A 288358-nucleotide genomic window follows, 5' to 3' on the forward strand; every position below is an offset into this window, starting at 1 on the left:
TCTCAGACCGTGGTCTCAGCTGAGACGGTGAAAGAAAGCACTGCCAAAGCCAGCGCACGAGCCGAGCGGGACTCCGCGTCTCCAGACGCTCGCGCGCCCAACCCTTTGCACTGTTTTCTTTCCGCCAGTCACAGGACGCTGTTCTAACTAAGCCAACATCAGCAGTGCAGAGAAAGGCATGGGCGCGAGCGCGTGGCTTTGGAAAGTGGCTCCTATGCACGAGTTCTCGTACAAACAAAAGCGTTTCGCTGAGCTAGGTTCACGCGCCTGTACCTTTGTCGTCACTGCCGACATTTGTGAGATGGAGCAGAGAGGCCGAGATTGAACGCCTCTATTTCCCGCTTCGAATGTCGTTTGCAATATTGTGACGTTGCGGTCTCCTGATTGGTTGACGCTGTGTCACAAATTTAGTTTACGCTCTAAGCGCGGGGGGAATATTCGGCGCTGGCGGCGGCCTTTGCTCCGCCTATTGGCCAAACTCTCCCAATACACGGCTCTGCCACAGCCCAGCCAACAAATATGGCAGCGCGCAGCAGGCAATTTTTCCAGAGGTCTATAGGTGTCTGGGACGGAACGGAAACACTACAACAAGAGGTAAGGGAGACAGCGCTACAAGGTATACGTGTTTGGAGGGAGGTTTCCATAATGTTATTAGGGAATAGAAGCACCGAGATAAGTTTACTTCGAATGTGACATACAGACACGGAGGTAATAATGTCTCCTACTTATTGAATTTCTATACAAAAAAAAAAAATATGCAGAACGTTTTGCCAAAATGACAACCACATTCTAGAACACTAATTCACAGATATACACGGAAATAAATATTAGGGGCCAAATCAGTTTTTCCCGAACGAGGTCAGGTTCAGCAGAGACAGTTAATAGTGCTGCCTTATATACCAAGATTTCCATGCTTCTGACGTCGAAATATGGGGCGAAATACTAACACAAAGAATTCTCACGCAAAAATTTTCTCATTTATGAACCGAGGGGGTTTCAGAGTATACTAGTGAAATACACTTAATTGAACATTAGCATGAGTACTTCAGCAAAAGCTTGTCTTCAAGACAGCGACAGTTTTAAAGAATAGAAAGCTAGAAAATGTTTTTGCAACTGCAGACGTCCAGAAATTGGCTCCGAAATAGCGTTTTCGTGGCTGTGACATCTCGAAGCACACTTTTCCTGTTGGTTTCCTCTTTCTTTCATATGTTTTATGACGTTCTTTTTTAATCTCCCAGGCCCACAATGCCTGCTCAGACATCTTCTTAAAGAGAAGGCAATGTTTGCTTTACGGCGTGAATTCTCTCACAAATCGCACACACAAGAAAAGAGAAAGGTTCTTAGGTTTCTAACTCTGAGCACGGCAGTTCATTTTGTGCACCATACAAATGGTACGAGACACTGGCTAACTATCGGGACAGAACAAAAACAATGTAAACATATTTGATTACTGAGAAATCAAATTGACAGCGACCTCTAGCTTTAGTCCTATGATTTGTTAAACATAGTACTTAACGTAAGATTCTTCAAATTTAAAAGATATTACACCGTACTTTCGGAAGTGAAAGATTACTTTTATTTTAATAAACTTTCGGGTACATTGAGCGGGGAAACTGGGTGCGTATATCACGTGTCGTCAATTTCGCCGCTACATTTAGCAGTTAAACTTAAGATGTTTAGTTCGCGTTACGTCAATTTTCCCGACAAATTTTGTGAACAGACTGAATTGGTGAAAAGGTCGCGTGGCATCAGGAGGTCACGTGACTTCAATTGTTCCGCTAAATTTGGCGGGGAACCTAAATTCGTGCGCAGGTCTCGCGACATCGGGTCAGGGGACATCACATTCCCCGATATATTTAGCGGCTAAACTGAATTAGTGTACAGGTAACTTGACGTCAGGTCACGCGACATCAACTGGAGTTACGTGACTTTAACACCAATTCAGTTTCCCCGCTAAATTTAGCGGGAACGCACGGACGGGCGGACTGACGGACGAACAACACCTTGGTGTTGGGAGTTTTCCGTTAAAAAGCATTTCATGCTTTAAAAAATGTATTGCGATACGTATTGCACCTCAGTACTGCTCAGCCCTGCAATGGAGTCACCGAGACGGATGGGTCTTGCGCTGAGAACCCGCATACTGCTTAAAGGTGAGAACAATGTCGTGCTACAAAACTCCACATGGTGTGGCCTGATGCGCGTTAAGCACCCCAATCCGGTCTACATTGGTCTAAGACACTACCACATGTCAGGGCAGATGGAAGTTGTAGTGTAATAATGTACTTTGTACAGAGGTCTAGTACAAACATATTGGCAGTATAACCAGTTTTAATTATCGCAATTACAAATGTGTAGGAACGAGCTGCAATAAATGATGGAATGATTTTAATGGAAGCCCTTAATCCCAGATGTTTGTCCGTCCGTCAGTCTGTCTCTCCGTGCCTTTCCCCTCTAAATTTACGAGGAAATTGGCACGGAACGTCAGGGTATCTCGGGACACCGTGATTTGACACCGTGACGTCACGTTCCATGCTAAATTTAGCAGCGGGGAAATTATTGTTTCGTAAACTTACGTCGTGTGGCGCCAGGTGACGCGATAACCGTTACGGCACATCACGAGATCGCGTCATGTATCCGTGGGTCGCGTGACGAGGTTATGGTGTCAAATGCTGGTGTCGCGGATAGCGTTATCACACTAGGTAGCGTGAATTTCCTTGCAACATTTAGAGGGAAATATTATTAAACAATAAGTTTTTCACGCCCGAAACGACTGTTTTATGTCTCATAAAGAAATTTAAACATTAGATTTTTATGTACAGCGCCCATTGTATTAGAGGGCTGTGATGATAAAGTCGCTGCAATTACTTTTTATCCTTTGCTCACATATAATTGTATGTTAACAAATGGTATCTCGAGAGAAGTGGTACTCTGCGACTATGCAGCGAATTTGTAGGTGGACCATACTCACGATTTTGCAAGACCCATTTCAGTTTTTCCGACGAAATCGAGACTAGTTTTCGGGAGATTTTGCCTCCCTTTTGCCACTTCTATCCTTGACAAAAGACAGAGAAACGACGCCCAATAACCTTGAGTTAAGCAGAAACCCCACTTACGAAATCACACGTCCGTAGAAAAAAAGATTAAATCTCGCAGCTTTTGTTCTATTGCTCGTTGTCGCTAGAACTGAATAAACTTTGATTGATGATTGTGGATAACTTTTCGAATGTTAAATATTGCGTCTTTGTTCCGCATATGAGCTTAAGCGGAAATTCCTTAATTCCAGCGAAAGGGCGATAGGATTATAGCGTGAGTGTGATCGAGGACCCGCACATTAAGTAGTGCAAACCGGTATCTCTTGCTTAGACAAGATTAGAAACCTCTGTTTCCTTCAAGCTACAAATAAACGAAGCGAATTCTTCGGTTCGAGGATGTTTTGCGGACTCTATGTGAGCGGGTTACTCGAATCTACAACGTGTGTTCAATGAATCTGACCAGCTTCAAATGAATCGCTGAACTCAACTTTCCATACTACCGGGCTGTAATTTGCTATGGAAGTAAGGATTGGTGCTGATATTTCTTTTTGTGAAAAATATCGAAGGAAACACTTGTCTTTATTAAAGATTACAAGTATGAACCCTAAATTCGGCTATGACTAAAAAAAGAGTTAGGCTTTAAATTAAAGGTGATAAGGCGTTCTCGGGGTCATTGGGATATTTTATCTAGACTAGGTAGAGAGCGAGAGCAAAGTCGAAAAGGTTTTTCATTTTCTTTTTTATTTTCGTTGAGTTACAATTGAGCTGAACACATATCGAGCGTGTATGATGTTACGTGGTACCGTAACGTTTTATGACACCCGAACTTGACGTCAAATTAAGTGACGTCACAGGGGCACGTGAACTGTGTGTCGGTTAAACGTAACGTGTCGCTTTTCTCATAAAAACAGTTCTCTTGCATATTTTGTATTGAACCCAGGCATCGAATGATCTGGACTACTTTGAATAGCTAAGTGTCCGTATCATTCTTAGCCCATTTCATAGGCGATGATACTAGAAAGGTTTTATATTAAAGAGCAAGTATTGCTAATGTTGTTACTAAATAAACACATTAGAGCTCAGAGAGCCCGTTTTTGTGAGACAAAAATTTACTTTCACATAAGCATGTCGGTCGTCGCTTTTAATGAGTACGAACTGCTTTCTGCAGTTTAATTAATAGATGTAATCTAATGAACATAATTTGCTTTGATTTTAAAGTTTATAAATTAATAATTCACGAGGAACCTTTTAATGGTACTTTTAAAATGTTGAAAAAAATTAAGTTTGATTCTTTGTCATAAATTACTCGAGCTTCACCTAAACCTAAGATAATTACATTCTAAAAATAAAAGATAAAAAAAATAAACTGAATTAAACACTGAAACGTACCTAGAAAGTTTGGTACGGTAATGTATTTTTTAAACAAAATAACTTTTCAATTCATATTTGACGATACAACCATATATATTTCAAGGTTTAAAACCGAATATATACGTGTTTCTTTTTGTGTTGGTACAAGAAGCATACGCCAACAAACGTCCCAGACAAAATTTCAAAACTTCGAAAAATGTCCAGAATGTCCAGAATGTGGGATTTACCAGAAGATAAAAAAGTACGCTACGTCGCGTAGTAAAAAATGTGCGTGAAAGTTTGTAATGCCTTTGCGAGTCAAAAAAAAAAATGTCCAGGCCTACCTCTTCAATGCTGCACAACGTCCTTATTTTTCAGCCGTGCAAACATTCCAGACGTTGTTTTTCGAGTCAATTTCATTCTCACATCCGCGTTCGTACGCGGCAGAATTTTACCGAGACACAAAGCTCGGACGTGAGCTAAATCTGTTGTTTTAGGAACGATGTACGCCCGAAACAGGAAAAACAAAAGGAGACCCCGTCTGCGACAGTGGAAGAAAGACAAAAGCACCGGTAGAATGTGAAAGGGAAGAAAAAAAGGAAGCTGATTATTGAGGAGCTTGCACCACAAGGCAAAGCTTAGAGCTCACCAAAAAGAAACAAGAAGTATCGACTCAATTTAGTATTGCGCAGGGTGCAGTGCAGATTGCATTGCTGCACGCTTCTACGTTGACACCCCGCTGACTTTGTTACGTCGGCTTCTCCTCATCCTCAAGATCGCTCTATGTTTCTGAAGAGACGTTGTCGTTTTTTTTTTTTTTTTTAGATTGACTGTGTTGTTTTTTTTTCCAACGTTGTCTTGCTTTTGTTATGAAGCTGCGTTTAGCACCGCATACCAGAACAACGTCACAAATCTCCCTTAGTGTCTCGGCAGCAGGAAACGTTATTAGGTTAGCTCAGTTACGGAACTGCTCATAGACGCTGCTTGCACAAGCAGTAACCCCCCCCCCCCCCCCCCTCACTCGCCACTACTCCCCTCCCATCGTTCGACACGCCGGCGGCTGCCATGGTAACTACAATGTATTCTATGGGATACGCACGTTTCGAAGCACAGCGTCTAGATGGCGTTCCACCGCACTCTATGGCGTAGCCAGTTTTGAAACGAAAATCTAGATGGCTCTTCAAACGACGGGAGGCGGACTAAAATGAGTGAGGTGTGGAACTCCCCTCTCCGTGGGAGTTCCACAACTGAGGTAATCTACTAACGTTGGCAGCAGGTACGCTCTGCGCGACGCGGTTGTCGCAAACGCGATCATCGAAAGTAACCAACAGCACCTAGAATAATCGAAGGCCGTGCACCAGAATTTTGACGTCATCACTTTGAGATCGAGCGCAGACACGGACTGGACACGAATGCTGCGTCAACGTTTGGCCGTGGAAAGACGCTCGGCATAGTGATCGGGCCCAATCGCCGAGTTGGCGCCATCCGAATGGGCTGACGTTTACGTGGGGGTAAAAGGAGGCTGTTCACGGGCCTCGCTTATTCTAGGAGGTTTCGACTGAACACGCTGACGTGCGACTGTGACGTCGCTCCCTCCACTCCCCGCTTCCGTCACACTGATCACGGGACGTGTATCGATGCCAAATGCAGGCTTCGGCGGGTTCGATTCGGAGCCGTGTACAAAAGTCACATTTCTCGACCCATAAGTGCAGGCTACGAAAACTCATATTGGAATTTCTGAGTAACGTCTAGGAGCCTCTAGACTATAAGAAGTTTGAAAATCAATTATTTAACTACCCTATTTTTCGGACTTTATTCTACACCGCTCGTGCTGTCCACTGAAGCAGAATCGAGTTTTAAAAAAAGGTTTTAAGTAAGTCCAAATTCGGTGCACAGTCCGCGCCCGATACCGAGCCGGCACGTAAAAACATTCTGATACAAAGCCAACCTTGACAAATCCCCGCTTTATGAGCTCACAAATAAGCATGCACCATGCATAAATCGTCATTAACATGCCATGTCATTCGGAAAGGTTTTAAAATTTCGGTCATAATAAAGGATTAGAAAACGAAAAAAAAAATCCTTTTATAGTTAGCAGCAGTGGATAACATTCACCGCTTCAAATTTTAACTTTTAAACACCTACAATCAGCGGACTACAATGTGGGAGATACGGTAGTTAGAATGATGCCAAAAGTGAGAATATAAAAGTTTGTCAAAACGTTTTACTTAATTAGGGAACTATAATTAACCTAGTTCGCTTCTTTCCTACATGCCCGATGGCCCCTAAGCTTTGCGCCAGGCTTAAAAAAATAACCTAACGCAAGTTTCGTCCTTTTTTGTTTTAAAGTTTGATCCCTCTACGTAATAGACACAATGTTGATGGACCAGGGCCGCTGGTCTGCGTTCCCCTAGAGCAGGCATATAATTAATCATTGTGTACTACGTAAGAAATGTGACGAAGAACGAGGTCGTGGATACATTTTTCCCGTAAAAATTACATTTTTCGCAAAATCCATTTTCACATGTCGCTCGGGCAGAGTATCGCGATGATTGGATATCCGCGTTGTCCGCACAAAAGAGGAGGCGCAGGTGCTGTTTATAAAAACGGAACACCTATTACTCGAGTAATATCAGCAGCGCAATATTGTAGGGGATGGTAAAGTACATACAATAAAGCACGATATCGAAGTTCGCCCGGTGTAGCCAGGCTTACAGAGAGCGATCATGCAATGCAATGTCCCTCTAACCGCTCATTCACACTGGAAGCGGATCCGCGTTCGCAAAGCGGTTGCGAACGCGGTTGTATAAAGAGCCAGTACAATTGCACGCGCACTCGATGACATAAGTGCGTGTGCAGTTGTACTGGATCTTTATACAAACGCGTTCGCTACCGCTTTGCGAACGCGGATCCGCTTCCAGTGTGAATGAGCGGAAAGTGCCGTGGCAAGGTATTACCAGAACTCTATATAATAGTAGCATTGTGTTACATAGTATAATATAGCATGTAGAGTATGGTATGGTAGAGTACAAAATAGGACAACATAGTTGGCTCCGCAAAGTCTAAAATATTTTTTTTGTGTCATCATTCAAAATGGTCAGTGTACAGCGCACCGCTTTTTGGAAGCACAGGAGGGACAGACGTTGCAACCGGCGTTTCGACAAGAGCCCTACGAGACGACCTTACGTAACTGGCTCCCAACTATATATACTTCCTTTCGCCTTACGCTGATTAACCGCAGTGGACGCCACAAGTCATCCCAGCCAACAAAAGGCCACGCCAGTGTCACGTGATCTTCTGCAGAGGCGCAGTGATGCGCGGGGCGTGTAGTCACGCGGTACGTTTACAGCGTTGGACTGGTCGAATAGCACGCAGCATCGACTGTGGCCGAAGGCGAAACGAAGTGTATAGCCATAGCCTCCTATATACTGACAAAGCCCGGGATATCACCACAAGAAGCGGCCGCCGAAATGGAAAAGGTGGAGCAGCAGGCAACGGATGAGAGGAGAGCCAGGTGACTGGCGCCCCGCTGCGGCGCGACGCCGAAACACACTTCTCCTGAGCGAACAAGTGTGTTTCGGATTCCCGGCGCTGCAAAAGCTGTGCGCTGACGTCCAGGTCCCCCAGAAATGTTTCTTTGACGCTCTGTGCTATCAGATCCTCGCGCTCCAAATCTGCGACTGGGCACTCTATGGCTTCCGTCGTCGAACTGCCAGGCTTTGTGAGTATAGAGGAGGCTAGGGTATAGCACACGGCGGCGCAGGCTACGAACGAGCCCACGAAACGAAGAGGAGTAGTACAACACAACGCCCAATTTACCAGCGAGTCCATCTGGCATCAGCGAATATGACATGCGGAAGCACGGGTGGAACGCGAGAGAACCAACCCCTCGAGACGCGCGCTGTTTGCTCGCACAAAGACTCGCCGAACTGCACGAGCACGCCCGGAAGCATTCCCTTCGAGGAGGGAACACCCCCGCTGGGCGCAGAGGAGGGAGGACGTGCTCGGCAACGCAATGGACGGGGTGGTCTCTTATTCCGAGTCCGGATGGTGGACTGAATAGAATGCTGTGGGCGTCGACAGGGGCAATCGCTAGCGGTATATGTGGTTTGATTGGGCGCGACATTTGTCTAACTTAACCGAACAATCGACCGTCGAAAGTGTGTTGTCTGGGATCCCTCCAGGGGTTTAGATGAATGGACCAATCAGAAGGTGGGTAATTGGTTAGAATTAGGCTCCCTGACTTGTTTTTCACATATTCGTGGGTGAATGAAAATAAATTCAGGCCCAAAAAGTTACGTTGAGGAATCCTACGAACATAGCAGGTGCCACAAACCAAATAAGCTCTCAGTTTTGACTGTTTTCTTAGCTTCCATTTAAGATGAAGTCTTTCCAGTAACCGTTCCAGTCACTAAATATACGTTTGAACAACAATTTATGAAATCGACAGCGAATAGTCTATGTAGAAACTATACATTTTTGTAGTAACTACACGGTATAAACATAGATTAGAACTTTTTATGTCTAGTAACATCTTAGGTAAATTATTTAAAATTTTAATTAAGAATCTATGTACCTATACATTTCCTATTGATGTACAAGCCAGTGGCAGTGCAAACCTTCACCGTTTCTTAGATACCAGGTGAGAGCATCTCCCGACCAAGATAAAGAACGTACATTATTCAATGCGCCTCATTCTTGTCCACCGTACTATGTTGCACTTCACGAAAGTATGGTGCCTTAAATATTGAGAAAAAAATAATTGTAGATTAGATTGAATGCGCACTGACAAACGCCGGAGTGACGCTAGGCAAATGCTAATAATCTTGCCGCTCAAGTGTGAACGGTCAACAACCAGAAACGGAGTATTTCAAATGGCGAGCCTTCCCTGCATTTTCGCGGGTTCGTGCATTTTCTGCGGTCCATCTCAGCACTCGAGAGGACTGAACGCTGCACCGGAACAATCGCCGGCGGCTGCCGTTACCGAATGCCGTCCACGGATGTTCGGCCTTTGCAAAGACGAGTTGCGCCTCGCCTCGCTCACGTTTTGTTGACAATAACCTTCCTGGAAATATTGTGTCGAGGTCCGTCTTTACGCCACTCGAGGAGGGGTGAGAAGGAACCGTGCTCCTTTGGAATGCCCGAGTTTCTTGAGGGGAAGCGTGCTTCCAGTCGCAATTGGGCCGCTTCGCCCTTTGCGTGCTGTCGGACTCCGTTCACATCCATAGACTGACAGGTGGGTGTAAGCTGCGTGCTCGTCGGACCAGTCACACGTCAGTGTTGCACCGTGTGATCACGCTTCCGCTCATACCCACGCGCAGAGAGAGAGGAGACAGATGATTAAAGGCAGGCGGTTTGCTGGACCGACGAAAGCGTAGCTCTCATCGCCTTGTCGGCTTAGAGGGACCATGAGTTCAATTTTGAAGTTTAGTTTAACATTGAAAATAGATGTCAGGTGTCTTCCGGGTAATGTTGAAGAGGTTTTAACTCGAAGATGCGCTTGCGCGCCGAACAAATTAGTTTAACAGATCCAACAAAAATGGCACCGGGACCTGTGATAGTTACGCCCGAGACGTGGATAAAGTGCACCTTTTGAGTAACATGGACAATTACATCAATGCATGCCCCTCAGGCGATTGGCCAGTGAACGGAGTCTGCTAGACTTCACTTTTATTTATTAATTTATTTACCCTCAAGGTCATTAGACATTGCAAAATGGAGCTGTAAAAAAAAGTACAAAACACAATGGCCAAGCAACAAAAAAGAGCAAAATCGAATCATGGATCAGAACAAAGCAAAAAGTTAGAAAGATAATTTTTGAGAGCAGCTTCCCAAAAGCACCGATTTTGGTCAAGCATTGGTCAATGGCTGGCGCTGGTCTTTTAGCCTAATGGCCAAAGAGTGACCAATGTTTGGCCACTCTTTGGTTACTGGCAAATGTTTGGCCGATGACTGATTGCCAGTGGCCATTGGCCAATGACCAAAGAGTGACCGATGTTTGGCCACTCTTTGGCCATAGGCTAATGGCCAAAGAGTGACCAATGTTTCGCCACTCTTTGGTCACTCGCAAATGTTTGGCCGATGACTGATTGCCAGTGGCCATTGGCCAATGACCAGAAAAAAGTCAGTCATCGGCCAATGGCTGGCCACTGTTTGGTCACTGGCCAAAGGACCATTGCAAGTCATTGGCCAGTGATTGAACAAATCTTTGCTGCTTGGGTTGGTCATGGATGGATGCAATTCGTTGGGGAAGGCGGTTCCATTCTACAGAAGTGCGAGAGATGAAAGAGTGAAAAAGCACATTTGTGTTACATGTGCTACACACCAAGCTTGTTTTGGTGATCTAAACGATTGGAAATATATAAGAAGGTGTTAGTAGGTAATAACTTAGGGAAGAATGATGACAGATTTTTTTAAATAGAAATAAACGGGAGCGCTGCCTACGCAAGGCAAGATTCGGTAATGTTAAGGAAAGTTTCATAGAGGTTATTCTGGCAGTGCTATGATATTTAGAAAGTATGAAACGTGCCAATTTGTTTTCAACGTATTCTAAGGACGAAGCGAGGTACTCAATGGCGGGGTCCCAGACGGAGACTGCGTACTCAAGCTTCGATCTAACCAGCGCCTTATAAAGGATATTAAGGGACTAGGACACAGGGTTAGAATTTCTCCCTAGAAAACGAAGCATGCTGCTAGCATTGTTAATGACGTGCCCTATGCCTGCGTTAAGCCTCTGCAGCGACAGGTAACAATTATCGCTCTCCGTAATGCGATAGCGTCGCTCACACCGCAATTTACAATAAACGATTTCGGCAAAAATAAGGTACATACACAGAGCTTTTCAACGCAGTTTGTGTTTAAATAAAACAAAAATACGCCAGGAGTATGGGCTGCGCACGCGAAGCAAAATGCTCGGATTGCGGCGAGAGGGCGTGCCTTTAGAGATACCTCAAAGCCACGTAAACGCAACACGACTACAAGAGGCTATCATCGAGACCCTGTCTCGTCGCCCTTACGCAAGGCGCAGACACTGACCCCACGCGTTTGCAGACAACTTGGGAATTACCGTGGTGTACCGCGATCTGATCTGTCAACATTATCGTAGGCTGTCAAATTTTTTCTCTTCACATTCCTTCACACGTAAAAGTTTCCTCTTTTTGTCTAACGTGAAAACGTGGAATCTTGTTACGAAGGTATTCGAGCGAGAGAACTAGTACCGAGTGTATCGTTAAAGGGATACTGAACCGAAATTTCGAACTCACAAAACAAGGCTGCACAGATAGGCGGGACGATGCAAAACCCAAAAACATCACTCATACAGCGATATCTCTAACGGATCGCCATATTTTTAGAAAAGAAGCGCCCGACTGAACCCGGCCGACGAGGCCGACAAGGCAAGGGACGTCACGATTCTTATTCCCCTCCTCCTCACTACGTCCCGTGTCGAGCTGGTGAACCGAAGCGAGGAGGAGAGAAGCGAGGCCGCTCCCCCTCATTCTCAAATTCTCCCGGAGGACAGTGATGTCAGAGGCCTCGCTTGATCGCGCCCTTCTTTTCGAAAAGTGCAGCCATCCGTTTGAGATATCGATGTGCGAGCAATGTTTCGGAGTTCGTAGAGTCCCGTTCAACGCTTCTAGAGCCTTATTTTGCGAAATTCAAATTTCGGTTCAGTATCCCTTTAACCGCCAAGAATCCAACAACATCCGCGAGCAAAAAAAAAAAAATAATAATAAAAAAATACAAGTGTCCACGTCAAAACATTAGTACCCCCTCGATTGCTCTTTGTCAAAGAGGAGTCTTTTATTACCTTTAGGAAACAATATGTTGCAAGTGTAACGTGTATAAGCATTTTGCTTTTTTCGTGTTCCATACACATCTTTAATGGCTTAAGTTTCCCCTGCTTTTACAACAGGGAGTCGCAGTCTTGATTTAGGCTTAGAGGGACTGCTCTTTTTTTTTTAGAAAAGCTCGTATGCCCTTGAAATTCTTCCTTCATGTGTTTGTTAGATTCTTGTGTTATTTGAATTTTCGCGGGTATTCTTTGTTGCCCATATGTTTCTCGCGCGTTTTTAAGAATTGATGCAAGGGATAGTTTGATGCTAATTTTTAGTACTTGATTTCTGCATACATCATATCGTAATAGAATCTCACACATACTAAAGTTATGAAAGAACTGCAATTTCAATGCTGTTTTTTTTTTTGCAATGTCAAGTCACAGGTTTTACTACGTAATAATTAATGTGCGTGATCGTGCGAATGGTTTTTGCATTGTTCATAGCAAACGAAGAAACTTACAAGTAGAACCTGTCGTTTGGTCACAATCGTAATAGCCTTGTGGACATCTTGGTGTTCAGCTTCTGCCTAAAATCTGAATCCTGTGCCTCGATACCTCGGTACAACTGCAGTACTGAACGATCATTCCACAGTGCACATACATCATACTTGCTGGTAAACACGCTCAATCATAAGTTCAACATCCAGATGTATATATTTGTGTTTGCTTATACTATCACCCACTGATGATTTTTATGTCGAGGCTGTTTTAAAGAATAGCTAAGATTTTCGCAAAACTACTTAATTTCTAGACGCTTGAGAATGCACGAGCTAGACTTCCAATGATAACTATAACCTTAGAGCATTATTCAAGCTGAACAGGTCCTCTACGTTCAAGACTGGAGCCCACTGCTCATACTCAGCGTGAATAGTTGCGTTGCATGCACCGGTTGCTTGACGTCAAAGGAAATAAGGAAATTTGGCGTTATTCTTGTCTAACCTTGATGATGTTCGTCGCCAGGAACTCAGACAAATATGTTTTGCAGGAAAACATTAATAGAAACGAAAATATGTGCTGAAAGTGATATCGGAAGGAAGTGCGTAAAGAACGCACTCTTGACCATACTCGCTGACAGTGCGATGAGTCATGAGCACCTTGTTATTCCTCCGCAGCCAATGAAATTCTGGCATTAATAAATACGAATGTCAAAAAACCAACCAGAAAGCGAGAAGCCCGAGGAAAAAATGCTGCACCCCGCATTTGTTTCGCTGTCATGGTATAAGTGATTGGATCAATAAAGCAACTAATCTCTTGGAGCTAGAAGATGAGCCCTAGGATAGTCCGTTACCCTCTCGGTCGCTAGGTAGGACTTAGAAAGGTGTGACGTTGTTGAAAATGACTTTTGTTTCTAATACTCAAACATGATCACTAACGGCGAAAATTGGGGGCAACAGTAAAAAGAAATGCCTTCGTTGACTGCATCGATCTCTTCTCTCAACAAAGAACGCGTGGAGGCAATTGCTGCTATTTATGAAAAAAAAAAAAAACGCACACACACATGCACACACACTCGTCATGGGCTCGTCAGAATAGAAAATTTCACGACGTTTGACTACGTTATGATGAGATAACTGCCATTTATTAACTGCCATTTATCGGGTCATGCGTGCGTGGTACGCAGAGTGTCGAGGGTGTCACTGTATGCTTGACTTCGGATCTCTACGTAAGGCCCAAGAACAAAGACTGCCACATGACACTTGGTACGTGACTTGAGCGTACACACGTCAAGTCGCATCGCAGGACCCCCTATTGTTATGCGTAAACATATTTTCATATTTTCGTCCTCATCGTATTACGCCGAGCTCTCTTCAGTCACAGTCGTCGGTCTTGCAAGCGCTCCGCGGGAAAGCAGAAACGCAGGCCATTTTTAGACACCGTTTCCGAACCAAGTCCGAGCGAAGCGGGTACCACGGCCCGATAGTGTCAATCAAAAAGGATCGAAAATTCATCGTCATGACGCGCGCGTCGTCTTTGTACGTTTGCTATCACCGTGACGATGCAAGCTTGACTTTGCTTGATTGGTTTCGTCGGGTCGTGGTGTCGACTGCGATTGGACTTAGTCTGAAACGGAATGGGGCGAATTGCCCAGGGTCAGAAAAAGGAAACGGGCATTGCGCGGAACTGTTAGCGAGCGCGAACATGACATCGGCCGATTTCGTCCACTTTTATTCCGAAAAGCATGGAAGTTTTCCCTCTTCGGTTAGTACTCTAAGCGAGCCCGCTCTATCATTAGAGTGGTTTTGATTAAAAAAACTATTAATTTGAAATTAAACAAAAACGGCGATTGCTCATTTGCGTTAAAGTGTTGCGCAGTGTACAATGGCGTTAGAATAAGCGATGAGTGAATGCATCAGTATCAAATATGATTTAAGAATTAAACGAAAATTCCTTTCACAACCTCGTAACTGGCAACCATTGATCCTACGCGATGCGCAAACAGTCCGTTACCGACGTAACCGTCACGCTGACGTCACGTAATTCGTCATGTCCCCTATTAGCTGCAGTGGCTTGTACGTGGTGGAATATATTCGGTGCAGTCTTATTTTGTCTGTAACTATAATTTTCCATTTCCTAATACTTTTACGTGTCTGCTACTCAACCTTGCCTAATTAAGCCTAAGAGGTTTTTCGCATATTTACTTGCGTTTGTGCGCGTGTTCGTACGTGATTAAACGAGTAGAGTTAACCGTGATGTCAGCAATACGGCACGCACAATTTATAAATTCAGGTCAGTGTTTTGGCTACGCACAAAGAAATTTTGCACCCTCAGGTTCGAAAAAAAAGGTGTTTGAGAGACATACACTTATGGTTACATTATTTCTGTCCCCTTATTTTGAGTAACACGGAATTTTTAATCGTACCATCGCTAGGATGACGCTTCTTAAAACACCCTTTATATTTGAAGGGCGCCAAGAAGGTTGTGGGAAAAAATGGCATTGTAATATAAAGTGAACGCCGTATTTGACGGGAATAATTATAAGTATGTTTATTGTGAAAAAAACTGCAATGTCAGTCTTGTCAGTAAGCATAGGCTCAACGGTTATGGCTACATGTTACGTAATATCGCCGTTATTATGTACTATTGGATTCGAATGAAATGCAAGCACTAAAGCGCGTGGCCGTCGGCTCAAGCTGCGCCTGATGGAGGCATCTGGGAAGTGATGAAACAGCGGGCTGAGACAGAGGGCGCCGGAAGGGTGTGCATCCTACTACGATGCGTTTGGACCTCACCTAGAACAACCCAGGCTTGTATACTGCGCCGGTGGTGCGCTGGAAGTTCCGTCACTGTTAGCACTTCGTTCGAACCTGATAGAATGTAGGTGAAGAAGAATTAGTTATGTTATCTACACTTCAAGGAGGTCTGTCCCACCTGCACTTCTGGGTACCGGCATCTATGAAAGCAAAAACTTCTGTTTTCTTTTCTGGTGTTCTGGAAAGTCACTTGCTTCAGTCCACTCACTTAAGGAGGTCGGCTCCAGTTTTTTAGTCGTCTTCCACCGGAAATAAGCAGCTTCTTTGGATTTCGCGACGCGTACATTGTTACGAGTTAGGTGAGAGGTTTTTGTTGGCCCCCCGACCCTTTGGCGCAAACTCTTCTTCCTTCAGCTGCCCCAAAGCTCTCTGTAGCCCAGAATGAACGCGAAGGTGCCGTGCAAGGTGACTAGGCTGCCATTCCGTTAGCTTCGGTAAGTCGTAAAATCGCCAAGTCTTCCACCGGAACAAAGCAGCTTCTTTGTATTTCACGGCGAATGCCTTGTAGCGACCTTGGTGCGCAAACACACTCGGCCTTTGTCTGCCCGTGTCCCATTGGCGCCAAGTCTCCCCAGGGCTGGTCGTTCACCAAGGAAGTTCGTTCGCCGAGGAAGTGGTCGTGGCTTGAAGTATGAGGAGCGAAAGCTCGCACTACAAAACCAAGATGTCTGGTGTTTAGGTTCCACCTCTGCCCATTTTGTTATCAATAAGCATGCATTGCACGGGCGTGCGGTCGTGTATCAATGCTACGTGATGCATGCTAAAGAATAACAGACTAGCCGTGGAACTGGCTAGATTTCTCATCTAAGTAAAGATGGCGACGTCCACTGGGGCTGAGTAACTTTCTTCTTTCTAAACATACAAAACACAACTTTTGGCCCCTTCGTTCAAGTGAATGTTGGTGGCCAATCAGCCAATTTCTGTCGCACACTGGCCCCTTTTGCCCATGCGCTTTAATTAAGCTGTCATAATGTCGGATCAGTCAAACTATGAAGGCTTCTTGGTCTCTGAAATTTCTAGCCTGCAAAGCTCCAGAGGCGGTACAATGTTTTGTTTTGCTTTTTCTGAAATCATGATTCTTTCGGTGTGCCTCCCCACGCCTTTATGTATACCTTCTGTTGAATACTCCAAGCCCGGAGTGCTGTGGTGCTGTGGAGGCCACCAGCGTCCTTGGCAAGCACCAGGCCACGTTTGTCACTTGTGACCAATGCAATCCTGAACCATTTTGGAGACTTGGTTACTTCGGCAAAGTTTACGCCACATTCCCTGCAATGTACTCGACAACTCATTCAGCGAAAGGCGAAAGTGGCTGTTAGGAGTAGGTTTCATGGGTACTTTGGCCCCTGGCAGCTTCATCTCTTGCCTGGCCTCCCCGACAAACTGACAAAAGGTGTTGCTTCGCCACCGACCTGGAAGTTGCCTGGGGTTGAGGGGAGGACAATGGCGACCATGCACTTCCTATAGGCAAAGCAAAACTCGTGTACCGTTGGGTCGTCGTTATTGCCCATCCTGTTGCGCAGAGTGGCAAATAACAACTCAAGGTGGTCGTGGCTGAGCTTCCTCGTCAGCAGGCATCTGCATGGTGGGTTAGGGCCCTAGAGCAGGTCTTCAGCGAGGCCCTTCATGAGCTTTAGAACGAGCAGGAAGCCGAGGATTAGGGTCTTCCTCGCCCCTCGGCTCAGTCGCTTGTCCGTTTAGTCTATCAAGCCCCGGAGGTAGTGCGGAGCCTGGTCGATGCGTGTCAGCGTGGCGTCCTTGTTGATGGAACCGATGGGGTCTTACTTCCACAACTTCGACCTCAGCAACAGGAGTTGCTGTGGTCGAAGATGTTGTGGACTTATGCAGCAAACTTTGCGGTGGCCTCAACACCCTTGAACCCTGGGATGCCCTTCTCATGGCAAAACAACAAGGCGCGTACAGCTCACTCACCGACTCAATGGTTGACTCGCCAGGGATACCTTCTTCATTCGGCGCTTGAAATCAATGTGCTGCTTGCGCAGGTTTTTCGCAGCATGAAGGCCCTCTTGTTGTTGCAGGCTGCCCAGAGCCTCGATATATTTCCAGGCCACGACCCTACCTTCCCCATCCCTGTGCACTGCTTCTCGGCCAGCAGGTTGCGCATAAGTTAGAGCATGTGGCGGGCATCTAAAACCCCGTACACCTCCTTGTAGAGGTCAGAAGTGTTGGGAAACCAGCTCCTCAGAAGCGGAGCAAAGCACACTCCAAGTGCTGTCAACGTAAAAATGTTGCAGTTAGTGCCGTCGCACATCACGCTGATGCACTCTGCTCTGGCCTCCTCGAATTTGGTGATAAAATGGCGCACGACATTGGCCCGAATCCCGCCGTCCAACTTTTGTTGACTGCGACCGCCAGAAACACAAGTGCGAGCTTGGCATAAGCGACGCTGTCGTTGTTGAGGATGACATGGTCCAGGTCACAGTACTTGATGACCTTTTTGCCGTCCAAATTCACTCGTTTCTTAATGCTCATTTTGTCGGCCCTCAAGGTGAGCAGAAGACGTCCCGTCGCTTCTCGGCTTCCCGCATGATTTTGTTAAAGGACCCCCTGATGAAGTCTGGTCTTTCATCCCTACCCGCTGGCCATTTGCTTAGAGCACGTGGGTATGGCAGCTGATGTGCTTTTGCACACATCCTCTGCGTACGTGTTGTTCGCTTTTTTGTATCTTCTCAGGACCAGGTTGCACAGCATTTTGGTGAAGATATTTTCAACAATGTTGACTGCTAATACTGGAAGCCGCCTTCTTAGTTTTCGTAGGACATTCAGCCTTTTTATCCTGTCTGTCTTTCTGTGGACCTTCTTCTTTGCCTGTTGAAGCAATTTTCTTCTCTTCTGGAGTTTCCGTCTAGTGCTACGAAGAATATCCTTGTGCTGTCGTGCTGACACAGCTGAATAGTTGTGATCACTGGAACAAGCGGGGCGCCGCACAAACACGTCTTCGGGCACGGCCTCTAGTGTCGAATCCGCACCGCTTCCGGGTCCAGTGGCGGCGTTGGCTTCTGGAGTATCCCCGGGTCTTGAGTGAGTAGTCGGCGGGACAGGCTGTTTCTTAAAAGAATAAAACCTGCCAAAAACAAAAAAAAAAACGCATGATTACTACAGTTGACGCAATCTTAAACAAGGCACCTCTCCTCATAATTGTTGTGTCCAGAGAGAATTATGAAGAAATAGAGTGAGCATATAAAAGAAGAAGACGATGCAATACCTACTCTGTCGGCGTTCTTTCATTACTCATTCGGCTACACCACATTGGGCGACGAGGGCGAAGTTGATCAGTTTCAATAACTTTGCAGCAGATATCACGCGAAGACAAAGACTAACGCAATGCTCCCTGCTTTCCCTTCTTTTCTTGAATGATCTGGAAGTTCCGGATTTCCATGAGACCAATGTCGGCGCATTTTTGAGAATTACCTTGACTTAGTCGATTTCGCTTCTCTTACACCAAAGCAAAAAAAAAGTATTGCTGCCACATGCTTTGGCAACTGAAGGGCAGCGAGTCTTTTTCACATCCCTGCTGCTTGCAATGTTACACTTTCCGCCGCAGCAGCATCTACGTCAAGCTCTACTCCGAGTAAGGAGGTGTACAAAGATACTTTCGCAACTCTGGGGACGCTCTACGCAGCGATGTACAACGTTATCACAAAACGACGGAAGTTTCGCCAGCGTACTCAAGATCGTGGTGAAAATATTGGTGAATTCTTCACTGGATTACTAGGATTTTTTCAGACTTGAAATTTTGGCTTGTTTTCAGACGAATCAGTACGTGACCAACTGGTATAAGGAAGTTCCATAATTCGCGTTTGGAAACGACTGCATGCAGAAGACAGCCTGGGTCGTCAACCACTCAGCCAAGCCGCGGGGAAACTCAAGAATCCAGCGCCGCCACTGGATCCGGAAGCATTGTGGAGTCGACACTCGAGGTCACGCCCGAATATGTGTCTGTGCGGCGCCACGCTTGTTACAGTGATCACAACTATGCAGCTGTCACCCCGACAGGACAGGGGTACCATTAGATGGAAACTGCAGAAAGCGAGAAAATTGCTTCAACCTGCAAAGAAGTTCAACAGAAAGACGGCCAGGATAAAAAGGCTGAATGTGAACGAAAGGTTAGGGCGCAAACGAGCTGGTGGTGGTTACACATTTGACTAAAAACCCCGACACTGGGACGAAAAGGGACGTACAAACACAGTCTCAAACACAGCTGAAATTTATTCGACAACGAAAGGTTTTATATGGGCATCAAATCCTACACAAAGCACTAGGCACTCTCTGTCCTTCTCTTGTTTCTAGTGTTTTGTGTAGGATTTGATGCCTATATAAGCCCTTTCGCTGTCGAATAAATATCAGCTGTGTTTGAGACATTGTGTTTGTCCATCCCTTCTCGTCCCAGTGTCGGGGTTTTCAGTCAAATGTTTATGGCTGAATGTCATCTTCTGAGAACTTAGGAGGCGGCTTTTTGGGCCAGCGATGAACATTGTTGACAACATCTGCATCAACATGCTGCGGAACCTCGTCCTGGGAAGATTCAGGAAAGCGAACAACACGTACCCAGAGAATGTACGCAAGGTTTCCTTCATGATCCACTTTTACTCGGCCAAGCCGTACAAGATTCAGCGGAAGCAGATCAGGCTGCTACACCCAAGTCCTCTCCGCAAATGAGCAGCGGTGATAAATGGAAGACCAGACTTCAACAGGGACTCCTTCAACAGAGTAACGCAAGAAGCCCAGGAGGGACGCCTTCTAGTCAGCTTGATGTACAACGAAATGAGCACCAAGAAACAAGTGGATTGGGACGGCAAAGAGGTCCTCCGGTACTATGACCTGGGCCATGGCATCCTCAACAACGACATCGTCGCCTATGCCAAGCACGCACTTGTGTTTCTGGCGGTCGCAGCCAACAGAAGCTGGAAAATACCTCTGGGTTTCGCGCTCATCGACGGCCTGGAGAGCGGCATTCGGGCTAACCTCGTCCGACAATATATTACCAAATTCGAGGAGGCCGAATAAGAGTGCACCAGCGTGACGTGCGACGGCATCAACTGCAACATTTTTATGTTGACAGCACTTGGAGCGTACTTTGCTCTGCCGGGAGCTGATTTCCCAACACTTTCTGACCGCTCCAGAAAGTTGTACAGAGCTTTGTATGCCTGCCAGATGCTTAAACTCATGCGCAACCAGCTGGCCGAGAAGCAGTGCACCAGGGATGGGGAAGGTAGAGTCGTGGACTGAAAATACCCCAAAGCTCTGGGCAGCCTGCAGCCACAAGAGGGCCTTCATGCTGCCAACAAGCTGCGCAAGCAGCACATTGACTACCAGAGCCAAAATGTGAAGATCTCCCTGGCGGGTCAAACACTGAGTCGGTCAGTGAGCTGTGCCTTTTTGTATTGTAAGCAGAAGGGAATCTGAGGCTTCGAGGGTGTGAAGGACACCGGAGAGTTTGCTGCAACAGTCGACAACATCCTCGATCTGAGCAGCTCCTGTCACCCCTTTGGTCGTGTAAACAAGGACCCGTTCTTGCCATCAACAAGGGCACCATGCTGACACGCATCGACCTGGCTTCGCACTACATCCGGGGCTTGATAGACTAAACGGGCACGCCACTGAGCCGAACAGCGTGGAAGACCCTAATCCTCGGCTTCCTGCTCGTTCTTGAGTACATCAAGGGCCTCGATGAAGACCTGGACTAATTCCCGAGTCCACCTTTTAGGTGCTTCCTAACGAAGCAGCTCAGCCAGGACCACCTTGAGCTGTTCTTTGCAACTGTACTCAACAGGACGGGCAACACCGACAACCCAACGGCATTCGAGTTGCGCTCTGCCTCTAGGAAGTGCCTGGTCGCCAATGTCCTTCCCTCAATCCGAGGCAACTGCCAGGTCAATGGCAGCGCAACACTCCTTGTTAGCTCGTCAGGGAGGCACCAGTAAGGCCAGGCAAGAGATGAAGCTGCCAGGGTTGAAGGCACCTATGAGACCGACCCCTACCAGTCACTTTCTCAGTTCGTTGAATGTGTCGTCGAGTATATCTCAGGAAATGTAGCCATAAACTTTGCCAAAGTAACTAAGTGTCCAAAATGCTTCAGGATTGCGCTGGTCACAAATGACAAACGTGACCTGGAGCTCGCCAAGGAAGCTGGTGGCATCCACAGCCTTTCCCAGGACGTCCAGCACTTGGGAAGAATAGCAGAAAAGGTGCTTTGGCAAAACTTTGGAAGGGTCGCCAAAAGCGGCCGAAACGAGACCCTGAGGCAGCAGACTGAGAGGATAGTCATTGCCTCCAATCCCCCCCCCCCCCCCCCCCCCTTTAAGGAGGTTTTATCGTCAATTTCTTGCTGAGACAATTAGTCATCAATCCCACCGAGCAATAATGATGAAGGCAATGACAGAGTTCTACTTCAAGCTGCGAATACATTACATCTGCCGTCAGCAAAGTGCCGCTGAAAGAAGGGTGGTTCTGCAACAGCTTTTCACAAAGATGGTCATCTTTCGAGGGCAGAAACATGGTCACGGCTGCATTACAGCACCGAGGAACAAGCACTCCAGACTTGCCCTCTTTAACAGAAGGGATACATAAAGACGTGAAAGGACACACCGAAAGTAGCATGATTTCAGAAAAAGCAAGAACTGAAATATTTTTACCGCCTCTGAATCTTTGCAAGCTACGAAGTTCACAAAGACCAAGAAGCCTTTCTAGTTTGACTGACCAGACATTATGACAGCTCAGTGAAAACGCGTGGGCAAAAGGGGCCAGTGCGTGGCAGACTGGCCAGTTTACCACCAGCATTCACTCGAAAAAAAGAAGCCAAAGTTGTGTTGTGTTTGCTTAGACAGAGGGAAGTTAGTCAGCTCCAAATGGATGTCAGCATCTTTGCTTAAATAAGAAATTTAGCCAGTGCAGTATCACTGCTAGTCTGAAGGTCTTTAGCACGCATCACGTAGTAGTGAAACATGACCGCAAGCCGTTGCAATTCTCACTGAGATCCAAATGGGCAGAGGATGGTATTGAACACCGGACATCTGGGTTCGGTAGTGTAAGCTTTCGCTCCACATACTCCAAGCTGTGGTGCACAAAAAAACTTGGCCAACGTTCAGGCCTGAGTAGACTTCGCGCCAATGGGATAGAGGCAGACAGAAGCCTCTCACCAAACTCGCTACAAGGCACGCGTCTTGAAATCTATACAAACGGCTTCGCTCCGGTGGAAGACTTGGCGATTTGGCGACTGGCCGAGGGGGACAGAATCGCAACCTAGACACTTTGCACGGCGCCGTAATAGTAGTAGCAGTAGTATGCGTTTGGGGGGGGGGGTAGTCGACCGTTGTTGGGGCGTACTTAGACGCCCATGTCACAGTAGGGGCACAGCACCATCATGTCCATTCCGGGAAACACAGAGATTTGGGGCAGCTGAAGGAGGAAGTGTTTGCGTCAAAGGAACATGGGCAGACAAAAACCTTTTACCAAAACCTCTACAAGGCACGCTTTGTGAAATCCAAAGAAGCTGCTTCGTTCCGGTTGAATACTGTGACGGCAGGGTGATTTTGCGGTGCTTGGTGATTTCGCGATTGCAAGAAAGTACTAAGATCCTGACAGGGTTTCTCCTGTGAACATGAGTTGCTAGCTGTCGTACGAAAATTGTGCTGCCACGCGTGATGCACGCGGAAAATTTTCAAGGTTTATCTTACATTCAAACAACGCCTAGCGATGTCCGACCAACTTGGGGCACATTTTGTATTACTTTTTTTGCCATAATAACGTCATCTGTGAGCGAAGAACCGACGAAGAGACTGGGACCGTGCAATTCCCATGTTATACCTGCCTGAGAGAGCATAAAGAACTCAGATTGTCTTTAAACCGCTACTCTGCCGCGATTCCCGTTCCGTAAATGGCATTGCTCGGACCCACGTCGCTCACGTGTCCCGCGACCCCCTCAGGCTCTGGGCGCTGCCATCTCTTCTTTGACATCACAGATTTTGCGAGGTCACGTGACGAGTAGTCACCTTTGCGCACAACAAGGCGGCAACCGGGAGAGGGGGGTACCACTTTGGAACTTCAGTTTATCACTCTAAGCCCCTCTAAGCACTCCTCACACACAGGTGTTCTTCCCACTGACACCCATTTTAAACATCTTACGTCTTCAGCGCAGGTCAGTTTAGTGATGAGTCGATTAATTATTAACCAATTTGTACACAAGCGGAACATAGATTGGACTTTGTACTGAGAAGACTCACATCCTAGAAGTAGAAAAAAAGGCTGTTCCAGAGATTTACACCCATGGCTACACCCTACCATCGTTTCTATGAAAAATGCGCCCTTCATAATCGTTAAATTTGGTGCCGTTACTTGGAACGCCCTTTGTTGTTGAAGACATTAAAATTATGTAGAAAAGGCTGGTACATTGAAGTGAGGCGAACTCCTTTTGTTCACTTCACAGTAAGCTTTAGCATAGGTTGTTTACTGCAGTCTTGGGTAGTAACGCGTTACTAGTAACGCGTTACTGTAACTTCGTTACTTTTTTGGTAACTTGTAACTGTAACGAGTTACTTTTTAAAAATGTAACTTGTAACTGTAGTTCTATTACTTTTTTTTGAAGTAACGATGAAAGTAACGACGTTACTTTTGTCGTTACTTTCCAGTGTTTCATGAATAATATATCACTGAACGAGGTGCAATTTAGCCATTCCTTGCACTTTCCAAATCGTCTATTCCGACATTTCGACTGTCAAGTTGGCCTTGCACAAAGTGGTGAATACGTTCTTTCTCGTGAGTCACGACCCTAATATAGCCACGTGTAGATTTTACGAAAAATATCTGGTTATCTTTACGCACGCGCTTGTACTTTTTGACTGAACACTTATATCTTAGTGTCTTGGAGCACTACCGATGTTGTGGTTTTTCTTTTTTCTATACAAACGAATTTAATCGGGTGAATCAACCGTGAAACAACAATACACGGGAAGGACATAGTGCATGTCTCGTATTTTGATTAGCGCGACTACTCCGCACTCACTGCGCATGTTTCGTATTTTGATTTGCGCCACTACTCTGGCATGGAGACTTTCAAACACTAACTTCGAGAAGCAACTGTTGCTAAGTTACAATATGAAGCAAAAAGCGTACTTTTTAATTTTATGCAATAAAACGTTGTGGAGGGGCGTATTCTAATTTTTTCTACATTTTTTTGTGTTATAGAAAAGTAACTGAAAAGTAACGTCGTTACTTTTTAAAAGTAACTGTAACTGTAACGAGTTACTCTTTTGTTGCGGTAATTGTAACGGTGACTTCGCTACTTTTTCTAAACGTAACCGTAACTGTAACGAATTACTTTTTAAAAGTAACTTACCCATGACTGTTGTTTAGTGACGGTGTTGAATATGTATTGCCTTTAGGAATGCTATTTACTTTGAGATACGTTCTTTGAACTTATATATATTATGTTAACGTGATATGTTGTCGAGAGCAAAGTAACATTAGCCTTCGTAATTGCGTAGACGGTTTCATGTAAATGGGTGTCTGAATTTCCGCTTATATAACGCGTTAGTAGTGCTGTGGTTTTTCTTTTGTGCGTCAATTATTGCGTACGTACGTGCTTTTGCTGTGCCAGTGAGAATTGCATAGGCTGATTGTTACTTGTAAAGGTTTTGATAGCAAAATAATATCCCGCGTAGGCAGCAAAGGTCGCCAGCACCCCATTTTAGGGCGCTAGTGATCTTTGTCAATCACCTTGTTCCAGGGCTAACACCCTCTAAGCGTTAGATCTGGGAGAAGGTCATCGACACACAATAAGGGTGTAAAAATGTTTTAATGTCCTCAGCACTGGTCGTAAGAATCCCAAACACTGGGTCGAACAATGGGCCGCAACCATTCGGGACTGGGGGGTATTACAAGACGGTATACTGCGTGCGCGGACACATATGGTGACTGACAACGGAGGAGCGGCAGTGGGGAGCTTTAGTCGTCGCACCTCCAGCGTGAGATTCCTTCGTTTGCCGACACTTCGACGCCTCGTGCACCTTGAGCGAGTTGCGCAGCTGAAGCACCACAAAGGGCATGGAGAGCACGCTGGAGGCCGGACGGTCGAAACACGCGCCCTGCCGTTCTCACTCTGTCAGTGACCATAGCAGGCGCAGAGTCTTCGCCGTCTTAAACATCAGTGTTTGTAATTGGCCATGTCTCACAACGCCTTTTGGTTCAGTAGTGTAGACGTCCATTAACTTGAATGAGGGGTTCAACACAGTAGGCGTGTGCTTTTGGTTATTCAAATATTGATACTAGCGTAGCACGCTGAATTGGCCAAGAAAACGTTAAAAAAAACAAAGACGTTTACAGTTCTTTGTAATGCCGAATTAGAGCGCAGCTCTCGAGGAAGAGGAGGGAAGGGAATGTATGCCCGTGTGACGCCACGAGGGTGACGTCACTCGTGACCCTCGTAACGTCACCCGCGACCTTGTGATGTCACACGTGACGTCACGTGTGACGTTATTATGGGAAACGTTCCATAATGCAACGCGCGGTTACGGCAACGGCGACGGCGACGCTGCTCAACCGGGAAGCGGGCGCCTAAGCGCTGTGCTCTAAAACATTTCCACTGAACGTTTTGGTGCTGAAACGGCGGAAATACTTGTGGCTTTACTTTTGAAAAGAGGAACATAGGTCTGCCTTGCACCGCAGCAGCAGCCGTGGTGGCCGAATCTCGCGTGCCTTTAGCATGACCGGATGCCCGTCTATTTCTGGGCGTAGCATCGAGTAGCTACAACACCTTTCGACGTAAACATATAAATTAACTTTGAGCACTAAAATTGCCTGCAAGAAGCCTTAGCTGAGAGCTGCACTGGCTGCGCGCTCACGCAGAGAGGTGCAGAGCGCGTGCAGTTCAAATGCATACGAAAATGGGAGGAAAAATGACTCATGGGTCATCACCTTAATTGTACAGTATTGTTGCTGTAATTGATGCAAAAAATAGCTGAAGGTTTCGCGTTTATTTTTTACAGGCACCGATGGTTACATGTTGAGTAAACACGCAAACAACATCTTGCGAGCCATAGTCATAAAAAAATGGTAAAAAAATGTATTGCGTCCTGTTTACTTCAGCCACTTTCAGAGTGCACTGCCGTGCTCTTCTAAGTACTACACGGGGAATTCGCATCGTACATTGGAGCATTATTCTTTACTGTCTACATGTAAAAGAAGCCCCTGAAGGTGATAAGTCTGAAGACCGTTTTCGCGTGACTGTCGCCATACCTAACTATGTCTTAGCCGACAATGTTGAAACTACCATTACCTTATTTAACGATCAGCAGATTGTTTGTTTTTTCACACGGACTGCTACCTTTAGTTAGCACAGCGTGCAAGGATTTTTTTAAATTTTTTTTTTCGCCTGACCTATGAAGTGCATTTCACTGTATTCACATAAAACCTGCGCAATAGTCTACGCGTTCGTCGCCTCGGCGTCGACATTTGGCTGCGCCTGTTTACGAGATGCCAAAGCGTATTGCAAATAGACAGCTCGTTCGAGAGGCGGTGCTTCTACTGTAGATCTTATGTTGAAACAAAGTATGAGCTCGAAGCTCGCAATCTTGGCCGCTTACTGCAGAGTTCCTCGAGCCCCTAGCGAGACGCTCTAAGACCATGCGGTCGCTTTCGCGAGCTCGGCGAGTCTTTCTCTCCGCTTCGCCGCCATCGTTCTCGTTTGACCAGCTTCGCCGATGAAGACGGTAGTCGCGATTGAGAATATGCGCAAATCCTCCTCGCAGAAGATGCATGATTGTTTGTAGCGTCAATCTTATGAAACGTAGTAAGTCGCCGAGGTTCTGCCGCTTTAACGGGAAGTCGTCCGAGACTCAGCGACGCCAAGTCTACATTACGGCACTGCTCAGATAATAGAAAGTATAATAGTAGTTTTAAAAGTAAACATTTGGCAGAAATCTGCCTGGTTGGGTAAGAACAATTAGAAGAGGAGGAAGGAACACCAACCAAAAATAAAAAGGAGCCCAACGTTTCGAAACCTGCTTGGTTTCTTCTTCAGGGGCGACTGTGTGCGCGAGGAGCAAGTGGTCTTCTTTTACGGCGGTGGACGTGATGTTTTCGCGATCGTAATGTGGCTGAGCCCGCTGACGTAAGCCGACGGTAAAGCGCCAAGCGACCGATTGATGTTTTGCGGTGTGGTTTGAATGTGCCATGACTCGACGAAGAGCCTTTGCCGGGAATTGGTCTCAATGTCGAGGATACGTGTGTCGTCGAAGTCAATGCGGTGGTCATTCGAGTCACTGTGTTCCACAACCGCGCTGCGCTCATGATCGAAGTTTCGCACGTCGGTTTTGTGCTGGCGAAGTCTTTCTTTAAAGTTTTTGGTTTCGCCGATGTATGTGGCAGGGCAGTCCGCACAAGGAATCTGGTAAATAACGCCTTGCGCTCTTTCCTTTGGGGGACGATCTTTTGGCCGGGGCATCAGGTGTCCAAGCGTTGACACTGGTTTGTGGGACATCTGGATGCCTTCTTTTGCCAGCACACGCGCGAGCGCTTCGCTGGTTTCCTTTATGTAAGGGACGCAGATGCGCGTGGTTGGGCGGGGATGTGCGATTTCTTGTGTTTCGCCGATTGGTCTTAGGCGTCGATCAGATTTACGTTGACGACGAGCGATTCGCTGAATAAAACTGCGTGTGTAGCCGTTATTTAGCAGGTCGGAGATGATGGTTTCTTCTTCCTTTTTTCTGTAGTCCTCCGACGAGCAAATAGTCTTCGCTCGGGACAGGAGTGTCCGGACGACCGACGCCTTGTGGCTCGCAGGGTGGTTGGAGTCAAATCGGAGATAGCGCCCAGTGTGTGTCGGTTTCCTGTACACCGTGAATTCCAATTGATCTTTTTGTCTTTTGACCAGCACGTCAAGAAACGGCAGGGCGTCGTTCTTTTCAGTTTCAACGGTGAACTGGATGGCCGGCTCGATGGAGTTGAGGTGTGCCAAAAAGTTGTTCACTTCTGATTTCTTCATAATGCAGAAGCAATCGTCGACATACCGTAAAAACACTTTAGGGCGTGCAGTGAAAGACTCCAGCGCGCGATGTTCAATGGCTTCCATTGTCAGGTTGGCCGTGGTGACGGAGATGGATGCACCCATTGCGGTTCCGCTGGTCTGCTTGAAGAATTCTCCTTTAAAGCTGAAGTAGGTGCTCCCCAGGCAGAACTCTAGCAGGCGGCACAGTTCGTCCACCGTAAGGCTGGTCCGTTCGCTCAGCTTCTTGTCTCCCTCGAGGGCAGCTCTGGTTGTGGCGACTGCCAGGGGAACCGGCACGCTGGTGAAGAGTGCCGGTTCCCCTGGCAGTCGCCACAACCAGAGCTGCCCTCGAGGGAGACAAGAAGCTGAGCGAACGGACCAGCCTTACGGTGGACGAACTGTGCCGCCTGCTAGAGTTCTGCCTGGGGAGCACCTACTTCAGCTTTAAAGGAGAATTCTTCAAGCAGACCAGCGGAACCGCAATGGGCGCATCCATCTCCGTCACCACGGCCAACCTGACAATGGAAGCCATTGAACATCGCGCGCTGGAGTCTTTCACTGCACGCCCTAAAGTGTTTTTACGGTATGTCGACGATTGCTTCTGCATTATGAAGAAATCAGAAGTGAACAACTTTTTGGCACACCTCAACTCCATCGAGCCGGCCATCCAGTTCACCGTTGAAACTGAAAAGAACGACGCCCTGCCGTTTCTTGACGTGCTGGTCAAAAGACAAAAAGATCAATTGGAATTCACGGTGTACAGGAAACCGACACACACTGGGCGCTATCTCCGATTTGACTCCAACCACCCTGCGAGCCACAAGGCGTCGGTCGTCCGGACACTCCTGTCCCGAGCGAAGACTATTTGCTCGTCGGAGGACTACAGAAAAAAGGAAGAAGAAACCATCATCTCCGACCTGCTAAATAACGGCTACACACGCAGTTTTATTCAGCGAATCGCTCGTCGTCAACGTAAATCTGATCGACGCCTAAGACCAATCGGCGAAACACAAGAAATCGCACATCCCCGCCCAACCACGCGCATCTGCGTCCCTTACATAAAGGAAACCAGCGAAGCGCTCGCGCGTGTGCTGGCAAAAGAAGGCATCCAGATGTCCCACAAACCAGTGTCAACGCTTGGACACCTGATGCCCCGGCCAAAAGATCGTCCCCCAAAGGAAAGAGCGCAAGGCGTTATTTACCAGATTCCTTGTGCGGACTGCCCTGCCACATACATCGGCGAAACCAAAACCTTTAAAGAAAGACTTCGCCAGCACAAAACCGACGTGCGAAACTTCGATCATGATCGCAGCGCGGTTGCGGAACACAGTGACTCGAATGACCACCGCATTGACTTCGACGACACACGTATCCTCGACATTGAGACCAATTCCCGGCAAAGGCTCTTCGTCGAGTCATGGCACATTCAAACCACACCGCAAAACATCAATCGGTCGCTTGGCGCTTTACCGTCGGCTTACGTCAGCGGGCTCAGCCACATTACGATCGCGAAAACATCACGTCCACCGCCGTAAAAGAAGACCACTTGCTCCTCGCGCACACAGTCGCCCCTGAAGAAGAAACCAAGCAGGTTTCGAAACGTTGGGCTCCTTTTTATTTTTGGTTGGTGTTCCTTCCTCCTCTTCTAATAGTAGTTTTAGCATAAATTGTTCTGAATGTTTTAGCTTATTGCATTTATTTAATTTTATAGACCCCGTTAGAGCACTACATGAGGGTTAATTGTATCAAATAATGCAATAGTGACACTGAACAGAACAAAAATGGAAAAATAAAAGCAGCAGAAAGGTTACATATGCTGAAGTTAAATGGGTTAACATGACTTTGAACTTTTCTTCATCGGTGACTCTAACGATGCAGGATGGAAGCTGGTTTCATTCAGCATCATCATGAGGAATAAATATTTCGTTAAGCGCATTAGTTTTACTAAAGGTTTGTTTAGTTGGACGAGAGTTATAGAGACGGGATGATATTCTAGTGGCGCATGAGAGGAGTGCACTTTTTAGCTCCAGGCAATGGCAGTACATTTTATGAAGAAGGCTAAAGCCAAATAACTTCCTCCGGCGAAAAAAGAATATGAAAGAAAAACTGGTCGTAATTGTTAGCAGAGCAAAAAAATATATGAACAGAAAACACGGCAAACCAGTTTAGCAATTTCTATGAGAGGGGAGCTGCCGATTGACGTGTGTACATCCCTCCGTTTCAATTGCGCTGTTTGACCGGACACCGGTTGCAGCATTAAAGTCCTTTTACGGGAATGGTTAACAGAAGAGTTATTTTTAAATTCTGTCTACTTACCGGTGAAACACACACACACGCACACACACACTTTGTTTTAGTTTTAATTGATTGAGCCAGAGATCTTGTATTGTTTCATTATATATATATACTGTGAGTGCCCACTTTGGACATCTTTCAAGACGACGTTGAAGCCCACCTTTCATTGATACCGTTCAATTTCCTACTCTATAAGAAAAAAAGTTCACCCGGGTGTTTGACATCTGGTTTACAAGTTCTAATCAGTCCACTTTCTTGAATCCTGGGCTGTTGGATCATATTTGTTTTTCTTCTTGTTCGGCGAAAGTTACAACTGCTATAGTTATATAATAATGACGGGATAAACATATACAAATCTAGCTACTAAACAATTTGATGCTTGGTGTAAAAAATAAAATAACATTACTGCAAAAGAGTATAGTAACTTTAGTATAAATTATGTATTCGTGCTCGAACACTCATAGTCCAATTAAACACCCTCAAAATGATTGAAAACCCCTTAGGTGTTGTAAGTATTGTGTTGCATGGTTGTGGTCACACTAATATAATTGTTACTTGCAATCACCACAACGTTCGTGTAAATGTTACATTATGTTGCACATTCCTGTATGTCAAGACCCACACCCTACTCGAAAAAAAAAAGAAAAAAAAAGGGCGCTTTGCGGGAGTGAAGCCAACTGTATGTTGTTAGGAAAGTGTACGAATGTGTTTGGTGGGTCTAAAGATATTTGCGCACTTTTCTAAGACCCTTGATAATAACTTGCAGTTGTTATCACTCCCGCAAAGCGCTCTGTTTTTTTAATTTTTTTAAAGTTTGATGGAAGTTATTTGGGACACCCTCTATGCCTGGAAGCATAATTATATAAATCGTACATAGGTCACCACAGTTTTATTTCTTACATAACTTTTACACAGATGTTATGTGCTATTTTGCCTTAGAAGAAGTAATTCAGTCGGTTTTTAAAATAATAAAAAAAAAGTCTTGTTAAACATTTAAAAAGGGTATATATATCCAAACGATTTATGCGAGAAATCTACCATCTCTCTATATTAGGACTGATGTTGACCATTTGGCGATGTCAACATAAATTAAACTCTGAGCACGTAAAGGGGTAGAAAGGTTCATATGAGGGTGACCTGGGTGCATTAAAAGCCCACCGTCGCTTTATGTACAGTGCGTTCCTAACTTAACGCCGCCACTGGCTTCCCAAGCATTGAGTTCGTGTCGGCTACTTACTGTTAAATTTGTCACCAAAACGTTTGGGATGCCTTCTCAAGATGGGATAGAAATAGGGAACCCTAACGTTCTTCAGATAGTTCAATCGGCCGCCGAAGGAACTTGCAGAAACAGCAAATGCCGTGGCGGCGTTACGTTTGATGTACAGTGCACGTAGTACGATACATTGCGCGCTTCAGCACGATCGACAGCTGGACAGGTCTAACATTTCTTCGGCCTTCGATGAAGCCGCTTGGACTACCGCAGGGCCAGGGCTGTTGGGAATCACAACAAGTCCTGTCGGAAAAGTGACAAATACTAAATACCTCATTATGTCAGTAAATTTGGATTGTCATAATAATATATTACAGCTAAAATGAATGGGCTGAATACTTCGGCACCTCTTCCCTCGCGGTGTCCTTATCCCTGATATCAGGGAGTATATGTGTGCAGAAGCATAAGAACTGAATAAGAAGCTGTGCCCACGCCAATTTGGGTGTTTTTCATGCCAAACCAACGAAGGGCATCTTGCACGCTCTGGCGGATCCAGGACCACTATTTCGACCCCCTGTGCATCATTTGGCGTGCAACTGGGAACTCGGTTACACGTCGCCTTTTCCGCAACAGGCCTCTGTCAGGTAGCGAGCCCCTCGGCCAAGATTAAAACGCGCCGATTGGGAATCCGTAAGCCGGCACTTCGCCTCGAATCCGCAAAGGCTCCACCTAGAAAAACACAGTAAATCTACGAATAAAGACCAAATTGCGCGGAATGCGCTTTTGGTCAGACGGCAAATACGAGCGTACGCGCGTGTGTTTGTGAGTTTTGTTTTAGATTGCTTACACGTACAAGCAAAAATATATGTACCTGTACCAAGGTTGAAAGCTGGGCTAGTTGGTAGCATAATGCAGGTAAAACAGTGCAGAACGACAGACTAGAAGAAAGGAACTAACAGGACGGGATAGGCGCTATCCCGTCCTGTTATAATGCAATTAAATGCAAAGGTGCAAGCGAGCTGGACAAGAATGACGAAAATAATCCCTGGAGAGGGGGAGTTGTCGTTCTTCGCTGTTTTACCTACATTGTATATATGTACCTACTGAGCGATTTGATTACTTTCCCGCTAGATTCAGCGAGGCAACGTCTGAACTAAATTCACTTTTAGTAACACGAGACTGCGACGTCATATGGTTGGGGCCACGTGACCACGTGAAGCTAATGACAAGTAAGGTCACGTCGCGTAATAGTGTCGTGTGTCAGCTGACGTCGCTTCACGTGGTCAGGTGACTGCTTAATATCCGACTGAACAACATATAACATTTTTATGCTAACTTTTCGAGTAAGCGTCCGCGAAAAGCTTGCTGTGGATGTCTTAAGCGCCTTGTCTTAACGTGATATTACTCTCTAACTGCCAAAACTAGACCTTTACGATATTCTGCGTTAAAATGTGTAACGACATGCAATGCATTGCCTATAAAGGCCACTGACAATTATTCAAAGCTTGCCTGACTCTACTGAAAGGCTGTTGTAACGTGCGTTTTGTGTTTGTTCGCTTATTCAGCGGCACTTCTTTGAAAAGTTCAAAATTTCAACCCGGGGGCCTTGTATACATCTAGAAAATATGCTAGAAGAATTGACGGAGATGCCAACCAAATATACGAGGACTTGATAGTTGAACCTAAAATATAAATGGGAGTTTCATATAGCTGCCGATTCAACTGACCATTCTGTGATAACACTTACATTTGACTGACTGCCATCACTCTATGGGCAGCGCTAAGCAACTGTTTTCATTCCCTAATCTCGTTCTCTATCTCTTTGAACACTCAGGCAGCTCTGGGACAAGCCGCATGCACATCACTGTTCACTCTGAGATAAATGAGTTTATCTACAAGAGTAGGTCATGCTATCGTTCGATTGGAAAGGAAGCAACTGGTCGGTCCACCTTAATAGAGAGTTTTAGCAGATCGTTTTTTCGCCCCGATAACGATACCTCCTCTCCCTTCCGGTGGCCTTGGGCATGTACGTATCGTTATCGGGACGAAAAAACGATCTGCTAAAACTCTCTAATGATCACGGGCTAAGACAATGCTTGTGCGATCGAAAACGCGCCGCCGTTCCCCAGCGTGACGGACTCTTAGTTTAAAAGTTAACTACAAGCTAGAAATGCCACGAACCTCCTGAAGTTCGAGGTCGAAAGGTCTCAGGAAGTTCTAACCTCGCCAAGGTTCGAATTCGAAACATTCGAAAATGTCAAGGTTTCTGGAAGTTCGAGCTTGAAGATATCCATTTTGGTTTTTTTACAAATCTGCACAAAATTCGCATATTTCAAATTTTTTTTAAGATTCACGCTAGAAATATTTGAAGATTTCGAGTTTCTTCTAGGTGTAAGTTCAAAAACTTCGAAAGTTTTGATTTTAAGATCTAAATCTGTATTTCATGTACATAAATCAAATTCCGCAGTTTTGTATAAATTCCTAATAAATTCACCTAAAAGAAATTGCGAAATGTGCTACAAATTTTACCGAAAACATTGTCCATTTGTCTTATGCCGTAAATGTACTTCTTTCTTCTCGGTGCTATACCGACGGCACTATCTGTATTACTCGTTATTCGTTGCAACTTATGAAACAAGCGTTGAATTGGCTGAACGGTTCATCAAAAAGCCCCGGTACGGAGAGGTGAACTAATTTTACGTCTTTGCAAACTAGTAGCAATCCGATCAAATTTCAGCTGATTGCGATGCGGGCGTAAGAGAACTAAATATAAAGGACAACGCAGGCACATATATCCAGGCTTCCCAAACATGTTTACTTGCTCTAAGCGTTTATTTTCGGTGGGACGACAAGTGATATAATAAAAACTCTGAGCACAGGTACAGCGCCCGCAACATAAGTCAAGGTCGAGTAGGATGCAATGAAACTAAAGTTAGGGAACCGCCCCGGCCACCAAAATACCGCTGATCAGGTCACGACCGGTCGTCATCGGGCTAACCATATTGCCGCTGCCTGTAACTTGTCTTCTTCATTCGTAACCAAGTTGTTATCGATAATAATGAAGTAAGCGCCGACCCAGCGTTTGCTGTAGCGTATCGGAGTCGTGCTCCACACGCACCTTTCAATGACAAATTGCTTAATCTTTCGTTCAGAAACAACTATGAAGGATGCCCCCAGCGAAGCGAGTAGGCGGCTGAATTTCAATCCTGCAGATCAGAGGTCTGTTAGCCCGCAGGTTACTTCGGGGCAATCTATATCTACCGAGTTGTGCACCGGAGAGGCTCTATGCGGAAGTCAAAAAGAAAAGGCTGCGCGATACGAGGCCACCCCGAGGCCACCTCAAGGAATCATTTAGCGCTTTAAAAGCGAGTCGTTTGTGACACCATCCGCTAAGTAAAACTCTGCAAATTCCACCCCACTTCACACATTGACATCTTTTGTTATTTATATTTGCTGCCTCAAGCATACAGGAATGAACTTGGTTCCAACTTCGTCGAATCACGAAGTTCGAAATTTGTTCAACTGTTTATCTTAGCAGACTCGAAAGTTCGAAAATAGGCGAATTTCTTAGAGCAAAAATACGAGAGTTCGAAAACAATATAATTTCTTAGAACCAAAAATCGAAAGTTCGAAAATGTTGAATATTTCTACTTAGTAAGTTTGACATTTCGAAATTTTTTCGAAAATTTTCACCCCCCGAATGATCTTTGAACATCAGGTTCGAAAAAAAGTTCGCGGCATCTTTACAGCTACAACTGTAAGCAAGTCTGCGGCCGACAATGAATAGCACTCGTCTTCCAACTCGCAACCCCCAGCGCGAGAACAGTGACCTCGCAACAACTTGTCAGCACTAGATCACCCACGCGCACCCTGCGCCGCGAGTTGAACGACTGCAAAAAAACTCTGGTCCTGACCCTGACGGCAACAGAGAACGCACGCGGAGAGTGGCTCATTGTGACTCCTAATAGACCACTTAAGACGAGTAGCGAAGAAGGTCATTTCGACGCGAAACGGAAACAGGTACCGCTCACCCGTAAACTGACGTAGTATACACGACGTTTCGCCTTAACTTGCGACACACATTTCGCTTCCACCTCGTTGATGGGGCCGTCAATCACTTCCTCGGCCGAGAATACGCCCGTTTGCGTACATTACGTTGGCAGCATCGTGAATGATGCACGGGATGTACGCGTGAATGTGCAGTCAGAATACTTGCTGCGACGAATAGTAATGTTTGCCTCGTCATCGCGGCCTTGATTATCACGCTTCATGTACTGGGTGTCCCTGAAAAGATGTGTTGTTCTCGCCGCAAAATATAAACTACGTATCGCCAAGCGCTCTGTCTCTGCCCAAAAGTTGGGCTAGCGGTTCGGAACAGATGCCAAATGATCAGAGCTTGTCGTTATCCGACTAAAAAAGTTATAAACAATTTTCCAACACTTTCAATAAAAAAAATGGCGGCCGAGGAAGCTCGCAAATACATAGATATAAACAGCGTCAGCTAAGGAATCAACCCCCTTTTCATCTTGAAACCTTCATTAGGCCACTTATAACTTCTAAATAAGATAACGGTTAAAGTATAAACTTCGGCAACTGATTGCGATTGTTAAGGCTATATTTAGGAGGTGACCGCCGTTCGGTGTAATTTAAACTTCCTTCTTTTCTTAAAGGATATATATATATATATACACACTGGGTGATACTTTTTATCCGAAACAAATTTCTTAAAAAAATAATCCGTAAACGATGCAGTAGTACGATTTGTGCAGGTGAGTTAATCGGCCAGGGGGACATTATGTGGATGGCTAATCTTTGTGATAAGTCGGCTAATTAATTAAAATTTGTCAATTAACTTTTTAATTAGTAAAAATAGACATGGTTCCAATTAAAACCTTAGAGAGCGTAATCGAAAACCACTAAATCTACTCTTTTTTTAGAACAACTTGAAGCTGATGGAAAACTCGTGGGCGCGGTAAAGTTACCACTCGTGAAGCAGACGCAAGGCTAGCAGAGGCGAAATGCTGATGGTTAAATCACTATCGCGTTCCGCCATTGCACCAGTTAAGCGCTATACCTTCCTTTCTACCTCTTTTTGAATGGAACGTCATCACACTACACCTCCTCCCAAAAAACACCTCCAAAAATCCCCGAGGCTGGAGGGCTGAATTTTCGGCATCACCTACATAGGCAAACGCGGGGCACAGATTGGTTGCGATTGCTACGTCAGCCTTTGGCTAAAGGCTTGTTCACACACTTGCAACCAAGTTGGACGGAAAAAGACAAGACTGGTTTTTAAGCCTCTTGCGACGTCGTAGGACCGGATGCGCTCTTGTGGAGATGCAGGCACGTAGCCAGAATTTTGTTTCGGGGGGGGGGGGGGGGGGCGCCCATGATAAAATGCTGTATGAGGGGGAGGGGCGAAAGGAGGTCCCAGCAAAACAGAAGATTTCGGGGGGGGGGGGGGGCCCATGGGCCTCCCCCCTGGCTACGTGCCTGTGGAGATGGTCCTAATTCGTCGCAAGAGGCTTAAAAACCGGTCGTGTCTTTCTCCGTCCTACTTGGTTGTAAGTGTGCGAACGCGCTTAAGGCTCGCCTCCAATCCGCGACGAATCGAGTCCCCAGCCGAGATTTGACGTAGCAATCGTGACCAATCACGACGTTTGCCTCAATATGTTACGTTGAAACTTCAGCCCTTCGACCCTGGTTTCTAGTAGGTGCTGCATATTATACCGCCACTTCACCGACTGAGTGATTTGGCCGGATCCCGACGCATGGATTGAACACAACTCCCCGCTGAAGTTGACACAGTGTTATTTTATTTTATTCGCATTGGGTCCTGCTGGGATCGTTAGGGCATTATAGCAGGGAGAGGGTTACATAAGCGGGTATAAAATACACTTGGCGAATACGTCACCAGAGATGACGAGGATGACAACAAATTCCAATCTCTACCTGTACGAACAAAAAATGATTGGCAGGATGACACAGTTTCCATTTTGAAATGATGATCTAATCTCTGAGACACATAGTACGGACATGTTAAATATTTGTCCTTTTGGGTGATGGCCTTGTCATAAAAAAAAAAGTGCAGAAGACTTTTAACCTGAGGTTTTTTTGTCGGGTAGCTAACAATGACCAGTTTACCTCGTCTTTTATTTTAGAAACACTTTGACGGGATTGGTAGTTATTTAAATAAAATCTAGCGCTCCCGTTTTTTATTGCTTCTATTTTTTTCTATTAGCTTGTTTGTAGTGGGGTCAATGCATATATAATCAAGCATTGATCGAATAAACGTGAAGTAAATGGTAGTTTTTAGTTCGTTACTACAGTACTAAAATTTTCTTTTAAGAACACCCACCATTCTGTTAGCCTTTTTAGCTAGATAATCAACATGTAAGTTCCACAATAGATTTTCGGAAAAAATGACACCCAGGTAGCGAATACTTGGCACGCTTGCTAATGCGCAGTTGTCTATTCTATACACGTGACCTGGTGTTGATGTAACTTTTCTAGAGAATCGCATATGATTGCATTTTCTTACATTCAGTTCCATTTTCCACTCTGCGCACCATTCCTTAATCCCATATTGTTCTATAAAGTATACAATCATCGGCAAACAGCCTAATATGCGAGGATATATTTTCAACTATACTGTTAACATAAATCTGAAAAAGCAACGGTCCCAACACCGACCCCTAGGGTACCCCTGACGTCACAGATACAGGGTTTGATTTGCATCCATTCAAAACTACACACTGTGTTTGGTCACTTAGAAATGCCTCCAGCCACAATGTAACAGCAAGATCAAGTTTCAGTTGCCATAATTTATTTACCAAGAGCTGGTGGCTTACCTTATCAAATTATTTGCTTTGCTTAATTTCAAGAAAATACAATCTACGACATTACCAGACTCAACGCTCACACACATATCATGACAACACTTTGTTAGTAATGTCGAGTATGGCGCTGTGGCCCTAAATCCGTGTTGATGTTTAGTAATGTAGTTGTGTTGATCTAGGTGCCGATTTGCGTTGGCGTATATATTTTTTAATAATAGTAACAATAATTTTATTGCAAATGAACAAAACGTTTGTTAAGTCAGACCCGCATAAGCCACATTGGGCTTGACTGGCAGCGTCTTACAATCAGTGAAACCAGCCGTATGCAAAAGGAAACATGTATATTAAAATCCACACAAAGAAATTAGATTAACAAAAGCAAACTAGTGAGAACTTTACGAACTAAAATTTCTCAGAGCTTTCTTGAGCTTGTATTTTGTTCTTAAATTTAGAATACTAGAGGGTAGTTTGCTCAGAAATGCTGGTGCATAGTAACTACAAGCTCTTTTTCCAAATGTTGTCGGACACCGAGGTATCCGGTAAGGCTCTTTGGTTCTAAGGTTACGAGAAGGTACATATAGAACTTTAAGTTGACTATCCCTCAAATGCCTAAGAACAACAATTTCCATCAAGAGCTAGTTAAAATCAGGCAAATGCAGTGCTTTAAACATGTCAATGTCCTTACCAAGGTATAAATCATAGGAAATGTTTTTTAACAAAGAACGCAGAATCGAATTAATTCTAATTTGCCAACGGAGAGCACAACGGCCATACACAGTAATGCCGTCACGGAGCGCACTGTAGACTAGAGCATGTACAACAATTTTTCGAACGGATAGTGGCATGACATATCTCGTGTTGTATAACAAACAAGACACTGAACGAATTTTCTTACATACATGAGCAAGATGAGTGTTCCAGGTTAGGTCACTGTCAAAGAATAGGCCAAGATATTTTATAGAAGATGTATGCTGTATAGGCTCACATTCACAAGATAGACATCCAGACGTATGTAACCGTAAAGAGGAGGTCATATTAACTTTTTTCAAAGGGTGGTGTTAACATATTAGTTGCTTTTTGGATGCATTAACTTTAATTAACTTAGCTTCAAACAAGTCCATAGCTTTAGTTACCACAGTTTATAAAGACGAAAAGGCATCTGAATAATTGGACGCTCTAGATAAAATAACGGTGTCGTCAGCGCTTTGAAATAGTGAAATTGGTACCACCATGGAGAGGTCATTAACGTAAAGATTATATAACAGCGGACTTAAGACTGAGCCCTGGGGGGCACCAGCTTTAATTGAAAAGAATCCGCTTTGATGCCCTCCAAATGAAACACATTGAGGCCTATCCTGTAGAAAGTTTTCCAGTAAATCTAGAAAATAGCCTCGAAAGCTTTGTTTGACAACTTTATTAACAAAATGTGATGGCTAGCACTATCAAATGCCTTGCGGACATCAGGGAATAGTGCACAGGCGACTTGATTTCGTTCAAAAGATAAATTGAGCATGTCAGAAAAGTTCTCAAGGAGAATTTGAGTATGTTTCATGAGATATATATATGTTCCATCAGCTTACAAGCTATGTGACTCAAAGATATGGGTTTGTAGTTTGCTACAATAGTTTTAGCTGCTTTGCGAATGGGAAAATAAGCTGTTTTCCAGTCCAAGAGAAGCATCTATCGGATAGACCCTTCGAGAATATGGGGTATAGGTAACAGGCCATAATCCGGGAACAATTTTTCAGTACGTGTGCCGAGAGGTTACCAGGTCCCGTTGCTTTCGAGGTTTTTATTTCTTGAAGAAGTTTTCGGATTCCGTTCACATGTAGGTCAGTTCGAGGCATGTCGTTACGAATTAGGTTTGAGAGAAGAGGGGCACTTACGGGAGGTGTCGAGTTACTAAAGACTGGTTTAAAGTGGTTGTTAAAAATGTTTGCGTTGTTTAAGTCTTCGTTAACAAAAAATCACCATGAAACAATGTCGGGATAGAGGTGTCAGTTTTCTTGTTGCTCCTAACGAACCTCCAAAACTCCTTATGGTTATCCGAAGGCTGTTGTTCAGCCTGTTGAAAAATGACTTCTTGCACGCTTTAACTATTTCTTTTGTAGTGTGCTGCAATTGTCGTAAGTTTAACTTTGTTGGAGGTCGTTCTATTCTTGCAATAGCGTTCATGGGCTTTTCTCGGAGCGGCGATTGCTTTTATAACATTACGGTTGACTCAGGTTTCATTTTGCTTTTTCCCATCTTTTATTATCTTACTAGGTATATATTTTTCGACAAGTTGCTGTATTTTTGTTTTAAAGATAACCCACGGGGAGTGAATATCGACAAAGCTTGATTTGTGATTAAAGATTGCAAGGAAACGTTCGAGGTCAGCTGTGATAGCATTGTAGTTTCCCTTAGTATACAAATATATTTTTCTTATTATTTTTTTATTGTTTGCTTAAGAATTGAGAGCTATGCTGTTACACAGCCATAGTCCCTTATACCAGGAACAACTACCGTTTTTTTTAACAAGCCTGTCTTGTTGCATATTAGCAAATCAAGAATATTTTGTCCCTGTGTAGGTGATATTACATGTTGAAAATTATTATTTGTTACATATTTTGAAAACTTCGGGTACTCGATGCCATTCGGAACAATAATATAATAATCTAACATCGAAACACCCGGCAAATTAAAATCACCGCCTTATATTATACACTCATTCGGGATAATGTCGATTACATCCTGTAGCAAACTGAAACATTCATAGCCAGAGCTCGGAGACCTGTAATATACACCAATCGCAAAGGACATTCCATTAATATTTATTCTACACCACAGTGTTTCAATATCTACAGAAGTAGTATCTATGCGCACACTTTGAAGGTTATCGGAAATGAGCACGAACACACCGCCACCGTGCCTATGTCCATCTTGGCGATATACTGAATAACCACTCGGAAATACTTCCGAGACATCAATAGAGCTATCGAGCCACGACTTATTGCCGAGTACATTGGACGGTTTAATCACACCAAGTAAACCACCAAAATCATCAATTTTGTTCATGATGCTACTACGATAAGGACTGCTAAGATTTCTTTTTTGTTTGTCCTTTGGATGTTTATTGTCGAAACGTGCAGTAAGCTTTACGAAGACCAATGACTTTCCTGTCTAGCAGGAGAAGCAACGCTGTTGCCGATAACTTCGCTCACTCTTTGATTTACATCATCATACCAGTACGTTTTATCACCAATACTCAGTTTATCAAAACGTAATTTATAAGGTGCATTGCATTCTTTATCAAATTCCAGAAGCTTTTTACGCGAAAGTCGAACTCCTAGCAGGAAGTCTTCGCTTATCGCATAGCCAGAATCTTTGAGTTTGTGAGAAGAACCTAGGACAGTCACCTTTTGTTTAAAAAGGCTAAATTTAACAATACTGGGTCGTTTCTTTTCGGGAGTGTATCTGCCGAGACGATGGGCTCTCTCGATGTCGCTTGGCACGATGTTAACACCCAAATTTTCTGCTCACACGTTAGGAATTATCCTTTCGGATTCTGCCCACGATTCCTTTGCTGAATCGCTGATACAAAAGAAGGTTCGATCTGCGCGAACGTGCCTCAGAATCCATCTGCTTAGTCTCTAAAGCAACAAGCTCACTGTTCATTGCTGACACTTGGGAATGCAAGTCTTCCGGTGCATTTTCAGATGCGCATGCTCTAGCGTGCTCCGGAGTTTTTATTCTAAGATCTATTTCAGTAAATCTGCGTTCGGTTTCATTTTTCTATTCCTTCAGTTCTTTAATATAGCTCATAATTGTAGACTGACCCGCCTGCAGTTTCTTGACAATGTCATGTATGCTGTTCAACAACTCCTCTTGCCGCGTAGGCACCTGATTGGACTCTACGTCGCCGCACAACAGCAATAGTAACACCCACAATAAAGGCATTCTCTCAAAAATTTCCTGATACAAGCGCCAGTGCACGGCAGATCATCTAAGTACACACAGCTACTTCCAAAAAAAGCATAGTTTCGACGCTCACTAACCTGAAGGCAGAGAAGAAACGAATTTAGGAACAACATCGCTGTTGCTCCACCGTGCCCTCTGAAAAGTGCTGCAGCGTCGCTCCTTTTGTAGGTTGCTCCGATAGTGTCACCGTTCTTTGAAATGGCCAGCCGAAAGGGGGCAGGCACGAGAAGCTCGAGTCCACAATAAACGCCTCGTCACATGCTATCGCTGGGGCGGTTGCCGCGTTGCCGCGGTCGTAATAGCTCGGCTGTTCATCACGGGAAGCAGTCGAGAGCGCCAGGAATCCTTCTTGAAACTGGAACACAGCAAAAGCCTGGAGGCAGAGAAGAAACGAATTTAGGAACAACATCGCTGTTGCTCCACCGTGCCCTCTGAAAAGTGCTGCAGCGTCGCTCCTTTTGTAGGTTGCTCCGATAGTGTCACCGTTCGTTGAAATGGCCAGCCGAAAGGGGACAGGCACGAGAAGCTCGAGTCCACAATAAACGCCTCGTCACATGCTATCGCTGGGGCGGTTGCCGCGTTGCCGCGGTCGTAATAGCTCGGCTGTTCATCACGGGAAGCAGTCGAGAGCGCCAGGAATCCTTCTTGAAACTGGAACACAGCAAAAGCCTGGAGGCAGAGAAGAAACGAATTTAGGAACAACATCGCTGTTGCTCCACCGTGCCCTCTGAAAAGTGCTGCAGCGTCGCTCCTTTTGTAGGTTGCTCCGATAGTGTCACCGTTCGTTGAAATGGCCAGCCGAAAGGGGGCAGGCACGAGAAGCTCGAGTCCACAATAAACGCCTCGTCACATGCTATCGCTGGGGCGGTTGCCGCGTTGCCGCGGTCGTAATAGCTCGGCTGTTCATCACGGGAAGCAGTCGAGAGCGCCAGGAATCCTTCTTGAAACTGGAACACAGCAAAAGCCTGGAGGCAGAGAAGAAACGAATTTAGGAACAACATCGCTGTTGCTCCACCGTGCCCTCTGAAAAGTGCTGCAGCGTCGCTCCTTTTGTAGGTTGCTCCGATAGTGTCACCGTTCGTTGAAATGGCCAGCCGAAAGGGGACAGGCACGAGAAGCTCGAGTCCACAATAAACGCCTCGTCACATGCTATCGCTGAGGCGGTTGCCGCGTTGCCGCTGTCGTAATAGCTCGGCTGTTCATCACGGGAAGCAGTCGAGAGCGCCAGGAATCCTTCTTGAAACTGGAACACAGCAAAAGCCTGGAGGCAGAGAAAAAACGAATTTAGGAACAACATCGCTGTTGCTCCACCGTGCCCTCTGAAAAGTGCTGCAGCGTCGCTCCTTTTGTAGGTTGCTCCGATAGTGTCACCGTTCGTTGAAATGGCCAGCCGAAAGGGGACAGGCACGAGAAGCTCGAGTCCACAATAAACGCCTCGTCACATGCTATCGCTGAGGCGGTTGCCGCGTTGCCGCGGTCGTAATAGCTCGGCTGTTCATCACGGGAAGCAGTCGAGAGCGCCAGGAATCCTTCTTGAAACTGGAACACAGCAAAAGCCTGGAGGCAGAGAAGAAACGAATTTAGGAACAACATCGCTGTTGCTCCACCGTGCCCTCTGAAAAGTGCTGCAGCGTCGCTCCTTTTGTAGGTTGCTCCGATAGTGTCACCGTTCGTTGAAATGGCCAGCCGAAAGGGGACAGGCACGAGAAGCTCGAGTCCACAATAAACGCCTCGTCACATGCTATCGCTGAGGCGGTTGCCGCGTTGCCGCTGTCGTAATAGCTCGGCTGTTCATCACGGGAAGCAGTCGAGAGCGCCAGGAATCCTTCTTGAAACTGGAACACAGCAAAAGCCTGGAGGCAGAGAAGAAACGAATTTAGGAACAACATCGCTGTTGCTCCACCGTGCCCTCTGAAAAGTGCTGCAGCGTCGCTCCTTTTGTAGGTTGCTCCGATAGTGTCACCGTTCGTTGAAATGGCCAGCCGAAAGGGGACAGGCACGAGAAGCTCGAGTCCACAATAAACGCCTCGTCACATGCTATCGCTGAGGCGGTTGCCGCGTTGCCGCGGTCGTAATAGCTCGGCTGTTCATCACGGGAAGCAGTCGAGAGCGCCAGGAATCCTTCTTGAAACTGGAACACAGCAAAAGCCTGGAGGCAGAGAAGAAACGAATTTAGGAACAACATCGCTGTTGCTCCACCGTGCCCTCTGAAAAGTGCTGCAGCGTCGCTCCTTTTGTAGGTTGCTCCGATAGTGTCACCGTTCGTTGAAATGGCCAGCCGAAAGGGGGCAGGCACGAGAAGCTCGAGTCCACAATAAACGCCTCGTCACATGCTATCGCTGAGGCGGTTGCCGCGTTGCCGCTGTCGTAATAGCTCGGCTGTTCATCACGGGAAGCAGTCGAGAGCGCCAGGAATCCTTCTTGAAACTGAAACACAGCAAAAGCCTGGAGGCAGAGAAGAAACGAATTTAGGAACAACATCGCTGTTGCTCCACCGTGCCCTCTGAAAAGTGCTGCAGCGTCGCTCCTTTTGTAGGTTGCTCCGATAGTGTCACCGTTCGTTGAAATGGCCAGCCGAAAGGGGGCAGGCACGAGAAGCTCGAGTCCAAAATAAACGCCTCGTCACATGCTATCGCTGGGGCGGTTGCCGCGTTGCCGCTGTCGTAATAGCTCGGCTGTTCATCACGGGAAGCAGTCGAGAGCGCCAGGAATCCTTCTTGAAACTGGAACACAGCAAAAGCCTGGAGGCAGAGAAGAAACGAATTTAGGAACAACATCGCTGTTGCTCCACCGTGCCCTCTGAAAAGTGCTGCAGCGTCGCTCCTTTTGTAGGTTGCTCCGATAGTGTCACCGTTCGTTGAAATGGCCAGCCGAAAGGGGACAGGCACGAGAAGCTCGAGTCCACAATAAACGCCTCGTCACATGCTATCGCTGGGGCGGTTGCCGCGTTGCCGCGGTCGTAATAGCTCGGCTGTTCATCACGGGAAGCAGTCGAGAGCGCCAGGAATCCTTCTTGAAACTGGAACACAGCAAAAGCCTGGAGGCAGAGAAGAAACGAATTTAGGAACAACATCGCTGTTGCTCCACCGTGCCCTCTGAAAAGTGCTGCAGCGTCGCTCCTTTTGTAGGTTGCTCCGATAGTGTCACCGTTCGTTGAAATGGCCAGCCGAAAGGGGACAGGCACGAGAAGCTCGAGTCCACAATAAACGCCTCGTCACATGCTATCGCTGGGGCGGTTGCCGCGTTGCCGCGGTCGTAATAGCTCGGCTGTTCATCACGGGAAGCAGTCGAGAGCGCCAGGAATCCTTCTTGAAACTGAAACACAGCAAAAGCCTGGAGGCAGAGAAGAAACGAATTTAGGAACAACATCGCTGTTGCTCCACCGTGCCCTCTGAAAAGTGCTGCAGCGTCGCTCCTTTTGTAGGTTGCTCCGATAGTGTCACCGTTCGTTGAAATGGCCAGCCGAAAGGGGACAGGCACGAGAAGCTCGAGTCCACAATAAACGCCTCGTCACATGCTATCGCTGGGGCGGTTGCCGCGTTGCCGCGGTCGTAATAGCTCGGCTGTTCATCACGGGAAGCAGTCGAGAGCGCCAGGAATCCTTCTTGAAACTGGAACACAGCAAAAGCCTGGAGGCAGAGAAGAAACGAATTTAGGAACAACATCGCTGTTGCTCCACCGTGCCCTCTGAAAAGTGCTGCAGCGTCGCTCCTTTTGTAGGTTGCTCCGATAGTGTCACCGTTCGTTGAAATGGCCAGCCGAAAGGGGACAGGCACGAGAAGCTCGAGTCCACAATAAACGCCTCGTCACATGCTATCGCTGGGGCGGTTGCCGCGTTGCCGCGGTCGTAATAGCTCGGCTGTTCATCACGGGAAGCAGTCGAGAGCGCCAGGAATCCTTCTTGAAACTGGAACACAGCAAAAGCCTGGAGGCAGAGAAGAAACGAATTTAGGAACAACATCGCTGTTGCTCCACCGTGCCCTCTGAAAAGTGCTGCAGCGTCGCTCCTTTTGTAGGTTGCTCCGATAGTGTCACCGTTCGTTGAAATGGCCAGCCGAAAGGGGACAGGCACGAGAAGCTCGAGTCCACAATAAACGCCTCGTCACATGCTATCGCTGGGGCGGTTGCCGCGTTGCCGCTGTCGTAATAGCTCGGCTGTTCATCACGGGAAGCAGTCGAGAGCGCCAGGAATCCTTCTTGAAACTGGAACACAGCAAAAGCCTGGAGGCAGAGAAGAAACGAATTTAGGAACAACATCGCTGTTGCTCCACCGTGCCCTCTGAAAAGTGCTGCAGCGTCGCTCCTTTTGTAGGTTGCTCCGATAGTGTCACCGTTCGTTGAAATGGCCAGCCGAAAGGGGACAGGCACGAGAAGCTCGAGTCCACAATAAACGCCTCGTCACATGCTATCGCTGGGGCGGTTGCCGCGTTGCCGCGGTCGTAATAGCTCGGCTGTTCATCACGGGAAGCAGTCGAGAGCGCCAGGAATCCTTCTTGAAACTGAAACACAGCAAAAGCCTGGAGGCAGAGAAGAAACGAATTTAGGAACAACATCGCTGTTGCTCCACCGTGCCCTCTGAAAAGTGCTGCAGCGTCGCTCCTTTTGTAGGTTGCTCCGATAGTGTCACCGTTCGTTGAAATGGCCAGCCGAAAGGGGACAGGCACGAGAAGCTCGAGTCCACAATAAACGCCTCGTCACATGCTATCGCTGGGGCGGTTGCCGCGTTGCCGCGGTCGTAATAGCTCGGCTGTTCATCACGGGAAGCAGTCGAGAGCGCCAGGAATCCTTCTTGAAACTGAAACACAGCAAAAGCCTGGAGGCAGAGAAGAAACGAATTTAGGAACAACATCGCTGTTGCTCCACCGCGCCCTCTGAAAAGTGCTGCAGCGTCGCTCCTTTTGTAGGTTGCTCCGATAGTGTCACCGTTCGTTGAAATGGCCAGCCGAAAGGGGGCAGGCACGAGAAGCTCGAGTCCACAATAAACGCCTCGTCACATGCTATCGCTGGGGCGGTTGCCGCGTTGCCGCTGTCGTAATAGCTCGGCTGTTCATCACGGGAAGCAATCGAGAGCGCCAGGAATCCTTCTTGAAACTGGAACACAGCAAAAGCCTGGAGGCAGAGAAGAAACGAATTTAGGAACAACATCGCTGTTGCTCCACCGTGCCCTCTGAAAAGTGCTGCAGCGTCGCTCCTTTTGTAGGTTGCTCCGATAGTGTCACCGTTCGTTGAAATGGCCAGCCGAAAGGGGACAGGCACGAGAAGCTCGAGTCCACAATAAACGCCTCGTCACATGCTATCGCTGGGGCGGTTGCCGCGTTGCCGCTGTCGTAATAGCTCGGCTGTTCATCACGGGAAGCAATCGAGAGCGCCAGGAATCCTTCTTGAAACTGGAACACAGCAAAAGCCTGGAGGCAGAGAAGAAACGAATTTAGGAACAACATCGCTGTTGCTCCACCGTGCCCTCTGAAAAGTGCTGCAGCGTCGCTCCTTTTGTAGGTTGCTCCGATAGTGTCACCGTTCGTTGAAATGGCCAGCCGAAAGGGGGCAGGCACGAGAAGCTCGAGTCCACAATAAACGCCTCGTCACATGCTATCGCTGGGGCGGTTGCCGCGTTGCCGCTGTCGTAATAGCTCGGCTGTTCATCACGGGAAGCAATCGAGAGCGCCAGGAATCCTTCTTGAAACTGGAACACAGCAAAAGCCTGGAGGCAGAGAAGAAACGAATTTAGGAACAACATCGCTGTTGCTCCACCGCGCCCTCTGAAAAGTGCTGCAGCGTCGCTCCTTTTGTAGGTTGCTCCGATAGTGTCACCGTTCGTTGAAATGGCCAGCCGAAAGGGGGCAGGCACGAGAAGCTCGAGTCCACAATAAACGCCTCGTCACATGCTATCGCTGGGGCGGTTGCCGCGTTGCCGCGGTCGTAATAGCTCGGCTGTTCATCACGGGAAGCAGTCGAGAGCGCCAGGAATCCTTCTTGAAACTGAAACACAGCAAAAGCCTGGAGGCAGAGAAGAAACGAATTTAGGAACAACATCGCTGTTGCTCCACCGTGCCCTCTGAAAAGTGCTGCAGCGTCGCTCCTTTTGTAGGTTGCTCCGATAGTGTCACCGTTCGTTGAAATGGCCAGCCGAAAGGGGGCAGGCACGAGAAGCTCGAGTCCACAATAAACGCCTCGTCACATGCTATCGCTGAGGCGGTTGCCGCGTTGCCGCTGTCGTAATAGCTCGGCTGTTCATCACGGGAAGCAGTCGAGAGCGCCAGGAATCCTTCTTGAAACTGGAACACAGCAAAAGCCTGGAGGCAGAGAAGAAACGAATTTAGGAACAACATCGCTGTTGCTCCACCGTGCCCTCTGAAAAGTGCTGCAGCGTCGCTCCTTTTGTAGGTTGCTCCGATAGTGTCACCGTTCGTTGAAATGGCCAGCCGAAAGGGGACAGGCACGAGAAGCTCGAGTCCACAATAAACGCCTCGTCACATGCTATCGCTGAGGCGGTTGCCGCGTTGCCGCTGTCGTAATAGCTCGGCTGTTCATCACGGGAAGCAGTCGAGAGCGCCAGGAATCCTTCTTGAAACTGGAACACAGCAAAAGCCTGGAGGCAGAGAAGAAACGAATTTAGGAACAACATCGCTGTTGCTCCACCGTGCCCTCTGAAAAGTGCTGCAGCGTCGCTCCTTTTGTAGGTTGCTCCGATAGTGTCACCGTTCGTTGAAATGGCCAGCCGAAAGGGGACAGGCACGAGAAGCTCGAGTCCACAATAAACGCCTCGTCACATGCTATCGCTGAGGCGGTTGCCGCGTTGCCGCGGTCGTAATAGCTCGGCTGTTCATCACGGGAAGCAGTCGAGAGCGCCAGGAATCCTTCTTGAAACTGGAACACAGCAAAAGCCTGGAGGCAGAGAAGAAACGAATTTAGGAACAACATCGCTGTTGCTCCACCGTGCCCTCTGAAAAGTGCTGCAGCGTCGCTCCTTTTGTAGGTTGCTCCGATAGTGTCACCGTTCGTTGAAATGGCCAGCCGAAAGGGGGCAGGCACGAGAAGCTCGAGTCCACAATAAACGCCTCGTCACATGCTATCGCTGAGGCGGTTGCCGCGTTGCCGCGGTCGTAATAGCTCGGCTGTTCATCACGGGAAGCAGTCGAGAGCGCCAGGAATCCTTCTTGAAACTGGAACACAGCAAAAGCCTGGAGGCAGAGAAGAAACGAATTTAGGAACAACATCGCTGTTGCTCCACCGCGCCCTCTGAAAATTGCTGCAGCGTCGCTCCTTTTGTAGGTTGCTCCGATAGTGTCACCGTTCGTTGAAATGGCCAGCCGAAAGGGGGCAGGCACGAGAAGCTCGAGTCCACAATAAACGCCTCGTCACATGCTATCGCTGGGGCGGTTGCCGCGTTGCCGCGGTCGTAATAGCTCGGCTGTTCATCACGGGAAGCAGTCGAGAGCGCCAGGAATCCTTCTTGAAACTGGAACACAGCAAAAGCCTGGAGGCAGAGAAGAAACGAATTTAGGAACAACATCGCTGTTGCTCCACCGCGCCCTCTGAAAATTGCTGCAGCGTCGCTCCTTTTGTAGGTTGCTCCGATAGTGTCACCGTTCGTTGAAATGGCCAGCCGAAAGGGGGCAGGCACGAGAAGCTCGAGTCCACAATAAACGCCTCGTCACATGCTATCGCTGGGGCGGTTGCCGCGTTGCCGCGGTCGTAATAGCTCGGCTGTTCATCACGGGAAGCAGTCGAGAGCGCCAGGAATCCTTCTTGAAACTGAAACACAGCAAAAGCCTGGAGGCAGAGAAGAAACGAATTTAGGAACAACATCGCTGTTGCTCCACCGCGCCCTCTGAAAATTGCTGCAGCGTCGCTCCTTTTGTAGGTTGCTCCGATAGTGTCACCGTTCGTTGAAATGGCCAGCCGAAAGGGGGCAGGCACGAGAAGCTCGAGTCCACAATAAACGCCTCGTCACATGCTATCGCTGGGGCGGTTGCCGCGTTGCCGCGGTCGTAATAGCTCGGCTGTTCATCACGGGAAGCAGTCGAGAGCGCCAGGAATCCTTCTTGAAACTGGAACACAGCAAAAGCCTGGAGGCAGAGAAGAAACGAATTTAGGAACAACATCGCTGTTGCTCCACCGCGCCCTCTGAAAATTGCTGCAGCGTCGCTCCTTTTGTAGGTTGCTCCGATAGTGTCACCGTTCGTTGAAATGGCCAGCCGAAAGGGGGCAGGCACGAGAAGCTCGAGTCCACAATAAACGCCTCGTCACATGCTATCGCTGGGGCGGTTGCCGCGTTGCCGCGGTCGTAATAGCTCGGCTGTTCATCACGGGAAGCAGTCGAGAGCGCCAGGAATCCTTCTTGAAACTGAAACACAGCAAAAGCCTGGAGGCAGAGAAGAAACGAATTTAGGAACAACATCGCTGTTGCTCCACCGTGCCCTCTGAAAATTGCTGCAGCGTCGCTCCTTTTGTAGGTTGCTCCGATAGTGTCACCGTTCGTTGAAATGGCCAGCCGAAAGGGGGCAGGCACGAGAAGCTCGAGTCCACAATAAACGCCTCGTCACATGCTATCGCTGGGGCGGTTGCCGCGTTGCCGCGGTCGTAATAGCTCGGCTGTTCATCACGGGAAGCAGTCGAGAGCGCCAGGAATCCTTCTTGAAACAGAAACACAGCAAAAGCCTGGAGGCAGAGAAGAAACGAATTTAGGAACAACATCGCTGTTGCTCCACCGCGCCCTCTGAAAATTGCTGCAGCGTCGCTCCTTTTGTAGGTTGCTCCGATAGTGTCACCGTTCGTTGAAATGGCCAGCCGAAAGGGGGCAGGCACGAGAAGCTCGAGTCCACAATAAACGCCTCGTCACATGCTATCGCTGGGGCGGTTGCCGCGTTGCCGCGGTCGTAATAGCTCGGCTGTTCATCACGGGAAGCAGTCGAGAGCGCCAGGAATCCTTCTTGAAACTGAAACACAGCAAAAGCCTGGAGGCAGAGAAGAAACGAATTTAGGAACAACATCGCTGTTGCTCCACCGTGCCCTCTGAAAATTGCTGCAGCGTCGCTCCTTTTGTAGGTTGCTCCGATAGTGTCACCGTTCGTTGAAATGGCCAGCCGAAAGGGGGCAGGCACGAGAAGCTCGAGTCCACAATAAACGCCTCGTCACATGCTATCGCTGGGGCGGTTGCCGCGTTGCCGCTGTCGTAATAGCTCGGCTGTTCATCACGGGAAGCAGTCAAGAGCGCCAGGAATCCTTCTTGAAACTGAAACACAGCAAAAGCCTGGAGGCAGAGAAGAAACGAATTTAGGAACAACATCGCTGTTGCTCCACCGCGCCCTCTGAAAATTGCTGCAGCGTCGCTCCTTTTGTAGGTTGCTCCGATAGTGTCACCGTTCGTTGAAATGGCCAGCCGAAAGGGGGCAGGCACGAGAAGCTCGAGTCCACAATAAACGCCTCGTCACATGCTATCGCTGGGGCGGTTGCCGCGTTGCCGCGGTCGTAATAGCTCGGCTGTTCATCACGGGAAGCAGTCGAGAGCGCCAGGAATCCTTCTTGAAACTGAAACACAGCAAAAGCCTGGAGGCAGAGAAGAAACGAATTTAGGAACAACATCGCTGTTGCTCCACCGTGCCCTCTGAAAATTGCTGCAGCGTCGCTCCTTTTGTAGGTTGCTCCGATAGTGTCACCGTTCGTTGAAATGGCCAGCCGAAAGGGGGCAGGCACGAGAAGCTCGAGTCCACAATAAACGCCTCGTCACATGCTATCGCTGGGGCGGTTGCCGCGTTGCCGCGGTCGTAATAGCTCGGCTGTTCATCACGGGAAGCAGTCGAGAGCGCCAGGAATCCTTCTTGAAACAGAAACACAGCAAAAGCCTGGAGGCAGAGAAGAAACGAATTTAGGAACAACATCGCTGTTGCTCCACCGCGCCCTCTGAAAATTGCTGCAGCGTCGCTCCTTTTGTAGGTTGCTCCGATAGTGTCACCGTTCGTTGAAATGGCCAGCCGAAAGGGGGCAGGCACGAGAAGCTCGAGTCCACAATAAACGCCTCGTCACATGCTATCGCTGGGGCGGTTGCCGCGTTGCCGCGGTCGTAATAGCTCGGCTGTTCATCACGGGAAGCAGTCGAGAGCGCCAGGAATCCTTCTTGAAACTGAAACACAGCAAAAGCCTGGAGGCAGAGAAGAAACGAATTTAGGAACAACATCGCTGTTGCTCCACCGTGCCCTCTGAAAATTGCTGCAGCGTCGCTCCTTTTGTAGGTTGCTCCGATAGTGTCACCGTTCGTTGAAATGGCCAGCCGAAAGGGGGCAGGCACGAGAAGCTCGAGTCCACAATAAACGCCTCGTCACATGCTATCGCTGGGGCGGTTGCCGCGTTGCCGCTGTCGTAATAGCTCGGCTGTTCATCACGGGAAGCAGTCAAGAGCGCCAGGAATCCTTCTTGAAACTGAAACACAGCAAAAGCCTGGAGGCAGAGAAGAAACGAATTTAGGAACAACATCGCTGTTGCTCCACCGCGCCCTCTGAAAATTGCTGCAGCGTCGCTCCTTTTGTAGGTTGCTCCGATAGTGTCACCGTTCGTTGAAATGGCCAGCCGAAAGGGGGCAGGCACGAGAAGCTCGAGTCCACAATAAACGCCTCGTCACATGCTATCGCTGGGGCGGTTGCCGCGTTGCCGCTGTCGTAATAGCTCGGCTGTTCATCACGGGAAGCAGTCAAGAGCGCCAGGAATCCTTCTTGAAACTGAAACACAGCAAAAGCCTGGAGGCAGAGAAGAAACGAATTTAGGAACAACATCGCTGTTGCTCCACCGCGCCCTCTGAAAATTGCTGCAGCGTCGCTCCTTTTGTAGGTTGCTCCGATAGTGTCACCGTTCGTTGAAATGGCCAGCCGAAAGGGGGCAGGCACGAGAAGCTCGAGTCCACAATAAACGCCTCGTCACATGCTATCGCTGGGGCGGTTGCCGCGTTGCCGCGGTCGTAATAGCTCGGCTGTTCATCACGGGAAGCAGTCGAGAGCGCCAGGAATCCTTCTTGAAACTGAAACACAGCAAAAGCCTGGAGGCAGAGAAGAAACGAATTTAGGAACAACATCGCTGTTGCTCCACCGTGCCCTCTGAAAATTGCTGCAGCGTCGCTCCTTTTGTAGGTTGCTCCGATAGTGTCACCGTTCGTTGAAATGGCCAGCCGAAAGGGGGCAGGCACGAGAAGCTCGAGTCCACAATAAACGCCTCGTCACATGCTATCGCTGGGGCGGTTGCCGCGTTGCCGCTGTCGTAATAGCTCGGCTGTTCATCACGGGAAGCAGTCAAGAGCGCCAGGAATCCTTCTTGAAACTGAAACACAGCAAAAGCCTGGAGGCAGAGAAGAAACGAATTTAGGAACAACATCGCTGTTGCTCCACCGCGCCCTCTGAAAAGTGCTGCAGCGTCGCTCCTTTTGTAGGTTGCTCCGATAGTGTCACCGTTCGTTGAAATGGCCAGCCGAAAGGGGGCAGGCACGAGAAGCTCGAGTCCACAATAAACGCCTCGTCACATGCTATCGCTGGGGCGGTTGCCGCGTTGCCGCGGTCGTAATAGCTCGGCTGTTCATCACGGGAAGCAGTCGAGAGCGCCAGGAATCCTTCTTGAAACTGAAACACAGCAAAAGCCTGGAGGCAGAGAAGAAACGAATTTAGGAACAACATCGCTGTTGCTCCACCGTGCCCTCTGAAAAGTGCTGCAGCGTCGCTCCTTTTGTAGGTTGCTCCGATAGTGTCACCGTTCGTTGAAATGGCCAGCCGAAAGGGGGCAGGCACGAGAAGCTCGAGTCCACAATAAACGCCTCGTCACATGCTATCGCTGGGGCGGTTGCCGCGTTGCCGCTGTCGTAATAGCTCGGCTGTTCATCACGGGAAGCAATCGAGAGCGCCAGGAATCCTTCTTGAAACTGAAACACAGCAAAAGCCTGGAGGCAGAGAAGAAACGAATTTAGGAACAACATCGCTGTTGCTCCACCGCGCCCTCTGAAAAGTGCTGCAGCGTCGCTCCTTTTGTAGGTTGCTCCTATAGTGTCACCGTTCGTTGAAATGGCCAGCCGAAAGGGGGCAGGCACGAGAAGCTCGAGTCCACAATAAACGCCTCGTCACATGCTATCGCTGAGGCGGTTGCCGCGTTGCCGCTGTCGTAATAGCTCGGCTGTTCATCACGGGAAGCAGTCGAGAGCGCCAGGAATCCTTCTTGAAACTGAAACACAGCAAAAGCCTGGAGGCAGAGAAGAAACGAATTTAGGAACAACATCGCTGTTGCTCCACCGCGCCCTCTGAAAAGTGCTGCAGCGTCGCTCCTTTTGTAGGTTGCTCCGATAGTGTCACCGTTCGTTGAAATGGCCAGCCGAAAGGGGGCAGGCACGAGAAGCTCGAGTCCACAATAAACGCCTCGTCACATGCTATCGCTGGGGCGGTTGCCGCGTTGCCGCTGTCGTAATAGCTCGGCTGTTCATCACGGGAAGCAGTCGAGAGCGCCAGGAATCCTTCTTGAAACTGAAACACAGCAAAAGCCTGGAGGCAGAGAAGAAACGAATTTAGGAACAACATCGCTGTTGCTCCACCGTGCCCTCTGAAAAGTGCTGCAGCGTCGCTCCTTTTGTAGGTTGCTCCGATAGTGTCACCGTTCGTTGAAATGGCCAGCCGAAAGGGGGCAGGCACGAGAAGCTCGAGTCCACAATAAACGCCTCGTCACATGCTATCGCTGAGGCGGTTGCCGCTGTCGTAATAGCTCGGCTGTTCATCACGGGAAGCAGTCGAGAGCGCCAGGAATCCTTCTTGAAACTGAAACACAGCAAAAGCCTGGAGGCAGAGAAGAAACGAATTTAGGAACAACATCGCTGTTGCTCCACCGCGCCCTCTGAAAAGTGCTGCAGCGTCGCTCCTTTTGTAGGTTGCTCCGATAGTGTCACCGTTCGTTGAAATGGCCAGCCGAAAGGGGGCAGGCACGAGAAGCTCGAGTCCACAATAAACGCCTCGTCACATGCTATCGCTGGGGCGGTTGCCGCGTTGCCGCTGTCGTAATAGCTCGGCTGTTCATCACGGGAAGCAGTCGAGAGCGCCAGGAATCCTTCTTGAAACTGAAACACAGCAAAAGCCTGGAGGCAGAGAAGAAACGAATTTAGGAACAACATCGCTGTTGCTCCACCGCGCCCTCTGAAAAGTGCTGCAGCGTCGCTCCTTTTGTAGGTTGCTCCGATAGTGTCACCGTTCGTTGAAATGGCCAGCCGAAAGGGGGCAGGCACGAGAAGCTCGAGTCCACAATAAACGCCTCGTCACATGCTATCGCTGGGGCGGTTGCCGCGTTGCCGCTGTCGTAATAGCTCGGCTGTTCATCACGGGAAGCAGTCGAGAGCGCCAGGAATCCTTCTTGAAACTGAAACACAGCAAAAGCCTGGAGGCAGAGAAGAAACGAATTTAGGAACAACATCGCTGTTGCTCCACCGCGCCCTCTGAAAAGTGCTGCAGCGTCGCTCCTTTTGTAGGTTGCTCCGATAGTGTCACCGTTCGTTGAAATGGCCAGCCGAAAGGGGGCAGGCACGAGAAGCTCGAGTCCACAATAAACGCCTCGTCACATGCTATCGCTGAGGCGGTTGCCGCGTTGCCGCTGTCGTAATAGCTCGGCTGTTCATCACGGGAAGCAGTCGAGAGCGCCAGGAATCCTTCTTGAAACTGAAACACAGCAAAAGCCTGGAGGCAGAGAAGAAACGAATTTAGGAACAACATCGCTGTTGCTCCACCGCGCCCTTTGAAAAGTGCTGCAGCGTCGCTCCTTTTGTAGGTTGCTCCGATAGTGTCACCGTTCGTTGAAATGGCCAGCCGAAAGGGGGCAGGCACGAGAAGCTCGAGTCCACAATAAACGCCTCGTCACATGCTATCGCTGGGGCGGTTGCCGCGTTGCCGCTGTCGTAATAGCTCGGCTGTTCATCACGGGAAGCAATCGAGAGCGCCAGGAATCCTTCTTGAAACTGAAACACAGCAAAAGCCTGGAGGCAGAGAAGAAACGAATTTAGGAACAACATCGCTGTTGCTCCACCGCGCCCTCTGAAAAGTGCTGCAGCGTCGCTCCTTTTGTAGGTTGCTCCGATAGTGTCACCGTTCGTTGAAATGGCCAGCCGAAAGGGGGCAGGCACGAGAAGCTCGAGTCCACAATAAACGCCTCGTCACATGCTATCGCTGGGGCGGTTGCCGCGTTGCCGCTGTCGTAATAGCTCGGCTGTTCATCACGGGAAGCAGTCAAGAGCGCCAGGAATCCTTCTTGAAACTGAAACACAGCAAAAGCCTGGAGGCAGAGAAGAAACGAATTTAGGAACAACATCGCTGTTGCTCCACCGCGCCCTCTGAAAAGTGCTGCAGCGTCGCTCCTTTTGTAGGTTGCTCCGATAGTGTCACCGTTCGTTGAAATGGCCAGCCGAAAGGGGGCAGGCACGAGAAGCTCGAGTCCACAATAAACGCCTCGTCACATGCTATCGCTGGGGCGGTTGCCGCGTTGCCGCTGTCGTAATAGCTCGGCTGTTCATCACGGGAAGCAGTCAAGAGCGCCAGGAATCCTTCTTGAAACTGAAACACAGCAAAAGCCTGGAGGCAGAGAAGAAACGAATTTAGGAACAACATCGCTGTTGCTCCACCGCGCCCTCTGAAAAGTGCTGCAGCGTCGCTCCTTTTGTAGGTTGCTCCGATAGTGTCACCGTTCGTTGAAATGGCCAGCCGAAAGGGGGCAGGCACGAGAAGCTCGAGTCCACAATAAACGCCTCGTCACATGCTATCGCTGAGGCGGTTGCCGCGTTGCCGCTGTCGTAATAGCTCGGCTGTTCATCACGGGAAGCAGTCGAGAGCGCCAGGAATCCTTCTTGAAACTGAAACACAGCAAAAGCCTGGAGGCAGAGAAGAAACGAATTTAGGAACAACATCGCTGTTGCTCCACCGTGCCCTCTGAAAAGTGCTGCAGCGTCGCTCCTTTTGTAGGTTGCTCCGATAGTGTCACCGTTCGTTGAAATGGCCAGCCGAAAGGGGGCAGGCACGAGAAGCTCGAGTCCACAATAAACGCCTCGTCACATGCTATCGCTGGGGCGGTTGCCGCGTTGCCGCTGTCGTAATAGCTCGGCTGTTCATCACGGGAAGCAATCGAGAGCGCCAGGAATCCTTCTTGAAACTGAAACACAGCAAAAGCCTGGAGGCAGAGAAGAAACGAATTTAGGAACAACATCGCTGTTGCTCCACCGCGCCCTCTGAAAAGTGCTGCAGCGTCGCTCCTTTCGTAGGTTGCTCCGATAGTGTCACCGTTCGTTGAAATGGCCAGCCGAAAGGGGGCAGGCACGAGAAGCTCGAGTCCACAATAAACGCCTCGTCACATGCTATCGCTGGGGCGGTTGCCGCGTTGCCGCTGTCGTAATAGCTCGGCTGTTCATCACGGGAAGCAGTCAAGAGCGCCAGGAATCCTTCTTGAAACTGAAACACAGCAAAAGCCTGGAGGCAGAGAAGAAACGAATTTAGGAACAACATCGCTGTTGCTCCACCGCGCCCTCTGAAAAGTGCTGCAGCGTCGCTCCTTTTGTAGGTTGCTCCGATAGTGTCACCGTTCGTTGAAATGGCCAGCCGAAAGGGGGCAGGCACGAGAAGCTCGAGTCCACAATAAACGCCTCGTCACATGCTATCGCTGGGGCGGTTGCCGCGTTGCCGCTGTCGTAATAGCTCGGCTGTTCATCACGGGAAGCAGTCAAGAGCGCCAGGAATCCTTCTTGAAACTGAAACACAGCAAAAGCCTGGAGGCAGAGAAGAAACGAATTTAGGAACAACATCGCTGTTGCTCCACCGTGCCCTCTGAAAAGTGCTGCAGCGTCGCTCCTTTTGTAGGTTGCTCCGATAGTGTCACCGTTCGTTGAAATGGCCAGCCGAAAGGGGGCAGGCAGGAGAAGCTCGAGTCCACAATAAACGCCTCGTCACATGCTATCGCTGGGGCGGTTGCCGCGTTGCCGCTGTCGTAATAGCTCGGCTGTTCATCACGGGAAGCAGTCAAGAGCGCCAGGAATCCTTCTTGAAACTGAAACACAGCAAAAGCCTGGAGGCAGAGAAGAAACGAATTTAGGAACAACATCGCTGTTGCTCCACCGCGCCCTCTGAAAAGTGCTGCAGCGTCGCTCCTTTTGTAGGTTGCTCCGATAGTGTCACCGTTCGTTGAAATGGCCAGCCGAAAGGGGGCAGGCACGAGAAGCTCGAGTCCACAATAAACGCCTCGTCACATGCTATCGCTGAGGCGGTTGCCGCGTTGCCGCTGTCGTAATAGCTCGGCTGTTCATCACGGGAAGCAATCGAGAGCGCCAGGAATCCTTCTTGAAACTGAAACACAGCAAAAGCCTGGAGGTAGAGAAGAAACGAATTTAGGAACAACATCGCTGTTGCTCCACCGCGCCCTCTGAAAAGTGCTGCAGCGTCGCTCCTTTTGTAGGTTGCTCCGATAGTGTCACCGTTCGTTGAAATGGCCAGCCGAAAGGGGGCAGGCACGAGAAGCTCGAGTCCACAATAAACGCCTCGTCACATGCTATCGCTGGGGCGGTTGCCGCGTTGCCGCGGTCGTAATAGCTCGGCTGTTCATCACGGGAAGCAGTCAAGAGCGCCAGGAATCCTTCTTGAAACTGAAACACAGCAAAAGCCTGGAGGCAGAGAAGAAACGAATTTAGGAACAACATCGCTGTTGCTCCACCGCGCCCTCTGAAAAGTGCTGCAGCGTCGCTCCTTTTGTAGGTTGCTCCGATAGTGTCACCGTTCGTTGAAATGGCCAGCCGAAAGGGGGCAGGCACGAGAAGCTCGAGTCCACAATAAACGCCTCGTCACATGCTATCGCTGAGGCGGTTGCCGCGTTGCCGCTGTCGTAATAGCTCGGCTGTTCATCACGGGAAGCAGTCAAGAGCGCCAGGAATCCTTCTTGAAACTGAAACACAGCAAAAGCCTGGAGGCAGAGAAGAAACGAATTTAGGAACAACATCGCTGTTGCTCCACCGCGCCCTCTGAAAAGTGCTGCAGCGTCGCTCCTTTTGTAGGTTGCTCCGACAGTGTCACCGTTCGTTGAAATGGCCAGCCGAAAGGGGGCAGGCACGAGAAGCTCGAGTCCACAATAAACGCCTCGTCACATGCTATCGCTGAGGCGGTTGCCGCGTTGCCGCTGTCGTAATAGCTCGGCTGTTCATCACGGGAAGCAGTCAAGAGCGCCAGGAATCCTTCTTGAAACTGAAACACAGCAAAAGCCTGGAGGCAGAGAAGAAACGAATTTAGGAACAACATCGCTGTTGCTCCACCGTGCCCTCTGAAAAGTGCTGCAGCGTCGCTCCTTTTGTAGGTTGCTCCGATAGTGTCACCGTTCGTTGAAATGGCCAGCCGAAAGGGGGCAGGCACGAGAAGCTCGAGTCCACAATAAACGCCTCGTCACATGCTATCGCTGAGGCGGTTGCCGCGTTGCCGCTGTCGTAATAGCTCGGCTGTTCATCACGGGAAGCAATCGAGAGCGCCAGGAATCCTTCTTGAAACTGAAACACAGCAAAAGCCTGGAGGCAGAGAAGAAACGAATTTAGGAACAACATCGCTGTTGCTCCACCGCGCCCTCTGAAAAGTGCTGCAGCGTCGCTCCTTTTGTAGGTTGCTCCGATAGTGTCACCGTTCGTTGAAATGGCCAGCCGAAAGGGGGCAGGCACGAGAAGCTCGAGTCCACAATAAACGCCTCGTCAACTGCTATCGCTGAGGCGGTTGCCGCGTTGCCGCTGTCGTAATAGCTCGGCTGTTCATCACGGGAAGCAATCGAGAGCGCCAGGAATCCTTCTTGAAACTGAAACACAGCAAAAGCCTGGAGGCAGAGAAGAAACGAATTTAGGAACAACATCGCTGTTGCTCCACCGTGCCCTCTGAAAAGTGCTGCAGCGTCGCTCCTTTTGTAGGTTGCTCCGATAGTGTCACCGTTCGTTGAAATGGCCAGCCGAAAGGGGGTAGGCACGAGAAGCTCGAGTCCACAATAAACGCCTCGTCACATGCTATCGCTGAGGCGGTTGCCGCGTTGCCGCTGTCGTAATAGCTCGGCTGTTCATCACGGGAAGCAATCGAGAGCGCCAGGAATCCTTCTTGAAACTGAAACACAGCAAAAGCCTGGAGGCAGAGAAGAAACGAATTTAGGAACAACATCGCTGTTGCTCCACCGCGCCCTCTGAAAAGTGCTGCAGCGTCGCTCCTTTTGTAGGTTGCTCCGATAGTGTCACCGTTCGTTGAAATGGCCAGCCGAAAGGGGGCAGGCACGAGAAGCTCGAGTCCACAATAAACGCCTCGTCACATGCTATCGCTGAGGCGGTTGCCGCGTTGCCGCTGTCGTAATAGCTCGGCTGTTCATCACGGGAAGCAGTCAAGAGCGCCAGGAATCCTTCTTGAAACTGAAACACAGCAAAAGCCTGGAGGCAGAGAAGAAACGAATTTAGGAACAACATCGCTGTTGCTCCACCGTGCCCTCTGAAAAGTGCTGCAGCGTCGCTCCTTTTGTAGGTTGCTCCGATAGTGTCACCGTTCGTTGAAATGGCCAGCCGAAAGGGGGCAGGCACGAGAAGCTCGAGTCCACAATAAACGCCTCGTCACATGCTATCGCTGAGGCGGTTGCCGCGTTGCCGCTGTTGTAATAGCTCGGCTGTTCATCACGGGAAGCAGTCAAGAGCGCCAGGAATCCTTCTTGAAACTGAAACACAGCAAAAGCCTGGAGGCAGAGAAGAAACGAATTTAGGAACAACATCGCTGTTGCTCCACCGTGCCCTCTGAAAAGTGCTGCAGCGTCGCTCCTTTTGTAGGTTGCTCCGATAGTGTCACCGTTCGTTGAAATGGCCAGCCGAAAGGGGGCAGGCACGAGAAGCTCGAGTCCACAATAAACGCCTCGTCACATGCTATCGCTGAGGCGGTTGCCGCGTTGCCGCTGTCGTAATAGCTCGGCTGTTCATCACGGGAAGCAGTCAAGAGCGCCAGGAATCCTTCTTGAAACTGGAACACTGCAAAAGCCTGGAGGCAGAGAAGAAACGAATTTAGGAACAACATCGCTGTTGCTCCACCGTGCCCTCTGAAAAGTGCTGCAGCGTCGCTCCTTTTGTAGGTTGCTCCGATAGTGTCACCGTTCGTTGAAATGGCCAGCCGAAAGGGGGCAGGCACGAGAAGCTCGAGTCCACAATAAACGCCTCGTCACATGCTATCGCTGGGGCGGTTGCCGCGTTGCCGCTGTCGTAATAGCTCGGCTGTTCATCACGGGAAGCAGTCAAGAGCGCCAGGAATCCTTCTTGAAACTGAAACACAGCAAAAGCCTGGAGGCAGAGAAGAAACGAATTTAGGAACAACATCGCTGTTGCTCCACCGCGCCCTCTGAAAAGTGCTGCAGCGTCGCTCCTTTTGTAGGTTGCTCCGATAGTGTCACCGTTCGTTGAAATGGCCAGCCGAAAGGGGGCAGGCACGAGAAGCTCGAGTCCACAATAAACGCCTCGTCACATGCTATCGCTGAGGCGGTTGCCGCGTTGCCGCTGTCGTAATAGCTCGGCTGTTCATCACGGGAAGCAGTCGAGAGCGCCAGGAATCCTTCTTGAAACTGAAACACAGCAAAAGCCTGGAGGCAGAGAAGAAACGAATTTAGGAACAACATCGCTGTTGCTCCACCGTGCCCTCTGAAAAGTGCTGCAGCGTCGCTCCTTTTGTAGGTTGCTCCGATAGTGTCACCGTTCGTTGAAATGGCCAGCCGAAAGGGGGCAGGCACGAGAAGCTCGAGTCCACAATAAACGCCTCGTCACATGCTATCGCTGGGGCGGTTGCCGCGTTGCCGCTGTCGTAATAGCTCGGCTGTTCATCACGGGAAGCAATCGAGAGCGCCAGGAATCCTTCTTGAAACTGAAACACAGCAAAAGCCTGGAGGCAGAGAAGAAACGAATTTAGGAACAACATCGCTGTTGCTCCACCGCGCCCTCTGAAAAGTGCTGCAGCGTCGCTCCTTTTGTAGGTTGCTCCGATAGTGTCACCGTTCGTTGAAATGGCCAGCCGAAAGGGGGCAGGCACGAGAAGCTCGAGTCCACAATAAACGCCTCGTCACATGCTATCGCTGAGGCGGTTGCCGCGTTGCCGCTGTCGTAATAGCTCGGCTGTTCATCACGGGAAGCAGTCGAGAGCGCCAGGAATCCTTCTTGAAACTGAAACACAGCAAAAGCCTGGAGGCAGAGAAGAAACGAATTTAGGAACAACATCGCTGTTGCTCCACCGCGCCCTCTGAAAAGTGCTGCAGCGTCGCTCCTTTTGTAGGTTGCTCCGATAGTGTCACCGTTCGTTGAAATGGCCAGCCGAAAGGGGGCAGGCACGAGAAGCTCGAGTCCACAATAAACGCCTCGTCACATGCTATCGCTGGGGCGGTTGCCGCGTTGCCGCTGTCGTAATAGCTCGGCTGTTCATCACGGGAAGCAATCGAGAGCGCCAGGAATCCTTCTTGAAACTGAAACACAGCAAAAGCCTGGAGGCAGAGAAGAAACGAATTTAGGAACAACATCGCTGTTGCTCCACCGCGCCCTCTGAAAAGTGCTGCAGCGTCGCTCCTTTTGTAGGTTGCTCCGATAGTGTCACCGTTCGTTGAAATGGCCAGCCGAAAGGGGGCAGGCACGAGAAGCTCGAGTCCACAATAAACGCCTCGTCACATGCTATCGCTGAGGCGGTTGCCGCGTTGCCGCTGTCGTAATAGCTCGGCTGTTCATCACGGGAAGCAATCGAGAGCGCCAGGAATCGTTCTTGAAACTGAAACACAGCAAAAGCCTGGAGGCAGAGAAGAAACGAATTTAGGAACAACATCGCTGTTGCTCCACCGTGCCCTCTGAAAAGTGCTGCAGCGTCGCTCCTTTTGTAGGTTGCTCCGATAGTGTCACCGTTCGTTGAAATGGCCAGCCGAAAGGGGGCAGGCACGAGAAGCTCGAGTCCACAATAAACGCCTCGTCACATGCTATCGCTGAGGCGGTTGCCGCGTTGCCGCTGTCGTAATAGCTCGGCTGTTCATCACGGGAAGCAATCGAGAGCGCCAGGAATCCTTCTTGAAACTGAAACACAGCAAAAGCCTGGAGGCAGAGAAGAAACGAATTTAGGAACAACATCGCTGTTGCTCCACCGTGCCCTCTGAAAAGTGCTGCAGCGTCGCTCCTTTTGTAGGTTGCTCCGATAGTGTCACCGTTCGTTGAAATGGCCAGCCGAAAGGGGGCAGGCACGAGAAGCTCGAGTCCACAATAAACGCCTCGTCACATGCTATCGCTGGGGCGGTTGCCGCGTTTCCGCGGTCGTAATAGCTCGGCTGTTCATCACGGGAAGCAATCGAGAGCGCCAGGAATCCTTCTTGAAACTGGAACACAGCAAAAGCCTGGAGGCACAGAAGAAACGAATTTAGGAACAACATCGCTGTTGCTCCACCGTGCCCTCTGAAAAGTGCTGCAGCGTCGCTCCTTTTGTAGGTTGCTCCGATAGTGTCACCGTTCGTTGAAATGGCCAGCCGAAAGGGGGCAGGCACGAGAAGCTCGAGTCCACAATAAACGCCTCGTCACATGCTATCGCTGAGGCGGTTGCCGCGTTGCCGCTGTCGTAATAGCTCGGCTGTTCATCACGGGAAGCAATCGAGAGCGCCAGGAATCCTTCTTGAAACTGAAACACAGCAAAAGCCTGGAGGCAGAGAAGAAACGAATTTAGGAACAACATCGCTGTTGCTCCACCGCGCCCTCTGAAAAGTGCTGCAGCGTCGCTCCTTTTGTAGGTTGCTCCGATAGTGTCACCGTTCGTTGAAATGGCCAGCCGAAAGGGGGCAGGCACGAGAAGCTCGAGTCCACAATAAACGCCTCGTCACATGCTATCGCTGGGGCGGTTGCCGCGTTGCCGCTGTCGTAATAGCTCGGCTGTTCATCACGGGAAGCAGTCGAGAGCGCCAGGAATCCTTCTTGAAACTGAAACACAGCAAAAGCCTGGAGGCAGAGAAGAAACGAATTTAGGAACAACATCGCTGTTGCTCCCCCGCGCCCTCTGAAAAGTGCTGCAGCGTCGCTCCTTTTGTAGGTTGCTCCGATAGTGTCACCGTTCGTTGAAATGGCCAGCCGAAAGGGGGCAGGCACGAGAAGCTCGAGTCCACAATAAACGCCTCGTCACATGCTATCGCTGGGGCGGTTGCCGCGTTGCCGCTGTCGTAATAGCTCGGCTGTTCATCACGGGAAGCAGTCGAGAGCGCCAGGAATCCTTCTTGAAACTGAAACACAGCAAAAGCCTGGAGGCAGAGAAGAAACGAATTTAGGAACAACATCGCTGTTGCTCCACCGCGCCCTCTGAAAAGTGCTGCAGCGTCGCTCCTTTTGTAGGTTGCTCCGATAGTGTCACCGTTCGTTGAAATGGCCAGCCGAAAGGGGGCAGGCACGAGAAGCTCGAGTCCACAATAAACGCCTCGTCACATGCTATCGCTGAGGCGGTTGCCGCGTTGCCGCTGTCGTAATAGCTCGGCTGTTCATCACGGGAAGCAATCGAGAGCGCCAGGAATCCTTCTTGAAACTGAAACACAGCAAAAGCCTGGAGGCAGAGAAGAAACGAATTTAGGAACAACATCGCTGTTGCTCCACCGTGCCCTCTGAAAAGTGCTGCAGCGTCGCTCCTTTTGTAGGTTGCTCCGATAGTGTCACCGTTCGTTGAAATGGCCAGCCGAAAGGGGGCAGGCACGAGAAGCTCGAGTCCACAATAAACGCCTCGTCACATGCTATCGCTGAGGCGGTTGCCGCGTTGCCGCTGTCGTAATAGCTCGGCTGTTCATCACGGGAAGCAATCGAGAGCGCCAGGAATCCTTCTTGAAACTGAAACACAGCAAAAGCCTGGAGGCAGAGAAGAAACGAATTTAGGAACAACATCGCTGTTGCTCCACCGTGCCCTCTGAAAAGTGCTGCAGCGTCGCTCCTTTTGTAGGTTGCTCCGATAGTGTCACCGTTCGTTGAAATGGCCAGCCGAAAGGGGGCAGGCACGAGAAGCTCGAGTCCACAATAAACGCCTCGTCACATGCTATCGCTGAGGCGGTTGCCGCGTTGCCGCTGTCGTAATAGCTCGGCTGTTCATCACGGGAAGCAATCGAGAGCGCCAGGAATCCTTCTTGAAACTGAAACACAGCAAAAGCCTGGAGGCAGAGAAGAAACGAATTTAGGAACAACATCGCTGTTGCTCCACCGCGCCCTCTGAAAAGTGCTGCAGCGTCGCTCCTTTTGTAGGTTGCTCCGATAGTGTCACCGTTCGTTGAAATGGCCAGCCGAAAGGGGGCAGGCACGAGAAGCTCGAGTCCACAATAAACGCCTCGTCACATGCTATCGCTGGGGCGGTTGCCGCGTTGCCGCTGTCGTAATAGCTCGGCTGTTCATCACGGGAAGCAATCGAGAGCGCCAGGAATCCTTCTTGAAACTGAAACACAGCAAAAGCCTGGAGGCAGAGAAGAAACGAATTTAGGAACAACATCGCTGTTGCTCCACCGTGCCCTCTGAAAAGTGCTGCAGCGTCGCTCCTTTTGTAGGTTGCTCCGATAGTGTCACCGTTCGTTGAAATGGCCAGCCGAAAGGGGGCAGGCACGAGAAGCTCGAGTCCACAATAAACGCCTCGTCACATGCTATCGCTGAGGCGGTTGCCGCGTTGCCGCTGTCGTAATAGCTCGGCTGTTCATCACGGGAAGCAATCGAGAGCGCCAGGAATCCTTCTTGAAACTGAAACACAGCAAAAGCCTGGAGGCAGAGAAGAAACGAATTTAGGAACAACATCGCTGTTGCTCCACCGCGCCCTCTGAAAAGTGCTGCAGCGTCGCTCCTTTTGTAGGTTGCTCCGATAGTGTCACCGTTCGTTGAAATGGCCAGCCGAAAGGGGGCAGGCACGAGAAGCTCGAGTCCACAATAAACGCCTCGTCACATGCTATCGCTGGGGCGGTTGCCGCGTTGCCGCTGTCGTAATAGCTCGGCTGTTCATCACGGGAAGCAGTCGAGAGCGCCAGGAATCCTTCTTGAAACTGAAACACAGCAAAAGCCTGGAGGCAGAGAAGAAACGAATTTAGGAACAACATCGCTGTTGCTCCACCGCGCCCTCTGAAAAGTGCTGCAGCGTCGCTCCTTTTGTAGGTTGCTCCGATAGTGTCACCGTTCGTTGAAATGGCCAGCCGAAAGGGGGCAGGCACGAGAAGCTCGAGTCCACAATAAACGCCTCGTCACATGCTATCGCTGAGGCGGTTGCCGCGTTGCCGCTGTCATAATAGCTCGGCTGTTCATCACGGGAAGCAATCGAGAGCGCCAGGAATCCTTCTTGAAACTGAAACACAGCAAAAGCCTGGAGGCAGAGAAGAAACGAATTTAGGAACAACATCGCTGTTGCTCCACCGTGCCCTCTGAAAAGTGCTGCAGCGTCGCTCCTTTTGTAGGTTGCTCCGATAGTGTCACCGTTCGTTGAAATGGCCAGCCGAAAGGGGGCAGGCACGAGAAGCTCGAGTCCACAATAAACGCCTCGTCACATGCTATCGCTGAGGCGGTTGCCGCGTTGCCGCTGTCGTAATAGCTCGGCTGTTCATCACGGGAAGCAATCGAGAGCGCCAGGAATCCTTCTTGAAACTGAAACACAGCAAAAGCCTGGAGGCAGAGAAGAAACGAATTTAGGAACAACATCGCTGTTGCTCCACCGTGCCCTCTGAAAAGTGCTGCAGCGTCGCTCCTTTTGTAGGTTGCTCCGATAGTGTCACCGTTCGTTGAAATGGCCAGCCGAAAGGGGGCAGGCACGAGAAGCTCGAGTCCACAATAAACGCCTCGTCACATGCTATCGCTGAGGCGGTTGCCGCGTTGCCGCTGTCGTAATAGCTCGGCTGTTCATCACGGGAAGCAATCGAGAGCGCCAGGAATCCTTCTTGAAACTGAAACACAGCAAAAGCCTGGAGGCAGAGAAGAAACGAATTTAGGAACAACATCGCTGTTGCTCCACCGCGCCCTCTGAAAAGTGCTGCAGCGTCGCTCCTTTTGTAGGTTGCTCCGATAGTGTCACCGTTCGTTGAAATGGCCAGCCGAAAGGGGGCAGGCACGAGAAGCTCGAGTCCACAATAAACGCCTCGTCACATGCTATCGCTGAGGCGGTTGCCGCGTTGCCGCTGTCGTAATAGCTCGGCTGTTCATCACGGGAAGCAATCGAGAGCGCCAGGAATCCTTCTTGAAACTGAAACACAGCAAAAGCCTGGAGGCAGAGAAGAAACGAATTTAGGAACAACATCGCTGTTGCTCCACCGTGCCCTCTGAAAAGTGCTGCAGCGTCGCTCCTTTTGTAGGTTGCTCCGATAGTGTCACCGTTCGTTGAAATGGCCAGCCGAAAGGGGGCAGGCACGAGAAGCTCGAGTCCACAATAAACGCCTCGTCACATGCTATCGCTGAGGCGGTTGCCGCGTTGCCGCTGTCGTAATAGCTCGGCTGTTCATCACGGGAAGCAATCGAGAGCGCCAGGAATCCTTCTTGAAACTGAAACACAGCAAAAGCCTGGAGGCAGAGAAGAAACGAATTTAGGAACAACATCGCTGTTGCTCCACCGTGCCCTCTGAAAAGTGCTGCAGCGTCGCTCCTTTTGTAGGTTGCTCCGATAGTGTCACCGTTCGTTGAAATGGCCAGCCGAAAGGGGGCAGGCACGAGAAGCTCGAGTCCACAATAAACGCCTCGTCACATGCTATCGCTGAGGCGGTTGCCGCGTTGCCGCTGTCGTAATAGCTCGGCTGTTCATCACGGGAAGCAATCGAGAGCGCCAGGAATCCTTCTTGAAACTGAAACACAGCAAAAGCCTGGAGGCAGAGAAGAAACGAATTTAGGAACAACATCGCTGTTGCTCCACCGCGCCCTCTGAAAAGTGCTGCAGCGTCGCTCCTTTTGTAGGTTGCTCCGATAGTGTCACCGTTCGTTGAAATGGCCAGCCGAAAGGGGGCAGGCACGAGAAGCTCGAGTCCACAATAAACGCCTCGTCACATGCTATCGCTGGGGCGGTTGCCGCGTTGCCGCTGTCGTAATAGCTCGGCTGTTCATCACGGGAAGCAATCGAGAGCGCCAGGAATCCTTCTTGAAACTGAAACACAGCAAAAGCCTGGAGGCAGAGAAGAAACGAATTTAGGAACAACATCGCTGTTGCTCCACCGTGCCCTCTGAAAAGTGCTGCAGCGTCGCTCCTTTTGTAGGTTGCTCCGATAGTGTCACCGTTCGTTGAAATGGCCAGCCGAAAGGGGGCAGGCACGAGAAGCTCGAGTCCACAATAAACGCCTCGTCACATGCTATCGCTGAGGCGGTTGCCGCGTTGCCGCTGTCGTAATAGCTCGGCTGTTCATCACGGGAAGCAATCGAGAGCGCCAGGAATCCTTCTTGAAACTGAAACACAGCAAAAGCCTGGAGGCAGAGAAGAAACGAATTTAGGAACAACATCGCTGTTGCTCCACCGCGCCCTCTGAAAAGTGCTGCAGCGTCGCTCCTTTTGTAGGTTGCTCCGATAGTGTCACCGTTCGTTGAAATGGCCAGCCGAAAGGGGGCAGGCACGAGAAGCTCGAGTCCACAATAAACGCCTCGTCACATGCTATCGCTGGGGCGGTTGCCGCGTTGCCGCTGTCGTAATAGCTCGGCTGTTCATCACGGGAAGCAGTCGAGAGCGCCAGGAATCCTTCTTGAAACTGAAACACAGCAAAAGCCTGGAGGCAGAGAAGAAACGAATTTAGGAACAACATCGCTGTTGCTCCACCGCGCCCTCTGAAAAGTGCTGCAGCGTCGCTCCTTTTGTAGGTTGCTCCGATAGTGTCACCGTTCGTTGAAATGGCCAGCCGAAAGGGGGCAGGCACGAGAAGCTCGAGTCCACAATAAACGCCTCGTCACATGCTATCGCTGAGGCGGTTGCCGCGTTGCCGCTGTCGTAATAGCTCGGCTGTTCATCACGGGAAGCAATCGAGAGCGCCAGGAATCCTTCTTGAAACTGAAACACAGCAAAAGCCTGGAGGCAGAGAAGAAACGAATTTAGGAACAACATCGCTGTTGCTCCACCGTGCCCTCTGAAAAGTGCTGCAGCGTCGCTCCTTTTGTAGGTTGCTCCGATAGTGTCACCGTTCGTTGAAATGGCCAGCCGAAAGGGGGCAGGCACGAGAAGCTCGAGTCCACAATAAACGCCTCGTCACATGCTATCGCTGAGGCGGTTGCCGCGTTGCCGCTGTCGTAATAGCTCGGCTGTTCATCACGGGAAGCAGTCGAGAGCGCCAGGAATCCTTCTTGAAACTGAAACACAGCAAAAGCCTGGAGGCAGAGAAGAAACGAATTTAGGAACAACATCGCTGTTGCTCCACCGCGCCCTCTGAAAAGTGCTGCAGCGTCGCTCCTTTTGTAGGTTGCTCCGATAGTGTCACCGTTCGTTGAAATGGCCAGCCGAAAGGGGGCAGGCACGAGAAGCTCGAGTCCACAATAAACGCCTCGTCACATGCTATCGCTGAGGCGGTTGCCGCGTTGCCGCTGTCGTAATAGCTCGGCTGTTCATCACGGGAAGCAATCGAGAGCGCCAGGAATCCTTCTTGAAACTGAAACACAGCAAAAGCCTGTAGGCAGAGAAGAAACGAATTTAGGAACAACATCGCTGTTGCTCCACCGCGCCCTCTGAAAAGTGCTGCAGCGTCGCTCCTTTTGTAGGTTGCTCCGATAGTGTCACCGTTCGTTGAAATGGCCAGCCGAAAGGGGGCAGGCACGAGAAGCTCGAGTCCACAATAAACGCCTCGTCACATGCTATCGCTGGGGCGGTTGCCGCGTTGCCGCTGTCGTAATAGCTCGGCTGTTCATCACGGGAAGCAGTCGAGAGCGCCAGGAATCCTTCTTGAAACTGAAACACAGCAAAAGCCTGGAGGCAGAGAAGAAACGAATTTAGGAACAACATCGCTGTTGCTCCACCGTGCCCTCTGAAAAGTGCTGCAGCGTCGCTCCTTTTGTAGGTTGCTCCGATAGTGTCACCGTTCGTTGAAATGGCCAGCCGAAAGGGGGCAGGCACGAGAAGCTCGAGTCCACAATAAACGCCTCGTCACATGCTATCGCTGAGGCGGTTGCCGCGTTGCCGCTGTCGTAATAGCTCGGCTGTTCATCACGGGAAGCAGTCGAGAGCGCCAGGAATCCTTCTTGAAACTGAAACACAGCAAAAGCCTGGAGGCAGAGAAGAAACGAATTTAGGAACAACATCGCTGTTGCTCCACCGCGCCCTCTGAAAAGTGCTGCAGCGTCGCTCCTTTTGTAGGTTGCTCCGATAGTGTCACCGTTCGTTGAAATGGCCAGCCGAAAGGGGGCAGGCACGAGAAGCTCGAGTCCACAATAAACGCCTCGTCACATGCTATCGCTGAGGCGGTTGCCGCGTTGCCGCTGTCGTAATAGCTCGGCTGTTCATCACGGGAAGCAATCGAGAGCGCCAGGAATCCTTCTTGAAACTGAAACACAGCAAAAGCCTGTAGGCAGAGAAGAAACGAATTTAGGAACAACATCGCTGTTGCTCCACCGCGCCCTCTGAAAAGTGCTGCAGCGTCGCTCCTTTTGTAGGTTGCTCCGATAGTGTCACCGTTCGTTGAAATGGCCAGCCGAAAGGGGGCAGGCACGAGAAGCTCGAGTCCACAATAAACGCCTCGTCACATGCTATCGCTGGGGCGGTTGCCGCGTTGCCGCTGTCGTAATAGCTCGGCTGTTCATCACGGGAAGCAGTCGAGAGCGCCAGGAATCCTTCTTGAAACTGAAACACAGCAAAAGCCTGGAGGCAGAGAAGAAACGAATTTAGGAACAACATCGCTGTTGCTCCACCGCGCCCTCTGAAAAGTGCTGCAGCGTCGCTCCTTTTGTAGGTTGCTCCGATAGTGTCACCGTTCGTTGAAATGGCCAGCCGAAAGGGGGCAGGCACGAGAAGCTCGAGTCCACAATAAACGCCTCGTCACATGCTATCGCTGGGGCGGTTGCCGCGTTGCCGCTGTCGTAATAGCTCGGCTGTTCATCACGGGAAGCAGTCGAGAGCGCCAGGAATCCTTCTTGAAACTGAAACACAGCAAAAGCCTGGAGGCAGAGAAGAAACGAATTTAGGAACAACATCGCTGTTGCTCCACCGCGCCCTCTGAAAAGTGCTGCAGCGTCGCTCCTTTTGTAGGTTGCTCCGATAGTGTCACCGTTCGTTGAAATGGCCAGCCGAAAGGGGGCAGGCACGAGAAGCTCGAGTCCACAATAAACGCCTCGTCACATGCTATCGCTGAGGCGGTTGCCGCGTTGCCGCTGTCGTAATAGCTCGGCTGTTCATCACGGGAAGCAATCGAGAGCGCCAGGAATCCTTCTTGAAACTGAAACACAGCAAAAGCCTGGAGGCAGAGAAGAAACGAATTTAGGAACAACATCGCTGTTGCTCCACCGCGCCCTCTGAAAAGTGCTGCAGCGTCGCTCCTTTTGTAGGTTGCTCCGATAGTGTCACCGTTCGTTGAAATGGCCAGCCGAAAGGGGGCAGGCACGAGAAGCTCGAGTCCACAATAAACGCCTCGTCACATGCTATCGCTGAGGCGGTTGCCGCGTTGCCGCTGTCGTAATAGCTCGGCTGTTCATCACGGGAAGCAGTCAAGAGCGCCAGGAATCCTTCTTGAAACTGAAACACAGCAAAAGCCTGGAGGCAGAGAAGAAACGAATTTAGGAACAACATCGCTGTTGCTCCACCGCGCCCTCTGAAAAGTGCTGCAGCGTCGCTCCTTTTGTAGGTTGCTCCGATAGTGTCACCGTTCGTTGAAATGGCCAGCCGAAAGGGGGCAGGCACGAGAAGCTCGAGTCCACAATAAACGCCTCGTCACATGCTATCGCTGAGGCGGTTGCCGCGTTGCCGCTGTCGTAATAGCTCGGCTGTTCATCACGGGAAGCAATCGAGAGCGCCAGGAATCCTTCTTGAAACTGAAACACAGCAAAAGCCTGGAGGCAGAGAAGAAACGAATTTAGGAACAACATCGCTGTTGCTCCACCGTGCCCTCTGAAAAGTGCTGCAGCGTCGCTCCTTTTGTAGGTTGCTCCGATAGTGTCACCGTTCGTTGAAATGGCCAGCCGAAAGGGGGCAGGCACGAGAAGCTCGAGTCCACAATAAACGCCTCGTCACATGCTATCGCTGAGGCGGTTGCCGCGTTGCCGCTGTCGTAATAGCTCGGCTGTTCATCACGGGAAGCAATCGAGAGCGCCAGGAATCCTTCTTGAAACTGAAACACAGCAAAAGCCTGGAGGCAGAGAAGAAACGAATTTAGGAACAACATCGCTGTTGCTCCACCGTGCCCTCTGAAAAGTGCTGCAGCGTCGCTCCTTTTGTAGGTTGCTCCGATAGTGTCACCGTTCGTTGAAATGGCCAGCCGAAAGGGGGCAGGCACGAGAAGCTCGAGTCCACAATAAACGCCTCGTCACATGCTATCGCTGGGGCGGTTGCCGCGTTTCCGCGGTCGTAATAGCTCGGCTGTTCATCACGGGAAGCAATCGAGAGCGCCAGGAATCCTTCTTGAAACTGGAACACAGCAAAAGCCTGGAGGCAGAGAAGAAACGAATTTAGGAACAACATCGCTGTTGCTCCACCGTGCCCTCTGAAAAGTGCTGCAGCGTCGCTCCTTTTGTAGGTTGCTCCGATAGTGTCACCGTTCGTTGAAATGGCCAGCCGAAAGGGGGCAGGCACGAGAAGCTCGAGTCCACAATAAACGCCTCGTCACATGCTATCGCTGAGGCGGTTGCCGCGTTGCCGCTGTCGTAATAGCTCGGCTGTTCATCACGGGAAGCAATCGAGAGCGCCAGGAATCCTTCTTGAAACTGAAACACAGCAAAAGCCTGGAGGCAGAGAAGAAACGAATTTAGGAACAACATCGCTGTTGCTCCACCGCGCCCTCTGAAAAGTGCTGCAGCGTCGCTCCTTTTGTAGGTTGCTCCGATAGTGTCATCGTTCGTTGAAATGGCCAGCCGAAAGGGGGCAGGCACGAGAAGCTCGAGTCCACAATAAACGCCTCGTCACATGCTATCGCTGGGGCGGTTGCCGCGTTGCCGCTGTCGTAATAGCTCGGCTGTTCATCACGGGAAGCAGTCGAGAGCGCCAGGAATCCTTCTTGAAACTGAAACACAGCAAAAGCCTGGAGGCAGAGAAGAAACGAATTTAGGAACAACATCGCTGTTGCTCCACCGCGCCCTCTGAAAAGTGCTGCAGCGTCGCTCCTTTTGTAGGTTGCTCCGATAGTGTCACCGTTCGTTGAAATGGCCAGCCGAAAGGGGGCAGGCACGAGAAGCTCGAGTCCACAATAAACGCCTCGTCACATGCTATCGCTGGGGCGGTTGCCGCGTTGCCGCTGTCGTAATAGCTCGGCTGTTCATCACGGGAAGCAGTCGAGAGCGCCAGGAATCCTTCTTGAAACTGAAACACAGCAAAAGCCTGGAGGCAGAGAAGAAACGAATTTAGGAACAACATCGCTGTTGCTCCACCGCGCCCTCTGAAAAGTGCTGCAGCGTCGCTCCTTTTGTAGGTTGCTCCGAAAGTGTCACCGTTCGTTGAAATGGCCAGCCGAAAGGGGGCAGGCACGAGAAGCTCGAGTCCACAATAAACGCCTCGTCACATGCTATCGCTGAGGCGGTTGCCGCGTTGCCGCGGTCGTAATAGCTCGGCTGTTCATCACGGGAAGCAGTCGAGAGCGCCAGGAATCCTTCTTGAAACTGGAACACAGCAAAAGCCTGGAGGCAGAGAAGAAACGAATTTAGGAACAACATCGCTGTTGCTCCACCGTGCCCTCTGAAAAGTGCTGCAGCGTCGCTCCTTTTGTAGGTTGCTCCGATAGTGTCACCGTTCGTTGAAATGGCCAGCCGAAAGGGGGCAGGCACGAGAAGCTCGAGTCCACAATAAACGCCTCGTCACATGCTATCGCTGAGGCGGTTGCCGCGTTGCCGCGGTCGTAATAGCTCGGCTGTTCATCACGGGAAGCAGTCGAGAGCGCCAGGAATCCTTCTTGAAACTGGAACACAGCAAAAGCCTGGAGGCAGAGAAGAAACGAATTTAGGAACAACATCGCTGTTGCTCCACCGTGCCCTCTGAAAAGTGCTGCAGCGTCGCTCCTTTTGTAGGTTGCTCCGATAGTGTCACCGTTCGTTGAAATGGCCAGCCGAAAGGGGGCAGGCACGAGAAGCTCGAGTCCACAATAAACGCCTCGTCACATGCTATCGCTGGGGCGGTTGCCGCGTTGCCGCGGTCGTAATAGCTCGGCTGTTCATCACGGGAAGCAGTCGAGAGCGCCAGGAATCCTTCTTGAAACTGGAACACAGCAAAAGCCTGGAGGCAGAGAAGAAACGAATTTAGGAACAACATCGCTGTTGCTCCACCGTGCCCTCTGAAAATTGCTGCAGCGTCGCTCCTTTTGTAGGTTGCTCCGATAGTGTCACCGTTCGTTGAAATGGCCAGCCGAAAGGGGGCAGGCACGAGAAGCTCGAGTCCACAATAAACGCCTCGTCACATGCTATCGCTGGGGCGGTTGCCGAGTTGCCGCGGTCGTAATAGCTCGGCTGTTCATCACGGGAAGCAGTCGAGAGCGCCAGGAATCCTTCTTGAAACTGGAACACAGCAAAAGCCTGGAGGCAGAGAAGAAACGAATTTAGGAACAACATCGCTGTTGCTCCACCGTGTCCTCTGAAAAGTGCTGCAGCGTCGCTCCTTTTGTAGGTTGCTCCGATAGTATCACCGTTCGTTGAAATGGCCAGCCGAAAGGGGGCAGGCACGAGAAGCTCGAGTCCACAATAAACGCCTCGTCACATGCTATCGCTGGGGCGGTTGCCGCGTTGCCGCGGTCGTAATAGCTCGGCTGTTCATCACGGGAAGCAGTCGAGAGCGCCAGGAATCCTTCTTGAAACTGGAACACAGCAAAAGCCTGGAGGCAGAGAAGAAACGAATTTAGGAACAACATCGCTGTTGCTCCACCGTGCCCTCTGAAAAGTCCTGCAGCGTCGCTCCTTTTGTAGGTTGCTCCGATAGTGTCACCGTTCGTTGAAATGGCCAGCCGAAAGGGGGCAGGCACGAGAAGCTCGAGTCCACAATAAACGCCTCGTCACATGCTATCGCTGGGGCGGTTGCCGCGTTGCCGCGGTCGTAATAGCTCGGCTGTTCATCACGGGAAGCAGTCGAGAGCGCCAGGAATCCTTCTTGAAACTGGAACACAGCAAAAGCCTGGAGGCAGAGAAGAAACGAATTTAGGAACAACATCGCTGTTGCTCCACCGTGCCCTCTGAAAAGTGCTGCAGCGTCGCTCCTTTTGTAGGTTGCTCCGATAGTGTCACCGTTCGTTGAAATGGCCAGCCGAAAGGGGGCAGGCACGAGAAGCTCGAGTCCACAATAAACGCCTCGTCACATGCTATCGCTGGGGCGGTTGCCGCGTTGCCGCGGTCGTAATAGCTCGGCTGTTCATCACGGGAAGCAGTCGAGAGCGCCAGGAATCCTTCTTGAAACCGGAACACAGCAAAAGCCTGGAGGCAGAGAAGAAACGAATTTAGGAACAACATCGCTGTTGCTCCACCGTGCCCTCTGAAAATTGCTGCAGCGTCGCTCCTTTTGTAGGTTGCTCCGATAGTGTCACCGTTCGTTGAAATGGCCAGCCGAAAGGGGGCAGGCACGAGAAGCTCGAGTCCACAATAAACGCCTCGTCACATGCTATCGCTGGGGCGGTTGCCGCGTTGCCGCGGTCGTAATAGCTCGGCTGTTCATCACGGGAAGCAGTCGAGAGCGCCAGGAATCCTTCTTGAAACTGGAACACAGCAAAAGCCTGGAGGCAGAGAAGAAACGAATTTAGGAACAACATCGCTGTTGCTCCACCGTGCCCTCTGAAAAGTGCTGCAGCGTCGCTCCTTTTGTAGGTTGCTCCGATAGTATCACCGTTCGTTGAAATGGCCAGCCGAAAGGGGGCAGGCACGAGAAGCTCGAGTCCACAATAAACGCCTCGTCACATGCTATCGCTGGGGCGGTTGCCGAGTTGCCGCGGTCGTAATAGCTCGGCTGTTCATCACGGGAAGCAGTCGAGAGCGCCAGGAATCCTTCTTGAAACTGGAACACAGCAAAAGCCTGGAGGCAGAGAAGAAACGAATTTAGGAACAACATCGCTGTTGCTCCACCGTGCCCTCTGAAAAGTGCTGCAGCGTCGCTCCTTTTGTAGGTTGCTCCGATAGTATCACCGTTCGTTGAAATGGCCAGCCGAAAGGGGGCAGGCACGAGAAGCTCGAGTCCACAATAAACGCCTCGTCACATGCTATCGCTGGGGCGGTTGCCGAGTTGCCGCGGTCGTAATAGCTCGGCTGTTCATCACGGGAAGCAGTCGAGAGCGCCAGGAATCCTTCTTGAAACTGGAACACAGCAAAAGCCTGGAGGCAGAGAAGAAACGAATTTAGGAACAACATCGCTGTTGCTCCACCGTGCCCTCTGAAAAGTGCTGCAGCGTCGCTCCTTTTGTAGGTTGCTCCGATAGTGTCACCGTTCGTTGAAATGGCCAGCCGAAAGGGGGCAGGCACGAGAAGCTCGAGTCCACAATAAACGCCTCGTCACATGCTATCGCTGGGGCGGTTGCCGCGTTGCCGCGGTCGTAATAGCTCGGCTGTTCATCACGGGAAGCAGTCGAGAGCGCCAGGAATCCTTCTTGAAACTGGAACACAGCAAAAGCCTGGAGGCAGAGAAGAAACGAATTTAGGAACAACATCGCTGTTGCTCCACCGTGCCCTCTGAAAAGTGCTGCAGCGTCGCTCCTTTTGTAGGTTGCTCCGATAGTGTCACCGTTCGTTGAAATGGCCAGCCGAAAGGGGGCAGGCACGAGAAGCTCGAGTCCACAATAAACGCCTCGTCACATGCTATCGCTGGGGCGGTTGCCGCGTTGCCGCGGTCGTAATAGCTCGGCTGTTCATCACGGGAAGCAGTCGAGAGCGCCAGGAATCCTTCTTGAAACTGGAACACAGCAAAAGCCTGGAGGCAGAGAAGAAACGAATTTAGGAACAACATCGCTGTTGCTCCACCGTGCCCTCTGAAAAGTGCTGCAGCGTCGCTCCTTTTGTAGGTTGCTCCGATAGTGTCACCGTTCGTTGAAATGGCCAGCCGAAAGGGGGCAGGCACGAGAAGCTCGAGTCCACAATAAACGCCTCGTCACATGCTATCGCTGGGGCGGTTGCCGCGTTGCCGCGGTCGTAATAGCTCGGCTGTTCATCACGGGAAGCAGTCGAGAGCGCCAGGAATCCTTCTTGAAACTGGAACACAGCAAAAGCCTGGAGGCAGAGAAGAAACGAATTTAGGAACAACATCGCTGTTGCTCCACCGTGCCCTCTGAAAAGTCCTGCAGCGTCGCTCCTTTTGTAGGTTGCTCCGATAGTGTCACCGTTCGTTGAAATGGCCAGCCGAAAGGGGGCAGGCACGAGAAGCTCGAGTCCACAATAAACGCCTCGTCACATGCTATCGCTGGGGCGGTTGCCGCGTTGCCGCGGTCGTAATAGCTCGGCTGTTCATCACGGGAAGCAGTCGAGAGCGCCAGGAATCCTTCTTGAAACTGGAACACAGCAAAAGCCTGGAGGCAGAGAAGAAACGAATTTAGGAACAACATCGCTGTTGCTCCACCGTGCCCTCTGAAAAGTGCTGCAGCGTCGCTCCTTTTGTAGGTTGCTCCGATAGTATCACCGTTCGTTGAAATGGCCAGCCGAAAGGGGGCAGGCACGAGAAGCTCGAGTCCACAATAAACGCCTCGTCACATGCTATCGCTGGGGCGGTTGCCGCGTTGCCGCGGTCGTAATAGCTCGGCTGTTCATCACGGGAAGCAGTCGAGAGCGCCAGGAATCCTTCTTGAAACTGGAACACAGCAAAAGCCTGGAGGCAGAGAAGAAACGAATTTAGGAACAACATCGCTGTTGCTCCACCGTGCCCTCTGAAAAGTGCTGCAGCGTCGCTCCTTTTGTAGGTTGCTCCGATAGTGTCACCGTTCGTTGAAATGGCCAGCCGAAAGGGGGCAGGCACGAGAAGCTCGAGTCCACAATAAACGCCTCGTCACATGCTATCGCTGAGGCGGTTGCCGCGTTGCCGCTGTCGTAATAGCTCGGCTGTTCATCACGGGAAGCAGTCGAGAGCGCCAGGAATCCTTCTTGAAACTGGAACACAGCAAAAGCCTGGAGGCAGAGAAGAAACGAATTTAGGAACAACATCGCTGTTGCTCCACCGTGCCCTCTGAAAAGTGCTGCAGCGTCGCTCCTTTTGTAGGTTGCTCCGATAGTGTCACCGTTCGTTGAAATGGCCAGCCGAAAGGGGGCAGGCACGAGAAGCTCGAGTCCACAATAAACGCCTCGTCACATGCTATCGCTGAGGCGGTTGCCGCGTTGCCGCTGTCGTAATAGCTCGGCTGTTCATCACGGGAAGCAGTCGAGAGCGCCAGGAATCCTTCTTGAAACTGGAACACAGCAAAAGCCTGGAGGCAGAGAAGAAACGAATTTAGGAACAACATCGCTGTTGCTCCACCGTGCCCTCTGAAAAGTGCTGCAGCGTCGCTCCTTTTGTAGGTTGCTCCGATAGTATCACCGTTCGTTGAAATGGCCAGCCGAAAGGGGGCAGGCACGAGAAGCTCGAGTCCACAATAAACGCCTCGTCACATGCTATCGCTGGGGCGGTTGCCGAGTTGCCGCGGTCGTAATAGCTCGGCTGTTCATCACGGGAAGCAGTCGAGAGCGCCAGGTATCCTTCTTGAAACTGGAACACAGCAAAAGCCTGGAGGCAGAGAAGAAACGAATTTAGGAACAACATCGCTGTTGCTCCACCGTGCCCTCTGAAAAGTGCTGCAGCGTCGCTCCTTTTGTAGGTTGCTCCGATAGTGTCACCGTTCGTTGAAATGGCCAGCCGAAAGGGGGCAGGCACGAGAAGCTCGAGTCCACAATAAACGCCTCGTCACATGCTATCGCTGAGGCGGTTGCCGAGTTGCCGCGGTCGTAATAGCTCGGCTGTTCATCACGGGAAGCAGTCGAGAGCGCCAGGAATCCTTCTTGAAACTGGAACACAGCAAAAGCCTGGAGGCAGAGAAGAAACGAATTTAGGAACAACATCGCTGTTGCTCCACCGTGCCCTCTGAAAAGTGCTGCAGCGTCGCTCCTTTTGTAGGTTGCTCCGATAGTGTCACCGTTCGTTGAAATGGCCAGCCGAAAGGGGGCAGGCACGAGAAGCTCGAGTCCACAATAAACGCCTCGTCACATGCTATCGCTGGGGCGGTTGCCGAGTTGCCGCTGTCGTAATAGCTCGGCTGTTCATCACGGGAAGCAGTCGAGAGCGCCAGGAATCCTTCTTGAAACTGGAACACAGCAAAAGCCTGGAGGCAGAGAAGAAACGAATTTAGGAACAACATCGCTGTTGCTCCACCGTGCCCTCTGAAAAGTGCTGCAGCGTCGCTCCTTTTGTAGGTTGCTCCGATAGTGTCACCGTTCGTTGAAATGGCCAGCCGAAAGGGGGCAGGCACGAGAAGCTCGAGTCCACAATAAACGCCTCGTCACATGCTATCGCTGGGGCGGTTGCCGAGTTGCCGCGGTCGTAATAGCTCGGCTGTTCATCACGGGAAGCAGTCGAGAGCGCCAGGAATCCTTCTTGAAACTGGAACACAGCAAAAGCCTGGAGGCAGAGAAGAAACGAATTTAGGAACAACATCGCTGTTGCTCCACCGTGCCCTCTGAAAAGTGCTGCAGCGTCGCTCCTTTTGTAGGTTGCTCCGATAGTATCACCGTTCGTTGAAATGGCCAGCCGAAAGGGGGCAGGCACGAGAAGCTCGAGTCCACAATAAACGCCTCGTCACATGCTATCGCTGGGGCGGTTGCCGAGTTGCCGCGGTCGTAATAGCTCGGCTGTTCATCACGGGAAGCAGTCGAGAGCGCCAGGAATCCTTCTTGAAACTGGAACACAGCAAAAGCCTGGAGGCAGAGAAGAAACGAATTTAGGAACAACATCGCTGTTGCTCCACCGTGCCCTCTGAAAAGTGCTGCAGCGTCGCTCCTTTTGTAGGTTGCTCCGATAGTGTCACCGTTCGTTGAAATGGCCAGCCGAAAGGGGGCAGGCACGAGAAGCTCGAGTCCACAATAAACGCCTCGTCACATGCTATCGCTGGGGCGGTTGCCGCGTTGCCGCGGTCGTAATAGCTCGGCTGTTCATCACGGGAAGCAGTCGAGAGCGCCAGGAATCCTTCTTGAAACTGGAACACAGCAAAAGCCTGGAGGCAGAGAAGAAACGAATTTAGGAACAACATCGCTGTTGCTCCACCGTGCCCTCTGAAAAGTGCTGCAGCGTCGCTCCTTTTGTAGGTTGCTCCGATAGTGTCACCGTTCGTTGAAATGGCCAGCCGAAAGGGGGCAGGCACGAGAAGCTCGAGTCCACAATAAACGCCTCGTCACATGCTATCGCTGGGGCGGTTGCCGCGTTGCCGCGGTCGTAATAGCTCGGCTGTTCATCACGGGAAGCAGTCGAGAGCGCCAGGAATCCTTCTTGAAACTGGAACACAGCAAAAGCCTGGAGGCAGAGAAGAAACGAATTTAGGAACAACATCGCTGTTGCTCCACCGTGCCCTCTGAAAAGTGCTGCAGCGTCGCTCCTTTTGTAGGTTGCTCCGATAGTGTCACCGTTCGTTGAAATGGCCAGCCGAAAGGGGGCAGGCACGAGAAGCTCGAGTCCACAATAAACGCCTCGTCACATGCTATCGCTGGGGCGGTTGCCGCGTTGCCGCGGTCGTAATAGCTCGGCTGTTCATCACGGGAAGCAGTCGAGAGCGCCAGGAATCCTTCTTGAAACTGGAACACAGCAAAAGCCTGGAGGCAGAGAAGAAACGAATTTAGGAACAACATCGCTGTTGCTCCACCGTGCCCTCTGAAAAGTCCTGCAGCGTCGCTCCTTTTGTAGGTTGCTCCGATAGTGTCACCGTTCGTTGAAATGGCCAGCCGAAAGGGGGCAGGCACGAGAAGCTCGAGTCCACAATAAACGCCTCGTCACATGCTATCGCTGGGGCGGTTGCCGCGTTGCCGCGGTCGTAATAGCTCGGCTGTTCATCACGGGAAGCAGTCGAGAGCGCCAGGAATCCTTCTTGAAACTGGAACACAGCAAAAGCCTGGAGGCAGAGAAGAAACGAACTTAGGAACAACATCGCTGTTGCTCCACCGTGCCCTCTGAAAAGTGCTGCAGCGTCGCTCCTTTTGTAGGTTGCTCCGATAGTATCACCGTTCGTTGAAATGGCCAGCCGAAAGGGGGCAGGCACGAGAAGCTCGAGTCCACAATAAACGCCTCGTCACATGCTATCGCTGGGGCGGTTGCCGCGTTGCCGCGGTCGTAATAGCTCGGCTGTTCATCACGGGAAGCAGTCGAGAGCGCCAGGAATCCTTCTTGAAACTGGAACACAGCAAAAGCCTGGAGGCAGAGAAGAAACGAATTTAGGAACAACATCGCTGTTGCTCCACCGTGCCCTCTGAAAAGTGCTGCAGCGTCGCTCCTTTTGTAGGTTGCTCCGATAGTGTCACCGTTCGTTGAAATGGCCAGCCGAAAGGGGGCAGGCACGAGAAGCTCGAGTCCACAATAAACGCCTCGTCACATGCTATCGCTGAGGCGGTTGCCGCGTTGCCGCTGTCGTAATAGCTCGGCTGTTCATCACGGGAAGCAGTCGAGAGCGCCAGGAATCCTTCTTGAAACTGGAACACAGCAAAAGCCTGGAGGCAGAGAAGAAACGAATTTAGGAACAACATCGCTGTTGCTCCACCGTGCCCTCTGAAAAGTGCTGCAGCGTCGCTCCTTTTGTAGGTTGCTCCGATAGTGTCACCGTTCGTTGAAATGGCCAGCCGAAAGGGGGCAGGCACGAGAAGCTCGAGTCCACAATAAACGCCTCGTCACATGCTATCGCTGAGGCGGTTGCCGCGTTGCCGCTGTCGTAATAGCTCGGCTGTTCATCACGGGAAGCAGTCGAGAGCGCCAGGAATCCTTCTTGAAACTGGAACACAGCAAAAGCCTGGAGGCAGAGAAGAAACGAATTTAGGAACAACATCGCTGTTGCTCCACCGTGCCCTCTGAAAAGTGCTGCAGCGTCGCTCCTTTTGTAGGTTGCTCCGATAGTATCACCGTTCGTTGAAATGGCCAGCCGAAAGGGGGCAGGCACGAGAAGCTCGAGTCCACAATAAACGCCTCGTCACATGCTATCGCTGGGGCGGTTGCCGAGTTGCCGCGGTCGTAATAGCTCGGCTGTTCATCACGGGAAGCAGTCGAGAGCGCCAGGTATCCTTCTTGAAACTGGAACACAGCAAAAGCCTGGAGGCAGAGAAGAAACGAATTTAGGAACAACATCGCTGTTGCTCCACCGTGCCCTCTGAAAAGTGCTGCAGCGTCGCTCCTTTTGTAGGTTGCTCCGATAGTGTCACCGTTCGTTGAAATGGCCAGCCGAAAGGGGGCAGGCACGAGAAGCTCGAGTCCACAATAAACGCCTCGTCACATGCTATCGCTGAGGCGGTTGCCGAGTTGCCGCGGTCGTAATAGCTCGGCTGTTCATCACGGGAAGCAGTCGAGAGCGCCAGGAATCCTTCTTGAAACTGGAACACAGCAAAAGCCTGGAGGCAGAGAAGAAACGAATTTAGGAACAACATCGCTGTTGCTCCACCGTGCCCTCTGAAAAGTGCTGCAGCGTCGCTCCTTTTGTAGGTTGCTCCGATAGTGTCACCGTTCGTTGAAATGGCCAGCCGAAAGGGGGCAGGCACGAGAAGCTCGAGTCCACAATAAACGCCTCGTCACATGCTATCGCTGGGGCGGTTGCCGAGTTGCCGCTGTCGTAATAGCTCGGCTGTTCATCACGGGAAGCAGTCGAGAGCGCCAGGAATCCTTCTTGAAACTGGAACACAGCAAAAGCCTGGAGGCAGAGAAGAAACGAATTTAGGAACAACATCGCTGTTGCTCCACCGTGCCCTCTGAAAAGTGCTGCAGCGTCGCTCCTTTTGTAGGTTGCTCCGATAGTGTCACCGTTCGTTGAAATGGCCAGCCGAAAGGGGGCAGGCACGAGAAGCTCGAGTCCACAATAAACGCCTCGTCACATGCTATCGCTGAGGCGGTTGCCGCGTTGCCGCTGTCGTAATAGCTCGGCTGTTCATCACGGGAAGCAGTCGAGAGCGCCAGGAATCCTTCTTGAAACTGGAACACAGCAAAAGCCTGGAGGCAGAGAAGAAACGAATTTAGGAACAACATCGCTGTTGCTCCACCGTGCCCTCTGAAAAGTGCTGCAGCGTCGCTCCTTTTGTAGGTTGCTCCGATAGTGTCACCGTTCGTTGAAATGGCCAGCCGAAAGGGGGCAGGCACGAGAAGCTCGAGTCCACAATAAACGCCTCGTCACATGCTATCGCTGAGGCGGTTGCCGCGTTGCCGCTGTCGTAATAGCTCGGCTGTTCATCACGGGAAGCAGTCGAGAGCGCCAGGAATCCTTCTTGAAACTGGAACACAGCAAAAGCCTGGAGGCAGAGAAGAAACGAATTTAGGAACAACATCGCTGTTGCTCCACCGTGCCCTCTGAAAAGTGCTGCAGCGTCGCTCCTTTTGTAGGTTGCTCCGATAGTATCACCGTTCGTTGAAATGGCCAGCCGAAAGGGGGCAGGCACGAGAAGCTCGAGTCCACAATAAACGCCTCGTCACATGCTATCGCTGGGGCGGTTGCCGAGTTGCCGCGGTCGTAATAGCTCGGCTGTTCATCACGGGAAGCAGTCGAGAGCGCCAGGTATCCTTCTTGAAACTGGAACACAGCAAAAGCCTGGAGGCAGAGAAGAAACGAATTTAGGAACAACATCGCTGTTGCTCCACCGTGCCCTCTGAAAAGTGCTGCAGCGTCGCTCCTTTTGTAGGTTGCTCCGATAGTGTCACCGTTCGTTGAAATGGCCAGCCGAAAGGGGGCAGGCACGAGAAGCTCGAGTCCACAATAAACGCCTCGTCACATGCTATCGCTGAGGCGGTTGCCGAGTTGCCGCGGTCGTAATAGCTCGGCTGTTCATCACGGGAAGCAGTCGAGAGCGCCAGGAATCCTTCTTGAAACTGGAACACAGCAAAAGCCTGGAGGCAGAGAAGAAACGAATTTAGGAACAACATCGCTGTTGCTCCACCGTGCCCTCTGAAAAGTGCTGCAGCGTCGCTCCTTTTGTAGGTTGCTCCGATAGTGTCACCGTTCGTTGAAATGGCCAGCCGAAAGGGGGCAGGCACGAGAAGCTCGAGTCCACAATAAACGCCTCGTCACATGCTATCGCTGGGGCGGTTGCCGAGTTGCCGCTGTCGTAATAGCTCGGCTGTTCATCACGGGAAGCAGTCGAGAGCGCCAGGAATCCTTCTTGAAACTGGAACACAGCAAAAGCCTGGAGGCAGAGAAGAAACGAATTTAGGAACAACATCGCTGTTGCTCCACCGTGCCCTCTGAAAAGTGCTGCAGCGTCGCTCCTTTTGTAGGTTGCTCCGATAGTGTCACCGTTCGTTGAAATGGCCAGCCGAAAGGGGGCAGGCACGAGAAGCTCGAGTCCACAATAAACGCCTCGTCACATGCTATCGCTGGGGCGGTTGCCGAGTTGCCGCGGTCGTAATAGCTCGGCTGTTCATCACGGGAAGCAGTCGAGAGCGCCAGGAATCCTTCTTGAAACTGGAACACAGCAAAAGCCTGGAGGCAGAGAAGAAACGAATTTAGGAACAACATCGCTGTTGCTCCACCGTGCCCTCTGAAAAGTGCTGCAGCGTCGCTCCTTTTGTAGGTTGCTCCGATAGTATCACCGTTCGTTGAAATGGCCAGCCGAAAGGGGGCAGGCACGAGAAGCTCGAGTCCACAATAAACGCCTCGTCACATGCTATCGCTGGGGCGGTTGCCGAGTTGCCGCGGTCGTAATAGCTCGGCTGTTCATCACGGGAAGCAGTCGAGAGCGCCAGGAATCCTTCTTGAAACTGGAACACAGCAAAAGCCTGGAGGCAGAGAAGAAACGAATTTAGGAACAACATCGCTGTTGCTCCACCGTGCCCTCTGAAAAGTGCTGCAGCGTCGCTCCTTTTGTAGGTTGCTCCGATAGTGTCACCGTTCGTTGAAATGGCCAGCCGAAAGGGGGCAGGCACGAGAAGCTCGAGTCCACAATAAACGCCTCGTCACATGCTATCGCTGGGGCGGTTGCCGCGTTGCCGCGGTCGTAATAGCTCGGCTGTTCATCACGGGAAGCAGTCGAGAGCGCCAGGAATCCTTCTTGAAACTGGAACACAGCAAAAGCCTGGAGGCAGAGAAGAAACGAATTTAGGAACAACATCGCTGTTGCTCCACCGTGCCCTCTGAAAAGTGCTGCAGCGTCGCTCCTTTTGTAGGTTGCTCCGATAGTGTCACCGTTCGTTGAAATGGCCAGCCGAAAGGGGGCAGGCACGAGAAGCTCGAGTCCACAATAAACGCCTCGTCACATGCTATCGCTGGGGCGGTTGCCGCGTTGCCGCGGTCGTAATAGCTCGGCTGTTCATCACGGGAAGCAGTCGAGAGCGCCAGGAATCCTTCTTGAAACTGGAACACAGCAAAAGCCTGGAGGCAGAGAAGAAACGAATTTAGGAACAACATCGCTGTTGCTCCACCGTGCCCTCTGAAAAGTGCTGCAGCGTCGCTCCTTTTGTAGGTTGCTCCGATAGTGTCACCGTTCGTTGAAATGGCCAGCCGAAAGGGGGCAGGCACGAGAAGCTCGAGTCCACAATAAACGCCTCGTCACATGCTATCGCTGGGGCGGTTGCCGCGTTGCCGCGGTCGTAATAGCTCGGCTGTTCATCACGGGAAGCAGTCGAGAGCGCCAGGAATCCTTCTTGAAACTGGAACACAGCAAAAGCCTGGAGGCAGAGAAGAAACGAATTTAGGAACAACATCGCTGTTGCTCCACCGTGCCCTCTGAAAAGTCCTGCAGCGTCGCTCCTTTTGTAGGTTGCTCCGATAGTGTCACCGTTCGTTGAAATGGCCAGCCGAAAGGGGGCAGGCACGAGAAGCTCGAGTCCACAATAAACGCCTCGTCACATGCTATCGCTGGGGCGGTTGCCGCGTTGCCGCGGTCGTAATAGCTCGGCTGTTCATCACGGGAAGCAGTCGAGAGCGCCAGGAATCCTTCTTGAAACTGGAACACAGCAAAAGCCTGGAGGCAGAGAAGAAACGAACTTAGGAACAACATCGCTGTTGCTCCACCGTGCCCTCTGAAAAGTGCTGCAGCGTCGCTCCTTTTGTAGGTTGCTCCGATAGTATCACCGTTCGTTGAAATGGCCAGCCGAAAGGGGGCAGGCACGAGAAGCTCGAGTCCACAATAAACGCCTCGTCACATGCTATCGCTGGGGCGGTTGCCGCGTTGCCGCGGTCGTAATAGCTCGGCTGTTCATCACGGGAAGCAGTCGAGAGCGCCAGGAATCCTTCTTGAAACTGGAACACAGCAAAAGCCTGGAGGCAGAGAAGAAACGAATTTAGGAACAACATCGCTGTTGCTCCACCGTGCCCTCTGAAAAGTGCTGCAGCGTCGCTCCTTTTGTAGGTTGCTCCGATAGTGTCACCGTTCGTTGAAATGGCCAGCCGAAAGGGGGCAGGCACGAGAAGCTCGAGTCCACAATAAACGCCTCGTCACATGCTATCGCTGAGGCGGTTGCCGCGTTGCCGCTGTCGTAATAGCTCGGCTGTTCATCACGGGAAGCAGTCGAGAGCGCCAGGAATCCTTCTTGAAACTGGAACACAGCAAAAGCCTGGAGGCAGAGAAGAAACGAATTTAGGAACAACATCGCTGTTGCTCCACCGTGCCCTCTGAAAAGTGCTGCAGCGTCGCTCCTTTTGTAGGTTGCTCCGATAGTGTCACCGTTCGTTGAAATGGCCAGCCGAAAGGGGGCAGGCACGAGAAGCTCGAGTCCACAATAAACGCCTCGTCACATGCTATCGCTGAGGCGGTTGCCGCGTTGCCGCTGTCGTAATAGCTCGGCTGTTCATCACGGGAAGCAGTCGAGAGCGCCAGGAATCCTTCTTGAAACTGGAACACAGCAAAAGCCTGGAGGCAGAGAAGAAACGAATTTAGGAACAACATCGCTGTTGCTCCACCGTGCCCTCTGAAAAGTGCTGCAGCGTCGCTCCTTTTGTAGGTTGCTCCGATAGTATCACCGTTCGTTGAAATGGCCAGCCGAAAGGGGGCAGGCACGAGAAGCTCGAGTCCACAATAAACGCCTCGTCACATGCTATCGCTGGGGCGGTTGCCGAGTTGCCGCGGTCGTAATAGCTCGGCTGTTCATCACGGGAAGCAGTCGAGAGCGCCAGGTATCCTTCTTGAAACTGGAACACAGCAAAAGCCTGGAGGCAGAGAAGAAACGAATTTAGGAACAACATCGCTGTTGCTCCACCGTGCCCTCTGAAAAGTGCTGCAGCGTCGCTCCTTTTGTAGGTTGCTCCGATAGTGTCACCGTTCGTTGAAATGGCCAGCCGAAAGGGGGCAGGCACGAGAAGCTCGAGTCCACAATAAACGCCTCGTCACATGCTATCGCTGAGGCGGTTGCCGAGTTGCCGCGGTCGTAATAGCTCGGCTGTTCATCACGGGAAGCAGTCGAGAGCGCCAGGAATCCTTCTTGAAACTGGAACACAGCAAAAGCCTGGAGGCAGAGAAGAAACGAATTTAGGAACAACATCGCTGTTGCTCCACCGTGCCCTCTGAAAAGTGCTGCAGCGTCGCTCCTTTTGTAGGTTGCTCCGATAGTGTCACCGTTCGTTGAAATGGCCAGCCGAAAGGGGGCAGGCACGAGAAGCTCGAGTCCACAATAAACGCCTCGTCACATGCTATCGCTGGGGCGGTTGCCGAGTTGCCGCTGTCGTAATAGCTCGGCTGTTCATCACGGGAAGCAGTCGAGAGCGCCAGGAATCCTTCTTGAAACTGGAACACAGCAAAAGCCTGGAGGCAGAGAAGAAACGAATTTAGGAACAACATCGCTGTTGCTCCACCGTGCCCTCTGAAAAGTGCTGCAGCGTCGCTCCTTTTGTAGGTTGCTCCGATAGTGTCACCGTTCGTTGAAATGGCCAGCCGAAAGGGGGCAGGCACGAGAAGCTCGAGTCCACAATAAACGCCTCGTCACATGCTATCGCTGGGGCGGTTGCCGAGTTGCCGCGGTCGTAATAGCTCGGCTGTTCATCACGGGAAGCAGTCGAGAGCGCCAGGAATCCTTCTTGAAACTGGAACACAGCAAAAGCCTGGAGGCAGAGAAGAAACGAATTTAGGAACAACATCGCTGTTGCTCCACCGTGCCCTCTGAAAAGTGCTGCAGCGTCGCTCCTTTTGTAGGTTGCTCCGATAGTATCACCGTTCGTTGAAATGGCCAGCCGAAAGGGGGCAGGCACGAGAAGCTCGAGTCCACAATAAACGCCTCGTCACATGCTATCGCTGGGGCGGTTGCCGAGTTGCCGCGGTCGTAATAGCTCGGCTGTTCATCACGGGAAGCAGTCGAGAGCGCCAGGAATCCTTCTTGAAACTGGAACACAGCAAAAGCCTGGAGGCAGAGAAGAAACGAATTTAGGAACAACATCGCTGTTGCTCCACCGTGCCCTCTGAAAAGTGCTGCAGCGTCGCTCCTTTTGTAGGTTGCTCCGATAGTATCACCGTTCGTTGAAATGGCCAGCCGAAAGGGGGCAGGCACGAGAAGCTCGAGTCCACAATAAACGCCTCGTCACATGCTATCGCTGGGGCGGTTGCCGCGTTGCCGCGGTCGTAATAGCTCGGCTGTTCATCACGGGAAGCAGTCGAGAGCGCCAGGAATCCTTCTTGAAACTGGAACACAGCAAAAGCCTGGAGGCAGAGAAGAAACGAATTTAGGAACAACATCGCTGTTGCTCCACCGTGCCCTCTGAAAAGTGCTGCAGCGTCGCTCCTTTTGTAGGTTGCTCCGATAGTATCACCGTTCGTTGAAATGGCCAGCCGAAAGGGGGCAGGCACGAGAAGCTCGAGTCCACAATAAACGCCTCGTCACATGCTATCGCTGGGGCGGTTGCCGCGTTGCCGCGGTCGTAATAGCTCGGCTGTTCATCACGGGAAGCAGTCGAGAGCGCCAGGAATCCTTCTTGAAACTGGAACACAGCAAAAGCCTGGAGGCAGAGAAGAAACGAATTTAGGAACAACATCGCTGTTGCTCCACCGTGCCCTCTGAAAAGTGCTGCAGCGTCGCTCCTTTTGTAGGTTGCTCCGATAGTGTCACCGTTCGTTGAAATGGCCAGCCGAAAGGGGGCAGGCACGAGAAGCTCGAGTCCACAATAAACGCCTCGTCACATGCTATCGCTGGGGCGGTTGCCGCGTTGCCGCGGTCGTAATAGCTCGGCTGTTCATCACGGGAAGCAGTCGAGAGCGCCAGGAATCCTTCTTGAAACTGGAACACAGCAAAAGCCTGGAGGCAGAGAAGAAACGAATTTAGGAACAACATCGCTGTTGCTCCACCGTGCCCTCTGAAAAGTGCTGCAGCGTCGCTCCTTTTGTAGGTTGCTCCGATAGTGTCACCGTTCGTTGAAATGGCCAGCCGAAAGGGGGCAGGCACGAGAAGCTCGAGTCCACAATAAACGCCTCGTCACATGCTATCGCTGGGGCGGTTGCCGAGTTGCCGCGGTCGTAATAGCTCGGCTGTTCATCACGGGAAGCAGTCGAGAGCGCCAGGAATCCTTCTTGAAACTGGAACACAGCAAAAGCCTGGAGGCAGAGAAGAAACGAATTTAGGAACAACATCGCTGTTGCTCCACCGTGCCCTCTGAAAAGTGCTGCAGCGTCGCTCCTTTTGTAGGTTGCTCCGATAGTATCACCGTTCGTTGAAATGGCCAGCCGAAAGGGGGCAGGCACGAGAAGCTCGAGTCCACAATAAACGCCTCGTCACATGCTATCGCTGGGGCGGTTGCCGAGTTGCCGCGGTCGTAATAGCTCGGCTGTTCATCACGGGAAGCAGTCGAGAGCGCCAGGAATCCTTCTTGAAACTGGAACACAGCAAAAGCCTGGAGGCAGAGAAGAAACGAATTTAGGAACAACATCGCTGTTGCTCCACCGTGCCCTCTGAAAAGTGCTGCAGCGTCGCTCCTTTTGTAGGTTGCTCCGATAGTGTCACCGTTCGTTGAAATGGCCAGCCGAAAGGGGGCAGGCACGAGAAGCTCGAGTCCACAATAAACGCCTCGTCACATGCTATCGCTGGGGCGGTTGCCGCGTTGCCGCGGTCGTAATAGCTCGGCTGTTCATCACGGGAAGCAGTCGAGAGCGCCAGGAATCCTTCTTGAAACTGGAACACAGCAAAAGCCTGGAGGCAGAGAAGAAACGAATTTAGGAACAACCTCGCTGTTGCTCCACCGTGCCCTCTGAAAAGTGCTGCAGCGTCGCTCCTTTTGTAGGTTGCTCCGATAGTATCACCGTTCGTTGAAATGGCCAGCCGAAAGGGGGCAGGCACGAGAAGCTCGAGTCCACAATAAACTCCTCGTCACATGCTATCGCTGGGGCGGTTGCCGAGTTGCCGCGGTCGTAATAGCTCGGCTGTTCATCACGGGAAGCAGTCGAGAGCGCCAGGAATCCTTCTTGAAACTGGAACACAGCAAAAGCCTGGAGGCAGAGAAGAAACGAATTTAGGAACAACATCGCTGTTGCTCCACCGTGCCCTCTGAAAAGTGCTGCAGCGTCGCTCCTTTTGTAGGTTGCTCCGATAGTGTCACCGTTCGTTGAAATGGCCAGCCGAAAGGGGGCAGGCACGAGAAGCTCGAGTCCACAATAAACGCCTCGTCACATGCTATCGCTGGGGCGGTTGCCGCGTTGCCGCGGTCGTAATAGCTCGGCTGTTCATCACGGGAAGCAGTCGAGAGCGCCAGGAATCCTTCTTGAAACTGGAACACAGCAAAAGCCTGGAGGCAGAGAAGAAACGAATTTAGGAACAACCTCGCTGTTGCTCCACCGTGCCCTCTGAAAAGTGCTGCAGCGTCGCTCCTTTTGTAGGTTGCTCCGATAGTATCACCGTTCGTTGAAATGGCCAGCCGAAAGGGGGCAGGCACGAGAAGCTCGAGTCCACAATAAACTCCTCGTCACATGCTATCGCTGGGGCGGTTGCCGAGTTGCCGCGGTCGTAATAGCTCGGCTGTTCATCACGGGAAGCAGTCGAGAGCGCCAGGAATCCTTCTTGAAACTGGAACACACCAAAAGCCTGGAGGCAGAGAAGAAACGAATTTAGGAACAACATCGCTGTTGCTCCACCGTGCCCTCTGAAAAGTGCTGCAGCGTCGCTCCTTTTGTAGGTTGCTCCGATAGTATCACCGTTCGTTGAAATGGCCAGCCGAAAGGGGGCAGGCACGAGAAGCTCGAGTCCACAATAAACTCCTCGTCACATGCTATCGCTGGGGCGGTTGCCGAGTTGCCGCGGTCGTAATAGCTCGGCTGTTCATCACGGGAAGCAGTCGAGAGCGCCAGGAATCCTTCTTGAAACTGGAACACAGCAAAAGCCTGGAGGCAGAGAAGAAACGAATTTAGGAACAACATCGCTGTTGCTCCACCGTGCCCTCTGAAAAGTGCTGCAGCGTCGCTCCTTTTGTAGGTTGCTCCGATAGTATCACCGTTCGTTGAAATGGCCAGCCGAAAGGGGGCAGGCACGAGAAGCTCGAGTCCACAATAAACGCCTCGTCACATGCTATCGCTGGGGCGGTTGCCGCGTTGCCGCGGTCGTAATAGCTCGGCTGTTCATCACGGGAAGCAGTCGAGAGCGCCAGGAATCCTTCTTGAAACTGGAACACAGCAAAAGCCTGGAGGCAGAGAAGAAACGAATTTAGGAACAACATCGCTGTTGCTCCACCGTGCCCTCTGAAAAGTGCTGCAGCGTCGCTCCTTTTGTAGGTTGCTCCGATAGTATCACCGTTCGTTGAAATGGCCAGCCGAAAGGGGGCAGGCACGAGAAGCTCGAGTCCACAATAAACGCCTCGTCACATGCTATCGCTGGGGCGGTTGCCGAGTTGCCGCGGTCGTAATAGCTCGGCTGTTCATCACGGGAAGCAGTCGAGAGCGCCAGGAATCCTTCTTGAAACTGGAACACAGCAAAAGCCTGGAGGCAGAGAAGAAACGAATTTAGGAACAACATCGCTGTTGCTCCACCGTGCCCTCTGAAAAGTGCTGCAGCGTCGCTCCTTTTGTAGGTTGCTCCGATAGTGTCACCGTTCGTTGAAATGGCCAGCCGAAAGGGGGCAGGCACGAGAAGCTCGAGTCCACAATAAACGCCTCGTCACATGCTATCGCTGGGGCGGTTGCCGCGTTGCCGCGGTCGTAATAGCTCGGCTGTTCATCACGGGAAGCAGTCGAGAGCGCCAGGAATCCTTCTTGAAACTGGAACACAGCAAAAGCCTGGAGGCAGAGAAGAAACGAATTTAGGAACAACATCGCTGTTGCTCCACCGTGCCCTCTGAAAAGTGCTGCAGCGTCGCTCCTTTTGTAGGTTGCTCCGATAGTATCACCGTTCGTTGAAATGGCCAGCCGAAAGGGGGCAGGCACGAGAAGCTCGAGTCCACAATAAACTCCTCGTCACATGCTATCGCTGGGGCGGTTGCCGAGTTGCCGCGGTCGTAATAGCTCGGCTGTTCATCACGGGAAGCAGTCGAGAGCGCCAGGAATCCTTCTTGAAACTGGAACACAGCAAAAGCCTGGAGGCAGAGAAGAAACGAATTTAGGAACAACATCGCTGTTGCTCCACCGTGCCCTCTGAAAAGTGCTGCAGCGTCGCTCCTTTTGTAGGTTGCTCCGATAGTATCACCGTTCGTTGAAATGGCCAGCCGAAAGGGGGCAGGCACGAGAATCTCGAGTCCACAATAAACTCCTCGTCACATGCTATCGCTGGGGCGGTTGCCGAGTTGCCGCGGTCGTAATAGCTCGGCTGTTCATCACGGGAAGCAGTCGAGAGCGCCAGGAATCCTTCTTGAAACTGGAACACAGCAAAAGCCTGGAGGCAGAGAAGAAACGAATTTAGGAACAACATCGCTGTTGCTCCACCGTGCCCTCTGAAAAGTGCTGCAGCGTCGCTCCTTTTGTAGGTTGCTCCGATAGTGTCACCGTTCGTTGAAATGGCCAGCCGAAAGGGGGCAGGCACGAGAAGCTCGAGTCCACAATAAACGCCTCGTCACATGCTATCGCTGGGGCGGTTGCCGCGTTGCCGCGGTCGTAATAGCTCGGCTGTTCATCACGGGAAGCAGTCGAGAGCGCCAGGAATCCTTCTTGAAACTGGAACACAGCAAAAGCCTGGAGGCAGAGAAGAAACGAATTTAGGAACAACATCGCTGTTGCTCCACCGTGCCCTCTGAAAAGTGCTGCAGCGTCGCTCCTTTTGTAGGTTGCTCCGATAGTGTCACCGTTCGTTGAAATGGCCAGCCGAAAGGGGGCAGGCACGAGAAGCTCGAGTCCACAATAAACGCCTCGTCACATGCTATCGCTGGGGCGGTTGCCGCGTTGCCGCGGTCGTAATAGCTCGGCTGTTCATCACGGGAAGCAGTCGAGAGCGCCAGGAATCCTTCTTGAAACTGGAACACAGCAAAAGCCTGGAGGCAGAGAAGAAACGAATTTAGGAACAACATCGCTGTTGCTCCACCGTGCCCTCTGAAAAGTGCTGCAGCGTCGCTCCTTTTGTAGGTTGCTCCGATAGTATCACCGTTCGTTGAAATGGCCAGCCGAAAGGGGGCAGGCACGAGAATCTCGAGTCCACAATAAACTCCTCGTCACATGCTATCGCTGGGGCGGTTGCCGAGTTGCCGCGGTCGTAATAGCTCGGCTGTTCATCACGGGAAGCAGTCGAGAGCGCCAGGAATCCTTCTTGAAACTGGAACACAGCAAAAGCCTGGAGGCAGAGAAGAAACGAATTTAGGAACAACATCGCTGTTGCTCCACCGTGCCCTCTGAAAAGTGCTGCAGCGTCGCTCCTTTTGTAGGTTGCTCCGATAGTATCACCGTTCGTTGAAATGGCCAGCCGAAAGGGGGCAGGCACGAGAAGCTCGAGTCCACAATAAACGCCTCGTCACATGCTATCGCTGGGGCGGTTGCCGCGTTGCCGCGGTCGTAATAGCTCGGCTGTTCATCACGGGAAGCAGTCGAGAGCGCCAGGAATCCTTCTTGAAACTGGAACACAGCAAAAGCCTGGAGGCAGAGAAGAAACGAATTTAGGAACAACATCGCTGTTGCTCCACCGTGCCCTCTGAAAAGTGCTGCAGCGTCGCTCCTTTTGTAGGTTGCTCCGATAGTGTCACCGTTCGTTGAAATGGCCAGCCGAAAGGGGGCAGGCACGAGAAGCTCGAGTCCACAATAAACGCCTCGTCACATGCTATCGCTGAGGCGGTTGCCGCGTTGCCGCGGTCGTAATAGCTCGGCTGTTCATCACGGGAAGCAGTCGAGAGCGCCAGGAATCCTTCTTGAAACTGGAACACAGCAAAAGCCTGGAGGCAGAGAAGAAACGAATTTAGGAACAACATCGTTGTTGCTCCACCGTGCCCTCTGAAAAGTGCTGCAGCGTCGCTCCTTTTGTAGGTTGCTCCGATAGTGTCACCGTTCGTTGAAATGGCCAGCCGAAAGGGGGCAGGCACGAGAAGCTCGAGTCCACAATAAACGCCTCGTCACATGCTATCGCTGAGGCGGTTGCCGCGTTGCCGCGGTCGTAATAGCTCGGCTGTTCATCACGGGAAGCAGTCGAGAGCGCCAGGAATCCTTCTTGAAACTGGAACACAGCAAAAGCCTGGAGGCAGAGAAGAAACGAATTTAGGAACAACATCGTTGTTGCTCCACCGTGCCCTCTGAAAAGTGCTGCAGCGTCGCTCCTTTTGTAGGTTGCTCCGATAGTGTCACCGTTCGTTGAAATGGCCAGCCGAAAGGGGGCAGGCACGAGAAGCTCGAGTCCACAATAAACGCCTCGTCACATGCTATCGCTGGGGCGGTTGCCGCGTTGCCGCGGTCGTAATAGCTCGGCTGTTCATCACGGGAAGCAGTCGAGAGCGCCAGGAATCCTTCTTGAAACTGGAACACAGCAAAAGCCTGGAGGCAGAGAAGAAACGAATTTAGGAACAACATCGTTGTTGCTCCACCGTGCCCTCTGAAAAGTGCTGCAGCGTCGCTCCTTTTGTAGGTTGCTCCGATAGTGTCACCGTTCGTTGAAATGGCCAGCCGAAAGGGGGCAGGCACGAGAAGCTCGAGTCCACAATAAACGCCTCGTCACATGCTATCGCTGGGGCGGTTGCCGCGTTGCCGCGGTCGTAATAGCTCGGCTGTTCATCACGGGAAGCAGTCGAGAGCGCCAGGAATCCTTCTTGAAACTGGAACACAGCAAAAGCCTGGAGGCAGAGAAGAAACGAATTTAGGAACAACATCGTTGTTGCTCCACCGTGCCCTCTGAAAAGTGCTGCAGCGTCGCTCCTTTTGTAGGTTGCTCCGATAGTGTCACCGTTCGTTGAAATGGCCAGCCGAAAGGGGGCAGGCACGAGAAGCTCGAGTCCACAATAAACGCCTCGTCACATGCTATCGCTGGGGCGGTTGCCGCGTTGCCGCTGTCGTAATAGCTCGGCTGTTCATCACGGGAAGCAATCGAGAGCGCCAGGAATCCTTCTTGAAACTGAAACACAGCAAAAGCCTGGAGGCAGAGAAGAAACGAATTTAGGAACAACATCGTTGTTGCTCCACCGTGCCCTCTGAAAAGTGCTGCAGCGTCGCTCCTTTTGTAGGTTGCTCCGATAGTGTCACCGTTCGTTGAAATGGCCAGCCGAAAGGGGGCAGGCACGAGAAGCTCGAGTCCACAATAAACGCCTCGTCACATGCTATCGCTGGGGCGGTTGCCGCGTTGCCGCGGTCGTAATAGCTCGGCTGTTCATCACGGGAAGCAGTCGAGAGCGCCAGGAATCCTTCTTGAAACTGAAACACAGCAAAAGCCTGGAGGCAGAGAAGAAACGAATTTAGGAACAACATCGTTGTTGCTCCACCGTGCCCTCTGAAAAGTGCTGCAGCGTCGCTCCTTTTGTAGGTTGCTCCGATAGTGTCACCGTTCGTTGAAATGGCCAGCCGAAAGGGGGCAGGCACGAGAAGCTCGAGTCCACAATAAACGCCTCGTCACATGCTATCGCTGGGGCGGTTGCCGCGTTGCCGCGGTCGTAATAGCTCGGCTGTTCATCACGGGAAGCAGTCGAGAGCGCCAGGAATCCTTCTTGAAACTGAAACACAGCAAAAGCCTGGAGGCAGAGAAGAAACGAATTTAGGAACAATATCGCTTTTGCTTCACAGTGCCCTCTCGTGATGTCGTGTCTAAGCTGAGCCTGTGCATTGTTGTAGCGCGTTGATGGCATCACATGGTACTTTTTTAGTCAGGCTTGATACTTTTTTTTTTGGCATGAAGATTCTCAGATTTTTTTTCCTAATAATCTTAACATATAACGTTGTTAAAACTCCCGAGAAATAGTTTCGACCGTGTCAAACGATGTCAAGTGACTTAGTTTGACATTGTCTCGTAAATCCTATTAGGGATCCTTTATTCACTTGGTGTCTAAACTATGTTTTAGGGAAGGGTTGGTTGAACGATGAAAATGCCCTTTTTTATTTTTATTCTTCGAGCACAGGTGAAGTATTCAGCCCACTCACCTACCCAAATGGGAGTATCGCTCACGATCAAGGCGTCGCATTTGTGTGAGTGAAGCAGTTTAGTATATCAATTGCTAAATCCTTGGTTGGCGGTTTCGTTGTTCAGTGTGTTTTTTTTTCAGCACTGCCATTAACTGCGCAAAGTTCCTGATTCGCGTCTGCATGTTCTCTACTTTAGTGACCCCTTCGTCAGCTGGTGAGCCCTTTTTCTTCAATCAGAGGCTTGGCGGTCCCAGACCTTTAAGCTGAGAATAAAAGAAAATATAGACAGGATATTTCAAATAGCAACGCTCATTCATTAGTAATATTATAATCCATTTAATTAGCATGTAAGAATATTCTAACAATTAGAAAGAAAAATAAGAATAATTCGCTGCACGTAATTTGGTTACCTGTTGCGAATGCCGCATAATTCAGCGGTGAACTCTTGGAACGTGCACAATTCCAAGGAGATGCGAAAACGGTTTACTGCCGAATTTCATCCCGTGTTTTTGAGCCTGCTTTAACCCATTCGTGCTTAGACCGCCAGGCGTTGTGAATATTCGGTCCATCCAAGGAAGTCGGTGAGCAAACCTGCCCCGACTGATTTATTTTCTGGCCCCTACATGCTGCCGGCTTAGCAGAAGTTCCCAACAATCCATCTTGCAAGTTCTGTAGGGTGCTATGAAATTTACGAGAGTAAAACAGCAGCTCGGTACAGTGTTCTATTTGCACGAGTTCCCGCAGAAGGAAAGAACTTGTTAAAGCCCCTTAATGTCGCCAGCGTCACTCAGAAGACAGCGCAGTGTCGTGGGCATGCAGCAGATATTAACCAATCGCAAAAACAATCGTATTGTGAATGGCAGACTCCACAAAATACATTTAACAAAATAAAGGTACGGCCCTTCAATGTTTCCAAAATGTTCGGCACATGAAACATAATAAACTCCAGTGCCCTCATACTGCTTTTTGCTAGTAGCGGACCCTCACTACGCCTTTAAGTTTCTTTATATCTGTTGTGTGTGAGTTTTTTGTATTATAATCACCACCATGTCTTAAATCAACTTTACAGTCGTTTCATTGTGCTCTCTCGGTGCTATTTTTTTTCTTTCTATAACCAGAGTGCAGAGTCGCCAGTTAGGACAAACTTTCCTTGGTTTGGACAAACCCAGGATCCCTGGGATTGCACCCTGAAATCCTGGGTTCGATTCCCACCCCTGCCCATTTTGATCTGGATGAGCATCGTACCGTCGTGCAGTCGTGTATCACTACTGCTGCGTGGTGCACCCCAAAGACCCCAGGCTAAGCAGTCGTACTGCACTGGCTAGATTGCTTATCTATAGTGGGTAACAATGTCGCCATGTTTTGGCAGACTAAACTTCTGCTGTATAAACAACTAACGACTAATTTGTTTTTGTTTTTCCTTTTATCGTCAGCACCAACAATAACAATCAAGCGTGCTTTTCAAAGTAGTGCGAGATTAGAGATAGTGCAACATTATTTTTTGTAGATCTCTTGATAATAAAAACATACAGTCTTAGAGAAAAAGTAACAAAAAAAAATAGGCATCAGAACGTATCAGTGGCGGCGGTAAAGTCGGTGCGCTTGAACGCCTCAAAACTCAAGTCTGCTTACTTGCTACAAAATCAAAGAAATGAACACACACACACAAAAAAGAGTGGAACAGCCATAATTCTAAACAAATCGCCCGAAGCAGCTATATGAATTCCGAATAAACAAAAGCAGGTCGCTCACTTTCCGAACCCGGCCAAAAAGAGATCCCGCGCTCATCAGAACGTGCCGTGCCGCCATGTTCCGCCATCTCCCATATTTGTTTGCATTTCTATATCTACACTGATAGATGGCTAAACGAGTGCGATCCTCGGAATTCCGGCGCGGGAGGGGGGGAGGCCATCTTTTTTGATGGGCTCAGCTGCAGCGTCGTCGGCCCAATCCGAGGCACGGCCGATGGGTCATTCCCGAGAGCGCCGTCTCCCCCGGGGGAGAAGAAAAGGGAGCAGCAGCGCAGCGCCGGGTCTTCTAAGGTGCAGGCGACGATGCATCATCGAGGTCCTCCGGCGCGGGTCCCTGGTTCCCAGCTGAAGCGACCCCTGACGGCCGCTCATATTTCAGAGGTGGAAGACAAAGGAGCGCGCGGCGCACGGGGAATACCCGACGACTGTCTCTGGCCAGGGAGACGAACGGCCTTCCGTGGTTCCCCGTCGGGACAAAGGGAATCGCGGCCATCTGCTTTGAAAAGATGGCCATCCGCGTCGGCGTGATACGGCGTTGACGGCGCGAGCTGCGGGTCTGTTTTACGGACATAATTAAAAACAAAAACGAAGCAGTGCAAAGGCGAGGACAAAGTAAAAGGAAACCGACAAGACACCAGCGCAGACTCTCAAGTTAAGATTTATTTATGGTAGCATCTATAAGTAAATCTTCAGTTGAGAGTCAGCGCCGTGTCCTGTCGGTCACCTTTTTCTTTGTCATCGCCTTTGCGCTGTTTTGTTTTTAATTATGCCTGGATACCAACTAGGCCAGACTCCGACGTTAATAAACTGTTTTACGGATTCCCTATAGTTCCGGTTCCAAAGGGTCACAGCGACGCAGTCTTGGACATGTTTCTCGAAAAAAAAGAAATTGATTCAAATTAAAATTACTCTTAGTCAAAAGTGTTGAATTTGACTACTCGATTGCTGGAGAATGGAAGTGGTTGGCCCTTATTTTGATAAGTACCCGTAACTTTCCCGATTACTAAAGATTTTCAACACGGCAGTTTTTTTGTTCCTTTTTGTGCCGTTTTGAAAACGATGCACCTTTTGTACTGTTCACAACGGTTACAAGAAATTTTAGTACTTCAAAAAGTAATCGGATTACCCGTGTGATTACATTTTGTAAATATATTCGAGCCATTAAAGATTTCTCTGCAAAGTAATGTATTACAAGTATTTTGGTTACTCGTGATGACTACCGTACAAGTACGCTACCATCTTTTCAGCGCATATTTTATATGCCTTGTCATAATTACGTGACTTAGCAACTCGGCAGTCAATAGACTGGCTTAGAGGGATGCTGAACCAAACATTTCAGTGTCTACAATAAGTGGCGAACTATCTTTTCATGAGTCAGCAGCCGCCGGTGTGCGCAAGCACACGCCACAAAATTGACGTCATCAAATCCATTCACGCTTAATAAGCCTGAATGGGGGATATGATGACGTCAATTTCGTTGCTTGTGCTCGCTCACACCGGCGGCTGCTGACTTATGGAAAGAGTGCGCCACTTATTACAGACACTGAAATGTTTCGCTCAGCATCCCTTTAAGTTACCTTTTTTTTTAAAATTCTGGCTCGTGCAAATCTGCGGCTGTCTCCTCGTCGTTATCCCTCATGCAGAGGTCAGGTCCAGCGGCTTATTATCGAACTACCCAAGCTAAAAACAGTTCGGAATGCACAGGCTTTACTCTTCCCTGCATGTCATGTATTATTATTAAATTCGGAAAGCTATTGAAAGAAACAGAACATGGATGTGATGAAAAAGCTAGCATTGAAATATCCCCTAGCTTTCTAGCGGGGTGACCTACGTTGAGCAGGCAATTAAAAAAAAAAAAAAAGGTAACACATGTTGCGTATTTGTTTTGTTCTTCTGGACTGCACCAGGCGTTCATTTCACATCATCGAGCTTCCCGGAAACAATCGGAATGAAGCTGTACTGTTTAGGTTCGGTCATATCACTGCACGCGTCGTCACGGTTTCAGTGTGGCCAATAAAGTTTCTTAGTCAGAAAAAAAAGCTTACAAAAACAAAACGGTGAGAAAAATTAAAAAAATGCTTAAACTTTGCGAAAAAAGTGATTTGATGTTTATTTTGGGTTATTCGTTCAGACGCGTTTATTCGTATGTTGAACCAATTTTCGGGAGAAGTTGTGACGATAAAAATTTCGCCTGACCTTTAAAAAGGTTAAATCCACAAGAAACAAATATCACCTAACCCTTATTGGACCTATGTACGATCATCGTTTAAGGTATTTCTTTTTCCAAACACTATATCCGATCGAAATGAGCTCCCCGGCCGGAAAACGATGATTACGTTCCGACAAACGCCTATAAAACACTTCTCTACTGGGTAGTTACTTTTCCGACTGTTTTAATCCCTCTTTTTTCTCTTTTTTTTTTTTTTGTTTGCTGCGTTTGTGTACGTTGCTTCCCATCTAGCTTGGGCTTTCGAACCGAATAATGGCGGTAGATACCAACGATAAATAAAAATTAGTAGGTAATAGACTGCTGTTCTGGTACGATAGGCGATTTGGTTGCTTGCTTTTGTTCACCCGATCAGGGTGCCGAAATATCGTACACAGTACTTCGTTTGCCCGTAAGTGCGAGCAGAGCAGAAGCTCTATGCCATGCTCCGTTTCACGTAAGGATCAACTGCATCAATCAATCATTCAGTCAATCAATCAATCAATCAATAAATCAATCAATCAATCAATCAATCAATTTATTTTTCTTTCAAGTGGTACACACTGCTCCAAATGGTACCTTGGCGCAAAAGGCGATCGTGTCGCCTGACTGGGCACCAAGGTCCAGCAATACAGCCAATCAAGCACTGCCAAAAGTGCATCGTCATGGGGGTGGTCGTCTTTCTGAATGTGATATCACCGGTTAATCACCAATCACGCCGAGAACGCGCACTGGAGACGGACTCGCAGAAAGATAAACACATCGCTGTCTTTGAAGTTTGTTCTAGGCAAAACCGGGAGTTCCGCAGCTGACGCTACGAGACGACCGGGGTCGAGGAAGCGGCGTCGAAAGCACAACTTCACGCGCTTGTCACCTTCCCGCTACCACCGGCTAACTCAACCTGGCTCGGTGAACGTGCCGTGGCCTGACAATCTTAGTCTTTTGCATGAGTGTTTTGGGCCTCGTAGTTTTAGATCGTGCTCTGATCTAGGATGGTACAAAGTAAAATAATGTAGGTTTCCATGCAAGGATTTCGAGCAAATGCCTCAATGCCTCTTAAAAAAAAAATCTTTTAGAGATTTAATTGTATTGATCATTGGAGCAGTCGGTCGAAGGGCCGCCACGTAAAAATTCTAATTGGTGAAAAAAAAAAAAAAAAACAAGAAGAAAAGGCTACTCGCCGTGTTTGCCGGGAATGTCGGTTCAGTGTGAGTTCGGTAACCCTTTCCTCTAATTCAAATAGGAACAAGCGTTGCACCGGCCCGACAGTCGTGTCATTGCTATGGCGTGATGGGCATTAACTTAAACTGAAGTCGTACTGATCTTGTCAAATTTTAAGATTCACGTCTCCTTTTATAAACATTGAAACAAAAGAAAAATGGGTTCAGCTTGACGTTAGGAAGTCGTTTCCGCCTTCTCGCCACGCTCTTCAGACCCGCTAGGAGATCAGGAATTTCGCGAGCAAGGCTAGTTGAGCGTATGCCTATTATCGATATCTGCGTTGCCGAGAGCGTATAGCGGAGGTGCAACAACGGACAGTTGTTTGGATCCGGGGCCTCCTCAAGCTACTGCAGCCTCATGCCTCAGCTACTCTCTTTCACGAGGAAAGAGAAATAAAATAATGATCGATCGATTGACTGATTGATCGAAAACTCTTTGTGGTTCAGGTTGATCTCTTCCGAAATTCTTCACCGCGGCAAACACTTTCTCCACAGCCGCTATCCCAAAGCCTACAATAAAAAAAAAAAAAAAAAAAAAAAAAAAACGGAGGCAATTGACAAATGACGTACCGTCAAAGCCTCTATCGACGCAGCTCGAAGAAAGACTATATAGTAACAGCAAACCCGTGATTACGCTAATTTGACCGGAAGGAGAGGTGTCACGTAATTAATCGCGCCCATTGATCTCGGCGACATGTGTGCGCGCGCCACGCGGAAGGATATGGCCGCAATCCCAAACGGGGCTCGTCTGCTTATCTCGGTGCGCGCGGGGGCCAATAAGTGGCCGGACGGGGAGACCAGATAATGATACTCCTCTCTCGCGTGATTAATGGCGAACCGGCCGCCGAATGCTGCGCTGCTGCGTTGGCTGCGTCCGTGACGAAATGTGCCTAGATTTCGGAGTGTCTCCAGCCGCTCGCATCGAGGTCACGTGGTTTATGGGCCGTTCTTGCAATTCGCGACTCCAGCGGCCTATTCGGAGAGCGAGTCGTTTTCTTTTTACGCATATTTTGCGGTGACGTAGAATCACGCCACGTTCTGGTTGGCTTTAATTAGAAGGATAGCGGGTAGACCTCAAGGCTAGATGCCTTGAGCTTTACCCAATATTTTTCTTTCTATCAGCCAATAAGAGCTCGGCGTTTTGACATCATGACAACCCCTGTGCAAGAAGCAGACAAACTTGCGCTCCGCATGCGGGACGCCAATATCGGGCAAATATGGCGGTCTAATACAGGTCCGTGCCGTGCTATGCGCCTGTTGAAGGCACAACGCTGGGGCATCAGAGAGCGAGCATTGGAACAGGCTGATAGTGTACAGGTACGACAGAGTCACCGGGACAACTAACTGTTCTACCGCACAAAAACACCGACTACGTGTAATTACGCGGAAGCCACGAAAGGCGACCTGTTTTGGCCAGTTCAGTGTTATTCCGCCAGGGGCCGTCCGTTTGGCTGGAGTGGCGATAATGAGCTGCGAAGAGGTGACGAAAGCCTTGATCGTCTGCAAGCGTCCACGATTAACACCTTCTAGATACAAAAGCCTAAATCTGCAGTTATACCGTTGATACAACGTGCCCCCCCCCCCCCCCCCCCCCTAAAAAATGTTTTGTATTCTTTTTTTTTTTTTGCAAAATTAATTTACTTATTGCTGAACGCCCATTCCTTACACAAATGTAGCGCTGTTGCGTTCTGAACCAAAGGTCACAGTTTGAGAACGAACCGTTATCGGTATCAAAAGTTATAAATGAATGTCTGATCATTTCGATGGGGCAGTGGGACCCATCTTGGCCCGTTTTCGGTAACTGGCGCCGTAGAGTTCCGCCGGCCGCCGTTTTCCCAGTAAAAATTTCAGAAAATCCTCTATAGTTTTTGATTGAGATGACGGTTAGTGCTGAAAGTTTGACATATGCTTCGAACCGCTATAGCGCTGCACTTGGGCGGAGAATCACCGTTCGGCGAGGCGATGGTTTATTTTTGTGGAGAATGAAACCCCCTGCCAGATATTTTGGGACGCCCTGTAGATCGTACAAGGTACAGTCTGGCAGAAAATGTCTGAGGTCTTCCTTGTATCACGGTCGCATTGGTCATACAACAACCGTCTGCGGACATGTCGGACGTGTACAATAAGCGACCCCGCTTCAAACCTGCTTGAGGCATGTCCACAGATGACGTCATCGTGCCTGCAGCGTGTCTTTTGTATCGCGAACGAGGCTTAAGCGCCGCTGTATTTTGCTGTGTCATCGAGGGGGGGGGGGGGCATCACAAATATCCGACGCGAGTGATGCGTTCGGCTGCAACTCAATCGGTGAGGAGTACCAGCCGATCGGTGAAGTCGTGTGCAATTTGTCGGTGCCCTGCCTTCTTTACTGATTCGGGAAAATTCGGCACTTAGGCTTTCTTATCTAGAAGACTCCGCCCCCACGATCCTCCTCCTCGACACACGACGACGCAACGCCATGCTCGCTTGAAACCAGTCAAGTTAGGGGGCGTCCGCCATTCAAGTGCAAGCGCTCTTCGTGGTCCGAATTGATCCCTCTGCTAAATCTAGGCTCTCCGGCGGCGAGTCTTTGGGATGCGAGCGGAGCGGTACGTGCGCGCGAGAGCAAAAGAACTGGCTGCTCGGTTTCCACACGTTTCCGCGAAAAAAGGGGCAAGTATTAATTCTTTCTTTGGAAATAGGCGGCCTTCCTGGCGCCAGGTTTCGTGCTTTCAAGGTTAGGAGGTCGTTGGCTTGTTGAGATCATTCGAAAGGGGTTCTATAGCGGCGTCTTACCGCCGAAATATTAGACCCTCTTCCGAACTGCATCGAGCAACGTCGACGGTCACCATTAAATCCGAGTCCTCGCGCGGCGGGCTGACGCAGCGCTCGCTTTCGATACCGGCGCTGAGCCGACCTCACGCCGAACAATGACGCACTCTCACGTTCGATACATACTCAGAGTACGTGCGGGGCCCGAACAATGTCGGTCACAGGTAACTGGCGGAGCAGCTACCATACAGGATGAGTCAAAGGGATCGGTGGGTGTTTAAAGGGACTGCATAAATTGGTTTGTGTACTAATCGAGCTACGATTTTGCACGAAGGTGACCGAAGAACGTGCGTTAAGGGTATAAACATTTCCCTAAACAAGCTTACCTGAGTAATAAGTTAGAAATTTAAAAAATGAATCACGTTTATAATTTTTTTTAATACCGAATTAGAGCGCAGCTCTGGAGGTTGAGGAGGAAAGGTACGAAGGGGAGGGAATGCCCCTCCTCCTCTTCTGCTCCCCTCCCATTTAGAGGAAAAGGTTCGCTAAATTTTCCGCTAAATTTAGCGGGGAAAGTTTCAGCTAATCTTTCCACTAAACGTAGCGGGGAAAGTTTTCCGTTAAATATAGTGGGAGAATGTTTCCGCTAAATACAGTGGGGAAAAATTTCCGGTAAAATTAGCGGGGATTTTTTTCCGCGAAATTTAATGGGGAAACTTTCCGCTAAGATTACCGGGGATTTTTTTCCAATAAATTTAGCAGTTTTTTTTTTTCGATAAACTTAGCAAGGAAATTTTTCTGCTAAATTTAGCAGGAAAATTGTCCCGGGAAATTTAGGGGGATCTTTTCCGATAAATTTAGCGGGAAAATTTCCGCGCCAAGAAGCCTACGTGAGCGAAGCTCACGTAGGCTTCCAACAGTCAGATTCTCCGTTCACAGGTACGAGCAGTATCACCTAGTTATATAATTGTGCCCCATCATGTGAACAAGTAATCTGATTGTTGAGGTCGTATGAAAGCGAACTTACACGTATTCGCGCGCCTGCCTACATCTATTCAATCAAGTACAGGCACGTACCCGCAGATGTACTCAAAAAGCTTGCACGCACGCACATACAGAACCGCACGCGCAGACGCACTCGTTAGAGTGCGGAAACACGCACGGGAAATGCACGCGTCCGCGCACAAAGGCACCGGCACGCGCACACAAACACGTGTACACTCATGCACGCACAAACTCTGCGCGAGTGCGCCTGCCTCCCGCGCGCGCGCGGAGCACTTGTGTGTGCGTTTGTTTTCTTGATTTGGTCCCCGGGCCAAATTTCCGCGGAAGAGACACGGGCGCGAGTTCCGGAGATGACAGGGGAAAGCCCTCCGCTCCCGCATTCCGCCCCGCTTCCCCTTCCGCGAATGCCTGACTGAATGCCCGACTGCCTGGCCAATTTGGAGACTCCTCCAGGCCCCCGCCCGCAGCCTCGTCGTGCACACCGCTCGGCGCGATCGACAGAACTATACGTACTACCTCGCGGAATTACAACTATACGGCTCTTCGGCAGTCGTCGTCGAAACCGTTCCACCGTTTATTGCGAGACGTCGTTTGGTGGGGAGGAGGGAGAAGGACGACGCGCTGACACGGCACCAGCCCTCTTCGCTCTTCTCCGCGGGGACCGCGGTGGGTAGTTTGAGCCGTCGCTGTTGCCGCACTTTCAATCCCGTTCGAGTTGAACCAGGAAGAAGCGTACGAGCTTGGCGAACTTATATACCACCGCCGGGAATGGGATTTGTGACCCTGGTCTCTATAGCTATTTTATTCGAAAAGTTGTCGAGAATGAGTTACGAGATTCAGGTCGGACGTTCTCAACGAGTCATCCACATCTGTTATACTGATGGTTGGTAGTCAGAGTAGAAACCAGTCTACAGATGTCGGACATGTCAAGTTTTGTTCTATGTAGGGTTTGGAGGGCAGGAAGTTTGACAGTCCTCTAATGGTATATGGTGTCTTCGGTGAATTTGAGATATTTAGCTAGGGTTGTCCGACTGCTAATTTTGGTGTTTTTTTTACATCCATTACGCATCAGTCATTACGCACTCACATATGATGCGCACCCAAATTAAAACCGGAAGAGGCGGGGCTAAGTCCCATGAGTTGTTTCATGGACCCTTTGTATCTGAGGCATGTCTCATGCTCCCTAAATGCAAAATGCCCATTGGTATTCGGTAGGAATGATCTGCATCGACATGAAATCAATTTCCATTATGGTGGTCATACTGCTCACACCGCTCTTCGCTCTTCGCGGCAAGGACAAGTAGGACTAATCATGAGCATGGTGTAATGACATCACGTTGAAGTTCCAAGCTCTTTGAGGTGTACAGCTTGGGTCGCGCTAGTTTGTTTACATCTTAAGGAAACCACGATGGGCACAGAGTGCCCTCATACATATGCAAATTTGCTTGAGTGTTTTTTTTAATGTACCTTGAAGTTCTCGCAATTCGGTGAGACTCCTTTCAAGCGCGTAGCCTTGGCTACTACTTAGAATTAATTTCACCGCATAAGTCACGCACTGAGTGGGCCACCGCGTCCCGCGGTATCCCATTCAGTGCCAAAAAGGATGTCTCCACCTTGAGATAGACAGGCATGAAGGCACCCCATATGGGTAGAGGTCAACGCACACCGCAAGGCGAGAGACACAAGTCATGCTTAAATAAAATACAGTAAAGTTGTTTTGAAGATGTGTAGACGGTAAAAAGGATCTGGGTTACTTTGTCATTAGTAAAAATACATCCCTTGGAATACTTCTACTATCCTGAGGTTCTTCAAGTGCACAAAGTGACGATTTCACGAATCCAAGCAGACAAAGCCTGTCTGCATTAAAAAACAAAAGTTAAAGTCGGACCACCGATATCGGAGCATGACGCGCAAGGTTTCTCTTCTCTCACGAACTGCGGACTAGAGATTTATTAATACTCTATCCTCTTCGCGCGCGTACGTGCGCACGGTTTCGGTCTGGTCCATCTCAAGAGTACAGCGGAAGAGGCGGTATGAGTACTCGCTAGTCGTTGTTTCTTTCGTCTCCAATGTCTTCCCTTATAGCGTTTTTCCCCTCCCCCAACCTCCCAAACCCCGGCCCAAGTGACTGTTTTTCATGGGCACGCGGCTGGCTGCGTTCCCAGCCTGGCACGAAAAGCGCGCGGGGGCACGCTCTTCGTTTCTTTTTACGACACTCGTGGGGCCCTCGAGAGGGATTGGACGCTTTGACGAGGTCGTAGGCTTTAAACGCTTCTGTTGCTCCGCGCTCTTGGAAAGCGAAAGAAAACGAATGAAAGAATTGTCTTTACGGTCTCGAGGTGTCTTTTGGATGTCTTTGGCCCTCTGCCTCCACTCCGCGGCGGGCCCCAATCAAAAATGGCGGAATTCCGGTTCGGAATCGTCTGCTGCCGCTTTGATGGAATGCGCAGTAACGGAAGGTATTTTTTAGAGTAGGGCGAAACTTCGATTAACTTTGAAGGGGCTTGAATGCGGGATTAGGTGTGTAGATTTTTGTCGGTTCGCAGTATGCCGCTTTATAGAACTGGTGACTGCTTGCTTTTCCCGAAAATACCAGCGCCCAAAAACTCCATTTATTAAAAAAAGAAAGAGAGAAAGAAAACAACCGTTAGGCATGCAAAGTAATCGAACGGTTAGATCATTTTCTAAAAAACTACATTAATTCATCTCACGAAAAAACATCTATGGACATCGCTAAAAACGAATCCCAATTTGAGGTTAGTTTTTCTTTTATATTCGTGGTTCTTCCTTTATCAAATAATTTTATAAACTTTGCTTTAAGTATGAAGGTTTTGTAGATACGTTTTTTAGTCCCAGGAAGGATTCCCGGCACTCCGCCACCGCATGCGCTGTATCGTTACCGGAACGTAAAAACAATCTCGTAACACTGTTAGCATGGAATGCTAAGGGGATGGCGACACATGGGCCATAGACCGGGTCCGGCTCTAAGACGATAAGGTCTTAAGGGGCATGAACGGTGATCGTTGCGCTAGGTGATAAACAAAGCCCACCTATAGCTCACTACCATTACAGAACTGACACCTTAAAGAAAGCAGGCGTAACAAGTCGTGTGCGTTTTAATGGGGACTTTTAGCAAACCGTTAGTAGCCTTTTATCATTGAATGAGGAGCAAGATTTATTTTCTGATTATTAAAAATAGACCTATTTAAGAGGACATTTTAAATAGTTACAAGTAAGGTTCCATGTTTTCGGATAAATTCGAAAAACTCCGCAAAACACTTGCCGGTAAAAGTTTCGTGGGTGATAATAAAAGCCACTGTAGGGGTTTTAAATTTGAACCATACTATTGTTGCTTCTTAAGGGGAAGAGGGGTTGTGCTTTATAACAGTGAAAGCTACGAACGCTTAGATTATATGGACGTAGAGGGAAGGGCGGCAGAAATTTCCATATTCCTCGCTTCACCACATTTCCCGGGTCCGTGCAACCGCCGGGTGAAGTGATGGAATGGTATGAGAAGAAATCTAGCCTCCCCGCGACTACATCCGTGCGTGTTTAGTTGTTGAAGTGTCAACGTTCATGGAAGCACCACTTATGTGCAAGTTTTGTCGTGGGACAGTATTATATTATCAATGTCAAGGGCGTTCGTGCCAAATTCAGCTGAAGAAAAATCGTTGGATTCTGAAGAGTTTTTACGGATTTAGGATGGAACTTAAAAACACAACAAAAAAACAGAAAGCAGAGCAAAATTAAACACCAAATTTAGAAAAAGTGAGAATCTGACAAAAATACAATTTGATAAACTCCGAATATCTGGTACAAAATGTGCTCCGAGAAATACCCTCCGAATTTCACGAAAAATAAGCTTTGAAAACACGAAATTCAACTTATGAGTTTCATCATGCCCATCGCAGAGAGGGAAGTAATATTGTCGTCTTCATTTATGGTGAAACGCGATTGTTGGCAAATACTGACAATGTCCTTGTGATCAGTGAGAGAATGAAAACGACAAAGGGCGTGCCTTTGGGACGCCAGGCTTCCAGCACGCGCTACATGTCTTTCGCTATAGCCTCCTATATATACTGACGAAGCCTGGCACATCGCCACGAAAAGCGGCCGCCAAAATGGAAAAGGTGGAGCGGCAGACAACAGATAAAAGGAGAGCCACGTGACTGGCGCCCCGCTGCGGAAGACGCCGAAACGCACTTCTCCTGAACGAACAAGTGTGTTTCTGGTCCTCGCCGCTGCAAAAGCTGTGCGCTGACGTCCAGGTTCCTGACTCTTTGATGCTCTGTGCTTCCAGATCCTCACGCTCTAAATCTGCGACCGGGCACTTTATGGCTTCTTCGACGAACTGCCAGGCTTTGTGGGTATAGAGGAGGCTCTGCTTCTGCTCTGATTTGGCCCCGGGGGTTCACCGAAGAATTGTCGAATTCAGGAAGCTTGCGCTCGAATCGGGACAGCCAAAGCTTCCACCTGCCATTTTCACCTTTTCCCTGACTAGAATCGAAATGCGTATTGAACAGTTGGGCACGCCTACTGCCCTGCTGCATTCCACGCACTTAAGGGTTGTAAAGGAGAAAAATATTCCTTCAGTCAGATTGCTTATACCGTCTTGAGAAATAGACCCTCTTCAAGAGTGCGCGACATCTATTCTCCGTTCACCCTTAACTCGAAGCTCCGACTTCAGTCCAAGCTTTCTTCCCTTGCCAGCACAAGTGTGAACGCGCAGGCACGCCCAACCAAAGCACTGCGGAAGCCAGCGAGCTCGCGCTGGAGGAGGAACTTCCAGATTTAGGGGTTACCGGAGTGTAGAATGCTGCGCAGCCAATTATCCGTGTCCGCCATTGATTGAGCACATACTTTGAGCATCCATTGGACACGAGGGCTGTGTCGGCGCTCTGCGTAAACTCGGCCCAGCTCGTGTCGAAAACGAAAGCTGCCTCAGCGATCGGCAGTGACCCGGATCTTATCACACGCTTCATGGACTAGAAATGTTGACCTCCACTGCTGCTCGATGAGGTTGTGAAAAAGGCCCATTACGACGAGCCCAGGTCAGCCCTTGCTCCGCACCAATGCATTTCTTTCCAAGCAGATGGTGATAAGAGTGGCCCTCTGTAAACACCAGTAAACTAACCCATATTTCTTCCGATTAAGAGATCCTGCGTGGTTAATCACTGCCGGAAATACTGGGCATGTCGCAAAAATATGTATTTCCGATTAAAAACTAACTGCTTTAAATTTTTATAATTTTGCTTTTATTGAATCGGGAAACGCAATCTGTTTTGTTCTTTATGCGTTTAATCTTAATCTAGTCTATTTTTTTTTTTAGTATCTCGGACTACAAAGTTGATGAATCACCGGAAACCATTTCGTATCTTTTTATAGCCCGTTTGAAGTTGGGCCTCCTGAACGGAATCGGTTTAACGACCGTGGGGGCGTCCATCTTCATCCGGGCATTTCAGAGAATCCGAAACCATCCGGCCGGGACGACAGAGCGTCTCCTCCGACTGGTGTGTTTAGCGTCCCATTCCACGCCTGCATCGAAAGTGGCCCCGAACTAGAAACAAATAATGTCACAAAAACTGGAGGGTTATATGCTGCCAGAGGTCGCAGTCCTGGCGGCTGGGCGTAAAAGACTGGACGAAGCGTACGAGCGAACTTGATTGTCGCCGTCGTCGCGGCATTCCGCCGACTCTCAAGTTGGAGAGCGACTTGCAGCAGATCAGGCGTGGGCCACATGTCCATCCACCACCACTGCTGTAACACTGCCAGGGTCGTGACAGGCGTCAACATGACACTTGAATGACGTCACCGGACGGTAATCGAGGGCCCACTTTTTTTGTACGCGGTAAACACACCCTTGGGAGTCGCGTACCAGGCACCATACCCCAGATCAGGGTGTAAGATAGACAGGTGGGGAAACGAGAGCCAAATGAGCGACCGCATTGTGTACCCCCCCCGGCTTTCTCTTTTTCTGTGGCGCCATCTATGTGGAGCACCGCGAACTCTCACTCCGAATGGGCGACCGGTGGCGACCGGCTAAACTAACGGAGATGGTTTCTCGTTGATATTCAATGAAGGAATGTCGTGCTCTCGGTTTATTTTGCGCGCTTTCCCATCGAATTCCATGCATATCCGATTCCGACTTTTTTTTCCTCTCGCCGCAGCGCCATCTGTCGCAAATCGGGAGTACCCGCAAGCAGATAAGTACACAATCCGGTCACGGCGCTGCGGTAGGCTTCTATGGGCCGTTTCCCCACCTGTCTATCTTACACCCTGCCCCAGATTGAGTAGTTCGCCTGCTTCTCTTGCAGAGGTTGTGGTGACGTCAGAACGCCGAGCTCTGATTGGCTCTGGTTGAAGGATAGTGGGTAGAGCTGTAGGTGGCTTGCTTCGATGTCTACCCACTATCCTTCAATCAGAGCCAATCAGAGCTCGGCGTCTTTCTGACGTCACCACAACCCCTGCAAAAGGAGCAGACGATCTTGCGCTCCGCATGAAGTAGGGCGAGTTACCATCGAAGACCTTGCTGCTTCTATCTTTGTCCTCGCCTTAGGACTTAGTTTCGTCAAATTTGTTTAAAGTAATAACGAAACTTCGACATTGAGTGTTTTTTTTTTTTAGAATGATAAATAGCAGCTGTTTCTGCCAGCACGTATCATCGGTGCTGTGATACTCGCGGTGAGCTGCATTACTTCGAACAAGTCACGTGCTATATCTCCCCTTTCTCTTGTCGATACACCAACGTGTGACTCTGAAGTCACGTTGTCGCGATGGCGCTGGTGTCGGCGCGTCGCGTGTTCATAGGCTTCACCTCAAGCAAGTCTGGTTTCCCTGCACGCACGGTGTGAACAACTGACATGAGCCAGTGTTGGACAAAATACTCGATAAAGTAAATTGAGGTTGAATTCCAAAATACCTGTTTGATAAAGTTTTTGAAATACTACTCGAGTTCCTTTCACTGTAAAGTATCTTGAGTAGAGCAAAGATGTTTAGAAATGTATTTCAATTACTTTTGAAGATACTTCCGCATTGCGTAATTTGTATCGACGTCAGTGACAAACATAATTATAGATTTGCGCAAATATGGTTTACCAGAATGGTTTGTTAGCACGCAACACCGCAAAACGGCACAAAACAAAACAAAAAGACACCGTAGGGTCATTCTATGCAGTCCAGGTATAAGGAGCAGGACACCACTGATACATGTTAGAAACCATTTTTGGGGGAAAGAAAAAGAGGCCACTTCAGCTATAGTGATATTGCAGAACGTCACGTCCTGCGGCGTACCTTAGACACATTGTTTAACTACAATTCATATTCCTTATATGGAGAGTTCACTATATACAAACTTGGGATACGGAAATGAGTAAACGGATAACAAAGAGAGCCCACATAATAGCCACGGCAGTGGTCGCACCTTCTTCATGTAGTTACGCTCAGAAAGGCACTCAACGTTGGAGGACGCTTTGTTGGGCATTTTGAGAGGTCATCTTGCTCGTAGTTCGTTTTTTGTCTTGTCCTCTGCTTATCAATGTTCGCTTGCAGACAGTGTTCGCGAGAGCAACACAAGTGCCTGACAGACGACACAAAAAATTTCTCCGTTTTGCCGCAGCGGGGTTAAATATACAAGCAAAAAAAAAAAAAAAGTCTTCTTTTTGCTTTCCCTTCTCATTTTCTTTTATTTGGCAATTTCTTAACACTGAAGACTGCATTGTTGCCGTGGGTCGTTTTCTGTTTTGCGTTGCGTCTCAGTTTGGCAATCTTTACTTTCATAAGACCACTCTTTTGTTTGAGGATTCTTTTTTTTTTTAAGGGGGGGGGGGGGGGCGGGACTTTAGGAAACACAAGGCGCCTTTGGGAAGGCGAGGGGAAAGCCTTCATTGTACTATCTTTGGGGTGAAATATGAGTCGCACTAGGCACAAAAGCGACGTTTTCACGAGCTCAATCTAAGTCACCGCAGCTTATCAGAGTTAGCAACAGGAATTGGTTGCCCGAAGGAATGTTCGCGTTTGCTCGTGCCACGCCCACGCCACTTCATACCGAAAAACTCAGAAAATGGAGGAAGGTCAAAAATATATTTGAGATAATGAGTACAAGATACTGAGAAATCTAATTAAAATAAAGTATCAAATACTCTCGATCAAAATATTTGCAAGATACCAAGATACTTTAAAAACGTATTTGAAATACAGCATCTTAAGTAGAGTGTTTGAGATAAGCACTTGTCTGGTATGAGCAAACGCAGACTTGTTTGTAAACACCGCCTTGGTCTTAAAAAAATAAGGAAAAACAGTCAGAGTTTTGACTGCCGGAAACCACACTCAGAGAATCCTTGCAGTAGTCCTCAAATTCGATTAAATGGTATCGGTTGGACATGAAGGTCGTTCCCGGGGATTCTTGTTCCATTTAAATGAAACAACAGCACTTTGCCGTCAAGAGTGCAATAGTTTCGGAGATAGGCGGTATTTATTTTATTTATTTCAAAATACTGCCTTCCCTTTTGGTATTTTCGCAGGTATTCGGAAAAAAGTATGATAAAAATAAATAAATAAATATGAGGAAAATATTAATAAAACTGAAAAAAATGTCGCGCCTTTCTTGAAAGCGGAATCACATATCAATTAATAAATTTAAAAAAGTAGTTGGTTTTTATTTGTACATATAAACAATTCAGCCCTTCCATACCTAAAAAGTACCTATCTAGAATTTTGGGCTGATTCCGTCTCTTATAGCTGAATAAAAAATTCAGTATCTAGAACTGCAATTAATAAAATAATACTCAACGAGTGTGTTGCTATGCTTATGTACTTGTAACAACGTAATTAACTTGTTTTTATCAATTTTAAAAGCGTAGTTTAAAAAAAAAATTTAGTCGACCCAGTTTTTTCATGATCAGCAATGATCAATAAATCAGCTTTCTTGTAGTTTTGTTTTTGACAGTAAACGGCTGTGTTTGTGGAAGACAAATCTAACTGCCTTTCTCTGGACGCTTTTTGCAATGCTTACATTTTTCTGTGTATGTGGGAACCGGGATATATTTGCATATTCTCGTACTGGACGCAGAGAGTGGTGTATGCTAAAAGCTTTATTTCACGAGTCAAATACTTTCCGTTCCCGTCAGAAAGATTAATCTTGCAAGGGAATTATTTGTTACACATTTAACGTTTGCGTTCCAGCTGAGGTCAGATGCTAATATACTACCAAGATATTTATGATTAGTGACCCTGCGCAAGTGCACACCATTAACATTATACGCAAACTCAAGAATACTTCTTTTTCTTACTGGGCACAGAGAAAGGGTTTTGTGTGAATTTAAAGCCCTTTTCCAGTAATCATACCAATAGGCTATACCGTAACCGATTGGTGGGATAGCCTTTCGTTCAAATACTCTACTATGCGTCAACTATTTCGTGCGTAATTGTCAGTGCTGGCGTACCATCTACTCTACAGCAGTCCCGCGCTGCTGCGAGATCATGTGACTTTGTCTTTTGCGCCTCATTTGCATGGGCTCGCGCAACTAGTTTTGCCAGAATTGGAGCACTGTGGAAGCTAGGCTAGCAATAACAACGTAGAGCAAAATAATTAACGCCGAGTATTGGAACACTTCAATAAATTTTAAATGAATACATGGTGACTAGAAGATCGTGCGAAAAAATGATGTGTCATAACACATTTTGGCAAAAAAAAGTTTTATTACCAAAATATTTTTAAAATCTTATCTAGCCTAATAATAGACACAAAATTTTGCAAGAAGCCACAATGAAATTTTCACTGATTTAAGTGCTGTCGAGTAATAGTCATACTGAGGGAGAGAAAGAGAATCAATTATGTCGTGTGTATAGCCATGTCGATTTTATCTGAAACAAGATTAGAGACTTTTCAATACCTGTTATTTTTATAAAAAAACTAAGTGTTTTTCGGATTATAGTTCGCGGACAATACAAATTTAAAAGTTGAAAGTTTTCCCGATGCGGGCTATCTACAGGTGCGGACTATACAAAGATTTGTTCTCACTGGATTGTTCCACTAGATCGTTCACTGTGACAAGACGTGAATGATGTTATGAATAGCGAAAATTTTATCGATGTTGATTTACGTATGATATAAGCCATTTTCTGAGCTAATACAGCAGGCATTTGTCAAGGTGCGCTGTGGATGATGATCTTTACGTTCGGCCTAGGCATTAAGTGCGGACTATTTAAGCAACAAATTCTATTTGTGACCCCAAATTTGGCTCTGCTGACTACGCACCGCGTGCGGACTAGATACCGGAAAATTCGGTACTCTTAATAGTCGGAAGGCCTGTTTAACATGGTTCAGCGATTTTGTTTCCTACAAAGCATTCCGGTGTACGCAGTATAGTCAAGCCGGCTTTGGTTGCATCTAAAAGGGCACTCCCCAAAAGGATAACAACCCCCCCCCCCCCCCCCCCCACCAACCAACACATGGGATATTTTATTGAGCACTAGCGCCACGTTTCGATTCAGGTGCTCCGAGCTGCGATGTGTAAGCAGGCAAGGGCACTGAACTCCGGACCTCTCGTGTTATGAATAGTTAAGTGCGATAGTGCCAGTACTTCGGGCGCTTTTTCTGCCGAAGAGCGCAGTGGAGCTCTCGGTTTCACCACTTATTTAATCATCACACGATCTTGCCGGTATAAGCCTTGCGAAGACCTGCTCACACGCACAAAGCGCGGAGCACGTGCAATTCGCCCGAAAGGTGCCGACAACGTCTCTATGACGTCCATGATTCGCGATCTTTGTTGTATATCAATTACGTAGCGCCATATCATAAAATTCGTCGAAAAACGACCAGGTGAAATCTAAAAAAAAAAAAAGAAAAAAAGATGAGGGAAGTAAAGTATTCAAGTCGCGTTTTCGATGCCTGACACAACGGTTTCCAAAGCAAGCCACGAGATGTTTGCGAGCTCATTATGTATTTATCGCGTGGTCTTTCGATGACATGGGGAGGGAAAACTGGAATTAGCCGAGAAAGGAAAAAAATCTTAGAGGTATAGTACGAACGTTCTTGTTAATCTACTTTCCTGAAAGTAACATGGAGTTCGAAAATTTCCATTTGGGTATAAGAAGCAGCGAATGACGTTGCGCTGTTAACGTCCTAGTGAGAAAGTTAGATTTCATTGCTATTGGCTGGCTTCATTCTGTAGACGACAGTGATCGGCTTTTCCCGAGCTTTGTGGTGAAGTAGAGGCGTGGGTTTTGTTCTTAAAATGCTCGTTTTATCTGCGGGATATACGGCCCTATTGAAATGTGATGTTCTATAGTTCAGGTCGGGTTTGGAGACTCCTGCGCGATTTTTGTCCGATCTTCGTTCATGGCGTTGTGATCTCTACACTCTAAAAAAAAGGATATCACCTTACACCCTTTTGTCCTATATAATACACCAAAAAACTTCATTTCGACGTACAGCGCCCTATAGTCGAACAGACGGCCCCAAATTTTACGAGGGGCTTGATAACGGTCCGATATAACTTATTAAATTGCTAAAGTAGGTATCAAAGACCAAAGAAAGAAAACACGGAGCTTTTGCAGTGGGGCGAAGAAAACTCCGATAGTCTTTTTTGTAGTCATTAATACGTGCATCAGCTATCTTAATAAGTTGTACCACACGGCTATCAAGCCCGTCGTAAACTTTGGGGCCGCCTGTTCGATTATGGGGAGCTGTACGTCGAATTGAAGGTTTGGGGTGTATTATATGGGACAAGGGGTGTAATAATACACCTCGTTTTTTGGGAGTGTACGCTTGGCACCGTGACTGTCTTGTATGAAGGCGGTTGTAACGTGGAGGGGTTCCTGTGTGAGTGCCCTAATTTTCGTCAGAAATGACAGGCTCTACAAAACACATTGGACTAATTGGATGCATGATCCTTCCCGGTATCCGAAGTTCTTGACGCCTGCAACGAATTGAGCCAATCTGCAAAGGCATTCACGACTCTGATATGTTTCTTGCTGATACTGAAATCTCACCATGTCTCGGGTGTTTTTAGCGTGACAGCCGTTATCGGCGAGGTTTCGGAACGTATCTCGGGGTGTGTTCCTCGTAAGTTGTGGTATGACGCCACAGTGTTACACATACGTGTCGTGATGTCATGAATCTTTTATTTTATAAATTTGTTATGGTGTCCCGAGACACCATGGGACGCCTTGACGCCAGGTGAGACCGTGACGGCACCTGACACTGCAAGGTCATGTGACACTGCTTCATCACACGACGGCATGCTTAGTATGCAGTGCGATTGTGTGTTGTCTGTGCGCAGCAAAGTGTGCAGCGTCTGGGCTGCCGCAGTTCATTTACAACACACGGCAAGAAACCGGAAATGTCCTTCGTATGTGGATGTGTGTGTGTCTGCAATTGAGATTCAGCATCATTCACATCATGTATGGCATCATCAATACAACTGTATTATTGTGCTGTCTCGACGTTATGTACTTTCTCCCCCTTTTCGAATGAAGAGCACCCATTTATTACCATTCCAATGTTTACAACATCACAGTCCAGCGTGCGATCTCCACAGCCCAGCGCGTGCGTGTTCGTCGCTTCGGAAAGCGAAGCACGCGCCGTGCGCACGAACACTCAAGATGGCACCGGCCACACGCTCTTTTTTGAAAAGGTCTATACTACGTGGGGAGCAAGTGTTTCGAAACGCCCTTTTAGCGCTTTGGAACGTGAGTCCAGGCACGCCAATCAACGGGTAACCCATAGAGGACACGCCGGGAAGGCGCGATGATGAGGCAGCCAAGCGCGAGCCGCCATTGGTCGAGATGGGGGGTAAACAAAAGCACGTTGGCGAATTTGGCGGGTAAACAAACGCACGAGGTGCGCAAGGAGCAGACGAAATTGGAACGCCGTACACTCTCTTTCACACAAAATCGGACCGCAACCGACGCTACGATCTGACGCAGCCAATCAATCGGCGCCAAAATTGCACCGTCACGGCGGTGCGTTTGTCTTTGTTGCGCGTATGATACTACCGGTAAACCAATCACTCCCAGAAAAAAAAATAGCGCACGATCATGACGCATTCAATGCGCGTGATTGGTTTAGCCGGCGGCAGCAAAGACTCAAAGTCAACAAGCGCACTGCTACTTTTGACGCTGAACGCTTAAACGGATCGTAGTGTTTTCTTCAGTCGGACTTGATGCGAAACGAAGTATAGACCGATTCAACTCACTGACGTCATTCTGCTGCTGCGGTAGTGTTGCTGTAGCTACTGCTCATGCGCAGGCGCTTCATTCCTCCCGAATTTAGTTTCTGCGCACGCGCAATGCCCACACCTGGTGTGGGCAAAGCTGGCTTGTTTGGAAACACTGTTTTAATGTATAAGGGACCCTAAATTTTACCGCAGTACTCCTTTTCAAATAAAGCGCGCGCCTGAGCGCGTGAGAAACGAGCTAATCAAGCCTCATGATTTGCCGGTGTCAGTTACGTCAATGCCGCTACATAAAATATATATAACAAACACGTGAGTAATGCATTTTACAAGTAAAAGATCTTGACAGCTGGTGAATTACCATCCAGGTCAGAAAGTGTGCTGGATATCACTAAAGTTACAGCAATTGCAATGATCGTAAATCATGCAAAGGAGACAATAGAGAGTTTTAGTAGACCGTTTTCGCTTTCCCGCTCCGCTCTATGGAAAGCGGAGTCGCCACCGCGCATGCGCGACCCGCTCTGGGATTTGAGCGTGTAGCGTCAACTCCGCTATCGTCGCTATTTTAAGAAGTACATTCCACTCTCAGTAAAGGTTCACTAGATGGTGTTTTTCTGGGAAGGTGGTGCTCGCTATTTGAAATCATGCTTGGGAGCGCGCTTGACCGTTATGAACCTCGCTGCACTAAGATGGCTGCGCAGACTTTGTTCGTAAAGGCGTCCCCCGGAAAACGTTTCACGGTGGTCAAGAACCTCTGGCTGCTTCGAGAAATCTCTGGCCGCAATCCTTTCACGGCCCCTGAATGGTGGGAACAGGTGCTGCCTTGTCTAAGCCAGCGGGCTCGATTTTTCTATGCGAGATGACGACGACGACGTTGAGAGGATGACACACCGGGCAACGGCGGTGTCTCAATCTGAGCCCTGGGGCCCTATGTTGCGCTTTTTGGACTCCCGCGGCGACTATGGAGAAGGAAGTAACGTCAACAACGCAGCAAACGCAGATTGGATGTTGATTTTGTTTTCTTCTGTCTACATCCAATCTGCGTTCGCTGTGTCGTTGACGTCACTTCTTTCTCCCTAGTTGCCGTGGGAGTCCAAAAAGCGCAGCATAGGGGCCCTGGGCCTCGGTTCCTCGGGGGTGGCAGCTTCTACTTCGGCTGGACTACCTCCTTGGAGCATGATTCTTTGACCCCAGTGGACCCCACTGAGCAATAGCGCCATTATGTTCCTGGTGCTCCTTCATGCACTGATTGAACGGCGTGCAAGATCCTCATAGCTCGCTGCTCACCCGCCCAACCCACCTTCACGAAGTCTGGACTTCTGCGAATCGGACTGCCACCCTCCCCAATACCAACAACCCATGTCGTCGTCATCTTGCACGTATATACTCATCACATTACCATGTTCCCTAGACGCGGCACCGCGGGCCTCGGTGGTACGGGTTGCTGCTTTCCGCGGTGCCGCGGCTCTCCAGAGCCAAAAATTAAAGGTTAAAGACCAAAGACTAAAGCAGTCAGCAAACGGACAGATATTTTGTTTGGTTATTTCAGGCAGCAAGACAGTGAAAATTAGCGAAAGCGAGTGCTCCATTTAAATCTCTACTTTTCTTTCCCAATGAAATGAGTCTTTTCTTCTTCGTGTGCTTCGGTTTGTGATATGGTGCCTTGGTGTTTATGTGCACTGCGCGACACTTTTAGCGGGAGCATTCAATATCCTGTTTTCATTTTTCACCTTAAATTCGGGGGGCTGACATTTGCCTATTGGTGTGGAATAAAGCGCTCGTTTGGGGCACTAATCTGAGTGACAAATTTTCAGCTTTTTCAATAGCTGTCAAACAAATAAACTGCAAATAAAAGCGATTTTTTTCGTGTTCGTATTAACAGTGGAGCGCAGTGTATGTATCTGCCTTGGGTGTGACATGAAACCATTTTGCTTGACTATACAGTTCTTTTTATTTCTTTTGTGTGTTTATGAAAGTGCGTTTTTCAGCTTAAGCTCCTGCCTAGTTTCTGCCTCACTTGTGCTACGGTCTTTTCTTGCAATAGAAGGCCACGCAACATAGTCTACTCTTACAATGCTGAATTCAACGGTAACACTGTAATTTGGTTAGATGCAATATTTACACGCACATCTGAGAAGTAAAATGGGAGTCGTTAGTAAACGTTTTTTATTAAAATATTTCTAGATGCCTTTCAGCCCAGTTGGACAGGTATTTCGCTCAGTACTAAAGCTTGCATAAGATTTACTATGATAATTTTATGCATTCTAATATTAAACAAACAAAAAAATGCCTATGGTCTTTGTAGGTTTCGTCCAGCCGTCAAATTATGCCGTCTGCGCACATCACTGCCTGGTGCTTCACGACGAGCACCCTCTTGTGGTCTTCTTCTAATTTTTTTTTTGATGGACGGCATATGGGCATAGTGTGCGGTCAACAAAACCCCAACAGTTGTTCAGGGGTGTTCCCTTGTCCTTGACGGCCTAATAAAAAAGACAAAGAAAGACACTCTTACAACACGGCAGTATTTAAACACTAACAAAACATGTGATATGGGACTTGTTACTCCTCTAAGATAAAGCGTATTTCCATTGTAGGGTTGTAAAAAACTGGGTATCGTAAATTAATATATATATATATATATAGTTCCTTAATTCTGCTAAGGTTTGAGGCCGTCAAACTGTGCATGCGAGGCCCGCTACGCCGGAATTCAAAACGAAACTTCTGAAAACTGTTCTAATCTACCACTATTGCCTAGAAGTCCAGGGTTCTGTTTGCTAAATTTTGCATTGTTTATGCCTGTCTGGTTTTCACCAGAGAAAAAATTGACGTGGAATATTCTTTCGACCCGTTATTGGTAACTCTTTTCAAAACACCACCGGGTAACATATTCGGCCGCCATATTTTGGGCATCGATTTTAGTGCGAGACTTGTGACTAGAACAGAGTTCATATGCAGCATTGACGCAGCATTCGTGTGTAATACATTTAGACTAGCATCCGCGACAAACAATGACGTAGCTCTCTTGCTCCCTAGACACTTGGCCAAAATAAGGCGGCCTCGAAGACTAGCGGCACCATGGGTTGCACTTTCAAAAAGGCTGCATTCAAGTTTCTATTATTTTCTAAATATACCAAGGAAATCCAATGCAAACATTTCTTGAGGAAAGTTAAACAATTCAAAAGTTGCGAGCGAGTGTGAATAAATAAAGCTGAGAGGGAATGGTTTCTTTGGTGCAGCTTGCGAGCGCTATGCTCGTGGTCAGCTTTCAGTGGCATTTTCGACAGGAGGGCGCATGCACAGATATAATCGGCGTTCAAGCACGCGCACCCGTACATTTGACTGCATAGCCATAGGACGTCCACAAAACGCCACGACTTTACCGACGCCGTGCTGGTCGCAAAGTGATACTCGTTCACTTCGTCTGATTATGCAGTTTTGTGTTACATAGAACTCAAATCGAATGGTTTGCTTTTCACGCGCGGGGCGTACGCTTTACTTGTTGATTCGACCTCTTTCAAGCTGAGGTCACGGTCAAAAACATCGACGCGTATTGAATAAGTGCAGCCATCTTGAGATCTAAGCGATCACGAAGGACGCTGAGGGCAGTCCGCTCTACAACTTGTGAAGCGGAGCGCAAGCTCACTCCGCTAACTATACGCTCCAACTCAGAGCGGGCCACGCATGCGCGGTGGGGACGATGCTTCTCGCAGAGCGTAAAGTAGAGCAAAGAGGGCTCATCAAAGTGGCCTACTAATACTCATAGATTACGAACGCGCTCGTCGTGACTTGTCCTGACACTGCCCATGTACACCTTTGGCGTATAGAAAAAAGTAACTTTTCACCAGACAGAGCAGCTGTGCTAGAAACAATGGAAACGCAAAATTTACACAAACCATGCAGGGTCTCACCTGTGAGCACAGCTCTAGTTTCGCCAGGGTCAACCACCTATGTTTGTTCATGTCAGCGAGCAGGTGGCCGAACCTCTTGTTGATGTGACCCACCGATGAGGTTCACAGAACTGAAGAACACCGACAAGTTCCGTCCAAACGCTCATCCAAGTACGAACAGACGGTTGGGATAGGCCAGACGAGGAAGAACCATGCAAAGCGTTTCGCCAGATTGGCAACATCCTGCGCCGATCTGTCGGGTGCTGGTATTTGAAGGCCCGCATGCAGAGCACAGGATAGCTTCCTAAAGGGTTTCTTTTCTACGTTGGAAATATCCAGACTTGGACGTAGTTCAACTACTCTACTCAAACTACTGTAGTTTAACTACTATTTCGAGTAACTTAAAAACTTTCAATTACAACTTGATTTGGGTAATTAGTAGTTTAATTTAACTACTTTTTTCGGGTAACTTCTACTCAAATTACTAACTACTTTCGAAATTATATGATGCAAATTTCGCCCATCACGAAAGTTTGAGCGCAGAAATGAATAAGACGCCTGCAGATGAAGTTTCATTCCCGAAAAAGGGGCCCCCTTGTTCGGGAAGGCGTCCTTGGGCCAAGGTGGCGACGAGCAGCCAAAACATAACACCGGCACGCACGAACGCAGGAAGAGATGCTTAACAAGCCTTGGTCGGGTATTGACCTAATCCGGTAATGCACACAGGCGCCGCATTTCCAGCTGCAACCCTGAAAGACGGGGACACTCCGAGAGTTGTTGTTTTCATGTTGTCTGTCTTTAGTGAGTTCTGACTCAAGCAGTAGGTTCCACGGGAGGCGCTACTGGAATGACCTCGCAGCTGGGAGCCTGTTCCCATGATCGCCTTGTCGTCAGCGCATACGCCTTTGCAAAGCCGGACTCCCCCGCGCACAAACCCTGGTACGGATAATCCTCTTTGTTAAAAACGATTTACTTGTCAGGCGTGTCAGACGCGTCAGAATATTGTAGTCGCCGGCGATGATTGCGAGTTACCCTTGGGAGATCCGTTTGTTGGACCCGGCGTCAGCGGCGAAGTATACTTCGGTTCATCGTCTGTTAAGCCAAAACAATTTGTTTTTTCAGTAGCGTAGCACTAGCACTACAACGGGACGCGCAGTCGTCCGGATGATTTCATCGTCGTGGCGCGAGACTTGAACCCTTGACGGTCTGGTGCACTCGCTCAGCGGACTCTCAGAACGACGTCGGAATAAAGAGGGGCTAGTCAAAACAATCTCAACTTGACGAAGAAGAAAGAAAAAAGGAGGAAAGTTTGTTATAAAAGACCCTCTACCCGAGGCAAACCTCACAAGTATCGCCATGGGCACCTAAGATGCCGACACTCGCTTACCCTACCCTGCACAGCCGGTTTCTCAAATTCAATGCTGCCGTTCCATCCAGCCCATCGGTGGAACGTCTATTTAGCTTGGCTGGGGACGTCTTTAGAAGGAAAAGGGGAAAACTCTCCTATCAAAAACTTTGAAAGTCAATTGCTTCTGCGAGCAAATAAACTATTTTGGCGAAAACGCAAGCCATAAATAGACTGCATTCATTTTAGGCTCGCAGGGTTTTTCATTGATTAAAACTGCTGCTCATTTTGCTACCACAAAAATATAAAAAAAGTAACTTCGAAAGTAACTTCAAAGTAACTCGCTACTTTTTACAGTAGTTAGTAGTTTACTCAATTACTATTTCAAATGCGTAATTTCTACTCTACTCCAATTACTTTTGGCGTCGATACTCAGTAACTTAACTTAACTACCTTTTTTGAGTAATTTGTACATGTCTGGCAAATATCCAGCAAACCGCGTTCGGAAAGGAAGCTTCGGCGCTTGATGGCACGAGGGATACGAATCATAGATTCGATGTCTCGCCAGCTTAATCTGGTTAGTAGAAGTCTCCTTCCTGAGAACAGCGGGGATTCATCGTGCAGATGCCTTGCTAGCCTTGAGCAACACTGTACTCGTACTACGCAAAAGGATGTACTCGCAATGCGCAAACTTCGTCCTTTTCTCTTATTTTTCTACTTCAAATAAGTAAATCTGTTTCAGTTTTAATTCGAGTGGAGCAGAAGCTACAAGAGCGAGTGCCGGCCTTTCAGCGTCCTTGATAAGCACGCGCGCTCGTGCAGTGCAAGTACCGTTTAGAGCAACATGCCCATGCTTATACCTTCGGCTTCACTCGCACACAAGTTGGAGCGATTATATTTATATTTTATAGCTTAATATTTCTTCAGGTGTGTGCCTACTCTTTTATGTTCATTATTCTCGCCTTCGTTGTCGCCTTCGTTTTTACTACCTCTACAAACAAGCTCCCTCTCACTCTCTTGGTGTTAACGTTTAGGTTTTTTTGTCTTACTAGTACTATAAACGTCCACTTGTGGGGCTACGCAAGCAAATTTTTCGAACCCGCTCAAAACGCTCTTACGCTGAAGAAAAACGCTCTAATAAAAAGGCCTGTTCACACATGTAGCGGAGCGCTACAAGCGTAGCGCTGATCTCGCGCTAAGCGCGCGCTGACGGGAGTGTTCACCAGCTTTGTATCGCACCGTCAATACTGTTGTTCATGGCAGACAATAAGCAGCGGACGACACGTGAGCAGCGCTACATTAGCGCTTCGCTGCATGTGTGAACCGGCCTAAACGCGTTTTTTGACCTCCGCTTTCCATTCCGGCGAAGCAGGCCGCGCATGCGCAGTTTGGCACCCCCAGAGCGGAGCGGAAAATTAAAACGGTCTACTAAAACTCTCTAATATCTGCTGCAGACCCGATGACATGACTATCTGTGGCCTCAAGCATGTTGGAATCACGTGTGGTTTTTATATTCGAACATGCCTGCAAACAGATTTTGGGGGACCGATGTCACATGACCATTACACGAGAAGGAAAAACGCCTGAGACGGTGTTCGCCGCTTAAGGGGGTGAGGACACGCAAATTTGACGGGTACATGTATCTTGAAATGGGACGCTCGAAGCGTACTTAAATATGGACGCCAATTTCGCGATTTTTAGAGCGCAAGTAATTTCAATAATCAATTTACGAATGTTTATCATTTTCCTCTGACGACTGGACCGCACTGCCCAAGTTTGTCGCACCGTGGTGTCCATAAGCCACGTGATCATAATATCCAGTTGAACGCTCTCTCGTTCTAGGCGTCACCATGCTCGCCCAAGCTCACCTCGCCACGGTATACGATCGCAAACTCTCACGCTATTTGGATACTCCAACGCTACACTCTCGCTCTCGCCCTCTTTCTTTTTGCCCTTCCACCCTGCATGCACATGCGAGGTTGAAACGTGACGACCTCGCTGTCGTCGCTGGAGCCGGTGCTAGCAAGCCGAAGTCAATAGGACCAGCTTCCAACCTCTGTTGATAACAATCATCCACATCGCTGCTGCGATTAGTGTCGAAGACTGACATAACCTTCTATATACTGTGGGATTTTGCTACCAACACAGGTACCGATAGAGGAACCAAAGGGTTATCTCAACAGCGGCGGCGATCTCAAAGGAGCCGTCAAACCTAGTAGCGCGGTTCCCACATCTCCGCGGCAATGTAGACGACGTTTAGGGCCACATTACCGCGGGTCGGTTCGATTAATTACCTCCGTCGGTGCCAATGATCGTCTACCTTGTCTCACTCTCTCGAATATAGCGGAAGAGAAGACACACGTACCAGAGTAAGGATAGAGTCCAAGAGCATTTATTAACATACTCTTCTATATGACCTACAATGTCCCCATCCAAAATGCCCCCCGCGCCGGCAAGGTAAGAAAAGGTCCTTACCTGGCCAGACGCGGGGTTCCGGAGAGCCAAGACCGGGGAAGCGTCGGGGATGTCGCCGACACACGTCCTATCTCTTTCGCGGTCAGCCGGACGAGTCCCTTTCCCGAAAGCGGGAAAACAAGAGGCGAAACCTCATCGCCTGTCGGCAGTGATTCGCATCCGAGAGGGGGGACGGAAAGAGGTCCCCCCGGGAGAGAGTGAGAGGAGAGTCCCCCTAGCCAGGCGGCCCTCCGCCTCACGAACAGGTCGGAGCTCACGGCGAAGAAGGCCGAGCGTTCCGACCCACGGCCGTTATCACAGCCATCGGGGAAGGGAGACCAGAGGAATCCCCACAATACTGACAACGCCTGGCAAATCGCCACGAGAAGTGGCCGCCGAAATGGAAAAGGTGGAGCTGCAGACAACGGATGAGAGGAGAGCCACGTGACTGGCGCCCCGCTGCGGCGAGGCGCCGAAACACACTTCTCCCGAAACGAACAAGTGTGTTTCGGGTCCTCGCCGCCGCAAAAGCTGTGCGCTGACGTCCAGGTTCCCCGAGAAATGGCTTTTTGATGCTCTGTGCTACCAGATCCTCGCAATCCAAATCTGCGACCGGGCACTCTATGGCTCTGCCGTAGAACTGTCAGGCTTTGTGAGTATAGAGGAGGCTATGAGTCTGACGAAGCGAACGATGCCGTACACGTCATCGTCTCGAAACTGCGTGCTCAAAACGCGGAAGGTAAATGAGGAAGCTGAAGTACGAGACGCCAAGAAAGCCAAATTTGCGAGTGCGTGCCAGGGTATAGGCCGCGCGTTGGGCGAATGACGACACTGACCCAACGAACATGGCGGCATTCCGGAATGGGGTGGATCCGACGGTCTCGCATAGAAATATATTTTATGCACAAAGCTATCGCGCCATTTTCAAAGCAAATTTTGTAAAAAATAAAGGGACTTGAAATGGGCCCTCGGAGTATAGTTATCTAAATCTATTTTTGCCATGCCCTACGGCTGTTTGCATATATGAAGTAAGAAGTATCTAGTTCACGATTAAAGAAAATGCTGCCCATTTTTTGTCCCTATATATCTAAAATGAAATCGGGGCGGGCAAAGCTCTGCTACTTTGCCCACCCCGGTTTAATTTTCTGGGGGCTTCAATGGATCGGTGACACGATGAAGGGACCACACAAATCACTTAAACTGTGAGTTGGGCTAGTTGGTTCCTATGCATTATGGTAAATAAGCCTAAAAACACGAACAAAGGAAGAAGCACACACGACGAGGATACGCCTCGTCCTGTGTGCTTCTTTCTTTGTCCGTGTTTTTAGGCGCATTTACCACCATGCACATAAATCAGTTTTTTAACTAAATCAGTTAAGAAATCAGTTCCTTAACTAAATCAGTTAAGGAATCAGTTCCTTAACTAAATCAGTTAAGCATTCAGCTCCTTAACTAAATCAGAGCCTTAACGCATCACGCTAGGAGTTTCTACAAAGGCAGCCAAAAAGAGTTCATTTAGTGCGTTCAAATTTCAGACAATTATCTACCGGAGTAAAGCGTAAGAAATCAAGAACCTGTTGTGCTGCCTACAACGTCCGGCAGCTAACAAAGAGGTCTGACTGGCGCAGCAGCCTACAGATGAACGAAGATACGGGCAAGGGCGCAGGCACTTATCTCTGATAGTAAACAATAATTTTGAGTCAAGTGCAATTCGTTTTTTTTTGTTTTTTTTTTTTGTGGTACATGCAGTTCTTGTTTGCTTTTACTAATAAAACACACTTAATGCACAGAAATCCAAACAGAAAGACTCTTTGGCGGGTCATTTCAGATACATGTGAACACCCAGACATTATTCATTTGTAAGCGTCCACCGTACGTAGCAATTCACGCTCTTAATTGTTACTATTTATCCAGGTAAGCTAGCATATTTTATATTTTGATGCGCAAATTAAATGCATCATCTTCGGACTTTTTTTTTAGCAAAATATTGGCTCGACAAGTTACGACATTCATTGACGCGGTTCTATCAAATGACAAACAATTCATTTGACTCAGACGGTATTGCACAGAACCACAATGTTGTAGCCCTCGAATTGAGCGACGCACTTTTAAAAGGAATATCGGGAGTTTCGGTGCTGTGCGCCGTGGCATTTGTTCTACTACGGTGCCTGAAACGCGTGTTTGACCGTAGCGCCTTCTCCCGCCCATGCGTCGAAATTGGTCCCGAAGTGGCAACAAATGGCGTCCCAGCAGCCGACCTGTCCGGGGGGGGGGGAAGGAAGGGGAAGGAGGAAGGAGGGAAAGGGAGAACGCGGCGCGAAGCGGAGGCTGCCATATTAAAACCGCTTACGTTGTCAGCATAGGTTTTGCAGCGGAGAAGTTGCTGCCAAATACGGCAGACTGAGTTTTACTTTCTTTTTCGTTTTGGAAAGAGAATGTATTGTTGTGTTACATAAGTCCTCCTGCATACAGACAACAAAGTTTAATTATATTTGTCTTGTTTACTCGGTTTGAAACCCTAAAAACAGGTTTTTGACAACTTATTGCTTCCATCATTTTGGAGTACGCAAGACAGTTATCTCGCTGTTTTGGTTTCGGTTACGAAAGCAAGGCAAAACGCTCGTAGTTCCCACCCTCAGTACACTTTGGACACCTTCCACACTTTGACACCGGATAACTGGATGAACAAGGATTTAGATTTACTTCAGAGGTCACTTTCGCCGCTTCCTCACCGTCGAGCAGCCCGATCAGCTGGCGGCAAGCCGCGGATGAAAGGCTTGAGCATCAAAAGCCTAGAGCCACTATAACAGCCCAAGTGCACTCAGTGCCGATGCGGGCGACGCGGGCTTCTGTCAACCCGGGGGACGGACCCAAGGGGGGGGGGGGGGGGGGGGGGCGACGGCGACAGGGGCGGCCGCCTACCGTCCAAACGGTCGACCCCCCCCCCCCCCCCCCCCCCCCCCTGGCCCCTTCTTGGAGGGCGATTTGACATGGGTGGATCCCCCGAAATAAAACCAACTACCGGCCTGCCAGGTGGTAGGAAGCTCGGTACTCAAGGACGAGGGTTCGACATAGGGTAGGTCGCACCCTAGCAGGCGCACACACTTGGAGAACCACTCCTTCACTTTAAACGAGGCTGCAGTCGCGGCGTCGGTTTCATGGTACGTTTACACCTGAAGAGAAATCCGCTGCCGCGGGAGCGGATCCGCTCCCGGCGGCGGCGGCGAGGAGCGCGTTGCGTTTACATCTATTTCCTTCGAGCAGTGGCGGCAGCGCCGGCTGCGGCAGCGGTTCCCGTAACGTCTCGTCAAATATGACGAGAAGGCGCGAGAGTTCCCGCCTCGGCTCTCTCTCTCCCGGACGTTGCTGCTCCCGGGAGAACGCGTAGTCGTGACGTAGGCAGCGTCGCGCCGCGCAGGAATGTCACATCCGGTCAGCGAAACGCCTCGTTCGGCGGCAGAAATAGGTCCTGGACCAAAACCGCTCGCCGCCGCGTTTTCCGCCCAGCGTTTCGCCCCAGCGGCAAAAGCTGGGCGGATTCGCTAGCGGATCCGCAAGTGTAAACGTACCATCAAAGCACGGCTTAGAGCCAAAAGTCGGCGCAGCGGCGCACATCTAGGGGCGTCGGCGCAGTGTCGTTCTGCGGCGGTTAAAACAAAAGGCGCAACCGGAGTCCTGTTTATCTTGCTTCAGAGTTTAGATTTTCCCTCCCCACTCCTTCCCCCCCCCCCTCAAAAAAAAAAAAAAAAACAGAAAAAAACGGAGTTTTGGATCCGCCCCTGGGTCAACCGGTAGCCCAGCACAATCCGTGAATGCTCCAGCTCTTCGCCTTGACACGGCGTTGCAGAAAGCAGGGTAAAATACAGCTACACGTACCAACGAATCAAATGCACTGCTATCGTAAATATTGGCTTGTGACTGCGCCTTTGTAGATCATCTTATTCGTTTTGCTGGAGACGCAACCGACGGGCATAACAAAATCGTTTGCGTATTCCGCATACCTCGCAAAAGCACTTACCCAGTCACCTTGCGAAAAGCGCGAAACACGGAGTCCGCATCGCCCTGACTTACCAGTCTTTTACCTGCTTTAGAGCAGTTTGTACCTGCTAGTAGGTATGTCTAGTGAAACTGCAACTTGAAACTAGGGGCAATGCCAGAGAGAAAAGAGACAAAGTAGGGAAAGCATGCTCGTTCTCTCCAATTTCTGAACTCTCAAGTGATTGTACTATAATAATTTCACCAACACCTCTTTCCAAAATAAATAAAAAAACGCTATGTTCACTACGTAAAAAATGGTCTCAGTTCATGCAACCGTAGGCAGGTAGGAAACGTTGCCCTAATTTATTCACACCGCATGACGAGCGCAACAAATTCGCACGAGATTTACAAGAAAATATCAGTGGTGACTTATGATTCCCTGAAATTCTGTATGACCGGTCATTTGCAGGACCGAATCATCTACTCGGGCGGTGTGCGTCGCTGTGCAAACGCCAACAACACGAAGCATAAAAACGGCAGGTCTAGGTCAAGAATCCGGAGTCCATTGTTCAATTAAAACGACGTAACTTTGTTGAAAAAGCCCGCAGCTTTTTACTCACGGTATGCGTCGAGAATTTTCCACATTTTGAAATGGAACGAAGGAAGATTTACTTTTAAAAGCGCTCGCTGCGTCCTCCCGGACCAGCTGGACCGGATCAGCTGACGACGACGGAACTGAACCCGTTGAATTTCAACGCCACAATAACCAATTTGCGCTTCGTGTAAGTATGGGCTTCTACCTCCAAGCACCGCACCACACACCACAAACGTTTCAACTCTTTGTCGCATCGCCGTGTTGCACCAAACCTATCTCTATGCACAAAACAGAACGAGATCGCCGAAGTCAACGGAGCGCTGTCGTGAACCTTGGCTTGTGGTTGCGCACTCGTGGACCGTGTGACTCCTTTCGCTTTCAAAGCACAGACGACGATTACGAATGATACTTTCCGTCTTCCGGGACCATCACAGGGGCACTTCTCCGGTCACGTCTTCGCTACATGTGCTCGCAAACCGCGTCTAACGTGGACAAACCAAGGCAATACCGGCGCCATGTTGAACGAGCGTTGTTGCTAGATTTTCTCCGACCAAACAAAAACAACGAAAGCAAACCGGCTCTAGCTTCCAGGGTACATCGGCGTTGCGCCGTGGCCAGATTTTCTTCGTCAGCTTTAACTTAAAGACGACCTACAGATGCAGCAACACTGGTATCAAGTTTTAACATGGCGGCCCCCACGGAGCGCCGTAAATTCTGAGGAGGGTGCATTGGAAGCGGCGGCACCTTCCCCCCCCCCCCCCCCCCCCGCCCCCCCTGGACCTGTCATGATGTCGGGCAATCCTGGTGGTTGGTGCGAGAAGTAGCGGGAAAAAAAAAGTTTGATGGATCAAGAAAGTCCCTGTCGTCGCGGCGTCCTCACTTCCGGCTGCCGAAACTTCCGTGGACTGACAAACTGGAGAGCGACCTGCAACAGAACGTACCTCTGCCACATCTACAGCCGTTGTGATGTGGGACCGCGACGATCGCGGTCGGCGGCCACATGGCACTTCTATGACTTCAGGGACCTCAAGGACTTCGGGGACTTCTAAGGACCTCTTCAGGGGCTTTAGAGACTTCTAGGGACCACCTTTTAGGTCGCGATGTGCACACCAGTCGGAGACACGTTCTAGGTGCCATAGTTCAGCATGTGCGAATAGGTTTCCACACTATATCTTCTTGTTTAGTGTCTGACCGTGTGTTTTCTCACCCATATAGGGTGTGTTATAGCAAGCCCTTTGTTCCCTCGCTTCTTCGCTGAATTTCATTCTCATCGAAATGAAATAACACAAGCCCGTGAAACCTTTCCACGAAAGGTGAGAAAAACATCCTGTCAGGCAGACACAACCACCACATTAGCAAGAACACATTTTATTACCAGTTGTTACTTCATGCAACGGGAAGGGGGGGGGGGGGGTATGCATGAGGTTATGATGTTTTATAACCAGCTCGCCCGTACGCGTATACTATCTCTTCTTGCAAAACATGAAGCTCTCTCGCATATTGCGTGAAGCGCTATCAACGGCACAGCCGCGAGGGCGTTGTCTCGCACAGTGTGGTCTCTGGGCTTACGCAAAGGAATCACTTTTATATTATACGGGAACTACCGCAGCATTAGACGGAATTCTGGGGAACAACTAAACCAGTGGCGCGTTTTTGTGCTGGTATCTTTTTAAAGAAAATTTTAAGACTCCGCAGACGCAGTCGTACCTAGCTAACACGGCGTGGCATGATCTTTACTGCTGTTGCGTTATTAAACCTCTAATATTCATCAATATTACCATTACCATGACTTTAACTTCCTCTCCTACCGGTTTCTGTTTTCTTAATCTTGCGTTTCCGGTTTTTTTTTTCTTTGATGTTGTTTTTTCTGTTGTTCGCTGCAGTGTGAAAATGGACTCGTCCTGAAGAGCAAAATTTGTTTTGCCTTGTTACCATAAATGTTGTGTCTTAATAAAGATCGCAATGAAATAATACAAACAGAACTATTTTCGTTTCGTCAATTATACTTAATGCAAACTACAAGCCACAAATATACTTTCGTACTGTAGTGGCCAGATGGTTTGTTTACAAGGTAGGCGTAAGAACTCATTCTCGAATGCAGATTGTTTTACAAATGTGTACAGTCTGATTTCAAATTATGGACCCACGAACCACTAAACAAATCTATGTGTGAACAACTTTACTTGAAAGAGAAAATTTTATATGCAAACTGCCCTCAATATCGGAGCCATGGATTCTCAAAACTATGAACGTCACTTTCTCATAGACAAACAAAAAGCGAAGTGTAAACTTTACTTTCAAACATGTGAGCTCCTGTTTGGTAAAGAAACAGAATATATATATACTAAAAAAATTGTTCTTTCTGTTTTACTTAAACTTCGGTTGATGTAGAACACGACTGACTCGAGTTAGAAAAATACACACCTTCTTCCTGTCTAATGTTAGTGTTGTTTCAACGTATATAACATGTTATTTACAAAAAAAAAAAAAAAAGAACATCATTGAAAAAACGAGAAAACAGTCAAAGTACAGGCTAGCTGGTGGAAGTCAACCATTTCGTCGTTTACCCTGAGACTGGGGTTTTTTTTAGAAGAGCAGTAGTAACAGAAAAAACAGACAGGTCTCAAACTCAGCTACAAGTTTATTTCAACAACCTCCTCTTATATAGTTCGTTCTCGTCGTCATCAACCAATCACATACGACTTGTCCTCTGCACCGTGACTTTACAGGTTCCACCCTATCACAAAAGAAGCGGACACTCCCAACGTTTCCAAGTGAAAAGGTTCTAGCAGAAGATATGCCTCACAAAGACTTCAAGCAACTCTTTTGTGTCCTCACACAAAAGAGTTGCTAAACATGGGAGGTTTTTTATGCGGATTCCGAGAAAAACTCGTCATATTTTTGACAGGCCCGCAAAAGGCTTACCTAGGATTTAGTTTGCGTAATATCTTCTCGGGGGCAATGGTTGTTTGCGTTTAAAATACTGTGAGAAGAATTAAACCTCTGATGATAAGGCAAATAAGTGCAAAGGTGCAAGCGTCCAAACCTGGTCAGAAACGTAAGAAGTGTAAATACAAGGGGAAGTGTACAAGTTTCCAGAATCGCTCTCAGCGTGCAGCTTTTCTCCAAATATTTTATGTTGTGTTGGTGGATTGCTTTATTTATATAAATTGACTGCAGTTATCAAATTAATATCTCGAATATTCGATTTTTTACAAGCATTAAAATAAAAAATTGGGTATTCTTAATTGTGGATAGAAACAAAGTTTGAGCAGATATAGAAGTTGTTTTATTTTACAGGAAGAAGCCGCTAGATAAAACAAATCCAACTTGGATTACTTTTTTTTTTTGAAAGGGGGCTCATTTATTCGAATTTTTCACCGTGAATATTGAGTTTCGGAATTCAAACATAACAATACGCACCACTGTGTATCACTACTGTCAACGTGTTCTTTTTGAATGAATTCCCCCCTATGTAATGCCCAAAAGGGCCCTTAGGGTAAATGAATAAATAAGTAATTAACCACGTTCAGAACATCTAAAGACGCCTGCCGTACCAAGAAGTGCAGATAAAATCAACCAAATTGTTTTTCAAATTTCCATATAAAAAAAAAATGCCAAAGACACCTAGGCACTTCTTATGAGTTGTGACTGTGAAAGCATGAATGTCGTTCTTCCGCTCCCTTAGTTCGCCTGCGGCGTAGTGACGTGGACGGCCAAGTTTCGCCGGCCGACGGCCGAGCGCGCGCTCTCGTGAAGTGGCCGCGCCGCGCTGAGCTCGGCCATGCAGCCTCTCCGGAGTTTACCCGTGCGGGCTCTGCGGCCAGGCTCGCACCTCTTACCGGCGACCGGGCCGCTGCGTGCGCTACGCCGCCATGAAGAGAGCTCCTCTGGTGGCGTTCCTTAGAACTAGTCCTGGCGAGAGCCAATGGGAGCCTCGTTCCTTGAAACTATGACGCGCGCCAGCCAATGGGAGCCTATCCATCAAATTTCTGCTACAGACGACAGGCTTCGCTCCCTTGGGACAGGGAAAGGTGCCGTTTCACGCGGCTTCAAAGGCTGATGACGTCGGTTTCCTCCATGGGACAGTTGATGCTTTCACATTAATATGCGTGAACTCGAGGAAGCCCAGGGTATCTCGTACGATCGAACTGTTTATACTTGCCGCAAATAATTGAGTAAAAAAACTTTCATGAAGACCGTTCAGCATGTACGTGTTGATTTCAATACTCTCAAAGTCTAGGGGGCGTTACAGAGAGCGTGAGTACAAGGTGTTATAAACTGCAAAAAAAAAAAAAAAAGAAAAAAGAAAAAAAACGAAGAAAAAAGTACAATATTAGCAACAATAAAAAAAAATTAACAAATTGCAGGTTAAAAAATATATCCAGACATGGCTTGAAACATGAGACGTCTTCTGTGGAGGCATTAAATAAAAAAAGGTGATTGCACTCCTACCTGCTCTCGAGCAAGAAGGAATCCAAAACCATGTTTGTGCTTCAATACGCAATGACAACTTTATGCTGGTGATAAATGCAGGGTGAAAACTATAAAGGCTGTGAAAGAAGTTCGCGTTCAAACGATGATTTGTAAAAAAAAACGCGATTTTTTATAATGAAAGTAAGAAAGTCCGAAATTACATTAATTAGTAAATCGTCAACCAGACTGATACAGTTAGAGAAAATAAATCGCGCTTGTAGGTTCTTAGCCGGATTCCATTTTCCTACACGTATTCGAGCTTTGCCCTTCCCCAAAACCCAATATAACATTTTACTATGTGCATAATGGAACTGAAACTTTTATTGGATTCAATCTGTATTTCAGGCTTTCCGAAATTATTTCTATGTCACCAATCTGGATATGAGGTTTGCAGTGACAATTTTATTCAAATTTCTAGTTCCATAATCCAGATAGCGAAAAGCTGTATTGGGTTTTGCGGTAGGGTGGGCGAATAAGTGTGGGATATAAAATATATTTGAGACATCAAGGAGTTTGAGAAAAATTGCGTTGTAGGTTAGGGTTGTTTGTGATGTAGGTAACCTGAGTATGCCACAAGATGTTTTTTGTTATGCGAACGTCAAGATACTACTAGGATATGACATGCACCTCCGGACCCCAAAAAATGTCAAATATTGAAGCTTAATATTTTCTCACATCTGGCGTATTTGCTGTTCTGGCTCCCTCGAACTTCCACCAGTTTCCGAAACTCAAAACATTCATGACTAGAAAAATATTTCGATGGAGTGAAAAGGTCAACAAGGCTGTCGACGATGTTTTTAAAGCCCCAAACTAAGTCCCTTCAGGAAAACAATCCAGGAACGGGAGAAACGTTGGACTAATCGTTTCGAGCTTTGAATTAAGTGTTTTGGTGAGGAATAAAATATAACTTGAATCAAATTTGTAAAATTAAAACAAAATGCGTTTTATTAGTCGAATCCCACGAGAAAACGGTAACGAAGAACTGTCACGAAGGAATGGGACGTCACGTGAATTCTTATGACGTCATGCGACACCATAATGAGAGGTGACAAGAAAGCGTGACGTCACGTGGCACCCTGACGTCATGTAAAGCAGTGACTCCACGTCACACCTTGATTGGACGTTGTGACGTCACACGAGATCATGATGCCACATGGCTGTGACACCAGGGTGCCACGTGACGTCACAATGACGCTTAATATTATGACGTCACGTGAGAACGCGACGTCATCAGGTACCATGATATCATGTAGTCACATACGCACATAGCATGTGCCCAACTCATTCGCAACACATTCTGTCCTAGACGATCTTTTTTAGCATTACGAAGCCAGTGTAATTTTTTTTTTCGATTGACGCTTTTACCTACATCTGTATGTAGGCTAGCCGGCATGCTATGTCCATATTTAATCTATGACTGCACGATGAAAAAAAGGGATATATCTACAAACAATCTGTAACTCTTCCGAGTTATGGCAGGATAACATCTACACGCACGGATATTTTTTTTTTGTCACGTCTAATGATTACAACTTCAACAAGAATAACACAATTGAGTCTTACCTTGCTGACCCATTCTCAGTACTCTGTGCATTTTTCTTTCAAGTCTACAACAAGTCTAATCATGGCCATGCCACGTGCAGCCAATAAAAAACAAGAAAAAAAAAACATGGCAGGGCAGTTTAGAACTCGCCGTTTTCATGATCACATGGGGAGTAAGTAAATTATTTAAATTCCAATGTTAGCTGGTCTCTACGCACGTTAGAAAGAGAGGCTAGTCTAACACAATTAGCTAACAGACATCATTGTCGTTTAAGGCCGCACAGTACTCATATGCATCCGAGACTTGAATTTGCAACTATGGTATGGAACTGCATTTTTATGTCAGAAAGCGAAAATACCCAACTCACACAAAATAAAATTTTGCGCATCATGTACGACAAATATTTTAGTCATGTTGTTAATATAAATATAATTCTATTTTAATCAAATTGAAACTCTGCTATTTATATGACAGAGGGTCTCTTCGGAATGTCAAATGTTTTTATATGATAATTCGCGGTTCAATAGACAGTCCTGCTCTCCTTTGCTTGTATTATCTTCCGCACCACTGTTTTGTGAGTACACGGCTGTCTACTTTGAAAGTTGCAAAAGGTTTTTAGACGGATCTTAATGACGACGTGTCACAGGCTTTCTGAAATCAGACATGTTTTTGGCACGCGGTTTTTTTAACATCGATGTTTCCTTGCGGAATTCTGTGCCTTCGGGAAACAAGAATTATGGTAGTGTTAATTAATGTAAAAGTTTCCGTTTGTGTGCTTTTGCAGCGAAGGCCTCCGAGCTATTGGTAAGCTAGAGAAGCAATAACATTGATTTATTGACTAATTAATTATATGTTTGATAATATCACACGCCTAACAAACTAGTCTGTGAAAATACGTTAGCACAAAAATAACTATTTGTACATGTAAAGTACAGAAAACTTATAGCAAGGAAATTTCTAAGAGATCAGCGTCACCGTCTTTCCGTGCTCAGAAACACACGCGTCTGATTTAAAAAAAAAGAATAACATTTAGTCCTCCTTACTGTGTTCCAATCACTCTAATATCAAAAGGCATTTAAAATTGACCTTTGTGGCAATAGCATACATCTGTGCAAATTTTCGACCTCAGTATCAGCTGGGAAAGGTGAATATAAAATTGGTTTACTGATCAGTGGATATATATATCCGCATACTAAAATATTTTTATGATCTGTATCCTGAGAAGCTTTTATCTGTCATTATATTTAAGAATATCTTGAACTATGAGCACTCTTCCCCAGAAACCAATCAATGTTGATTTATGGGTATTGCACTGCATGTAAAGAGCCATGTACGCCACCTGTCAAAGCAAGCCTATATAGCTACTAACTTCGGTACTGAAGAAATCAAAATAAATGCCGCCGCCGAATCTTCGCCAAACATCAATGAAATCAATAACGCCTCGGTTAGCTAGACAGCCACGAGAGGGCACCACGCGTCTGCGAGTTTGTGAGAGCGAAACTCGCAAAGGGCAGGGGAGGACAAGGGGTGTCATACTGAGAAATTCAGCGCTGAGAAAATGCCCTCAGTTTATTTGAACTGAGTCCGATGCAATACATTAATTCAGACTCCTCTATTGTTTTAGGTTACGAGGAGCTTAAAAAAACTTGAGTATTTTGTTTTAAAAATTATAAAAAAAGGTATTTTATGTCCAATGAAAAAATAGGGAAGACCCTCGAAATGCGAGAACGCATTCTTGCTTCGTGATATGATCTTAAGAGCAGAGCGATTGCTTTAGTGACAGAAAGGTCGAGCAATTGTTTTGTAAAGTTGGTCAAATCAATTTCTGTCACCATTTTTTTTTCACGCAACGGCCGAAGGATTAGTTGGGATGTGTCGATAACCGAGAGCCAACGACAGGATGCGTTTTTATTTCCGCGAAGTATAGCGCTGGTATATTTGTCAGAATTGCGTTGAAACCACCCTTTTCTTCGTTCTCACAGCCGTGCCTATAGAATATCTTTACCGAATACTTGGAGAAACAAAACAGAGCGTAATTAAGATCTCTGTTCGTTTTGATTAGGAAATGCCGGAAAGGATAAGGAGGACCTTTATGGTCCAGTCACGGGGACCTTCATTGCAATTAAAACAGCATCTTCACAAACGCACCAGTCGTTTCCGGAACGACACCCTGCGGGGCCGTACGACGTAGCGATGAGTGAAAACGCGAAGTAATTCAAGATACTGGATCGAAAGCTGCTTGGTACTTCCCGGAGGAGGCAATTTCTCCTTTTATTATAATGGGCTGAGCGAAACTTGTGAAATAAAGAAAGAATTAAAAATGTGGACACCGCGGTTTACCAGAAGCATATTAAAGATAGAAGTGAAACATAGACGGTTAAAGATATTTCGAAAAAAAAAAATATATATATATATATTATTTTCGCGCTTTCATTATAGCATACGGTATTTATCTTTATTTTAAATTTAGGGCAGAGAGATAAAGTAATAAAAAATAAATGTGATGTAAATCGCTTTTAACGTAGATAACGCTTCTATGGCTCCAACCCCCCCCCCCTTCCCCTTTCCCCCTTCCCCTGCGACAACATAACGATAAAACTTATCTCTTCCCGATTAATTTAGTGTAACCTAATGTCAAAGTGACCATGCAACTTATAATGGCACAAACTAGGTGGCCGTGTGACTCGTAACGACACTAACCTCGTGACCGTATTATGTATTTTACATGCGACAATCTTCTCAGGTATGAATGACCAAGGCGCTGCCGGAAACTGCGTCTGTGTGTTGTTTGTTTGTTGTTACAGCACTTAGCCGTCGATAGTTAGCGCTAAATCTTAGCTCCGCCCTTCTTCCCAAGCATAACTGGAGAAGCCTGCGGACCACTCGAAGCTGGAAGATGCCACCGTTGTGCAGTTCCTGCGCTCGTTCTTGAAATAGTTCGACCCATTTGTTTTTACGGGGAGGATAGACGCAAAAAGTGTAGTTACACAGAGATTTCCTCTTTTAGAGGTACGCTCCCTTCTTTTTCCTGGCCCTCCAATTAGGGTGGTGCTCTTCCGTCTTCGGTCAAATGACTCTCGAGGAAGTATCCGAAATCAATTAATTCCGAGAACAGGTCGATGTCAATAGCCCACCAGGCTTCCATTGACAATCACTATTGATATAACAATTGAAATAAACAACATATTTAAGCAAACCATTCTAAGATATTTCTGCACACAAACACGTTAAATGTGTGGGTGTTCGTGCATATAAATGTTTTCAGGTGGTTTTTATCAGTTCTCGATGATGGACTAGAAATAGTTTTTAGTGTTTCGGGAAATGCATGAGAAGATAATTTCTGCTAGATAACTGAAGCTTTCAAGTACTGAAATGCACATCTTATATGAACGTTGTGCTAGAAAAACGTTAGAAAAAATATAAAAGATGTAATGAATATACATTTTTGGGGTTTTATTTCTAAGTTTGCATGCGATGAGGCGCGAAGCATGCTTGTAATTTTGTAATAATAAGCCGTCTTATTTAATATAGTTTACACTTCTATTTTTGCACTCGCCACGGCATAAAATCCTACTACAGAGAATATACTTTAGCAACAACTTTCTTCTTGATTATGCTCACTTCTTAATATTCTAAAAAAATGGGGGTTTATGATCGATTACGCCAAACTATGCAAATGAGAGCACGCAATGTTAACCGAAACCTTTTAAAAAGCACGCGGGAAATGTATGGACATAGAGTAACATATCCCCACATCCCTTTTTGTTTATTTTCTTACAAGGAATTCTGAGGCCCCAAACATAGCCTTAAACAGCACTGAAGGCTCTAAGACGCAAATTGCTTTCGGCATCTTCAGGTTGTCTACTTTCGCTGCAAGCAGGAAACCCAAAACTTTGACCGAAGAGCATTAGTGGAGGCAGCTGACGCTTTCGAGGGCCCCGCCATATTCCCGAAATCGACACATGGAAACTTGCCACTTCTCAGCAACCCCGCCTTTTCTTTTTTTCTTTTTTCCCAGGCGGTTCAACAAACGCATCCTCCGTCCCGTAGACGAACAACTTTAATGTGTTTATGCAAATGGCGTCGCCGCACAGGCACCCCAATCGAGCGATTTTCTTTGCCCTCTTCCAAGCTGCTTCACCCCTCCGTTGTGCGTTAAACGTGTAGTCATGCAAATTAGGTCGTCGGAAGCCCCCTCTTCTTCTTTGCCATTGCGTATCAGCCGGTCCTGACGGAGGCTCCGTTCATCTTTTTCGATTTGGAGATTCCGATGTCGCCGACTTTGCAGGGGCACCGGAATCCAGATCGAGTTCACAGCTGGCTGCAGTTCGCTCGCTCCGCAGTCAAGCAACTCTGGTGTTCGGGTATCTGGAACTTCGGATAGCATCACCGTGCACGATGGCTGCGTTGCTCCAGTGCCGGCATATATAGCCAACGAAATCTTAAGTAACGCAAGGCTTAAGATCAGAAAAGCTTAAGAAACGACAAAAAAATGAAGTAGTAGAGTTTCTTCCAACAAAATATAATATTTTCAGGTAATTTAGTAGCGTGAAAGCCCAAGAACAGCCAAGGTATAACCTAACTCGACATTATATGGACAGATTCGGGCTGTGAATTGAGCCCCAAATTTCCGAAGAACCGCAAGTGATAGGTTTCACTGCATACTTGTTCGGTTTGGCCTCAATTCGTGAGGAAATGCTAGAATTGGGCTTCACCCCTAGTTGTTATGTTTTAACTTGGTAACACTGGGCCTGAATTGCCAAACGAAAGTCCATAGAAAATGTAAAGCAAAGTACTTTGACTTTAACAAACACCTTGGAGGAAATCCTTAATAGGCTCAAGTTAGGCCCTAGGACTGCTAAACTTGGATTTAGTTTCTTTTAGAAGTAAATAGCGCGAAGGTCAAGTAAACCTGACGGAGCAAGCGCCAACTCACAACTGTCGTTTTAATATTCACACAGAAGACGAGAAAGAGGTAGTGTTTTTCTTTCGTCTTTCATTTCGGCATGAAAAATTCCCAGAATGAAAATGTCTTGATGGGAAGAGGATGTCACGTTGAAAAGAACTGAGAATTAAAATAAAAAAGGAAAAGGGCGTTACGTTAAAAAGAAAAAAAAAAACCCTGAAAAATAGCAGAAAGAAATAAAGAGGAAGTTACTGACAGTAAACGAAGGAAGCAACCTCAAGTAGAAAAGTTAAGGCAATAAAGTTCTTTGTCACTTAAAGGGGCCCTGTAATCATATGTAAGCGTATACCTTTTTTGGGGTTTCCACGTCTCTTCGGGTTCGGGCAAGCCAGCGGGCACGGAGAGAGTAACTAAATATCAGTGCGTTATATTTTAACCAGACGACGCGGATATTTCCTCCACCTACGGGGGCGATTCGCGGTGCCGAAAGCGCGCAAAATGTGAAGTTTTTGGTCCTGGGCTTACTAATGGTCACATCCGCTAAACGCTTCTTTTTAGTCGAGACACAAAATATAAGTGGCGCGAACCATTTCAATTATTTACTAAAATAGTTTTTGTTCAGTATTTTAGATAAAAAAAGAAACAAATGCAGTTTATAAAGTACGGAAACATGAAATGACCCGTTGACACACCCGCCACCAAGGGGTGAAAAATGCGGCGCATACTAGAAAGGTGATGTGGGAAGTTGGAACAGGCACCGACTAGCGGCGAGCGTAGGAAGGTCCCGGATGTACGCGGCGGCGCTGCGGTCGTATACGGGCTCAAGGATCCGACCGGTTCGGAAAGTTCCGAAGGCCTTCGGCGAGCAGGTTTGGCTTGCGGTTTGGCCTTTTGGCGGTAGGGCAGGGCGAAGTAGCTCACGTTTTAAACTGATCTTTACCCCGTGTTTGTTGTCGTTTGTGGGCAACGAAGTGTCATGCCGAATTAGTGTTTAATCGCGCAGCAAATGCAATGCGAGCCGCCCTGGCTGCCCGCTTCATACAGCCTATCCAGAACATTAAAGCCCCTCTACTCGGGACTCCGATTCACTATAGGTGGCGCCACAAGTTTACCAAAATGGCGGGTTTAGTGAGGGTCGGAGATGCGTGCCGCTGCTAAGCCTGTCTAGTGCGCTGGCTTAACTGAGCGACACAAACTATTTCTAGCTTCCTCGCATTCTGGTAATACGAGGAAGCTAGGGTGTTATGAGCGCAGGTTACCTCTTTATCCTGAAAACAAAAACGGTGTTTAGCGTAATACTTACGCCAGGAGGCATGTTTAAATTCTGGAGTGAAACCGAAACTTCTCTATTTTGAATTTAGTTTCTCGGTATTGTTCTTAATTTCAGATTCTTTCATAACTCAAAATGTGTCTCGCACCGTGATTATTTAGTTAAAAAAGTTGTTCGCGGAAACTTTATTTTGTGACATACATGTTCGATTAAGGCGCTTCACAATAATTTGGAGGTTTTAGTGTCCTTACGTGTCTTTAAAGGGACACTAAAATCTCCAAAATATTTTGAAGCGCCTTAGGGGTAACATAGAATATTGGTATATGTTGGAAAATATCATTGCTGATATTTGCGAGTCCTCGCTGCCTTTTCTCGCTCCGATAATTGTCATGTGAAATAATGAACTGCGGGCCTTTCAATCGGTTTTTCTATATTTAGATGATTAACTGCTTTAACATTTTAGCCCCAGCACAAGCATAACAGAATAAATCCAATATCTACGGTATGTTCACAAAACGTATGAATTAAGAAACGCTGTTCTCATTAGAAATATCCAAATACGGAATCCGAGTCAGACAGGTGAAGTGTGCGTGTTTTCTAAAGCAAAGCGTGACGTATAAGAGTTTATAGTGGATCCAGTGTTTGACTGTTTGTCTATCTTGATAACGATGTCAGAGTTTTTCATATGCTAAAACGAAAACAAAATGATAACTTTCTGGAAAGACTATTATAGTTAAATGGCGTGTTTTCGAGATCATGGCGTTAATTGGGGCAATACGTTCCCACGAATTGTATTAATTTTAATATTAATATTAACATTAAGATATTTCAATACGCAATATTCAAGCTCTAAAATAATTAGTTGTTGATGAGTTAATTTCAAACGCGTGAGCAAGTATGGCAATCAAAAGAGTGCTAATTATCATCACTGGCGCCAATTGCAGCATTTTTAATTACCAAGTTATAAAATAAATGCATTCTAAAATCAATTAAAAAATTCTAGCTAATGTGAAAAATTCAGGTAAACTTAGATTAATTGAGGGTGTTATCAAAGTCGCGACTTTTGAGAATCGGCGAAACTTCTAAATTCGCCGCCAATATTCTTCCAGACCAAATGTCCCCCTCCCTCCTTAAAAAAAAGGAAAATATTTTTTATTTAGTTATTAATGTTTTTATAACATTTATTTACTTTCATTTTTAAGCTCCATCGTTTTGCGAGTTTCAGCCTTTCCAGTTCGAAGGAACTCATACCTACTTAAGCGTGCGCTCACTGCAGCACGTTTTATTGGCGTTGGAAGCCGGTGAAACAGGAGTGAGTTTTAGTATTGAGTATACGAGCGAACGCAAGCGCTGTGTGTTTGCCTTAGCTTTGCGCGGTCTACACTGCGCGTGAGCGCAGCCCAAAACTGCGCTCTTCGATTGGCGCATGGCGAAGTCGCGCATGCGCAACGTGGAGCACGCCACTCAAACTCAAACACACACCGCTTGCGTTTGCTTCTATAGACAATACTAAAACTCTCCAGCAAGGTACAATCCCATACCGGCTGCAGCACCACGTTGGGATAGTGAAGAGTGTTGTTTGCATTCAGAAATGACATTTGGCGAGCCATGTCGCGAGCAGTTCCGCTGTGCCCGTTGAAGAGGAGAATCGGGGACCCTCACTAGAGCGCTTCACGTTTCCGCCGCGGGAGGGCGAGCAACGAGCTGGAGACGCGAATACGGAAAAGTAGCGCCATTCCCTCTTTCCTCCTCTCCGCAACTCGCGGCCTCTCTCATTCTGACGCTGGCGCCGCCATCAGTGACCCTCCGGTGAGCGCCGCTGCAGGAGCCTGCTGGCAAATTCTTCTTATATCGGTGTTTTCCGCGCGCTTTTGGCTCGCAGCTTTCGTGCTTTTGTTAGAATATTAGTTTCTGATGTCCCCGACAGGTTTGCAAGTATAGATATGTCTGTTCATTGATTCACATTTGGAGCAGGGACGCAAGCCTTGCCGAGGCATCGGCTGAGCCGAAGACTCGTCTGCTTGGATCATTAGGCTGGAGGTCCGTTGCAATATTCCTCTTTAAAAACATCCTTAATATTGAACTGAACTGTGAAACACATCGTCCTGATTCCACTGCCTTTTCAACATGCGGTTGTCAAATCGTTTAGCGCGAAATAACACTTGTTTCCGTTATTGAAGCGAGTTGCCGTGTTGCTCGTTTCCAAAGCAGTCTGTTCCTTTTTGTTTTTTGCATTCACAGGCCGAGGTGATGAGGCTAAAAACTTTAATGAGCGTTTTGTGGGCGCTGGCAAGTAATTTAGTAACGCGCAGGTCGTGCACTAAAATTCCAGAAGTTTGATCCTATTTCGTTCTAGAACTCTCTATGCTTGCAATAAGGTGGCTTGGTTAGTTTAGTCAGATGTTGGTACGTTTTACGTGTGCCCGTAAAATTTAGGAACGTGACGATTTGCTCGCTTTGGAACGCACTGCTGTTTCGTGAGGGTGACAATTTTTATTTTTATCTGGGAGGGTTCATGCGCACCAGAGGCCAAAGGCCCGTTCTAATTGGCATAATGAGTTCTAAATTAATAGTTGAAACATCACTCTTTTAAATGCAACCCGACAAAACATTGTATCATTTCACGAGACCAGCTTTCTTGCGAGCGGGTAATTTTTATTATCCAGTGCGTAGGCATTTTCAGACCAACTTAGAAATACACCCCTCCTCCCACACACACACAACTCAACATAGTGCGAGCTCAGCCTGTGTGAAAATCTAACCACTCTGATTCACGCTTTAGATGGGCAATTTATCCAGTGCAGTAAGACCGGTGATTTGTGGTCTTCAGCATGTAAAACACAGAAGTGACACGCAACCATATGCCTGTAGTCACCCAAAACAATGACAGTAAAACAGTTTAGTTCTCACAAGGCACTACCAATTTTTGTCTCTTTGTAGACGGCACTGCTTCTATGCGAGTCTAAAACCATCTACTAAAATGCAGCAAGTCCAAAAAGCGTCTTCTATTGCTTAAAATATAAAGTATTCATAACTAAACTCATATACCGCCTGAAGTACGTACAAAGCATCATTCTATCAATGAGGGGACGAATATAACAAATAAACACAGCTGCCTCACTTAATTTGGCCTACAGCAGCGCGCATTGCAACACATTTATTGGACATTTTCAACTTCTTAATAAGACTTTGGTTCTTTTTTTAACAAGAATCTGTATCCTTGTTTTCAGAAGGATACTGACGAGCTTGTCAAGAACAGCATGGCACTGTGAGGAGCAGTTAACTCAAAACACAAACTCCAAAACACTCTCCTTGAGCGTTTGTAGTGACACGGCCAGACTGGAAGCGCGCACTCTCTTTCTCTTCTTACGGCCTTTGCAATCGCCCGGGAGTCAATGGCATTTTTCCTCCGTATGTAGTTCACTTGCTTGCCGCCAGGGGCGCAACCACCTCACCCAACTTCACCCCACTCAGAGAGTCCCTTCGAGCTGCTTTGCGCTGGTGTTCGAGCTTCGTAGGTTGTTGCTTTGGCAACGGTTCGTCAGAATACTTCTGATTAACCTTGCAAAGACGGTCACAGACAGAAACGAAAAATCAGCTGAATATGCGCACAAGCCCTCGAGGAAACACTTTAGGCTGTAATATGCACTTTGCGAAAATTATACAGACTTTACTACACCCTCGTCCAGAGCAGCTGACCGACTTCATGTGCGGCCTATGAAATGATGATGCACACCACGGCAATAGATAGATTGGACCTGCTTACATTTCACGAGAGTGTACGAATTATTTATCATTTAAAGTTCCTCCAAGTAGGAGGGGTCCGCCTCCTCCTGTTCTTGTTTTGCAACAGAAGTTCTAGAGGTAAAGACTAGTATAGTTTTTCCGCAATTGCATTCGCTGTCTCTACTTACTGCTTTTTACTCCCGAATATCTCGGAAATGTGCGTCAAATATTCACCATTTTGGGCTCATCAGAAGCGGATTAGAGAGTGGCTGAGGGTCTGAACGTAAGGATCAGGTGCCAAAGGCTATAAAAATGTCGGCCGCAAATTGCGACAGCGTTGAGATACACTGTCAGACGCGCTTTGTGCAAACGGTAAAGGGTAGCCCAGGGGTGAGGTGACAGCGCCCCCCGCGAATTGTGGCAGGAGGTGGCGATTGCCCCCATCGCAAAAGCCGTAAGAAGAGAAAGAGAACGAGCGCTTGCAGTCCGGCCGTGGTAGTGAAAGGTCGCTGGACAGGAAGCTGCCGTGGTTTTTTCTGAATTATGCCTCTGCTGTCTCTATTACCTGCATCGCAGGTGCGGAAGGCACTGCCAGGTGTTCAGCACCTTTGACATAGGAGTTTAGTTTCGTCAGCTCAGATATTGTGCCGCCACTACCAACTGCTTGATTGCTTGCATTGCACGATCCAGTTTTTTTTAATCTGCTTCACAACGTAACCGGCCGAGTATTCCAATGATTCTTGCTCGGCCACGTCAAGCAACAGGATGTCGTAGGGGTATTCAGCCGACTTTCCTTTTTTAGCAGCTTCTTTTGGTAGCATGCCAGTAAGGACGAAGCCCTCATTGTCAGCGTAGCTTCGGCTCTTGCTTGGTCTTAAAAACTGCGCCATGGTCCCTGTTCGAGGTGCAGACTTAAACTCTAGTGTTCTCGGCACAGGATCTTTTGCGCGAAGTGTCGAGAAAAGATTCCCCAACGCGTCTTGACTGAAACGGCTCATCAGGAGGAAGCGAAAGCCGTGTTCGTTTAGGAACAGGTCCTGAATTTGTAATGCTGCACTTGTTGCTAGGACAATGCCAGTTTGAATGGGCCTCCAGGCGCTTTTCGTTCCGTTCACAATGGCGATGGCTGTAAAAAGCTCCGTTACGTCGTTCAAGAATGTCATACTGTCTTCATGCTTGGTTTCGTCAAAGTGGCTGAACGCCAGTTTCTTTGTTCAAGAATACATTAGCTTGAACCATTTGAAAATTGTTTTTTACAAACCAAGCGGTACTCAGCGCCTTCTCTTCTGTGCGGCCATTCGAAACTGAAATTCGGAGGGCAGCTCCAGTGTCATTCTTCAAAAGGCTGAAAGCAAGCCCCGCCTTCATTTTGTCAAAGTGACCTGGTTCTATGCAAGAGGGCTTTAGGTGGGGTGCCAGCTTCAACTCTGCTTGGCTGTCAAGTTCTACCAGCCTCTTGATAGGATCGATATGGACCTCACAACTTAGAAGCTGATGTTTTTCAACGACTGTTGCTGGCAGGTGGATAATATGACCTCTTGTAAGGTGATTTCTGAGGTTTATAAGTAAGTGGGGAACGTCCGGCATGAAGTACAACTCACGCACAGCGTCACACGGGTGAGGGCACCAGGTCTTGGTTTGGCTATTCGCGACTCCAGCAAAACGGACGCCACCAAGCGGGAAAACCGGGAACCAGCCGAACCAGGTCGCTCCGCGCCCCTCCGCGTCTCTGGTGGCTTTCGCGGACACGTGTTGTCGGCGCGGTGGCGAACAATGTAAGCTGACGAAGGTCCAAATATTCCTTAAGTTTGCTTGAGCGATCATTAGTGTGGTGAAGCCTCAGTAGATTGTCTTCTATCACGTGTTTGAAAGCCCGTTTACTCCACAGCACACGGTCGCGTGCTTTCGATTTCTTGAATGAGGAGGAATCAAGGAAAAACGTTTTGATTTCTTGTCTGTCTCGAATCACATTCAAAGTGACGAATACTTTGTAACTGATAAGTGATTTCCTTATAAGCATGTAGAACAGTGGACTGAGGACGACACACGAGGCATTTCACTGGAGGAAACATCAATGTTGCAGTCAAGTGAATGGGAAGGTTCGATAGCTGCCTTTCTTGGGTTTGGTTGTGTTCGGTTAGCTTCAAGTTTGAGCCGCCCAAGCCGGTAGGTGCGTTGGCTATTCATCTTGGCTGCTTTTCGCCGAAAAGGCCTCTGGACCGCACTGGAGGAGTTCGGCTGATTACTTGATTCAAGGAAACCTGCTCGCTGCAAATGATAAATGAGGGAAATTATCTGTTTTCAAAATGTGGGGGACGAGTCTCGCAACGTTAGAAGCTGTCACAACATTTTTTTATCTATGGCGCCTCCAATATTTACATTATACCCCCGTCGAAGCCAGCAGCAATATACGTCTAGATTGGTCAGGTTGATCGGCCGCAAAAAAATGCTCATTTTCTTCGTTCAGGATTCGAAGCAGAGTTCAATGCCCAGAGAGGTTCCGCGTGTATCTCCGATGAAGACTCTCTTCAGCTTGTCTCCGTGCTGCCGGCTATAGAACCATTTGGCTAAGTTTAAGTGGTATCTCTGTCTGTCAAATATGCTTTTATTCAGCAGTTCAACTAATAGCTAGTCAACTAAGCTCATATTTCAACCCGAAGAATATACTAATATCGCTTTAATGGGACATAGTACGTTATATAATACATAACCCGCCCGTCAAAATGATTTCTCGATTGCTACTAAAACCTGAATGAAATACGAGTATCAGCTGCTTAGTGGGGCGCCGGCGGATTAACGTGGTCCTTGGCTCAAGAAGCGCTTGTCTAATTTTCGTAATTTTCCTGCAGCCTATGTTGTTGACCGAGCAGACGACTGGAGCTGTTTCTTAAACGCGGATACGCACACAAGCTCGATTTCGCGGACAGATAAGTTGCATTGTCGAGGTATGCGGGTTAGCTGAAAATTATTCTCGGTGCAACAATTCTGTAGTCATCGCCGCTTTCTTTAGATGATCAAAACTGATTAGAGCCTATTAACGTCTCTCCGGAGCCCATAGTTTCGGTTTTGAACGAAATCTCCGAAACAAAAGTTTGACATGAAAAGAACAAAAAACTTTGGGAAAACAAAGCTATGCTTTGCAAGTTTATGTGCACCGGCTACACTTGACATTCTGAGTTCAAATACTTATAAAATTGGGTATTAAACAAAAGAAAATCTTTTAAATTGAGCGCGCCACCTGTTCAGGCGGCCCGGCCGAGCCGACGCCACCTGGACTCAGCCGCCATGTTTGTTTCGTGGTGGCGCCCCCTATAGGTCGCTGGAGTCGCGAATATCTCCCCGCAACAATTCCCAACAGCTTCCACAAAGCTTGGTTTTTACCTCCCATGTCAGAGACAACAACATCAATTGTCAGCCCAATTTTTTTCGCTGTCCCTGATGATTTGTGTTATGAAGTCTTTCACAGACTTGGCATGGAAAGAATTCCCGGTCAAGTGGTGCGCCACTGTTAGCTTCCACCTACTACTCACGACGCCCAACATAAGAACAAGCACATGGGTGGCTAACGAGCCGCTTGGGAGGCTTCCATCGGCCAGTGGGAGAGTTCAAGCACCAAGTAACGTTCCCGATGCATTGTCGAACACGAGTCCCGGCGTAAGTTGGATCTCGTCCAGCATCAATATAGCATGACGTTCTTGTGGTTCCATGTGACCTACCTGCGCAGCATAAAACGTACATGAGTAATACTGTGAGAACATGTACATATTTATTTGCACAAAAGGTAAAAGAGAAGTAGATATAAACCTTGACTGCCAATGAATTCATGACGTCGACGAGCATGCCTGGCTGAAACTTGTAGCCTTCCAGTTGACGCTGTAACGTCCGCTGCTTAACCTGATCTTCAAGGCTTCCATCAACGTCTCCTGGGTCCATGACGACCCTCTCATATTGTTTCTTTTTAGGTACCTGAACTCGTCAGGGGTTCAAGTGGGATTTCAGACCCGACTTAAGGTTCTCCATTTCATAAATTGCTGAATGTTTCTCCTTCCGAGCTTTCACGAGTTGTCGCTGCTTTTGTTCAAGTTGTCATTCAAACTAAGCAATGCGCTTGTTTAGCGCGGCTTGCATTGATGCAGCTGCAAAGTGAAAAGCATGAATGTGACACTTTTTACTTTCAGGATAGCGTACCTAGATTTCAGCGTGTGCGAAAAATAAAAAAATAACACCGTCGGCATCCGTCAATCCAAAACACGGTTTAAGCTTTGCGTATGTGCACGGTGACGACGCTATTTTTGTTTACACAAAAATACTCTTTGGCTTTTGTGTACTCTGTTCTAAAGTTCCCAAATGTCATTGCTTTAGTTATTTACTCACGAACACGACAACACAGGCGGTGAACATGAATGCGAGTGACCACCTAACTCTTGATAACACTACTTTTTGTGTTCAGAGGTTGCCTTTCTTTCTGTGCGAGGATATGCTTTACAGCGCAGCTGTTTAGGTCTAGTTTCTCCAGGATGGTTTCCGCCAGCAAAGAAATGTCGGCAGAAAACTGTGGACAGCTACCGCCATTTATGAGCGACGACGGCAACCAGACAGCAGGCTTGCCGATTGTTTGGTTGCCGCCGTCGCTCATAGATGACGGTAGCTGTCCAAAGTGTTGTGTTTACCCGTTTTCTGGTCGCCGTCGTCGCTCATATAAGGTGGCAACCTTTCCAGCCTTTCCACTCTTGCTTGCCGACTTGCGGCCGGCCATTACTGCATTCCCACCATAGTACAGCTTCGCTGGTCTTCCTTCGTCACCCCAGTAAAATGGCTGAAAGTTTTTCTTTATTCGTTTAGACCCTAAATTGAACGATGACACGTAAAAATATAAAGCGAAATAAAAATGGCAATTATTCACCCACTGTTCAATCTCATCCGAAATCACCCGACACTGTGGGGTGATCTCAGCCTTCCGCTGCGCGGTGTAAACATCATCCGACGTGCCGTGGCGTTACAAACACCAGAGGCATCCCTTGCTCGGTGGCGCAATGCTGGTGCGAGAGCGTTACCTAACTTTCCATCTCTTCGTCCCTCTTTCTTTATTTGTTTTAGACACAACCTGGGCCTGTTCCGCCCTCGACAGGTTCGCCATCGGTAAGGTCATAAGATTCCCTAATGTCGTCGGTTCTAACGGTCCGTTTTACCTTGCGATTGACCACAGAAGATGCTACGAGCCATAAGTCAATCCAAAGTCGTCTGAGTGTCGCGGGAACTTCGAGAGGGACGCAGTGGCGGGTTGTCACCTGATACATTGAATTGACTGAAGTGGCTCGTAAATTCAGTTCATCGTAAAAGACCTTATGCGAAATTGCTTTGTGGTCTGAAAACACTGAGAGTGTCGACATTTTAATGTTGGCAAGCGTTGTCGGTACCGAAGCACAGAGACAGCCGTACGGGCAATCTGCGATGGCGGAGCAACTACTATCCGCCTTCTGACCATATTATGTGTACGAACAGTTTAAACAACCTACTGCAACTGTCTGACAAAACTCTCTGAGGCCGCCTGCACGCTGGCGACAATCTCGCCGAAGCAGCGGACAAGCTTCCACAGCTTTCGCTGTGGAAGGTTGTTGTCGCCAGCGTGTGCACAGGCCTCCGAAAGGACTAGGCCGTAATGCCTTTCATCTTTGAGAACGCTTTTAATTATTTTTTTTTTTTGATACGAATACGCTTGAAGTCGTACTGTTTAGCGGTATACTGCTCCACGCAAATACATAACTCAAAATTAGGTGTGTTTTTTTTTTAGTTTTTATTGGCGGAGTGTTTTTTGGTGGAACACTGGTGTTTTTTCAAAAGAAACTGTGCCCAGCGCAATATTTTTCAAGTGTTGCAAAAGGCTAAAATTGGTTTCAGATAGCATTGACCTCAAGCACAGTTGACGGATGTTGCGCTATTAATGAACCCTGAAAAAATAACTGCAGCGGCTTTCTCAAAACTACCCCCGATTTTTTTTTTTTTTTTGCACAAAACAAAATTTCTACCTCGGCTGCGACAAAAAAAGAAAAAGAAAAGAAAAGAAAAGGAGGTTGTAAAATGAAGTTGGCATTGCCCGTGTGACTTCATTCGACGTCTGCAACGTAAGTTTTTGCCGCTGCCGACATCAAAGTTTTAGCCACCGCGATGAAGCTAACTATACCACTGTTAACCATAGCATCTTCAATTATGGTTGGTTGCGTATATTTTTAAAACTGCCATCTTTTTGCCTCGCTTAACAGCCTTGGTCTCGTCCGCATTCATTGAGCTGCTTGCCCATCAAGAAAATGGCCAGGCCGACACTACAAAGCACATAAAAAAAAGGTCATAAACACATTTGGTACAACTTCATGAAAATATTAGCGCCCAGTTTAATAGTTGTAAATGGCTTCACGCCGGGCGATAACGTCTGCATGTTTCTTCGCGTTGTCACCGATTGTTTTTGCCAAAAGCTGCGTCTCGAACGACAAACAAAAATACGCAAAAAAGGTGGACCCTGTTCAAGTTTGCGTTCACGTCACGCACAAATTGAAGGTTTATCGCTGCACCGCAGCGGAACGCAGCACTCGTTGGCATCGCATCTCTCGCACGAAGTGCGGTCGCTTGTTTATATGGGATCTTTGCCGGTCGGGTCTCTGGTTTCGTTTTCTCGCCACCAACAAGATGGCGGACGTAGTTCTCGGTGCGCCACGAGATGGAGCTCTAAATTTTGCACATGGCCTGTTGGAGACGGAGTATAGTTATGCCTTAAGGGATTAATCGAACCGTTTTTTCAGCCGACTACACACATTAAAGAAGCACCCTGAAAGCGTAGCGCAGGGCCGCGCAATAATCCAAGTACAACATCCTAAGCACCGAACGCGATGCAAAGTTTACTTTTCATAAGCAAAATCAACCATATCATAAAATAATAAAATTCATTTTTTTGTGTAATGCTTAATGATGTCTTGGCGATCATGCGACCGAGTACTGCCCCTGTGGATGCGCTGCTCGAGTAGCACGTCAGTCGTTGTTGTTGAAACAGAAACCTTCCATCGTTAATTGACTAGACCTGGCTGAACGTTTACTTTGTCTAATTTAAAACAATATAATGCGACATGTTTTTTTGCGTTTTTAGAATAACTAGTTTTCAAAGGATCGTCGAGGGAAGTTTGAAAAGAATCTAGAATGAATACTTTTTAATTGCCCCCTCCCCCCCCCCCCCCCCCCCAAAAAAAAAGAGCTTAATTTTGACTTTTTGGATATTTAGAAAAAGATTGTGTGTAATGCAAAAATCACAATCATGGAGTGCTGACTATTTAGGTAAAAGTTAAACAAAACATAAAATATTTGTAGGAAATATTTCAGTTTATAAACTTAATTTTAACTTGTGTTCAAAAATCACCGAAAAATGCCGAACTTCGAAAGAGTTGCGCAAAAGGCCAAGTTTGTCAATTTATTTTACTTCAAAAATAACCCAAAATAAAATAAATTAATCTAATGCAAATAGACCACTTGGCTTGCTGTATACTATACATAATATATACGTTCTACAAAGTTGTATTCTTTATTCCTGGGGCCCTCAAATATTTGTCTACGCGTAATTGAGAAAAGCCAACGTTACTAGAATACTCAGTTGGGAAACTCGCCGTTGAAACCTGGGCCGCTGGCGTCCACCGAGACCGAGCTAAATTCAACTACAGCGCCACTCTGTATCATTTGTCTGTACTGTGGTCACCTTGAGCGTTTTCGAAAGCATGTTTTTGCGTAAAAACCGACGGAAAAAAAACTCTTTTTGTAGTAACTTATATTCGAGTTCAGTACAAAATGAAGGGCGCGTGATTGTTTCTAAAATATATTTTTTGCAAGGCTTTTCGGCACAATTAATATTGTTTTTATACAACCATGCCTCAGCGGTGATTTCAGGTAGCGCGTCACGACCGAGGCGCATTTTAACTTTGGCAGTAATTTGCGGCGCATCCGTTTGGGAGACGGGGATGGCACCCCTGAAACCCCTTCCACCGTATCTGTTTCGACGCCGAAATGGCCGATTAAAGCCAAAATGAAAGTCACGTGCAGTTCCTCGAGGGGCCGCTGCGGGAGAATTGGCGGCGTTGTGATCGTCATTAGCTCGGTTCTCGAGTACGGATCGGTGCCACTTTTTTAGAGCAGTCTCTGTGGCAGTTTCCAACTGAGCGGTTCTAGTAACGTTGGGAAAAGCGTTGCTCCACCTCCTCTCAGATGGGATTTTTTTTTAGGCGAAAACCAGGTAGTATTTTGCAAAAGTGAGTTTTGTTTCGGTGTCTGGACGTGTTTTGCTACTTCCAATATAAATTTAATTGAAAAAAAAAAATGGGCATGACACCCCTATGACCGTCCTTATCCGAACACACCTTGCTTTAATGATTTAATTGCTCTGTTCTCGCTCAACAATACACTTGATAAAAAGTTCACCCCTTTTCCGCCAGGCGGCGTCAGCTCGTTTTCAATTTTCGCGCATGCGCAAAATAGCCAATATTCAGTTCAAATTTCGCTCAACTTTCCCCTAAAAGTTCGAAAGATCGTCCTATTGCAGCGGGGCTGCGATATCAGTTGATGGAGCTCTTAAACAGCATCATTTCCTTTCGGTATGATATGTAATGTGACATGTAGCGAGGAAGTTGTCTATGCATAGATTACTTCTTGATTCATGCACCTCTTCTTTGAAGGCATTGCATCATTTTCTTTGAAATGTCGCCGCGCACACAATTTTACAGTGAAATACGTCTACACCTACTGGATTTTTGTATACTTCGTTTGAGCTAAGGCCCGAGCGCGGCCGATGTTTATGTGCCAAAGGGCAAATCAAACTGCGAAAGAGGCATAACGTCATGACGTGCTCTCTGCAGTTGATATGACCAGCCGGTATTTGCCGTCTCTCTGAACGTGCTCCTCCGACAGCTAGTCCTATCAAGCGCAGAGAGCACGCCATGACGTTGCGCTTTTTGCGCCGTTTGATTGGCCCTCCGGCTCATAACGTCGACCGCGCTCGGACCTAAGGTGAAACAAAGTATGATACTAATACGCGGTTCCTAATCCACCGCACAAACCTACACGAACCCCGGTCTTACGCAGACGAAGGTGGGGGAGAGGGGAGTGTATGAGCCACCCCCCCCCCCCCTCAACTCCCTTTTTTCCTCCGCACAACGATACGCTGTTGGTCGCGCGCAATGTGACGTCAAACCAAGAGCAGCGCTCCACTGATGACGCACTCATCCCATGGCCTTGCTGCTGTGAAACCAACGTCAACAAAACCTTGCAAAGACCGTGCAGGGTTCCCATAAAAAGCCATCTCTTGAAAAGTCGAACTTGGCTAAACTCGAACCTCTACAGATTCTAGATATCCATAATTATAATATTGATCTAGAAGGGGAAGCAAAGTGGGCTACCTATCCCAGACAGTGTGGGCAAGGAGCCCAAGTTCCGACTACGTCGTCGGCGTTACCTCCGGTCCCGCATCTGGATCATTCGTATTAATGTTCCCGGAGCTTATTGAGATTCGGCTATTTCATCAAACCGCTTTCATCGAACCGGGATCGCTCGTGCTCCCTCGCCCGCGGGCGCTTGTTTACACTTGGGAATCCTTAACAGGCGCGCCGAGACGCCGATCACGTCCGCGCGCACACGGAAAGCCGTCGAAAGATACATTATAGAAGCTTCTGGCGGTTCGATCGAACGGCTGGTCGGCAACCACGGGCAGTAATGCTGCTGCATCCCGTCGGAGCCGCTGAGTGATCGCCGCCGCAGCGCAGGGCTACGCCGGGTGAGTCCGCGGAAGCGGCGCCTGTCAGCGTGCAAATCAAGAACGATGACCGGATTCGAGACTTGCAGCGGCTCGCGGAGTCCGCGAGAACCTTGCGCTGGAAAAGCCAGCCTCCGCAGCTGCGGCTACACTTGGCCGACCCCTATAAGCTGACAGTGCGGTTAAAGCTATATACGCTCTTGTTAGGCCAGTCGTATGTCTTATCTTTCACCACGCGATCACGCCGCCGCCCATAGCCACGCGCAGAAGGTAGGGGTCACGCGGTGAAAGAGAGGCTCTTAATTGGTGCGGCGGGCGCGTGGCTTTCACAGCACTGTCAGCTCGGCGGTGCACGGAGTGTCGCTGCGGCTGCTTGTGTCCTTAGTCCGATCGTGCGCCAATATCGCTCAGGGGTGTAGAAATGCTTTCGATTCGTGCCTTGCTACGCGTGCCTTCGGGAAGCGGTTCGCTGCTCTTTTCCCGGCAACGTGAGCTAGTGTAAGCGGAGAGGAATGCCGGGTTTGGGTACCGTGCCCGTCGCGTCACGTCCCTCGCTCGATAAACGGTTTAGGCGAGCGTTTTGTGGCTGTTATGTGCGCAGCGTGTGCTTGGAAGAAGGGCAACTTCAGAGGAGGACCCGCAAAGCATGCTTATGCGATAGGATTTCGTAGAGCTCTACTACATCGCAGTTACTTTACTTCGTCTTTATTTATTTTTTTAAGATCGGTTTTATGCAACAAATATTGAGTCTTCCTTTAGTACGTGCGAGAGCAGCGGGAGTTATTTTATTGTGGTCCATTATGGTTGAGAGCGAGTTATCACACTTACATATTGTGGCCTACATGTAGAATGTCATTTGAAAGCGACGGTAATATAACTGACGTCGGCGAAAGAAGTGCGTTTTGCGAGTTTCATCAGTCTAGCCTCAAATCAGCATAGAAATATGGTAATCACCTAGACAAATATTTTATGGAACCTAGTTTAATACCCGTGCCACAAGGGCCACTCGAATGCCATTTACAACGACTGAAATTTTAGCGGACGGCCAATCAGCGCGCGACACTCCAGGCGTGGCACATTCCACGCGCGACAGATTGCGAGCTGATTCGCCGATCACACAAATGTCATTCGTTGTAAATGGCATTTGAGTGGCCCGTGTGGCACGGGTATAAGAGTACGAACACCACCTACGGTGGAACACTATGCATCCGGGTACTTTATCATCAGCCAAACTTCAACTGTGCGTGCATGGTAATGCTTTTGAGTGATTTGTTTTGCAATAGCGTTCTTAGCGTCCGCCCCTCCCCAGATCTCTTGGACTTTCTTGCCTCCTAATGCGCAGTAGGTATGCGCAGTAGACCATTTCAGCTCAGATTCTCCCACTCCTTCACATTCGCACCCACTTCGAAGAATCTGACGTCCTTGACGTAGTCCTCGACATCGTCCTAAGGGTCGTCCCAGAAGTCGACCTATGCGTCGTCTTTAACGTCGACCTCTAGGACAGCGTCCTTAACGTCGTCCTAAACGTCGTCCTTGAGATCGCCCTATTGGTCGTCCTAGAGGCCATCCTCGACGTCGTTCTTGAGGTCGTCTTACAGGTCGTCCTTAGATCGCCCGAGAGGTTGTTCTAGACGTAATGCTCTACGTCGTCCTAGATGTCGTCCTTGAGGCCGTCCTAGAGGTCGTTCTTGAGATCACCCTTGAGGTCGTCCTAGACGCTGTCTTGTATGTCGTCCTCTGGGACGGTCGTCCTTGTCGTCGTCTTAGACGTCGTCCTTGAGGTTGTCATAGACGAATGCTATCGCAGTTCATAGACAACCAACAATAATCGTTTCTGCAGCCAATTTTTCAGCACGAGGGGCATTTTCGAACATGCCATGTTGCCACGCGCGTCGCTGAGTGAGCGCGTACGTGGCCGAATGGTTATCGTGATTGTCTATCGCGCGGAGGATCTGGTTTCCAGTCCAGGAAGTGGAATATTCTTTCATTTATTGTTTCTGCTTGGTGTTCTCGCCAATTTGAGTACATTCTTGTCTGATCGAGTTACGAATGCACTACGCGCCGAACGTTCTAGGCCGATCGTTTCAGTAACTCATGGGGTTACAAAAGGTGCCCCACGTGGCAAGCCGGGATTAGTTTCACCCCAGCATTTGATCCTGCTGTTTCGCCGCCGTCGACGCCTGCAACGCTACCCTTCATCTATTTATTTTTGGGCGCACGTTCGCCTCAATAAACGTTTGGTTTGCCTCAGTTTCGTTGCCTCATCGATTGTCATTCGCGACATTTTGGGGGAGGTGCGGGATAGCGCGTCCTATGCCCGAAAAGCTTACCCCCCCCCCCCCCCCCCCCCTCCCCCCCAAAGACATCCCGGCCAAGTGAGGTGCTCAGCACCGGAAGGCTATCCTTCGCCGAAGACGCCGAAGCCCGAGCAAGCCGTCGCATCCAGGGACTGTCCCCACAGTTTGGTCAACTGTCAGAACCAACGAAGAAAGCCCAGTTGCGACCATGAACAGCCGGTCCTCGCAAACTCCGGTGACCCCTTTCGTCATTTTCCTGCCTGTCGCTCCACGTACATCGACACCCATAAATGGCGACGTCTTTGAAGACGAGGAAGATTGGCTTCATCACTACGAACGCGTGGCACGGCAAAACGGATGGACAGGTGAACAGTGCCTGCAAAACATCTACTTCTCCTTAGAGGGAACTGCGAGGCGTTGGTTTGAGAGCCATAAGGCTTCCCCTACGTCATGGGATACCTGTAAGGCCGAACTCAAGAGGGCTTTCGCGAACCAGCAACGACGACAGCGAGCGGAAGACCATCTGCAATTAAGGACCCAAGCAGCAGTCTTGGGTAGTAACGCGTTACTAGTAATGCGTTACTGTAACTTAGTTACTTTTTTGGTAACTTGTAACTGTAACGAGTTACTTTTTTAAAACGTAACTTGTAACTGTAGTTCTATTACTTTTTTCTGAGGTAACGATGAAAGTAACGACGTTACTTTTGTCGTTACTTTCCAGTGTTTTATGAATAATATATCACTGAACGAGTGCTATTCAGCCATTCCTTGCACTTTCCAAATCGTCTATTCCGACATTTCGAGTGTCAAAATGGCCTTGCACAAAGTTGTGAATACGTTCTTTCTCGCGAGTCACGACCCGAATATAGCCACGTGTAGATTTTACAAAAAAATACCTAGTTATCTTTACGCACACGCTTGTACTTTGTGACTGAACACTCACATCTTAGTGTCTTGAAGCACCACCTATGTTGCGGTTTTTTTCTTTCTGTGCAAACGCTTTTTAATCGGGTGAAATCAACCGTGAAACAACAATACGCGTGCGGGGCACTGCGCATGTCTCGTGTTTTGATTAGCGCCACTACTCCGCACTGCGCATGTTTCGTATCTTGATTTGCGCCACTACTCTGGCGTGGAAACTTTCAAACACTAACTTCAAGAAGCAGCTGCTGCTAAGTTACAATATGAAGTAAAAAGCGTACTTTTTAGCTTTATGCAATAAAACATTGTGAGTGGCGTTTTCTAGTTTCTTCTAAATTTCTTTTTTGTGTTATAGAAAAGTAACTGAAAAGTAACGTCGTTACTTTTTAAAAGTAACTGTAACTGTAACGAGTTACTCTTTTGTTGCGGTAACTGTAACGGTAACTTCGCTACTTTTTTCTGAAAGTAACTGTAACTGTAACGAATTACTTTTTAAAAGTAACTTACCCATGACTGCCAAGCAGTGGCGTACCAACTTGTTCTTGAGGGGGGGGAGGCAAACCAGACTCCCTCCCCCCCCCCCCCCCCCCCTTCAGGGCCGGGGGGGCGGTGCCCTTGCTATCTCTTGGGCGCCGGCAGCCAGTGTTTGCCCTGGCAGTGGCGGCTGTTTCAGGGGGGGGGGGGGCAAAACAGATGCCTTGCCCCCCCACTTTGAGAACTGGGGGGGGGGGGGGCAAGCGCCTCCCTCTCTCCCCCTCTTCCCCCGGTTGGTACGCCCATGGACCCAAGGCCCCAACGAAATAGTCAGCAGTTTCGTTGAAGACGTCCTCCACCTGAGCAGCCGCGCCAACCCACAGGATACCGACGAGAAAAAGCTGCATATCCTGATAAAAGGCGTGAAGAGCGACATCTTCGGCGGCCTTGTTCGTAACCCACTAACTACTGTCGACAAATTTGTTGCCGAGGCAGCGAACATCGAGCATGCATTGTCGGTCCGAGCCAGCCACTACAACCGACTCGCCGGCACAATTGTTGCTTCGACTCTGGCATCTCTCCGACTCGACCAAGGCAGCATCGTCGCTGCCAAGCTGGGAGAAATTGTCCGGTACGGTGTCAGGGGAGAACTCCTCAACATTCTACCCGCTGCTGATTGCCCCGCCTTCATTTCCATTGCCGAGGTTGTCCGAGAAGAGGTTCAGCGAGCCTTCCAGCCAGAAGCTCCCGTCACCATGGCAGCTCCGGACAAAGCCCTTTCTGACCTACGCCGCAGTGGCTCAAAGACGGGCGCTGGTTTGCACCGGAGACAAACTAGCGTCAACTGGTTTGCCCCCGGGCAAACCAGTGGATGCTGCGAAAGCCTTTTTTGCCGTCGGTGGAGCCCAACACAACGTCAACCGCGATCCGAGCTATTGCCGACCATGTGAACCTGCCGCCGCGGTAGAGTGTTTTCGTAACCGTCATAGCCGACGCAGCCATGCACGGTGAAGCTCTACTAGAAGGCGGCGTTAAACTGCTCCTTGAAAGTGGAACTGGCGCCGCACAAGGCGTAACGGATCTCCAAGAAGGGCATAAAGCTGTTCTCGTGAAAAACTTTCGAGAGGAGCCGCAGCACCTAACGAAGGGTACCACCATGGGTCACGTTCAGGAGCTTCAGGCACCAACCGTGGTCACCGCAATCTCTGAGGAAACCTCATTGTCACAGCAGAAGAGCACGTCGCCGCCGCAGCTCGACACCGACCCCGAGCTCCCAGCCCCTGAGCGCCGGCAACTAGTTGATCTCCTCGCCGAATGCAGTTACTGTTTTGCCACGTGGTCGAAAGTTCGCCAAATGGCGAAACATCGCATTGCTACCAACAACGACACGCTCCCTGTCCACCAGTCGCCGTATTGAGTCTCCTTAAAGGAAAGGAAGGTGATTCAAGGTCAAGTCCAGGAAATGGTCAACGACGACATCCTCCAACTCTCAAGAAGTTCGTGGGCGTCCCCAGGTAAAGAAGGACGGAACCTGGAAGTTCTACGTGGACTGTCGTTGAGTGAACGCTGTGACTAAGAAGGACATTTATCCGCTGCCCCGCATCGACGATACTTTAGACTGACTGCGCAACTCCCGATATTTTGTGGTTACTGGCAGGTCGAAGTCGACAAACGCGTCCGCGAGAAAACTGCCTTCGTCACTCCCGACGAACTGTATACGAATTAAAGTGATGCCATTTAGACTTCCTACAGCACCAGCCACCTTCCAACGTGTCATGGACACCGTGCTGGCAGGTCTGAAATGGCAGAGCTGCTCGTCTACCTGGACGATGTGGTGGTATTTTCACGGGATTTAGACGAACACCTGAGACGATATCGAACTGTGCTTCAAGCCATCAGGACCGCTGGCCGGTTACTTAAGCCAACAAAGTGTCGGTTCGCCTATGATAAACTAAAGTTCCTTGGCCACGTCGTGAACAACAAGGGTGTTCTCCCTGACCCCGAGAAGACCTGCGCCGTAGCTGCATTTACGCCACCGTATGACAAGAAGGCCGTGAGAAGATTTATCGAATTCTGTGCCTACTACAAACGGTTTATTCAGGGGTTCGCCAAGCTGTCTGCACCACTGACGCATCTCACGAAGGACGCCGTAAAGTTTGAATTGACAGAAGAACACCCGCGGTCATTTGATGAGCTTAAACTAAGACCCCAGACGCCCCCGATCCTTGATCATTTCGACCAGTTCACAAAAACAGAAATCTTCACGGACGCCAGTAACACCGGACTTGGCGCAGTACTTGTCTAAACGCAGGACGGGGTAGAGCGAGTCATTGCACGCGAGTCGGACGCTGTCTAAGGCGGAGAAGAACTACTGAACGACTGAAAACGGGTGCCTAGCTGTCGTCTTGGCAATAACAAAGTTCCTCCCATATTTGTATAGAAGTTTTTTTCACGTGGTCACGGACCACTACCCCCTCTGCTTGCTCGCGAATCTGAAGCACCCTTCCGGACACCTCGCCCGGTGGAGGCTCCGATTGCTGGAGTTCGACACGACCGTGGTGTACAAATCAGGCCGGAGGCACAATAACGCCGACTGCCTGTCAAGGGCGCCAGTTGAAGCCGGTCCTGCCTCCATCGAAGATAACGACAATGGGTGTTTCCTCTGCCCTCTGGGTGTCAGCGACATGGCAGCACTCCAACGAGACGACCCTAAACTGCGAGCGCTCATCGAGCACCAAGATGGACAAGCGAGTACGATTCCCCGTGCTTTCTTAAGAATCCTGCATACCTCCTCCATGCGGCAAGAAGTGCTCTATAAGGAGAACTTCGTCAACATCTATACAGCATGGCTGTTGGTTATTCCTGCCAGCCTTCGAGACGAAATCTTCCAAGGATGCCATGACGACCCAACGGCTATACACCTTGGCTACAGCAGGACGCTCGCCAGGATTCGGGAACGCGGTCGCTCTGAATTCGGATTCGGGATTCGTGGGCACGGTGGCTCTGCAAGGATGACGGCCACAAACCCGTTCCTGTTTTTCATGCAGGTGCTGACCACATTTTCGCTTGGTCATCTCACGGAGGACCATCGATATTCTGCCTTTCGTGACGAACGCTTTACTGTGATAGACGCCCCAACAGCGAAGCTGCTGCCGACGTCGTACCATGGACTGGATACTTCTGTGCAACTACGTTTTCTCGGCTATCTTCACAAATCGTCAACGGCATCGACGGATGCATCAACGGCACTGGATCGTATAAAGGCGATTCCCCGGGAACATACGCTTCGTGGGCACGGTGGCTCTGCAAGGATGTCGGCCACAAAGCCGTTCCTGTTTTTCATGCAGGTAAGAGGGGGTCACACATCTTCGATTAGAAGTGACGACGTTTGCTTAGTCCTGCTGCCGTGCCCACGGAGCCAACTTGCTGTTTTGTGCACTGTTTTCAAACTGTTGAAAAAGCTTCTTATGCTCTGCGGAGACGTTGAGAGCAACCCCGGCCCTATTACCATTGAGGATGTAATGATTAAGCTGAACGCAATAGGTAGCGAGCTCAATGAAATCAAAACAAACCAACAAACCACGTCGATTAGGTTAGACAATATTGAAGCCAGCCTCAAAAAGCTAGGAATGATGCAAAAAAAACTTGATATTTGCGTCGCGAATGTACCAGCTCTGGAAACCACTCTAAACGACCTCAAACTCAAGTATGACGACTTAGATAACCGTAGTCGTAGGAACAACTTAATAATTTATGGAATTAAAGAATCTGGACGCAATGACAGCAGCACTCTTGAAGCAAGGGTAATGAAAGAAATAATAGAAGATCGCTTGCAGCTACAACCTGTGCCTATCGAAAGAATTCACCGCATCGGTAAATTCTCGCTTGAAAAGCCCCGCCCCGTCATCTTGAAACTTTTAGATTTTCGAGACAAAATTAAGATCCTACGAAACTGTCAGAAGCTTAAAGGATCCGAATTCTCGATAAACGAAGACTTTTCGAAAAATGTACAAGAAGTCAGAAAAAAGATGCTAGAGCGAACGAAACCAAACAAAACGTCCGGAAATAAGGTCACTCTACGCTTCGACAAAGTGAAAATAAATGACCAATTGTACGCATGGGATGAAAACAAAAACGACATCACTCCCCTGCCTGGAAGCAGTACCCACGAATGACGGCGTCCGAGGGATGATACTAAAAAGTCTGCAATAAAAATACTAAACGTTAACGCAAGAAGCCTGTTGAACAAATTGGAAAAGATTGAAGCATAACCATGACTCGCGATCCAGATGTTTTGATAGTGACGGAAACCTGGCTTTCGTCGCATATTCAAGATAACGAGCTTGATATACCCAACTACTTAGTAATAAGAAAAGATCGACACTCACACGGCGGTGGGATAGCTATCTTGTACAAAACGTGTTTTAAAGCCACGCCAGATGTTTTAAAGCCACGCCAGACGTGACGGGATTGAGTCATTATGGTGTAGACTTTGGTTTAATGATTTTACCCTGTACGTTGGTGCTGCTTACAGGCCTCCAAACGAAACTGTTGATTTTTTGACATTCTGTATCAGTACATGCAATCGAACGCTCAGCCAAATGATAAAATAATACTGGCGGGCGATTTCAACCTGCCTGAAATTACTTGGCCCGAACCTTAAGACCCCTTAGCATGCCTTGACGGAACAAATCCTATGTGCGATATTTGCTTTAGTTATGAGTTGACCCAGATTGTATCAGACTTTACGCGTACACAGGCTTCCTCGCAGAGTGTCCTGGACCTGATATTCGTGAGCGGCTACTTTCTAAAAGAACTAGACGTGAACATCGTTGACGGAATATCTGACCATGACATTGTGGTAGCCTCGCTTAGACTAGATACGGTGCCAAAACAATACAAGCAAAGTTATTCAAGTTTTAGACTTAAATCGTGCTAATCATGTAGTCATCCTGGATTGTTTCGATTTTCACTTTAACCCTTTTTATGAACTTTCCCTACGATCAGATGGTTCCACAAATGACCTTTGGAATTCCTTCAACTCAGTAATTTCCCATTGTATTAATACCTATATTACAACTAAAATAAAAAAAAAACGCTAAGCGAAATCCTTGGATAACGCGTGAAATTATTCATACTGAGCAAAAAATTAACAGACTCCAAAAACAAACAAAGATTACGAAAAGTGCATCAAAGAAAGAACAAATCACGAACTTAACTAATGAACTCGGGAGCAAAATAAAGTGCGCTAAAAAGAAGCTTTACAACGAAACTCTCTATTCCTTCATCAGAACAGCCCCAGATAAATTTTGGAGGTATATAAATCCGCGCGCAAAAGGATTAAACGATACAGAAATCGTCAATAGCCCGGGCAAGGCAAACAACTTCAATGATTATTTCCTTTCAGTTTTACACGCGACAACGGCGTTATGCGCCACCCTACATGAATAGGCAATTACAAGATACCGTGGGCAACATAACAATATCTGAGGCCGGCATACTCTGTCTTCTTCTTAATCTTGACCCTAAAAAAAGTGCCGGGCCAGATAATATTACAAACGCATTTCTGATAAGGTACGCAGAATGGGTGTCAAAGTACTTATCACTAATATATAGGAAATCGCTGCAAGAATCAAAAATTCCACCCGACTGGAAGCAAGCTAAAGTTATTCCAATTCATAAATCGGGCAGTAGAGAGAGCATTTCAAACTATAGGCCCATTTCACTTACATCAACATGTTGCAAATTATTGGAACATGTTATCCTAAAGCATATCACTGCTTTCGTCGAAGAAAACAACGTTTTAGGTGTATGCCAGCACGGTTTTCGATCCGGATTGTCAACCATCACCCAGTTAATTGAAAGCGTGCACGACTTTTCCTCGGTTACAAATCGAAAAAGCCAAGTGGATGTCACCTTTCTAGACCTGTCAAAAGCGTTGGACAGAGTCTCCCACAACAAACTAATTTTCAAGTTAACGAAAATCCTAGGCGACGGACAAGTTGTAAATTGGATTAAAAACTACCTCTCTGGACGATCTCAATTCGTGAAAATTAACGGAAATAGCTCAGCTAATAAGGCCGTGTGTTCAGGAGTACCTCAAGGTTCAGTACTCTCCTCCCTTCTCTTCCTACTCTATATTAATGATATAACTGATAACATCGACATCAACGTTAGACTCTTTGCTGACGATCGCATAATATATTCTGAAATAACAAATTCTTCGGACCACTTAAAAATACAAAGCGCGCTAGACAAGATCTCAGACTGGTGTAAAGAATGGCAGATGCTTATTAATACAGACAAAACAGTAGCCATGTCCATAAGTAGGAAAAAAAACATACTTAATCATTCTTATAAGATCAATGGAAACAATATACAAAACGTTCATGAGTTCAAGTACTTAGGTGACCTGTTCACAAGTGATCTTGACTGGGGCATGCACATAGACGCAGTGACCAAAAAAGCGCTAACGAAATTATGGTGCATAAGAAGGCGATTAAAATACGCTTCCCGCGATACCAAACTGTTAGCCTACACGACACTTATTCGGCCTGTGCTTGAATATGCCAGCCCTGTTTGGTTCCCCTTCACAAAAACTAACATAAAAAAATTGGACAAAGTGCAGAGGCTCGCTGTAAGGTTTATTACTAATAAGTTTGGCACGCGAGATTCACCATCTGAGCTGTGGAGAGCGCTCGGCGTGCAGCCATTAGAAATAAGAGCTAAGCTCACAAGATTAAAATTAATTTACCAAATAACCAATAACTTGACTAAAATAAAAAAATCTAAATACCTTATTCCCCACGATGGAAGAGGAACCCGTTCAAACCATGGGAAATTATTCAGGGAGTTCCAACCTAAAAATAATTGCTTTAAATTTTCATTTTTTCCGCTAGCAGTCCAGGAATGGAACAGTTTGCCCCGACACGTTGTTCACGCTAGCTCGCTGAAACAGTTCATGGATGATGTCGAAGCGCTCATGATGTGAACATACCATGTCTCATCCACTCCGTTCGTTTCATATCCTTTTTATCCTCTGTATAACTGTTTTTTCTGCACTATGGTTATGCATCTGTGTTTTTGTACCACCCTACAAAAATCCTCCAATGAGGATTAGTAGTATCGATAAATAAAATAAATAAATAAATAAAAAGTACTACTGGCCGAGGCTACCGAATATCATTCACCTCTACATTTGATCATGCCACGAGTGTCAGCGACGCAAGAAACCGCCGACGAAGCGGTCAGGACTTCTGCATCCGATTTCTCCACCGTCTATGCCGTTCCAGCAGATCAGAATGGATTATTTGGCCCTTTCCCGCAGTCAACGTCAAGAAACCGCGGGATAAACGTCGCCACAAATTATCTCACACTGTGCGCCGAGACGAAAGCCCTCCCATCAGCTACGGTTGGTGAAGTTGCTAAGTTTTTCATCGAGTCCCTTGTCCTCCGTCACGGCGCCCCCGAAATCTTCATTACAGACCATAGATCGTCGTTCATGGCCCAGCTGACGCAAGAGATCCTTCATCTCAGTGGCACCAGCCACCATCGACCCACTGCGTACCATCCGCAGACAGATTGACTAACAGAACGGGTAAACAAAACTATCGCCGAGATGATCTCCATGTATGTCGACGTAGACCACAAGACTTGGAACAAGGTGTTACCCTACGTCGCATTTGCTTACAATACGGCGGTGGAAGAGACAACAGGAGTAACCCCGTTTCAGCTGGTGCGTGGCAAAAAAGTAACGAGCGTGCTCGACGCGATGCTACCCCACGAACCAGCTGGCGATGGGAGCCCCGGCACCCAGGTGGTTGCTCAACGAGCTGAAGAATTGCGCCAGCTTGCCCCACTCCGAATTCAAGACCAACAATGTGTCGACGCCACCCGCTACAACATTCGCCGAATCGACGTTCGCTTGAAGCCCGGAGACCGTGTGTGGGTTTGGACTCCGATACGACGACGCGGTCTAAGCGAGAAACTCCTGAAGCACTACTTCGGACCTTACAAAGTGCTTTGTCGACTCGGGGATCTGAACTACGAGGTGATGCCCGATGGAACATGGGCTTCATCACGCCGCCCTCCACGACCGGAAGTCGTACACGTCGTGCGCCACAAGCCGTACTACGATCGATAAGACTGTGAATTGCGTTTGGTACTACGCTCGATAGGATTGCGTTTTATAAGTCTCCGTTGTTTGCCTCTATTTTTGTTTGTTTTGCCGTTTTGTTTCCCGTCACATCGCATCGAAACGATGCGCTTTAAACGGGGAAAGTAATGCCACGCACGACGCTGCGCGGGCGCGTACGTGGCCGAATGGTTACCGTAGTTGGCTGTCGCGCGGAGGATCTGGGTTCTATTCCAGCAAGCGGAATATTTTTTTATTTATTCTTTCGACTTTGCGAGAACTTTCTTGTGTGATTTAGTTACGAATTCTCTACGCACCGGACGTTCTAGCCCGAATGTTCCAGAAACCCACGCGGCTACAAAAGGTGCACCGCGTGGCAAGCCGAGGTCAGTTTCACCCAGCGTTCGATCCTGCTCTTTCGCCGCCAGCGACGCTATCCTTTATCTATATTGTTTTGGTCACAAGTTCGCCCTATTAAACGTTTAGTTTGCCTCAGTTTTGTCGCCTCATCAATTGTCATTCGTGACAATATCGATTGACAAATTTGTGCAATCACTCATCAGAATTTGGAATAAATATTTATTATAAATGTGAAGCTAAGTTTAATGAACAATTTTTTATTGCTGTAGTCCCATTCATACGGAAACAAAACAACTTGCTTTTTTAGTTAAGTACAAATCTTTATTCAGTTTTTCTATAGGGTTGTGAATTAATTGAAATAACTCGCTACTTTTTTTAGTTTTCATTTCTTTTTGTGTTTATATTTTGTTAATAAATGAGGTTACTAGCCGACGAGCGAATTGGAAGGTAGAAATCAAGCTTAACACTCCAATTTGCTCAGGACAGCACTTCCCTTTGCTGGTATTTGGCCTTACCCTATCAAAAAAAAAACCTTCAGTTCTGATATGTATGGGCCCCTCTCAGCGCTTCAGACCCCTTCATGCCCCTTCAGATCGTCAAACGCCTCATTCCTTCAAATCGCTTCAGTCCTTCAGCCTTCAAGATTTTCTCAGCCCTTGGGCCTTTTAGACACCCAAATGGCTGCGAACAATAAACCAAAAATGCAGTTCAAAACATTATTGGAAGTTTATTTCCCGCAGTGAGTTTTACATGCATGTTGTAGCTCAAAAAGACAAAAAGAACCAACGTGTACTCTAACCCGGGCGCGAGTAGCTTTAGACAAAAGTGATCAAACCAAATAAGAAAAACCGAGGTTTTTGTAGCAAAACATATCTTTCGAGGTATTCACAATTCTGTTGTGTAAATTCCTTAGATGTACTGCAGTTCAACTAATAAAACCGAGTAGGTGCACCACATGGACAATACACAATGTCAGTAGCAGGTTCAGCGAAAACCACGAACCCGGAACCGATAACCGCCACCGTTGACGAAATCCTGAGCACGGCCACTGTGTCGTCCCTAGTGCCTTGCAGTGGCGTCTCCGGCGTCGTTTTCGCTCGCTGGATAAGCCTCTGAGGCCGGACGGACCAAAAAGTCACAAGAAACAGGGAACTGAAAGAGAAAGACCTTCCCTTATTCGCACACTGAGCTGCTCTAGAAGATATACTTATGCGCGAGACGGGAAGCCGACATTGAGCGTCCGCCCGATGCGGCCTCCCGATACAATATGATAAAGCGGCTTCCACGACATATATATCCTGAAGGGTCACGTGATCGCTACCACATACCCGTTAAAACGATTCTGATAGGTCACGAGTTTTCCCAGAAAAGATTGGGACAGACCCCACAGGTCTCTAACAAGACTCTACCGGGTCTGTTACACACTTTAGAAATTCCTGAAGGGTACGTGAGTCCCATTGGAAAACTTTAACACACATGTCAAACCCTTCGAAATATTTGAGGAGTACGACTGAATCTTGCAAAGATTCAGTGGGCCCCATAGAGACGGTTTTTTAATATGTTATATATTGCTTCTTGCTTGAAGATTATTTTCTTTGAATATAAAAATGCACATAGGAAGTACAAAATAATCCGCAAACGAAAAAAAATATTCGTGATAATATTGTTGCAAGAAAAGTTTGTTTCAATCGACGTAGTAAAACTGGCCTAATCTTAATGACAATTGAAATCGTGAACTAAATCACGATTTAAATTATTATTTAAGTCACGATTTAAATGACAGTGATTTTAATTTTCTGCTCAGGTACACAGCCTGACTTACTCGCTGTTGTAGAGGCGTGTATTGCATTATGACAGTTATCTCGGGCACCTAGCATCATCGAAATATAGAACTCTCGCACCCTCAAAGAGGCGCGTACGTCTGCTTCTCCACAAACGTAAAAAAACACAGTTCGACGGCATCAAAAATTAATTTTATCTTAACAAACTCAGCCAGCTAGTTGAGTGCCAGGGCACGCTACTTAAAATTGTGCGATGATTGGAGCACGATAGTTTTATATTCTTTAATATATTTTAGCGTCGTAGTAAAAGTACCACACACAATCAAATCCCAATATGCCAAATTCCTCAAGTAATTCTGCTACGTATTTTTTTTTTATTGCTCGTATGCGCACTGCACTGTCAATGACGGCAGGTGGGTTTAGGACATTACGGAGCCCGAGGTGCGATGCTGCGATGTACAGAAGCAGACAGACATCATTGAGATCGTGTAGGTGCAACATATGAGTTCCGGACCATTCACGTGGCACTTTACGACAACAGTACGGTGGCTGGAGCACGTCTTCGGCAGGTGTCCCAGGTAGCGCGCCAGAATAACGGCTAACTCGGAATAAACTTGGCGACCCTAGGGTTCTTACTTGGGCCAAATACGGTTTTGCTCCAATGCGGTAGTTAGTTCGAGAGCACTTATCTTTGACGTTTCTATGGCTTTTATCTGGCTCGCCATGTAGTTGTGGAAGTGCCACACTCGATTCAGAGATGCCACGTGTAAACTGAACAACTAGAAGTGAACCTTAACTCTGGCACTCTATAGGCAAATTAGGGCCAATGTACACAAACTTTGACCAAGAATCTCAAGTTTGGCTCTACCTTGGACTCTTCGGGCTTTTTAAAACCCAAACTTCAAAAAAAAAAAAAAAAAAAAAAAAAAGATTGGCTTGAAGAATTGCACTATTTGGGTAAGAATATCTAAGTTTTCTAGACAGAAAAGTCTCGAAAGTTCACCCAGATAACTTACATATTTTAAGGTAACCGGTTATCCGGTCACTCGAATTAGCGAATTATTCAAATTGAAAAAGTGAATAACTGGTTATTCCAGTAACCGGTTATATTACTCGGTTATTCGGTTATATCAATATTTGGATACTTGGATATTCATATATATATTATCCTGTACCGGAAGCGAGATTGTTGGCCAGAAATGTTTGGCCTGCAGCCTTTCGCCCGGGGCTTTTAGCCCCGTCGTCTTCATGTTTTGAAAATTAAAGGGGATTTTCAAAGGTCGTTCCCCGCCCTGTAGTCAGGAGCTGAGTCTTATACCTCATTCACACGATCGTTAATGTACTTTTAGCCAAGGGGTATTTATTCTTTGCGGCTAACCAACTCAGGACCCTCCGCGCGTGGCGTGTGTTCGCAAAAAAAGGCGCGGTTTGATTCGCCGAATGCAAGGGGACCTATGTTAAAGATATTGTTAGGTTGGCACTCCAGTCACACGGTCGGCATAAACGTACAGTGCTAATCACACTTGTCTATAACGCGCGAGCGTGCGGCTTTCTCCGGGGAGCGCTAGACTGGTGGCATCCGCGGAAACTAAGCTAGTCACGTGGCGCAACATGGAACGGCCCGCTCGAGGGGTGTCCTGCCCAGTCTATCAGCTGGCGGCGAACGCGGAAGGCTGCTCGCACGTTTTTTATAAACATTATTGCTCGAACGATAAACAAACTAAAGCGTGAAGGCGTATCAATGATGTCGTCATCAAAAAACAAAAATATATCATAAAGCACTTTACTTTTATCGCTTATCAAGCTGATAGAGTGGGCAGGACACCCCTCGAGCGGGCCGTTCCATGCCGCGCCACGTGACTAGCCTAGTTTCCGCGAATGCCACCAGTCTAGCGCTCCCCGGAGAAAGCCGCACGCTCGCGCGTTATAGACAAGTGTGATTAGCACTGTACCTTTAACGTACGTTCCTTTGCAATCGGCGAATCAGCGTGCGCTCTTTGGGAATCTCGCGCGGGGGATCGCGAACTGGTTCGCCGACGACCATAGTGCCCACTGGACACGAAGCCGTCTATTAGACGTCTAACGTGTCTTAGCAAAAAGTGATAGCCTAAGACGTGTTGAGTCATCTTGTAGCCGCCATGTAGACTTTAAAACGCTCCCTCCTTTTTTTGCTACAAGACGTCTTGCAAGGCGTCTCCTAGACGTCATAGAGACCGCTACAAGACGCCCAAGATGTGAGTTGTCTCTTTGAGATGTCTTTTAGACGTCTATGTCAAGATATATTGACACGTCTTGTAAACATGTCTTACAGACGTCTTGCGTAGTCCAAGACGTCTCAAGCTTAGTCGAGCCGTTTCAAGCCGGCTACGAGACGTCTTGTGCTCAGTGGGGAGGCCCTTTAGCTATATGTACTTTTATAATCGTGTGATGGGGATTAGAAAAAGGATGAGAAAAAAAGAAAAAGAGAGAGCGGTTATATATATATATATATATATATATATATATATATATATATATATATATATATGGTATAACACGTAGCTTGAGCCAAGTTTTAAATATATTTTGGTGCATTTTAGGAAGACGAAACCAAACGAATAAGTTTGCTCCGTTGTTTGGATGATGATGATGATGATGATGATGATGATGATGCGGCTTGTTCCCTTTAAAACGGGCGGGCGCGAACTAAGTTCGTGCCCAAGCTTGGGAGCGAGGAGATCTTAATGCCCCCTCAGATGGATCTTATTCCACCAATCTTCAAGTCTTCGTTTAGTGGCCACTACAAGCCTGTGCAGGCCGCTAGAAGGCCCCTTTATCTGCGTAGCTGCAGAGCTTTATGCATCAGAGTAGTCTGCTTGGTTGCGCCCGATTTCAGTAATTGTGAAGCCCAACGCCTCAGCGAGCACTAGGGGGCTCTGCTGGCGTGGGCACCGGGACGGCTGAAGTCCCGCACAATCTAGCACAACGTGCTCCACCGTTTCATCGTAGCCTCCGCAGACCCGATATGCGCTCGAGGTCACCGTAGCATCAAACCGGCGTCTGTAAACTAGTGTCCGGAGGGCCCCGGCGCGCGCCTCAGACAACAAGCGGCTGCCCAGGCTGTTGTCGTACAGCAGTGCTTCCGATGCGATGGTTGTTTTGTGGTTCAACACTTGGAGCGTCGATTTTGTTTTTGCGTCTCGGAGCCATTGTTGGGCCTCGTTGCCACGGACTTTCTTCTTAAGCTCTGACGCCCATTCCCTTTCTGATGACGCTTCAACGCGGTCAGAAAAAAGGCCATACTTGTGTTCAAGTTGATGAAGGCGCTTCTGCTAGCGTGTCCGCAGCCCCGTCAGGTGAGTGTACATAAACAACCTCCTGGCCCACCTGCAGCTGTCCATACGGCGAAGACGCCCGTAGTAGGTAATCTTGCTGGTCGCCTCCTGAGCCTCAAAGGAGGACCAGCCCAGATCTCCCTGAACTGCCTCGTTGGCGACCGCCCCGTCGCAGCCCAATGCCTGGCGGCATTGGGCTGCCACGGGGCGGTCCTGTCGGCGTTCCATATGGAACGCCTCTCTCTGTCGGCGTTCCATATGGGCTCGGACATCACCGGGAACGCATACTACGGCATTTGCAAATGTCAGTCCAGGTACTACTACCGCTTTCCAGAGCTCCCGAAACACAATGAACCGATTGCAGCTCCAAAGGCTTCGCTTACGGAGAATGTTGGCTTCTCGTGTGGCTGCGTGGCGAAGATAAGTGTGGTAATCCTGCAGGTAGTCTGCCGCATTTGACACTGTGATGCCCAAGTACTTATATGAGTCAAGTATTGGCACATCGCATTCGCCGAGGCGAAGGCTGCCGAGTGTTGGCTCGAGGGAGCCTGAAAACACAACCGCGCGCCGCTGACTTGCCCGCGTTGAATCTCAAGCCAAGCTCCGTAGCCTCATGAGTGCATATGTCAAGAAGTTGTTGCATTTCAGACACTGATGCCGCAGTCAGTACCACGTCGTCTGCATAAGTTAGTCCCGGCAGAACCCAGGTGACGGTCTCGCCATGCTCCAGGTGAGTTAGAGAAAAACCCAGCCCCGATCGGACGAGCTGCTTTTCTAGAGTGGTCACGTAGAGCATATACAGGAGCGGAGATAGTGGGCATCCTTGCCGCAAGGCCCTCGTCACCAGCACTTCCTCAGACGTACCCTCACCGAGTTGGGTTCTAACCGTGTTACCATCGTATAGACGGTAGATGAGGGCAGTCCACTCCGGTCGCTAGTTAAGATTCTGGAGTTGACGAACCAGCCGGGCATGTGGAACGCTATCGTAGGCCTTCGTGATACCTAGAAAGCAACAGATAAGATTCCCTTTCTCCCTTCGGGCCACCTCAATACATTGTGTAAGGGTATACAGGTGATCTTCCAATCGGCGCCCCTTTCGGAAGCCTCCTTGGAGTTCCGTCAGTAAACCCTCTTCCTCCGCCCATGCAGTCATGTGCTCTTTAATGATGTAAGCGAAAGCCCTATACACCGTACTTGTTACGGTCAGGGGTCTGTAGTGTCGAAGACAATGACGATCACATCCTTTTTTAGGAATCAGTACGACCCGACCACCCCTCCAGTCTTGAGGAATCCTTTCTGTCCCAGACAGAATGTTCTCGAAGATGCCCGCCAGGTGATCCCTGGACTCCCTCCCCAACGCCTTAAGCACACTTGCCGGAATCTTGTCTAAGCCTTGGGCGGTGTTGTTCTTAATATGCGCAAGTGCGCGTATAAGCAACACCCTCCCGATTGTTACTCTGGTAGCGTCATCCGGCGTCAAGGCCGTACCTTCCGTCAGGCTTAAATTCTGTAGCGGTGCCGCTTCCGGAGGTGAGAACACCTCTACCAAATGATCTGTAAGACATTGTCCCAGGCGCTCTGTTGGCTGCCCTGTGATGGAGCAAGCCAGGCTATTTGTGTAGTTTTCTCATTGAACTAATTAATTAAAGTTAACTAACTAAATTTTGAAATATTTGATTTAGAGCAAAAGTTACAATTACAAAATTGTAGAGCGTCACCAAAAGCATCCAATTCGGTGGCTGTTATCAAGAAACCTCTAAACGGTTCGTTTTTCCGGGCTTAAAAAAATGGCCGAATAATGAAAAAAAAACGTGACTTGCTCAGCAGCGTTTAGTCAACAGTGCTCTATTCATTATGCAGGCCTAGTTTATTCAAGCCACTGCTGAAATCGCTGCAATACAAGGTGCACATGCGCAAAGTCACACGTTTTTTACGTAATTCGCAAACTTTTAAGCCCATAAAAAAATATGAAGCTTTCTTGACAAAAGCCGCTGAATTGGATGTATCTAAGAACGCTCTACGACCTTGTAATTGGAACGTTTGGTCCAAATTAAATATTTAATAGTTAATTAATTAATTTTAATTAATTCGTTAATTGATCAAAATACAAAAAACAGCCTGACTTGCTCCAAACAATAAAAGCACTTATTTGTTTAGATTGGTCTTCCTAGAATGCACCGAAATATTTTAAATCTTGGTTGAAATTACGTGGAATGCCCTGTAAATATATGCCTTTAGAAGGCCTGGTTGGAGCATCATTTTAATGAAAATTTCTCACCGACAAACGTTTGGTCATAGTTGTCTTGTAGGAGCGGATATGCTTGCTCTAAAAAGCTATTTATCTCTCCGGATTGAATACTTCATGTACGGCAGCAAAACGACCACACGTTTGCAAGGGAGGTGCATTTCTTGCAAGCGTGTGGTCGTTTTACAGTCGTACATGAAGAGAGGCTTCGATTACATCTTGCCGTATTCCCAGCACGAAGAGTCGGGGTTTTGTAGCATTAAATGCAAAAACTGTAAGCAACCCACTCATGGTCTCTCAAAAAAGAAATCTGGAGATCCTTTGTAGACCGAGGTTTCAACTAAAGCGGCCAAGAAAAAGACGTAATCATCCTGGAAATATATTACTCGGTATATTTGGGGCTCTGCCAATAAATGAGTTTCGGAAGAAGTTTGGCCTAGCGGTTTCGAGTTTGTTCAAACCCCTCGACGGGAGCTTAAACAGATAAAAAAGGAAGTTGTCGACATTTTAAAAGATAGAGTTTCCCTCGTTGGCTTTGAAGTTTCAGGGTAGGTGAAGTGACACGTTTGGTTTTAAGTTTTTAAAGGCCATAAGGTAGACATGCCTGTCCGAGTCGTGGCCAATATAAACGATGTCTGGCAAAAACTTATTTATTCATTCCTTCAGAAATCATTGCCAGTCTTGGAAGTTAGGAGTCCTTTATTCCTTCGGTGTTCTGAGGACTTTATTACAGAACAACAGCTTTTTCATGGAGAGCAGTGCACGGTATTTTCAATAGATATCAAATATATTTTTATTCACTTGATCCAAAGTACTTTATGATTCACGTAAGTCAATTTCTAGACCGCAATCTGGTCCAATTTCGGACTTCATCTAAATTCTGGATATGTACAGTCGGGAGCAAACGTTTGCGGGGCACGGGAGCGCGTGCCGAAATGCATCGCCGCGCCGTGCAACGGCGCGCCGCCGTATTAAAAAGCCGCGCTTTGCGCATGCGCGCCCTCCGTGCTGGCAGCCATGTCACTTTCGCTCATTTCTGTCCGACTCACTCCTGATAACCGGAGTCGGCGCCAGGGGTGCAAGTTTCCGTTTCGCTGGCTGTCATGCCCCGCGTCCTCTTCAGCTGCCTCAGCAGCCGCGCTGGTTGGCAATGCGCCTGGCTACGCCCCCCCCCCCCCCTCAACACACACACACACACATACACGCGAGCTCCGTGACAAAGCGCGGCGGCTGAGACGGCTGAAGCAGACGCGATGCAGACAGCCAGCGAACCGCTAACTCGCGCCCCTGGCGCCGACTCCTGTTATCAGGAGCGCGTCGAAAAGAAACGAGCGAAAGAGACATGATTGCGAACACAAAAGGCACGCATGCGCAAACCGTGCCTCCTTAATGAGGCGGCGCGCCGTTGGACGGCACGGCGATGCATTTCGGCACGCGCTCCCGTGCCCCGCAAATTTTTGCTCCCGACTGTACCTTCAGGAAACAGTAGCCAACTTCGGCGATCAAAATTACATTCAAAAACAAGAAGTATTTAATGGGTCGGCGGTTGCCCCGGTTCTTGCAAAACTTTACCTGGGCGTTCTGGCTCGAGAGTGGCAAGAATAGCTCCAAAACACGTCTCCTGGAACTGTTCTCGTTAGGCTTTATGTTAACGGCCTCCTGGCTTGCACCACAGACTCGGCATTTGCAGCTTCAATTGAAACCTCGGTGTACAAAGTAGCTCCAGAGCTAACGTTCTCTTTTGAGAAGCCAAGCGACGGTTGCTTACAGTTTTTAGATTTAATACTTCAGAACCCTGACTTTTCGTGCTGGGAATACGGCAAGATAACACCAAAGCCTTTCTTACCTTTTAATAGTTGTCACTCGAAAAATGTGAAGGCCGACATTGTTGTGACTTTGAAGAGCAATTCTGTCAGTAAATCTTGTTCTCATTAGTTAGGGTGTGCCTTACAGCGGCTTTTTGTCCGATTTCATATGGCTGGATATCCGAAATAATATGTACTTAGATAGTTGCTTAACCTAATTCAACTCAAAAAAAAAAAAAAGGACAGGACAGGAAAGAAACAGCAAGGCGAGGGGTTTTTACCTTTTTCCATAATATTGCTCATAAACCTAGGTCTACCGGCATCAAGTACAGTATTTAAAAATGATTTTGAACTAAGTCGTTTGACATCATTTCTTTCCAGAAAGACTTCTTGTAATAAGAAGCACTGACAATAGGTGGTCGATCGTGTATCTGGGGTGGTGTGCACCATTCCGTTTTATTGTGGTTTGTGTTATAGAGGACAAACAAAACGTTGCCTACATGATCGTATAACAGAACATAAACCTAGTGTTAAGAACAGAGATCAGTGCTCTGAGGGGTCAAAACATTCGAATGCGTGTCACAATTCTGTACCCTTATGGCAGTCCACGACGGTGGTATTGTCCGAGAGAGGAGATCATACACGGTTATTAAAATATTCCATCACAATTGTTAAGCACGGAAACGCGGTAAACAAATCTTCCTTCGGTTTAGACATGAAGTGGAGAAGATTTCTGGATATTTGACCCCTTTTTGTGTGTTTTGTGTGAATCTTCGTTTATTCCGTCTCTTTTTTGTCTCCAAGCTTCCCTTCTCTAACCCCCTTTCCCCCTTTTTTTGAGATTTGTTGTCATTTATTGCCTGCAGTCTCGGAGTTGATATCATGTTCACTCTAAACCAGCTCGTCTGCCCCCAAACATTCATTATTGTAGTTATTCGCTGATGTTAGTGTCTGCACACGCACGTTTGCGGAAAGGTTTTTTCCTTTGTGTCTTTTGTCAGTCTTTTTTTTTTTCCTTTTTTTTTTTTTGCTTGTGTAGGTGCCTGAAGCCTATATAAACAGGATTTGTTTTTTCGATAAATTTAGTTTGTGTTTCAGACTCATGTGTGGAATCCTGAGACTAGGGAGAAAGACGACGACGAAGGAGAAGAATCCTTTCCATTGCCGTTTATCTCCCTAGTCTGAGGATTATAGTTCATCCTATTTAATCATCACCAGCTCGTTTCCACCCTAACATGCTGTTCACAAATACTGTGCATTTACAACTGAGGCATAAAATACATTTTCGTTTGTACATGCTACTACCTTCTTATGTAATCGCGGAACCCTGTTGAGATGTTGTGCACATGGGACAAAAATGGGCACACTTTCCATTTCGCTTTCCACTAAGAGCTAATTTTCAAAACACAGCAGAACTTTCACTTTCGTTGTGCGTTCTTGTTTAATATATTTGTTTTTATATAAAATGACGTCTCGTTTGCTTCAGTTTATTTTTATTTGTTTATATTTCTTAACCCATAACTTTACGTCTCAATACGAAAAATCCTGTGAGCTGCTTTCCCCCGATACAGCTACCGTACCGTCGAAGGAGACATTTGTTTCTCCACCAAGCAGACAGATGGCGCCCGCTCGCCAACCGCGAAGAAGGAAAAAAAAAACAGAAGAAAAGCTTGCTTCGTTCCGTTCCGAAGCACCGGCGGCAGGTAAGTCGCTGTCCCCTAACATCGGACAGCATGCCTCGACACGGTCCATTTGCCCGAAGATGGGAGCGTCTGGCGTACTCAGGGGCACGACGACGAACGAATCAAGCGATCGATGCGGGATGCCGGAGGATGCCGGAACGCGACGATGGAGGGCGCTTCCTGCGTTGGTCTCCTCTTCCCTTTTTTTTTCTTTTCCCCATCCTCTCAGTCCTCCCCAGCACAAGAATCGCACCGGCCGAGGCTTAGGGACTGCCCTGGTGATTGCTTATTTTTTGTCTACTGTATATATATATTTTTTCGTTTCTTGCAACATTTTCTTTCCCGTTCAGGGATACTTCCCTAATTATTTTGTTTCGTCAGGGTGTAAGAGGTCGCTCTGTTTTGTTTTGTTTGTTTTTTTCTTGTTTTTTTTTTCGCTTTTTAGGGGGGAGGGGGGATGCGGATTTAATCTGTCCGAAGGAATGGAAAAACGAAAAATAAAAAGGAGGGGAAAAAAGTCAGCCCCCCGTCGTTATTCTCCGGGGATCCCTAAAACTTTTCTTTTTCTTTTGATTTTATTCGTATACCTCCTTCGATTAGGGGCGTTTTAGTTGATTATATTCTTATTTTGGTCGTTTTGTTGGTATGCAGGATGTGGCGTTTTTTTATGTATGCAACCCGGATACTTGAACTTTGATGCTCTAAAAAGCGGCGACGAGTGATCCAAGGGTGTCTCATCTACCCATGAAGGGACGACGGAAAGGGGGATTAGTACTTGATGCAAAACTTGTCTGAAATTGTGGACAGGGGATCTCCCGGGAAATCATACAGAGTTCAAATTTACAAAACTTTCCCGGTTATTTTTAAACTTTTTTTCTTGTCCAACAAGCTTATTAACTTTGGATTAGCCTAAATTATCTAAAACGTTTTATATAGAATAATTATTCATGTTCGCTCTTGCTCCGGTATATTGTATTTCTGGATTCCCAAAATTTTGTTCAAACGTGGCGCAATGAAGTTTTATGTTACTGAATGTCGAATTAGAAAGTTTTACTGGATGATCATTGACAAATTATTACTGACTGGCAACTTATAACGGCCTGTAGTTTAGCTTTTTGGTGCATAATATTATAATAGAGCCAGCAGAAGTTTCCTTAGTTCAGCTTTCTTTATTATAGGATAAATTATAAATTGTTACTAAACATAAATCATTAATTGTTGTTGAATGTTCAGTTAGAAATATTGTTACGAAGAGGCAGTGGCATGTATGACAATAACGCGCAAGGTGCGGCTCTGAACTGCTTAATTTGTATGAATGTTTTTGTTATGATGTCATGAGGCTTTCTGATCTTAGAAGAAGAGGACATCCAGTGAGCACGCTCGCAGAAGGTGGCACGCGCTGTTGCGTTTGGAACTGACGAGCATTCGCCATAGCTGCCGCTTTGATCCCGTATGTATTTATTAAACAGTTTGCTTAAACCGTCCTCCTCAGCTTAACTAGCAACATAACAGTTTTCACATACGTGTGAAGCGAAAGCGCCCGGCAGAACTCAGGGACCCTGGGATCAATCCCCATCCTGCCCGTTCTGATCGGGATGAGCATCGATCGTACCGACGTGCGGTCGTGTACCACAGCTGCGGGATGCTCGTCAAAAACTGGAGTCATTTGGTGAGTTGGGCCAGTGCGTATTGAGACGACATAATGAAAAAGGGCACAAAATGGACAGGGCAACAGAAGTTCTATGTGTACTATGTGTCTCTTTCCTGCTGTCCTGTCCTCCGTGCGCCTTTATTCATTGTGTCGCGTTAAAACCCCCGTAGTTAGGCTACACTGGCTAAATTTCTCCTCTACACAGGAGATACCAGACGCTAACTGGTGCTGGCTAACGTCCAACCATAGAGTTATTATAATGTACGCTAGAGGTTCAACTGGCGCTAGTGTCTATGCGACTTCCGTGACGCAAATTGAAGCAGACAGCAACCAGTCTACTTTTGCGGTGCTCCTGTGCATTCCTACGGGAAAACGCGCGTGCATTTCGTCTCTTCGCAGGAAAATAACATGGAACACTTTGGTTATTTCGGTCGTACCGAATAGTATGTGTCTTAATTAAAATTGTAAAAGTGTAATTGCTATAGTTAGCGCATTTTTCTTCATCAGTGAGCGACGTTTAACTTCGCTGCATTTCAGTCCCAAACGTGTGTTCCGCAGCAGGTGTGTAAAAACAAGCGACGATTCAGAGCAAAATTACGATCGAAACGAATATAGAGTGTGTTCAAGGCTCGCCAGCATTCCGGTGACCCTTGTATATTGATAATATGCCAGTCCTGTCACCATATGAAAATGATCCCGTCGTGCATGAGCGGATAAAAACCTTCAACGTAGGGAATAAAGTCCGTGGGATATGAAAGGTGTCTCTTCGTATTGTTTTCTCTGCCGGGCAGCTTTTATCGCGCACTTGTTCTCAAAGGTGTCTAGCGCACGGGTGATATTTTGAACGTAGAACACGCAGCTTCGCTCAGAACAGAAAGAATAAAGCGGTACTCACTTATTTAAAATCGGAATAGATCACGTGGCCTTCAATTTATTTTGATCGTACATGCACTGCGAGTTACTGATCCGGTGTTGCCGCATAGTTCTTGCCGTCGCTCTTGATTTTCCAGATGTCCTTCGTTCGTTTGACATGTATATCCCCCATGCTGGAAATTGCCGACGCCGCGTTCGCGCTAACAGTGTCCAACAGTGCACATAAATACACGTACGAATCCGTTTTAGCACCGTTTTTAGTGCGATGAATTCAAGAGAAAAACGCCGTAACTGACCAATTCTTTCCTCGGCCTGACTGAGAAATGTTCCAAACTACCTAGTACGTACAAATTATTTAGGATATTTGCTCTTATGGTCGAGCGCAGGGAGAAAATGCATTCACTTTTTCCCATAGAAATGCATTACCGGAAGTCAATTTTCGACTGGTTGCTGTCTGCTTCAATTTGCGTCAGCACACTAGCGCCACTTGAACCTCTAGCGTACATTATAATAACTCTATGCGTCCAACTGTCTAAATATGCGCGGAACACAATTGCTGTATGTTTTGACAACTGGAAGTAGATCTGCCTTGAAATTGGTTTTGTTATAACCGCTGTACGTGTATAATTTTTTTGGCGACCGTATTAACGCGGCTAGCATAGGGTCTTTAACGTTTATTATGCGGCAGTGCTTAAACGAGAAGACGTAAATAGAAGGCTCATCCACATCGAAACAGGACGGGGTAGCTAAAGGAAAGAAGTCACTCTGTGTAATATCGGCACCCCATTATCAATATTACCGTAAATCACCCTGACAACAAACAGTATATTAAGCTGTTACAACAAGTTTCACAATAATTTGGCTACGCGTGATTTCCTATTTTTGAATACAATCTCACGCGTTGCAGGTTTGTATAGCTACATGTTTTGAGGTCGCACAGAATACATACACGATCCAGTAATGTCCTAACAGCGCACGGCGGTTTTAATGTATCTCTAACTGATAATTGCGGCTTCATTTTCTCCTACCTCAGATGAACACCATGATCATCGAACTACCACCGCACAATTTTCACGGTCAGAAAGATATGCTTCGGCGCCGGCACGAGGCGGTTTCGCTCATGTGTCTTCTTGCTGCAGGTTAGTTATCTGCGACAGAATGTCACGTATCGCAGTTCTGACCCGTTTTTGATGTCGGTATACCATTCCCCACACCTTTGAAGTGTGTTCTTCACACCCTTTAGCAAAAGGGTGTGAAGGGAAAGGGATTTTAGCGAAATGTAATTAGTAAGCCCGTCCTAGCGGTAATTAAGGGGCACCTTCTGACGTCCAGGGATGTCGAGCTGAGCCCATGGGTCCGTTTACTGCTGAACTGGAACTCCAGATTGTAGGAGCTTTGAGTTCTTCACAAAACCTGTACAAAGCCAAGGCATGCTCCTAAGCGAGTTAAAAAGTATACAGGGATCACTGAAAAATAAACTTGACGCCTTGTCAACTCGAATAGTGAAGCTGGAAAGCGATTCTGTACTACTGAATCAATTACAGTGTGACGTTGAGAACGCAAATGCTGTCACAACAAGCTCAAGAGCTCAGTTAAACCAAATGTTGATACAGCAGGTTAATCTGAACAATCAGGTCACAACGGATTGGCCTAATCTTCTACGCTTTTGAAGACGGCCTGAGTGAAACATTGGCAGAATCGGAGTGACTGTGGTAGTGCCATGCCGAGGAATCCTTGGTTCCACTCTAGACTCAACTGACTGAGAACGCGGACATCACCTTGGTAGATTCAAACCGACTGCAAAACGACCAGTTATCGTAAAGTTTAGTATTTTAAAACAAAGCGGAGCGCTTTGATGACAGCGTACGAGCTAAAAGGCAGCGGGCTTTCAATCGGCTAGGATTTTTCTGAAAGAGTAGTACTGGACGGAAGCAGTTACTGGAGCATGCAAAGAATAAAAACACAAAGTTTAAGCTAAGACATAATAAATTGGTTATCGGTAAGAAAACCTTCGTATAAGACCATGCGGATTAATGTGTCAAAGAGCACGGCATCTAGCAATTACCGAAATCCTGTCGTGTAAAAAGCGGACGACGAAAACGTGAAACATTTGTTGTGAGCTGTCGAAGTGTCAAAAATAAACAAGATAATCCTGCCTCACTCGTCTCTGAAACAGATCCATTCGTAGTAATAGGTACCGAAACGCGGCTCGATCAGTCAGTCTCAGATGCTGAGGTGTTTTCTGAAGGTTTCACTGTCTGTCGGTATGACCGAAATTCTCGTGTTCTGCTTGTATATGACAGTCACATCAGCTGTCCGCTTGCAATTGAGGGAGTGTCGTGAGAGGCAGTTTTTATCTCTTTACATAAGGGGCTGTTCTTATCTGTCGGGTTGTATTATCATCCACTAAAGAGCTCTGTTTATCATGTTTTAGACCTGTTTAAAGGTATGAACGTAATAAGCTCAGAAAGTATACTTTATTGGGGCGACTAATTTTCTGGACATTGCATGGTGCAACAGTCGTCCAGTGGCCAGTAGCTCTTCCAGTGTCTACGCCGCATTTATTGACATCATTACCGACTTTAAGCTGTACCAGTTTGTTGACGAGCCAACAAGAAGCGCGGATAACTGCTATAAAGTATTAGATTTAGTATTATGCAATAAAGTAAACGCTTTTAAGTTTATATCAGTTGAACCTGGAATAAGCGATCATGACGCAGTGGTATCTAACGGATCGTTTTCATTTGATAAAAACCCCACACCCCGTAAAAGAAAAGTGCATGTCTACGAACAAGGAGATTACACTAACATTGTAAATTTCCTTTTTAAATTTCTTCCTCATTTCCAAGCTTTAGGTAATAATGACGTCGTTGATTACTTGTGGAAAGTCTTCAAAATCAAGGTTCATGATCTGATGTCTACGAACGAGGAGATTACACTAGCATTGCAAATTTTCTTTTTAAATTTCTTCCTTATTTCCAAGCTTTAGGTAACAATGACGTCGTTGATTGCTTGTGGAAAGTCTTCGAAATCATGGTTCATCATCTGATGTCTACGAACGAGGAGCACTAGCATTGCAAATTTTCTTTTTGAATTTCTTTCTTATTTCCAAACTTTAGGTAATAATGACGTCGTTGATTACTTTGAAAGTCTTCAAAATCAAGGTTCATGATCTGATGTCTACGAATGAGGAGATTACACTAGCATTGCAAATTTTCTTTTTAAATTTCTTCCTTATTTCCAAGCTTTAGGTAATATTGACGTCGTTGATTACTTGTGGAAAGTCTTCAAAATCAAGGTTCATGATCTGGTTGATACACAGATTCCTTCCCGCACTATCAGATCCAGGCGTCGAAAAGATAAGCCGTGGGTGTCAAAGGAACTTCGTAGTCTGATTAGCAAATAAAAACGAAAATATAGCCAATATAAAGCTACTAGAAATAAAAATGCGTAAGCAGAGTTGTAAAATATTCAAGCTGAATCAAAGCAAAAGGTAAAGATAGTCAAGACTGGCTTTCTTGACTCTTTTGACGGAAATGTCAAAACAAATCCAAAGTAACTCTAAAAGTTCGTTAAAACTAATCGCAAACAGTCACTGGAAATCCCACCCCTTATGAAAGATGGTTCGTTAACTTTCAATCTGTTTTTACTCTAGATGTAACTGAAAAGCTTTTTATGTAAAGGAGGGTAATTTGGAACAAATGCCAGAGATTAGAATAGTTCACAATGGAATTCTTAGTTTACTAAATAACGTGAAAGTGGAAAAGGTGACCGGACCCGACGGCCTTCCGAACCATGTTTTCAAATCATGTGCTGACATAATTAGTTGCTATATTTTCATTATTTGTAACCAGTCACTGCAAAGTGGTTTATTGACTCATGACTGTAAGCATGCAAATGTTATACCAGTACACAAATCTGGAGCCAGGAACAGTGTTGAGAACTAAAGACCAATATCGGTGACGAATGTTTCATCCAAGATAATGCAGCACAATATTTACAGTAATCTCATTTCGCACTTGAATACCAATTTTGTTTACTCCTTCGCAGCATGGTTTTCGGGCCAGGTTTCTTGTGACACCTAATTAACGGAATTTACCCATGACTTAATTCAATCGGTGAAAGTAGAACGCAAGTCGATGACATTTTTGTAACTTTCGAAAGACCTTTGATACGGTTCCGCACTGTTTTATTCTAGACAAGCTGGACGGGCTAAATATTGTTAGGAACGTGTACTACTGGAGTGCTAACTTTTTGAGCGATCGTAAACAATATGTGGCTGTTTTCTTTTAATCTTTATAAATGACTTAACCCAGTGAATTGCATCGGGCATGAGACTATTCGGGGACGACTATTTTGTACCGTGAAATTATGTCGGACTCTGATGTATCAGCCCTTCAAAGCGATTTAGATGGAGTTTGTTTATGACGTTCCTGGTGGGGAATGACTTTCAACATCCCAAAGTGTTGTCCTGTACGGTTCACAAGGAAATGTAACATTTGCCAGTCAACATATGCACCATACACCGAGAAACGATAAATGTTAGAAAAGAAGCTAAATATCTGGAAGCACTTTGTTCTGATGATTTGAGATGACCTTCACACGTAAACTTCGTAAGAAGGAAAGCTAGTACAACACTGAGTTTTCTACGGATAAACTTCCCGTGCGCTCCGCCATCCCTAAAACAGACTCTTTTCTTCTTGTGTGAAGCCCATTCTCGAGTATGCTTGCATTGTACTGGACATATCTCATTGATCAAATCGAAAGAATTCAAAACTGTGGCGCTAGATTTATAACAATTAACTACAGCTTTCTTAGTAGTGTCACCTCAATAAAACAATCTGCAGTGGAAATCCCTTTCTGCTTAACGTAAGTATTTGCCTCTAAATTTTTTTTTATGGTTTTGCTTATGTTTTGTTTAAAAAGAAATCACATTACCTGCTTGAGCCATTTTATTTATTGCGCCGAGTAGATCATTACAAGAAAGATCGGGAATACACGTGGAAGTCTGATTTGTTTTGCAATTATTTTTTCCGCGAACAATAAAATAATGGAATAGCTTGCCGAGATAGATTATTACTTTGGAAAATTCAGATTCGTGTCTTTCATAACTCCAGCATTGTATCTAAATAGTTCATTACAAATACTGTATCAACGCATTTGTGTTCTTTTCCTTACGAACCGAGTTTGTTCCTTTTATGAATGTAAGTTATATCTCTGTGTGAGCTTGTATATGCTACTTTGTGTAATGTATGTTCCTTGATGACCTATGATGTGTTCAAATATATATGTACAGTACTTACTCTGTGACCCCTCCCCCTTACTGTAATTTCCTCCGGGGCTTTGTAGAAAATAAATGAATAAATACATACAAAATATCTCAACTAAGTTTCGCTGCTATGACCCTATTTACTTTAATAATACACCTGGTCATTCTAAGGTATGTAACTATGAATAATATCAGCTGTCCGCTACCTTAAATGCGACATTGAGCTCAGAGTCTGCGAAACCTGAACGGCTTATTTTGATACAATCTAAAATTAATAAAATTATAACTTTTAAATTATATTTTTTACGGGGTTTGTTCGACACCTCTTACAAATCAAACGCATAAAATCCCTTTCGTGCGTTAAACCTGCATTATCGTAATTTTGCTAATTCATGTTAGCATTATTTCTATCTAAAATTTTTTGTTTCCTTTACAATAATGACTCCCTCTAACAGGAAGAGCGCACTCAAGCAACATAAGTGGGCTCCATGTTTAGAATATTGCTTCCAACGAAAAGCATGGGATTGGTTCCGAGTCAGAAGCCAATCCGCCTGCGCATTCAATCTGAAGGTAGTGAAAGCTGAACGCTGGCAAAGCACTCGTGGTCAATACGCGCTGGGAGTTCATGACAAAGAAATGACACCCGCGAATAATTATCGCAGCTGCTACTAGATAAAGCGTATATCTTAAAGCGTTTAGTTTTCGAGTATGGTGTGACTCTGAGACTGGCGACTACAAAATTTACAACACAGAACTGATGACGCAACCGTACTCCAGTGCAATACCATGGGCACATCCAAACAGGAAGAAAATAAAATCCTGATGGCGAATTATTTCAACCCTGTAATCTACCAGAGAGAATATGAAAATTACATTTCATTAGAAAACAAGTTTTCGACTAACTTGCACTTAAGATAGATGCTCTACTCAAGTTACTTTAAATTAAATATGTTTTTGAGTTGATTGCTACCTTCCGAGTACATTAAAGCAGTATTTAGTACTCCAACTTAAATAGATTTGGCGAGTAACTTGTGCTAACTTCCAACGTTATTTGTAAATCCCTTAAGGTTTTTTTGGGAGTGGGGAAGGTTGGGTAGACTACTATCTTCAATCTTTTCGCAAGGTGCTCTACTATTGCGTACATCTCGCCACATACATTCCTTGGCACTCCAGTGCTTGTGGACATAAGGGAAGTTTGCAGAATCAGCTGTTGCCTCCTAAGGAGCAGCGGACAGGTGGCTGCTAACAGGACAAAACACAAAAGATCATCTTGCAATTCATTCGTGGCTAATAGCCGGGCAACGTGTTGGCTTCCCTACATAGTTTACGATGCAGGGGGGGCACGCGGATGGAGGTGAGACCAGAGTGAGAGAACATGTTTACTGCAGCGAGAAAAGACTGCTAAGGAAGTCCGATAAAATTAGCACTAGAGTTTGTTTTTACGTATATAGATTCAGAGAAAGGGAAAATGTGGGAAGTCACCTCTCCTTGCTTGCTGATAAGTGTGGTATGCTTGATTGTCTTTTTTTTGTGATGAGTTGTTCTTATGGTTCATAGCAAATTGTAGGGTTTGAGAGTCTTGAAAGCAACGAATTACTTCTTAGCATTCAGTACTACCCTCAGATACATTTTGACGCTCGAGTATTTAGTATTCCTCTCAATTATGCATGCATATGAAACTCAGCAATGTAACTTAGGTACCTTCTGAGCATAATGTGTAAGTCTGGTTTTAAATGAAAAAAACGCTAATACAATTTGATGCTTTCTTTTGTTAGTATGAAATATATCAAATATAAGTGAAAATGTCATCTGAGCAACAAAGACGCATCAAATAAAGTTCCAGGCGAAGTGTTTTTTCATTGAAATGCAACCGCGAACATGGTAAGTAGCGATGGAATTAAATGCTCTAAGCATTTTCTAAAAAGACTACACGACATAGAAAAGATACAACGAGTCTTCATTGTTTAGCGACAAAAAGCACGCAAGTTAAGTAAGGACGTTTCTGTTGGCTGGCTTGCGTGGGAAAGGGAAGCGGGAGAATAGAACACAAAAACGTTACAAAATTGATGATAACGCATAGAGAGCGTGATTATACTACTTGATGTTGACATTTTTGTCAATCTCTCAATATGTTATAAAACTTTTTTACACCGTCACGCTAATTGTGTGTTGTTCCTGTCTTCTTCCTTCTCAACTGCATACCCCCCCGATACACAACCGTTCTTTGTATCGGAGTGGACAAGTTCTCAAATTTGTGAATTTCCGTAATAATCCGTCCACATTGCACTTAGTTTCTTAACCGTAATATGAATATAAACTCAATTTGGACGACAGAGAAACGCATAACTTGACACAAGCGTGGCAATGCTAAGTGTCTAACTTGAGCCTAATGCGGGGTGCAATTTCGTCTGCTTCTTTTGCAGGGGTTGTGGTTCCGTCAGAACGCCGTGCTCTGGTTCGTTCTGAATGAAAGATAGTGGGCAGACCTCAGGACAGCTTGCTTTGACGTCTACCCCCTATCCTTCAGTCAGAGCCAACCAGAGTTCGGCGTTTTTTCGGCGTCAACGGAACTCCTGCGCAAGAAGAAGGCGACTTGTTCTCCGCATACGGTTTTGCTAATCGGTTTCAGTTAGTGCCAGAGTACCTTCTCGGCACCTCTGCGGCCCTTCTTTGGCTCGCCACCTAATTGCAAGAGTTCCAAACTCGAGCCAAATGTGCGCAGTATGAACCAAAGAACAGGCAGTGAAGCCTGAATTTGGCAATTGTTTAGCAATTTAGTCCCAAAATAGTCACAAGAAAACCGAACTACCAGTGGTGAAGCCTAACTTTGGCGCTTGTTTGGCGAATTGGGTATACCCAGACTCTGGCCAAAAAAAAAAAATCAAGTTTAACTCTACCTTGGCTTCTTCGGGTTTTTGAAGGCCCGAAATTTCCAGACAAAATCATATTTTGTCCTATAGAGGTATGGTACCTAGAGACGGCTTCAACTTGAAAGAGGAATCGTAAAGCTTACTTTCTCGCTACTTTAATGCGACTTTATTTTTCGAGGAATGCACTGCTGTCGGGTTATTTTATGTCGCGAGACTGCGATATGGTGTTTACATGAACGTCCTTACAGTGTACTTTGAAGTATCGGTTTCAAACAAAACAATTTGTAGCACTCTGTACTGTAAAGCAATGCATGTTTTTCCATTTTTCTCATCCAGTTATGTCAAAATGACGTCCAATATTCTGCAAGTTGTGAAATTAAAGTGTAGTCAGAAAACTGGCGTGATTGTTGAATCGCGCACAAACTTTGAACTTATTTAACCCAGACTTAGAAACCGCATTCTGTCATTCACGATGATTCCTAAAGCACCCCTCAACAATCAGTAATGTGATTGATTTGAATAAACCACGCTATATGCTCTGTTCGATCGTCAGTCTCCTTTTGACATTTCCAATCGTTGACCTTCACTAAAGAATTATTAAATATGGCTCGTTTGTATGTAAGTTGACATTATCGTTCACATTAAAATTTCTCTCCGCACTTTGTACCCGTTATTATTCTAAAAAGCTAGCTATAATTTTTTTGTGTTTTTTATGTACTTGTATGAAGGGTCTTATAGGTCTTGGTATAAGCCCTTTCCTTTCTTCTGTGGTCTAAAAGTTGGCGCAAAAACGTGATTAAAAACACAAGTAGTTAGGAAAAACATTAAGATCAATAATTTTGAAAATGTTATTAAAATATTTAGCTTAAAATTGCGCAAAACAGACATTTCACAAAAAATATTTTCTTACTATTTTACAATTTATATATCAACGTGAAAATATACCTACGCAAAAAAAGTTTCCAAAATACGCAAAAAAGATCACTCTTTTATTCTACTATTTTGATAATACATATCAAAAATACTTTTGCGCATATGAGTGTTTTTATTTATCTTTTTTAATCTATTTTTAGCGAGAAACGTAATAAGTATTCCGTTCTTTTATTAGAAGCGCAGCTTAAGCCTAACAGCATTTTAAGACTACACAATTCAACTTTGTGCTCCCGATAAAAAAAAAAAAAAGAAATCGTGCAGATTACCAAAGACAAATAGTTTTCCGTACGCTCGGCGGTGTGCTTGGGATAATAACGCTAAATAAGATAGCAAAATATGTGAAGTGTACTGAATTCTTTCTTTCTTAATTATCATGTAAGAAAGAAACCAAAGTACGTGTCTGCAATAAACAAAACAAAAAACGTTTGGATCCAAAAGAATTTGATTAAAAACAAGCAAAACGTCCCTGCAATAAAACTAAATGCTGAGAACAGTTTTCATTATCCGCAATTAGCCATCCTAATTACCTTTGTCGTGGTAACTATGATTGATTAAGGCTGCTTCACGCTTCAGGTATCTTGGATGCTATAAGCCCTAATTACAGGCTTCCGGCGCAAGTGATTTGATGCCTCGTTTGGCGATCAATACGTAAGCTTTGATATTCCTCTGGGAACCTTTACCATAAAGCAGCAGTTCTAGAACAGGACTTGAAGGGCCTTTTATGGTCCACGAAGGCCTTTTTAAGCACCGATAAATGGTCGTTCACAAGTACCACATGTCAATTAAAATCCGTAGTCGTTCATGGCTGAGAACTCCAATGTAAGCGTCGTTGTTGACTGCATCAGAAGTATTGAAACCCACTATGAAAAGTTCCGAAACCATCTTTTTTTTTTCTAAACCTCTTGCAGATCAGTTTAGTTTCACCAAACTAACCCACGTACTAAACAAGTCCTAGAAGCGCCTATTGTATCACTCGAAAGATGCAGTTAAATAAATATTAAATTTCACATATATTTTTTATTGTTTCATTTACTTCCTTGGAACTATACATAGGTCTCATTTTTTGTTATATTCTTCAACGTTAGTACATATGATTGCTACCTACTAGACCCCAGTCCAGTTTAAGTCGTATTTGTGTTACCGATATTACTGTTTAGCAAACCCTGATGACTATCACAATTCACTGCCTTACGTAAGGGTGAAGAGAGTCAAGGAAGTGCGGTGTAAGAAACTAATAATTACGTGAAAATATCTTCTGTCGGTACCGGGGCTGAAGACACAATGTAAGAAAATTCGGAACTTTGACGAAAAGGACCAGAAAAGTATCTGAAATTTTAGGTTATTGAAACCTGCGTTTTTAGTTTAGTAAGTTGCGGCTCTTTCAGAGACTTTTTTGTAATTCATCTTAGTTTCCTTTTTTGATTTTATGTGATTTTCGGTAATCATGGTTATTTGTGCAAGAATATGTTAACAAAATCTCGAGGAAATTTAAAAAAAAAGTGAGTTATGCTGCAACACATTCAAACACTTGTCGTCCTTAATTTTGGTGACTGTTGCGTGAATGAGGGCGAGTTTCTACTGGTCAATTTTTGTGGCTAGCCACCTGTCACCACGTTAAAAATATGTTGTAATCTACGCGACAGTAAACACGACGGTTATAATTTGTCAAAATGCTCTGGGATTATTTCTAAGCGTTGCTTGCGAGGGAGAAACACGCCAATCACCGGAATGAGCGTGTTTACCAAGCGTCCAAGCAAATAACGTGATTGGCCGCGAAGAAATAAAAACACCGTCATTATTTAAACATATTGTCAAACATCTATACTTCGTTTCAGTTAAGCCCAGGCGCAGCCGACGCTACAGGGCAATGAGATAAATCAAGCAACGTCAAAAGCGCAAGTCTCTAGGCCTTTTTTGTTTATGATTGGTTGAGTGATGATGGAACACCTAAAAAAACACGATGAACATCATAATGGTACGCTTTTGAAGCAACCTGATTTGTACCATCAGCTCGTAACTTCCGCTGCCTCTGAACTTAAGATGAAACGAAGTATAAAGGCACGCAAGTACATAAACGACGTCATTACACACCGCCCTGGTGAGTGAATTAGTTTCCGCCATTTGAAGGGATCGAAGCGAAAAAAAACTCGCCGACAGCTCTTGAGATAAGAAATTCGCAAGGTCATATTAGTGGGCCCAGTGACTGCGAGGTGATACGTGTAGTGGAATTTTGGTGGGAAGCCACCGCGAAACTAGAACAGAAAAAGTGGCTCATTTATTCTTCTGCCGTGAAAGCAAAAAGAAGAAATTAATGTTTTCATTCAATAATGTTTCGTTTGCGTAGGCACAAATAAACACAGAAACATAAATACCTTCGCGAGCTTCATCACGTGTATCACTAGGGTGTTGTGCCCATTCCTTGAGTTCGCGGGACTCTATATATATCTACATGTCGAGAGTCAAAATGGTTGTCTGATAAACGTCATGTCCTCCACAAATTGGAAGCTTGCGACAAGACAGTGCGTTTCCTAGCAGAAACATTTCGCATAGACATCGCGCGCGTGTAGCAGCCGACCTTAGTTTCTAATCAATGTGAGCATGCCTGACCACAGCGCTATACAAAACGTTCAAAGCCTCAGTCGGCGCTAACTTTTTTTTACACAAAACGCGGAAATTTAGAACACATCCCCGGCATGTGATGGTGGAAAAAGCCGCGATCACCTCAATTCCAGTATGTCTACTCGATTCTCACCAGCTAGTGAAAAGTTATTTGATAATAAGAGGTGCGAAAAATACTTAGCATGTCGATTTTTTCACTTAGCGGCAACGGTAAATGTTAAGCTACGCAGCGATTCCCGGACCGTCAAGCACACAAACGATTTGTAGAAGACTGTTCTAGCTCAAAAAAAAAAAAAAATACAATGTAAAAATATTTGTAATATAACAAGAAATCCCGAAACTTTCGATCAAAATGAGGAAACGTTTCTTTTAGATTAAATTACAGACACGCTTATCGCTCAAAAATCAGGGCTTATGTTACTCGTCAGGAACATAAGTTTCTGGTAAATACACACTCTAAAGATACTTGTATTATTGGTAAAAAGCAAAGTTGTATTGCACTAAAAATGTCGTTTTTCCTTAAATGAACACTATACAAAACGTCCATTTATCTGCAAGAATAAAGAGCTTCTCTAATTCCCCCCATAGAGTTATTATAATGTACGCTAGAGGTTGAAGTGGCCCTAGTGTGGTGACGCAAATTGAAGCAGACAGCAACCAGTCTAAAATTGACTTCCGGTAATGCATTTCTATGGGAAAAAGTGAGTGTATTTTCTCTCTGCGCTCGATCATAAGAGCAAATATCCCGAATAATTCGTACGTACTAGGTAGCTTGGAACATTTCTCAGTCAGGCCGATGAAATAATTGGTCAGTTACGGTGTTTTTCTTTCAAATTCATCGCATTAAAAACGGTGCTAAAACAGCTTCGTACGTGTATTTATGTGCACTGTCGGACACTGTTAGCGCGAACACGACGTCGGCGCTTTTCAGCGTGGGGGATATACGTGCCAAACGAACGAGCAACATCTGGAAATTAAGAAAGACGGCAAGAACTACGCAGTAACACCGGATCAGTAACTACACGTGCATATACGATCAAAATTAATTGAAGGCCACGTAATCTATTCCTATTTTAAATGTGTAAGTACCGTTTTATTCTTTCTGCTCTGAGCGAAGCTGCTTGTTCTACGTTCAAAATATCACTCGCACGCTCGAAATCTCTGAGAACAAGTGCCCGATAAAAGCTGCCCGGCAGAGAAAACAATACGAAGAGACAACTTTTATAGCCCACGGACTTTATTCTCTACGTTTTGAACGTTTTTATCCGCTCATGCACGAAGGGGTCATTTTTATATAGTGACAGGACTGGCATATTATCAATATATAAGCGTCACCGGATTGCTGGCGAGCCTTGAACACACTCTACATTCCTTTCGATTGTAATTTTGCTTCGAATCGTCGCTTGTTTTTACACACTTGCTGCGGAACACACGTTTGGGACTGAAATGTAGCGAAGTTAAACATCGGTCACTGATGAAGAAAAATGCGCTAACTAAAGCAATTACACTTTTACAGTGTTAATCAAGGTACATACTATTCGGTACGACCCAAATAACCAAAGTGTTCCGTGTTATTTTCCGGCGAAGAGACAAAATGCACGCGCGCTTTCCAATAGGAATACACGGGAAGACAGGAGAAGTAGACTGGTTGCTGTCTGCTTCAATTTGCGTCACGGAAGTCGCATAGACACTAGCGCCAGTTGAACCTCTAGCGTACATTATAATAACTCTATGATTCCCCCATCCCAAACATTTTTTTGGTGAATAACAGGGTGAGCAGTCAGATTATTGTGAAAATACAGAACTTTCCTCATTCCTGCGAAACGGATGATCATTAAATCAGGGAACCAAGTCATGGCTAAAACAAATTATTTTATGAAGGACGTTTGTTCGCAATCAGAGTTGGGTGTCGATTAAATTTTTAACCCGATTAATCACCACATTTTAATCTATAATAAATCGATTATTCGGTTTTGTTCATTCTCGTGGATAATAATTCAAGGAGGAGAAAAATTGTATGATTTGTTTTTGCTAAATATGTGATAAACGACGCATTGTACAATTATAATGCAATTAATTGAAAAGGTGCAAGCGAGCTGGAAAATAATGATGCAAATCATACCTGGAGAAGGGGAACAAGAGGGACATAGGGCGGACAAAAATCTAGGACCAGGCGGATTTTTTCGGTCGCGCACCAGTCACCTAGCTGTGTTTGGAGATTTGTGTTCGTTCTTTGTCCCTCTTGTTCCCCTTCTGCACGGATTATTTTCGACATTGTAGAATTTCGTACTTTAGATCGACCTCCAAGTGTATTTGAGAAAATTCAAAAGACACCCACACTGACAAATCATTACTTCAACCGCAGAAGCAGAGGTTCGTTGATATTATCCGGCAAACACGAACTCCCTTGATTGTTCCCAATAGACTCTGCTGTGCTAAACGGAGACTAGCACGGCGTCGGATTGGCTAGGACACGCATAACTTTGCTTTAAGTAAAGATTTCACGAAAACTTTGCCTTCATAGAGGTGTACGCGTCCACATTGTGGATAAAAGCGTTGAATGTTATCTTTTATTTTGTTGGCGAAGATTTACCCAATGAACCGGTAAAAAATAATCCTGATGAGACCATTAATTGATTGATTGGTAGGTTAATCGATTAAAGTAATTATGAAACAATATTGGATTGGAATGTTCATGACTTTGCAAAGGCGTACTGTTCCTTGCCTGGCCCAGGTATACTCGCACAGACCGCTACTGATTCAAAAACTTCTTTGTAGTGAAGAAACTGCGAGGATAGAAGGGGAGTATTTCCTCTATTATCAAAGCTTGATAAAGCAAAGGTTTTCGAAGCTTTGCCTTCGCAAGGCTTGATGACGTCATTGTGGGATCGAGACCACCCTCCTGACGACAGCCGAGCGCGGCTCATGGATTGGACACCAGAACTGCACGAGCACTCGACTTCGGCTCGTAACAATCAATGCCTCGGTGGACACTCGGGAAGTGGCTCGATTCCAACTACTGCGGGGATGAGAGTAGCCGAACTATAGACGCCTTACACACGCGCCAAGTTACATCCGCCATTGCTGATCTTCTTTTGTTTTACCGAGATACCGAGCAATCAAAGACGGGCGTTGACGAGGCTGCAGAAAGACCAATGATGGGGGGAAGGACACGGTAGAATCTAAAATGGCAATGACCTGGCCTGCTATGTTAATCACGAAGTGAAGCGAACGGAATAAGAGCAAACAAAAACTGAGGGTTGGTTATGGTGGCGCCCATGCACAGCTGCTGCAAAGCCTCTATATCAATGCCTGGAGCTCAGCACGCGTATTCTACTTTGCGAACCTTAGCGCGTGGAAATGATTAACGTTGACGGCAGAGGATAGGTACCAGGCCACGTGGCCGCGCTTGTTCCGGCTCCGAGTTGAAGGGACGAACAGTGCTCATATTTCTTGAATTTTTGTATGACAGCCATATCCTAGAAAAGAAAACTAAGGCAAGTGCATTTAGTTATTAACGCTAAGGTGTAATTCTAACCTTTATTTAGCGAAAGTAGTAAAACCGTTTCATGGCTCCTTAAAGTGTCCAGCTCTTTCGCAATGCGTGGTACAGCAATGCGAAAAGCAGAGCGCGTGGCCGTCGACAGATGCTGAGCCTCCTGGAGTCCACTGGAAACTGATGAAACTGCGGCTTGGAAAGTAGGGCGCTGCGGCGTTGTGCGTCCTGGTCCTACACCGATGTGTTTTGACCCTCGCAGAGCACAATCCAGGCTTCGACGCTGCTCCTGTGGTGCGCTACAAGTTCTGTCATAGACACTTTCGTTGGCTTGATACGTGCCACGCGAGGAAGCTTGCTGCTTGCAGCAGGAGCAGGCTGCTTGTGCGCGTTTCTTGCACGCGCGTCCGTGGAGCATGACCATAGCTGCACGCTCGACCAGACTTGTACCGTACGCATTACAAGTAATCAAATTACTTGTAATCGATTACTTTTTGAAGTAATTTTGTAATCAGTTGATTACTTTTATTAGGCAGTAATCACAAAAGTAATCTGATTACTTTTCGAAGTAATAAAATTACTTATAACCGTTACAATTTGTCCACGGGACCCCCCCCCCCCCCGGGCACACGCCTTTTTTTTATGAAATGACAAAAAAAAATTTGCTTTTTTTTTTTTGAGCGGAAAAAAAGAAAGATTTTTGCGGAGCTGTAGGAAACGAGGTCAATCTTTTTCTATGTACAGTTTTTGTAAAAATTTCGTTTTTTTTTTTTTTTTTTTTTGAGAGAGCTGGGATTGGGAGTGGCAAGTTCGAGGGAAGCCACAGTGGGTGACAAAGCCATTCAGGGCGAGGTTTGAGTAGGGTTTGAGGAAGCAGAACGTAGCTTTGTGAGTCCTTCGTTTAAACTAGCCCCCCTCACGCACAAACACAGAAATAAAAAAAAATAAAAAAGTCCTGCTTAGGGTACCTACTCGCATTTATTTTCACAAAATGCGCCGCAAGACAAGGACAGAGTAAGTGAGACAACACGAAGCGCTTCGTGTTGTCTCACTTACTTTGTCCTTGTCTTGCGGCGCATTTTGTGAAAATAAGTCATGTACCAACTGGCTCATCTGTCACTATTGATACCTACTCGCAGCCCGTAGGAGAACCAGAACCGAAGAATGCTTAAACCGGATGCAAAACATAACAAAGGCAGTTGAAACATTTCCCCATTTCCCCTACGTGGTCTTTGTGACAAGCAATGTTTCGAGTTGAGAAGTGGTCGGGGCGATCTCTTCCGCTAATGGATACTACAGATGATCCGTTTCAAATCCTGGAGCTGCTGCTCTTTTGTATTCGCGACTCCAGCAAAACGGACGCCGCCAAGCGGGAAAACCGGGAACCAGCCGGTCCAGGTCGCTCCGCGCCCCGCCGCGTCTCTGATGGCTTTCGCGGACGCGTGCTGTCGGCGCGGCGGCGAGCAACGTAATTTGACGAAGGTCCGAAAATTTCTTAAGTTTGCCTGAGTGTTCATTAGTGTGGTGAAGCCTCAGTAGATTGTTTCTTTCCATCACGTGTTTGAAAGCCCGTTTATTTCACAACACACGATCGCGTGCTTTCAATTTTTTGGATGGGGAAAAATCACGGAAAAACGTTTTGATTTCTCGTCTGTCTCTAATCACAATCAAAGTGACTACTGCTTGGTAACTGATAAGCGGTTTCTTTATAAGGATGTAGAACAGTAGACTGAGGTCGACAGACGAAGTGTTTTACTGGAGGGGACACGAATGTTGCAGTCAAGTGAATGGGAAGGTTCGATAGCTGCTTTCCTTGAGTTTGGTTGTGCTGGATTAGCTTCAGGTTAATTCGACCCACTAACGCCGGCCGGTGCGTTGGCTATTCATCTTGGCGGCTTTTCGCCGAAAAAGACCACATTGAAGGAGTTGGGCTAATTTCGCAATTACTTGATTCAGAAAACCTGCTCGCTGCATGTGATTAATGAGGGAAATTATCTGCTTTCAAAAGGTGGGGGACGCGTCTCGCAAAGTTAGAAGCTGTCACGTCATTAGGATCTATCGCGCCTCCAATATTTATATTATAACCCCTGTCGAAGCCAGCAGCAATATACGTCTACATTGCTCAGGTTGACCGTCCACAAAAAAAAAATACTAATTTTATCCGTTCAGGATTCGCAGTCAAGTTCAATGCAGAGAGGTCTGAGTGGATCTCCGATGAAGACTCTCCTCAGCTTGTCCGCATTCGTCTCCGTTCTACAGGCTAGAACCATTTGGCTAAGTTTAAGTAGTATCTCTCTGTCTGTCAAATATACTTTTATTCAGCAGTTCACCCTAATAGTTAGTCAACTAAGTGCATATTTCAACCTGAAGAACATACTAATATCGCTTTAGTGGGACCATAGTACGTAATATAATACATAACCGCATATTCATAAAAATGACTTCTCGATTGCTACTAAAACCTGAATTGAAATACGAGTATCAGCTGCTTAGTGAAGTGCCAGCGAGTTGACATGCTCCTTGGCTCAAGAAGCGCTTGCTTAATTTTCGTAATTTTCCTGCAGCCTGTGTTCTTGACCGAGCACACGACTGCAGCTGTTTCTTGAAACGCGGACAGGCACAAAAGCTCAATTTCGCGGACAGGTAAGTCGCATGATCGAGGCATGCGAGTTAGCTAAACATTACTCTTGGTGGAACAATTTTGTAGCCCTCGCCGCTTTCCTTAGATGATCAAAACTAATTAGAGTCTATTACCGTTTCTCCGGAGCCCATAGTTTAGGTTTTGATCGAAGTCTCCGCAGCGAAAGTGTGACATGAAACGAACAAAAAACACCGGTAAAACAAAACTACGCTCGGCAAGTCTATGCGCACCGGCTACACTTAACTGCCTCAGTTCAAATACCCATAAAATTGGGCATTCAACAAAAGATTAATTGTTAAATTGAATGCGCCACCCATTCAGGCGGCCCGGCCGAGCCGACGCGACCTGGACTCAGCCGCCATGTTTGTTTGGTGGTGGCGCCCCCTATAGGTCGCTGGAGTCGCGAATAACATGCGAGCTCATCCACATGTGAATAATAAAATGAGCGACGCAAACTTTGAGCGACAACCCTTGCTCAAGCTTAACAAGATCTAAGAACCCCCTCCGCTCCCCCCCCCCCCCCCCCTCACACACACATACAGACACTGGCGAACGCCCAAATCATTAAACGTCTTCAAACGAATTCTGTGCTTGTGTCCGCAATGTGAAGGTGCAATGACCACGAAGAGGGAGCCAGTTTTTCTTCCTCAATACTTGTGCAAATGTGAAATATACGTTGGAAGTAGTTCATTGTTATGAGCGCTAAAGATGCGTCTTTACACAATAAAGTAATCGGAAAAGTAACGATTACTTTTTTAAGTAATGTCCAATTACTTTTGCCGTCGAGTAATGAAGTAATCTAATCGAATACTTGTTAGCCAAGAGTAATAGTAATTGTAATCGATTACTTTTTTTTAGTAACGTGTACAAGACTGCGCTCGACCCTAACTTGGCGGTTTGTTTTTTTTATGCATTTTTTTATTATGCATTTTTTTAATATGCACTATTTTTCAGGAGCCATTCGGTTTTTCACCAGGACACCTGCGTGGTTCTAAAAATTGACGTCAATCAAGCTTCACGGGTCTTCCGTGCACGACCGAATGGCTAACTCCTATTTCAAGGTTTTGACACACGGGGTGATCATTTAATAGGCGTACTGAACAAAATCCTGGCTGCCTGCAAAATGAGGCGTACTTTTAGTACTTTTAGCAAACCGTCACCGTGTTCCGCGTGTCGCGCTACTGAAACATTTGAATCATGCCTTTAATCGCACGCCCGGGGTGATACCGTGAACACGGTGCGCGCGCATAAAAGCATGTGTCAAAGGTTCCGGTAGTGCGGCATGCGGAACGCGGTTACGGTTTGCCAAAAGTCCCCAATAGTAAAATTACTAGATTTCGTTAAAATTTCTGGTGAATGCAAGACATGATGGACCTGCTTTTTGGAAACTCCAGTGCCACACACGAGACACAAGAACTAGGTGGGCACAGGGCGAGTGCTGGAAGCTGATATATAAAAGTCTGCCGAGTAATTCACTTCGCTTAGGCTTCAGCAGTCGTCTTGAGTCCCCTCTTTTCTTCTGTCTCGCATGTTGCACAGTGCCTGCTATACTATTCCTCACAATAACCACAACGCGTATTTAAAAAAAAAAAAAACGCATAAAACAAAAGAAACAGAAACAGCGCAAGTTAGGAGGGAACATGACGCTACGGCCATGCTACACAGACGCACGTGCAAGCAGCTTGCTTCTGCTGTGAGTGGCAAGCTTCCTCGTGTGACTCGTGCCGAGCCAACGAAAAGGGTTGTGGAACTTCCAGCGCACTTCTTGCGCAACATCAAAGTCACGTTCACACCGGCAAGTCGCAGCGGTCGCGCACCAAATTTTTTCACAAAAGCGACAGGTTTGGAGCAGTCGCATCCAGGCCGAATTTTGCGACTTGTCGCCGAGTCGCCCGGTGGCTGACCCAATCAGCGGCGCATCGGAAGTGGCGGGAGGTGCGCCTCGCGTTCGTTTACATCCGGTACGCCGAACGTCTGTGGGAGAGGCAGCAACCAACACGTTCGCTCAACGCCTGGGATCGCGGTAGCGGCCGTCGGGAGAGCCACGGAGGTCTCTGCGGCGGCTCTGGTCAGCGCCATTAAAGAATGCCCATTGCTTTACAAGCGGAGCACCCCGATTTGAACGAGCGCCCGAAAAAGAACTCGGCCTGCGGCTGCAAATCCATGCCACTTGATGACAGGTATACCTACTGTGACGCGGTACATAGCTCGAACGATTGCACGCCGATGTCGCGATTGTGCTTCTTTGTACGGTTCCGAAGAACGCAGGCTAGCATAACGAGTCTTGATCACATGGCAACGACGACGCATGCGTAGCTGTGAGACTACAAAAAAAAAAAAAAAAAAAAAAAAGCTGCGAAACGCGAACTTAAGCTGTAGCGGCGTGCACCGAATCGACGGCGGCTCCCGAAAGCTTCCGCTGCGAGCTTACAAGGCTGTGATCCAAAATGTGCTCGTTCTTACTTCCAGGGTAAGCGTTTTGTACCTTGGCGTTCGAAAACATACCCGCGTCCAGCGTCTTCCTATATACGTGTTGTCACGTGCCACGACCCGCTGGAGTAGCTCGGATCCTTTTGGGTTAGATTCAAAACACAGCCCGAGAAGCGACTCCCCGATAGCGACTCGCCAATCGCCAGCAGAGTGAACGTCGGTGGTCGCTTGTCGCATGTCGCTAGTCGCTCTCGCGACGTTTGCTAGTCGCCAGTGCGAATGCGCCTTTAGGTTGTGCTGTTCGAGGTTCAAACACATCGGAGTAAAACGCACACCCTGGCAGCATTCTACCCTCCAACACGCATTTTTTTTTTTTTTTTAATTTTTAGAAGAAAGGGAGGGGAATTCTCTTCCCGAAACGTTGTGTAATAAAGCGTCTATACTGCTGTTCAAGAATTTTTCTACGTTTACGACTTTCTTGATGAAGACTTGTTCATTAATACAGTTATACAGCTTTTACGAGACGCAGCTAGGTGCAGTATCTGTCGACGGCCACGCGCATCGCTGATCGCGTTCATTCGTACCCGATAGTATATAAAAAGTGGTCAGCCATTATGAATCTACAGTAGTCGTGGCAATAGCTGCGACACGTTACGGCGAAGTTGGGGAGTTTGATCTTAAATAGAACGATTTTTTTTTTCTAAAAATGAGTGTATGGTGGTTACATGAATGCCGCCTCTTCCCCGTTAGTTTTGGATCTCGCAGGACGTTAGAAGGGGTGATTAATCATCGCGGTAATTAAATAATTATCTCAAATATAATAATTTCTATAGCCTATAATAAAAACCAGTGTCAATACGGCATTTTAACATAATTCATCAAATTACTATTAAACATTTAAGTAATGGGTTTTGGTTCACTAATCTTTAGCGAATTTTCTGAAGGTGTTGATGAAGGGATATGACATTCAGCCAGTACGTGTTTTGTGACAAATGTCCTAGTGACCGGCCAGGTCGAATAGACCGATCTCACTAAGCTTTCGGCGCATGCGTGACGCCGCCATAACTTTAGTCCGCAGGAGCCAGACGGCCGTGCAATCGAGGGCTCGTGCCGTCTCGTGCTCCACACGCGCGATGTTCCAACGAGGTTGTGGCACGTGCAGAAAGACTAAAGTTCCCTCGATGCATTGCGGCAGCGGTGGCGTAGTCAAACTGGCCGGTGAGATCGGTCTATTAAAAAAGAAGGTTGCCATATATTAGCGATGTGCGCGACCAAAAGCGTCGCTGCGGTCAGCTTTCCACGATTGGCCAAACCATGGGCATATGAGCATTGTCAGATTGTCAACTTTGACGGTGTTAGTTTCGGATTGCGATGGCTCCTAGCTTCTACTGTGCTTTTTAAGCACACCACCGAACTCGTCGTAGCTCCTGATGGTAAGTAGCCAGGATAACAACTGGTGACGTCACGGCGAGGCAAATCCCAGTCGTGACGTCACGGATGGAAACCATAAGAGGGCGCCACCGAAACATCTCGGCGCTAATAGTGATCGCGGGAACGTGGTATGCATAGGAGGATTGTGCGTCAATGGTTTGATTGTCGTGTGGCCGTTATTTGTGTCATATGTTTGTATGTGCGACTTCATCGTATCGTATTTTCTTTAATTTTTGTGTATTTAGCACTTGAATGGGGAGATAAGCACCAACGACACAGTTCGCTGTAAAACTTTTCTCGCAACGTGAAAAAAAAGAAACAGACATTTTTTTCACAAACTTTCAGAAGAGAAACTTGCTTTTTTCATAGCTTTTATTTGTAAAAACAGAAACTGTTTCTCGTGTAATTTTCAAAACAGAAACACGCTCTTTTACATAAAAAAAAAACTTTTTTATTTCAAAGAACAGAAACTGTTTTATCACAAAGCTGGGCAACAGAAATTCAGTCATGTTACAGAACTGACAAAAACCGAAAAAACTATTTTTTACATAAATTACGGAAACTGAGAAACAGAAGACGAAAACAGAAAAGTTGTGGCAAGAAAGCTGCCAAGGTTTTTCTTTTTGTTGTTGTTGTTTTTTTTTTTTCGTTTCTTTTTACGCAGTTATTTTTTCGTCTAGGTGTGCGTTGCAGTTGTTGCCACCTACGATCGCGGAAGACAAGCTATAATTTGAGCTCCGAGCAACTCCTGCTTGTTGAATGACGCGAGAACACAAAGACCAAACGTTGGACAGGAATACACGTCTTCGCACGTGAAGGTGCCCAACGTTCACTCCGAATCTAGGTCGAGAAACGAGGCTGCATAAAAGGCCCAGACTTGGCCAAGACGCTCCAGGACAAGGCCCGAGCAGACAGCCGTAACGCGGACTCTGTTGTTTGTGTAGCTGCCAAGACACATCGGCGCGCCTCCCTTTTTGGGCGTTGCACGGTCCCAATAACCTGAGATTTACGGCGTCAAGATTTTTCGAGAATGTAAACACGACAAAAACGTGAAGCTCCTCTAAGTGCAGTGCAGTGGAACGAAACACGAGGAGCCGCTTCATATACTTCGTTCACGCTTAAGATGACAGTGCGGTGCAAGTTACGCTCTTACCGGGCCAATCAGACGCCTTACTTTCATCACTTGACTTCGCTTTCTGCTAGTGGGCATGTGCGGGAGCCTGATCACGTGACGAAAGATGGACATACGATTCGTCCAACGAGCACGTGGCTTCTACAGTACTGTCAACTCGGGGGTCGACGATGCATAGCACTCTGGCTTTAATCAGGGGCCCCACTATATCGCTCTAAGCCCGGGGTTCTCTCTCGAGCACCGGACACTCTCGGTCACGCAGCACCGCAAGGGGCTTGCAGTGCTGTGTGCGGGGAACACACGAGCGTTCTTCACGAGAAAGGCTGGCGATAGCAAAACAGTAGAATGTCCACATCCGGGAAGTGGTGTGCAAAGCAGCCAGGCCCCATGAGTTCTCCGGGAAGGGAGAGGCAAAGGGCGTCTCGAGTTTTCTCTTTTCTTTTTTTCGGTTTCTGGCTCCCTGATGACGGTTCCTAATCCTCCTGTGAGGTTCCGGTGGATTCGGCTTTAGATCCCGCCAGATGTGGCGGCGGGAGGGCGTTCTCCCCGACGAGGGAGACGGTGAGGTGACAAGATGTCGCGACCCAACTTCAAGATGGCGTCGTGTTAGCGCGATCGAGGGCAATCGAGAAAACTGAAACATTTGTAATAAATGTTCTGAAATTTATAAGCTCATCAACGAAAAACTAGTCTGAAGTCGTTTTTCGCCGTTAGAAGGTGTACGATTTTTTTTTCGGCGGAAAATGAACACAGCATATTTTAAAATGTTCACATGTAGTCGCGTAAAACAACAAAATAAGGAAAACAACGCAGGAGTGAAAAAAAGTGTGACTAGTTGCCTTACTTTAAAAGTCACATCTTTGGAGTCTGAAAAAGAAATCAGCGATATTTTATTATGCGAAACACGTTATTGAGAAGATTACATTTGTGACCAACAAGCCAATCTCACATAATATTAGGTCGGCACAACTTACATCGAAGATTTTAGAATCGCTAACGTAAAATATAAATTTCAGTAAGGTACCGCGTCCATAACATGCTATTTTGAATTAGGCCTTAAACAACTGTGCACATAACAAATATCTGTACTCTGTAGACATAAAAATGTACAAAATAACACTCCCAACCTCACTCTAAAAGACTAGGAAAGCTTTTATCGGCCGCTTTCCAACCCCTGGAATACTGTAACACTTCACGTCAAACCGGACTGAGTTGGCTCTGTTTAAGAATAGAAAACCCCCTCGGATTTAATTTTTCGAAGCAAGGCGCCCACATTCCGTTTATCGTAAACTTAGTGAACGTGAGCACGCGCTTCTGAACAACACTCTAGAGCTGTCAACCCCCGTTTTCATTTTAGTCGGGGAGGCGGTATATTCTCCCAGACCCCCTCCTTAAGCTCAGTGCTCGAATGCCAAGCGTCGCACCGGAAGCCGGGCGCTCCATCCTGCTAGGGAGTCGGGTGGGTAGGCGTAGGCACTCGGCACGCGGAGTTTCAACCGCAGGTTTCGATCGAACGCTCCCTGCAACTATTCTCGGCGTCATTTCACGATGGACCGCAGTAGACGCTAGCTTCAACCGTAGCCAATTCGTAGCGCGGAGTGTGTCACGTGATCTTTGGGTTTAGCGGAGAGACGCATGGGGCGTTCAGCCACGCGGCACGTGTGGAGCGATGGATTGGTTGACGTGTCTCGTAGCGTCGATCGCGGTGCATCGTAAGCTGAAAAGGGAGTCTATACACGGTGAGAGCTTGCTGCCTGTTGTAGCGCGCGCGCCCTCACATCGCGCGGCGTTGTCGTCCTTCTCGCATTCCTTGCGGTGCGTTCTTCGAGGGGAAATGAAAACGGCCCTCGACAAAAATATATACGTGAAGAAAGCCTTCAACCCCGAGCGTATTTCACTCGAGGGAAGATGGGAGAAAGTGGGGCTGATGATGATGATGTGCGGTTTAGTCGTCTGGTGTTGCTGCGAGCAGTCGGAGACTCGGAGGCGTCGACGTCTTCTTGCTCCACCCGGGGGAATTCCCGTTAGTGTCTGGCGTCTTCTTGCTCCCTGAAAACGTACTTCCGTCGGGCGCTGGTACGCGAGTCTTCGCTGACACTCGAGCTTAAGTGTATGGAAGCTAATGACCGCGCCAACTACGACGAGCTCGAGTAGGCGTTCGTGTTTGTGTGTGCGTGTTTTGACGAGCACGAGCGCTTCGGCGTCAACATTAGTTTACAGGAGCGAGGTGGAGAGCCTGTGTTGATTCAACTCTCTCCTGTCTGGATCATTTGGGGGCATTCGTGAACCTGCTGACGCAGCGTTCTCCTTCATTTGGGATATAGTCCTGCAACGCGAACTTGAGGGTGTACATGCTGCAAGGGCCCAACGCATCGAACCAATACCACCTGGAAGAGGAGGCCTCCGCATGACGTCATCGAGGGTGGACTCCCGACCCGCCACAATCGGCAAACAAATCGGCCTTGTCTTATAGTTGGTATTGATCGAATCCACTATGAATAATCTGGTACATAAGTTTCGCATGGTCTGACACTGTGATTTAGCGCAAACGTGCAGTTGGGTGGTAGACTTGTTCCTGATGATACCCAAGAGCTATCATGCCTTTGAAGAAAGTTACAACTAAAGAAGAAAAGAATTCTGTTTTTCTGTTTTTCAGTATGCAGTTGAGCCCATTTTTGTGTCTACGCAAAAAAACGACGTCGAACGTTTTTGTCGTTTCAATTAACAGAAAAAAGAAGCTTAATAAACAAATTCTGACATCGTTCCAGCTCCCTGCTTCACCCAGTTAAAACAGTCCTAATGAACCACAAGAACGCTTTTTGACTTTGAGTCTAAAAAGGCTTAATTAAACACTAAGCCACGGAAAAAATATTGTATTTTTTTTATTAAGGTGAAGCACTCACCTTGATATTTTCAGGGACAAATTTACCACATATAGCCGCATCCTCGTTCTAAATTACAGTGTCTAAGTAACTGATTTTCAACATTTCTTTAACGTGGGTTCGATTCGTTCGGCCAATACTACCTATAGAAGGCAAAGCCTGAGCATTATGTCATTGTTCGTAAATTCTTGGCGCATCTCGAACGGGAAGTTCAGCGAACCTCGACGGGAGTATACGCCGCAAAACGGCAGACTTGTGCCTCTGGCGTCGCCGCCTGCTAAGGTCGCGTTTGTCACGAGACGCTGACATGGACTAGGCGACTCTGCGTGGATCCTTTATGCCTGTTTCTCTCGGCAAGAAGGCGCTGTAGTGTTTACGAGACGCGACCACGAAAGAGGCGCCTTTGCTAGCGTCCGCGAGACGCGACCATTTAATGCTGACGTAAAGCGGCGTCATAGCGTCCCATCATGTACCGTTCACGGGCGTCAACTAGCGTCTGTCAGTTTCCCTCGGCGTCTGCTCATGGTTCAAAGCGTGCTAACAGAGCGTTTGAAAGGACGCAACGCTACTCACGGTGGAAACGCGACCTAAAAATATATTATGTTTCTCGCCGGGGGCGCTGTTCGAAACTTGAGAGCTATAAGTCTTTTGTAATGACGTTTGAGGGTGAAAGACGCAGTACACGCGAGCCGTTCCGTGAAATGTGTTCGTTTATAGGGAGTTTCAGCAGGTCGTTTATTTCGAGGAGTGCTCACAATGGTAAGCAGTCGTGAATGCTGTAAACTGCGCATGCTAGAAAATTTTCGCGATCTGCGGGCAGACTTGCTGCCGTGGCGACCGCGAGCAGACGAAATGATTTGGTTCGACGGCACACAACATGAACGATCGTTAAATTTCAAGATGACGGAGGGACACCACATACCTTTACGGCCGCTCAGATAGTTTCTACTTTATCTAGATTCGCGCAGTTTTTGAAATTCTGACCGGAAAATGTTACGTCGGCCGTTTTGTTTACATCAGTCGTACGCCGGAAACACGAGCCGCCACGGATTTAAACGTTGCAGATGGTTTCACGTGTTTACTAGAAGATGGCGCCACCGGTCAAACACAATCATCATCGTCGTTTACACGGTTCCGCCAGTTTCACGATTCGCTAAAGTATGTCAAATTTCACGTGCGGATTCAAGGAACGGACCAGCTGCACCGTTCGTGATTCCGGAACCGTTGGCTCGAAAACGACTCGCTAAAACTCCCTTATGTATCGTCCGCGGCTGCCTTCGTGCATTCTAGAAAATGAGCACGAAACCCAAGCATCGTTAAGGACGCATGTTGTTGACAATGTATTTAAAGAGAAATTAGGAATCGACGTCGAAAGTGTACAGCAGATAGAAAGATTGGGAAGACAGATACCCGATAGAGTAAGACCAGTTTTTCTGCAATTAGATAACTTGAATGAAAAAACCGCAATCCTTCGCAGCGCAAACAAGCTAAAAGAAACTAAGATATTTATTAACGATGATTTTTCCTTAAGGGTTAGAAATATTTGACGGAAACTTTGGGAGAATAGCCGGGTAACAGAACCAATGGTGATAACTGTGTTCTCATGTATGACAAGTTAAATAAATGGAACTACGTATGTTTGGGATTACAGCATAAATGATAAAGTTAGGATTACTACAGAAAGAGGATATCAAGTTAGGCAGTCGCAACCGATATGACGTAAAGTATTAGTAGACCAACGAAGCTTTCTTTTTATTAACCTTAATGCAAGAAGTATTATACTTGGAACATATTCTAATTGAACATGACCCCGAAATCACTTAGTTACAGAGACGTGGTTGCATGAGCTTGTGCTGGATAATGAGATAGTCTCTCCAGGTTTTAAAATACTAAGAAAAGATCGTGGCAGCAGGGGTGGTGGTGTCGCTAGAATTGTTAAGCGCGACCTTGTCTGCAACTTAATCGAAAACTTATCGAACATTGAGTGTGTTTGGTGCAAAGTAAAACTACCCAACATCAAAATATTGATAGGGGCTGTGTTTCGTCCACCCGGTTCCGGCTTTGACTTCATAGAAAAATTAAATGACTTTTTATTAAAACCCGGGCCAACAACTATAATGTTATAATTGCGGAAGACTTTAATGTACCCGGCATTGATTGGGATGCGTTAACGCATGGAAACCAGGACGTCAATCTGGCATCTGAATAATATATGACTTTCTCTCACGGTTTGACCCAGATAGTGAAAGACTATACACGAGACCAAAGTGGGTGCAAATCTGTTCTTGACTTTTTCTTTCTTAGTGACAGCGTCATGTTGTACCTATCTGAATATAGTGGTGTACCAGGCATATCTGATCACTCCATGGTTACTTTGTCTCTGCATCTTGAAAACCTGCCAAGTACGTGTTGCGATGTCACAACATACAAACACTTTGATTACGCGGATGATTTTGGTATATTAGATAAGTTGGAATCTAGTTATCTCGGTTTTACAGATTCGAGTCTTAATCCTGCAAACAATATTAACGATTTATGGCTGAAGTTTAAAGAAATAGTTATCGAATGCATTGATCAATACGTTCCCACTTCCCACGAGGACAAAAAAAGGCATAGATACAATCCGTGGATAGCGAAAGATATCGTGCATGAAAAGGGAAAAATTTCGAGATGTAGAGTGCAGCTGCGCAAAACCAATTGTGAAACCATACATGAAACTATTCCAACTTTGAGTGCCAGCCTAAAGACAGCAATAAAAAATGCTAAACACAAGTTTTATAATATTACAATTCCTATTAACTGCACCCAAGAAGTTTTGGCGGTATCTCTCTCCCAGGAAAAGCGAAATCACAAAGCTGATTAGTGATGATGAGCGAGTCATTGAACCGGTGGATATAGCCAATACGTTGAATAAGTTTTTTTCTACAGTGTTTTCTAGTGACGATAGTATGGCACCAGTGTTTCATACGTACGCAAACATCCTGGCGATAGATGGTGTATTTTTGTCATACGAGGGAATCTTTTCGCTTTTACTCAACATTGACCACTCGAAATCAGAGGGACCCGATCAGGTTCCAAATTCTTTTTAAAAGAGATACGCATAATGGTCAGCCAAATATCTTTTCATTATTTTTCAAAAATCACTACAGTCAGCTGCTATACCGGATGATCGGAAAATGGCTAATGTAATCCCAATCTTAAAGTCAGGTGATGCGTGCAGTGTAATGAACTACCGGCCAATTTCATTAACATCAAGTTGCTGTAAACTCCTAGAACACAAAGCTTCAAAGCATATTAAATCATTTTAGCCACTCATTCCCTATTAAATGACAGGCAGCATGGATTCAGAAAGAGTCTATCTACTGTAACGCAACTAACTGAGGTCGTACATTTTCTTTCTCGCGTTTTAGACGACAGGGGACAGGTTGATTGTATCTTTCTAGATTTCCAGAAAGCCTTTGATAAAGTAAACCATGAGAAGTTAATAATTAAATTAGTCCGATATTAAAAACCCAGCTGTTGCTAGGTTAGATTGAATCCTTTTTTTAAAAAATCGTAGACAGTATGTAAGCATCAAAAATGACTATTCAGATATGTGTGATGTTGCGTCGGGGGTTCCTCAAGGGTCCGTGTTGGGCCCGTTGTTGTTCTTAGTATTTATAAATGATCTACTAGGGGATCAAGAAGTGCATGCTAGGCTCTTTGCGGATGATTGTAATATATTCACTGAAGTTCAGGCGGCCTCTGATCAGGAGAAATCAAATAGATTTTTGACTAGAATAGATGAATGGTGTGCCATTTGGCAAATGTCTCTAAATCTAAAAAAAGCAGTATGTATGACAATCACTCACAAACGTGAACCATTAATATTTCCCTACAAACTTAATGGTACTTTGTTGTCTTGCGTAAATGAATTCAAATACCTTGGCGTCACGAACACAAACGACCTAAAATGGCGTACGCACGTCCATAATATAGTTAAAAAGGCCAATAGTAGATTGGACTTTCTCCGAAGATCCCTTAAGTTCGCGTCCGTAGAAACAAGGCTAACGACGTACAAAACGCTGATCAGGCCTTTACTTGAGTATCTGTCAGAAGTGTGGGATCCTCACGTGATGTATCTTGAGCGGGGACTGGAAAGAGTCCAGCGGCTTGCAGTGCGCTTTATATTTTCTAGCTATCGCCGACTTGAATCCCCTACCCAGCTTTGTTCACAAACCGGCCTTTCATCGCTTAGCAGTAGGAGAAAAACCAAGCGTTTAAAACTTCTCTTTATGATTCTTAATTACCTTGTTTTTATTGACAGATCATCTTATATTACGCCTCACCAATCTAGAATTTCAAGAAACAAACATAGTCGACATATACAAGAATACAGATATAACAAGGAATGTTTTAAAAATTATATTTTTCCACGCACAATACGCGAGTGGAATTCCCTCCGGAAAGCATAGTAGCATGTCAAGATGCAGAAAAGTTATTTTCTTCATTAAACGTGTTTCTAGATATTTAGGTTTATTGGCATGATCTGTACGTGAATGAACGGGTGTGCTTTTGAACCATGTGTACCATTGTTGAATTGCCCTTTTTTTCCACTCCTGTAAGAGTCACAACTCGGGACTGACAGTATGTGAAATAAATAAAGAAATAAAAAAATAAATAGTTTTAGCGTTCTTGAGGAGTCGAATGGGACATTAAGAAGAAAATTTCCTCAGCAGCCACTACGAAATCACGCATCTGACCATGTGTGTGCGCGCGCGGTTGCATGCCCAGCGGGCTTCTAACTTTAGTGGAGCGGCGGCCATTGTTCGCTCCCAATTTCCGGTCCGCAAACACGGGGAAGCCGGAGCGGTGTGCGGGTGATGAAATGGCGTTTCGATCCCGCCGAGTTGGACAAGACGCCCACATGAATGCGGGTCTGTTTGTTCCGTCTGCTCTATTTCTGGAGAACGATAACGCCGAGTGCGAATTCGCATGCCCTTTCAACAATCGCTTTCTGTGAACAGGAAATACGTGCTAGCTCAGTTCCTCGGAGGTGTTTAAATGCTGCGCTTTAAATTGCGCAGTTCTCGTATTTGAGGCGTCTAGAAGACACAATTCTCAGAAACATTGGTTCAGACCTTCTGTATGTTTATGGTGTGGTCTTTACAGAAGCGGTGCCGAGTGCGATGGAAGTTAAGAATAAATCTTTACTTTTAATATTCACTGAACGACATGCTCCATAGCTTCCTGATCGCTTACACCACGACGTACGTTCTGCAACTTCTGTTTTTGGACGTTCTTGAAGCGTTCACAGTCACTCACGTATAACGTTAGACCAAAGCGAGTTTCTACTAAACATTACGTTTGGTGTAGCTCAATCCAATTCAATTCGTTTTATTTCCTCCTGTAATGCAAATGGGCGATGGAGGCAGGAAAAAAAAGGCTGTAGAAGTGCAGCTTGACGATGCCCCTTGCCCCCTACATAAAGGCAGATGGGCCGACAGCAAAAACGTAAAATTATAAGGTTGAAAAAAACAATTCATCACCGATAAAACATGTATCGGCACGAGGATAATATTCTATGTATTGCATGCTTGCTTACCACATCAATACGAACATCTTTCTCTCATTTAGTGCAGTTGGAAGTGTGTGCTGAATCATCTGAAACCCGTATTTAAGTTGAGGACGTGGCCCTCTTAAAAATCTGGCGCTGCACACTCCATGTGAAATATTTTTTGACACTTAGTTAGGAAATCCTTGGTAATGGACGATTCTGAATTTCAAGTGATGCCGAGTACATTGTTGAAAGCTTATAGTGGGAATATTCTTTTATTTTTTTTTACTTCATTTATATTAAAAGCGGTTCAGTATGTGCTTGATACGACGCATTAGCTTCTACCCGAATTGCTTTCGTCTGTAACTCAAAGAAAATTTTTAAGGTTGATACTTGTAATTCCCCAAACAAGATGACAGTAAGATAAACGACAATTGAATAATACGTTATAAATGAGAAATTTTACACTAGTTGGCCAGATATGGCGACTCATGAAACACCTATGATATTAGCGAGTTTAAGACTAAGGTTTTGAATATAAGAGTCGCATAACATATGTTCGGGATAAATCACGTCTAACGTTTTAACAGAAGTTTTAGATTTAACATCAGAGGAGTTAAATATTGACTTCGTATTGGAATTGCACACTGTACCTTTTAGCTAAAAAAACACAGCTTTTCTTCTGCTTTTGTTTATAAAAAAAAGGCAGCCCACGCACTAAGTGTTTTTAGGCAAATATTTGCATAAATAACTACGCTATCTATATTATTTCCTGAAAATTTTAATATAGACCTACTAACATCATGATCAATTTCATACAATGTATTATTTGCAATAGTGATCATTAATAAACCGGTTTCAAAGCAATGTCCCTAAAACAATTTCTTGAGATACCCCGGTCCGAACTGGTTTGAACACTGAAGAATACTCGTTTATATTAACAGTTTTCCGCCGAAAGATCAAGTAACTTTCAACTAGAGCTAGAAATGCCAACGAATGCTCCTACCAACACTTTCCACTTTGGCAGAGCGAACGCTGGAGAGGAGACCACCCCCTTTGCAGCGTTCTCCTTGTAAAGCGGAAAGACGTGGGGCTTCCACTTTACTCTCAACGTGTTACCGACTTTAAGTATTTTGTACGCAAAAAGCGAGCATGCAAAGTGTTTTTCTTTGTTATCACTTTTAGTATATCCCCTCTTATCCATGGTTTCCTAGACTTTTTCTAATCTAGAAAACCCATGGTTCTTTAGACTTTTAGAATGAAGTGACTTTCCGAAGTTTTAAACACTCTTTATCTACAAAACAAAAGCGATTGTGAGCATCACAACCCAGTTTTCAGATTCCGCACGGTGCTTGGACAAGTCCAGATAGGGCGTGTTCTCGACGAATTTACGCGCGTATCAGCGGGCGTAATCACGGGATTTGGCGGGCGCTTTTTTCACAGGAGGGAAGAGGGGAAGGTCGCCAAACCACACACGACGCTTTTCGTCGACGTCTCCTCGGCGTTTGGTGCAGTGCAACCCGACTCGCGCCTTTCATGAAAGAAAGGAAAATGTAGATCGGCTGCTATATTATTACGTTCCGCAAGGGGACAGAAATAACTGAATGTTAATAAGCAACCAAAGCCTAATTTGCTAACACCTGTTTCATAAATGTTCGTTGGAAGCGTCAAGTTGCCAGAAACTCCCGGTAGGAGGACGGCCGCGATCTCTGCTCAAAACCCTTTTTTTGTCATTCTTTTCACATCGCCCGCCACATCGATGGTATTTTCTGTTGTCTCAGTCGTTCATCGCTCGTTCCAAAGAGATATAGCAATTTCGTATAGTTCGCCGATAAACCGGCGAACGCGACAAGCGAGTTCCCATTTCGGCGGCTGAGTCAAGCCAGTCAGCCGGCCGCGTAGCTAGGCAAGCCGATCCTGGATCAACTTCCGGCTGTCAACTCGGGAGCTGATTGGCCGGCACCGCGCCGTACGCTTCCGGATACGGCACGCCGAAATACTCCGAAGCGCCGAGATCTGTCTCGGTCGGATCGTGGAATACGCGCGAATTTACGCCGACGAAGGAAGCACTCGTCCCGACGCCCGCTGTACGTCGGGATTACGCCCTCCAAAACGCCCGCAAATACGCCCTACGGTTTCGGGCTTTACGTTAACAACTAGAGAATAATGTATGGTATTACAACAAGGGCTTTTTACCTTCAAAATTCTCTAGATCAGCAAAAAAAAAAAAAAAAAAAAGATGGTCATTGTTGTTAGAACACACTAAACCCAAAGAAAAACAACAACATGGGATTGAAACAAAGCAGTGAGCTCAACTTGACCAGTGGAAGTTCAATATATATCTATATCCAAAGTCACCACCTAGAATTAATGGGAAGTCGTTATCACCAACAAAATGAAAAACTCTTTCAAGAAATTCAAATAAATTTGATTTGCGGTAGGCATAAACTGCAAATCAGTGTGCGCACTGAATGCTTTTATGCCACGTGAGTTTAATATAAACCAATAGCCCCCCCACAACTTTTTTTCGTAACAGTAACAGAGCTCTGTGTTCAGAGTTCGGCCATTTATTGGGACCGACAGTGCGCGAATACAGAAGCGCAAAGGACGAAGCGCATACAACCAAGTCGACCGAACCACAATCCTTCGCGCACGAAATGATGGGGAATGTCTCCGCGCGTAAGAGAGGAGGCATGGAAGGGATGAGTGGGAGTGGGCACGTTTGCGATGAATCTCCGCCCCAACAGACACCATATTTTTTTTTCAGCAGGTGCAGACATCTTGGCCGTGAGTTCTTCGTTCGTTATAACACGTCTGGTAGTTGAGAAAAACAGCGTATACCCTTCGATGTCTTCACTCTGTACTGTCGCAATGGTAGAGTCATCTTCTGTTAAGAACCGTTGGAGTTTCGAAAGGCATAAGAAGAGCAAGGCAACCTTTGCTACGACTAGCAGACAACGCCTGACGCCACTGCGCCCTTTGCGAAAGGCGCAGAGGAACTTGCTGACCCTGATTGAGGAATAAAGTGCGTAGACACAAATAATGTATTTGCAATCGTGTCTATGAGGTATTCTTGGTGAGGGCCCCACGCGGTGCTTTCGTGTTCTGATTCTGGCCTTACCAGTGAATGATACGCCGCCTTTTTTAAAACCTGAGAAGAGGTACGAAGATCTCGTATGACTAAGCTACGTACTTTAGCAGATTTATTTATGATCATGGCTATGTTTTTATTAAAGGGAAGGTTCACGGAAAGAATGACACCTACTTATTTAATTACAGGTGCTTTGCGGGATGAGCCGTTTCCTATAATAAAGCAAGTTTCTTTTTACTAAACGCGATATGGACGCCTTTACCTGTGTTTAAACGTAGATGTTAAGTTTGGCAACATAAAGAAATGCGTTTTAAGCCTTTTCGCAAAGATCATACCTCGGAAAAACTTACCTCATGAGTGCATTCAATCACCTCACCCATCGTCACCGATCAGGCGTGAGGTGAGTGAGTTTCTAAGCCTTGGAGACTCACGAGTTTGAGGTTGAGTGACGGGCGTGAGTTCGGTGAGATGCCTGAGTTCGTGAGTTCGGTGAGTTCATGAGCTCGATGAGGGGCGTCGTGAGTTTGTGAGGTAGGTGAGTTTAAGAATTCGGTGAGTTTATGAGTTCGGTCAAAAGCGTGAATATGAGAGTTCGGTGAGTCCTTAAGTTCTGTGAGGGTGTGAGTTTTTGAGGTCGGCGAGTTTATGAGATTAGCGAGGTATGAGGTCCCTGAGGGCCCATGGTTCGATGAGGGTTTGCGGGGTGACGTCGAAGAAGGGCGGGTCATGTGACTTATCCGTACATTTTTGGAGAAGTCGGGTTGACCCTCGCTTCACATTGGTGCTGTTAGCCCATACGGCGGGTTCTCCACGCGTGATGGGAAAGGAGTAAAAGACACCGATAGATTCATCTGCGCTCTTTCACACTGGCTCGCTTCGCGGCGGCTTTTTGGGGTCTTTTGTCGTTGGTCACTGCTTCGTGGCTGGGTGACTTGAGAGGGAGCAGGGTTCTCCCGCTCTCTTCGGTCGCTCTCGTGCAGATTGTGAGGCACCGATATACGCGTGAAATTTTGTTGTTTTGTAAAGGAGGAAGAGGGACGCTACGCCGTTACGCCTGAAGGCAGACCCCACGGTTTCGAGTGCGCTCGTCTTTTGCACGGCCGCTACTCCTGAAGCCAATATTAAAATGAAAGCCGGCTGGGAACTGTGGCGATTCGCTTGTATACTTCTTTGTTTAAGTTGTAGCCTGGAGCTCTGTAGAGAAGTACGCATACAGGTCTCTTGCTCGAGTACGCCCGAAACGCACGACTTGTTCGTAATTGTGTTTAAAGGCTGTTACATTTATTTGCTACCATATTAAAGTTAATCCGATTGTCGATTCTCATCGAGCAATTGCAGACGGTAAGTTTCTAGATTACATTAAAATATATATGAAACGACCTTTTTAGTTTCGCTTAATATTGGTGATAAATCCTTGATTTTCCTAGCCTGCTATCGACACACGGTTAGTCCTTCAAGGGAGGCCTTTGAGCCTAGTCGGGATACTGGCTGCACCCGAAAACGGTTCACGTGCCGAAGAAAGGTTTTTTTACTAGCTTCATCAGTATTTAGACATTAGTTTTGACTCCTATATAATATTATTTATTAATCGGCAAAGCTTGTGCCAGTGCGTTCCACCGTCGCTTACGAGGAGCGCTATTTTTCTCTTGAACAACGTTATGTTTATACGAGTAAATAACAAGGGGGAGAAGGCAGGATCCAAACCTAAGCAATTAAATATATTTGATATTCGTGCATGCGCTTGCGTGCGAAGAAGCAACCTTCCTCGCCTAAATAAATTAAGAGCTCCAAGTTTTTTTTTTTTTTTTTTTTATGCAACAAAACAAATTATGAAGAATTTTACGCCATTTAATTAAGGTGCAGGACTGCGTTTTCCTCTTTCCTCAAATATCGCGTGGATATCCGATTTAGGCTATCAGAAGCTAGAAGTGAAGTAATTTAATTATCTAAGGCAGAATAGCTTGCGCTTACACCACTAGGTCGTAGTGGATTCATTCCCATTAGTGAACATTAATTAGAAAATTACCACCCATCGAAAATTAAAAAATTATTTTAATAGAAAGCACAACTTTGTACATGTAGTATATTAATATTTTTATTGGAAATATTGACAAGTTTGAACGCAAGCACACATTACCTGAGGAACAAGCATACCGATGGCATCTGACACCGATAGCCGATTTTATGCCAGGATCCATAAGTATAACATTTTACGACGCACAGTGTCTACACTAGAACCTTCTAGGTTTAATTAGATTGTACGGTGCAACAAGAATTAAATGATAGATATGATAAAAAGTTAATATCTAATAATATGCTACGCACGATGTTCTTCAATCGTTTGTCCTTTCAGAAAAGATATATCCGCCATACAGGTATCTTAGGTGAAATAATCGCGTGGACTGCAATCAATATAGAGACAGACCGTTCCGAAATGGTTCTACTCGACAACGAACTGCCGAGCAAACTGTCCTGCTATTAAGGAGAAGTTCGCAATATTCTATGCAGAAGCAAAATGCACACCCACGGCGGCGCATGTTTAAATAATAATAATTCACACCCTAATAAACAACGCTGCAAATGGTCACTTGATACTTGCACGACATTGTCGCGAATTCTTGAAACAAACAGTGTTCACCGATGGGAATATTTCTTCGTGAGAGTCGCGATGATGCGCCCTTGTATCCCAAGAAAGCGTGCCTTCCTCGAGCGCTCGACCAGCGCTCGAAAAGAGTCGAAGCGAAAAAAAGAAAAAGAGAAAACATTCTTTTCTTTTTGGCTACGTGACGCCCGGCGCCAGAGAGGCGGAAGACGGCAGCGACCATGGCGGGGTTGTAAAAGAGTCGCCCTTTTTGGAGGCGCAGTGGAGGACGGCAGGTGTATCATTGGTGCGATTGTAAATTAATTCGCCCATTTATGGCGCTTCGCGGTGACAGTGGGCAGATGGTTCATTAAAAAAAATCAACCCACCTGGCCCACCCGGAAACACCGCTTCGCGGCGCCCCGCCGACTGCCCAAGCCCCGCTGTCCCCCAGTGCACCTAGAAAATTACAATCCCGTTGTAAAAGACGCGCAACCCGCATGCAACACGAGCGCAAGCGCCGCGGCTACGGTGAGGGCAAGAACTACTTCTGATTGAGTGAGGTCAGTGAGTGAACAAGTTCGATGAGAAATGTGAGCTTGTGAGTTCGGTGAGAGACGCGAATTTGTGAGTTCGGTGAGGGGTATGAGTTCGGTGAGGTGCGTGAGTTCGTGAGTTCTCTTAGATTATGCATTCGGTGAATCACGTGAGTTCATGAGTTCGGTGAGTTTAGGGGTTCAGTGAGTTCATTAGTTTCTGAGTGAGGACCTGAAGGTGTGTTCGGTCGTGAGGGTGACGATAAGTGACTTTTCAACTTTTTTTAACTGGTTGTGAGGGAGCTTAACCAAAAATGGCAACCTTCGGCAAAAATGTGATATTATTAATATTTGTCACTCTCCTGCAAATGACACAATCATCCGCAAATAATTTGGTATAAAAAATAGAGGATGTTATATCTCTAATAAAAAAAATTAAAAATAATAGTGGCCCGAAAACCCGTTCTTAAGGGACTCCCTATGTTACGTCGACAAATTTAAATGTCTTGCCCCCTACAACAACGCACTGTTTTCTCTCCACCTGATTATCTGAATATTACTATTTATATCGCTTATTTTGTGCAATAACAAGTGATGAGAAACAAAATCAAAGGCTTTGCTAAAATCTACAAAAATTGCATCCGTTTGCAACTTGTTTTCAGCTGTGCTAACAAGATTATGATAATGTTCTAATACTTGAGTGAAGCAAGGAACACGTTTGCAGAAACCGTGATGGTTTGGACAGAAAAAATATTGTTTAGTTTTGCATGCATCATAACATTACTATATGCATTATGCTCAAATACCTTGCATGATATACAACTAAGTGAAATGGGCCTAAACTTGCCTACAAACGATTTCGATTCATATTTATGAATCGATACAACATACGTCTCTTTCCATTCTTTAGGGAGTAGTGCATATTCCAGAGATTTGAAAAGTTTTATGCATAAGTATTCCTACAATATTATACGGGCAGTTTTTTGGTACCTTGGGCGATATCTCATCTGGACCGGCTTCTTCCATTCTTTAGGGAGTAGTGCATATTCCAGAGATTTGATAAGTATTATGCGTAAATATTCTTACAATAACATACGGACAGTCTCTTGGTACCTTGGGCGACATCTCATCTGAATAAGCTGCCTCTTTATTTATTTTTAGAGTGCAGCTCTTAGGTGCCCGTTTCCGGCTTGAGCGGCGTCGGCGTCGCCGTCGGCGTAACCGCGCGGTGCATTATGGGTAAATTTCCCCGCAAAATCTAGCGGAAAAATTTCCCCGCTAAATCTAGCGGAAAAATTTTCACGCTAAATCTGGCGAAAAAATTTCCCCGCTAAATCTAGCGAAAAAAATTTCCCTGCTAAATCTAGCGAAAAAATTTCCCCGCTAAATCTAGCGGAAATAATTTCCCCGCTAAATCTAGCGGAAAAAATTTCCCCGCTAAATCTAGCGAAAAGATTTCCCCGCTAAATCTAGTGGGAAAATTTCCCCGCTAAATCTACAAGAAAAAAATTTCGCCGCTAAGTTTAGCGGAAAATTTTCCCCGCTAAATCTAGCGGAAAATTTTCCCCGCTAAATTTAGCGCAAAAATTTCTCTGGGGGGTCACGTGGCCCCCTGAGATCACGTGACACCCCCAGGTCACATGACCCCTCTTAGGTCACGTGACCCCCACATGTTTTTGGGGAGGGGGTTACGTGACCTTGGGGGTCGCGTGACCCCACCAACGTCACGTGACCTCAAAGGGGGTCACGTGACCTTTGTGGCCTTGGCTCCTCCTCCTCCTCAAGAGCTGCGCTCTAATTCGGCGTTACAGGGAGTTGTAAACGGCTTTCACTTTTATGGAGTCTAAACACTTTCTCCTTTCATGAGCTGTACTGCGGAAGAAGCACATGGATTTGCTCGCCGTATTTGCCGAACTCTAGTCGGACATGTTTTCAAGCACGTGTGGACAAAAACAAGCCGCAATTTGAGCGGTTGTGGTCATCAGAATACGTTCTAGGAGATGCGAGGGTTGCAATTATTGGTTTCTAAGTTTGTTGTATTGCAGTCACGGGCGCATTCAATAAATGAATGCAAAATACGTTCTGCTTCCGGTTAGTTCGTCAAGTCACTTATTACTTTTAGCTCCGGAGGATGCTTTAATAGATACTGGTGGTATCATTAAAGTTATAGGATCAGTTATTAAGCACGTTCATCAATTTTAAAAGAACAACAAAAGTAGGAGTTCTTAATAGTTTTCAATGGAAGCTATATGAAGGGCGTGCCTAGTTAATTATGCATTAATGTTTAATTAATTAGATAATTATTTAAGCACACTATCAAAACTACAAAATCGTATAAATCTGTTTTAACACTTGTACAGACACTGCACAAACAGTGACAGTGCGCAATAAGGTCCTACGAAAACACTTGATACCAGCACATCACACCTCTGACTATCACCTTCTTAAAATATATTTACGTTTTCAGCTTGTAAAGGCACTGCACACAAAAAAGGCGAAATCAGCGCTTTAAAAATAAAATCTGGTACCTTATCAACGAAAATGTGCAATCAAGTTTTGTTTTAAAACTTCCCCATACAGTTCCTTTTTTTTTTTTTTTTTCAAAAATAGTTATGAAAACAGGATGGTCATTTTGATGGCCAGGTATTTGATGATTTTTTTGCTGCACGTCATAGCTAGTGCGCTTTTTTTTCTCTTTAGGGTCTACCGAAAGCTGTATGCCCGATTTTTTTCAAAGATATCAGGAAAGGATAGTCGATTCGATGCTAAAGCAAGTAGGCAGGCGAGCTGGTTAAGGATACACATGGTAACCCGTGGAGCGAGGAGACAAGAAAGGGGAGGGACAGACACGAAACTACGAGTTGACATTATTATAGATCACTAAAACTAATTTCCATATACAACAGCTTAATTGAATAATTCACAAAAACTAATATTGCACTACTTATAGAAATTTTTCGACACAAATAATTGATTAAATGGCTGGGGAAATGAATATTATTTTGACGCTGCTGGCATGTTTTTAATACCACGTTTTTTCTTGAACTCCCACGCAAATAATTTGATTTCCCACGCAAATAATTGATTGCTTGGTTTCGATGCAGCCTCTACCGATCCACACATTTCATGATCGCGGCTCTTCTTCGTACTGTCATGTTCCTCCAACTTGCTATGCGACTTTCTTCGATAGGTTTTGCAGTCACCGTATGGCGCGTCTTTTTGTAAAACAATTTAACACGAGGCTATGACCTGTCAAATCAAACAGAAATGGCGCATGCGTGGTTGAAAGCCGGGTTCTAAAGTTTACTCCAATAAGTACTTACTATCACAATCAATATTGCCACGCGCGTCGCTGAGCGAGCGTGGACGTGGCCGAATGGTTACCGCGCTTGTCTGTCGCGCGGAAGGTCTGGGTTCGATTCCAGTCAATGGAGTCTTCTTTTATCGATTCTTTCAACTTGGCGTTCTCTTAAGTTCGAGAACATTCTCGTCCGATCGAGCACCGAGTGTTCTGAGCTCCGAAAGTTCTACGCCGAATGCTCCGGAAACCCACGCGTGTACAAAAGGTGCGTCGCGTGGCAGTCTGGAGTCAGTTTCGCCCCAGCGCTCGATCCTGCTGTTTCACCAACATCGACGCCTACGATGCTAACCTTCCCTTCTCTTGTTTTGGTTACAAGCTCGCCCTGTTAAACGTCCAGTTCCTTCAGTTATTCGACGCCTCATCATTTGTCACTCATGAAATATGCCCTGGAACACTGGATTCGGCATTGTTCTGCTTCTGCGGCTGCCCCGAGCTCTACTCTCTGAATTTGTCAAAGTCCGAAGTATGCGATGCTAACTTCGAATCTCATTACCAATTCAATCGAAAGCCCTCTACAAATCTGGTAGATAAGACAAGGAAGCACGAAGAAGTGTTTCAGACCGCCTTGAACGTGATATTACCCGAAAATAAATTGAAATTACCCGCGTCAAAATGCGTTCTAAGTATGAATGTCTAGGTCTAGAGACTTCTAAAATCTGCATACATACAGAGCAAAAGCTATTTCAGAAAAAGCTATTACACTGCTAACGTTGCATCAAGCCATTAATCGGAGCGAATTTCAAAAAACACTCAAGGATCTTGCTTAGTTTAGTCCAGAACGTTATTATATGAATGTTTTATTCACTTGGATAATCTAAAATTGTTAATTTAGTTTCTAAAATTTATCATTTTAAAACAATGTTAGCTCTACGGTGGGCGCCAGAACAAACAAAAATAGGAGACGCTTCTTTTGTACCATCTTAAGTGGCTCTACTCCGGGGGATCCGCTACCCTTATCCCAAAGACACTTTAAAAAAGGGCCCTTTTTCCCAGACATGCAAACTGAAGAAAGTCTCTCACGGTTCCGTTTGACTGCGACAGACTGTGTTGCGACAGCTTGTGGCCGTCTACAGCAAAAGCAACTCTGGTCAAGCGAAACATACTCGCGCCATCTATGGCGTATCCCTGGAACACCTTCAATACCGACATTTTATTTTGCGCATTATCATTTTACCATGGCCTCGAAATATCTTTTTTTCAATGTCATAAGTAGCGTTCCGTGTTCTTTTTTTTTTTTTTCGTAGAAAATAACACTAAACTCTAAATTAAAATCGGGAAAAATAGAAGAAAAAAACAATGATAGCTGTTCTTGAGTAAGAAAAAACTTAACATTCGCAAAAAGCAGCTTTCTTTCTTTGCTGACCCGAAACACAGCCCGCATTGAACAGTTGGAAAGGATGCTGATTTCTTCCGAAACTTACCCCAGACTTCGTTTCGTTTCCTGATCGGTACCGGACCGATTTTCAAATATTCGGGCTATGCCCATGTTCCGTGAGGGATGGGAAGGGAAATCCTTGTCTCGTGCAAACAAACCGCACTTTTTTCGTCTATCGTGAAAAGCTGACACTGAAAAACACCGAATCTGCAGGAAAGAAATAAAACCCAAAAGCCTAACTGATTAATTCGAAAAAATAAACACCGAAAACAGAAAACCCTATAGTTAGAAAAAAAAAAGTGAAAGCCGTTTACAAATTCCTGTAACGCCGAATTGGAGCGCAGCTCTTGAGGAGGAGGAGGGAAGGGTACTGAGGGGAGGGTAGACCCCTCCTCCTCCTCCTCCCCTTATTCTTTAATATGCTCCGGGGGGGGTCACGTGACCTCAGGGAGGCGTGACCTGGGGTCACGTGACCTTGGGTGTCACATGGGGGCCACCTCAAGGTCACGTGACCCCCAAGGTGACCCCCACGTGACATCAGGGGGTCACGTGACCTTGGGGGTCACGTGACCTGGGGGTCACGTGGGGGTCACCTCGGGATCACGTGACCTTGAGATGACCTTGGGAGGGGTCACGTGACTTCGGGGGTCACGCGACCTTGGGGAGGAGACCACGTGACCTCGGGGGTCACGTGACCTCAGAGGGGTCACGTGACTTGGGGGTCACGTGACCTTGGGGGTCACGTGACCTTCAAAGGGTCACGTGGGGTCACGTGACCTTGGGGGTCACGTGATTTCAAGATGACCCCACGTGACCCCCAAGGTCACGTGACCTTGGGGGTCACGTGACCTTCAGGGGGTCACGTGACCTTGAGATGACCTTGGGAGGGGTCGCGTGACCTTGGGGGTCACGTGACCTTGGGATGACCTTGGTTACGCCGACGGCGACGGCGACGCCGACGGCAACGGCGACGCCGACGCCGCTCAAGCCGGGAACGGGCCCCTAAGAGCTGCGCTCTAAAACATTTCTTATGAATAGTGCTTTTATTTGATCTCACAAAGACTGCGAAACCTTCAATTTAGTTCCATCTAGATTGTGTGTTCAAGGGTTGCCCTATAGATGGCGTCAGTGTGACACTTTGTTTTCTCGGCGTAAGAAGTCACACGCCGCCATGACGCGGCCGGTCACAGTCACACGCAAGTGCCTCGACAAGCCTTAGCGGTATTCTGATTGTTGTCCCTTACATTTTTAGACGAACTGCCAACGATACGAAATGCTCGGACCTCGGTGTCTTTGTACAGCAACTCCATTGAAAGCCGTCTTGCCTACATAACATCCCCACTTCCTTTCGCTTAAGATACCAGATAAGTATCTACCAAAAATGGAATGTCACATTTACAAGTGAACAAAAATTGTATTTTGAAAATGGTTGCAGTTACCAAAATCAGAATCTTGGCTTGTTCCTTAGGCACATTGAGATCATGTAAGTACTGAATGGAAGTTACTTGTACTCAGGTACCTTCAACACAGCTGAGGAGGACCTAGACAATACAAAAATATAGTAATTCGAGAAGCGCGGCCAAGGTTTTGAGGCCCGGGGGTCCCTAATTGCCAGCTCTAGAGATTGAATCACGTCCTTGACTGCTACACCCCTCACCGGCTAAAGAAAAGTTTCACTTGTCACTAGTAGCGCGTGTTAAAAACGTGGTAAACAGTTTTTCAGTCTTTGCAAGTCGAACATTACTCAGCAGTGTGAAGTTATTTTTTTTTTTGTTTCGAAGCTTCGGGATCTACTGCGATTCCCACCGTATGAAGAGCGCAAGTTCGTCTGCTTTTTGCGCAAGGGGTTGCGGTGACGTCAGAACGCCGACCTCTGATTGGCTTGATTGGAAAAATAGTGGGTACACCTCAAGGTAGCTAACCTTGGTCCTTTTATCCTTCCAATCAGAATCAATCAGAATTAGGCGTTCTGACGTCACCGGAACCCCTGTGCAAAAAAGCAGACGAACTTGCTCTCCGCATAGACTGTTCACACACCTCAACTCTGACGTCATGCCGCTGCGGGGGCGCTGCTGTCGGCCCGCCGCGCGCGCAGACGATTCGCATCTGGGGAAGGTGGTTTTAGCGCAGGTCGACGTTACTAAAACACTCAGTTGGGAAACTCGCCGTCGAAACCTGGGCCGCTGGCGTCCACCGAGATTGAGCTAAATGCGACAACAGCGCCACTCTTTTTCGTTTGTCTGTACTATGGTCACCTCGAGCTTTTTGAAAGCCTGTTTTTGCGTAAAAACAAACGGAAAAGACTCTTTTTGTATGAAATTTATTGGAGTTTAGTACCAAATGATGGGCGCGTGATGTTTTTATCATCTTTAGTTCGCAAGGTTTTGCGGAACAATTAATATTGTTTTCATACAACCATGCCTCAGCGGGCCTTTCAGGTAGCGCGTCCCGACCTAGGTGCATTTTAACTTCGGTAGTTGGACGCGGCGCGTCCGCCGCGGAGACTGGGTGGCACCCCTGTAACCTCTACCGCTGTATCTGTTTTTCAAGTTAAAATAGAAGTCACGTGCAGTTCTTCGAGTGGCCGCTGTGGGAGAAATGGTGGCGTTGTGTTCGTTATTAGCTCGGTGCTCGGAGACGGATTGGAGCCACTATCTGAGTTTCCCAACCGAGTGTTTTAGTAACGTTGGCGCAGGTGCACTGCCCAGACCTGCTTTGGGAAAACACGAACTTGCTCGTAAATAGCGTCGTGGAAAATCAGAGACAACGCGCGCCTGCTCCGTATTCGGTCACACGAAGAAGACTAAGGCGAAGAAAGTTGTTTAGAGGGTAATGAAACATTTTGCTGCAGAAAGCTTATATAGGGGTTGACAGTCGAAGGATCATACATCTACGTCTGAAAATACCTTACCACTTGACAACGGCGATGAAACATGTAATGGCAAATACGTCGTGAAAGCCCGTCCAGGTCTACAGGCGCATAGAATTTGAGGTTCCATTAGCGCCCGCAAATATTAAAATGAAAATATAAAAGACGCCGCTAATGCGTGGCTAAATAAACGACACATATTTCAGACTGAGAACGAGTCTTCTTAAAGTATTATCATTATTTTTGTTCTAAAATTTATTTTTCTAAAGTTCATTCACTTTTAATTAGGCTGTGACACCTTGATACCGAACAAAAAATTAAATTGTGAAAAGCAGTTTTGATATTTGTTTTTATCCTCCAAGAGCTTTTTGTCTTGGCAGCAAGTTCAACACAAGAGACTGAGGAATTGCTCGCAAAGCTCGACTGTCAAAACGGAAACAAAGCAAGTGATAAAAAATGCCCTGAACATGTCAAGCTCGATAAAGACTCCCGAAAGCTGAAGGCTCTTGTCCTCGGGCTGGTAAAAAGTTTCTTCCGAGAAAAAAACGCCAAACCCTTATATTGTTTTTTTTTTTCTTTTCTTTTTTTTATGACGCTGGCTTGAAATGCTGTACGGAGACTTCGTGTATTGTCGCAATGATTATTGTCACATTTTCTCGCTTACTTATAGATTCGGTTATTACGAATTTTACTACAAATCTTACTGAAATTCTCAAACATATTAGGGCAACAAGCTCAAAAATATCGCCAGTAGAAATAAAAGAAAATTAACTTTATTACTTAACGGCGCAATTAGATAGACAGCTGTTAATTTTTAGCCACTAAGAGTAAATGATTGTTTTTAAATTAAAAGAAGAGTGTGCCTAATTATAATGATTTTTTCTTCTTCTTAGTGATCAGTTCATTGTTCCTGTTTATTGATGCTACAATCGCACACGCTGCTGGATGGAAGTCTTATCAAGCCATTTCCCCATGCCCGGTACGGCTCCTTGCACAGTATGAAAATACGCGCTTCTTCACAGCCTGCATTAATATGGAAAAGCAAGCTCTCCGTACCTGTAGCCTTGTCAGAAAATACAATAAGCTTAACTTTCTCAATAGTGCAGCATGGGTTGCCTCATTCCTGTAGTTCTTATGAAGTCCCTGATTCTAATCCAAGATTATTTCTGCAAATCCTCATTACAGAAGTTAGCCAATAAGAAAACAAACTTTCTTAAAAATGTTGATAACTATTTTTTTATCCCTCAATATTGGCAGTTTTTACCTGAAAACCGTAAAGAGATCTGAAAATTGGGTTTCACATGGGAGAAGGTTCACAATAAAACAACATTCCAAAAGAAGAGGCTATGCAAGTTGTACTAAAGGATAGACAAAAAATTACACTTAAATTAAGGCTCGCCTTAAGATAAATATTAAGTAACATATATTAATTACTTTAGCAGCACTAATGGCAGGAGACGAGGAAAAAAATTCAGATAAAAATTGCCCTCCAGAGAACGAGAATAATCTAATAATTTTCCGCAATCATTTTTTTTGCGTTGTCCGGAGGGACCAAGGATCTTGCATACTAAGGGCAGTGCTGGGTAGGAACGTGTTACTGTGAATATGTTATTTTTAATGCGATTGCGTAAAGGAGCTGGTGGCAGAAAAGCCGGCGTCGGTGGCGTGACGCGGAACTCGTGATTGGTCGATAGGGTCATACGTCACTGACATATGACCTAGCGCGGGAATTTTGAATAACCCGCAACGCTCACGGGAAACGTGACGTCACGCGTTTAATGAAAGTGATTAAAGCCATGACATGTAATGCGTACTAAAGGTTTCCGCATGTCGCAAATGATTTCCCTTTATGGAGTAGTGAGTTTGCCTTGAAGAAAAATATGAAAACGTTAAGGCGGGATCCGGACCCACGACCCCTCGGTTGTGAGCCAGGCACGCTACAAACTATGCCATGTCCGCTTTTCTTTATTTTTTTTTTTTTTCAATCGGCGCATATTTACGTGTTTGCACTAAAACCGCACTACCCGATCCTCTTGGGCACGTGCACATTTAAAATTATCTTTAACACAGAATACCTAACGTATCGGCCGCTCGGGCAGTGCCTGGCTGTACTCATATACAATTTTGACTTGTGTGATCCAGAGCCACTAAATGAGGTGCGCTTAGAGTATAGGCACACCGTTCCCCGACATTGTTGTGGGCGCCGCCATTTTGGTTCGTACGCAGAGCAGACGCCACTGCCGATCCTCATGATTTAAAAGTGCGACTTCCTCAGCTTTAGATTCGGTGCTAGGAAGCTCACGTAATATTAGTTTGCTTTGTCGCGAACTGTTTAAACATTTGTGGAGGACGGAAAAGCGTTTCCTGTGATTTCAGATAAAGCTTCAGATAACTGGCGACCATGATTTTAAGACACAATATGGCCAATTGTCGTTGCTCTGAAGCGTAGCTTATTTAGTGGCACTAGTGTAATCAACTCAGTGAAAAACAGGCGTGCAAGTTGCAGAGCCTGTTCATAATGCCTCACAGACATGGGAGACTTCCATAAACTGAAGAGCGTAAGAACCATAATCATGTCCTATAGAACAACAGAATAAGGCTGAACAGGAATGAATCGTATTGTATACGACGTTATGCATAATTCATTTTTTAAGGTTCTTTTCACGACATCCCAACAAAAAATGGCATTCCAGCACTACAGCAAGGCATGCTCAATTGTTTCGCGTTCCTTACACAGTGGGCAGTTGACTACGCCAGGCACGATTAAACCCCTTTCACCAAGCCACAGCTTCACAGGCAAAGTCTCGCTGTGCAAGCGAAAGAAAAACAACATTGCCGCTTGAGGTATAGCAATTTTCTTAACGGGAGCGAAGACACCTTCGAAACACTTCTGATGCGGCGGTACAGGAAAAAGGTTGTGAAGCAGGTCGCGATACAACTGAAGTCAAATATTCGTAAGAATACCTTACACTTAAAAACTTAAAAGCTTCAATAACCTCTTTGATAAATCCAATCATCTTTGCAGGTGGGTCAATGCCCAAAGATAGACTAGGCCATGTCCGCCGCACTTTCTGCTCACAGGCAGGCGGAGCACGAGAAGCGAATGAGAAGGTGATCCAAACGGGGCCCGATAACGCTACTGTGTTCCACTCTTAAAGGTGTCCTACAAGATTTTAGGTCAATTTTAACCCTAACAAGTTGCTTTTTCTGAAAGGTAACTTTTAACTCTAGTTCTATTACTTTTTTATGCAACGATCAAAGTAACAATGTTACCTTTGTCGTTGATTTTACATTCTGGAGGAGTAAGATACCGTTTAACAAGTACAACGTAGCCATTCATTGCATTTTACAAAATATATACTATTCCGACATATCGAGTTCGAATTTCGCCAATCGTGGATCCGAAACGGTACGCACTGCTCATGCGCTTCCCACAGAACACTCGCGCATGCGCAGTGCGTACCGGAAGGCCCATCGTACCGTATCGGGTGTGCAATAACGGTTCCCTAAACCTCTCTGTATACGAAACTTACCGTCTTTTAATGACGGGCAAAACATCTCTAATTGACATGTAACAGATTAGAATATTCGAAAAAAGGTAATTAGTGGATTTTCAGTATTAAACGGCTAATTTTATATGTGTTTTTTTTTCTTTTAATTCGTTACTTGTCGTCTGCCGCTGTTGAAAATGCTACCTCGAGGAAATCATTTCTTTTTTTTCTTACTCTCAGTATTTCGTGAAATACCCTCTATATCCTGTGACATACTAAGAAAGTGTTCACAATACGCACGTGAAAACGGTTTCGATAAGTCAAAATTGTTCAAATGTAAGATTTCCGCAGGCAGGAAATAAATAAGTAAAAAATTAGAAACAAGATGTGTTCGATAAAGTGCGTGTGATTTTAACTGGAGTCAAATATTTTAACCGGAGCCAAATATTTTAACCGCGCTGTCGATAATTTAAACAAATGCAGTCGTCTCGACCAAAAGGGATTTACTTAATAGTCCACGGGTTTTGATGCATTTTAGTATCATCTTACGAAAATAAAAGTTAATGTCGTAACAAAACAAACGTTCGAAAACGTTAAAAAAAAAAAGCTAATCTTCTAAAGCGACAAAGAAGACACTGACAGCGACAAAAACGTTCTCCTGTCCAACTTTTGACAGCTCTTTCGGATTTTCGGGGCCTGTTTGATTTTCTCGCGTTTTCTTTTTTCTTGTTTTCTACAGTTTTTTTTTTTTTTGTATTCCCCTTTTTTTTTTGTTTCTAATCTAGAAAACATATTTGGGCGAAGAAGCAATATTAGTTGAGAAGAAAAAGATTCCTGGAGAGCGAGAAAATGAACAATCGACGGGAAAGGAGGGATCAGTCCGTTCCAGATGGGACCAGGGGAAGAAGAGCCATGATCTGGTCTGGAAACTATCGGAGAATCCGTAAAAAAACCTTGCTCGCCGACTTTAACATTTTATATCTGTGACGTCACGATCGGGGTTATCGATTTCCAGCGACAATTTCGATGGTGAGCTTAGAAAGCACGGTGGAGTCTCGTAGTCGTCGCGTTCTTAAATCAACACCGTCAAAGTTGGCAGACTTACATACCTCCTATTTCCATTTGTGAAAGCAGAATTCATCATATTCAAGAGACGTCGCGGTGAGCGTTTCGGCAAGTGTGGAGGACCGACCAGAGTGACGCTTTGGGTCGTGCACGTCGGCAAGAGTATTTTGTGTATCTTGATCTTAACATCCCTTTTAGCTCTAACATTTCGAAAGTAGAATAACCGAAATTTTAAAAATCCAAAAATTGTATATTTTAGTTACAGTGGAGAAGCCCATGAAATAATATCGGGAGGGAATTTCTGCACCTTTTTGTTTATGCACGGCGTGTAGCGAATCATTTGCAGTATTTTTTTACCGCAAAATTTACTACGCATCACCGAATGCTCATTGTCCGCCCAAATGTAGCGCTAGCGGCCCTAAGTGGGTGCCGAAGTTTCAGCATTTTGCGTTACCCCAATGAAAAGCTAGAGGTGATTTTTTTTTAATAATTTTTAATGAGAAGATGGTGCCCATTTCTGCCTGTTTTCGGTAACTCACGCTATATATACTTCATGTATTCAAGAGCTCTGTCCGCCGCCATTTTTCACTGCAAATTTCTCCCCCCCCCCCCCCCCCCAAAAAAAAAAAAAAAAAAAAAAAAACTTTGAATCAGGAACCGTATACTGCTGAAACTTTCTATCTCGTTCGGAACGCTAACGCTACATTTTGCCGGAGGATAAAAGTTCGGGGATGCATAGACTACTTTTGTGGTGAGGAAAAGCTCTGTAATTGTTTTGGGGGGATACCCTGTAGTATTCCACTCACCCACCTTGTCGGTGACAGTTTTAGAGCCCAGAAGATGCTCCGCCTCAAGCACGTGCTTGTTGTCTTTCGCCGGACACTTGCTGTGTGTGTGACAAGGTGTTATCAAAGGAAGAAGACTGGCACTCGAGGAGGAGTGTCTGCTGGGTTTTTAGCCTGTCATCGACTAGAATATTGCCGCGCACCAACTAGCCAGCGCGGCCGTGGCCTAACGGTTATCGCGCTTGCCTCCCATGCGAAGGGCCAGGGTTCGATTCCTGGGAGCGGCGCATCTTTTTGTCTATTCCTCTAGACTAGTATTCTGGTAAATTCGAGAATCCTGTTGGGCGTGTTCGAGGTCCGAATGTTCTACGCGTCTAAATTTCTGCGCCGATTATTCCAGAAGCCCACGCATGTACATAAGGGGCTCGGCGTGGCGAGCCACAGTCAGTTTCGCCCCAGCGTTCGACTCTGCTCTTTCGCCGACTTCGACGCCCGCGACGCTCTGCTGTTACCATCTGTTTCCTGTTTTATTTTTGGGCACAAGTTCGCCCCTATTAAACGTTTAGTTTCTTCAGTTATTATCGCTTCATCACTTGTCATTCGTGACAATATAAAGGTAATGAGCCAGAAGGTATGGTACGAAAGTAACACGAAATTACGTTTAGTGTGTCACGTTCAATCTCAAAGCGTATGAAGTGGAGTTTCATGCGGGCTTTACTTTGTTTTTGTTAGACAGCCAAATGCAGCTCACGAATCGGACAAGACCACTGCACCATCATTGCATCCCCAGAAATTTGTGCTACCGTATGCTTCCGCCATCTCTTAGCGGGTTCCGGCAGCGCTCCCATAGAAGCCCGTGTATTTATTATACAAATATGGCCCTAACACCCAAAACATTATGCACTAAACAATTTGCATTTGCCACTGTTCTTTTCTCTCATACACCGCTATCCGTTTGCCAAATTTTTAGGAAATGACATGTAAATTGCAGGTTCCTTGGTTGAATAAAATATTTATGCATTGCAACTACGGATAGTTTCAAAGTTAATTGAAGTGTACAGTCCATTCTTGGGTATAAAAAAACTCGTTATGATTGAATGTGGTGATGCAGGCGAGTTGGTTCACGATTACACCTGTAATCATAACGATCATCAGTTTGCATAAATTAAATAGAATCCCTCCCGAATATTATAGAAAATCTTGCAATGCCTAAGATCAGAATCACACAAAAAAAAAATGACGTGAGGCACCTTACGTCATTTTGTTGATAAACAGCAAAGTTTAGACGAGCGCAATTCAAGAATACTAGAAAATACGAGAATTGCAATTCGGCTGTGGTAAACAAGAAAAAAATTATATTTTGCTGGGTACATTTCTGTTTCTCAAAATGTTTTTTTTTTTTTTCTGAGACCAATTTTCGCAACAAGGTGGGTTCGTCCTCGTTTATACGTTTACAATCATTTCCGTTATTCTCCTAGTGACATCAAGAAACTAACAAACAAAGCAGCTGTTTAAAAAAACAATAAATCAAAATTTTAAAAAGCGTTTACAATACATTTTTGCTAATTATTATTGGCATGTGATTGTAACAGAGTGATTTCTATTATAAGGAATGTGAGCACTGCAGTGAAAAACAATTTATTAGAGAATTAGGATTAGTTTCCTTATGAAGTTAACATTCACATGTCAAAAGCAGTATTCAGACACATACTAAATGTTTACGTTAAATTAATTATCCCAACGGCCGGCGCTCGAAGGGAAAATAAAAATCGGGAGAAGAGCGTATTGATATCTCCGACTTAATATTACATTCCCCGAAGCGGCTGAAGCCCAAGATTTCTTAATAGCACCGGTTTGTAGTCGGTGGCTTGAAATCTTATATTTCGCGCCAGTTGAGATCTCGGTTGATCTCAAAACGTCCCCGGACGAGGCGCGCATGCCCAAATCTAAAATGATGAACAAATGTCTGAAAACACTCAAACCACGTTTACTTCAAAACAAGTTTTCTCAAAGATGGCTCATTTTAGAGGATTTACAATAGCTACAGCATGCAGTCGAAGGCCCTAAATTTTCTATTTCGTCGCCAGTTAAGTTCTCGGCCGACCTCAAAAACGTCTCCTGGCGAGGCGCGGGAGCATAAGTTTCAAAGGATGACCGAATGCATAAAAACCGCCGAACCATCCCCAATTTTGTGACGATGCTATACAGTATGCATTGATTTTTTTTATTATTTGGCATGATCAACGGGGAGGATAAAATAATTATCCGCATTTCCGCACCGCTACCCTTGCTTCTCTGTTACACGAGTGTTACGTTTGGCGGACACCCCGCGTTTTGCATGTGCTGGGAATATTTCTGAAATTTATTGATTTACTGGTTTTCGATGACGCTTAGCAAGTATCTAATTGAAACCATATGTCTATTTTCGCTAATTCAAAAGTAAATTAATTTTATTGTACTAACTAGCAGACTGATCGTTACGATTAGCCCCCTCAATTGTGTCCCCATGGCCGTATAACTCACCTGCCCAAGCCGCATAAGTGTTGCTTTCACAAGTCTTTTAAAACAAATCTGTAAAGCTTAAAAAAAACTGTATTACGTCCCCAGGCTGTACAACATAAGCGATTATACTGCATCAGTGTAACCGTAGCAGATTTTTGAAAAAGATGTGAAAACCCAAATATGAACACCATGTATACTCGATATCAATTTCATAAACTTAGTATTGTAATGCATTGGCACGAGGTGTAAACTGCCGCATAAGCGATAGTTTCCATTCGTGAGGTGAGCGATCGAAGGCGTCGCTGTGATCAGTCATCCACGATCGGCCGAATGCTGACTATGACGTCAGCAAAAGATGTCCCATCGACGGAAATAAGAGGAATGAAAAAACTTCAAATTTTGGGGGTTTCCCGTGCCAATCCAACGACGGGCATCTGGCACGCCCCAGTGGAGGACTGAGGATTAATTTGGACCATCTGGGGATCTTTTGACGTTCAACCGAAAGCTCGGTTACACGGCGCCTTCTCCGCAATAAGCCTCCGTCAGGTTGCGGGCACCTCGGCCAGGATTCAAACTTGCCACATGAGGATCCGTAGGCCAGCGCTCTCGCCTCGGAGCCACCGAGGCGGCTTGAAAGAACTAATTTTGACGGTGTTGGCAGTGTTGCTTAGAGAGTGCAATGACTTCAAGCTTCCACCATGCTCTTACAAACACCTTCAAACTTGTTCACAAGGTAATGACGTAACGAAAAGTAACCATAGGAGGGCGCCACCAAAGCATCTCGCCGCCAATAGTTCGCTTCAGGCGCAGTCGACGCTATTAGCTAACATGGCCAATCAAACAGCGTAAAAAGCGCCTTTCTGCTTATGATTTGATTCAGCGATGATAGAACACGTACAGAACTATGACGAACACCACATGGTGCACTTTTAATGTATAATTTTTCCAGTCAGCTCGGAGCGTCGGCTGCGTCGGGAGTTAGAGGCTTTCACGCAGCGGAATGAGGTTCGAACCCCGCTCGGATCCTGACGTTACTAAAGCGCGGCTTTTAAACGCTCGTTTCCGAGATGAGCAGCGTTGGCGTCGGCGTGGCCGCGCGTTGCATTATGGGACGTTTCCCCACTAAAGTTAGCGGGAAAATTTACCCGCTAACTGTAATCGGAAAATTTACTCGCTAAAATTAGCGAGTTAAGTTTCCTCGCTAAATTTAGCGGGAAAATGGGCGTCACGTGAACTCAACACCAATTCAGTTTCCCCGGTAAATTCTGCGGGGAAAATTATGTCACGACTTCCTGTCACGTCACCCATAAACAAATTCAGCGGCAGGAGGAGAGGAGGAGGAAAGGAGGAGGAGGGGCATAGCCTCCCCTCCGTACCCTCGCCTCCTCCTCCTCAGGAGCTGCGCTCTAGTTTCGCATTACAGATATTTGTAAACGTTTTTTATATTTATCTCTCTACTCTTCTAGGAAATCTGAGCCCGTTCTCGGCTGCCATGAAGTGTTCTTGCTCAGAACTTTCCTGAATGTGCCGCGTCCATTAAAGTAGCGATAACGCGCTGCTTCGAGTCGGTCAGCCCTGTCCGTCGCCGACGCAACATGCGAGCGCATTTCTCTTTAAGTTTGTCCACTCAAGTTCGTCTCATCGAACGTTCATTTTGTTTTTATATTCATCTGTTATTTTTATTGGTGACAACATTATACCAGGTAAAAAGCTATATAAATCATTGCGTAAACAATTATGCGCCTGAAATACATAAGGTGAAAATCGTTCCTTAGATACGTCCTGTACGGAATCAACTGCTGATAATATCATACGTTTTATGCTACACAATCACCCAAAACACAGTTATATTTCAAGATACCCAACTATGTCTCACTCCAAGTTAACTGTAAGAAGCATAGGAATCCGTGCCATTGCTTCTGCAAATTTTTTTTATCAGCTCTCATGTTCTTTGTTTGATCCCAGTATCGCCATGAAATGGTAACGGAGAATAAAAAAGTGAAAATTTTGCTTTAACCGGACAAGAAAATCCATTATATCATTCTATTTTTTTTTTTTTTTGTGAAGTCACTGTTGTTGTCATTGTTTTGTTTTTCGCTCGGCACGCTCCGCTTTGGAGGGAGTTTGCACACAAAAGTTAAAGGTGAATACGCCACATGGGAACAGGTAACTGAACCAGAAGCGCCTGTCGTAAATTGCTGGTCATGGCTTAACTTGGACGTTAGGGTAAATGAGTGACCGTATTAGGAAGTCCTAATTAGTGCGCCCTCGGAACAATTAGTGTGATGACAAAAATCACCGTCGTCCTAGAACGTCCAGGATACAACGCGAAACAGCTCGTACCGTCTCTTACTCTGCACAAACGCGCAAAACAGCCAGCGAGGTTCTCGCCCCTGCATAAAGGCTAAAGTTCCCTTGATGAATCTGATGCATCGTTTCAGTGGCGGCGTAGAACTAAACTGGCTCGGAGAAATCAGTAAATACTGAATTCACTTCACAGCAATAGCTGTAAACTCAGTATGCATGCCATTTGAATGCACACTAAGTTCGTATGCACGTAGGTTGCATGCAACCTGCGTGCACAAAAAGTAAAATAAATAGGCAAGAACAATCAGTGAATCTAATACTCTCGCTCTTGTAGCCTCTGCGTTCAGTAAGATGAGGTGAAGCGTAGTGCGCTGGAAAGTGGTTATCTAGAACACGAACTTTTGAGGTGAAATTTCGCCCTGATTAATATGCTGTCCGAGCGAAGTGTGAAAAGCGCCGATGTGTTCGCGTTCATCGAGTGACGCGATGTACGTCGCCTCCGGTTCACAAATTTGAGGTTCCGTAATTTAGGCGCCCGCCGCCACCATAAAATATTAAATTTTGGAGCTTTCTTGGCTACAATTAGATGACTATTCCTTTTAACAATGTTTAGCCTAAAGAACTGATGTTAGTTAATTTGTTTGATAATTAAAGATTTACAACTGCGGCCCGAGCTCTGCTGTGCTTAACAATGTAGTCCAGAAAAAGAACTTTATCTCATGATACTCATTCAGTTAAGACTTTCTCAATCATATAAAATACAGCCGATATTAGCAAGATTGTTCCATGATCAAACACGCTCATCACAAGCGTGTTTGTGTTGGAACCTGGCTTACGAATAGTTGTTCACTGAGCGTTCAATTTATTTATGACATAGTTCCACTCGTTTCTATCGGGCTTTATTTTGACGCATTTCTTTTTGCCTTGTCATTGGCTAAGCTTTCTCATTAGCAAACACAAATTCGCGCGCTAATTGGGGGTGTGAGGCACCCTTGAGCAGCGACGGCAACGAAATGTTTGTTGTTTGCCAGTGCATGGCGGCGAGATTAAAAAGCCCGGTGAAACGAGCTTTTTAGTTTCTAAAAATATCCCTTAGAATTAATCATTGATGTTTGCAACCTCTTCAACGTGGCTTAATATTTGTCGCCACACAAAGGCAGGGGCAGAAAAAAAAAAGAAAAACAAAGCAGGGATTACTTAGTCTTTTGATGAAATTCACGCTTCCCGTTTCGCAACAAGCAGAAACGAACACAAACACATCAAGAGCCGTTAGGTTTACCCTGTCTACCCTCTCAACGTTCCCCAAGGATTAACACATCCACACGGCGTCGATTCTTGGCCTGTATCCAACCGAGCGAAGGCACAGAAACGCAGCAGCTCGGCGTGCACGTCCTTTGATCACGCCGGCTGACCGCGAGACTTCCATTCGACAAGTTATGCCTTTTTCCTGCAGTGTTGTGCTTTCGTAAAACTTTTCACGGATTCTTGCAAGCAGCTACAACCTTTTACACAAGGTTTTCAAGAATTTGTTTTGCGACTGATGGCGAACGAGCAGAAAAGGTGTCTTTCAGCACGCAGCCACCCAGCCTCTGCAACACTTCACCCGGCTGTATTTACGCAGGCACAATATAGCCGATTGAGAACTTTCTGTGGCAGCGTTTGCGAAGTGAAGAAGCGTGAATCACGTTTAGGCCTTCCCTGCTCAGTGTCGCAAACTCACTCACTGTCTCCCACTCGAAAAAAAAAAACAAAAAAAAAAAACGGCAGGAATTCTGAAACACCGCGAAAATCCGGTAAATGTTAGGAGCACACGATTTATTGCTTTAATTAGTCTAAAACAGTACAATAAATAAAATAACTTTAGAAGGGAGCTACAATTATATAACGCAGCCTGTTTCCATGCACAGAATAATGCTCATTGCATGATCTCACTGTTACCAGGTGTTACGCCCGGTGTCACAAGGTGCTACCAGCTTGTTGTCTGCCATACCTCCCGACGAACATCTCCAGTGAAAAAGGCTATATTTTCTAGGGTATCTGACTCGTCCTTAATGTCGCTTGGAACTTCCAGTAACCGATCTTAAAAACTAGTATCCCATTGTCTCTTTTTTTTTATTATTTGTGTGCATAGCTTACTGGGTCCATTTCATCTGACAGTTTCAGAAAAATAATTCATATATTTATGCATAAAGCAGGTGAATGTATGTTTCGAGCAGACTTGTACGTAATTTGTTACTAGTAATGAAATTACTTGTTATCCCTTAATCCGCTGCATTTATCAGTAATTTTTAAGGGAATAATTACATATTTTACGAACTAATTGTAAAGTCATTTTTATACTTGGTTACCTTAGGATATTATTTTAATCCGTTACATTTTCGTTTTTATTCGCGGGGAAAAAGGGCGGGAATATAAAACATGAGCAAACAAAAAATCATTTCAAAAAATAATAAAAGTAAACTTTTTTTGGGGGGGCGGGGGGGGGGGGGGGGGGGCGGGGGCGGTTAAGTTCTAGCGGAATCATACTGTCAAGTGGCGTTCTTCAGATGCTAAAAGCCTTTCTTCATGTTAAATAACGCCTTTGATTCTTTTTTTTTTCGTGGTTTGGTCGTCCGCAGTTTGTAACTCGTCACCTTGCTCACCCACGGTGAAGGGAGAAGCATACTGACAGAAAAAAAGCACCGGACTCTTGGTGCAGACAATATTCGGCAAACTCCCGAGGTCAACATATTTCCTTCCAACGAAAATAAACAAAAAAAACTGTCAAAGTGCATGCGAGCTGGTGTAGCGGATCTGGGTGCGACTTTTCTGTTTGCCATTCCCTCCCTCTTTGCTATCGAAGACGCGGAGGGAACAAAACACGATCGTCGACTGTGCGCCTTTTAAAAGCTCGAGACAATTAACAATGCCTTTCTCGGTGATAGTGACTATGACAGTTTGCATAAGATAGCAACAGGAGGGGACGCTCCCTTTTTCCGCTGAATAATGTTCAACACAAAAATTGCCTAAAAAGGATGTGACATTAACTGTCATCGCTGACCACAGAGCAATTAAAGAAAACTCGGGACGACGGACGACGAATATTTCTTCCAACTAGCGAAGACATGAAACAATATAAGTTTGTTCTATTCTTCCTGTGGTCGGTCATTTTTACCAACACGCTCTTCAGTTGATTTGAATTTATCTGGCATGTTGCTCTCAAAACATAGTAAAACGGTTATCATCTTTGGGAGATAGTCCAGGGATGGGCAAAATACATGCATATATGTATTGAAATACAAATACAAAATACTTCATCAAAAATATATTTAATTGCAAATCTAATTACATTTCCAAAAAAGTATTTAAGTACAAGATACAAATACAACCAAATGTATTTGGTCTCCTCCAAATACTTTTCCAAATACATCCCTCAAAATTTGCGTCAGCGACTTCAGGGCACCTGCAACGGGTTTCTGGGTATCTCATCTTAATTTTGCATCGCACACCCGGGAGTTGGTGTGCGAGGCTCTAGTAACGTAATGGAAATATAATCACAAAAAAATGTAATCAGCTTGGACATAATAGGTGAAAAAAGTACAGAGCTTCAAGCAGCTTTTTTTTTGTCGATCACATTTTGGTATAGACCAACAAAGAACCGAGACGACCAAGACGCGCAGCACTAAATAGAGAATTTTCTTTATTGTTGCAACTCACACCAGTTACGAAAATCTGGACGACCCGCGCATTTAGAATGTTCCAGGCAAAAATATGGATGGAAATCAGGCTGGAAAGCATCACAAGTTGTCACAGGCACTTATTTAGCCAGTCTGCCAGTGAACGTCGATTTCGTCACTATTCTTGCCCTGGACTAGGACCGTAATCACAAAGTCACTAAACGCTTGTGCATGATTGAGAGACACTGTATTTGGTGCAGAACGCAGTTTTCTTTCTGCTCTGGACAGTGACAATAAAATTGAGGGATGTATTTTCGCCCTCAAAATTGTATTTAATTACAATTGTATTTGAAATACCCAGGTTTTAGTATTCAAATACACACGTCAAATACATTACCCAATTTGTAATTAAAGACAAATGCAAAATACACAAAGTATTTGAAATGCCTAATTCAAATACTTGTATTTGAAATACTGCCTATCCCTGGAAGATACGAATGTTCATTTATTTGTGTTCTTTTCACCTAAACTTCTAAAAGCTTCAGGTTAGCTGCATCCCTGTAACCCCTTTCGTGCGTCAAGATTTTTTCTTTCTTTTACAATATCAGCACACACGTCGTCGGTTTGGTACCGCTCTGTAAGAATTCAGCACACACGTCGTCGGTTTGGTACCGCTCTGTAAGAATCGTACTCCCCAGCTCCTGAATGATTAGCTTCTCAGTGAGGTTGCTTGTTTGCACCTTCCAGACGTGGAAGTACGAGGAAGAATTCTGACATAGCTCGTACTTCACTAAACTAAAATTACTGGTGTCGCTGTGGGGGGACGCGGCCGTTGCCTCACCTGACATTTAGCTGAAGAACACTGAGCTGTGTGTACGGCCGACACGTGCAACATGCGTTTTGGATGGCATCAAGAAACGGTATGCACGGCACACGTGCGTCTACATTTCCGTTTTAATCGACATTATGTTTTTCTTTTCTGAAGGATCCCTTGATGTTTTTTTACTTATATATCCTAATAGCTCATCCTCTTATTCCCCGGCGTCTCAACCAAGGAACGTCATGTGTTTAGAGCTAATGAGAGATTGATATAAAAACATAATTCATAATTGAATTGTTATGTGTAATTACCGTGTCTCGCTATTTTCTTGTATCACCGTTTGGCGATATTTTTCCGGGTAATATATCTGCATACATTGATTTTATTCGAGGTTTATTTATCTGCACTACATTTCTTATAGCTTTGCAATTCTAACAGCACCAAACTCCGTTGGTAAAAAAAACGAAGCTTTGCGCTATCACCAGGGCAGACAGCTGTTCCATTCTTCTCAAGAAGCACACAAAGCAATGCGTCAGGTATTTGTGGGTTCAGCCAAGCGGACGACCACCACCGTGACCTTTATTCCCCTTGACCCATTTCCTCAGTCAATAAATTTCTCTCTCTCTCTCTCTCTCTCTCTCCGATGAGACTTTTGATAGTCGGCTGTTGCTCAAGACCACAAAGGTGGTGGCAACAATAAGCGCTTCGACAGTCTTGTGTTTTGCGCCTTCCCCTAGGACGGTTTCAGAATGTAACGCCGCGAAAGTAGTTCTATGTTTTTTGTGGTAACAATCACTTACTTTTATGGAGGTGTAATAGTAACTGTAATTAGTTACAATTTAGCCTTGTGTAATTGTAAAGATAATTCCTTACTTTTTTTTTAGCAACGTTTACAAGTTTGGTTTCGAGGTTTGCCACTGTAATGTCCTAATGGCGTCGCAAGCCCTACACTCGCTGACAACAATTTTGCTGCCAGTTAGCAAGACTGACAAACCCAGACTCTAACTTTCCACGAAAATTAAGTTAATCATGATTCATAAATCTAAATTCAAAAACCTTTAGGACAGCCATTTAGGACACCCGTGGCGCTAGGAATGCTAACCTTCCAAAGCCCCACTCATGTTTCAAAAATAGCGCAAGGTGCGTCGATGCATGAGGCACGTGCAACGTGCAGCCTTTGGGAAGATCATTGCGGCACAGTGCAGCACTGAGCTAGATTACCGACGTCATGTTCTACCCAGAAGTGGCGCGCAGCACGCTTCTCTAGCATTTCCACAACAATGAATGGCGCCACTTTTCCCAGGATAGAGGGGCTTCATATCCTCCTAGAGTGCTTTCATACACACGCGCGCTTTTGCTTGAGTGCTGACATCTCAGCCATTTTTCCGCCTAATCGTTTTTTTAATGCATGTTGAAGTGCGCACAACCTGGTATCACTCAGCTCGAGTGCCTAGCTTCGGCAAGCTGCGTAGACCATGGCAAGTTCCGCATCATCGATACAATTCAATAGTATTACTTTCCTCGTGTTCGTCTTTTGAAGGGGAGACCCAACCATCGTGTCCCTGGCGGCTAAGTTGACAACTACGAGGAAGCAGATTGGCTTAGAAAGGCGGGAGCAGAAATCATACTCCTGAGGTTTGATTTCGTGGCGAGGTGGCGTAAGCTACGGCCCGTACAGCCATTAGCATGGATCTATCCATCCGTAGCTGTGTTCTAAATCTTACCCAAATGGATCCGAGTTACTTCGGTGAGTCATGTCGTGTGACAACACGTACTGAAGAAATCTGGAAGCGGGTAGGTTCTAGAACGCCAAGGCACAAAACACTTACCCTGGAGTAAGATCAAGTAAATTTTAGAACACGGCCCAAATATTCAGCGACGAAGTCTTGATGATGATGATAACTAAGTCGTGGCTTCATTCTTCTGCGCTATCAGTAAAAGCAGTGTATAATGAAAAGGATCTGTATAGTACGATATTACACCTAAGAAATAGTGTTTAAGTCCGGAATACAATGTACGAGAATGTCATGTAGTGCTTTTTACGATCAATGAAAGTAACAAACAGCTCGTTTTACGGGACCATCACTGCGGAATTCAAGCAGCCCGTGCCGACTGGCTTCTTCTTTTCCGTCCCTTGGCAGGTATCGCTCATGCCTCTTCTTAAAACTACGAGATAGCCTTTCGCCTTTTACTAAAGACTACCGTGGGGAGGGGCACTCCAATGAGCCTATAGGTGAATTTTTGGAAGGCTGCTACCGTTTGGTAGAAGCCTAACAATCGAATTCAAAAATAAGAATTAAAGGGTCGGTGACAACGCTCGTGATCATTGCTAGCTCGAGAAGCATTCGGGTAGTGACCCGTGTCCAATCGCTGCAACGACAACAGCCGAGCCATAAAAATATCTGGAACTCAGCGCGTGTCCTATGCTTCGCCAACCCCAGCGCGTGGCTATGATCAACATTGGCGGCATATAATCGGCCCCAGATCACGTGGCCACTTGTTCTGGCTGCGAGTTGAAGGGGAGAACGGTGCTCGTTTTTCTTTAATTTTTTTCTAGAACTTCTATTGCGTGGGGTGAAAAACTAACGCGTGTTTCGTAGGTCATTACCGTCAGGGATCCGTTTTAAGCGGTATTTGCGCAAAGTACAAACATTGTTGCATCGTTTGTACGCAAGCTATTTGACGGGCTTATCGAAATGCAGCCAAAGAGTTTCAGTGCCGACAACAGCTTAGAAATGGGGGAGAGAGAGAGAGAGACATGATTTTATTTGATGAGGAGTTCACCCGCTATGGGGTTGTGCTCCTGAGACGGGAGGGGAAGGGATGTGAGAGGTGAGGAGGGTTTCATGATGAGTGTAGTGACGTCTTAGATGAGGCTATGTACACCCGACTACCTGATATATACTATATCAAGGAGTCGAAGATGGCTTTCTTGTGCTGAGGAGTGCCCGTTGGATTGGTCCACTCCTCGAGTGTCGTACGCTTGTCTACGCCCTGGATCTTGTCCAGAGCATCATTTCTATGATGCTCGAGGCCCTTACAGGCCCAGAGCAGATGCTGCAATGTTGCCTCGGCTCCTTACGAGCAGCTCGTGCAGGTTGGGTCCATATCTTCTTTCAGGCCAAAGAACATTAGTTTCGATGGTATACCATCCAAACTGCACTTATATATAAGCGCCGTATTCGTCCTTATTCTTCGAATCCTGACGGTTTCCCACTGACTGTATCCTGCCAGTATGTTGCTGTCTGTCGGCGGAAGCTGGCCACGGAGGTAGGCTTTTCTCTCCAGTATGGCTGGCGAGTTCAGCACGCTCCTCCGGGTCTATTGCTTCCGTCTTTGTCTTCTCTCGAGATGTTGAGCCTGGCGTGGAGTGAGTGCTACAGGCTGCCTCCGCTGCGGCTCGGTGTGCCCTTTCGTTCCAGGGAATGCCACTGTGTCCTGGTATCCACTCGATTGTAAGTATAGTGCCCCTTGTGTGGAGCTCCACTGCCACTTTCTTTATCTGCTTTACCGTGCGTCTCTTTGTTCTGCTGCATCGGCACGTACGTATTGATTCTTGCGAGTCTGTAAAAATTCGTGCCTTGCCTGGCTGGGTCTGTTTCTTGAGCACGTCTTTCACCGCCACCAAGATAGCCCTCACTTCCGCCTCTCTGATAGAAGTCCCCTCGGAAAGTATATCGGTGCTCTCTTCATTTCTTAGTAGATCGTACCACGACGTAGTCGTGGCGTTCTCCGTCTTGGTGGCGTCCGTTTACCGCAACTCATCTTCTGTCGCGTGCGTTTCGCACCAGCTTGCGTGTAGTCTGGCCGCTTGAGCCCGCTTCCCTTGGTTGAGAGTCTTCGCCATGGGTTTGTGGTCGTGATGGCGTTATCTGGCCATGGAGGCTGCGGTTTCTCTAGCGGGGGCCTGTCTCGCATGTGGTATCCTAGAATTGCTGAGAGCTTGCGTCCGTTATCTGTTCTCTCGAGCAGTTGAAATTGGGCAATGTTCTGAAGCTCGGCACGCTCTTCGATCGTATTCATCTGGGCTTCTTTCTTCAGGTCTCTTAAACATGTGTATTCTGGAGGTCCTGTGACTGCCCTCATCAATTGGTAGTTCAACCTTTCAACTTTCTTCCAAAGTTGTCTGGTCAGATTGAGCCAGTTGCAGCTGTACAATGCCTTGGATGTGAGTACTGCCTCCGTTAAGATCCTGAGGGTTTTCTCTTCAGCGCCCCAGGACTTACTCGTGATCTTTCGGATAAGCTTGAGACCTTGTGCCCACGACTTCTGTAGCTCGAATATCCACCTCGTGGTGCGGGCCGTCTCCTCAAAGGTGACTCCCGGTATCTTAATGTGCGGGCGACCACTTATTTCCTGTCCATTGATCTCTAGTCGTATCAGGTCGGCTATTCCTTTCCTATGGTCTCTTGGTCTGGCCACAACCATGTACTGTGTTTTATCCGGTGATGGCTTCATTACAACTTCAAAGAGATGTCGAGCGACCTCATCTATACCTTCTTGCATCGTCTGTTCTTGATCTCCCAAGGAGCCTCTGCGTGCCCAAAGTGTTACATCGTCTGCATATATGGTGAAGCCTAGACCATCGATATTCCGAAGCCAGGCAACTCTGCCATCACAATATTGAAGAGTGTTGGTGAGATCACTGCTCCTTGCGGTACTCCCCTGCAGTTCGTGGTGTCGGGTCCTTTGGTGTTACCAGTCTTCACTTGAAACCTTCTGTCCCGCAGAAAGTCTCGTATGAAAGCCAGGGATTTTCCTTGGATTCCGCACCTCGTAGCTCCTTTTATGACGGCCCAGTGCAGGACGGCATCGAAGGTCTTCTTAATGTTTAGGGCGACGACGAGGTGTGGGTCTTGGTGATTCTTGTTGGCCATGACGTCCTCGTAGAGAAGCCTGAGGCTGTCCTGGGTTCTCATCGCCTCCCTGAAACCCGTTTGTCTGGGATCGAGCCTGTTGTGAGTTTCCAAGTACCACTGTAGTCTTCGGAGAACAATTTTTTCCATTGTTTTGCAAATGTTCGATGTAACTTGTAAGTGAGACCGGTCTTAGATTCTCTATTCTGTCTTGGAGCTTGCCTGGTTTGGGGATGGGCGTTACCCACGAGAGTTTCCATTGTCTCGGTAGCACTCCGGAGTTCCAAACTTCGTTATACCTGTCCAGAAGTTTTGCTTGGCTTAATCGGGGAGATTTCTTAGGGCTTGGTACGTAATGCCGTCGGGACCCGGTGCGCTGCCGGTGTTGGCCATGCATATAGCGTCTAACAGTTCTCCCATGTTAAGCTGGTCCTCTATCCCAGGTTCTGCTGGTGCCTCAAGGGTGTGGGAACTTTCATACGTTTTGCTAGCCCTCGGCGGTGCTTCGCTGACTTGTGGAAAGAAAAGTTCGCCTGCCCTGACTGCCATTTCTTCTTCGGTTATGTTTAGTCGGAGGCCTTCAAGTTTTGTGCCGCATTCCTTGTCTTGCGCCTTTTACCGTCCATGTCTCTGTAGGTCCTCCAGGATTTCCCTAGTCCGGTCTTCTTATTGAAGGATTTGCAGTGCGCCTTCCATCTCGTCCTGCCGAGCTCCCTGGAATACCCGGTGGCTTTGGCTGTGACTATATTGAGTTTAATTTTTTGCGGTGTCGTTTTAACTTTTCTGTATTTCTGTAGGGCTTGGAGCCGGCTAGCCCAAAGATTTAACAGACGTGTGTCTGGCGTGGGGCACCTGCGTTTCGCCGAGATTTGCGTCTTCGGGCTCATTCACACTGGAAGCGGATCCGCGTTCGCAAAGCGGTTGCGAACGCGGTTGTATAAGGATTCAGTACAATTGCACGCGCATTTGATGACATCAAATGCGCGTGCAAATGCACTGGATCTTTATACAACCGCGTTCGCAACCGCTTCGCGAACGCGGATCCGCTTCCAGTGTGAATGGGGGGTTCGACCCCGTGAGCGCCTCTTGTAGCAGACCTTGATGTCCCTGTCGTTCCCTGTATTTCGGGTCACAATCTTTCTGAAGCGATCCCACTTGATGATAGATCTCACCTCTCGGCCTTCTATCCCTGCGCAGTGTGCTACCTTTATCTCGATGGGGTAGGGGTCGCTGCCCACCGTGTCCCTCCATGGCCTCCACTCGAGGGTCAGGTTACCCGTGGTTCACGTGAGATCCGGTGTGGTATCCTTCTGTCTCAGCTGCTTAGCGAACCTCGGTTTCACTCTAGTTTTATCTTGAAGCTCCTAGCCTTTTCTCATGGCTTCCAGCCTTTCCCTGCCCTTTTTCCTGTTTGTTGCGTACCCCCATTTTTTGTGTAGGGCATCGAAGTCTCCGTCGACTAATTCAACTAGGCCGCGGATCCAGCTTGCCGTCTCTCCGTCCTTTGGTTTGGCTCTGGATCTGATGTATATAGAGGCGAGTATCATCTTGAGCCCGCCATGTCTGAGTTTCGCTGCGACGACCTCCCTGTCGCTAGAACATAGCACGGAGGTGTCAAGCTGCGCCTTTGGTAGTTGACGAAGAACTCCGATAGTTGCCCATCCCTTCCGAGTCACTGGGTTCATCTCTCAAGGGCTTGGGACGGTCTCGATGATAGGCGTTAAGTAAAAGTTATAGCCGGGCAGGGTCATGTTTGGGCTTCTCGTTTCTTGAAGTAATTGAAATTCTGGTGGCGCTTGTCGTTCGAAGCGCGTTCATGTCTCAGCTCTGCTATCTCTTTCTTGATTTCGTCTAAAGTCTGTAAGATCATCTTGAAGCCCCCAAGTGACATCTCCTCCCGAAGTTTGTTGTGTTCAGTTTCTGCGCCGAAGGATGATTTGAGCGGTCGTATTGCCGGCATCTGAGTTGCCGTAGGTTTGTCCCATTCGGGCATCCAGGCCAGACACTTGCCCTGCTCTTCGTGAATCATTCCTTGCGTTGATCCTTGCTTGGCTTCGACCCTGGCTGTTCTGCAGGTGGCCTTCGATTGTCCGTGGCTGCCGCTGCAAAGCTCTCTCTTGGTAGGTGTGTTGGTGGCTGCTTTTAGAATTTCGTTTTCTCGGGTATCTTCCTTTTCGGACACGCATTACTAGCGGCGACATGATACCCTTCGCAGTTTCGGCGCTTGGGTTTCCTGTTGCATTGTTCTATATCTTCCTCGTGTGTGTAGCCTCAACGGCCGCATCTGCTTTCTTTGATAGGGCATACATCACTCTTGTGACCGATTTCATGGCGATTGTAATATACGACGGGCCGGGGACGGTTCGGATTCACAGTGAAGATATCTCTGCTGTACATTACGTTATTTGGTAGCCTAGTGCCCTCGAACGTGATGACGACCTCGTGGCTAGTTTTGCCCATAAGTCTTGCGAAAACGATCTTCGCGGTTCGGCATACCAGGTCTGGGAGAAGTGTTTCTGGAGTCTTAGCGCTGTTGTCCCTATGCAGGTCGATAACCCCGCGCACTTGATTCTGGCCCATTGCCTTGCAGGGTTTCAGGGCGTATGAATCTATGTCTTTCTTCACTTCTGTCATTTTTTTCCTTTTCGTCCTTGGTGGTGCGCGCGATAGTATTAGCTTTGGGCTGAATTTGAATCTTGTAGTCTTCGGATTCTGCCATTCCCGCCTCTGCTACGGCTCGCCTAATTTTCCTCGTTGTAAAGTTCTTAACGCTCTTTTTGCAGATGGGTTTGAGAACCACGGTTTGAACTGACGCCTGAGTTTCCTGCGTGCTTTCCGCAGCTGTTATGCCGTCCGATTCTACATTTGTCTACTTCGGACGTTTCCTCCTGCGCTTTTTCGCGACTAGGTCCTCGATCTAGTCTTAGGAGAGGGTTTTTCCAAATTTTGAGATTCTTTCAGCGTCGGAAATTCGTGGAAAAAACAAGAGCTCATCTCTTCGTTCACGGCGCCCTCTGGACTTGCGCTTCTGGTTAGGTTGAATGTCCCCTGAGCGTAATTGACTAAAAGTCCAGTCATCAGCTTTCTGATGTCTTCCTTGGCGATTCCCAAATGCATGAAAAGTCCGGTGTCAAGTTGAATATCGATGGTCGTGATGTTGGGCGTGGGTAGCTGCGTCACATCTGTTAAGATCTGGGTACCGCCGGTGTCAGAGGTTAGGCTTACCACGGTATTCATGTTCTCAATTTCCAAATTCGCCAAAATTGACCCCATGGGGTTCAAAATCGCTGTACGGGGGTTCCCTTGGTAGTCCATGGGATTGTCCTTGTTGATTGGAGTTGTGTCCCGGGGGGCTAATATCCCCTAAGCAGGATACAGATATCGCTTTCGGCGGAGCGCTAAGAAAACACGTCCGCCCATAGCAATTAGAAGAAGACAAATCCTAGAAACGGGGGAAACGTTTCTTGTTTTTCCGATAGAGTCCGATGTATTTGGTGGTGTCTATAAATGGCCGCCGGTGGCGACACTCGGCCCCAGCTGCCGAGGCCGCGGTCCGCGATCCAGGCTACTACAATCAACTAAAAGCTATAACAGCCTACTACAAGCTACTAAACTTCCTGAGCGCCACCGGCCTGTCACATTGGCTGTGACAAAGTACATCAAGCTAGAAACGACAATCTTTGTTGAAGCCAGGCGTGCCCACCTATGTGTGTGTGTGTGCGTGCGTGTGATCGTGTACATGTGTGTGTATACAAGTGAGTGCGTGCCAGTGATTCACAATATCATCCATAGTCCCTCTTACTCCCTTTATCCTCGCTCTCTTTAATTGTTTTTTTTTTTGTGAGAAACAGTTCTGCACTCCAACAAAAACAACTTCTCCGCCTTTTATTTGCCTGTACGACAACCCCCCCCCCCCCCCCTACTACAATAGAGATCAGTGGTAAACATTTACGACTTGGCTGCAAGCGGCGCCACCCTTCACGCGGCTAGTGGTAGCCTGTCGCAGGCCCACTTTTACATGCTTTTCTATGGGAAACATGCGTGCGTCAATGAGGTCGTGTCTCAGAAAAGTCGGCGTCGGTGGCGTGACGCGAAGATGCTAATTGGTCGATAGGGTTATGACGTCACAGCCACATGACCACGCGCTGGAATCTCGAACAACCCTCAACGTTCACGTAAAACGGGACGCACGCCGAGAATCAAAGTGATTCAAACTTGACATTTAATACGAATTACAGGTCACCGCAGGTCTCAAACGATTTCAATTTATGAAGTAATTTTTTGCCTTAAAAAAATTCGAAAATTTTAGGCGGGATTCGAACCCACGACCCTTCAGTTGTGAGCCAGACGCGCTATTGCATGCCTAGACAACGCAAGACTCGCTTGCACGGCGAGTGAAAAGGCGATGCGAACGGGGCCCGATAACGATACCGCGTTCCACTCTTAAAGGTGAGGCTTAAGAGTCCTTCAATTTTTCTGGGTGTCCCACATGATGCAGAACTTGTTATTTGCGCTAAGCGTGTTGCTTAGACACTGTTTCGTGACTGACCCTAGTTCTTTGCGTCAACGGCGGCAATGACAGTTCTATGAACGAGGTGGAACTCAGAGATCTCTGGCGCGTTGTTCATGTCAGCGCTCTGCAGCGGAAAGAGCGCGCATCCAGGTGCCAGGAGCACATAAAACTTTTTTTTGGGGGGGCTGCGCCATTGGTACTGATTGGGACGGCGTAGACGCTGCCGGTCGAGGCTGACGCGTGCCATTAGGACTTTATTTGGTCGATCACGTGCACAGCTCGCCGTGCGCATTGGCGCCACGTACTAAGATGCCTGTCATATGAGCGGCGTGCGTCCTGCCGTGCCCTCCCCCTCTTTCCTCTTCGCCTTCACCGAAACGACCGCGAGGGGCGCTGCCAACTGACACTAAGCAAGACACTTACAAGTACCTCGGTATTACACTCACCAATAAGCAAGAGTACTTGGCCGAGCACCGTCTACATCTCCGACATGCAGCTATACGAGGCACCAACGTTCTTCGCAAACGTAACTTATGGACCTGCAACCGGTTTGTTGTTACACGAGAACTTTGGAAAGCGGCCATAGTACCTGGACTGACTTTTGCCAACGCCGTTATCTGCGTACCCGGAGATGTGCGGGAGATCTTAGAGCGCCGTCAGCGAGACGTCGGGAGGCAGGCCGTAGGATGCCATGGTATGGTGGCCAAAAAGGCTATCCAAGGAGACCTCGGGTGATCATCTATCGAAGCCAGAGAAGCGACGAGCAAGATCGGCTACAACGGGCGGCTAGATTCATGGACCAAAATCGGTGGGCAAAGCGACTTTTCGTATACATCCACCTTACAAGTATACAGACAAGATGGAGGAAGCGGCAATATCAACTGGAAAACATTTTCGTTTCTTCACAGTGCCCATGAGTGCCAATACAGACACAAAGTGGGAAACGGAGGTGCGGAAGACAGTGCGTGAGGAGTAGGCCCTTCAGTGTGCAAAGGCGACCAAGAGCAAGTCAACGCTACGGGTGTACAACCTCAGCAAAAGTACAATATCAGCGGAGGCTCAGTTATACAATAGCAGCCTGGGCAGCCGCTAGCTTTTTGAGGCACGTGCAGGAGGGCTGAGAACACTAGTGTACCAACAGAAATATAATCGGATGGTGGAAACAACATGCCGAACTTGTGGAGAAGCGGATGAAACCATCGAACACATCGTCCTCTCATGCAAAAGCCTGCAACCAAGGCATCCGGTGCAGTGGTATTTTGCTCCTGAAAACGTACAGACACCTGGCCTGGCCCTTCCACAAGCCCAATGGCTGGCGGGAGCACTCGGCTTTCAATCACCTGCGACGAGGTCAGTGCTGAACGCGTTTCTAGATAGAGCTGTTGCTGCTATCCCTCGAAGTGAGGTTGAAACGCGCGCCGCAGCGTCCACGAAGCCGTTTGGACGGAGCTGGGAAGTAATCGAAACAACGAAAAGCAGACTGGAGGATTGGTGGCGAAGGAGAAAAGCCAAGTGAACGCGAAGGACAAGGAGAAAGTGAAAAAAAATAAGTATTGTTTTTTTGTTTAATATATATATATATATATATATATATATTTTTTTTTTTTTTTTTTTTTGCTAGGTACGAACGTGGTTCGGGACCGCCCGATACAAAGGGAACAGCTGCAAGATCATCATCATCATCAGCAGCAGCAGCAGCAGCAGCAGCATCAGCATCAGCATCATCTAAGGGGCTTTACCACTATCGCTCGCGGCCGCGACAGATCTGACTTCTGTTATTGTGATACCAGTAGGGGTGTGCGAATAGTTGTTCGAATCAAATATCGCAGTATCATCCCTAGCATCAACAGCGGAAAGAGAGCCGTTTGCATCGGCTTTCTTTTGCACCGCAAAGGCTATGAATAACGTTGCGCTGTACAGGGAGAACAGCGCACCCGCAAAGCAGTTACTCTAGAGTGCCTACATACACACGCGCGCTTTTGCTTGAGTGGTGACATCTCAGCCATTTTTCCGCCCAATGGTTTTTTTATGAATTTTGAAGTGCGTGCAATCCGGTGTCACTCAGCTCGAGCGCGTAGCTCTGGCTAATGCATAGACGCCATTTTACCACCCAAGTCACGCACCGAATGCGCGAGAGCGTCACGCGCTGGCACATTCAGGGCAACAATTAATGTCTTCACCCTGAGACACACAGACATGTAGGCACCCTAAAGGCCCTGTCACACTGCGGAAACAGTCGGAGAACTTTGTCCTTCAACACGAGGAAAACATGTTTTCGGGGACCCTGTCACATTGCGGAAACAGCAACAGTCCGGAAACATGTTGCTGTCGTCCGAAAACCATGTTTCCCAACTTGTTCTCCGACACTCGGGGAACATCCTGTCACACCGAGAAAGCGTGTTGGAAGAACACAAATCGCCTCCTCTCCTGCGCGCTGCATCCCTCTCTCTCTCGCCCTCGTCTGCCCGGCCGGCTCGGCTAAGCTACAAGCGCGAGCTCCGGGCTTTCAGCATCCCTGCCAAGCACGCGCGCCCGTGCAGTGCAAGCACTGTTCTGGGCCAGATGCTCGCGCTTGTAGCATCGGCTGCGTCTGGACCGAAGCTGAAACGAAGTATAGGCGGCTAGGCTCAGATCCGCTGGCTCCGCTCGCCCCTTGAATCTTTGCCATTTTGGATCGCCGTCTCATCGACGTCGCTCTACCGTAGTCGGTTCATCAGCCGCGCGAACCATCTCGTGTTCTCTGGATTTGGCGGTTGCGTTCTGCTACAGGGCTAGACCCTTGCACGATGGCATACGCGCCGGCCACAGCAGCAGCTTCTGCTTTGAGGCCCTTTCATATTGAGGAAACACGGCGGAAACATGAACAAAACATGTTTCTCAACAGTCGGGGAACATGTCGGCTGTCGGCTCTGTTGCCCGACAACCCTGTCACATTGAGGAAACAGCAACACAACGTGGACGACAGCGACAATGTTGTCTCGGTGTGACAGCTTTTGGCAACGGAAACCTCGACAACTTGTGTCGGACGACACGTGTTGCCTATTTCGGTGGCTGAGCGAATTTTTTTCCAGCAACACTGCAACATCTATATTTTTCTGTACAGATAGTCGCACGAGAATACTTCAATAATTGACGTCAAGCGTGAAGGGCCATTTTGAACGCGGCTTCTTGCGCGGCGGCAGCTGATCGTCAGAATCATCTGAATCGATGGCACAAAGAAGCACCAAAGCAGAAGCTGCTGCTGTGGCCGGCGCGTATGCCATCCTGCAAGGGTCTAGCCCTGTAGCAGAACGCAACCGCCAAATCCAGAGAACACGAGATGGTTCGCGCGGCTGATGAACCGACTACGGTAGAGCTAGAGCCACTCTATATGGCAGCGTAGCTGCCAGAGTAGCGACACGACGCAAAATTATCTAGATGCACGACGTCAGAAGCGCTGATAGTGATCTCCATTTTGGGCCTGGGAGGTTGCCATGGTAACCGTGCTTCTAGCGACGCCGGGCGGCAACCGTTGTAGTCTATTTGATATCTCCATTCGTTCATTGAAAAGGGGTATAAGACGCTTGGCATCGCGGTACGGCAAGAACCTCTATGTTCCAGGCTTCCTTTCCTTTCAACACTTCTCTCTCTCTCTCTCTCTCGGCAAGAACCTCTGGAGGAACGGTGCCTGTTTTTCATGAAAAGTGAGACGATTTGCAGTCCAGGGACTGTCGGGCGACGAGAGGTGCTATGGTATGCACGGACAAGGCGAGTGGTTTTCGGCGCCGCCGGGATGGCGACCGCTTCGTGGGACAAACGTACCGTCCTAGTACTTTCGGACTTCGCTCCGATGGAACAACATCCGATTGCGCCGGCCGCGACAGGACGATTGGCTCGGAACATGACTGCTGCTCGACTGCCCTGTAGTGAGCGAGTAGTGAGTGTGTTTAGCATCATACTTCTTCAAGACCCGATCATCCCTTCAAGATGAAATTTTCTCACCGACTGGTGAGGAGCTACGTCGACGGGGTTCAACCAAGAAGGACGGCATGGTGGTCTCTAGGGAATTGTTGACGCCATCAAAAGAGACGGACGCCGGATATGAGGTGTTCTTGCCGACAGGCCAAATGGTCGTTCAGAAGTTTACCGGCATACAAAAAGCCAATATTCTTATTTGGTGTAGCACACATATCCGTGTTAAAGGGGCCACGAAATTATTTTTAAAGTTCTTCTTCCTTACCTGTAATCCTCAACTCAGAAGAGAACTGTGAAATCACGCAGTCGTGACATGCTAGGGCACCGGTGCGATGACCCCAAGCTTTCACCGTGCTTTTTAAGCACACCGTAGAACTTGGCATTCGCAAGTAATGATAAGTTCCGTCAGGGCACTCATTCGCCAGAAACGCGAATTCAAATATACATGGACGAATTGATTGCTGACGAGCGCATACATCCGAGCGACGCAGTTTTTGTGTCCAATGCGTGAGTTGGGGTCGGCTGACGTCATTTTGGCCTTTGTAGGCATTGTAAATAGGATATTTAGAACCATACACACATGACGATAACGTCATTGCACACTGACATTAAGGAGCACAAAACGGGCCCAGCTACAGAAAATAAATATTACACTCGTAAGAAATAAATACGTCTGTAACTTGTTAATTACAAAGACGAACACACGTCTGAGCATCCAAGTTTAATAGTATGTGTTGATGCATTGTCATATAGCAGGACATTTCATATACGTCACTTGAGCAAACGCCAGCTTTTCACTTGAAATACAAACAAAAAAACACTGCGATCGAATGCAACCTATTGCAACGAAAGCAAGTTATATCTAAATCTTCAGAACTGCAAATTCGTAAATTGGCGATTAGTAAAAAAGGTTAGAGATCGCAGGAGCTTCCTCGCTAAAAAATGCTGTGATTATTCGGTGACCCAGGGCTGAAACAATTTCCCCCAGGCCCTACACGCGCCGTATACCTTTCGTTATGATTCTCAGAAATTAAAGGGATACTTCAACGAAATTTGAAATATTCCCGTCGTGTTCAAAAATAGGTTGAATATGATCCACAATATCCGTAAATGACAATCGCACGTTTGTATTTTGATCCTGGTGGCTGTATTTTTCGTTATAAACGGCCCACTCTGGCAAGCGCTCAGAGAAGGCCCAGCTTAGAGCACGTGACATCCAACGCAATCGTGACGTAGGTCGTCTCAAGACGAGCAAAGCTACGGCGAGGCTGACGTCGAGAGGATGGCCTAGTCGTTCCAGCCACCGAAGCGGCTGCTTTTGTACGAATTTTGAGTGACGGGTTAATCTTCTATAATCTTCTAGGGGGACAATAGCGACTTCTGCGACACACAAAAGGGATTCTCGGGAAGAGGGGAGTTCCTGCTTCCCCTCTCCTCTCGTGGTGGCTGGGGGCGAGACAACCTCCGTCACTAGCTGTCAAGGTTCCTAGACGAGCATTACAAACGAGGCGTTAGCGACATCCACCAGCTGCTCTTTGCTAATCGTTTAATTCGTTTTAAAATTCCTTTTCGAGACTTTTTTTAACAAGATATTGGTATGTTCCATGTGATACTGCTCTTTTCAACACATATAGACCAAAAAATGAGCGACGAAATTTCGTTGTTGTATCCCTTTAAGACTTTCAAAGGAAGCTAGAAAAATTAGAAAATTTTATCCTAAAAGCTATGTGGAGCACAAGTTCGTCTGCTTCTTTTTGCGGGGGTTGTGGTGACGTCAGAACGCCGAGATCTGAGCGGCTCCGATTGAAGGAGAGTGGGTAGACCTAAAAGCAAGCTGCCTTGAGGTCCACCCACTATTCTTTATCCAGAACCAATCAGAGCTCGGCATTCTGACGTCACCACAACCCCTACTAAAAGAAGTAGACGAACTTGCGCTGCGCATATCGTAAAATCCTTGATTAGTATACTTGGGAGTTGTGTGAATATTTATACAGCGTGTACTTGGTCAGCCATTTCAAAGTTGCGACGAGTCACTCGATGTAGATGAGCAATTTAGCCAATGCAGTATAACCGCTAGCATCTTTAACGTGCACCACGCAGTAGTGATACACAACCGCAGGCCGGTACGATGCTCATTCAGATTGAAACGGGCAGGGGTGGGGATTGAACCCAGGTTCCCTGGTTGATTAGTACAAAAATTAACATTGCAGGAGCTTCCTCACTAAAAGTTTGTGATCGTGCGGTTACTTGGGGCTGAAACAAATTCCCCAAGGCCCAACATGCGACGCATAGATTTCGCATCGATTCTCAGACACTCCAACGTTCAAATAAAGCTAAGAGAATGCGAAAATTGCATGCTAAATGTCTTATCGATCCTCAAACACATCCGGAAACCCGAGCACCGCTAAGGCGATATTAATGATGCTGTCGCACAAGTGCTAATATCCAGAGCGATCTTGCACAGAAAGGGTATAAAGTATCATTCTTTCAGATCTTCACGTTATACCTACGTCAGAAAGCACGAAGAAGCCCTAAATCGTTGGCAAGCTGCTGCACATTACGACTCCGTGCACCGAACAAACTCGCATCCACCAGCTCTGGGCGCTGCCATCTTACCGATGACATCACGGCTCTTGAGAGGTCACGTGACGAGTCGTCACTCGGTTGCTACGGAAACCGAGCCAGCTCAGCTCGTTGCTATGGTACCGCTTGTGACCAATCGCGGTGAGAGGCGGCACAGGGAAAAGCGTGGCGCTACTCTGGCAGCTACGCTGCCATATCGAGTGGCTCTAGGTAGAGCGACGGCGATGAGACGGCGATCCAAAATGGCAACGATTCAAGGGGCGAGCGGAGCCAGCGGATCTGAGCCTGGCAACCTATACTTCGTTTCAGCTTCGGTCCAGACCCAGCCGCGCGAGCATATTGCCCAGAACAGTGCTTGCACTGCACGAGCGCGCGTGCTTGGCAGGGATGCTGAAAGCCCGGAGCTCGCGCTTGTAGCTTAGCCGAGTCGGCCGGGCAGACGAGGGCGAGAGAGAGAGGGAGGCAGCGCGCAGGAGAGGAGGCAATTTGTGTTCTTCCAACACGCTTTCTCGGTGTGACAAGATGTTCCCCGAGTGTCGGAGAACAAGTTGGGAAACATGGTTTTCGGACTACAGCAACATGTTTCCGGACTGTTGCTGTTTCCGCAATGTGACAGGGTCCCCGAAAACATGTTTTCCTCGTGTTGAAGGACAAAGTTCTCCGACTGTTTCCGCAATGTGACAGGGTGCTTCTTTGTGCCATCGATTCAGATGATTTTGACGATCAGCTGCCGCCGCGCAAGAAGCCGCGTTCGAAATTGCCCTTCACGCTTGACGTTATTATTGAAGTATTCTCGTGCGACTATCTGTACAGAAAAATATAGATGTTGCCGTGTTGCTGGAAAAAAAATTCGCTCAGCCACCGAAATGGGCAACACGTGTCGTCCGACACAAGTTGTCAAGGTTTTCGTTGCCAAAAGCTGTCACACCGAGACAACATTGTCGCTGTCGTCCATGTTGTGTTGCTGTTTCCTCAATGTGACAGGGTTGTCGGGCAACAGAGCCGACAGCCGACATGTTTCCCGACTGTTGAGAAACATGTTTTGTTCATGTTTCCGCCGTGTTTCCTCAATGTGACAGGGCCTTAAGTTACTCAAGTTCACGCACACAAAAGAAAGACACACTTACGCAGCGCTCATTACGACTCCTTGGTACATTTACACTGTCGTCTTCGTCTTCTTTTGGTATTATGGACTAGGGCCATGAAGAATAATTTGGTTCAATAGGATGCTAAACCGTATACGGTTTAGCATCCTATATAACCAAATTACAGTTTACAATTTTAGTTTTAGTTTTTGGTTTATAAACCAAAAACTAAAACTAAAATTAATGTTAAATTAAATAAAATTAGCGCTCAGTTGCGAGCCGCAAGCCGCGCCAGTTGCGCCGAGATGGCCGAGCGCCCAACGCGAGTTGTTGTTGATGATGATGATGATGTTGTAGCTGTTCCCTTTGAATCGGGTGATTCCGACGGGAATCCGAACCATACTCGTGCCTAGACAAAAAAAATGATGATGATGATGATGATTTTATGGCTGTTCCCTTTGAAGCGGGCGGTTTGAATAGAAATCAGACCTAGCTGAATAAAAACGGAGAGAAAAAAAATTGCACTACTGTTGCACTCTTCGCCACCAGTCCTCCAGCCTCCTTTTAGTCCTCTCGACTGCGTCGCTGCAGCTGGGCTGCAGTGCCACTGCAGCGCGATTTAAGTCCGCACTGGGCCAGCACACAGCATCCCTGCCTGTGTCCCCAACTCGGAAGCCGAGGGCTTCTGCCAGAAATTGTTCGTGTGATTGTGCATCGTCTAGATGCAGCCCGTTGTCTGGCGCCTGGCCCCAATCAACCGGGTGTCTTGGTACGAGACTTGGGCAGGAGAGCACAATATGCTTGATAGTTTCCTCGGTTTCGCCACATGCCCGGCATGATGTTGATTGTACCTGTTGGTCAAAACACTGCCTGTACACTAGCGTTCTTAGCCCTCCCGCACGTGCTTAAAAAGCAGGCGGCTGCCCAGGCTATTATCATACAGGGTTGTCTCTGTCGATATTTCATTTTTTCAGCGGTTGTGCACTTGCAGGGTTGACTTTGAGCGGGCCGCCTCCGACCACTGCACAGCCTCTTCCTCGCGCACTCTCTTCCGCACCTCCAGTTCCCACTTTTGCTCTGTAGTGGCAGCCACGGGCACAGTAAAGAAGCCATATTTCTTTTCCAGCTGGTACAGTCGCTTTCTCCACTTTGTCTGTATCCCTGTCAAGTGTATGTACACAAATAGTCGTTTTGCCCACCGTCCTCGGTCCATGAGTCGCAGACGCCCGTCGTAGCCGATCTTGCTAGCTGCTTCTCTGGCTTCAAACGATGACCATCCAAGATCTCCTTGGACCGCTTCGTTCGCCACCATGCCATGGCAGCCTAGGGCCTGCCTCCCAACTTCGCGCTGCCGGCGCTTCAGAATGTCCCTCACGTCTCCAGGAATGCACACAACAGCATTAGCAAACGTTAGGCCAGGGACCATGGCTGCTTTCCAGAGTTCCCTTGTAACCAGAAATCGATTGCAGCTCCATAGGTTACGCTTGCGAAGGACACTGGTGTTTCGCACGGCCGTCTTTCTGAGGTGGAGATGGTGTTCCGCTAGGTATTCTGGCTTATTTGTGAGTTGAATACCCAGGTACTTATAGGTGCCTTGCAGGGGGATTCGTTCGCCCTTCAGCACGCAGTGACCAAGACGCGGCTCTTCAGGTCCGGCTAGTTGCACGACTGCCGACTTTTTGCTGGTGAAGCGAAGGCAACGCGCATCCGCCTCTTCTACACAAATGACTAAAAGCTGCTGTAGTGACTCTACACTTTCCGCTGTAAGTACGATGTCATCCGCAAAGGTGAGACCTGGTAGCGTCCAGTTCACTGGCTCTCCTTTTTCTAAATGGGTGAAAGAGAATCCTACCCCCGACTGGAGCAAGCGCCTCTCTAGCCCCGACACATAGAGTATATATAAGAGAGGAGAAAGCGGACAGCCTTGTCGTAGACCTCTTGTTACGGTCACTTGCTCCGATTTGGCACCATTCAACTCTGTTGTCACCGCGTTGCTCGAATACAGGCATCGGACGAGGGCCAACCACTGCCGTGGCATGTTTAACTGTTCTAGGTGCTGGAGCAATAACTCGTGGGGTACACTGTCGTAAGCTTTCGCAATGTCAAGGAAGCAGCACAGGAGTTTTCTTCCTTCCTTGCGGGCGACCTCAATACACTGGGTGATCGTAAAAATGTTGTCCTCCAGTCGGCGACCCCGACGGAAGCCTCCCTGCAGCTCCGTTAACACCCCATTCTCCTCTGCCCATGCTGCCATGTAATCTTTCACTATATGTGCGAAGGCTCTGTAGATGGTGGAAGTCACTGTAAGTGGCCGATAGTCCTGAAGATGTTGTCGGTTGCCTCCCTTCTTAGGGACCAAGACAACCCGACCAAGCCTCCAGTCTTGGGGCACGGGTTCTGAGCCACTGAAGATTGCACTGAAGATCTCTGCCATCTGCTGCCTTGTCTTCGTTCCCATCGATTTAAGAACCGAAGCCGGAATCCCGTCCAGGCCCGGAGACGTAGACGTCTTCAAATGCGCGAAGGCCCGTAAGACTGTCACCCACCCGATGACCTCCTCCTGCGAGTGTTCTGCTGTGTGTACCGTCGGTTGAGAGGATCTATCCTCTTCGGTAGTAAAGTTCTTCCTCAGGTAATCCGAGAGGTGGGTGCCAAGGTTGCTAGGTTCCTCCCCTGTGCTTTCGTCAATAATGACTGCTTCCTGGTCTCTACCATCCAACGTTCCGAGGTAGGCCCAGAACTTCCTCGGTGCGTCCCTGCCGCTGCATCTAATGTCCCGGACAATAGCCAGATCCGCAGTCCTTATCTTCTGTTGGACCAACTGTTTAGCACTGTTTTTCAGTACTTGATAACTGTGCCATTTTTTGTCAATCTCGTGTGTCTCTCCTGTACGGAGCGTCATTCGGTGATGCAGGTTAGCCTCCTGCCGGGCATGGATGGCTGCCTTGACCTCACCATCCCACCATCTCTTACGTCGTCTGCCTCCAGTGAGCCTTTTTGGTGCGTGTCGCTTAATCAGGTCTTTAAGCACTGTGATGTAGGCTTGATATCCAGTCGCCTGTTTCCTGATTTCACTGTTCTCAAATGTCTCCATGATAGTCGCCACTGTCCGCTTGCTCAAATAAGTTCGCCGTGAGTGTTGATATCGTTCCTGTGTCTTTTTCCAGGTGGCCTTGCTGAAGTCCAGCCTGAGGCGATTATGATCACTGCCAAGGCTGTGCTCGCCGCCCTCGTCTATCAAAACTCGAGCAATGCTTTTCCCGAGACGGTGAGACGCTAAGGCATAATCAATACAGGTTTTGCTTCCTCGAGCGCACCATGTGAACTGTCCCTCACATGTTGACCGCAGGTTGAGTACCTCAAGTTGCAGCTCTTCCGCTAGCCATAGAAGCCGCCGCCCATTACTGTCCTCCCACCCGTCCAAGTCACTAAGATGGCCGTTGAAATCTCCCATGATCAAAATATTCTTACCGACGCCGAGGGTCTTCGCATCACTGGCAATACATGTCACACTCGCTTGGTTCTCATCCTCCCGCGCACTTCCCACAGCAAGATAAACCACGCACACTGCCACTGGATACTGTAACAGTTCTCCTGTCACCCAGATGTGGTCTTGGCAGGTCTTGTTTTCCCTCTGCCAGGATGCCGAGCTGCGGCATAGGATTCCTACTCCCCCTCCTTTTCGCTGACCTTCCTGCCGGTTGCACCCGGTCCACCGCCAGTCCGGGTGAATAGGCGGTTCCTCAAGGTCACGAAGGTGTGTCTCTGCAACCCCAAAAACCACGATGCTCTCAGTGTCCATCGCTTGATAGAGCTCCTGCCATTCCTGCTCCCGTCTTGCTCCCTGGAGGTTGAGAAACCCAACTCTTTCCGTCACCGTGTTTTGGTGTTTCCGCCGTCTTCTCCTCACAACTCGGCCCTTCACTACATCACCGTCGTTACAGCGTCTGGGTTGTCTTACTCCTGTCCGGTGGTCTCCAGCTGCCTCCGAACAGTCTGTGCCACCATAGCCTGTATCCATGGGGGTGGGTCCAGTGGATGGCACCCTGGTATACTCGAGTTGGGCACAAACGGGTATAGCCCCATATTCATTTGCCGTGGGTTCGGCATCGCCACCCATGGTGGGTCCATGCAAGTTGATGGTGGCATTTGTCTGAGATGGAGGCACGTCGATGCCGGGACCGCTGGGGTTCTTTCTCTGGATGGTGCTAATTCCCCCATGAGGGACTTCTTTTCTGGGAGCGCGCTCCCCTGCATTGTGGCGCATTTCATGATTGGCCGCACCACTTGACCCCTGGTGTCCGACTTGAATCTCGGCCGTGGGGGGTATTCCATCCAGGTCTCTCTGGACGGCGATGGAGCTTCCGGTCTGCTGTCGTGCACCTGACTTCCTTCCAGGCCTCGGCGGCGTACCTGGTGGTGTACTACTTCTTCTGTATTTTGTGTCAGGCTTTTTTCGTCCAACTGCTTGGGATACCAATGACCTCCTGTGTTGCTTCTCCTCTTCCTCCGCTCGCCTAAAAAATTTTCCGCGACATCTGCTAAGCGGCCCGTCACCACGTGGGTACCTTCTTTATTGTAATGCAGCCCGTCCTTCTTCATTGTGGCTGTGATCGCTAAGTCCCGAGTTAGGTCCACATATTTGGCTCGTATTTTTTTGCACATTTTTTTGAGCCTGGCATTTAACAGCATAGCTGCTGCCTGCATCTCCTTGCCTCTGCTCGTAACTTCGGGGATAGAGCAAACCACCAGGGCACCTTGTCTCGTTTTCCACTTGTTTTCTAGGCACTCCACAATTGCATCCGGTTGGTGTCCTTGCAAAAGGTCGTTCATTCCAACATGTAGGATGTACATCCTAGGAATTCTCCTCGCCTGTCCTTCATACTCTGCGATCATTGCATGAACTGTTGCCACAATCGCCTTTCTGTTCATCAGTATTTCAAAACTTTGGTCATCTGTCATCTCTCCATGAAGAGTGTGTGCAAATTGCCCTACATTGTGGTCTCCAGCAATTAAAACCTCCCGTTTTACGCCCCAGGGTGGTCGTACGAATCGCTGGGTGGATTTTTCATGGCTCATTAAGGTTCTGCACGTCTCCCTGTTGTTACCTGGGGGACACATGGGCGCGTGCCATCCACGCTTGTCTTGTTGCTCTCGGCTTCTCGAGCTTTATTTGCTCTCCACGCCCCTAATACCCAGTAAACCTGTCTGGGACGCCTGCGTTTTATGCGCCGAGGTAGAGAGTATCCCCTGGTCGTCGCAGGTGTCTCCTTGTGACGCCACATGCAGGTCTGCCAACTGATCATTCAGCAATCTGTTGAGCCTTGTTTCGAGTCCCTCGCATCGGGCCATCAAACTCAGCAGTGCTTCCTTGCTTTCCAACCTTTCTTGCCACATATTTTCAAGCCTCTTCAGCCGCTGAGCCATCTGGTCAAATTTTTTCCTCTCTGCATCAGCGTGTTGTAGACGATTGGTCAGTTCGCTCATTTGACTTTCGAGCTCTTCAAGCCTAGTTTGCTGCGATGTTTGTGCACACTCGACTGAGGTGCAAACACTGTAGTTATAGCCTGCGCGCTCCTCTGTCCACCCCTTGCTCACAAGCCCCCTGTCTGACGATGACATGTTATCTTCGTTGGCCTTCTGGGTCATCTCTTCTACTACCAGGTCGTAGGTCGACGCAGACGGGTGAAGCTGGCTCTTATCTGTACCTCTGTCCTTGTGTTCGTACAGACTTTCCTTGGCAGTAGGTCCAGAGTCCGTGAGCGTGTTGGTTTCTGGAAACTGCACGGGGTATGGCACTGCAGCCCGTCCTGGCCCTGTGCATCCCCTAGCAGCGTTAAGGGGGCCGGAAAAGCACTGTCCCGAGCCACTATTGGAGCAGATGTCGTCTCGGTTAAGAGCTCGTCAGCACAATACACATACTCTTCCGTGTCGACTTTGGCTGTCATCGGGAGACTCCCTTTATCTTCGGTCGCCGCCTCAAAGCTGCCCGGGAGCTCCTGAGACTGAAGGTTACGTTGGACATCGGGAAGTGTAGCCGTAGGAGCTGTCGTGATATCGTTGTTTTCGGAAGTCACCTCGTCTTCCTTTGCCATCATGTTGCGGCTGCCCGGGGACTCCAGACTGGAAATGACACCATGCAGATCCTGCAGAATGTCGTTGGGAGCATCCCCAATTGTTTGTAGGCGTTCCACGAGTTCACTCTTGGTGCCAGCGGTGGAGAGGCCCCGTGCCTTCAGCACCCTTTTCAAGTCCTGCACCTTCATCGCTGCGTTCGCCATTTTAATTAAAATAGTGTCGGAGGCGAGCGCCACCTCGTGGCGTTTGGCTACAATACGATGGCAGAACGGCCGCAGTGGGAAAGCGAGCCACCTGACAGGCATCTTAGTACAGAAGGCGTTGCTCTGTGGTAACGCCTCCGCTTCGCACAAATTATGGCGAATTCGCGTGGTCATTTCCCGGCAAAATATTTTGCCATATCTCCGCCAAGGGCGTTCGCGTGGTCAAAGGCTGGCGAGTGCGCGCCGTTCGGGTGGCACTTCTCAGGCGTGTGCTGGCAATTTACCGGCACAATTTTTGCCCGAGCTCCAAGAGGTCGGGCAGCTTGTCTGCTGACTGTATCCGGTATCGTCATATCCGAATCGGGAAAGGGAACCAAACGAAACAATGGTCGCCGATAGCGGATTCGAGTAGAAAACGAAGCCATTGAGACAGACACCCCTCTGGGGTCCGAGAAAGACAGCAAAAACAACGGAGATAAAGATAAAATATTTTAAAGGAAGCTTCCGCAAGATCAGTTTCCTATGGGACACAGCGTGTTATTACACCGCTGTAAAAAATGTATTGATAGCGCTGCAGCTCGACACTTGAACGCGCATTACTATTTTAGAGGGCTGGGTCAAATCAAAATGCTGAGGATTCCAGCAAAAAGGTAATAACAAGAAAATGGAATATAAAATGGCGACGCTGGTGAGCCTTCTAGGATCCTTGTAAGATGGAAACAGTTCCTCGAGAATCTAAACAAAATATATTACAATTTGTTTACCCACATCTCAGAGTCCGAATATATGTTGCTGATGCCTAGAGCGTGCCTATTGTATCATAAAATAATCGTGGAAGAAGTTAACGAAGTTCACGCGCGACCCAGGCAGACGAAAACGCCAGTTGCAGGCGCTTTGTGTTCGGGTGGAGAGGGTCACGTGGTGCGCCGCTGGCGCGGTTTTCGTTGCCTGTGCCGCCGGCGTGAGCTCGCCGGCGATTGACCACCCGAATTCGCCATTAGACCCAGGTTTGACTCCCGATGGCGGCGAGCAATCCCCTTCAAGGGTTTGGCAACATTGGGGACGGACGCCCAACTACGCCAACAAGATCAACTACAACGACTACAACATGAACAACGTACGTCATTTCCAGTGGTGGAAAGAGCCCATAGCAGCTATCGCTGTAAAGAATTAGAAGAAAAAGAAGAACTTTTTGGGGCTGGTTGCTCCGACTAAGCCAAGATGGCGGCCAAATGGTGGCGTCTCATGAACACCGAGAGACTTCCAGGTCTCAGCGTGACACCGACCCACGTCTGCGCCGCTATTGTGGCCCTGGCCTTCCTCTGCGTCGCGTTTCTCGCCTGGTGTACTTTCAAGAAGCCTCTGGACCTAAAAAATCTGTCGTCCCGTCCGCCACCCTCCGCGCCACGCGACGTCGTGATGGAAGGCGCTGTCGTCCCCGGAAAACAAGACCCTTGTCAAGACTTCTACCAGTACGTGTGCCACAACTGGACTTCATCCCATGGCGCCAGGGACTTCTCCGAGGATGTGGCCTTGTCCTGGCGGAACCTCGTGCAACACGCCGTCGTCAAGGAGAGGCATACGGCCCTGGGCCCAGAATACGCGGTGCAGGCCGCCAGAAGGTACTACTCGTTTGTATATTTATTTACTTACTATGTTATTCACAATAGTGAAAGCACTGCCAACTAATGTTTTGAATAATGTTCCTGGTGTTATAAAAATTGGCAGGCAAATTAACCGTACTGTAAAAATGGAATATGTATTACGAAGCTGCCCAAAAGGCAAAACTGTAAAGTGATGAAAAAAAAAAACGATATTGTTCCTGATGTACTTCCTCACTAGGAACGTGAACTAGATTTCTCTTAACAACAAAGTTTACACATTTCGTTGAGAAAAAATATGATACCCACTTTATTTTATGACCATAAAATATATTTCTCAATTTCTCAGCACTGTCGTTTCCATGCACGTTTATTTGGTAAAGGCCAGCATATTTACGGCTCTGTTCAAGGTACCACTACTCCTGTCTTGCTCTTCTTGAAAAGACCGAGGACGGCCTGAAGTGGGACATCCTCCGGTTTCTCCGTGCCTTCAACGCGAGCTGGGGTCTCCTGATGACCGGCGAGCCCTCGGACGAGTCCGTTTTGAGGTTGCTGCTCCTACTGTCTTTGCGGTTCGGCCTCGCGCCCGTGGTTAGCGTACAGTTGCGACCTGGCCTGAAGGACAACTTGGAACTCTGGGTTTTGACGGGAAAGCTCCCCCTGCCCACGAATCGCTTGCATGACCGCGGTGGCAGACTTTTCAGGTGGGCCAACCTCTTCTTCGCCAGTGGAATCGCTTTCGACGAATTTTGCGTGATATCCGCTGTTATCGACGATATGCTGACTCGAGAAGAGGAGGCCCCCCCACGGGGAGCCATCACTTCTCCAGAGGTAAGAGTGAGGACTGGTCCGTGTCCTACGTCTCCGACTTTTTTTGTGTTCCGCTTTCTGTGTGGTGCTGCCTTTTTGTCCCGAAGCGTTTTCTCGTTTCCCGTGCAAGCACCCGCAATGTGCGCATTAACGTAGCTTTATGAGACTTACAATAAACGTTTTACTAAGTTTTCCAAGCGCCAAAATGCATGCTGCGAGTGTAGTTACACACGCTTCACGCGCTGGCGTCTGCATCAGTAAGTGTTCTAAAGCACAACTCTAAGACATGTTACTTTGCACGTGCGTCTGTCAACACCTTATTTTAGATGTTCACTTCCAACCTGTATAAAAAGTATGGTGTGCGAGAATACAGGATAGTTTTGGGACCGAGCGGATGGCGTGAGGCTCGTAGCGTTGGTGACGACAGGTGTTGGACTGTCGCCTTTACCGCTAGGAACGTGCTGTTTTTTTAAGCCATATGCCCTTAGGTTGGAAATTCTTTTCTCACGCACCTCTTATGGCAGTCTTTAAGGAACACTGAGAGTAGTCGCTATCTTCTCACCCTTCACGTATATCCGTCGTTTGGCTGCCAGGTGCGCAGCACAATGGTCTGTCACCGTATCGCTGGCGCCATTCCGACGCTACACTTACCACTTGACCATCCGCAGAACTAGCATAACACGCAACTTTCGAAACATATTCTGAGAGTTCGCCTAGCACTACAAAATTCAAGGCTGCTCACCACGAGGAATACGACGAAGTCCATACGCTACTGTGAAAACGCAGAACAGTAAAAACATCGTTTTGAACACTTGACCCACTCTAGGCCGAACTTGGCGTGTTACTCCCTATATAACGACAGCAGAGTCACGTGTGTTGTTTACACGCATGGCCTCATAAGGTCCCACTGCCGAGCCGCGCAAGTCCAAACACTACCCGGTATTCTAGTATAGCTTATGAAAGACAAGGCAAGCGCGTCCAGTGCGTGTACCCGTGTTCCCAGCATTCTCCTTTGTGCTTGGGTGATTTTAGCAATAGGTTTATTGTATGCCCCACCAGAAAACCCACCATAACTTTTCGCTCTCTGGATAATGGAATTGCTAATCTATCGGGATTCTATCTAGATTTCAGGTTTTCAGTAATTATTTTTTGTCTGCAATCTGAATTTCGGGTTTCCAGAAACATATTTCCAGTTCCATAATCGAGATAGTGGTAAGTTTTATTGGTTTTTTCGATAGGGTATGCCTGTTCACACGAGTGGATTCTTGGTGGTAGCCAGATGTTTGGCTTGCAATTGCGTATAGGGGTCACAATTGTACAAAACACGCAAACTGTTTTTTTTTTTATTATAGCGCTATCCTGGCGGCAGGCAAAGAACTGCTTCATTACGTTGCGCTCGATGGAACAGTCCGAGCAGGGGAGGCCGCTCGCACAAGGCCGAAAACGAAGCTGAACCGGGGCCAGCCAACACCACATAAAATAATCAAGGCCTGTGGACTACCCTTTTCTTTGTCCGTGGAACGTTGTCACAGTCGTATGGTTCCAATTCAGCAATCAGACCCGAGCTCGCTGCCGAACGTCCTTCACGCGTTGATTGGATATGATGCCCAGCCAAACGGTGATGCAGCACTTTTGTCCAATCCTTGTCGTCACTCGATTACATTGTGATAACGCCAAAATGCTTGTGCGCAAGTTCCGATTATCTTAGGTGGTTTTGGAACGTCAGGACGGTTTGGCCTACGAGATGTACGGACCATCGCGTTCAAGAGGCCTTTTTTCGAAAGTCACATGCCGATTATCAGAAGGTCGGAACCACTGCCCAATGGCGGAACAACTTACCCCGTGGAATGGTGCAAGTCATTCTATAAGATAGCTAACTTCAGAGCGCGGCCCGCGCTAGGAGCCGACGAGTCAATCAAACAGCGTCGAAAGTGCAACGTCACTGTGTTCATCACCTTCTCCTGTGGGTGTGTTTTAGAGCGCAGCTCTTAGGGGCCCGTTTCCAGCTTGAGCGGCGTCGGCGTCTCCGTCGGCGTCGCCGTCGGCGTCGGCGACGGCGTAACCGCGCGGTGCATCATGGGAAATGTTACCATAATGCACCGCGCGAGCCCCCACCGGGGTCACGTGACCTCGTGGGGGGCACGTGACCCCCCGAGGTCACGTGACCCCGGTGCATTATGGGAAATGTCCCATAATGCACCGCGCGAGCCCCCCACCGGGGTCACGTGACCTCGTGGGGGGCACGTGACCCCCCCGAGGTCACGTGACCCCCGAAGTCACGTGACTTCCCTGAGGTCACGGACCCCCGCCGATGTCGCGTGACACCCAATGACGTCATCGTCACTGATGACGTCACCGGCATCCACATCGTCATCGTCATCATCACTGATGACGTCATCATCACTGATGACGTCACCGACATCCACATCGTCATCGTCATCATCACTGATGACGTCACCGGCATCCACATCGTCATCGTCATCATCACTGATGACGTCACCGGCATCCGCATCGTCATCGTCATCATCACTGATGAAGTTACCGGCATGCGCATCGTCATCGTCATCATCACTGATGACGTCATCAGTGACGTCACTGATGTCGTCACCGGCATCCACATCGTCATCGTCATCGTCACTGATGACGTCACCGGCATCCGCATCGTCATCGTCATCATCACTGATGACGTCACCGGCATCCGCATCGTCATCATCACTGATGACGTTACCGACATCCACATCGTCATCGTCATCATCACGGATGACGTCATCAGCGACGTCGCTGATGACGTCACCGACATTCGCATCGTCATCGTCATCATCACTGGTGAAGTCATCAGTGACGTCACTAATGACGTCATCGGTACCCGCATCGTCATCGTCAATGATGACGTCATCAGTGACCTCAGTGATGACATCATCGGCATTGGGGGTCACGTGACCCCCAAGGTCACGTGACCCCCCCTGGTTAGTTTAACCCCCCCCCCAGTGCCCTTCCCTCCTCCTCCTCAAGAGCTGCGCTCTAATTCGGCGTTACAGGGAGTTGTAAACGGCTTTCACTTTTTTTGTCTTATATTCTAACCCAACGCAAAAAGTGTGCCGTAACATTGCTGTATTAGTCCGCCATTGTACAAGGATTTCACAGCTGCCAACAGAGGTCAGTCTTTTGGAAGGGGTCCATAGAAGCTGAAACTTCTCTTTGCATTTCTTCGGCGTACCCAAAAGGTCTTTGAGAGACCTGTGGTCCAAACTAAAATTAAATGCGGCTTCGCGGTCTTACACTTCAAACTCTTTAAAAAAATATTAAGATAACAGAGCTGGGGCCCTAAACTCGTGAAACCCAAAGTTGTAGCCGAAAGTTCACGGAGCGCGCTGATTGGACGTCGGCGAAAAAAGCGCGAAGTCATCGTCGTGATACGCCAATCGGTGCGCTCCGTCAACTTCGACTCCAACTTTGTGTTTTACGAGTTTAGCGACCCTGGTGAGAATCGCAGAAGCAAAAAAAAGACCAGGCTTTGTACTTCTGCTTATATTCATCGTGATAGCACGCTTTTTGCCGCCGCTTCGCACAACGGTACCTGAGTGACGACCGTTTTTGAATGGCTCGTGCAGGAGAAACATGAGCATACAGATTGAATTATCCAAACACTGACGGTTTAGGCAGTCACCTATGCACCTTTATGTAAAAAGACTGCGATAAGTGTAGATTGGCCGGCAGTCAAAATCGCTGGGATGTCCACGGTCCAACTGCGATTTCCACCTTGATTTAACGGCCATTCCCGCTCGGGCTTTTCCATTGAGCGCTGCGTCATGAAGCAGCTCTTCGGAGGCCGCCAGGATAACGCCGCCATGAGAGAGGACACTGCTTGCGCGTTCCGTAAACATTTGGTGAGTACTGTGCTCTATATATTTGTTTTATTTGCAACGGAGTAAGCGCCTCCACAATGGGAGTGTAAGCGCCCAGTTTGAGTACTAACGATCTTCATTTGCTCGAAAGCAGCGCTATTTCTCAATTTGCCCCTCTTCTTTTGAAATTTTAAATTTCTGGAGTTTTTTTACGAAGTTCTACAAAGAGCACCTGACACGCGACCAAGAAGGACTATGCCCCGTTTCGTACTTTATGCACAACGCTGTCAAAACTACTGGCGCGAGCGCGTACGAGCGCGTGGCTTTATGTATGGTTTTGTTTGTGCGAGAAAGCGTACAAATTAAGTGCGAGATCAAACCCCATGCACGAGCCAGCAGCTTTGGCAGCGTTGTACACTAAGTATGACACAGAATATCATGATTAACTTATTACACCTTTTGTTATTTTGACTGCAACCAAAATGTTAGTTACGTGAATCCTCTGCTATCCGCTGCCCTATTGGGGGTAGTTGAGCTCAGATTTCAGCCTTTCAACCGATTATTTATTGCCACTGTGCCTTGGAGCCACTGAGGCAGCTCCACACCTGCTCCGCACTAATAGGAACCTTTGACTTTGGTATACGAAACTTGCCTCTTTCCTTGTGCGCTAGATTCATCATATGATGGTGCAAAACCGCAAATGTATGCTTTTAATTCATTACGTACACCCAGAAATTGTACAACTGCATCCTCCGTTTCGTTGTCGATGCTGCCTCGTATATTTATTTTACCGTCTTTGCACTTCACGGGTAGGTTCTCGCTCTACTGGCCCCTTCCCTTCCAGCGCACGTATGGCTAAACGCCGTCCACGACCACGCTCCAGGGCCGTGGATAGGATTTCCGGAGAGCGTCATCGTGCACTCAGTGAGCGCCGTGCGTTCCCTGCTAGGCGTGCTCCTGAAACCACAATATCGCGAGTACGTCCAGCCTTTCCTCATGCTCCAAGCACTAGCCTCCATCCTTCGAGTGCATCTCGAACATCTGGATGACGTAACGAACGGAAGCCAGACAAGGTCGTCGTTTCTCCAAGAGCAGTTGCAAACCAGCTGCGTTTCTCTGAGTGGCAAGATCTTGTCTCCAGTCTGGAACCTCTTGTACGCCGAAGCCATCGGGGACAGCCGGGCGTCGTTGAGGGCGCAGACTCTGCTCCACGAAGTTCGGCTCAAACTCCGAGAAAGGGTTCGCTCCAGCGACGTCTTCGAAGGAACGAGCAAGCAAACCGCGGACAGGAAGTTGGCTGGGGTCCAATTTGTGCTTCCTCAGAAAGGCGGTCCGAGGCCTCGAGATCTTCCTGCCCTTGGAGACAGCTTTCTGGGCAACACGTTGACTGCATTGGGATTTCTCCAGCGGGCAAGGCTGTCTTCAGATAGGCTTCGGCTCCTGACTCGACAGGAAAGTCCCAAGTTGCGGCGGGGTCGGGGCAGCCTGTTGATTGTGCCCGCGTCCCAGCTGAGGTCGCCCTATGCGTCGAGGATTCCCTTCCTGGACTTGTCGACTCTTGGAGCTCTGGCGGCGCAGCGAATGCTCCAGGCAAGTGCTCTCTTTGTCGTATTCAATAAGACGGCATGAATCACACAAGGGCATCTCTTTTTAATGTCTATAGCCTTTACAAGAAGCCGACGTGTCATTGAAGGCACGAAGCTAGCGCTAGAGGCAGGACAACTAAGAACCTCCTGCCATCCTCATCCTGTCAGTGACTACAGCAGCTTTCCAAAGTTAGGTTTTTATGTGGTTAGGGAATCTACAAGAGGGCTCCTTTGCAGATGAAACAATAGTAAAAGGCCTCACCGCGTATATTTGTTTTTAGAGATAGGCGTTATGTCATTATTTAGCGCAGTCAGCGTCCCTCTAATATGGAGTACTTTTTTTTATTATTTAATAGTCTGAATGGATCTGTACATATCTGGTCTCAAACATTGGTCTCAGGGGAGTTATTTCTAAATCAAATCTACGAGTTTGTGAGCAGCTGTAACCCTAGTAATTAGCTGGTGGCGACGAGGGTAATGCGCTCATGAATGGCTCGGTCGCTCTGTAGTCACATTAGATGGTTGGAGCCACAGTCACTCGATTTCATTGTGTATAAGATCGAGCGGACCGGGGTGAGTACGTCTAAAATATAAACCTTCTCTTGATTATTCTAGGAGATGAGAAAACAAATGTGTCGCGTTTTTTCTGGCTCACCTTTAGAAATATATATATATATATTAAATTTCGATATTTTATTAGATAACTTGCACAGGCCTCTTCGATCTTCTCATAAAATGCACGATCGTTAAAATGATTCAATGAGATAACTCAATGAGGTGGTATGTCTTTGATCGACTTGTATTACCCGCTGTCAACGATCAATCCAATCGGCGGTCGCTTTGCAGGCACTGGGAGAGAGGGGCAGTCACGTGGACGAGACCGGAGTGGAGCGCAATTGGTGGACAAACGCAACCCGGCAGCGCATGTGGCAGTACGTGCTCTGTCTTCGCGAGGTGTACCTGGCCCGCAGCGCCGGGGGACTAGCCTTTGCGGACGCCGACGTCTGGGAGCAAATTGGGGCTTCAGCCTTGGGTTTGCACGCAGCCTTCGAACTGGCAACCCTGAGCAGGCCTTCTGGGGAGTTCTCCGGAGTCACTGGACCCCTGACGCTAAAGCAGCGGTTCTTTGTCCGCTTTTGCAGGTGCGCCGGTCACTTTTCCGCTTGTTCCACATCTGAGTCTTGCTGTTTTCTGCTTTTCTTTTTACATGGTTATTATATCATCGGGCGCACACTCAGCAAACGTTGCCTACCGCCTTGCAAAGAGACCTTGTAAAAGGGACGATACAATAGAGGGTGTACTTTAAGTAAACACCACTTAGAGTTATTCCTTCATATTCATAACGCTATGTACTTCCTCTAAAGAACGCTTAGAATTATTCCTTCACATTCATAACATATAAAGCGCTGGTTAGTTTTTTTTTTTTTTTTGTTTTTTTTTTCTCGACGCAATCGCAGCCACGGGAAAAGTTAGAGAAAAACAAGCACTGTTCACCGCCTTCAGGAGGTCATGAAACGATATAGGGTTGGAATGTTTATGACTTTACAGAAGCGTACTGGTCCTAGTATATTCGCACGGATTGCCACTAATTCAGAAGCTTCTTGGTCGCGGTGAAATTGCGAGGATAAAAGGGGACTATTTCTTTTAGCCTTGCCTTCGCAAAGCTTGATGACGTAATCGTGGAATCGAAACCACTTGCATGACGACCGACCAGCCCGGTTCATGGTTAAACACGAGAACTACGTAAGCACTCGACTTCGGCTCGTAACAATTAATGCCTCGGCGGACACTCAGGTAGTGGCTCCTGTCCAACAACTGCGGTGATGAAAATAACCGAACTCTAACAATGCCTCGTGCTCAACACGCGTCTTCTACTTTGCCAACCCCAGGGCGTGGCTACGATTAACGTTGGTGGCATAGCATAGGCACCAGGCCACGTGGCCACTTGCTCTGGCTCCGAGTTGAGGGGATGAACGATGTTCATACATCCTGAATGTATTGACCGACTGCAATTGCTTAGAATGATAAACCAAGGCAAGTTCATTGAGTTATTAACGTTATGCAGTGATCCTGAAAAGTATTCAGCGAAAGTAGAAAACTCGTTTCATGGCCCTTCTAAAAATAATATAAAGAACATATTCAACTTTTCCACTCTAAATTTGCATTCCTATACTAAGACTATTACTTTTGATTTATCCTTGAGAAGTGAAGTGCACCTTGATCGAAGAAGGTTGGTCTAGCTGGCCGGCCACCAAATGCTTCTGCCGCGAGCTACACCAGCCTCACACCGCAATTGTGAAAAAAAAAGTCAATAAAAACAAAACTTATACAAAAGGAGGACGTGTCGACGCTGACCACGCGTTGCGTAACTGGATGGCTAAGACTGGAGTTAGCGTTTGCTGGGTTGCTCATAAAACGCAAATCTGCGCATGACAGTTTCATTAATAATTCGAAGCACAACTGCAATTGTTTTATGTAAAAGTTGTTTTTGTGTGTTTGGAGAATGTAGAGGAGCAACACGTTTTCTCTTCAGTGTGTCAACTAAAACGTGCAAAAAAAATAAAGAAAAAATTGGCAGCGACCTTTACCTTCAAAGTTTCAAGATGCATGAAACGAAGTGTTTAAAAAGTAATCATTTTAATTTGTTCAGAAGACTAGATACAGTCTTGTATAAAATAGGTGGTCCCGCCGTGTCATATGACGTCAATTTTCCGGCTAAATGTAGCTGGGAAACTACGTCGGTGTATAGATCACGTGACTTCAGATTACGGGACATCAATTTCCCCGCCAAATTTAGCGCCAAGACTTGATTGGTATGTTAGTCATGGGACGTTAATTTTCCGCATAATTTAGTGGAGATACTGGTCTGTAGGTTCCGTGACGTCAGCTCACGTGGCATCAAATTTACCGCTAAATTTAGCGGGGAAACTCACTTGGCGTATGGGTCATGTGACGTCAATTTTTTCGACAAATTAGCGGAGAAACAGAATTGGTCTGTAGGGTCCCGTGACGTCAGGTCACGTGGTATCAAATTTCGCGCTAGATTTAGCGGGGAAACTGAATTCGTGTATAGGTCACATGGCACCACTTTTCCCGCTAAATGTAGCGGGAAATGCGCGAACGGACAAAATGAGTCAATGGTCGCCCGTGAATCTACGGCGTGCCGTGCCTTGCGCCAAGGTACAGTCGTTGACCAGGTAAGCTGAGACAAACGAGGAATGACCGGTGGATGCCGTTGGTGCTGCCTCGACGGGACAAGTTGATCTATTAGCGAGAGTTACCATATGGCGAGAGTGTCATCACCACAACTATGTGACTCAAATTGTATCTTTTTATCCGTCGTTCGACGCGCCGGCCGGCTGCTATGGTAACTGCAGTGTATTCTTCGGAATACGCTCAAATTGTATCTTTTTATCCGTCGTTCGACGCGCCGGCCGGCTGCTATGGTAACTGCAGTGTATTCTTCGGAATACGCACGTTTCGAAGCACAGCGTCTAGATGGCGTTCCACCGCACTCTGTGGGCTCTGCTCTATGGAACACCCAGTTTTGAAAGGAAAATCTAGATGGCGCTTCAAACAACGGGAGGCGAACTGGAGTGAGTGAGGGGAGCTACCCCCCTCCGCGAAAGTTACACAACTGAGGTAATCTAGTAACGTTGGCTCTGGTTGAAGGATACAGTGAATTGATACAGAGGCGCGAGCCTTTGTGTGTACCTATCGTACCTTTGGAACAACCCTATTCGTCTGCTCCTTGTGCGGAGGGTTCAGTGGCGTCAGGCGTCGGGCCGCCGAGCTTCGGCATTGTCCGCTAGTCGCAGCGATGACTGCCTTGCCCTTTCTACGGCTTTCAGAAATCAACCGGTTCTTTTCAAGAAGACTTAACCATCGAGAAAAGAGAAATAAAATCACTAAAACAAAGCATTTTTTTTCTTTGCTTTGCATATATTAAACGCGCGTGACAATGAATGAGCAGCTCACGGCCCAAACGTTGTTTGTTACCCACCGAAGAAAAGTGGCATCTGCCGGGGCGGAGCGTGGTCACGGTTTTCAGATTCTTTGCATTCGTCGTTTGACAACCACTCCTGTGTCTGTGCGCTTTTTCTTGATGTTGCAGAAGCATTTGATTCGGTGAACTATGAAATTTTATTTGATAGGCTGTTTCACCTTGGGTTCGGGTCCTTTTGGTCGTTTGCTTAGAATTTTTTTTTGTGCGCAGGTTTTCAACTAGTGTCTGTTGGAGAAGTTCATAGTACAAAGGCCACGCTTAGCTCTGGAGTCACACAAGGTTCCGTGTTATCCTCTCTTTTATTTGATGTATGTTTTAACGACCTTTCTCAAGTGGTTACGTGTAAAGTATTACAATAAGCAGATGACAGTCTGCTTTTTTCTTCTCATGCTGATATCGAACATGTCATCCTGGACCTGCAGAAGAATGCCATTGCTGTCATGAATTGGTTTAGAAATGACAAAATAAGTGTAAACGCCTCTAAAACAAAGCCCATATGTTTCCGCTTCCAGTTGAAAAAAAAATCAAATTGTTTCCGCCTTTATTTTTGCACAACTTCAATTGTGTACCATGCTGTCGCAACCCTGTTCAATATGCCTCTCTTGTCAACTATGTAGGAATATACTTTGATACTGAGCTGTCTTGGACTACGCGGCTCTCTCTTGTGTCGAAACGTCTAAGAAGTGTACCTTGACAGCTCTATATCCTAAAAATGTTTCTTCAAGTAGAAAAATGCTCATGCACTCTTTGGCGTATGGTGTCCTTCAGTATGGTGTCACTCTGTTTTTACTCCTCTCGACAAAGGCACGCCAGAATTGATAACATTCTGAGGGGCATGTTAAAAGGTGTTACTTACAGTTCTAAACCTTCCTCAAGTGATAACATATTTAGTTTACTCAAATTTCCTTCTTTATCTTCGTTTTTTATTCAGGCGGTTTTTTTTCTTAACTTTTGGTGCAATGGTTTTAAAACGCAGAGGTTGGCCCGATGTTCATTTAGGAACAGTACTTTCTATGAAATTTCTCGTATCTATACTTATTATGGGGAAAGCATTAGGCAATTTTACGGGCCGAAATTTTTGAATGAACTACCCGATAACTTATTTTTAACTAAATCTAGCCATGGGCTCAAAAAGATTCTGGAAAAGTTATTTCATGATATAACCAGGTGGCTGATGTACAGTTGAAATTTATTGAGGTATGTTGTGACCTGCTTTCTGCAAGGAATGAGCTGTACTGCCAGGTCATGCCATACAAGCCTCTCTTGGTTTAGGCAGACCTGTATATGTATTTGTTTACTCCTATGAATAAGATTATTCTTCTTATTGTTGTTGTTATTATTATTATTATTATTATTATTATTATTATTATTACATTCCCCCACCTCCTCTCAGGCGTAGAGGGTCTCCTCACTTTTTCGTACCTCCGTTCTCATGTGCAAAGGAACGCGTTTTAATGCGAACGCATTCACTGCCCCATGGAGCGAAGCTGTCCGATGTCTGTAACCGTCTGTAGCAGCGAAATGGCAGTTAAATTCCCATAGGGGCCAAAAGCACAGCATTGCAGATGCTTCGTCACGGAAGCGGGCGGGGCGCTATAAGTCAAAGCGGACGCGCCTCAGAGATAAAACACAAAGAAAAGCACAGCCAAGCAGATGCATCGTCACGGAAGCCGTGGAGCCGGCGGGGTTCGCCGCGCCTGCGCAGTGGGGGACCGTGACGTCACCGCCGGAGCGCCATCTGAAAAGGGAAGACGTGGCGCGCTGCTTGTAGAAACGCGCTGCGTGTAGGGATGCTTTTACATCTCTACTCGTAAGCAGTCGTAAAGGTCTTTAGCGTACGCTATACTTTTTTTATTTGACGTGTTCGTTGAATTTAAATTTTGGCATATACGAGCAGGCCGCCTGTGCAGGAATTTCTGCGAGGACGAGCGAGCATCGGCTCTGAGGAACCGGGTTCCCGGACGCTGGGTGTGCAACACGGCGGCCAGTCACGTGGTCGCCTTCGCGGACGCCTTCGGATGTCCCGATGATGCCCCCATGACACCCAGGGAGACCTGCGCGGGCTTCTGACCTCGGTTTCCACGACAGAAGTTCGACCCTGGCGTCGCGGCAAGTGGCGACCGTTTTTAAATGAACGAATGAATGGATCGAGCGCATGAATAAGCATGAATCGGGCGGCGGCTTGCAGCACCTAGTCAGTTTGTTGTTGTTGTTTGTTTGTTTGCTTTTTTGCTCACAATACGGCTTTAGGCAGCATAATGAAGCTTTATTATTGGCATTTCTGTTGCTAAAGAAATGAAGATCTCCAATAGATACGCAAGTACGCTCCCCAAGGTGCGGTACTGTGATCTACGGATGGATGTTGGTTCTTAAATATTAAAAAAAAAACTCGCCTCCATAAAAAGTTACATAGAGAGTCTTATTACTGTGAGTTAAAAAGGCACAAACAACACCGAAAAAAAATTTTTTTTTTTGGCAGGCAATTTTTTATATGGTGTCAGAAGGCTATCCAATCAATATTTTGCTACAGCGTAACGTATATTTTTAATAAAGTCGAAAAACGCAACTGCTCAAAACCGAAACCGAAACTGGACTGGGGAGAAAGAAGAAACAGGGGAGGAATGAGTTGGCAGAAGTCATGTGTCTGTGATACTCCCCCGCCTTCTTTCCCAAAAAACGTATGCGCAGCTTCTTAGAAGCCACAGAAAATGGTTATCGTATTTCTTTTCTATTTTTAATACTGTTGTTACGACGTGGCTGAACTCGTCGTAAGACAGGCGTCCGGTGGTGGCTGAACAAACGGTTTATCTCTGCTCTGAAGAAGCCGAGGTTCGAACGCCACGTGCCAAGCGAAAAACCATATGATGAAAAGAAAAAGAAAATATACGCACGTGCTTTGCACGTGACAAACATGATTACAAAATACAAAAGAAAACGTTCGTGGAAAAGAATAACATGAGACTGCGTTTTCTACAACTGTGCGTGTGCCTTCGATGACCCGCGACTTTGATTATATTTGGTGGCTGTGTGAAAACGGCGCGTGACCACGGAGAAGAGAGTGAGCGCGACTCAAACCTGCCTGGGGTGCTTGCGCTTTTTGCACTCCCAGGAGACTAAAGAGAAGGAAGTGACGTCAACAACGCAGCAAATGCAGATTGGATGTTGATTTTGTTTTCTTCTGTCAACACCCAATCTGCGTTTGCTGTGTCGTTGACGTCACTTCCTTCTCCCTAGTCTCCTGGGAGTCCAAAAAGCGCAACATAGCACCCCAGTTCTCTATCGTTGATTTTCGGGCGGAAAGAAAACGAATTTTGAGCCGCGAATAGTTTTATGGGTAGTTTGGCTGTCATATGTCATGTACATGTAAGAATCTTGGCGACCATAAATACCCTGTCAATGTCCCTTGAAGACTACTCCCTGGTAAACGTGGGAAAATAATTTTGTACTATTTTGCCGTTTAATTTCTCAAATCGGGTAGCGGGAACGAAGTCACCATAATTGTTTTACAATTTTTTTCTTTTTTTGTTAAAACAAATGAAGACACTACCCCCAATGACGTCTGTCTATTGTAGCATAAAAACTGATAAATGTACATCTACCATAAATTAATGCTTTTGATTTTTTGTGCACTTTATTTCAGACAATATTTTAATTAAAAATATCTCGCCCGAACAGACCGTGGCGCTAACCTAATGAGAAAACAATTTGTGGTATCGTTTAGAGGTACGTCCATTCGAGTCTATATTAATCTTTATAGAACTCTGATTATGCAAATGCGATTCTATATATATTAGGTAAACGAAATTCGAAAACATTTCTCATAGTGGGTGAGCAGTAGACACTATTAGGTTTAATGGGGTGTTATTTTATTGTTCTTATAATAATAATAATAATAATCAATAGTAGTAGTAGTAGTGCTAGTAGTAGTAGTACAAGTAGTAGTAGCAGTAGTAGTTATAGTAGTAGTAGCAGTAGTAGTAGTAATAGATTTATTTCCAACAGCAACAAAGTACAGTATTAGTGGAGGCTACGAAGAAAGCTTTTAAAAACAACTTGACTGGTCCATAGTTCTCAAAACGTAAAACAGCAGCGAAAGTTTCAACACAAAAATACAGAAAAAATAAAAGACACGTCAATTATTTTATACATCAACAAGATAACTGAGTAGGAACATAAGTCACAAAACACTCAATAATTTTCACTCAGATTGAACTAGTCTGAGTAAGGACAATTTCATCCCTTAGGGTGCGTGCCGATATATTTTCAAGTAGTATACATTGCGCCAAAATATAGCTAAGGGTGCTTGAGAGGGAATATGCCATGGTTTGGAGACATAATTTGTTATAAAAAATGGAACGTCCCAAGGTTATCTCTTGAGTGTAGGGTATTTTCTGTTTTCTTGTGTGTTAGCTACGGTAGTCCGTCAAGTGTCACATACGCCAATTTAATTCAACTTTATATTTTTCACACGAGGAGGAGGTCGAAGTGCGTTCATAGATTGATCTCTCATTGAGTTTTCATGTGCTTCATTCCGTTGCCATATACTATGGTGCCACTGAGGCAAGTATGTTACAGGTTCCTGGAGTAGGTCGAATAAGCGTGAGTCCTTCCCTTTGTTTCTTTTATGTGTATTGAGGTGTTGGTAGGATTACGGAGAAGAGTGAATATATCTAGAACTGCGTCTCACCCTCTTGCGTACGCAAAACGCAGTGTTTGTCGCCGCTATTCGACCTCGTTAGCGAAAAGTTAAGAATAGCGTCATAACGTTGCGGGTCGCGAAACTCAAATGTGTACTTCGTCATCTGGTCAAACAATCTAAGATATACTTCAACCAGAGCTGTAAAGTAACCGATTAGAAGTATTTCAGTCACTGTACTTAGTCGTAATTTTTGTAACTAAATACTTTTCTTCAAGCTACAAAATATAGATTAGCAACTTTAACAGTATATTATATACATTTTCGTACAAGTTGTAATTTGGTTTAGTTGCAGTTACAAGGGTCTGATAGTCGTGACGCTTTGGTTGCGTGAAGGCGCTTTTGTTAACGGAAGAGTTTCATTTAGCCTGGCAACTATGTACGGCATCAAAACCTAAGGGGTTTATTTGATAATTCAAGCGGCAGCGCTCTGTTGTTTGAGGAGAGGACAGGACTCTTAAGAACAAAAACGTAAAGGGTCAATTTTTATTACGCAAATAGAATCTGCGCAACATTTAAAAAAAATGAAAGCCGTTTACAAATCCTTGTAACGCCGAATTGGAGCGCAGCTCTTGAGGACGAGTACGGAAGGGTACTGAGGGGGGTCACGTCACCTGCGGGTAGTCACGTGATCTCGGGGGAGGGGGGGTCACGTGACCTTGGGGGGTCACGTGATCTCGGGGGGATCACGTGACCTCGGGGGGGGGTCACGTGATCTCGGGGGGGGGGGGGTCACGTGATCTCGGGGGGGGGGGCGGTCACGTGACCTCGGAGGGGTGCCCGTTCTCCCAAAAATCTGCCTGGCAATCACTTTCATGACCTGGTAATAGTTACAGAAACGCATTCGGTTGGAAGGGGAAAGGTAAAATCAGGTTCTTGTCGTTGGTTTTATAGGCTGAGTGGGGCAAACTACCTCTCGCTATAAAGGGTACAGCCGTCATTATCCATCCTCTCCATCCTCCCATCCTAGGCTATGCTAGGTGGTGCTAGCTGCCGCCCTATACAAAATTACCTTTCATCAAGTAGTTGAGCGACTGTTGAGTTTTGTGGGTCTGATAGTGACGAGCCGTAGGGCAAGCTTGTCAAATAAAATTTTGAGTGTGTCTTCAAAACAAACAAACCTATTCGGGGGTGTTCGTCTTTCAGAGTATTTAGTCCTTATGCCTTTTCAGGTGGACGCTTGTCTTTGGTTAATTCATTTGGCAGCATAAATGATGGAGTGGAAAGTATTTTTTTAAACATCTTCCGCCTTGAAATATTTGTTTATTGTTTAGTCGTTTCAATGCATTCTATTCAAACCGATGAGAGTTTTGTGGCATTATATTTCAGGTGTTTATGCATACTAAAAACGTACGTTCACTCATAGACGTATTTTCCATTGCTATATCTTCAATCATGGAGTCTGCGTCACTGTTTTAAAACCTGCCGTGAGCAGTGAGTCCAATTGAGCGTGCCTGAACAGATACATTTTGGGAACTGAAGGGCGTGTCCGAGATCGCAGCACCTGTAGCCATTCTCTACATGATATAATACAAGTGACTGCAATGTAACTTATTTACATTTGTAGTAAATGTTACTTCAATGAGTTACAATTATAAGTGTGTAACTGTAACTGTAACTTAATTACATTTATACTGGTATATTTGTAACCGTTAACCTAATTACTTTTTATTTGAAACTTTAAGTGTTGTGACTTTAACGCTCGAGCAAGAAAAAAAAGGGGGTTTTCTGGATGTATTTAACGCAGAGGGGAAACAACGGACAAACATAAAACATTTTGCGTTCGAGAGAGCAAGAAAAACTTTTAACCAACATGCTCTCCGGCCTCTATGTTAAAAAAGTAGTCATTACTATTAATAACGACCGAAGTCAGTCCAGAAGCTGTTGGAGTGGTTTCAGCATGTTGTGTTCACGAGCAAGCCCATAAGCTGTGGAATTGATGGCAAATTGCTCGTGAATCACTACCGCACTGCGCGGACCGTGAAATTTCTTGGTGACGTCTTCCCACTCGGCCAAGTTCTTTGGGGCGACGCACCCAACAACTTCGCGCAGGAGCGCAAGGTTGTTGGGGCGACGCACCCAACAACTTCGCGCAGGTGCGCAAGGTTATAATCTAGGCAAATATCTATAAATTCTTAAGAGGAAGTGGATGCAAAGGTCGACCAATTAATATTCGGGTAAATAAAACCACCAAGAAGTACAACAGAAGCGTTAGGGTATTGATTAGCGAGTTCAAAAGACACTTAAGCTCAAAGGTGAATTCCTTATTACTATCAGGTGGCCTATAACATACGCCCAGTACAACAGAGGGTGCTGTAAAGAGGTAGACCCATACGACGTCTAGTGTGGTAGAAAGAAAATGAGCCGAGATGTGATTTGATTATTAATAGACAAAAGTACGCCTCCCCCTTTCTAGTAATTCTGTAGCATTTACAGATGATTTTCCTACAAAAAAAACACTTTTCTCACAAGAACATCCTTTCCCGCAAATGTAATCTCAAAAATACGTTTTGATTTGTCCTTTGTTTGTTATTTGATGTTTCAGCACGTGAATTTATTTCGATTTTAAAATAATCTCAAAACTACGTCTTGATTTGTCCTTTGTTTTTTATTTTATGTTTTAGCACGTGAATTTATTTGGTATTAATAAAAAACCATCAAGCGAACAAGGGTTGTTCCACTAAACGCAATGAAAAGGCGGTGTTTATCGGCGCTAATCGTGGAGGTGAGCTTTGTTTCTATCTTCCACTTCTTTCGTCATTTACGTAGTATTTTATGCGAGCAAATCATAATGCAAAGGAAACAGACAGAAAATAAAACGCGTCCGCGCGCACACACACAAACTGACAATGGGAGTTGCAGTAAGACAAGAACAGAGAGAAAGGTATAATTTTTCATAAATGATTGATTTTACATCGGTCAGTGTAAGTAGTATAGAAAATGAAAATTCTGCACCAGTCCCCAAACCTTGACTGTTTCACATAAGAAGACTTTTAAGACCTCCGACTGTTATAAAAACTACAAAGACCATGTCTTCTTCATAAATCATTCTCAGTATAACTTCTCCTTTCATGTCAACTAGATGGTAATATTTTGTGTTGATTGACACGAGGCCTAGCCGTATATACAAATTTTGTATATACACACCATTGTCTAAAACTTCCTTTATTCAGAAGACTTCGGTTGTATAATTTTGTTTAAAAAAAACATTATATTTCCGTAATCTCACCGTTTCACCAACTTTGAATTTTAGCTTTTTATCACGTTTCAGTAAAGGATGCAGATTTTTTCTGACAGCCTCTTTATTCTTTTTAATGAGGCTTTGGTCAGTAATTTTTATGAATCGATGATAGGATGTATTATAGTTTTAACGACTTTATCTGAGACCCACGAATTCACAACCCTCTATTTTCTCTTTTTAATGTTCTGTGGAACCTTTCGACAACAGATGCCTTAAGTTTTGAATAAGTACTAAAACGTTTGACTATTTCATCTTGAAACAATCTCTATAGTTTACTATTATAAAACTCTAGTCCTTGATTTGTTTTTATCGTTTTGGGCATTTTCTTTGGCTTGAATATTTCAAGGGATGCTTAAGTTATTTGTTCACCTGTTTTGTTCTTTAACGGTATTACCACTGCATATATAGAAAATATATCTATACAAGTTAGGATATATTTATAACCTTCGACTTCAACAAGATCAGCTTGCCATTGGTCATCTATTCCATGACGATCACTCTACGTCTCCCAAATTTGTTTCTAATTTGTTGCAACTTTGTATATACGTCTTGTTTCACAGCAAAATGTGTAACCCCTTTAATTTACTTATACTTTCTTTGAGGATCATTTATTCCAGAATACCTGCTTTCCGGATCATAAGAAATATTTTCCAAGGACATTGATTTAGGAATCAATTTATAGCCGTTCAGTTTTTTCGTTTTTCATACATTTATCCCCAGAAAGATATTTGGTTGACTTTATGAAATCATTTTCTGTATTTCTAACCTCAACTTCAAAAATTAAGTTTGTTTTGTATAGGTTCAGACGTTTTTGTTTTATAAATCTTATAAGAAATTAAATATGATTCTTTCCTTTCATGTACATTCAGAGTTTGTTCACTTGCATCAACGAGTAAGATACTTAACGGCAAACCAGCTAAGGGAAGGAAAATAAATGCAGTTAATATACTTGCTCAACAGACAATCTTAGTAAAATGAGAAATCTACTTAAATTCTGATAATAATGATAGGATCTTCCGGAGACATATACATTCTTCTCGACTTCTTTTTTTTCCAAATATTAGTAAGACAAAAAAGACATAATCAATTGTTTATTATTATGTTCTAGATCTCATGAAGACTTTTGTATAATATCCTATTGTATTTTACCCCTAGACAATTTAGGATATAGTAAATCCAATAATGTCCACATAAAGAAGAGTTCATAGATTACATATCTGATTAATTATGGAGTATGTCCTTATTAGTTGCTTTCAGATAATCTAATATTTTTAACAGGGGCAGACCAAAACTATGAAAGAATTTAATATATTTTGGACAATTAAAATTACAAATTCAATGAGTTCAGGAGGATGAAAAAATTATCATTATTTCAAATCAAATCAAATCAAATTTATTCGTTGTCACATTTTACATGACAACAGGGACTGGGGCAAAAAGCTGCTAAAGAGCAGCTTGACAAGGGTCCCAGCCCCCGTACAGTTTGCGACAGCTTCAAACAATTTAACGACTAAAATTTAGTTTACACCTACACAGTGTACAGAGACTAGTACACACCAATGCAGAAACTTGATTTATACAATACTAAATTTGTTGAAAACATATAGACGAAAAACACACAGGCCAGTGAAAGAAGAACTCGAATAATTAAAGCAATGATACAATCGTACATGAAATAATACATCCAGTTCATAACGAAAAATATCAGCAGTATTCAAAAATCGCCTAGAAAAGTAAGTTCTTTTAATTCCCTATGTGATAGTGATTCAAAATGGCGACCTTTTCTGTACAAACTATTTAACATGGTGGACAATCTGAAATGGAGCGTCTGATTTAGGTAATTTGTACGCGTTGGGCGAATCATCCAGGGTTCATTTTGTCTTAGGTTGCGTAGGATGACGCGATGTTTTAGGTTGACTAGTTTAATAAAATGAACATTATTGTGTTGAAGAGCCCTGCGATACGTTGACAGAAGCTTGTAAGGATACATTTGCTCAACGGTTTTGACATTTAGGGATTTAAATAGTGATTTAGTTGGATGAAGAAATGGAGTTCCTGAAATTGCACGTACGGCCTTCTTTTGTAATAGATGCAACTTATTCAGATTACTTTTTGTTGTGGTGCCCCATATCAGGTTACAGTAATTTAAGTGAGAAGAAATTAATGTATTATATATAGTTAATTTAATTCGAGTAGGAAGTAAACTTTTAAATCTTGTAAGCAGGCCTACATTTTTAGATATTTTTGCTTGCATGTAGTCTATGTGTGCATTCCAGCTCATATCATAAGAAAACAACACACCCAAAGTTTTAATACAATCCACAAACTCAATTTCTTCATTGTTTATTGTAAGATGAGGTAGGTTATTTATTTTCCTATTTTTGGGCCTAAACAAAATAGCTTTGGTCTTTTTACAGTTTAATTTTAGTTTGTTGTTAAGCGTCCAGGCGGCGATTTTTTTTAGCACTTCGTGCACTGTAGCAATAGAAGTAGAAAGATTGTTATGGGAGAAAAAAATACTTGTATCATCAGCGTAAATTATCAGCTTTACATCATCGCTTTTGGCCACATGCACAATGTCGTTTATGTATAGTATAAATAGCAATGGGCCTAAAATGCTACCCTGA

The 288358-nt window shown here is 47.0% G+C and overlaps 1 non-coding gene and 2 pseudogenes across 1 annotated transcript; 2 read left to right on the forward strand and 1 right to left on the reverse strand.

Moving 5' to 3' along the window:
• The first annotated feature begins 20639 nt into the window (after positions 1 to 20639).
• On the forward strand, positions 20640 to 185054 carry LOC120841492 (annotated as a pseudogene).
• Positions 185055 to 244818: 59764 nt separating this feature from the next.
• LOC120841502 lies at positions 244819 to 244942 on the forward strand. Its single transcript, XR_005715761.1, has one exon. It is a non-coding gene; the product is annotated as a U5 spliceosomal RNA (small nuclear RNA).
• A 4335-nt stretch (positions 244943 to 249277) lies between these two features.
• Positions 249278 to 250164, reverse strand: LOC120841493 (annotated as a pseudogene).
• Positions 250165 to 288358: the final 38194 nt, after the last annotated feature.

This window comes from Ixodes scapularis, unplaced genomic scaffold (genome assembly GCF_016920785.2).
Source record: "Ixodes scapularis isolate PalLabHiFi unplaced genomic scaffold, ASM1692078v2 PGA_scaffold8__174_contigs__length_109621045, whole genome shotgun sequence".
Lineage (NCBI taxonomy): Eukaryota > Metazoa > Arthropoda > Arachnida > Ixodida > Ixodidae > Ixodes > Ixodes scapularis.